At 32.5% G+C, this 285,936-nt stretch overlaps 30 protein-coding genes and 1 pseudogene across 53 annotated transcripts; 17 read left to right on the forward strand and 14 right to left on the reverse strand.

Annotated features, from left to right (window-relative positions):
• Positions 1-508: 508 nt before the first annotated feature.
• LOC107428632 (uncharacterized protein At4g28440) lies at positions 509-4,416 on the forward strand. Its single transcript, XM_048466555.2, has 3 exons — positions 509-666; positions 1,550-1,783; positions 3,809-4,416. Exons 2-3 carry the CDS (start codon positions 1,561-1,563, stop codon positions 3,997-3,999), a joined length of 414 nt encoding a protein of 137 aa, XP_048322512.1. The 5' UTR covers positions 509-666; positions 1,550-1,560; the 3' UTR covers positions 4,000-4,416.
• Positions 4,417-15,736: 11,320 nt separating this feature from the next.
• LOC125420298 (polygalacturonase 1 beta-like protein 3) lies at positions 15,737-18,480 on the forward strand. The gene is made up of 2 exons (XM_048466839.2): positions 15,737-16,247; positions 16,371-18,480. Exons 1-2 carry the CDS (start codon positions 16,170-16,172, stop codon positions 18,216-18,218), a joined length of 1,926 nt encoding a protein of 641 aa, XP_048322796.2. The 5' UTR covers positions 15,737-16,169; the 3' UTR covers positions 18,219-18,480.
• Positions 18,481-30,504: 12,024 nt separating this feature from the next.
• LOC107428731 (uncharacterized) lies at positions 30,505-32,912 on the forward strand. The gene is made up of 3 exons (XM_016039316.4): positions 30,505-30,751; positions 31,219-31,337; positions 32,525-32,912. Exons 1-3 carry the CDS (start codon positions 30,573-30,575, stop codon positions 32,542-32,544), a joined length of 318 nt encoding a protein of 105 aa, XP_015894802.3. The 5' UTR covers positions 30,505-30,572; the 3' UTR covers positions 32,545-32,912.
• A 1,000-nt stretch (positions 32,913-33,912) lies between these two features.
• On the forward strand, positions 33,913-36,599 carry LOC107428728 (uncharacterized). 2 transcript variants are annotated; one of them, XM_016039314.4, is made up of 5 exons: positions 33,913-34,205; positions 34,315-35,114; positions 35,258-35,452; positions 35,544-35,635; positions 35,726-36,599. In XM_016039314.4, the coding sequence occupies exons 2-5, from the start codon at positions 34,329-34,331 to the stop codon at positions 36,474-36,476; spliced, it is 1,824 nt and encodes a 607-aa protein (XP_015894800.3). In that variant the 5' UTR covers positions 33,913-34,205; positions 34,315-34,328; the 3' UTR covers positions 36,477-36,599. The 2 variants fall into 2 exon arrangements, with proteins under 2 accessions (XP_015894800.3, XP_060669695.1); XM_060813712.1 differs by having other exon boundaries at positions 33,914-35,114.
• An 867-nt stretch (positions 36,600-37,466) lies between these two features.
• LOC125420305 (uncharacterized) lies at positions 37,467-40,857 on the forward strand. 2 transcript variants are annotated; one of them, XM_048466494.2, is made up of 2 exons: positions 37,467-39,344; positions 40,497-40,857. In XM_048466494.2, the coding sequence occupies exons 1-2, from the start codon at positions 37,624-37,626 to the stop codon at positions 40,501-40,503; spliced, it is 1,728 nt and encodes a 575-aa protein (XP_048322451.1). In that variant the 5' UTR covers positions 37,467-37,623; the 3' UTR covers positions 40,504-40,857. The 2 variants fall into 2 exon arrangements, with proteins under 2 accessions (XP_048322451.1, XP_048322452.1); XM_048466495.2 differs by lacking the exon at positions 40,497-40,857 and having other exon boundaries at positions 37,467-39,348.
• A 407-nt stretch (positions 40,858-41,264) lies between these two features.
• LOC125420304 (uncharacterized) lies at positions 41,265-44,441 on the reverse strand. The gene is made up of 2 exons (XM_016039318.4): positions 44,034-44,441; positions 41,265-43,432 (listed from the first exon to the last, which is right to left on the reverse strand). Exon 2 carries the CDS (start codon positions 43,410-43,412, stop codon positions 41,526-41,528), a length of 1,887 nt encoding a protein of 628 aa, XP_015894804.3. The 5' UTR covers positions 43,413-43,432; positions 44,034-44,441; the 3' UTR covers positions 41,265-41,525.
• A 23,786-nt stretch (positions 44,442-68,227) lies between these two features.
• On the forward strand, positions 68,228-71,349 carry LOC107428723 (uncharacterized). Of its 2 annotated transcripts, none has more exons than XM_060813637.1 (8): positions 68,228-68,576; positions 68,701-68,803; positions 68,902-68,999; positions 69,183-69,313; positions 69,415-69,523; positions 70,133-70,324; positions 70,420-70,556; positions 70,758-71,349. In XM_060813637.1, the coding sequence occupies exons 1-8, from the start codon at positions 68,280-68,282 to the stop codon at positions 71,044-71,046; spliced, it is 1,356 nt and encodes a 451-aa protein (XP_060669620.1). In that variant the 5' UTR covers positions 68,228-68,279; the 3' UTR covers positions 71,047-71,349. The 2 variants fall into 2 exon arrangements, with proteins under 2 accessions (XP_060669620.1, XP_048322456.1); XM_048466499.2 differs by having other exon boundaries at positions 68,229-68,612.
• A 136-nt stretch (positions 71,350-71,485) lies between these two features.
• Positions 71,486-78,556, forward strand: LOC107428726 (uncharacterized). Of its 3 annotated transcripts, XM_025078415.3 has the most exons (19): positions 71,486-72,140; positions 73,295-73,332; positions 73,417-73,439; positions 73,706-73,812; positions 73,900-73,951; positions 74,036-74,114; positions 74,988-75,078; positions 75,484-75,522; positions 75,663-75,730; positions 75,823-75,885; positions 76,072-76,127; positions 76,217-76,290; positions 76,405-76,497; positions 76,579-76,680; positions 76,791-76,871; positions 76,957-77,048; positions 77,192-77,207; positions 78,048-78,158; positions 78,259-78,556. In XM_025078415.3, exons 1-19 carry the CDS (start codon positions 72,060-72,062, stop codon positions 78,355-78,357), a joined length of 1,365 nt encoding a protein of 454 aa, XP_024934183.3. In that variant the 5' UTR covers positions 71,486-72,059; the 3' UTR covers positions 78,358-78,556. The 3 variants fall into 3 exon arrangements, with proteins under 3 accessions (XP_024934183.3, XP_024934184.3, XP_060669623.1); XM_025078416.3 differs by lacking the exon at positions 77,192-77,207; XM_060813640.1 differs by lacking the exons at positions 73,295-73,332; positions 73,417-73,439.
• A 1,446-nt stretch (positions 78,557-80,002) lies between these two features.
• LOC125420336 (uncharacterized) lies at positions 80,003-86,125 on the forward strand. The gene is made up of 19 exons (XM_048466929.2): positions 80,003-80,458; positions 81,025-81,062; positions 81,155-81,177; positions 81,535-81,641; positions 81,726-81,774; positions 81,893-81,977; positions 82,849-82,939; positions 83,390-83,416; positions 83,554-83,621; positions 83,718-83,780; positions 83,945-84,000; positions 84,099-84,172; positions 84,275-84,367; positions 84,454-84,549; positions 84,666-84,746; positions 84,836-84,927; positions 85,091-85,106; positions 85,570-85,680; positions 85,776-86,125. Exons 1-19 carry the CDS (start codon positions 80,375-80,377, stop codon positions 85,881-85,883), a joined length of 1,362 nt encoding a protein of 453 aa, XP_048322886.2. The 5' UTR covers positions 80,003-80,374; the 3' UTR covers positions 85,884-86,125.
• Positions 86,126-87,141: 1,016 nt separating this feature from the next.
• LOC107428730 (uncharacterized) lies at positions 87,142-93,448 on the forward strand. Of its 4 annotated transcripts, XM_048466925.2 has the most exons (19): positions 87,143-87,586; positions 88,840-88,877; positions 88,965-88,987; positions 89,163-89,269; positions 89,353-89,404; positions 89,486-89,570; positions 90,128-90,218; positions 90,623-90,661; positions 90,784-90,851; positions 90,944-91,006; positions 91,191-91,246; positions 91,344-91,417; positions 91,552-91,644; positions 91,732-91,833; positions 91,940-92,020; positions 92,106-92,197; positions 92,330-92,345; positions 92,865-92,975; positions 93,091-93,448. In XM_048466925.2, the coding sequence occupies exons 1-19, from the start codon at positions 87,506-87,508 to the stop codon at positions 93,190-93,192; spliced, it is 1,374 nt and encodes a 457-aa protein (XP_048322882.1). In that variant the 5' UTR covers positions 87,143-87,505; the 3' UTR covers positions 93,193-93,448. The 4 variants fall into 4 exon arrangements, with proteins under 4 accessions (XP_048322883.1, XP_048322882.1, XP_060669622.1 ...); XM_048466926.2 differs by lacking the exon at positions 91,940-92,020 and having other exon boundaries at positions 87,142-87,586; XM_060813639.1 differs by lacking the exon at positions 88,840-88,877 and having other exon boundaries at positions 87,144-87,586.
• Positions 93,449-93,591: 143 nt separating this feature from the next.
• On the forward strand, positions 93,592-100,165 carry LOC107428617 (uncharacterized). Its single transcript, XM_016039184.4, has 20 exons — positions 93,592-94,397; positions 95,395-95,432; positions 95,525-95,547; positions 95,768-95,874; positions 95,959-96,010; positions 96,121-96,205; positions 96,987-97,077; positions 97,361-97,387; positions 97,523-97,590; positions 97,687-97,749; positions 97,927-97,982; positions 98,078-98,151; positions 98,240-98,332; positions 98,419-98,520; positions 98,651-98,731; positions 98,834-98,925; positions 99,065-99,080; positions 99,562-99,672; positions 99,770-99,867; positions 99,971-100,165. The coding sequence occupies exons 1-20, from the start codon at positions 94,203-94,205 to the stop codon at positions 99,999-100,001; spliced, it is 1,503 nt and encodes a 500-aa protein (XP_015894670.2). The 5' UTR covers positions 93,592-94,202; the 3' UTR covers positions 100,002-100,165.
• Positions 100,166-100,573: 408 nt separating this feature from the next.
• On the reverse strand, positions 100,574-108,753 carry LOC107428618 (ubiquitin-like-specific protease 1D). Of its 2 annotated transcripts, XR_007238658.2 has the most exons (15): positions 108,175-108,753; positions 107,126-107,177; positions 106,491-106,585; positions 106,099-106,391; positions 105,547-105,595; positions 105,204-105,277; positions 105,074-105,106; positions 104,899-104,994; positions 104,162-104,264; positions 103,510-103,607; positions 102,830-102,952; positions 102,384-102,498; positions 101,672-101,779; positions 101,132-101,567; positions 100,574-100,930 (listed from the first exon to the last, which is right to left on the reverse strand). XR_007238658.2 is itself a non-coding variant. In XM_048466497.2 (14 exons), exons 1-14 carry the CDS (start codon positions 108,535-108,537, stop codon positions 101,412-101,414), a joined length of 1,758 nt encoding a protein of 585 aa, XP_048322454.1. In that variant the 5' UTR covers positions 108,538-108,753; the 3' UTR covers positions 101,032-101,411. The 2 variants fall into 2 exon arrangements, 1 of the variants encoding a protein (XP_048322454.1); XM_048466497.2 differs by lacking the exon at positions 100,574-100,930 and having other exon boundaries at positions 101,032-101,567.
• Positions 108,754-111,223: 2,470 nt separating this feature from the next.
• On the forward strand, positions 111,224-116,724 carry LOC125419996 (RNA-binding motif protein 25). The gene is made up of 7 exons (XM_016039193.4): positions 111,224-111,961; positions 113,368-113,627; positions 113,760-113,912; positions 114,008-114,422; positions 114,570-115,244; positions 115,357-115,958; positions 116,207-116,724. The coding sequence occupies exons 1-7, from the start codon at positions 111,394-111,396 to the stop codon at positions 116,456-116,458; spliced, it is 2,925 nt and encodes a 974-aa protein (XP_015894679.3). The 5' UTR covers positions 111,224-111,393; the 3' UTR covers positions 116,459-116,724.
• Positions 116,725-120,427: 3,703 nt separating this feature from the next.
• Positions 120,428-122,680, reverse strand: LOC107428624 (equilibrative nucleotide transporter 1). Its single transcript, XM_016039192.4, has 2 exons — positions 121,996-122,680; positions 120,428-121,433 (listed from the first exon to the last, which is right to left on the reverse strand). The coding sequence occupies exons 1-2, from the start codon at positions 122,537-122,539 to the stop codon at positions 120,703-120,705; spliced, it is 1,275 nt and encodes a 424-aa protein (XP_015894678.2). The 5' UTR covers positions 122,540-122,680; the 3' UTR covers positions 120,428-120,702.
• Positions 122,681-128,236: 5,556 nt separating this feature from the next.
• Positions 128,237-128,992, forward strand: LOC125420011 (uncharacterized). Its single transcript, XM_048466559.2, has one exon. The coding sequence runs from the start codon at positions 128,237-128,239 to the stop codon at positions 128,903-128,905; it is 669 nt and encodes a 222-aa protein (XP_048322516.2). The 3' UTR covers positions 128,906-128,992.
• Positions 128,993-129,089: 97 nt separating this feature from the next.
• Positions 129,090-130,782, forward strand: LOC125420012 (probable receptor-like protein kinase At5g18500). The gene is made up of 6 exons (XM_048466560.2): positions 129,090-129,297; positions 129,400-129,513; positions 129,738-129,956; positions 130,037-130,152; positions 130,235-130,420; positions 130,585-130,782. The coding sequence occupies exons 1-6, from the start codon at positions 129,090-129,092 to the stop codon at positions 130,780-130,782; spliced, it is 1,041 nt and encodes a 346-aa protein (XP_048322517.2).
• LOC125420332 (U-box domain-containing protein 19) lies at positions 129,661-133,416 on the reverse strand. The gene has a single exon (XM_048466918.2). The coding sequence runs from the start codon at positions 133,334-133,336 to the stop codon at positions 131,276-131,278; it is 2,061 nt and encodes a 686-aa protein (XP_048322875.2). The 5' UTR covers positions 133,337-133,416; the 3' UTR covers positions 129,661-131,275.
• Positions 133,417-136,697: 3,281 nt separating this feature from the next.
• Positions 136,698-139,799, forward strand: LOC107428620 (probable xyloglucan endotransglucosylase/hydrolase protein 33). Its single transcript, XM_048466883.2, has 4 exons — positions 136,698-137,037; positions 137,134-137,234; positions 137,331-137,539; positions 137,636-139,799. The coding sequence occupies exons 1-4, from the start codon at positions 136,809-136,811 to the stop codon at positions 138,027-138,029; spliced, it is 933 nt and encodes a 310-aa protein (XP_048322840.2). The 5' UTR covers positions 136,698-136,808; the 3' UTR covers positions 138,030-139,799.
• On the reverse strand, positions 139,621-145,154 carry LOC107428629 (aldehyde dehydrogenase family 2 member B7, mitochondrial). 3 transcript variants are annotated; one of them, XM_016039198.4, is made up of 12 exons: positions 145,016-145,154; positions 144,723-144,871; positions 143,092-143,223; positions 142,806-142,948; positions 142,558-142,711; positions 142,244-142,473; positions 142,009-142,098; positions 140,924-141,097; positions 140,703-140,840; positions 140,325-140,462; positions 140,168-140,229; positions 139,621-140,084 (listed from the first exon to the last, which is right to left on the reverse strand). In XM_016039198.4, exons 2-12 carry the CDS (start codon positions 144,799-144,801, stop codon positions 139,811-139,813), a joined length of 1,614 nt encoding a protein of 537 aa, XP_015894684.3. In that variant the 5' UTR covers positions 144,802-144,871; positions 145,016-145,154; the 3' UTR covers positions 139,621-139,810. The 3 variants fall into 3 exon arrangements, with proteins under 3 accessions (XP_015894684.3, XP_015894685.3, XP_024934198.3); XM_016039199.4 differs by having other exon boundaries at positions 144,723-144,842; positions 145,016-145,146; XM_025078430.3 differs by having other exon boundaries at positions 144,723-144,842; positions 144,958-145,082.
• Positions 145,155-149,956: 4,802 nt separating this feature from the next.
• On the reverse strand, positions 149,957-154,865 carry LOC107428623 (U4/U6 small nuclear ribonucleoprotein Prp31 homolog). 2 transcript variants are annotated; one of them, XR_009635051.1, is made up of 9 exons: positions 154,672-154,865; positions 153,890-153,955; positions 153,650-153,787; positions 152,404-153,308; positions 152,237-152,307; positions 151,685-151,787; positions 151,339-151,414; positions 150,440-150,889; positions 149,957-150,338 (listed from the first exon to the last, which is right to left on the reverse strand). XR_009635051.1 is itself a non-coding variant. In XM_016039191.4 (8 exons), the coding sequence occupies exons 1-8, from the start codon at positions 154,672-154,674 to the stop codon at positions 150,782-150,784; spliced, it is 1,470 nt and encodes a 489-aa protein (XP_015894677.1). In that variant the 5' UTR covers positions 154,675-154,865; the 3' UTR covers positions 149,957-150,781. The 2 variants fall into 2 exon arrangements, 1 of the variants encoding a protein (XP_015894677.1); XM_016039191.4 differs by having other exon boundaries at positions 149,957-150,889.
• A 7,470-nt stretch (positions 154,866-162,335) lies between these two features.
• On the forward strand, positions 162,336-166,168 carry LOC125418593 (spermidine synthase 2). The gene is made up of 9 exons (XM_016039197.4): positions 162,336-162,848; positions 163,763-163,839; positions 163,928-164,050; positions 164,184-164,288; positions 164,676-164,748; positions 164,849-164,920; positions 164,993-165,188; positions 165,477-165,603; positions 165,725-166,168. Exons 1-9 carry the CDS (start codon positions 162,686-162,688, stop codon positions 165,788-165,790), a joined length of 1,002 nt encoding a protein of 333 aa, XP_015894683.2. The 5' UTR covers positions 162,336-162,685; the 3' UTR covers positions 165,791-166,168.
• A 145-nt stretch (positions 166,169-166,313) lies between these two features.
• On the reverse strand, positions 166,314-167,658 carry LOC107428621 (uncharacterized). Its single transcript, XM_060813240.1, has one exon. The coding sequence runs from the start codon at positions 167,381-167,383 to the stop codon at positions 166,436-166,438; it is 948 nt and encodes a 315-aa protein (XP_060669223.1). The 5' UTR covers positions 167,384-167,658; the 3' UTR covers positions 166,314-166,435.
• Positions 167,659-169,871: 2,213 nt separating this feature from the next.
• LOC132800130 (uncharacterized) lies at positions 169,872-172,493 on the reverse strand. The gene is made up of 4 exons (XM_060813128.1): positions 172,202-172,493; positions 171,802-172,116; positions 170,536-171,670; positions 169,872-170,430 (listed from the first exon to the last, which is right to left on the reverse strand). The coding sequence occupies exons 1-4, from the start codon at positions 172,491-172,493 to the stop codon at positions 169,872-169,874; spliced, it is 2,301 nt and encodes a 766-aa protein (XP_060669111.1).
• An 11,253-nt stretch (positions 172,494-183,746) lies between these two features.
• On the reverse strand, positions 183,747-195,958 carry LOC107428615 (uncharacterized). Of its 5 annotated transcripts, none has more exons than XM_060813772.1 (2): positions 194,929-195,958; positions 183,747-183,769 (listed from the first exon to the last, which is right to left on the reverse strand). In XM_060813772.1, exon 1 carries the CDS (start codon positions 195,858-195,860, stop codon positions 194,946-194,948), a length of 915 nt encoding a protein of 304 aa, XP_060669755.1. In that variant the 5' UTR covers positions 195,861-195,958; the 3' UTR covers positions 183,747-183,769; positions 194,929-194,945. The 5 variants fall into 5 exon arrangements, with proteins under 5 accessions (XP_060669755.1, XP_024934304.3, XP_024934302.3 ...); XM_025078536.3 differs by lacking the exon at positions 183,747-183,769 and adding an exon at positions 191,783-191,975; XM_025078534.3 differs by lacking the exon at positions 183,747-183,769 and adding an exon at positions 192,546-192,691 and having other exon boundaries at positions 194,929-195,957.
• LOC112493075 (uncharacterized) lies at positions 185,489-186,658 on the reverse strand (annotated as a pseudogene).
• On the reverse strand, positions 192,385-194,935 carry LOC107428614 (uncharacterized). The gene has a single exon (XM_060813771.1). It carries the CDS (start codon positions 193,484-193,486, stop codon positions 192,560-192,562), a length of 927 nt encoding a protein of 308 aa, XP_060669754.1. The 5' UTR covers positions 193,487-194,935; the 3' UTR covers positions 192,385-192,559.
• A 1,731-nt stretch (positions 195,959-197,689) lies between the features above and the next one.
• On the reverse strand, positions 197,690-202,086 carry LOC107428622 (serine/arginine-rich splicing factor RSZ21). Of its 5 annotated transcripts, XR_007237518.2 has the most exons (7): positions 201,881-202,086; positions 201,420-201,529; positions 200,763-200,851; positions 199,959-200,193; positions 198,974-199,199; positions 198,624-198,890; positions 197,690-198,472 (listed from the first exon to the last, which is right to left on the reverse strand). XR_007237518.2 is itself a non-coding variant. In XM_048462365.2 (6 exons), exons 2-6 carry the CDS (start codon positions 201,506-201,508, stop codon positions 198,884-198,886), a joined length of 534 nt encoding a protein of 177 aa, XP_048318322.2. In that variant the 5' UTR covers positions 201,509-201,529; positions 201,881-202,082; the 3' UTR covers positions 198,612-198,883. The 5 variants fall into 5 exon arrangements, 1 of the variants encoding a protein (XP_048318322.2); XR_007237517.2 differs by lacking the exon at positions 197,690-198,472 and having other exon boundaries at positions 198,612-198,890; positions 198,993-199,199; XR_007237516.2 differs by lacking the exon at positions 197,690-198,472 and having other exon boundaries at positions 198,612-198,890.
• A 4,060-nt stretch (positions 202,087-206,146) lies between these two features.
• LOC107428627 (putative potassium transporter 12) lies at positions 206,147-212,880 on the forward strand. The gene is made up of 9 exons (XM_048463349.2): positions 206,147-206,801; positions 207,355-207,583; positions 207,676-207,924; positions 208,773-208,823; positions 209,398-209,658; positions 210,656-210,708; positions 210,807-210,921; positions 211,051-211,305; positions 211,586-212,880. The coding sequence occupies exons 1-9, from the start codon at positions 206,532-206,534 to the stop codon at positions 212,638-212,640; spliced, it is 2,538 nt and encodes an 845-aa protein (XP_048319306.2). The 5' UTR covers positions 206,147-206,531; the 3' UTR covers positions 212,641-212,880.
• Positions 212,881-224,046: 11,166 nt separating this feature from the next.
• Positions 224,047-230,581, forward strand: LOC107428631 (potassium transporter 6). Its single transcript, XM_060813227.1, has 8 exons — positions 224,047-224,985; positions 225,126-225,618; positions 225,719-225,772; positions 226,497-226,757; positions 226,840-226,892; positions 228,245-228,368; positions 228,458-228,712; positions 229,395-230,581. Exons 1-8 carry the CDS (start codon positions 224,947-224,949, stop codon positions 230,453-230,455), a joined length of 2,340 nt encoding a protein of 779 aa, XP_060669210.1. The 5' UTR covers positions 224,047-224,946; the 3' UTR covers positions 230,456-230,581.
• A 19,003-nt stretch (positions 230,582-249,584) lies between these two features.
• LOC125418416 (polyadenylate-binding protein 6) lies at positions 249,585-252,778 on the reverse strand. The gene is made up of 6 exons (XM_060813622.1): positions 252,427-252,778; positions 251,088-251,397; positions 250,323-250,396; positions 250,100-250,242; positions 249,922-249,978; positions 249,585-249,814 (listed from the first exon to the last, which is right to left on the reverse strand). Exons 1-6 carry the CDS (start codon positions 252,671-252,673, stop codon positions 249,788-249,790), a joined length of 858 nt encoding a protein of 285 aa, XP_060669605.1. The 5' UTR covers positions 252,674-252,778; the 3' UTR covers positions 249,585-249,787.
• A 5,624-nt stretch (positions 252,779-258,402) lies between these two features.
• On the reverse strand, positions 258,403-261,339 carry LOC132800275 (polyadenylate-binding protein 6-like). 4 transcript variants are annotated; one of them, XM_060813624.1, is made up of 6 exons: positions 261,017-261,331; positions 260,035-260,344; positions 259,229-259,302; positions 259,006-259,124; positions 258,779-258,835; positions 258,403-258,663 (listed from the first exon to the last, which is right to left on the reverse strand). In XM_060813624.1, exons 1-6 carry the CDS (start codon positions 261,090-261,092, stop codon positions 258,592-258,594), a joined length of 708 nt encoding a protein of 235 aa, XP_060669607.1. In that variant the 5' UTR covers positions 261,093-261,331; the 3' UTR covers positions 258,403-258,591. The 4 variants fall into 4 exon arrangements, 2 of the variants coding, with proteins under 2 accessions (XP_060669607.1, XP_060669606.1); XM_060813623.1 differs by having other exon boundaries at positions 259,006-259,148; positions 261,017-261,326; XR_009635252.1 differs by having other exon boundaries at positions 258,572-258,663; positions 258,779-259,124; positions 261,017-261,339.
• Between the last annotated feature and the right edge of the window lie 24,597 nt (positions 261,340-285,936).

A 285,936-nucleotide genomic window follows, 5' to 3' on the forward strand; every position in this document is an offset into this window, starting at 1 on the left:
GCACTATTGCCTCTTGAAATTCATAAACGATACATCAGTACTTCAAAATCTTCGCCTTTTGAGTTTTTAATTGTTGAAATGCATGTGCATTATCCAAAAAAAGATTTTTTTTTTTTTCTAAATAGGATATGATTAAAATGGAAATTTTATTATAGTTAATGTAATTTGACAATAGCAAAGTCATAGTTAATGAAATTTCTAAAAATATTTTGGACTAATGGTGCCATTGTTTATAAACTCTATAGGACAATGATGTTAATTCAAGTACTACATGAGGTAAAAATTACAAATAATGATAAAATTTGGGAGGTTATTATTGCAAAAAGAAAACCCTTATTTTATTTGTCCTTCTTGGAGGAGGAGAAGGGGGAGTTTGTTTTTTTGTTTTATTTATTATTATTATTATTTTTAATATATACAACGTTATATGTCAAAAAGGTGGATATGTTTTGTTAGGTACGAGATAGAGAAAATTTATGCAACTTGGACTTAAAAAGAACTGTGACGTGTACGGTGAAGATCGGTCCTCTTGCGATTGAAAATCAGCAGTCACTATTTAATACAAAACCCTCATTCTCCTTTCTCGACCCGACTGTGACGGCTACGTTTCTCAGTTAGATCTCTCCGATTCTCAAATCCTCGATTCGGCTCTGCGATCTCTCAAAGGTATGACCCTAATTTTCTTCTTCTGAATGATCTTTTACATTCTTTTCCTTATATTCGATTCGGTACAAAAGAATTGTGTTTTTGGAAATTGATTTTTTTTTTAGCTCTTAAAAAAAAAAATTGTTGTTGGAAACGATTGAAGGTTAGACAGATCTTTGATATGGATTATGATTTTTCCTTGATATTCTTAACTTGATCTATTTCTTTTTTCGTCGAAAACTGAAATATCTGTAGGAAAAAAAAAAGAAAAGAAAGAAAATGAGATTCTTTACCCTTTAATTAATTATTTTTTGTACGGAAAGTTTACCAAGCTACGAATTGTACATATTGGATCTTCAACTGATGTATTCGTAAGCTTTGTTTGGTTAGTGGGAAAATGTGAGGAAGAAAAAGGATTTATAGCATCTGAATCTCATCTTTTGCATTCCCAAATAATTAAAGATAAGCCAAATGGTTGAAAGTGATCTGGAAACCGACAACGGTTAGCCAGATGGTTAAGGTCTGTTAACTTATTGTTTGCCGTCTCTGAACTCTAGACTGTGGAAAGCTGAGGTCTGAAAATATTTTTACTGCCTATTATTTCTTTGCGTCTTTTCGGAGATGGTTTTAAGTTTATCGGGTATGATTTTTCGCACTGGTATATCTGAGAAAAGGGATGAATTTATAATTGAAACTTGCATTAAACTAAATTGTCTCATTTTCATGTAGATATGCATTGTTTTACTTTCGTTGGAACAGTATTTTGACCAGCTTTAGTTTAACAACTAATTGGAAAGAATGTTATACGATCATTCTATTTTGCTGGATATATATTCTTCTATTTGCATTCGTACCCTATTTTTGTGCATTTTTTCTCAAATCTTTCATACAATTGTTTCTGAAGGTTATCAAAAGATGGCAGAATCTAAACCAGGTTTGAGGAAACCGGTATTCACTAAGGTTGACCAACTCCGACCTGGCACCAGTGGGCACACTCTCACAGTAAAGGTTGTTAGTACTAAGATGGTTTTGCAGAAGGGCCGAGCTGATGGTCCTCAAGTGCGCCAAATGCGAATTGCTGAATGCTTAGTAGGAGATGAGACAGGAATGATTATCTTCACAGCTAGAAATGACCAAGGTGTGTGGATGTGGTTGATACTATTGATTTTAAAGCTTACACTATACTTTCATGTTCTTTTAACATCAAATATGAATGGAAACATTATTAATTATTATTTGTGGTTTTGTTCCTTGTTTTATCTGTTATATTGGTACATCACTATGGCATTTTGTGCTTAAGGTCTGAATTTTTGGTCCTTCAGATTATGGATCCTACAAATAGTCCTGCACTTTTAATTCTGTATTCTTGTTTTTGCACTTTTTTAATTTGATGCGAATGTCCTTACTGCTTTTGTAACTATATTTCCAGTCATAAGCAGTTGTGTAGAGAATGTTTGGTTATGCATGTGAATGAATTTGAATCTGTGCAATAAATGTATCGTGTAGTTGACGCAATGTTCTCGTGGAGATTGGTGTCTGCATCTGCTGGTATTCAAGATGATAAGCATAGCTGCTGTGTTTCCATTTGATTCTGCTGATTAATGGACAGGAACTATTAATTTAAATAGTCGATGCTTAGGAATATGACTAGCTTCTTAAGGATTTTGCTTCCTGAAAAGTGTTTTATTTTTCTTTGATGATGAGTTTTGCTTGGATACTTAATTAATTTAGCTTCTGCCTCATTACAAAATGGTTTTAATTTTTCTTTTGTTTTTCTTTTCCCCCCTTCTTGTTCTTCTCTCTCTCTCTCTCTTCTTTTGAAATCATCAATTAGTCATGTTATTGTTGACTTGTCTTCATACTTGCATGTAATTCCTTTATTTTCCTATCACATATTGTAGTCTAAGTTTATTTTAGTGTGTCTCAGTACTTTTTGTCATTCTGGTTCCTTTTTCTTGTCGTGTGAGATGTGGGTTTCATTCCAGAGTTTTTTATTTTTATTTTTTATTGTTTGGGTCTTGTTTTTGTTTTTCTCCTTTTGTAATGCATAAACGAAAGGGTGTAGTCAAATCTGGGCCAATAGTGTAGGCGACTGAAAAAGGTTTTTGGTGTTGGCTTCCTATTTACATTTTCTGGTTAAGCTATTTTTGTGTTACCTGTATTTTTACGCTGATACTTCCAATAATATCATTTTGCTTAGGGTAGGATCCCAAAATTTTGTGAGCATGTCATAGTATTTTTCACTTAAGTTATCCGAAATTGGATTTAGGATGTGGACAAGAGGATGGGTAGCAAAAATTCTATGAAGTGGAAGATTGGGAGGTCCTTTATAAAAGTATTTTAAATATTTGTAGTAATTAATATGAATTCTTAGATGTTAGGAGGGCTAGCAGCAATGCTTTTTGATATGCAATTTTTCTATTTTGGAATCTGGAATGCCATTTACTTATGGTTCTGAGGTCTTGTAGAATGTAAATTATTGTGATAAATTGATTTGTATTTTTTCCAGTGATTTAATGGTTTGCTTTATATATGCCGCAGTCTGCACCATCTGATATTTATTTGCTTTCTTTATATATTTGGAGTCTTTTTCACTTGTATGTTGTCTATGAAGGTGAGCATTGGGGTTTTGTTTTTTCATCAACAAGTCAAAACCTTAAATCTTGATTTAGTTTGTTTTATTTTGTGGAAGCTGATATATGTAGCAAGTGAATTTCTATGTACCAAATATATGCAGTTATTACTTGTCTTAGTAATTATGTTATTTTGTTCTGGTTGAGAGCATAAGTTCACAGGTCGGGGTTGAGTATAGTTATTATTTATTGCAAGGCAAATAAGTTACATAAATAGAAGAAGTCGGTATTTTTCCTGTGTAATTATTTATTAAACACATGAAATTATTTTTCTTTTACGGAATATACAGAATTTGGCCATTAACATGAATAATGTGAAAAGACGTATGTCTTTATCTAAGTTGTGCATGATCTTCTGGCCTAACATGGCTAAGCATGATCTTACATCAGAATCTTGCCCAGTGTATACACTTGTTTATGCCTTCTAGTTCTAGAATCGTTGGTTTAATGGAGCTTCAAATGTTGTAGCTTCCCAATATATGTTTGATGAATTTCCTCATTCATATTTGGTTTGGTATGATGTTGTTTAGTGGACTTGATGAAAGAGGGAAGTACTGTTGTCCTGCGGAATGCTAAAATCGATATGTTCAAAGGATCAATGAGGCTTGCTGTGGACAAATGGGGCCGTGTAGAAGTCACGGAACCTGCTGATTTCACTGTGAAAGAAGATAACAACCTGTCACTGATTGAATATGAACTTGTGAACGTAGTTGAAGAGTGACATTTCGGGGATGTTATTCACTCTACGTTGCCTCGAAAAAAAAAATAAAAAATAAAAAGAAATCCAACCAAGAAGTACTGTTCTCTAAGGGGCATCTGATATCCAAAACGTTCGTGAAAGTTTTACTTGTAGGAAGAAGAAATCTAGAAGCTAGTAGTACCCAAGTTGCCTGTTACCTTGCCGTGCAGCAAAAATGGTGGCTCTCTATGTTGAACCTCCAAACAAAGAAGATGGTGATGGTTTAGTTGATTGAGGGAGAGCTGGCTTTTTTGATTTGGCCTTTTTCTGCTTATTATCTATTTATTTTTGGATGGCATATACAAAGATATACTATGAAATGTATGTCTCTCTATACTTTGTATAATTCGGTATGATTTTGCGTGCTGCTTAATATTTGCATATCAAGTTTATCGTATATGTCTACATTTGTACATCAGAATGCCTTGGTTTCTTGGGAAAGTTCTTGAAAGTTGTGGCATTTTGCTCGTTTTCCCTCTTATGTTAATTTTAGTTTATCAATCCCATAAACTAAATGAATTTTCTGTTACTTTAGTACATAGTCATGGTCAGGACCGGTTAAAGAAAAGGGTACCAAATGAAAAATGAAGATTTCATACGAAAACAGGGTAAGTTTATTTAACCCTCCAAGCTATTGGCGTTTTGCAATTTGACAAATAAATTTAATGGAAATAACTAGAAGTGTAATGATTTATGTATTTCTGTTTAAAAAATTTTATATGATATTGTTTGTGTGTGTATGGCTAATTTTGTTAAATTTATTACAGATAATGTATTCTTAGATTAAGCTTGGAAGAAAGACTAATTTATGACTTTAAAAAAATAAAATTTGGAGTGAAGTGTAAGGGTAGAATATGGTCCCCAACAATAATTCTCGAAAATCTAAACCTTTCAATGAAACATTTTCAGCAAGCAATTTTGTTAACTACAGCTTTCTTCTTCACAAAAAGATAATTTTAATTCAGGCGAAAGTCCAAAGTTTTTAACCAAGATTCTTGGTGGAATTCTTTGGCTCTTCCGTTTGGGATGAATACAAGAATTTATACAACGTGGTGAGAGAGAAATGAGTAGGTAGATCACACAGTTCTGGTTTTACTTGATTAAAAAATGGAAAATTTTGTTTGTGGTTCTTGGAATGAGAGTTGTTAGGTTTGTTTATAGATTTCCATTGCAAGACAAAAACAAAAACCAAAACCAAAACCCAATGTAAAAGAAAAAAAACAAAACAGATATAGGTTATCCATGAGCAAGAGAAGTGTACCTACTCTTGCAGTCAGTGTTTTTTTTTTTTTTTTTTTTTTTTTTTGCTTGAACTTGCAGTCAGTGGTTTAATTATGCAGAAATAGGATTACAAATAAGTGGAATGTGTTGCATCGCTGGAGCACCATCAGGCCCTACTCATATATACATATTCCATGCCATCATCTTTGTCTTTGCACAACTAGGACTCCACCTCCATTCATTATCATGTACCCCTTCAAAACTAGTGATATATAGGACCACCCCACATGCCAAAGTAATGGAATATTTTAAAAACCCTAAAATAAAAAGCATAAATTCTATAATAAGCTTACCAAAAAGAAAATTTTGAAAAATAAAAATCCAAGCATACATGGCAATTACGTTTGACAGACGTCACAACAGCGTATGCCTCATTTTGTAATGCTTTAGAGCTAGATTATGACTTATCACCTTCTTCTATTCTTTTTTCATTGATTGTATATAGATCCTTTTCTTCCTCTTTTAGTGCCTTTTTATTTTTTTATTTTTTTTCCCTTCTTTTTTTCTTTTCCCTCGTTGAAATGAAGTGAAAATTTATGCTTTGCTTGGTCTTGGTGGGTATTCATGATTATGTTGTGGATGCTCAACTTGGTCATAAGTTTTCTTTAGACCAAACTCATCTTATTGGTGGCCTTTTTGTATCCATTTTTTTTTTCTTTTTTTATCTGTCATTCTTTAATATTCATTACTGCAAGTCTAATAGATATTGATAAAGAACGAGAAGTATTAAACAAATTGCAAAATCAGTTCTTTTTCAAGAGTATTTTTAATCCACAACCTATATCTAGGATTGTATATAGGTATATAAATTAAACTATCCTATTCATGAAGACCCCATTTTTATTTCATTTAAAATTTTCCTTCTATTGAGTTGAAAAACAATATATTTCAAATATGCTATTCCTCTTTTTGCATTCTGACATATTTGAAATTTCAACAATCTTTTTTATATATGCTTTTGAAAAAAGATATACACAATCTTGAGAAGCCACTTGTCAGTCTGCTTTAATAATTATCTTTTTTTTTTTTTTTCTTTCTTTTCTTTTTGGGGTAAATACTGCTTTAATAATTATCTATTCTGGTGTGAGGTTGCTGAGTTTATGTTGGGAATATTTTGGAAAATGGAGGGCTCATTTTAACAGCTCAGCTCTTTAATTTCAAAATGCAGAATTGGCGGGTTAAACTTGATGATTGGTTGAAGGGCCTTAAGACTAGAAGAACTTCCAACTTGGTCTTTTTTTAAGACATTGCATTAGTTAAGCTTGATTGCACCATATGAACTGGCTCATAATTACTTTAAAAAAATGGTCAATTTTGTATATCCTTGATACATAGGCTGTACAGCTTTGAAACATGGAAAACAGGATTTTATAATTTTATTCTAAGAAAGGAGGCTGATCTTTCTCTTTTCACTCTAAGCTGTCGAGTCTCTGTGTCTCTAAGACTATGGACCTATTATCTAGAACAAAGGAGAACAGTCTTAACTGAGATACTCTGTTTCAATGGATATAATAAAGAATATATGTAAGCGCAAGTCGTTGTAGTAGGTAGAATCTTTCTAAATATAAGTGTAAACCTGATCTAAATTAGTGGAAGTAGTTGTCGATTTTGCTCAAAATGGGGTTGACATGTGGGGGCACATGAAGGAGCTTAAGGCTTAAAAGAAGCTAATGGAAATTTTCTAGATCCAAATCAAGAAGATAAGGACTCTTATTGATTCACAGATTATACAATTGAGCTATTATTTTTCCACAGGAAAAAAAAAGAAAAGAAAATACCCATTTGAATATTGATCATTGTCTTCTTTGCTAATAAATCAACAACCAAAAATATCTTTTAATCATTCATTCCATTACTGCATAAAAATAATGAAACATCCCAGATTCAAATTCAAGATCATTGATTAAAAAAATAGTGACAAATATCACTCGACTGTACCGAGGAGACATTATGTTAATATACTTAATGAAAATTAGCAACCAAAGTCTATATGATTTAAAATCAATAAACATTAGTCAACCCACATGAAGGAAAACTAATTATGCAGTCCCTTGTCCTTTCTCATCTGTTTTGTGGATTCAACATTAGCCGTCGCTAGCTATAAGCCTAGAAAGCTTAGTTCCATATGTGTTTTCTTGGATTTGGAGCTTATCAGGCTTCAGAGGGATAAACAAATAGAGATTTTTTTTCTCTTTTGTTTTCTTTGTAAAATTAACTTAGAGGAATTTGATATGAACACGAATGCTATCCTCTCTATATAAAGAAAAATGTGAGTGTTATTTTGGGTCAGCTGGTATTATGCCCACAAATTGAAAAGGCCTTTTTTTTTCACTATTTCAGAAAGCCACTGATTATAGGATTCTCTATACATATGTTAATATACTTAATGAAAATTAGCAACCAAAGTCTATATGATTTAAAATCAATAAACATTAGTCAACCCACACGAAGGAAAACCTTTTGGAAATTCACATGAAGGAAAACTAATTATGCAGTCCCTTGTCCTTTCTCATCTGTTTTGTGGATTCAATATTAGCCGTTGCTAGCTATAAGCCTAGAAAGCTAAGTTCCATATGTGTTTTCTTGGATTTGGAGCTTATCAGGCTTCAGAGAGATAAACAAATAGAAATTTTTTTTCTCTTTTGTTTTCTTTGTAAAAATAACTTAGTGGAATTTGATATGAACACGAATGTTATCCACTCTATATAAAGAAAAATGTGAGTTTATTTTGGGTCAGCTGGTATTATGCCCAGAAATTGAAAAGGCCTTTTTTTTTTCACTATTTCAGAAAGCCACTGATTATAGGATTCTCTATGAGCATCTAATCTAACCGAAGAATCGGTTTCTCCTTTTTTCAAATTGCAGCTGATTTTCATTTTTTTAGCAATTGGCCCAGACGAAGACAAGAGAGAATGAGGGAGAACCAGCGTGTGAGATATTGATATGCAGCAAACACACTAGTGCTGAATATATAATACATTTTCAGTACTCATAAATAATAATAAAAATGAACTATATATATATATATATATATATATAAGTAAAACCATTTTAGAGAGAAACAGATGGAGAGAGAGATTCAACGCGGTTTGAATCTTTGAGGAGGAGGACAAGAAAAAAAAATAGACTTAATTATATACTTTTAATATGTATAACGCGGAAACAGTAATGCCAGAAATTGTTATCTATAGAGGATTTCCACCACAGCCAAGATCAATCTCCCTTTTGTTGTTTTCTGTAATTATATATATTCTTCTATATATACAAATTTTTTATTTACAGTGACCAAGTTCGTACAATATTGATGTGTGTATATACGATTTTTCTTACGGGTTGCCTAGTTATGCTAATAGTTGTATGTATTAGAACTCAGCAGTGTAAATGGTAAAACGGTCAACATAAATTACGCAACATCATTCATCAACATCATTCACCGTAACAAAGTTGTATGTATATTAAATTGGTTTTGCGATAAAAATTATATATTTTTTCCGCGTTTCTCACACCATAAACAGATACCAACTTTGTTTATTGTAGTTATAAAATTGTTGTCATTCATTTAATCGTTTTCAATATATATTATATATATATATAAATTATATATTTTTTTCGCGTTTCTCATCCCACAAACAGATACCAACTTTGCTTATTGTAGTTATAAAATTGTTGTCATTAATTTTATCGTTTTCAATATATATATATATATATATAGAAAAATTCTATGATCCAGACGATCCATATGCGGACCACATCAAAACCGATATTTTTTGAAACAAAATATCAGCTTTGCTTTATGTATGTGTATACAATATACACAATAAAAATGGTATTTTTTTTTTTAAAAAAACACCAAAATACATCGATTTTGATATGATCCACACCATAGAATACTTTATATATATATATATTTATATATGGAGATTATATATCTATATGAAAAATTTATTATATAGATATTTATACTATAAAAATTTATATCTGTATTTATACAATTTTATAGTATGAATATCTCCACTATAAAATCTATAAAAAAAACTATATGTATATATATAAATATATGTATTGTTTTTGTTTTAAAAAAAACAGTTCAATATGAAAGGATATGCCAAGTGCATAAGGCATGGATAGAGAAATACTATACATATATGATGCGAGAATGATTGGTGTCTGGGGTAATTTAAATGAAATCAACAACTTTATACCTAACCTGACTTAAGCTACTCAACGAATTAGGACTCCGGGAAGATTATACATAGAAAATTGATATGGTATGTATTCATGAAAATCATTTGGAGTGAGTATATCGGCTATCAGAGAAAGAAAAAAAAAAAAAAATCAATTAACATTTGAAAATTTTTCCATCAACTAGGTGGAAATGTTACAGTCCATATCATGTTATCTCTAATAAACTATTGGTAAATATATATGCAAATGTATGTGTAATGGTTTAACTATCTTCATAAGATTTTAGATTGTTTCAAAATTTAAAAATGTATTTGTGGTTCCTCACATCTGCAGAGGATTTAATTTATTTGAACAAAATTTTAACATTTTATTAAATCTAAATGGAACTAATAATACATTTTTAAAATCATCATATTGATATAATATAAATTTGACTATATATATAATATTTTCATATTTTAATGGCAACACAATTATGGATGGGTTTCCTTAACTAGGAAAACATATGTGGTCATCGTAACTCTTTTAATCTTTAAAAGAGAGAGAGAGAGATTGCTCAATTTGAAAGGATTTTTTTGGTATGCTTGGGAAGTTTATAACATATTCAAAATTAAGGTAAATAAATGCAGCTGTACCATTTGCCTATATATGAATAAGAAAACAAAATGATCTACAAGAATAAAAATCAAAATCACAGGTATTGAACATGTAAATTAAAAGTAAAGCACTAGAAAGCAACTCTCCAATTGATAACAATTTTTTGTCACACACACACACACACACAGTGATGAGTCAATTAATTGATAACAATTTTTTGTCACACACACACACACACAGACACACACAGACAGAGATATATATGCATAGGTTGGTCATGATCAAAGGTGAATTCAATTGAAACAAAATAATATGCCTGCGCCATAACCATCCTAACCCATGTTCCAACCAATGTACCGCCACATTTAATGGATTTATTGATTTTGTCATTTTTTTTTTCTCCGTTCTGCAAAAATATTAAAGAGCATTGAATATTGACCTGAAAAGAAAGGATGTGATTGGGTTTATCCGTATCAAACCAACAGGTCAAGATAAATGAATAATTAATAAATCAGAATTTGTTAGGATTTTGAAGATTGGATTATTAATTTTTTCTATTAACCCCGCAACAAAAGTAAAAAAAAGGAAATTGTAGATATAATAACTAAAAAAACCCCATGATGAACAAGTTGACACTCATAAATAATCTTTTTGAACTATTAAAATAACAAAAAAAAAAAAAAAAAGGCCCAAGAACTATGATAATGTATAACACATTGCTCCTTCAAACCAATTGTATACTAAAACTTATTTTAATATGCCATAAATACTTTTTTTTCATATTCACTATACTATTTTTCAAATAATTTAATCCAAACTTCTTTTTACCGTCAAAATATTAGGATTAAACTTTTTTATAGTAAAAATAATAAAAATAACATTTTGTTTTAAAAAATATTTTATTCAGAAAATATTAAAAGTAATATTTTGTTAAAAAAATATTAAAAATAATATTTTCTTCAAAAATATTACAAAAAACATTTTCTTAAAAATAATATTTTCTTCAAAAAATATTTAACGTTAATATTAATTAATTGAATTTATTCTTTATGGAAATATTAAATAGTTTTAAATTTTAAAATTTTTATAGACTTTGTTGTTAGGATAAATTTGTCTTGATATACACCTTTTCTTTAAGTTGTAAATTTATAATAGTTTGAAGTTTCTTTTTTTCCCCCATAATATTAGGACATTATCTGTAAGTGTCCAGAGGGGTTTTGTAACTTAAATGAAGCAGTTTGCATTATCATTTGGGGCATGCAATGAAATGAACATATGTGAGCTATCTTCTATTTTCTTTCTACTTTCTTAATGAAGAAAGTAGGTCAAATAAATGTGATGGACACAACTACTTAAGCGTTATGGGCGGAAAATCAATCATGAAAGTGATGAACTTGGATTAGCCATTCTTTTTGAATTTTGGGTTGCAATACTTTGAAAAAATATTGGAGTACTGACAAAGTTTTCAATATAATTGACAAAAGGTGAAGTTTTTTGTGGTCCAGTAATTTTTTATTTTTATTTTTTTGAATTTAGTGATCGTGCATCCCTAAAATGATTAAGGGAAAAAAATAAAGAAAAAAAAGAAAGAAAAACCTGCAAAAAGCAGTTTTTCTATATCAAATTTGATAAGAAATTAAACATTGGAAATTCTATGATGAGGACGGTTCGTATGAAGATTGCAGTATTAGTGACGGTTTTTCATAGTATTAACGACGGTTTCTTAAAAAATTGTCACCAATACTATGAAAAACCGTCACCAATACTGTAGTCCGCATGAACACCATCTACACCATAGACGAACTGATTAAACATATATATATATATATATGTACCTGGCTACCAGTGCTTTCACTTTTCAGCTATGAATGCTTTTTAACTTTGTTCAATCTGTCTTATATATATTTTGATTAAATTCTCATTTGTCCAAAAGGGATTTAATCCAAAGATGTAAATTCCCTTGAAATACTAATGGAGGAAAAATGATGGACCAGTCATCCTATATACATTTCAAATTCACATACGACTGCATGTATATTCTTGTCAAAGTCTTATATATATATATAAATCCTTTAGTATACCAAACCCATATGCAGTATTTATGTTATGCTCATAAAATAATATAAACTTAATTTCAGCACTAGTCAATTCTGCAAGAACATGTGTTGTCTTTCTGCAATGATCCTCATTTGAATCAAACAGCATGACTAGTACTCTCATCATTCATCACATTAATGTACAAAGTTTTTCTTTCATTTCTTCTATCCCTAACCCTGGTCCGCCCACTATTAATGCTCATATTGTGCCTGTAAATTATTACTTAATTTACACTAAATTTATATTCCATTCTCCAAGGGCATTGTCTTTCAAAAAATAACTGCCAAAATATATTTATATATAAAAAAAAACTATTTTTTCTATACATCAATTTAACCCTTTAAATACTAAAGAGTGCTACACAATTACACAATTAAGAATATTAATAGTTAACAACTTAGTGTAAACAAAAATTGTTTATATTTCCCTCCTTAGCATTACTCATGAATGAGTTTCAATAAATAATGATGGTTCTCGAATTTTTATCCTATTAATTAAAGTCTAAGCACTTTATCAACTCATCTATTACTATTTAGATTTTTTTTTTTTTGGGGTTAAAATTTATAATATATTATTAGAGATTATCGTTTTGAATTGGTAAACTAATCGTACTGTTTGAGAATGAAAATATGAAAAGTTTGGAAATGATTCAAAATGTTGGTGCATAAACAAAGATGGCTATAAACAACACAAGCAATTTGAGTCCCACGTGTCTATCTACCAAAACATATGGGCCCATTCTCATCCACATTTGTTTGTCACAAACTCACCAAAGGAAGGGTCCAGATCAAGTTTAAAAAGTTACCAAATTATCATCTTCCTTTTTGTCATTTGGGCGTATTTCGTGTCACATGTGAGTTTATATATAAATATAATATATATATATATATATTATATTTATATATATGATTCATTTCAATTACCATCAACCATACACAAACAAATGTTTAACCCCCTTTTCCCTTTTTATTTCATGTTGATTTTTCTTTTTCTTTTTTTTTTTGGGGCTAAGAATGATGAAACATTATTAATTACAAAGTCATAAATTTATTTTATAATTTTTTTCAAATAAAAAAACATTTATCTACCCATTAATTATATATTTATATATAGGAGTTTGATCTATTGAACAATGTTGTTAACTCATTCGAATCACCATTGAAGTGATACCATATTAAAATAGGGAAAAGATAAAATATAAAAAATTCATATTTTTATTTTTTTATCCAATGATTTCACTCAATCCCTTCATAATTTGCTAATCCTATTACATAAGATATACTATATATAACTACCATATTATTGTAAACATCACATCATTGCCATTTCTGTACATCATGATAATATAAAGAAAATAATAGTACTTTCATTCTCAATTTTTCTTTTAATTTTAAAACAATAACAGAATAGCTAGAAGGATGACCTTTTAACACGAGAAAACGAAATCTTAAAATATATCAAAGGAATAAAGAAAATTACCGAAACAAAGAAATTGATGAATTAATTAGTGAATTTTAATAGGGACCATTTTTGCATATGATTTGTAATATATATACATGTAAATCCAAGTGATACATTTTTCAACTAATGGACCGAAAACCTTGTTGTTGATACATGATGGACGTGATGAAAGTATGAAACATGGTACCGAAAATAGCCTTGTCATGGTAGTTAGAATTACAAGGATTGCCATTATCACGAGCCTTGTCACTGTCCATGATGGTGCAGGTCATGTTTAATCAATCTAATAATGCATGTTGGAAAGAGGGATCACGAAAAGATTCTAAAAAAACAAAATTACAACACAACCAAAAAAAAAAAAAAAAAAATTAAAAAAAAAAAATGCCACAGCGCCAAAACGCGTCAAATTAGAAAATCTTATACGAAGAGCGACACCTTGACTAATTAGATATCTCCACGTTTCATTTAAAACACGGCTTTGAGAGCTACCACTCTTTTTTCAACTTAGAATAAAAGGTTTTTTTTTAATTATTTTATTACTATTTTTAATTTTTATTTTATATTCAACACCCTTTTTACTAAAGAGTCAGAGCTCACTTTGTAGCCTTGGACTCCTCCACCAATTAAATAATATTCTCATTTGGAAAGACTTTAATGAATATGGAATTGATTAAACAAAATAACAAAAAATCGATTTGGGGATATTCATGAATTAATGATTTGTATAATAATTTTTTTTCTCTCTATCTTTTTTTTTTTTTTTTTGTGCCCTTTTTACAAGTGGGGTCATTTTTATTACTCTGTTTCTCATTGTATTTTTCAGTGTTAGACAAAAACTTTTGGTGATTCTTTTTAAAAGAAAACATGAATTTTTGATGTTTGTTAACGTATGCAAAGACAAATTTCTAGAATGTTTATGGGTGACTGCCTAGGGTTTATTATTATTATTGTTTTATTTTTTTTTAATTTATTGTATTTTATTTTAATTGGGTTGGGACCCATTACTTCTTGGTATTGATTACAGCTGGAATTTACCTGCACTTGTAATCTTTTTTACTTCTATCAATTTTAGTGTACAATTTTTAGATGAGAATATAATTATTGATATAAAATATTTAGTTAAGGGTGTTTAGATTTTAGGACTTGTTTGATTGATATATAATATTAGGAATAGTTATTCATAGGATTTTAAAATGGAAAAATAAATAAATATTTATATGTTTTGTAAAAATATATAATTATTATCAAGGTTTAGTTTTTTTAAATATTTTTTAAAAAAATATTCAAATTTAGTAAAAATTAATTAAAAAGTTAAATTTTATATCTTTACTACATGACAACCAATTTAAATTCTAAACTTATTGAAATATGATAAGAACATTTTAAAATTTATATAGATTAAAATATAAAAATAAAAATTTAGAAGTTTCTAAAAGGAATTTTATTTCTTCAAATGGATGTATATTTATTATTATAGAATAATTATTCCCTTTAAAATTTAAAAACATGCCAAAAAAAGCTAAATCTATAAAATATGAAGTAGTCTATTCTTGCATTTAGAACATATATCAAACAGCCCTACTCTATAATATATTAAAAGTTTATAAATTTATCTTATTAAATATGTAATTTAATAAATTATTCTTTTGAAAAAAAAAAAACTTGGATCTAATATATGCATTTTAATATAAAATGAGAAAGAGCACTCATATACAACATAAAAACAACCAAAATATTACCAAGAAAAAAAAAAACATGAAAACAACCAATTTAAACCAATCAGAATTAAATTTTCAATTAAAATCAGTTTATATTGGATTGAAAAATTGAAAAACTGGTTACAATTAAATTGGTTGAAATTATTACTTAAAAAAAAAAAACAAAAAAGAAAAACCTAACACCCGTACCTTTTTAGTTGGGTTTTGCACTTTATACAATGCACCACCAGTGAGTATTATCTACTTTTCTTCGGCCTATAAATAACTCCTTTATCTTCTATTCCTTCTCTCAGTATACTGCAACCCCTTCTCCACATTACGCTTCATTATCTTATTCATTCTTTCACTCTCTCTCATCTTTTCTCTTTCCTTTCCCAATATCTTTTTTTTTTCTCATAATTTATATATATATATATATATATTATCATTGCCCTCTTGAATTCTCACATGCTCTCCAAATTATGTTTGATTAAATAGTGCATTAGAAAAAAAAAATGCATAATTAATTCCGTCAAAGTTTACACGTACTTTTGCAGCCTTGCAGAAAAACCAACCTCATTTTGAAAAAAAAAAAAAAAAAAAAAAGTGAAGATATTTTTATTCATTATTTTTTTCACTGAACACAAAAAGCCCAAACCCGTTGTGACCAATATATAAATTCCTTCCCTTCGCATAAGACCCAACAAAGCCACCAACATTCTCACACTTTGGCACAAAAAAAAAAAAAGAAATAAAGAAATTTTGAAAACCAACAAAAAAAAGAAAAAAAGAGGAAAAAAAAAAAAAAAACTCAAGAAAGAAAAAAAAAAAAAAATGCAGGACAAACAAACCCTTGTGACTCCTCTCTTTCTTCTTCTTCTTCTGTTCTTTATCTTGTTCTCATCTCTCAATGTAAGCCATCAAAATTCCTCTTAACAATCTTATTATTTTTTTTTTTATTTGCTTTTATTTTTATTTTTGTTATTGTTTTGAATGTGACGACCCATTTGCCATTGTTATTATACCCCAATGCAGGTTTCACTCGCCGGAGTAGAAGAAAAATCCGGTGGCAAATCCATCGCCGGTAAAAACCCATTTTCGCCTAAAGCCCATTTGATGCGTTACTGGAATAAAGAGATCCGAAACGATTTCGAGAAGCCGGCATTTTTGTTCTCCAAAGCTACACCACTCACTGCAGTCGACTCAGCGAGTTTTGCCAAACTCGCTACAGAGAACTCCTTGTCGACTCACCTATCCGAGTTCTGTTCGTCTGCTAATCTTCTCTGTCTCCCAGATTTAGCTCCGAGTCTGGAAAAGCACGACAAGGATGTGAGCTTCACTGCTTACGTGAACAAGAACTTCACCAATTACGGAACGGATCGACTCAATGGGTTCGACTCGTTCAAGAACTACTCGATCGGAGAAAACATTCCGGTCGACTCGTTCCGGAGGTACAGCCGTGACTCAACCGATCACGGTGACAAATTCAACAACTACGCCTCCGATGGGAACGTGATCGACCAGAGCTTCAACACTTACGGTACCGAAGCAGTCAGCGGAACCGGCGATTTCAAGAGGTACGCCGACTCGGTGAACGTTCCGCATCTCCGGTTCAACTCGTACTCGGACGCTTCCAACGGCCGGGTCCAGTCGTTCACGGCCTACAGCGAGAACGCGAACGCCGGAGACCAAAGCTTCACCAGCTACTCCAAGAACGGCAATGGAGCTCAGAACGGGTTCACGAACTACGGGAAGAGTGCCAATGTGGTGGGGTCGGGTTTCACCGGGTATGGCCAGGAGGCCAATGCCGACACGACTAGGTTCAAGAACTACGGCAACGACCAGAACAATCCGCAGAACCACTTCAAGAGCTACGGCGATGGAGGCAATGGAGGAATTCAGAGCTTCACCAGCTACAGAGAGCAAGCCAATGTAGGAGACGATTCTTTCCAGTCTTACGCCAAGAACTCCAACGGCGTGGAGGTCAATTTCGTAAATTATGGCAAATCTTTCAACGAAGGTACGGACAAATTCGCTGGCTATGGTCAGGGAGCGACGGGCCCATCAGTTGGGTTCAAGATCTACGGTGTCAACAACACCTTCAAGGATTATGCCAAAGATGGTGTTTCATTCGCTAGGTACACCAATGTCAGTTCAACCTCGAGCTCTGACAAGCTTTCAACAATGGCGGCCAGTGGCAGTTTGGTAAAAAAATGGGTTGAGCCGGGCAAATTCTTCAGGGAATCTATGTTGAAGAAAGGGGTCGTGATGCCAATGCCCGACATTAGAGATAGAATGCCTAAAAGGTCGTTTTTACCCCGCTCGATCTTGTCGAAATTACCGTTTTCCACCTCCAAAATCTCAGACCTCAAGAGGATTTTCCACGCTGGCGATAATTCCACGATGGAAAAAATGATGCTGGATGCACTGGAAGAGTGCGAGAGGGCTCCGAGCCGCGGAGAGACGAAACGGTGCGTTGGATCGATGGAGGACATGATCGACTTTGCAACTTCGGTGCTGGGGCGAAACGTTGTCGTTCGTACAACCGAAAACGTCAACGGATCAAAGAAGAACATTTTGATCGGAAATGTCAAAGGAATTAACGGTGGGGATATCACGCAGTCGGTTTCATGTCATCAGAGTTTGTTCCCTTACCTACTTTATTACTGCCATTCGGTTCCCAAAGTCCGGGTTTACCAAGCGGATCTATTGGACCCAAATTCTAAGGCCAAGATTAATCATGGTGTTGCCATCTGTCACCTGGACACGTCTGCATGGAGTCCAACTCACGGATCTTTTCTCGCTTTGGGTTCGGGTCCGGGTCGGATCGAAGTTTGCCACTGGATTTTCGAGAATGATATGACCTGGACTATTGCAGATTGAGAGAACTATTTATTTTTAATTTAATTTTTTTTCTTTAAAGAAAAAAAAAATGTTTTTAGCCCATTTTCTTGATCTGGGTTCGAACCGTTGGCTAAGAAAAGTTAGCCGCTGGCTCGACCTCAAGTTATGCTTTTTTTACATTTGCAAGGTGCTTATGATATATATTGGTAAATGTTAAGTGTGACTTCCTACAATAATTGGAAGGCAAATTAATGAACAATGGTGTAAGCTATTACTATTTAAGATAGATTACTGTTATTTATATGTTTTTTAAGTTTTGTTATTTTTTTATTTTTTTATTTTGGTGGAAGTAAGTTTTGTTAATTTGTTTCTCTTCATAAAAAAATTAAGATATCGAAATTGTAAATCCACTAGTTAGTATGATTTTGAAACCACCCCCACTTCCAATATAAAAAATAAAATATTATAGAACAGAATTATTTATTTATTTATTTATTTTTTTTGGGTTTTCTATGTGAGCTTTTTGAGCGCACAATTTAATGAAATGTTGGAATGGTAATAGAAGTGAAAGAACAAAAAGAAAAAAATCATAACAACTTCATTGAAAATAATTAGTTATGGTGTGCTATAATGTTCATAATTCAGGTAGAAACATATATCTCTATCCCAATTCTTAAATTCTATTCCAAAAAAGATGTAACGGAATTACATCATATACAAAACATGAGCAACAAAAAATCAAATTGAAGAAGCATAAAAAGCTAATGTTTCTACAAATAAGCAAAGGCCATGTGGCTAAAGGATGAGGTGGTCCAAAGGTCACCCCAAATGGATTGTTGTAATGTGTGGAAATGGAAAAGGCCATAGTACAGCTGTTGTTTTTGGGAGGCTCTACTCCTATTTTGTTTAATGGAAAAATCCATATACGTAGAATACTTCCACAATTTAATCACAGAATTGTTTATAATAATAGATTGGAGATTTTGTTTGCTTTTAGGAGCTTCAAGGAAATACGCTTTGAATAACTGCAAAAGCACTAAATTGTCTACTAAATGATATTTGGTAAATTAATCATGCGATAACATTTTATTAATTTGTATGTGAGATTTTTTTTTTTTTTTTTATTGATTTAGGCCAATGTTTGATATAGGGGATAGATAGAAATATAATAGTTATTTTATAAGATTAATTATTTATATATTTGATATATTTTTAATATGAGGTATATCTATTTTGTAAAAAAATATTTATTTATTAAAAAAATTCATATGGATACTTATTTACCTGTTTATTTAAAGGAATAGTCACTCCTTTTAATGATATTTCTTCATTTCAATTATATAAATCTTTACTAGATTTAAATATTTTTAAATTTGGGTTTGATTAGCCTGTACTAAAAATACATAGATAAAATAATTATAAAATTTGATTTTCAATTAATTTTTATTAAATTTGATATTTTTTGAAAGAAATATATATGTAAATGTATAAAAGCTAAATATTATATCTAATTCAACATAATAACTAAACATATCGATAAGAGTAATTATTCCTTTTTCTTTTTTTTAATTTTTATAAATGGTATTTTTATTCCATTAGAAATAATTAATCTGTATATCAAACATGCTTTTAAGGGTTTGCTTGTCCCTTAACCAATAGTATATTGACTCATTATTTGTCATATAATTTGGTGTCTATAGTATTACTAATAAGCTTTTGTAGTTTTTTTTTTTTGTTTGTTTAATTTTGTTTTGCTTAATTTTGTCTTGGTGCAATAGCGTCTTTTTTTTAAGTACGAATACTGTGGAAATCAATGAAGTTGTTTCTTCTCCCAAAAACCAGAAGAGAAAAACACCCAGGGTGGATTAGATGGTAGGAAGTCGACGAACCCATCACCCATCACAGCTGTTTGTAGGAGTTGCAAGTTTGATTTTTGGTAAATCCCATCTGAGTCTTAGTGTGGGTTCCATGTACTGAGCACTGTGGGAGAAGACGATAGGAACAGTCACGCAGTGGTGAGCTGGACAGTCTGTAAACTCCTGCATAGTTATAAAGCTACAACTGCTAATGGTCTACAGTTTCCTAAAGGTTGGGGGCCAAGGACAGTCACTAGGAGGTTCATTTTTATTTTTTTTTCAAATAAAAAAAATGAAAAAAGGAAAAACAGAAGAGAAAAGAGAAAGAGCATAGGCAAATGATATGGTGGGAAGAAGCTTCAACCCCAAGCAAACAAAAGAGTGAACTTTAGGCAAAAATGATGATGGTAACTATGGAAGCCTGCCTCTTCTGTCTTCAGGCTTCCCTTCAATTGAGTCCCTTCCAATCCCATTCTCTATTCCTCATCATTGACCATACAAGTTTACCCAAAAAAAAAAAAAAAAAATAATGTTAATGTTTCTTTTTTGACCATTATATATTGTCTGTTTTTTCAATCCAATAATTTGAACTTATAAATCAATTATTAAGATTAATTTATATTATATATAATAAACTACTTGGAGATGCATGTTAATTATGATTGTTATAGTACCGAATAAACCAGCTAATTAAATACAACATTTTTGGTTTAGTTTGATAAAATGGATGGAAGAGGACGGCCTAGAAAGCGAAAGGACAACGGCTAATTTGCATTGGCTTTCAAAATCAATTAGGGAGGGAAAGTCCTAGAAATAGGATTGGAGGTACATTCTTAAATGGGTTAGGACCCTGAATTTTGGGTGTTGATTTTTAACCATGTCAAAATTATTATATAAAACCATTAGTATATATACTTAACCGAAAAAAAATATTTGAGAATAACTCATTTGGCATATATCATTACCATAAAGTCCCATCACATTTAATTTTCTTCATGTTGGGCGACCAGCTTCACAGCTTAAAAGTTCAAGAACATATTCAAAGTCAAGAAAAAAGTTTTGCAATATACTTCATGAAGTGAAAGCCTGAAAGAGGGGGAAAAAAAATCGAAAACAAAAACAAAAAGAAAAATGCCATAGCTCTTAATGTGCATAAGCTTGATATGGGCTCAATTTGTTGTTGAATCAAAGATTGAGGTATACACATTAACTCCAAAATGTGTTTTTAATAGAAAGGGTGTTTATGTTGTTTGGTTGAGGTATAATTATTGAACTCCTGTGAAATTAATAAGGACCTCAATTATTTCCAACTACTGAGGCTAAAACTTGTTGCAGACCTTTAATATTGTTAGTTATGAAGTAAAGCTTTTATACGTTTTCATGGCAGACAATTTTGTTACGACAAACTGAAATATGAAAGAAGCATTTCCTTTTGTAGGAGTACTATATACCTTCTTCTTGAAGGGCATTTGTTACACTGCAATAATGTAAATCTCAACTATTTCAACCGTCCAATTCATACCAATTTACAACAGCATTAATGATCCCCAATTAAGATCCTCCATATAATGGTAAACAATCTTTATTGGTCATGCTAAAGAGCAGTCATTATTTGCTTCCCTCTGTGGATAACCCCAATTATTTTGTCAAAGAAATGAGTAGCACATGAGTGTTGAAGTCTCTCAAGCTTTCTCCTTTGAAAGAAAGTAATAATAACAAGGTATTTTTGAAAGAAAGTAATAATAACAAAGTATTGCATTGGAGCAATACCTATCTTCTAACAAAACCTAAATGAAAAGCTAGATATCTTCTAAATAAAATCTGAATGAATCTATATCTTTTTGCAAATGTTGTATCATGTTATTTAAGCTGTCCCAAAGCTCGAAGAGGATGGAAAAAAACATATTGTTTTGAAGAAGGTCTAAAGGAGCACTATCAAATACCCTTTATTTCTTTGCTTCAAAGTTGTTGTGCCTTATTATTATTATTATTTTTTTTGGTAGTATAAAAGTTGCTGTGACTTTTTTGGATCTTTGATGGTAATTCTGACCGATTACCTGCAGTTTTAGACTTTTAGTTTTAAATACCCAATTTATCGGCTTCAAAAAAACCAAGTTACAACAATTTGTAAAACTTTGTAATTTCTCTGTAGTGGGTATTTAAGGTTTTATCATGCAGCAAAAAATGGCTCTAAGGGAGGTCTTTTTTGTAGGGACTTGGACTAGGAATTTTCTCAACAAACTAATCTAATAGAGTTGGACCACTAACATGTCAAATCAGATCAATCAGTTGCCATAAATTTGGCAGCTTGAAAGGCATTTAGAGAAGTTCTGTTATTGAGGGAAACTTTCCAATTTCCATTCCTAAGTCCCAACTCCTAACATGTAATAAACTATGACCAGTCTATATTCAGTACCAAACCAACCACTCTATTGTATAATAAATATCAAAGTAAGGTGAAAAAGAAAAACACCACTTTTTCTTTCATCTTCTTTTTCCTTTTTTTTTTTATTTACTAATTAATTTTACTCAGAATCCTAAATCTAAAATCCAATATCACAACTGTTGAACCACAAGGAAATGTATTTTAAAAATGAGAATAAAGGCCAAAAAACAAGCTGATTTTGTTGCTATTTACTTGGAACATTACTGTGGGTCTAGCTAGCAAAATACTTATACTTGCAAAAAAATATTTTTCTATAAACATTAATTTTTCTGAACAATATATATATCTTAGCCTCAGATACGACAAAAGTGGAGGCTGTGTGAAAAGAAAAACTCTTGCAGGGTAAAAATTCTAAGACGATGATAAAAGGAGTAAATTAAGTCCTGCAATGCTTCTTAAGTATTTGAAGCAATGGATTTTTCCAAGTTCTGATAATAGTCAGTAGAAAAACATGCAGTCACTTCTTTAAAAGTGGCAAGAAAATTGTCTTTTATTGGATTTTTCAAAGCTGAGTAGTCAAATAAAGAATTAATGCAGTTCGCTACAGACTCTCATAAACTTGTTTTACTTCATCTGATTTTTGTGATGTGTGACTGATTTATAGCTAGGCACTAGGCTCTCTCTCTCCTTCTCTATTCCAACGTAACTTCAAATGCAAAAAAATAACTTTAGAAATAAATTTTCCTGTCATTGATTAAATTCACAGCAGTTTCAATTAATTTGTTGCAAAATACAAAAAGTGTGAGTTGAATGGAAACACAAGAAAGTGCTTCCTTTTTTTTTTTTTTTTTTTTTTTTGTTTTTTTCGTTTCGTTGCTCAATACAGTCCACATGAATTGTAAATAAAATTTAGCATTTTTTGCATTAAGAAAATCAAAATGAGCTTAGGAAGTACACGGGGTAGGTTTTATGCAGAAGAAGTTTGGTACTGCTGGATAGGCCAAGAGAGTTGAAAAAATACATAAAAATTAGTCCATTTCTTGATTCAATCATGGTTTTAAGAATCCAAGGGACTTAAGCCAATCCAAGTCAAAATGCAGTCAAAGTTGAGATCTAAAAAATAGCTAACAATTAAGCATATTTTTCGTATCATTTGGACCAGTTTCTTTACGACTCCTTAAGAAGCTAATTGATTGATGATCGAAAGGTTAAAATTGTGAACGAACCATGTGGTCAACAGAGCTTGTATTACAATTTATCATATATTAATTATTCCTGACATTCACTATTTGCAAAAAGCAAAGTATAATCTGATGTGGTGGGTTTATCCAAGAATCAAAATGCAGCTCAAGATAAAATGGTTAAAAGCCAAATTTGAGGTTTTTAAATGGGGAGAAACTCCATGATTAGTCTTTAAAGTGCAAAATCATTATTTATATATTTTTTCTTTTCCTCTTTTTTTTTGATAACATAACTAGTTGATCATATTAATGGATGTCATACATCCAAGTTTGTATAATTAATTATGTGCTTCATATCCTTATCCTGATCTCTTCTTCTTCTTCTTCTTATTATTATTTTTTTATCTCATATGTATGACATTTTTATGCTTCAAATATCTTTAACTTTAAGATACACCATAATGATAAATGATGTTATTCCTTTACCTATCAACCACTATATATAAAATATAATCATGAATCGCATGCTTCATGCACATTGCCCCAGTGTTCATCCGTTTGGCTATTGTCTCTGGTTTGGAGTTTTCCTTTACTTTGCATAATGGGAAACTTTTTCCTAAACTACCTATAAAAACAAGATTTTCAAGGATTTGCATCATGGGATAAAGTTTCTAACATACTCAGAGAATCTAGTATTAAAAATATGATTTGTACAATGTAGAAACCATCTTGCTCAAAAAAGGAGAAAAAAGAAGAAGTTTAATGGCCCTATAATGTGATATGCTCGGTATTGCATCTTGATTGAAGCTATGTGATTCTAGAGGTTAAAGTGATTCCATAATTGTGGAAACTTTTCTTTTAATAATTTTTTTTATTTTTAAAAGATGAATGATTTTGCACAATGGGGAAACTTTTCTATATTATTTACAAAATTTAGACTTTAAAGCATATCATTATATCCTCTTTAAAAAAAAAAAGAAAAAAGTTTCATTATATCCTTTTGTGAAATGCAACAAAATAAACAATGAATAGCATATTACTAGCCCAAATCGAAATACCCAACAAGACTCGATAAGACAATGTTAGGTCAACATTGTAGATCCAGCCCATTTCCGATCCATTAGAAGAATACGTTAAGATGATAATTCGTTCTTGTCCAACAAATAATGACTGACACCCCAAATGGTTGATTGGGTCCACGTTACAGATCCAGCCCATAGAGAACCTATTAGATGAGAGGAAGGCAGGCTTTAAGGGGTTTTTTCCATAACTAGCCACTTTACAATTGCATTTTAGAAAAATAGCAAATTTTTTTATTTTTTTAAAAACTAACCAATATTTTACCCGTTTGGACTAAAGTACCCTTATCTACAAAAGCTTTCCTTTCTTCTACACAGCCGTTCGTTCGTGGGGGTGGGGTTTATACAAAACTGTTCGTGGGGTTTCTCTAAACTCTTTGCATCTCATCGCCTCTCACTCTCATTTTTTTGTATTTTCTCAGATTTCAAACTAAAATCAGGTAAAAATTTTATCTTTTTTCTTATTAGATGAAAGTAAGGAAATATGTATTTTTTTTTCTCTTTCTATTTTTTCTTGTAAGTTTTATTAGTTTAGGGTTTTTTAAGCTTTTTATTTGATATGGGTATGCAAGAAATTGATTTATGAGATGTTCTATGTGATTTTAAAGATACTTTAGGTGGCATATGGTTTGAAAATGGGAGAAATTTTGTGTAAAACTGAAAAATCGCGAAAAACAGTAAAAACGGAGGAAATTTGGCGAAAAAGATGAATTTCCGCCAATTTCCTCCAGTTTGTCAGTTTTCGCAAATTTCCGCCAATTTTCCGCCAATTTTCCGCCAGTTTTCCGCCATTTTTCCGCCAGTTTTCCGTCAGTTTTCCGCCAGTTTTCCGCCAATTTTCCTCCAGTTTTCCGCCAGTAGGAAAAAGCTATATTTGGCCCGAAAAAAAAAACAGAATCAACTTTTTTAATACAGTTAATATGTTTGTTTAATATTATTCAAAATTTTATATATTTATTGATTTAGTTTAACGTTATTCATTTAATTTTGTAGTCAAATGGAAGATGATGACATTGTAATTACGGTTTTATACAATGGAACATTGGTACAAAATGATAGTGGTGATTGGGAATATCGAAATGGTAAAAATGTAATGGTTTCCGTCGGCAAAAGATGCACAAAATCAGAGTTAGAGGACTGTGGCATATTTACACTCAAGACCATCGAATTCTTACATGCTAGATTACCATTGACATTCACACAAGATAACATGGAGTTCTTTAGGAAGAAGTATGCATATGAGGTTTACAACAAAGAACTTAGCATATGAGCTGCGTGGTGATGCTTTTTTCTTTCCTTTTTTCATGTTTATAGATGCATATTATTTATTATATTTGACTTTTAATTGTAAATATAATGGTGGCTTATAATGTTCATTTAACAAAGATAACAATGTGGTATTGATGTAATGATAAGTAATTGACCTTATAGGAAATGTGCCATGTTTATTTATTAGAATTCCGTTATGCACAAACGCCTTAAGAGCTCAATTGCAAATTTTAAAAAAATTTCCGCTTGTCGGAAATATTTCCTATAGGCCGAAAAATTTTCCTACTGGAGGAAAAATGGAGGAAAAACGTTCCTCCAGTCGGAAATCCCATATGAAGAAAAATTGAAGCCTCTTGATAAATTTCCGCCAGGTGGAAAAATTTTCCTCCAAGCGGAAATAGTTTTCCTCCTGTTGGAAAACATTTCCTCCAAGCGGAAATCGTTGAATAATTTTTACTCCTATTAGAAACTAATTTCCTCCACTTGGAAAATCAATTTCTAATAGATTATATAAGTTAATAGTAGGGTAAAAAAAATTGGGAGTGGAGACAAATATTATATAAGATGAAGATGGAATTAACAAAAAATGTAGTGACATTTAAAATCAATAACCATTTTAAATAAAAATAAAATTGATATATGTTTGTTTTTATTTTCAAAATCATTTGGACATTTCATAAAATGATATGTAAACTAAAGATTGAAAATCAATTCCAGAAAGCATCTTTTCATTTAGGATTAAATTCAAAAAAAAAAAAAGATATGAAATAATTATCAAAACATATTAAACCATAACACTAAATTAAAACTTTCTAATTCGAAGCATAAGACAATGGATTCGTACATCTCTGCCTATAATGTCCAACACCACCGCATCGGCTACATCTACGTCCAATAACATCTTCACCTTCGGATGGTATGCGTTGCATCCTTGGTCTACCGGCTCGCCTACGTGTCCATCTTGGTGGAAGAACAATGCGACTTGCCACGTCATCCGGGACATGCCACTGTTTTTCATCTAACAAAGGATAAATGGACTCAGCATAAGCTGCACGATATGCATCCGCGGTGTAGTAATGAGAACACATGCCATAAGGAGCAATTTTTCGGTCTCTGCAAGCGGCAATACAATGATCACAAGGATATTGATCAAGATCGAAGACTTTGCATGAGCATGTTTTTGATTGGAGATTAACTGTACCCCTCAAACTCCCACCTTCCACAAGAAATTCATGCATATTAATGGCTTTCACACGTAGTCCGATGGACTCCAAATTTCGTAGTTTGAGTTGCTCTTCCATATGGTCAGTCACAGGCTTTGTCAATTTTACACCTGCAGTACGTCGCTCATAAAACCACCTTTGCAGTAAATCCCGTATGTGCTCTATTAATGCTACTATTGGCATCTCTCTAGCATCTAGCAGAATGCCATTCAAGCTTTCTAAATGGCATTCTGCAATATTGGTGGTCATGATAGTGTACCTTCTACATGGACAAAGAGAACGTGCCCACCTTGTAGGGTCACATGATCGAATGTACTGGGCAGCTCTACTGTTTTTTGCCTCAATTTGCCCCATATAAAACTCAAAATCTTCAACCAAATATGCACTAGCTGCGAGCATGAAACATTGTATTATTGATTCATCTTTCGCATGTCCATTTGCTTTAATATTTCTGCTTATATGGTACGTGCACAACGCATGGTATGCATTGGGAAAAACTTTGCATAATGCCCTTTCAATAGCGGGGTGTCTATCACTCACAAACACCAAATCTGGAAAATCTCCGATGGCATCCTTCAGGTTTTGGAAAAACCATGTATATGCTTGCTCGTTCTCTCCATCTCCAATGCCGAAAGCCAAAGGATATATTTGCTTATTGCCATCCATGCCCGATGCAATATACATGTACCCTTTGTATTTCCCTTTCAATGTAGTTGCATCAACAGCCAATACGGGTCTTATGTGGGATTTAAATCCCCTAATGCTTGCTCCAATCGCCATAAAGAAATATACAAAATTGTTATTATTGTCTGTTTTGATACGTGTAACAGTCCCAGGGTTCTTCGACACTAACTTAAAACAGTAGGTAGGTAACTTAGCAAAATTCTCCTCTGGAGATCCCCTAACACTGTTAAGTGCATACTCTTTACCTCTCCATGCTTTGTTGTAGCTTATATTCACCCCATATTTCTGCAAAAAATCATGTTGAATTTCTTTGGGTTTGTAAACACATGCAATACCTTCATATTTAGATTTGATACATTGCCCGATAACCCGGCTACTGGCTTGCTTGTGTTCTCAATGCACGATATCTAACGAGCAACTGTGTACATTATCAAAAATTCTCACAACAAATATTTCTCCATTTTTAAATGTGGTTGCACGTAGTCGCCATTTACAAGTATTTTCCAAGCATACAACCTCATACCGTTGTGTAGTTGATCGTGTCACCTTGAACTCCTTATTTTCTCGCATGCAATAGATACTCAGTTTATTCTGTAGGTCACATTTGTTGCGAAATAATTGTCCAACTACTGTGCTCTCACAGCCAGTGAACTTTGACGAAAATATGGCCATAGAACCACTTCTGTTGCTCGATGATATGTGGTCACTTGTAGCACGATGAACCCTAACATCATCAACTCCTTCATTGTTCATTTCAGGATGCATATCATTATCATTATCCGGCAACTCATGATCAAAATCTACATCATTATGACCAACATCATCCCCTGCTGCGTTGTAATTCTCATCATGATCAATATGATGCAACTGCTCATACTCCTCGTCGTTAGGAAACCGTTCAGCATAGTCACCTCCAACATCAACTCCTTCGTGAATGTTAAATGATGTCCAGGCCCCCTCACGAACATCAACTTGATCTCTAAACTGAGTTTCTTGAACCATAATTTCCTGAGATGTAGCCTGAATTGGTTCAGTACCGGAAGCTTGTGGTAGACGACCGCCAATTGGAGGATAAGAAAAAGAATGAAGATTACTCCCACTATCCGAAACAAATGCTGTTTGATGAACATTTCTACATACATGTTCAACTTTTGAAATCACCTCAACATACAATGGAGGCCGCATCATTGTCATCCATCCATTCCTCACTTCTTGAAGAAAGCATTTCACATCCCTATCACATCGTATTTCTGTAGGATCCAACTTTTCTGCACATCGTCCATATATCCATTTTAGCTTTAGCAAATATTCATTTCGATCTATCTCAATAGAATTGAAAATCTCATCCTCTAACTCTGATTTTGTGCATCTCTTACCGACGGAAACCATTACATTTTTACCATTTCGATATTCCCAATCACCACTATCATTTTGTACCAATGTTCCATTGTATAAAACCGCAATTACAATGTCATCATCTTCCATTTGACTACAAAATTAAATGAATAACGTTAAACTAAATCAATAAATATATAAAATTTTGAATAATATTAAACAAACATATTAATTGTATTAAAAAAGTTGATTCTGTTTTTTTTTTCGGGCCAAATATAGCTTTTTCCTACTGGCGGAAAACTGGCGGAAAATTGGCGGAAAACTGGCGGAAAACTGATGGAAAACTGGCGGAAAAATGGCGGAAATTTGCGAAAACTGACAAACTGGAGGAAATTGGCGGAAATTCATCTTTTTCGCCAAATTTCCTCCATTTTTACTGTTTTTCGCGATTTTTCAGTTTTACACAAAATTTCTCCCATTTTCAAACCATATGCCACCTAAAGTATCTTTAAAATCACATAGAACATCTCATAAATCAATTTCTTGCATACCCATATCAAATAAAAAGCTTAAAAAACCCTAAAATAATAAAACTTACAAGAAAAAATAGAAAGAGAAAAAACAAAAAAAATACATATTTCCTTACTTTCATCTAATAAGAAAAAAGATAAAATTTTTACCTGATTTTAGTTTGAGATCTGAGAAAATACAAAAAAATGAAAGTGAGAGGCGATGAGATGCAAAGAGTTTAGAGAAACCCCACGAACAGTTTTGTATAAACTCTACCCCCACGAACGAACGGCTGTGTAGAAGAAAGGAAAGCTTTTGTGTAATTTTCAATTTTATCAAGGGTATTTTTGTCCCAAGGTGGCTAGTTTTTTTAAAAAAAAAAAATTTTGCTATTTTTCTAAAATGGAGTTGTAAGGTGGTTATTTATGGGAAAAACCCGGCTTTAAGGCATATATAGTTGGCTGGTTATTTGTCTTTCCCATCCGTGTACTGTACTGCAGGTGTCTGGAATTCATGGATTCTCTGGTAGAGAACCTCTCAATAAAAAAAAATAAGAAGGTGCGTTATATCCTTTTGAAATGCAACAAAACAAACAATGTGTATCATATTACTAGCCCAATTCCAAAAACCCAACAAGACTCGATCGAAACCCAAGACAATGTTAGGTCAACATTGTAGATCCAGCCCATTTATGATCCATTAGAAATAGAATAGGTTAAGATGATGTTGCGGTCTTGTCCAAGAAAGAAAGACTAAAATCCCAAACAGTTGATCGGTCCATGTTATAGATCCAGCCCATAGAGAACCCTTTTCCTGGTTAGTCGCTGCTGAGGAGCGAGAAGAGCACTTCGGCGGAGACGAGAGAGAAACATGGCGGCTAACTGTGCGAGACGAACGGTACAAGTTTCTTCAGGTTCCGTGAAAACCCTTTTGAGCTTTTCATCGTCACCATCATCCTTCGCTTCCAGAGCTTCTAAGTTGAGTGGACTTGCCGCTTCCAAGCCCAACTTTGCTTCTCGATTCTCTGTTCCCAAACTCAGATTCTCAAGGTTTGTCTTCTTTCCCCTTCCCCCCCCCTTACCTTCTTGTTTTTCTCACTTTGGTGAAAACCCAATTGAATATGATGAGAAAATGGTGGATCTTGATGTTCATGTAGTGTTTCTCTATCCCTTATTCCTCTTCCATGTACTCAGCATTTAAGCTTGGTAGCCTTGTATTCAAGAAAACATAGACTCACAGCTCGGTTTACTGTGAATACTAATTACCCACATTAGAAAGTTTGGGCTTTTTATTTTCCTCAAATTCTTTTCTGGTCTATTATTTCTGTCATTTTCTATCTCGTACAAATATTGCATGAATTTTTTGAGTTAATTCCAACTTTCTAAGCATTATTTAGGAAGCCCGCTGAATTTTGTTAGAATAATTTGGACTTTGCCTGTTTTTCTTTTTTCTTTTTTCTTTTTTTTCTTTGGTCCTATTTAATCAAATTGATGAACTTATTATGATGCAATTATAGAATTCCCGTGGAGTTGGCCAGCATGCAGTCTTTGATGCCGATGCACAGCGTCACTGCCGCTGCCTTATTCACTTCTCTGCTATCTTTGCACAATAACAAGTGGGGTTGTCTATCAGAAGGTAACTATAATGTTTCTCCTCCGCTTATTTCTTGTTTTATTTGATTGGTTTAATTGTATTTTTCAGTATCACTGCATATTGTGACATCAAATGTCAAGTTATCCATTTCATACAAAATGTCTGTTATAAATTTAATGCTGCACATTATGGGGAACACATTCATTGAAGAAACTAGATTCAATTTAGAAGATGGAGTCTGTTAAATAGGTGTTTGCATTTTTGATTTGGGATTCTAGGAAGTTTGGGTGGTTTTACTAATTTACTATGGAATAGACATTTTAGAGTTCCAAGTTCTCACAATAGGATTGAAAACATTTTTCTTTTCTCCTTTCTGTTTCTTTAGGTGTTGAATTTGCACCTGAACACGATTTCTGATGTTTGATGCTCTGGTTGAATTTCTGATGTGTTCATGTGGTGTTTCGATATTAATGATGTTTAATTTTAGTAGTTTGCTATTCGAATATTGAACCTGGAGGTGGATGATTGTTGATTGAACTTTTTCTGCCACGTTTGAATTGCAGCATAGCCATTCTAAAGATCTTTACTCTTGTGTTTCTGCTAAGTGACCGAGTGCATTGATTGCCTAGATGAAATTTATGGGGGAAGCCTGGACCTGGCCACAGACTATGGAATTGTTTTCTATTTTTTATTTTTTCCCTTTCTTTCTCTTCTTCTTCTGGTGGTGGGGAGGTGGGGTTGTAAGTTTACAAAAAAGTTTAATTACCATAAAATTAAACAGATTTCAAAACAGCATCAGGTCCCAATGTTATTTGGTTGGGCAGAGGGAAAGACAAATTTTTAAATTTCCCATATGAAAGATAATGTTTTTGAGAGTTGTAATTGTAATCCCATTTTTATTCCATAATTCTTCTATAGAAAAATGAGTTTTTTTACAAAATCCATCATACAAGTTTGGGGAGGTGCATGGAAGAATAAGGGATAGAAACTTGTGAACGATGTAGTAGTCCCTATTGTGCTAGAACTTTCTGTTTTCATAAAATTATCTTGTTTCTGAGGTCGTGATTGCCATTAGAAATTTCTGATCGGCTGGAAGCATGTTAATTGATGATGTCACAATGGAGTTTATTAGGACATTTCTGTTTTAATGCTAGATTTCTTTTGTAGGTAGAACTTTCCTTGTAAAGTTCTATTTCGTGTTATGTATTTACTTATTTTCGTGTGTGCAGGGTTTGCAACACCACTATAACATGACCTGAAGCTCCTTATTCTAGGTACAAGCAGGATCACAGCAGAGGCAGATTTTTGTTTTGTTCCTTGACGGAAATCAACCTTGCCATAATTTGAAAGAAGATAGATAATTGTTTTGTTGTTTTTTCAAATCTTTTCAGACTGTCATTCTGCATATCCTCATTGTTTGAGAATTTTTTTCACATCGGATAAGTCTGCAATTAGCATGTTCTTTCTTGTGATAAAAGATCATATCTGAATGCTTAGATGTTGCATTCATAATTTAGTAGTCAATGAAAAACAAAAAACATGATTTTGTATCATTATAGCGAAATTTCTTTTGACTATAATTGTTCCTCGTTCTGATTATGCCATATAGGTTCATCACTTCTGTTCCTCTAAACTTCTATTTTCATTTTGAATCTTTGAATTGCTAGTAGTTTGTAATATGCCTAGAAATTACCCATTGATACTACAAACTTACTGAGCATCGGTTTAAAATATACAATCTAAAGGGTCTTTGAAAAGAATGCAAGTTGAGCTGGTTCTCCTTTTTCTTCTTCTTCTTCTTCTTCATCTTCTTTGGGGGAGGGAAAACTTTTGAACTCCAAGTGTGATTGAACCAGGATCTTGTGGTGTTAACACTAGTGGTCAATACCATGTATGTTCTCCTCAAGGAGGCAGAAGTTGAGCCGTTTGAACATTGTTTTGGGCCATGCTTACGGGGCCATGCTCATATTCATTATAAACTTGTATTTTGGCATTTTAAAATGGAAAAATAAATGTCCATCTCTAGCCCCTAAGCTATATGGATCTCTGACATGGACAATCACTTTGTGTTGTGGGACAGTTAGAAGTACTAAATGATAGGACGATTGTTGTTGAATTGGATCATGGAATTCACGATTTGAGTTTATTATATAGTTGGTTCTTTTCAAACATATATAATGCTGACTATTTTGCTGCCAATTCACAAGGCAGGAGCCAAACCGAACGCTCTCGTTTTTAATGTCTTTGGCAGCAATATAGGTTTGGTACTCAACTTGTAGATCCCATAGGTAGTTTGAATATACTCTTCCTACCCGATCCAGTGTTTAACTTTTTGTCTTTAATTTGTGGAAATGATTGTGTTTTAAGAAAGTAATACTTTTCCAAGCAAAAATTATTTGATATAACAACAACTACTTGTAGTCTAGTACAAATTTCAAACCAACATTTAACCAGTTGATATAGTACAACACAATGTCGTTTTAGGAACTCTCCTTTTGTTGCCAACAAATTTTATTGATTAGCATTTTAATAAATTAATAATACTTTTTTATTTTTTTATTTTTTTATTTTTTTTGGCCCCTTGGATTATAAATCAAGCAGATTGATTTATAATTCAAAATCATTACGAAACGACGCGACGTCACTTAGCGAAGATATGACCGTTGCCTTAACGTTCGAAAATTCTAAATTTTGAAAATGTTTTTGCCTTTTTACCCTCTCTCTCTTTCTCTCTCTCTCTCAGTACTGACCGTTGCCAACGGACGCTTCAACAAAGAAACCCCACTCTTATCTTTTAACTCTCACCCTCTTCTTCGCTTTTTCCCCAAACCATGAAAACCCAGGGAAACTGAGTTGGAAAAAAAATTATCAAAACCGTTTTGATGTAGTTTTTCCTGGCCTCGAATCTTGGTAGATTCTGGGTCTTCCTCTGTATTTTATAAAAATATTCTGTCTGGGAATTCAATTTTTTTCTGGGAATTTGACCTTTAATTTTTGTGTCATTCTTGAATCTTGAAAGGTTTGGTGCTAAAAATGGCTACTTTGGCACCGGGAATTCTGTTGAAGCTTCTAAACGGAATGAATACAGGGGTGAAGGCGACCAGCGAGCACCGGAGCTCGCTTTTGCAGGTGACGGATATTGTTCCGGCCGACCTAGACGAGAAGAATCTGTGGCCCAAACACGGGTTCTACATAAAAGTCTCGGATTCTTCGCACTCGATTTATGTCAGTCTTCCTACAGAACAAGATGATTTCGTCCTCAGCAACAAAATGCAGCTTGGACAGTTTATCTACGTTGATAGATTGGAGCCTGGTGACCCGGTTCCGGTCGTTAAAGGCGCGAAACCACTTCCCGGTCGTCACCCGTTGGTGGGCACACCGGAACCGTTGATGGGTCTTAGAGAGAAGGGAGAGAAAAATGAGCGAATGTCCAATTCAAAGGCCTCTTCTCATAGAAGAGGTTCTTGGGGGACAGGCCTAATCGGGGGTGATGGGGTTTCATCTCCTTTGGTTTTGAAGCCGGTTCCTTTGGATTTTGATCAGTGTACGCCAGTTAAAGAGCGCGCCGCTAGCTCGGTTAGGACCATTACGGGTCTCTCAATGTCTCCGATGATCAGAGGGAGAAAGGATGGAACTCCCGGTACCGGAGTTCGGAGTTCGTTTGGTGGTGGACTTTTGGCTAAGATGGTGGAGACAAAAGGAGAAAGTCCTGCAGCGTTAAGAAAGAGCTGTGCTGTCCCTTCCGCGTTGAAGTTTCCCAGGAGCAAGAGTGTCTGCGAGAGAGAGCCAAAAATCTCAATTAGTCCCTTCAACTCAGCTGTAGGTACATTTTTCCTATGTTTCTCGCTAAAATTCTCTGTTCTTTTCACAATCCAACAACTTTTTTTACTTTTTTTTTTCTTTCTTTTTGGTGGGTGAAGAATATTCATGTTAGTTTCCTGAGAATGTTTGAATTGTTGCAGGAAAAGAAAAGCTCAACTCCACCACCAAGGTTAAGGAATCCAAAAGTTGCAACTTCACTCAACATGGCTGGGGATGCTCAGGATTCCTCCAACTCAAAAACGACTGAACCACAACCTCAGTCTGCTAATTCATCTGCTGATAACAGCACCAGCCTCCACATGAATTTACCTGGGAAATTAAGCATTCTTGGCAAGGTGATTTTCCTAGACTCAAGCACAGTTAAAATTGTTCCTCCTAAGCTGTTTACCATACCAATTTTCTTAGCTCACTCTTTATGTTTTATAGGAAGCTGTACAGCAGAGAGAAACAGCTCAGAAAATTGCCCTTCAAGCACTAAGAGATGCTTCAGCAACAGAGGCATTAGTCAGATCTCTCAAGTAAAGCCACTCTTTAATTTGATTATTCTTATGCATCTATGTTTTTTTCCAAGTGCGTGGCTAATAACAATAATTTGGTTGTACCTGTAGGCTGTTTTCCAACTTGACCAAAACAGCAAGAGGAGATTCCCCAGCAGCCTGCTTTGATCGGTTTCTGGAATTCCATCACCAAATTGTCCAAGCAGTGACTGATATGGTCTCAATTCAAGCAGCTACTTTAGCCACTGATGTGCCTCAAAACCCGAATGCCAAACGAAAAGATGCAGATGATGATTCTTCTGTTCTGAACGAAATTACACACAACGCTTCCAACCCAGAATTGAATTCATCAAAAAGGTCTGCATTGTATAAATCAGTTGCAGTCATTCCTGAAAGAGGTGAACTGAAGACAAATATTGGAAAATTGCTGAGAACAAGTAGTAGTAGTAGTAGTAATAACAACAACAAGGTATCGTCGTCGGAAAGGAAAGCAATTTCCACCACCTCAGTTGGAAAACTGGCACTAGAAAGTATTGGTGAGAATGATGAAAACAAGAAACCAGGAGGAGGAGGAGGAGGAGGACGAGGGAGTTGCAGTTTAAGCACTACGATCAAATTGGGTAAACAGATTGAAACAGAAGCTGGAAACTGGTTTATGGAGTTCTTAGAGAAAGCTTTGGAGACAGGAATGAAGAAACAGAAAGGGATGGCAGATGGGGAAGCTAAGAAAGTTCCTCAGTCTCTTATACTGAAAGTTATTAACTGGGTTGAGGTAGAACAGTGTGATAGTAGTAAGCGACCAGTACATCCTAAAGCAGCACAAATAGCTCGGAAGTTGAGGATCAAAATGAAGAATCCATAAAAAAAAAAAAAAAAAAAAGGGGTTAAGAATAATTTGATTCTACATTAGATTAATCGTATCCCACTTGTTGATGATATTGATGATCATTTGTAACGCTACTTAGTAGATTTCTGGCTTGGTTTGTCCCATATCTCGTAAATAAGTTTGTCTAGTTGGAGGAGCATTGATTTTCTATTGATTTTCTGTTTTGACTGATTTTTGTTCACTGGATTCCTCTGTTATCCATACAAACATTTTTTTTTTTTTTTAACCAAAATTTAATGTGGTTGCTTGCTTGCTTATTTGAGTTGGTGCCATATAGATTATTTTCCATGGGCAAATAATTGGAAAATGGAGGGTTTGGTAGAAGGTGTTCCTTGTGTTCAAATCCAGTATAACATCAAAACTTCAGAGCCAAAAAAAAAAAAAAAAAAAAGGCAGTATAACATCAAAACTAAATTTAATAGATTAAAGAATGTTAAAAAACTGAAATTTCAGTATATATATATATTATTTTTAATTCGCTAAGGCTTTCTTGGCTAACCCGAGCGGGCATTTCCCGAGTAATTTTGAGACTTTGAGTATTTGGATGGTGGTCAATCTAATTTTTTTTTCTTTTTCTTTTTTTTTTCTTTTTTTTTGTGTGATATTATGTTAATAGTTGCTGAACTAATATAATTTAAATATATAAAAGGAACGGAGAGAAATGGTAATAGTATTAAAATATTAATTTTATAATCAAAATATTATAATATCGGACCAATTGAAATTATTTTCTTAACTATTTTTTGAAAGATAAATTATTTTCTTAGTTAAATAATTTAAATAATCTTATTCATATTTTATATTTCATTTTTTTTTTTATATATTTGTTTCAAAAATATATATGTATATATTTTTTAATATCTTGTCGTTTCTAAAACCAAAATCACGTACTATACACGTGATTAAATAAGGACCAAAGTTTTTAGATCTAATTTAATTTTTCTAAACTTTATTTATATTCTATAATATTCCTGAAAAAAAAAAACAAAAAAGGTGTCATTGGCATTCAAATTTGCATTCCTATTCGCAGTAGGGTTTTAAATTGCCTTTTTCTTCATCCCTGTCCACCTTCTTCTTCCCCATATGTATATATTTTTTTTCGTCTGATTTTTTCTTCTTCAACATGGATCTTCTGCAAAACTATGGAGACCCAGATCCAGATATCTCTCCAGAATCATCCCCACCCCGTGTCATCCCTTCCAAATCCTCAGCCCCAAAAGTAGACGATACCCTCCTAGCTCTCACCGTCGCAAATGCCCACCGATCCGCTTCCAAACCCATCGACCCGACCCAACATGCCGTAACCTTCAACCCCAAATACGACCAGCTCTGGACCCCTATCTATGGCCCTTCTCATCCATACGCCAAAGACGGCATTGCCCAAGGCATGCGAAACCACAAGCTCGGCTTCGTCGAGAACGCTTCCATCGAACCCTTTGTGTTCGACGAGCAGTACAACACTTTCCACAAGTATGGCTATGCGGCCGACCCTTCTGCCTCTGCTGGGTACAACTATGTGGGAGATTTCGATACCCTTCAGAAGAATGATGGTATTTCTGTTTATAATATCCCACAAAGCGAACAGAAAAAGAGGAAGATTGAGAAGAAGAAGCAGAAGGAGATGGAGATGGATGAGGATGAGAATGAAGAGGTTGATACAGTTGAGGTTGAGAATCCTGCAAGCGATACTTGGTTGATGAGGAACAGAAAGAGTCCATGGGCTGGGAAAAAGGAAGGTTTGCAAACTGAGTTAACAGAGGAGCAGAAGAAGTATGCTGAAGAGTATGCAAAGAAGAAAGGTGAGGAGAGAGGTGGTGAGAAGGGAGAGATTGTTGCTGATAAGACTACTTTCCATGGAAAAGAGGAGAGAGATTATCAGGGTAGGTCTTGGATTTCTCCTCCAAAGGATGCTAAGGCTACCAATGATCATTGTTATATACCAAAAAGGTTGGTTCACACTTGGAGTGGGCATACAAAGGGTGTTGCTGCAATTAGATTCTTCCCCAAACATGGGCATTTGATTCTCTCTGCTGGGATGGATACTAAGGTAAAGATTTGGGATGTTTTCAATACTGGTAAATGTATGAGAACTTATATGGGTCATTCTAAAGCTGTTAGGGATATTTGTTTCTCTAATGATGGAACTAAGTTCTTGAGTGCTGGGTATGATAAGAATATTAAGTATTGGGATACTGAAACCGGGCAAGTCATATCGACTTTCTCGACGGGGAAGGTTCCTTATGTGGTAAAACTTAACCCTGATGAAGATAAACAGAACATTTTGTTGGCTGGAATGAGTGACAAGAAGATTGTTCAGTGGGATATGAACACTGGACAGATTACACAAGAGTATGATCAGCATTTAGGTGCTGTGAATACCATTACATTTGTTGATAATAATAGGAGGTTTGTTACTTCTAGTGATGACAAATCGCTTCGAGTTTGGGAGTTTGGTATCCCTGTGGTTATTAAGTATATTAGTGAGCCTCATATGCACTCTATGCCATCTATTTCACTCCACCCCAATGCGAATTGGCTTGCTGCGCAGAGTATGGACAATCAGATTCTTATTTACAGTACCAGGGAGAAATTTCAACTCAACAAGAAGAAGAGATTTGCTGGGCATGTTGTTGCTGGTTATGCTTGTCAGGTCAATTTCTCACCTGATGGACGGTTTGTTATGTCTGGAGATGGTGAGGGTAAATGTTGGTTTTGGGATTGGAAGACTTGCAAAGTGTTCAGAACTCTCAAGTGTCATGAGGGAGTATGCATTGGGGCTGAGTGGCATCCATTGGAGCAAAGTAAAGTAGCAACATGCGGCTGGGATGGCTTGATCAAGTATTGGTAAGTAAACCGTCATGCTATTACAGTTTTAGTCTACACTATTTCATAATCTAGCTTCTGCATTTGCATTTTTCGAATTGCTATTCTACTTGTCTAGGCTGTATGCTAATTTACTGGTTCACTATTTCATGACTGCCGAACTCTGCAATGAATATGCAATTTAATTTGTTTTAATTGTGTTATAGTGGAGGGGTGAAGTAGAAATTGTTTCAAGAGGTGGGATTTTTATTTTCGATGCTATTCCATTATGTATGTAAAGGCTATAGACCTATATTCATATTGTCTTATATCATGATAAGATTTACAATAAACCACCTCTGCAGGCTTATTTTTTGTTGTCTAATTTTTGTTTTGTTAACATCTTTTATGTGAAATCATGGCTAAGCTGTGTTTTTGTGGCATTATTTTTCCTCTTCTCTGATATACATATAAACAATGTCGTTCCTTAGCACCATTTTCCTCTTTTGACCTAGATTTTTTAAGGAACTCATCAACTGAATATTTGTATATATGTTTTAGGTAAAACTTAAATATTACCAGCCATTTAGTATCCTTGTAAACTGGCCATCTGATCTTCATGGAGTCTCTAGGTTTCAGTCTTGCATGTAATAGTGTGCTATCAGTGGTAAAATTGCAGTGTTATGCATGCTATTTGTTTTCTCCTTTCCCTTTCAGCCTAAGAACACATCTAATGTTTGAAAGTAGAAACTGTAGGATCAACTTGCATTCCTGTGTGTGATTGTGGGGTCGGATTGTCAAAATCCAAATCTTTGTTTTGTGTGTGTGTGTGTGTGTGTGTTAAAATTGAACTTTTCATGATCTTATTTTACCCTAAGTGGATGAATGAGGACAAGGCTGAATTGAGTGTCTTATTATTATGGAAGATTTTGGTTCAAGCAAGTTTCTCCTATGTATGATAGTTTACTGATGGTCTGTTTCAGTTTCTTCCTTTTATTTATTGTGTATGCTTCGGTTAGGCCCGTTTCCTAACATGGATGCATAAATGGAGAAAAAGTTTTCTGCTTTTATGCGGTGTTTGTATTGTTTAGATTATGTTGCGGTTGCTTTTTCACACTTTGCAGTTGCGGTTTTCTTTATACCATATGTTACCTATTTGATTATTAATCTTATGATATTTCCTCTGGGATGCAGGGATTAGCTGATTAGCTGCTTATAGCTCTACATAGCGTGCATTATATGATCAGTCCCTCTGCATTCAGGAAGAGAGATAAGCTTTGTTTGGCTGCAGTTTAGTTCCATAGGTGTATCATATGATCAATCCATCTAGATTCAGGAAGAGAGATGTAAACTAGGTCAGACGCATACATGTATAACATTGTTACCAGTGGCAAACCAACTGTTCTGCTGTTTTCTACCAGGATCCATGTTATTTAGTTACTCTGAAATTGTACTTTGTAAAATATTTTTCACAAGCTTTTATGCTGGCATTTTCTTAGACTGGGCAGTGTAACAGTTAGTTAAATTTATGTTCTTTTTCTTCTGCTTTTTGACAGTTCTGATTATTATACATGTACACAAGTTAACGAAAATGACTTATAATCACATCTTTTTGAATGAAATTTATACCCGAATGGTAATACTTTCTGTTTTTCATTCTTGGCAAGGAAGCAAATTGCCAACACTTTCGTTCATGGCACACAGAATTCAAGGCATGTTCTTTCTCGGGGCATTATAACTACCTAATGTGCCAGACTTTTGCCATGAAGTTATGAAAATGCAGTTTTGAACTAGCCTGGTGCTCGTTCATTTTACAACCTTACAAATAAATTTTCAACAATAGCATAAAAAGAAAATCTTCTAAATTACGTTTGCACCCGTCCAAGTTCCAACACCTTCTAAACTTTTTTTTAAGAAAGGTAGCTTACCCCTGTATGTTACATGAAGTCCGGACAGGTGCTCTCAAACAGAGGACTCAAATATCAAACAGGTATTCATGAATATGAAGCTGTACACCAAAAATTAATATTTACAACAAGTTATATCAAAATTATCATGCTAAGCTGTTTCTAGTTTGAAAAATGGATACCATATGCACAAAAGGAAATTAACACCAAAATACAAATAAAACCCCTAAGATGACTCGCATATACAATAAACTCGAGCAAAATCAAATAGTAATAAAATATGTAATCATATGGTAGGAAGAGATGCATTCCCATTCTACTGAAACTTTACTTTCTTTAATCTGTACATTAGAGATTCTACAGATTTTTGTATTCTAGTGCCATCTGTTTGCCTCAATTCCTGAGATACCTGATGCAAACTGTGAACCCCTCGACCCAAATTGGCAATTGATGGAGCAGCAGGAAGAGATTCAGCAACACATTCAATCCCATCTCCATACATAAGCAACCCCATGCAAGTTGCAATGCTACCCCCGAATGTAGCCCATGGCAGAAAACCAATTGGTCGGACTTGCCTTTTCCTCATTATTTCATAGAATGCTGTTCTCATGGCTGAAAAGCTGGTTTTCTCAGCAGAGGCTATAACACCATGAGCAACAGCCCGTATATTCTCAGCAGAAGCAGTTGCCTTAAGGACAGGCGTTGTTTTGATCCCAGAAGTTGCAAATCCTGGAGCAACAACTTTCGAAGGAACAAAAGTCTTGGCTAGAGCAACTACTTTCTGGCTTTGGGTCATCATCAGTTTAAGTGAAGCAGGAACTTTAAATGTTACAGCCTTCATAATGGTTGAGGCAGGAACAACTTTAGAGAGAGATGTAGCTCCTATAACTGCAGTTGCCCCTGCCCCCACAGCCACCATAGGTTTCTCAGTCAATAATCGCTTCATGCCCATCTGTTTTGACATTTCTTCTTCACCTTCAGAATCTGTAATGATCTGACCAACCAAATCCTTAACTTCTGGAGGCACGTGAACATTCCAGTGTTTCCTAAGACCTGCTAAGTTACTGGCATCCACTACTGCAACTATGGTCTTGAACTTCTTAGCCTGATCCCGGAGGGCCTGTATAAAGAGAACTTGTGATTTGTCCTCAATTGAAAGCTCAGAAAAATCAGTCACGCTAGAGTTCGCATTCCCTAATTTGTCAATAGGCAGTCTACCAGCATTGTTCATAGCAATTCTCAGCCCCTCAACTGCAACCCTAAAGATGTAAACCTCAGATATGATTTGGTTATCCACAGCTTCACCTCTGTTTATACTGTATAGCATTTTCTGCGAATGAGCTAGAGCCTTTCCAATTGATGGGATATCTTCAAATATATTATATAGATCCACAAGTAATGAATAGATGGATTTAGCAAAAGGTGGGGCCTCATAATTATGTTGTAGCTGAATTTCTTCTGGGGCAATCTCCAAAACAGAGCTCGACGGACTTAACCTCTTTATTGATAAATCCATGTATGGTGCCAACAATTGGACCATTTGTGACTGGATATTGTTAGTTGAGAAAAGCCTCATTGAACTCGATGAAACAGGTATACCCACCTTCTGTGGAACCAGACTACTAACTAATCCTTGGTACTTGCTCACCGCATCAAGGTCCTCTGAGGTGCTATTATCCGCAATAGAAGAATTCAAACATTTTGACTCAATCTCCAAGAATGACGACCCAACCTCAAGAGCTGCTTTCTTGGCTGCTAAAAAATTCCCATGAAAACTGGTCCCAAAAATCTCTCGTAAAACCAAGTTGCTCGCAACATTTTCGTAGTTCTCCTTGCTAACCTTATCCAGAAAACATCTTCTGAGAACTTCAAAGGATGATGTTGGAAGTAAGCTATCAACACCATCCCCCAATTCCCTATCTTCAGTTGTGGGTGAATGACCAACCTGAGCAATGACAAGCTCAGGTCTAATTTCCCCAATTAGACACTCAGAATCTGATACCGACCGCTCAGATAAATTCTGAACAGATAGAATGTATATCAGGGATTGAGTTTCGGGCTCACGAACTGCATACACAAACTGTTTCGTTTCTTCGGGAATCGAAAGTTTGCTAACAAAGTCGTTGGATACTCTTAGGTCATCCGGTTTGAACATAGAAAAGGGCCAAACATTTTTTAGATTCCAGACAAATGCAAGTACCATTGCGACAACATCAAAACTCCCTGTTCACAGTGATGATGGCAATGTCAAAGTATAACACAACAAAAAATGCAACCCACCCCTAAACTTACAAAGTGAATTTATTAACCACAACATGTTATTCATCATTCCGCTAAAAGCCCAAAATTCTAAACTCCTCTTTTTAAATAACTCCTACTCATACTTTTTTATTTTTTATTTTTTCGATCTCGAAAATAAAAACAAATAGAGCATGAAACACAAGTAATCGACAAACATCAGCAAATCATGAATATTAGTCTGCCTAACTATCAACAAAATGTCATTCACACTTGTGAACTCAACAAACTGAAATTATTAACCACAACATGTTATTGATCATTTGGCCAAAAACCCAAAATTCTAAACTCCAAAAGTAATCATACTTTTCTTTTTCTTGAAAAATCAAACAAACAGAGCATGAAACACAAGGTAATTAAACAACCAACAAGAAATCAAGCATGTTAATCGGCCTAACCATAACAGATCTCACCTAAAAGAACCAAAACTTTTCCCGATAAAATTAAATTTATATAAAATTGGCACAATTGGGTCAAACAAAAAAAAATCGCAAAATAAATACTTGGATTGGTCGTTTTCAGATACCTGATTGATTGTCGCGAATGATCTACGCAATCTGGAAGCGGTGACGAATTCTTGGCACCAAAATTCCAATTGAATAAAAAACTTCTGAGATTCCAGTTTCGCCGACTGAGCACTGTTACTTAAAACGAATTAAATGCGAAAACGCTACTGGCGGTTTTTCAATCTCTTTGCCATTTTACCTATAGCTCTCTCCCCCAATTGGAGAAACAAAAACAACCTGATAAACAGACAAGGAAAAAAACAAAAGAAAAAAAAAGAAAAAAGAAAAAAAGAAGAAGGACAAACAGAATGAAAAATTGTTTTTGTTTTTAATTTTGGAGAGAAAAGGTCTACGCTCTTCTTCTCCTTTGATCCTCCAACTAATGGATTTACACCCGCTTTTTCTAGGGCAGGATTTGATATTAAATATTTGTTTTTATGTTTTGACTTATATATTATTATTATTTTTTTACTTGGTCGTTCTCATTAAAATCATTTTGTTTTTTGTTTTTTAATCTTATTCTCATCAATTATCTGATTTATTTTTTATTCTCCTTCAATATAATGTTTATTTTTCACTTTTGAAAAAAAAAAAAAACAATTCTGTGTAACTATTATTTCGAATTGTAGATAACATCTTAACAAAGATATCATTTTGTATTGTAGATGACATATTAACAAAAAAAAAAAAAAAAAGCATTATAATTTATTTTCCTTTTAGAAAATGTAATTTGCCATTATGAGTCATCCATCACTAATGGACTTATGACATAAATGGCAATTTAGTTGGACATTTTTATGAGTTTATTTTCCTATATGGTACAATCATTTTTATTTTTATTTTTAAAGTATGTAATCCAATATAGTTTTTTAAGTTTCAAAGGTGGACATGAAATTTTAGTTCTAAATAGATTTGGATAAAATTAAAAAATTTCTATAAAAATTTTTGATATTTCTACAAAATTTTTATTGAAATTTTTATCAAATATCCACATTAATTATTTTACAATTTTATAAAAAAAAATTCATAATTTTTATGAAAATTTTTAAATTTTTATGAAATTTTCAAAATTTTTGTAAATTTTTTATTAAATTTAATTTTTTAAAAATTTTTTATCAAAAAAATTAATTAATGTTATTGATTTTTAATTGTTTACTTATTCATTATTTGTTTACTATAATAAATTTGATATTTCTATAAATATTATAAAGTAGATATAAATTATAATATATAAAAAAATTCAAATATGTATATGTAATAAATAATAAATATTTTAAAGTAGATAAATATTTTAAAGATATATAGGAAATATAATTTTTACAAATGTAGCTAAATGAATTGATAGAATGTTGAATACTTAAGGAAATATTATCAAGTAGTAACTTGTGAATACTATTTCAAACTCAATCATAAAAAAATAATAATTTTTCATATAATCAACAAATATCATATAAATATTATCAAGAAAGATAGCCACATTTAATACATGATCCATATGGTTAGCATATTAATAATTATATGCAAAATTATCAAAAATATACAACATTTAATAATTATTTTTTATATTTTATATCTCAAAATAAAAATAATAAAAAGATCAATAATTTTTAACTACCAAGGAGTTTTATGTGATATTAAAATAACAGTTTTCAAATACCAAGGAGTTTTATGTAGTATTAAAATGATATTTTATGAACTGATAATGTAATTATAATAATTATTTTATATATCTTAATTAATAAATACTTTTATTAAATATGTATTTTTTTATTGATAATAATATATTTATAACTATTAATGCTTATTATATATTGATTAACTAAGAGAAATATAAAATTTATTTAACATTTTGTTGTTTTTACAATCAACTTGGTAATTAATTAATCAAATAAACTATTTCTAAAATTTCAATAAAAATTTCTATTTTTTTGAAATAAATTTCTATCAATTTCTATTATTTTTATGAATTTTTATCAACATTTGATAATTTTTTATATTTTCATAAATATTTTCTTATTTTGAACATTTGATATTTCTATTAATACTAATTTTTTGAACCTTTGCAATGTAGTGATAAATAACAAAACTTATTTTTATATGATATGCTACATCTCCTAATTTCCAAATTGACATCTAAATGAAGAAATATAACATATTTATCTACTTTAAAAAAAAAAGAAAAAGAAAAGACTATGCGTTTTGTTTTTGATAAATAAGGAAGGAATAGTTTTAGCAATAAGCATTGAGCAATGAAGATTATCTTTAGTTATCATTTCCATTTAGGTTGCTTGTTAAAAAAAAAAAAAAAAAAAAAAAAAAAAAAAAAAAAAAAAACACTAAACATGAAAAAAATGAAACGGTCCAAAATTACTGGACATGGTATAGTTATACTAATAACGCTTAGTATAGTTGTTATATTAATAAGGCTAATGTTTACTTCAAAAATAATAATATTGAATAAGGTCAAGAGCTTAGTGCATTGACAATTAAACAACAGGTCTTATATGCCTCATTGATTGACGTAAAAAATTATCAAAGCACAGAGAAATGTATTTATATACAAAATAAAGAAGAGCTTATAACATTTTTTGGGAGAAAAGGAAGATGACTTAACTCTCTACTGCGTGCTGAAGTATGGAAGATGACTTAACTCTCTACTGCATGCTGAAGTATCTCATTATTCTGTTTAAAAAGAGCTTAACATTGACTGGCTGTAAATACAAGATTTATGAACTTCATTTAAAAAAAAGAAATATAAATAAAAATACGAACATAAGCACAGCCAAGAAGGTGATGATCAGTAAAGGAAACCAAAGGACCTGTATTTGTATATCTTCAAAATCTAACAAGAATTCTGATTTTGAATCCTAAATGAAGGTGGCTTGATAAAATTTGCAAAAATACATTTACAGACAAATTAACTGTATATAACTTCTCTACGATCATATCAACCTCCTAAGACTCGTAGGATCCAGTTCCAAACTTCATTTTTAGCTGAATATATATATATTCATCATCCAGTTTCTTTTTGATGAGCATCGACCATCATGTGGGAGTTGCTTGGATGGATTTTCTTGAGCACCCAGAAAACACAACCACTAGAAGAATTGGACTCTTTCACTCTTCTAGATTGATGAGTTTCCCCTGAAGGACAAGCCTTGACTGTTTGTTGTTGTTGTTGTTGTTCCATTTGCTTCAATTTCTGTTTGTGGAGCTTCCGCATCGCATGGGCTTCAGCGATAGCATAACCAGGAGTTGGCATGGCTAGATAATCCAATGATGAAGAAGAAGAAGAAGAAGAAGAAGAAGATATTTGGAAGAGGATAATATTGGTGGGATTGGGATATTAGTTTATAGCCACCAGCTTCATACATTTTGGCATGGGCAACAAGCATAAAAAAAGCAGTGTCCATTAGTGCACTGACTGGGTCCTTTGGTTTTGACACTTTCTTTGTTGCTTCTTGGACCTAAATACTTTGAGAACAACTTAAAAAAATATAATAATAATTGGTTTTAATTAAAGTATGTTAATTTGGTTGGAAGCTGTGGAATGTTTGGCTTGGTCGCCAAGGAAAATAGTAAATGTATTACCAAATGCTATATAATTCCTTTTTGACATTTGTTTGTTTTCATTTTAATAATTCTGAAACTATTATGAACATTTTGTATTAAGCTAACTTTGATCCTACTTTTTCTTTTTTATACATATTTTAGTCCTCCTAAAATTCTGATATCATCGGTTACCTAACTTTCCAAGCATGAATACCCTGCCATGGAAGAAATATGGACTCGGATACTTTTGACTCCACAATCCTTTGTCACCGTGCATCCCACCAATTAATTGTTGACCCAGTCATGTTGCAATTATTATTATTATTATTATTATTATTATTATTATTATTATTATTATATGTATTTTTTTGGCTGAGATACACGGATTTTATAAACCCAAATGAGGCAAACAATCAAAAAATTCTTAACCAAAACTACAGGTGGACATGGAAATCAGTTGTTCGATCGGTTTTTTGTATTTATTGTTTTGCAAATCAAATCCAACTAAACCATTGAGAGACATCAAGTCGAACAAAACTGACACTCATCGGTTCAGTTCGATTCGTTTAATTGATTTGGGCTTTGCCCAATACCGATTATTATTATTATTTTTTTAATTTCATAAATTTTTTAATTTTTTAAATAATTTAAATTTAATATTATCAATAATTAAAACTAAACAATTTAAAAATATAAAAATATATTTAAAATAATATATTAACAAATTATATATATATATATATAGAAAAAGTTTATGATGCGAATTTATATATGCTTTTTAAAAAAAATATCGGTTTTGTTGTGTACGGTTATATATACATATACAGTAAAATTGATATTTTTTTTTTATAAAGAATTCAACTTTGGTATGAATCCGCATGCAGACAGATCGTATCATAACCTCATCATATATATATATATATATATATGGTTGATCCTTTAGTTTGATTTGATTAAAAATTATCCAAATTGAATTAAATTAATCATAGACTAACAGATCAAACCAAACTAGTTGGATTACATCAGTTTCATTGATATGAATCAATTTATGCCTCCAAAATCAAGAGCTAAGGTCATGGCCTCTCTCTTGATTCATAATCATTGCAAAGATCATTGTTAATCAGTATGTCTGTTTTGTTACATATTCCCCTATCCATTTTGTCATATATGATGTGGGTTTTGAGTTCTTTCAAGTAATTTCATATTAGAAAATTACAAGCAAAAATAGAACTCTTCATCAATTTCAATAATTTTTACAAGATACCTCATTGGTCAATGTGTCCTAAAAATTAAATCTCATATAAGGCGGATGAAATTAACCTTTTTTAATAGTCAAATTATTACTCAACTAATATATTTGACTTATACAATAATATTAGAAGAACCAAAAAAATTTACCAAATAATTTATTAAATAACTTAGCAAGACCTGTGGCATTATCTTGTTGGTTTGAATATTAGCTATGTTTTATCTTTTAAAAGAATCACTCATCTATAATTATATTAATATATTTATTAACCAATATAATAATGACATGTCATTTTTGTCACATTATTTCTTAAACTTTTTTTGTGAACTTTTTGATGCCTATAACACAACTAATGATATTTTTTTTAACCTTTTTACTTATTTATATATACAAATAATCCATTTTTCTAAAATTTTTATATATGTATATATTTGTTTTCATATAATAATTATAATTTGTTTAAACATGAACATTGTAAGAAATAATGGATAGTTAATAGCTAAAAAAAAATGTGATTGGTCTTTATAAATGGGTTTTATTGTTTATTGGACTTAAAAAAAAGGGGTTAAAATTGTCTTTTTGATTGAAATACATTAGATTTTCTCATTCTAGTTTTTTATATATAAAATTGGAAGTATATTAGTTGCAGAAGTGCTATAGAATGAACCATTCCGCACTACATGGAGAGGACATTGACGCTCATTTTTTTTCTCCATTTAATGAAACAGTGCGTTGGCATACCTTTAAAAACAAACAAAACAAAACAAAGCCCACATCTATTTCTTTTTTTTTAATAAAATGGCACGTTGGCATCCTTTTTTTAAAAAAAAAAAAAAAAACTTGATTTTTTTATTTAGTATAGTAAATATCACACCAATCGTCAAATGAATTTCTTGATTTCTTTGATTACCCCTTCTTAATTTGTTTTTGTATGTGCCTATATAAGAAGCACATTAAGTACTCTCCCTAGCTACTTTCCACCATTTATAAAATCTTCGTAGACCTTTTTTTTTTTTTTTTTTAATACTAATTTAGCTAAATCGTCACTGCTGTCATATTTGACGGCTAGACAAGGTAGGAATTATTTGACTGCTAAATCACCACTATTGTCATATTTAGTTCATAAAAAATCTAAGCAGCAGAGCGAAAAATGCAGAGTGAGAGAGAAAGAAACTTACATAAGATTAGAGAGGAAGGAAGAGGATGGTGAGTTGCGACGAGCTATTGGGTGGTAGTGAAGGAAAACTGTGGGTGGTGAGCTAGAGGATGAATTGCGTTAGGAAGGAAGGAAGACCTTTTTTTTTTTTTTTTTTTTATCTGAACTGAAAAGGGGTGCCAATCCACCGTTTCCTTAAAAGAAAGAAATGGATGTGGGTTTTGGTTTTTTTTTTTTTTTTTTTTTTTTTTTGAAAAGGGGTGCCAACACATTGTTTCATTAAATGGAGAAAAAGAAACGGACGTCAATGTCCCCTCCATGTGGTGCGGATGGGTTTTATAGCACTTCTGATATTAGTTGATTATAATTTAACAAGCCAAAAGGGCAATTTTTTTTTTTTTTTGAATAAGCCAAAAGGGCTAGTTGTGCAATATATATTTGTACAAAAAATTAAAAATAGAAGTAATTAAAGTAGGTGTATTCATCGGATTGAAACCGATCTATTTTAACAATAATGAATCAAATTATTAATCAACTTGGTCCTTCTTTTCTCAATTCAATCCAAATTAATTTCAACATCAAATTCAATTCAATTCAATTTAGTAATAATTGGTTTCGATTTGATTGGGTGATTTTTCAATATTGAATTTGAATTTGTGTATATAAACTTTGAGGTTTAGAATTTTTAAATATTAGATAGCTAAAAATTTGGATTTTAACTTTTTTTACTTGTGCAGAATTGCCAAATTTTTAATCAACAACTCTTTAGCATTTTGAAAAATGAAATATTTATTTTAAAATAAGATAAATAAAGTAAAATTATTAAAATAATATATATACATACTTCTGATCCAGTTCAGTTTAAATCAATCAAGATAAATTAGTTATTTTCAATTCAGTCTGATTTTTTTGTACTGTATCCTGATTTCATAAAATCAGAATATACCGAATGGATAATTATTTTCTCTCTCTCTCTCTCGATATATAATAAAACTATTTCTAAACTAAATAATTAAAATCAATTAAAATAAACGAAACAACAATAATTTATTAATTATTTATTAAATATATATATATATATATATATATATATATATATATTTTTAATTATTGATATTTTAATTGGTTTGATTTAAATCAATTTCAATAGTCTTTGTCTTTTGACACCAATCTAAACTGATTGATTATTGGTTTTGAATTTTTAAAATTGATTGAATCCAATTACTATGGCAAAAAAAAAAAAAAAAAAAAAAAACCATTCAAAAAAACCTATTCAGACAAATTGAATTGAAGTAGATTGGTTGAAGTAGATTGGTCAATTTGATTAGTTAATCAATTTTTTTGCAACACTTCTATATGTTTGAAGAACCATATTAAACAAAGTACCCCTATTTAAGGTGATATTTAAAGATAGCCAAAATGATATGACTTCTATTTTGCACACAGTATCTAAGTGACAAGTGATATCAATCAAGTCAATAAAATTGCAAACAAAACTTAATGACTAAAATTTAAAACCACCTTTAAACAAAGTTGACCTAAAAAAAAAATAAAAACCATAATAGTAACAAGTACAAAGTAAGTAACAATGGGTGAATCAAAGTTATAGTATGAGGGATTTTCTTTTAGGTTGCTCAATCCCATGACCTTTGGTTATACAACCTATTATTAAAAATATACATAATATATGAATATATATGTAGAATGAAGACACAAATAAAAATACAGAAAAATGATCAAATAAATAAATAAATAAATAAAAAAGATTGGGAACATGTATTTTTCTAGATTTGATATGCTTGTTGAAATATTGGTCCGAAGCCTGTGTGGTACCACAGTGTCCTTAAGACTATTCCCGTCCCACCTGTGTTGGTGTTTTCTGACGGCAGTCTCCCAGGATACAACGGATTCGAAATCTCAGACAAAACACCACCTGGATTTTCCTCGAACTTTCAAAGTACCTGATCTTTACCACACCCACTAACCAAAATGTGCAGAAAACTAATTTTTCTCTTTTTTTTTCTTTCCAATTTGATTTTCCCATTGGAATTATTATTCCAAAACTTGCTATCTTTACTAAAACTTCATCCATCAAGTCAAAACCCACGTTTGGAAAGTTAGAAGGCCACAAATAATGCACATAAAGGCCCATTAAAGTCCATTAATTCAAAATCATTCAAAATCAAAAAAACATTGCAAACGTTACAATCCCCCACATGAATGATTTGACTACTATGCAAGACTCTAGTGGTAAAGCTCTGCAGTTAGAATCTGCCTAGGATAGGTAAATGTTACTCTTTGAACCTTTTTTTGTGAGACTATATCTTTTTTACTAACTAATGGTAGATGCGATATCTTTGAACCATTTCGTCGTTTGTGTAAATGACACATAGTTCACACAGAATCCTTCCTGGTAAACTTCAGTTCTCACTGTTGTGTTCATTTTGGCCTTGAACATCTCTCTAGTTCTGCGAGAGTTTTTAGAGAATTGTGCTCTTAATAATTCTCCTTTGAAGCGGCCAATTTTCTCTCTCACATAGGTGATTCCTTTTCCAATGTAATCATCATCACTATGCAAAGATTACTATACACACACTTATAGGAGTCATTAAAAGCATACTTTATGCTTAACATCTTTCTATCACTGTTTCATCATAGGAATGGGCATAGGATTAACCCCTACAGTGAAACATACTAGTCTTTACAATTGCGTTGTCCCATTGAACCTAGATCTTGGGATCTTCAGTCAACTAGGTTGGGTTTCCATTGTATCAACTTTACTCGTGGGCTTTAATCCCATTTCTTTTGATGATTTTTCAACTAATTCTCTATTTAACTCTTTGGTTAGCGGATCCAAAATGTTATCTTTTGACTTTACATAGTCTATCAAGATAACTCCAGTTGAGATTAGTTATCTAATAGAATTATATCTACAACGAATATGTCTAGACTTTCCATTATACATAATATTTTGTGCCCTGCCAATAGCAGATTGACTATCACATTGTATACTTATTGTTGGCACAGGTTTGGGCCACCTTGGAATGTCTTCCAAAAATTGGCATAGCCATTCGGCCTCTTCACCACATTTATCTAATGCGATGAACTCAGATTCCATCGTGGATCGAGCTATTACTGTCTGTTTAGAGGATTTCCATGTTACGGCTGCACCCACTAATGTAAATACATAACCGCTAGTGGATTTTGAATCCTTGATATCTGATAATCCAATTTGCATCACTGTATACTTCTAATACAGACGGATATCTCGTATAGTGCAGTCCATATTCACGAGTATATTGTAAGTATCTTAATACTCTAACGATTCCTTTCCAATGATCATCATTCGGATTACTCGTGTATCTACTTAGTCTACTTATAGCGTAGGCTAAGTTTGGTCTTTTACAATTCATTAAGTACATCAGACTTCCAATCACCCTTGCATACTCGACTTGAGATACACTGTCTCTTTTATTCTTAGATAAATATAAACTCACATCTATGGGTGTTGTGACTATATTAGTATCGTCTTTACTAAACTTAGCTAATATTTTATCCACATAATGCATTTGACTAAGAATGATTCCATTTAAAGTCCTTGTGATTTTTATTCTTAAAATTACATTAGCAAGTCCCATGTCTTCCATATCAAATTTCGAATTTAACATGGCTTTCGTAGTTTGGATCATATGGTCGTCACTACCCACAATGAATATGTCATCTACATACAAGCAAAGAATGACATATCCATTCTCTGTATCCTTTACACAGATACACTTGTCACACTCATTTATCTTAAATCCATCACTCAGTATGGCATTATCAAATTTTTGATGCCATTGCTCTGCAGCTTGTTTAAGTTCATACAAGGACTTTACCAATCTACAGACTTTCTTTTCTTGTCTTGGAGCGGAGAAACCCTCGGATTGCTCCATGTAGATCTTTTCATCTAGATATCCATTAAGAAATGCTGTTTTCACATCCATTTGATGTACTTCTAGATCCCACAGTGCAGCAATCGCTAGTACCATCCTTATGGAATTTATTCTCGTTATTGGAGAATAAATGTCAAAGTAATCTAGACCTTCTTGTTGCTTGTATCCTTTAATTACAAGCCTTGCCTTGTATTTGTCTATAGTTCCATCTGCTTTCATCTTCCTATTAAAAATCTATTTGTAACCTAAAGGTTTACAACCTGGAGGAAGATCTACTAACTCCCAAGTGTGATTTTGTAAAATAGAATCTATCCCACTTTTCACAGCTTCTTTCCATAAATTCCCTTCAAGAGAATTTATAGCCTCTTGGAAGCTTTGAGGTTCACTTTCTAGTATATACGTAAGAAAATCCGGACCACAGGATTTTTCCATTCTTACTCTCTTGCTACATCTAAGTGCAACCTCTGTCCCAACATCAGTTTCTTGTTCTTGATCACTATCATGATTATCTTCATCGAGTATCATAAATTCGTTTCAACGAACTCGGTCCTTCTTCAACTTTATAAGGAAAAATATGTTCGAAAAATGATGCATTTCTCGATTCCATAATCGTATTTTTGTGTATATAAGGAATTTCTGACCTATACATGAGAAACTGATATGCACTACTATTTTGTGCATATCCTATGAAAATGCAATCAACTATTTTAGGACCTATCTTCATTCTCTTCGAAGTGGGTACTACAACGTTAGCTAGACACCCCCACACTCATTAGTAGTTATAGGAAGGTTGTCTTCCTTTCCATAATTCATAGGGTGTCTTTACTTGGTCCTTTCGGGGCACCTTATTTAAAAGGTCGTTTGCCGACAAAATGGCTTCCCCCCCCCCCCCCCCCCCACAAGGTCTGAGGTACTCTAGAACTTACCAACATTGCATTCATCATTTCTTTTAAAGTTCTATTTTTCCGTTCAGCCACACCATTTGATTGTGGCAAGTATGGTGGAGTATCTTCATGTATTATGTCATGTTGAGCACAATACTCTCCAAATGGAGTCACACTCTCCACCACGATCACTTCTGATTACTTTAATTTTTCGGGTGAGTTGATTTTCAACTTCCGTTTTATAGAGAATAAATTTCTCTATAGCCTCATCCTTGCTCTTAAGCAAGTACACATAGCAATATTTCGTGCTATCATCAATAAAGGTGATAAAATACTTATTACCACCTTTAGTTGGTGCAAATTTTAAATCACATACATCACTATGTATTAAATCCATTATTTTTTTCAATTGTTTGATATGATAATCTCATTAATTTTGCCCCTACACAAGTTTCACACTTATGTGTGGTATCAATATCAAACATGGGAATATGATTCGAGTTAATTAACCTCCGTAGAGAATTATAATTAACATAATCTAGTCTACCATGCCACAAAATGGAAGACCCAAGCAAGTAAACAGAAGAAGTACTAGCTTTATTATTAATATTCTTTGGCATTATAGTCATTACATTTAATTTGAACATACCATTGACTACATAGCCTTTTCACACAAACATCCCATACTCGGACAAGATAACCTTGTCTGACTCAAATACTAAGCGAAAACCATATTTGCTTAGCAACGATCCAGACACCAAATTTTTACGAATATCTGGAACATACAGTACATTATTCAAAGTCAGATCCTTCCCAGAGGTCATCTTCAGGACAATCTTGCCTTCCCCTTGGTTTTCTGAACATGCAGAATTCCCCATGAACAACTTCTCCCGATTTGCCTTTGGTTTGAAGGAGGTGAACATGCTTCTATCTGCACACACGTGGCGGGTGGCACCTGTATCTATCCACCACTCTCTTGGGTTAGAACCCACTAGGTTCACCTCTGAGACAACATCGCTTAGGTCAATTAAATCAACCTCTTTTGTGATGTGCTCCATCATCGTTGTCTCTATGTTCCTCTTTCTCTTCGGTGGTCTACAATCCACCGCTCTATGACCCATCTTGTCACAATTGAAACATTTTCCTTGGAACTTGGCCTTCTTGGAGATGCCTTCTTTAGGCCCTAACTTAGAACTTTTTCTAAGTTTCTTCTTGTTCTTGGAGCTACTACCATGCTCTACAACATTAGCCTTTATTCCAGCCTTCATGGATCTTCTATCAGACCTCCTATTGTCATCTTCTATTCAAAGCTTTCCAATAAGAGCCTCCATGTCCATTTCCTTTCTCTTGTGCTTAAGATAATTTCTGAAGTCTCCCCAACTAAGAGGCAGCTTCTCAATCATTTCAGCAACTTGCAAGGCTTCATTAATGAACATCCCTTCGGCAAGAAGTTCTTGGATGAGCACTTGCAGCTCATGTACTTGACTCATCAGTGGCTTGGTATCCACCATCATATAGTCCAAGAATTTACCTAACACAAACTTTCCGGATCCTGCATTCTCAGTCTTATATTTCTGATCCAGAGTTTTTCACAGCTCTTTTACTGATTTCGTGCCACAATACACTCCGTACAATGCATCAGATAGGCCATTCAGGACATACTTCTGACATAAATAATTGAAATTCTTCCACGCATCCACTGCTATCAGAGTTTCTTTGTCACTCTTTTCATCACTTGGTGGTTCGTCCTCAATTAGGAACCTCACAAGGCCTAGAGTAGTCAAGTAGAATAGCATTTTCTATTGACACCTCTTAAAATTTGCTCCATCGAACTTCTCAGGTCTTTCTACATGGCCTACAGGTGGAGGCACTTGAAAACAGGAGTCTGTGAAGGCACTTGTGCAGCAGGCACATCTCCACTAGCCATTCCTATATTTTTCACAAAAACAGAAATCAATTAGTTGTTATTTCTATTTCAACAAACTAATTTAACCCAATTTCCAAAAAAAAAACTACACAAAAATATGATTTTTAGGGTTTCTGTACACAGCACAAAAACTACTGTATACACCAACAAAATTACTGTTCACGTGTCATTGTTCATGTCCCTATGTGATGCCACCATGTGTCGCATTGAAGATCGACACATGCCCCACTCAGACGGCCACATGTCATCTGCTACAGATCGACACGTGGATCATCCTTAGCACGACATGTGGCTTGCTTTGAACATGACACATGTCACCTGTAACAGGTCGACACGCGGCATTAGTATAGGCCGACACGTGGCTCCTATGGAATCCGACACGTGGAGATGTGGTGACCGACATGTGGCTTCACTACTGTACGACACATGGCCTCGCTACGGTGAGCCATGTGTCGTCGTTTCATATTGCCACGTCGAGCTCTCTTATAGAGGCACGTGCATATCCAGTCGGGCCGAATTTCATTGGGCCTGGGTCTGGATTGGGCTTGGGCTGAATAGTAGCTTGTTCTAACCACGGGGTGGGCTTTGGAATTGGGCCAGGTTCATTAAAATTTAAAATTCAGGCCCATTGACCCATAAACCTATCCAAACCCGTTTTTTCGACCCGTTAACCCTTTTGCTGACCCATCTTCAACCTCCAGCTAGGTTTTTTTGACTCGGTTCACTATTTTTCTTGCTTTGTATACTATTCTGGCATCGGAAAATTGCCCGAAAAACACCAAAAGGTTTAGAATTTCATGGGCAACTCAATTTTACGAAAAAAATTTGATTCAAAACAAACCTAAATATTGCCCAAAAAATTCCAAACCCACAGGAAACAAATTTTTTTTTTTTTTCCATTTTTCAAACCCAATACACAAAAAATTTTTGAAAACTCTAAATACCATAAAATCATGGGCATCAAATTTACTAGAATAAAACAAAATAAATAATTAAAATAGAAACCCCTCACAAAGTTGTATACGGGTTTGAAGATAAGAAATTAAAAACGTAAAATATATAAATATATTGCTTTCATACCCAATAATAATAAAGAGATGAAATCATAGGCATGTATAAAAATAAAACCATTTAAATAAAATTCCTTTAATTAAACAAAACTTAAAATAACAACATACCCATTCATTAAATCTCCACGGATTGAAAGCAATTTTTTTTTTTTTTTTTACCTCAATCCCACATACATAAACATATATTCACAGAATAGTCTTAAGAATGTTATCAAAAATATACATAATATATGAATATATATGTGGAGTGAAGATACAAATAAAAATACAGAAAAATGATCAAATAAAAAAAATAAATAAATAAAAAAGATTGGGAACCTGTATTTTTCTAGATTTGATCTGTTTGTTGAAATATTGGTCCAAGGCCTATGTGGTACCACAGTGTCCTTAAGACTATTCCCGTCCCACCGGTGCTGACCTCTACACGAGAAACAGATATGCACTACTATTTTGTACATATCCTATGAAAATGCAATCAACTGTTTTAGGATCTATCTTCACTCTCTTCGGAGTGGGTACTACAATGTTAGCTAGACACCCCCACACTCGTAAGTAGTTATAGGAAGATTGTCTTCCTTTCCATAATTCATAGGGTGTCTTTACTTGGTCCTTTTGGGGCACCTTATTTAAAAGGTCATTTGCCGACAAAACGGTTTCCGCCCATAAGTTTTGAGGTACTCCAGAACGTATCAACATTGCATTCATCATTTCTTTTAAAGTTTTATTTTTCCGTTCAGCCACACCATTTGATTGTGGCGAGAATGGTGGAGTAACTTCATGCATTATGCCATGTTGAGCATAATACTCTCCAAATGGAGTCATATACGCTCCACCACGATCACTTCTGATTACTTTAATTTTTCGGATGAGTTGATTTTCAAGTTCTATTTTATAGAGAATAAATTTCTCTATAACCTCATCCTTACTCTTAAGCAGGTACACATAGCAATATTTCGTGCTATCATCAATAAAGGTGATAAAATACTTATTACCACCTCTAGTTGGTGCAAACTTTAAATCACAAACATCACTATGTATTAAATCCAAATGTTCATTATTTCTTTCAATTGTTTGATATGATAATCTCGTTAATTTTGCCTCTACACAAGTTTCACACTTATGTGTGGTATCAATATCGAACGTGGGAATATGATTCAAGTTAATTAACCTCCGCAGAGAATTATAATTAACATGACTTAGTCTACCATGCCACAAAATGGAAGACTCAAGCAAGTAAACGGAAGAAGTACTAGCTTGATTATTAATATTCTTTGGCATTACAGTCATTACATTCAATTTGAACATACCATTTACTACATAGCCTTTTCCCACAAACATCCCATACTTGGACAAGATAACCTTGTCTAACTCAAACACGAAGTGAAAACTATGTTTGCTTAGCAATGATCTAGACACCAAATTCTTACGAATATCTGGAACATCTACCTATCCTATGTAGGTTCCAACTGCAGAGCTTTACCACCAGAGTCTTGCATAGTAGTCAAATCATTCATGTGGAGGATTGTAACGTTTGCAACGTTTTTTTTTATTTTGAATGATTTTGAATTAATGGACTTTAATGTGCATTATTTGTGGCCTTTTAACTTTCTAAATGTGTGTTTTGACTTGATGGATGAATTTTTAGTGAAAAACAAGTTTTGGAATAATAATTCCCAACGAGAGAATCAATTTGAAAAGAAGAAAAAGAGAAAAATTAGTTTTCTGCAGATTTTGTTAGTGAGTGTGGTAAAGATCAGGTGTTCTGAAAGTTCGAGGGAAATCCAGGTGGTGTTTTGTCTGAGATTTTGAATCCGTTGTATCCTAGGAGACTGACGTCGAAAAACACCAGCACCGGTAGGACGGGAATAGTCTTAAGGACACTATGGTACTACACAGGCCTCGGACCAATATTTCAACAAGCAGATCAAATCTAGAAAAATACAGGTTCCCAATCTTTTTTATTTATTTATTTTTTTTATTTGATCATTTTCTGTATTTTTATTTGTATCTTCATTCCACATATATTATGTATATTTTTGATAACATTCTTAAGACTATTCCGTGAATATATGTTTATGTATGTGGGATTGAGAAAAAAAAAAAAAATTGCTTTCAACCCATGGAAATTTAATGAATGGGTATGTTGTTATTTTAAGTTTTGTTTAATTAAAGGAATTTTATTTAAATGGTTTTATTTTTATACATGCCTATGATTTCATCTCTTTATATTATTGGGTATGAAAGCAATATATTTATATATTTTATGTTTTTAATTTCTTATCTTCAAACCCGTATACAACTTGGTGAGGGGCTTCTAATTTAATTATTTATTTTGTTTTATTCTAGTAAATTTGATGCCCATCCAAGAAAAGCCTCCACGTCCATTTCCTTTCTCTTATGCTTAAGATAATTTCTGAAGTCTCCCTAACTAGGAGGCAGCTTCTCAATCATTGCAGCAACTTGAAAGGCTTCATTAATGAACATCCCTTCGGCAAGAAGTTCTTGGATGACCACTTGCAGCTCATGTACTTGACTCATCAGTGGCTTGGTATCCACCATCATATAGTCCAAGAATTTGCCTAACACAAATTTTTCGGACCCTGCATTCTCAGTCTTGTATTTCCGGTCCAGAGTTTCCCACAACTTTTTTACTAATTTCGTGCCACAATACACTCCGTATAAGGCATCAGATAGGCCATTCAGGATACAATTCCGACATAAATAATCAGAATTCTTCCACGCATCCACCGCTATCAGAGTTTCTTTGTCACTCTTTTCATCACTTGGTGGTTCGTCCTCAATTAGGAACCTCATAAGGCCCAGAGTAGTCAAGTAGAACAACATTTTCTATTGGTACTTTTTAAAATTTGCTCCATCGAACTTCTCAGGTCTTTCTACATGGCCTGCAGGTGGAGGCACTTGAAAAACAGAAGTCTGTGAAGGCACTTGTGCAGCAGGCACATCTCCACTAGCCATTCCTGTATTTTTCACAAAAACATAAATCAATTAGTTGTTATTTCTATTTCAACAAACTAATTTAACCCAATTTCCAAAAGGAAAATACACAAAAATGTGATTTTTAGGGTTTCTGTATACACCACAAAAATTACTGTATACACTATACACCACAAAAATTACTGTATACACCCACAAAATTATTGTTCATGTGTCATTGTTCATGCGTACTATTTAATGTCACGTGTCCCCATGTGATACCGCCACGTGTTGCATTGAAGACCGACACATGCCACACTCTCGGATGGCCACGTGTCATATGCTACAAATAGACACATGGATCATCCTTAGCACGACATGTGGCTTGCTTTGAACGTGACACGTGTCACCTGTAACAGGTCGACATGTGGCACTAGCAAAGGCCAACATGTGGCTCCTATGGAATCCGACACGTGGAGATGTGGTGACCGACATGTGGCTTGACTACTGTACGACATGTGGCCTCGCCTCGGTGAGTCATGTGTCGTCGTTTCATATTGCCACGTGGAGCTCTCTTACAGAGACATGTGCCATATCCAGTTGGGCCGAATTTCATTGGGCCTGGGTCTGAATTGGGCTTGGGCTGAATAGTAGTCTGTTCTAACCAAGGACTGGGCTTTGGGAGCAGGTCCATTAAAATTTAAAATTCAGGCTCATTGGCCTAGAAACCTATTCAAACCCGTTTTTCCGACCCGTTAACCCTTTTTCTAGTCCTTCTCCAACCTGCAGCCGGGTTTTTTTAGCCCGTTTCACTGGTAAACGGATTTTTTGACCTGGTTCACTATTTTTCTTGCTTTTTACACTATTTTGACACCGAAAAATTGCCAGAAAAATACCAAAAAGTTTAGAATTTCATGGGCAACTCAATTTTAGGAAAAAATTTTGTTTTAAAACAAAACTAAATATTGCCCAAAAAATTCCAAACCCACGGAAAACAAAATAAATAATTAAAATAGAAGCCCCTCACCAAGTTGTATACAAATTTGAAGATAAGAAATTAAAAACATAACATATATAAATATATTGCTTTCATACCCAATAATAATAAAGAGATGAAAGCATGGGCATGTATAAAAATAAAACCAGTTAAATAAAATTCGTTTAATTAAACAAAAATCACAAGTTCTGACGACCATACGATTCGAACTACAAAAGCCATGTTAAATTCTAAATTTGATATGAAAGACATGGGACTTGCTGATGTAATTTTAGGAATAAAAATCACAAGGACTTCGAATAGAATCATTCTTTGTCAAATGCATTATGTGGATAAAATATTGGCTAAGCTTAGTAAAGACGATACTAATATAGCCAGAGCACCCATAGATGTGAGTTTACACTTATCCAAGAATAAAGGAGATAGTGTATCTCTAAGTCGAGTATGCAAGGGTGATTGGAAATCTGATGTACTTAATGAATTGTACAAGACCAGACTTAGCCTACGCTATAAGTAAACTAAGTAGATACATGAGTAATCTGAATGATGATCATTGGAAATGAATCGTTAGAGTATTAAGATACTTACGATATACATGTGAATATCGACTACACTATACGAGATATCTGTCTGTATTGGAAGGATGCAATGATGTAAATTGGATATCAGATATCAAGAATTCAAAATCTACTAGCGGCTACGTAACGTTTTTATGAACGTTATAAGAAGTAGTTATAAGAAATTATAAGAAGGACTGAGTTCGTCGAAATGAACTTATGTTACTATCGGTGAAGATAATCATGATAGTGATCAAGAACAAAAAACTAATGTTGAGACGGAGGTTGCACTTAGACGTAGCAAGAGAGTAAGAATGGAAAAATCCTATGGTCCGGATTTTCTTACGTATATGCTAGAAAGTAAACCTCAAAGCTTCCAAGAGGCTATAAATTATCCTGAAGGGAATTTATGGAAAGAAGTTGTGAAAAGTGAGATAGATTCTATTTTACAAAATCACACTTGGGAGTTAGTAGATCTTCCTCCAGGTTTTCAGAGTACCTGATCTTTACCACACTCACTAACCAAAATCTGCAGAAAACTAATTTTTCTCTTTCTCTTCTTTTCAAATTGATTCTCCCGTTGGGAATTATTATTCCAAAACTTGTTTTTTACTAAAAATTCATCCATGAAGTCAAAACCCACGTTTGGAAAGTTAAAATGCCACAAATAATGCACATAAAGGCCCATTAAAGTCCATTAATTCAAAATCAAAAAAACGTTGCAAACGTTACAATCCTCCACATGAATGATTTCACTATTACGCAAGACTCTGGTGGTAAAGCTCTATAGGTGGAATCTGCATAGGATAGGTAGATGTTACTCTTTGAACTTTCCCTTGTGAGACTATATCTTCTTTACTGGCTAATGGTAGATGCGATATCTTTGAAACATTTCGTCATTTGTATAAATGACAACATAGTTCACACAGAATCCTTCCTGGTACACTTCAGTTCTCACTATCGTACAGTAGTGAAGCGACGTGTCAGTCACCATATCTCCAAGTGTCGGTTTCCATGGGAGCCACGTGTCGGCCTTTGCTAGTGCCACGTGTCGACCTGTTACAGGTGACACGTGTCACGTTCAAAGCAAGCCACATGTCGTGCTAAGGATGATCCATGTGTCTATCTGTAGCATATTACACGTGGCCGTCCGAGAGTGTGGCACGTGTCGGTCTTCAGTGCGACACGTGGTGGTATCACATGGGGACACGGGCAGTGAACAGTGACAGTGAGCAGTATGCATGAACAATGACACATGAACTGTAATTTTATGGGTGTGTACAGTAATTTTTATGGTGTATACAAAAATCCTAAAAATCATATTTTTGTGTATTTTTCTTTTGGAAATTGGTTTAAATTAGTTTGTTGAAATAGAAATGACAACTAATTGAATTCTATTTTTGTGAAAAATACAGGAATGGCTAGTGGAGATGTGCCTGCTGCACAAATGCCTTCACCGACCCCTGTTTTTCAAGTGCCTCCACCTGTAGGCCATGTAGAAAGACTTGAGAAGTTCGATGGAGCTAATTTTAAGAGGTGGCAACAGAAAATGCTATTCTACTTGACTGCTCTGGGCCTAAAGTAGGCATCTCCAAAAAGGCCAAGTTCCAAGGAAAATTTTTTAATTGTGACAAGATGGGTCACAGAGCTGCAGATTGTAGACTGCCGAAGAGAAAGAGGAACATAGAGACAATGATGATGGAGCACATCACAAGAGAGGTTGATGAAATTGACCTAAGCGCTGTTGTCTCTGAGGTGAACCTAGTGGGTTCTAACCTAAGAGAGTGGTGGATATATATAGGCGCAACCCGCCATGTGTGTGCATATAGAAGCATGTTCACCTTCTTCGAATCAAATGCAAATGGGGAAAAGTTGTTCATGGGGAATTCTGCATATTCAGAAATCTAAGGGGAAGGCAAGATTGTCCTGAAGATGACCTCTAGGAAGGATCTAGCTTTGAATAATGCACTGTATGTTCAAGATATTCGTAAGAATTTGGTGTCTGGATCATTGCTAAGCAAACATGGTTTTCGCTTAGTGTTTGAGTCAGACAAGGTTATCTTGTCCAAGTATGGGATGTTTGTGGGAAAGGGCTATGTAGTCAATGGTATGTTCAAATTGAATGTAATGACTGTAATGCCAAAGAATATTAATAATAAAACTAGTACTTCTTCCGTTTACTTTCTTGAGTCTTCTATTTTGTGGCATGGTAGACTAGGTCATGTTAATTATAATTCTCTATGGAGGTTAATTAACTTGAATCATATTCCCACGTTTGATATTGATACCACACATAAGTGTGAAATTTGTATAGAGGCAAAATTAACAAGATTATCATATCAAACAATTGAAAGAAACAATGAACCTTTGGATTTAATACATAGTGATGTATGTGATTTAAAGTTTGCACCAACTAGAGGTGGTAATAAGTATTTTATCATCTTTATTGATGATAGCACAAAATATTGCTATGTGTACTTGCTTAAGAGCAAGGATGAGGCTATAGAGAAATTTATTCTCTATAAAACGGAAGTTGACTTGTCACAATTGAAACATTTTCCTTGGAACTTGGCCTTCTTGGAGATGCCTCCTTTAGGCCATAATTTGGAACTCTTTCTAGGTTTCTTCTTGTTCTTGGAGCTACTACCATGCTCTACAACATTAGCCTTTATTCATGCCTTCATGGATCTTCTAACAGACCTTCTATTGGCATCTTCTATTCGAAGCTTTCCAATAAGAGCCTCCATGTCCATTTCCTATCTCTAGTGCTTAAGAGAATTTCTGAAGTCTTCCCAACTAGGAGGCAGCTTCTCCATGTCCATCGAGAAATGCATCATTTTTACCACACAGGTTTCGAACCAATATTTCAACAAGCAGATCAAATCTTGAAAAATACAGGTTCCCAATCTTTTTTATTTATTTATTTTTTTTATTTGATCATTTTTTTTGTATTTTTATTTGCATCTTCATTCCACATATATATTCATATATTATGTATATTTTTAATAACATTCTTAAGACTATTCCCGTCCCATTGGTGCTGGTGTTTTCCTACGGTAGTCTCCTAGAATACAACAAATTCGAAATCTCAGACAAACCACCATCTGGATTTCTTTCGAACTTTCAGAGTAATTGATTTTTACCACACTTACTAACCAAAATATGCAGAAAACTAATTTTTCTCTTTTTTTTTCTTTCCAATTTGATTTTCCCGTTGGGAATTATTATTCCAAAACATGTTTTTTTACTAAAAATTCATCCATCAAGTCAAAACCCACTTTGGAAAGTTAAAAGGCCACAAATAATGCACATAAAGGCCCATTAAAGTCCATTAATTCAAAATCATTCCAAAAAAAAAAAAAAAAAAAACATTGCAAACGTTACACAACCTTCTCCATACAAGTAAGATTTGATTGTTATCTTCTCTGAAGCATATTGCCATGCATTGCAGCTAAGACTGAATTTCATGAGGTTCGGTCGGAACTATCTTGACTCTCCATAAAAAATAAAAAAAAATTTCAAAATGTTCTAGAAAAGTCTAAAGTATTTTAGGTCCTTACTATCTTAGAATAATCCTTTTTTATTTAATAATAGTTGCATTGCGCACAAACAGCCTCTAGGAAACGAGGATTAAGGAAGAGTCTTTTCCCCCATTACATCAGCATCTACGAAGCTCAATATTTTTGTGAAGAAGAGTATATAGTAGAAAGATCAAAAGAAAGACTATAGTTAATAGAACGAGCATATTTGGTTATCCTATCAGCTAGCCTAGTAGCAGTCTAAGTTCCCCATGCAAAGGTCCAACTAGATGATTCAAAATGGACGAATAAGAAGGATATCATGTCTGGTGTTCCAATCACATGGGTCAAAATTGTCATTGACTTCCTTAACAACTAATTTAGCATCAGAAGACCATTGAAGGTTCTTTTAACCTTGTTGAGTTGCCACCTTATATGCCTAGGTCAAACAACTGACTTCAACAATATGGAGAGATACAGTATGAAAGCGATGCGAGGCAATAAAGATGAGCTTCCCCATAAAAATCACATACAACATCACACCAGTTGCCTGTCCATCTTTGTAAGCAGCATCCATGTAGACTTCCATTCGCCTCTATCCGAAGGTGTCCATCCGCTAATCATCTCCTCTAATTCACCGGATTCAATTTCTTCCCTACCATTGCACAGAACTTATCAACCATCTTTCAAACAGGGTTGTTGCCTCCATAACATTTTGCTTCTTTTCAAAGAGTGATTCATTCTTGAGATTCTAGATATTGTAGAACAATGTCACCATAAACACCACACTAAAGTTTCTGTCAGGAAACAAAGGACCTAGACCTTTCGAAGCATTGACACATCCTTCTGCCATCTTCTACAAGTTATCAACGTGCCACCTATCCAAATTAAAGCTCCATCTACTAGAGAAACCAATCAATTTCACATCAACACATTGTTTAAATGAGTGGAACAGTGTCTTTGAATCTTCTCCACATAGGCTATAGGCTCTATCTGCTCTTTTGATATGTTAGGCTACCAACATCTTTGTAGGAAGGACATCAACTTTAACTCCATAGAAAAAAATTCAATCGTTCATGAAGTTTAAGCTTCTAAAGCTTCTTCCAAAAAGGATCTTCTACTGAATTCTCCAATCAATGAGTTAAATAGCAATTATCAATTGAAAAGTTCCCTAAGTTATTACCAATCCATAGGAGCTTATCTTGGCAATGTATTGTGGGCCAGGGAATAGCCAAGATATTAGTTGCTGATTACTCATTGAAAATATTTCTTATCGGTGCCTTATTCCATCCATTATGATTAATATTCCTAAATTCATCCACTCTTCTCCATCTCATTGCATCAACTCCCTCCTTTGTTAAAGGAATGAACCTCGGGCGGCTGGGGATCATTCCAAGGCTCTATATAAAATCCATCTCCAAGCTGAAAACAAGCACCCTTACATAACATTTTCCTAGCTTTGTAAATTCCTTTTCTAGATTCTCAAGCATCCGTTTAGAGGAACATCCTCAAAGAATGAATGTCTTGAGAGATATTTAGCCTTAAGCATCTTTGTCCAAAGTACCTCCTCTCCACTAGCAAGTTTTCAGGCTATCTTAGCTAACAGGGCAAGATTCATATCTTCAAAAGGCTGAAACCCCAGTCCCTCGATTTCCTTTAGTTTGCATAACTATTCCCAAGACTTCAATGCCATATAAATTTCCTCATTTCTTATTGGAACTCACCAGAATTTACCAATAAGGGAATCCATATCATGGGAAACTAAAACAAGGAGGTTAAATGTGAACATAACATAAGTTGGGATAGTTTGGATTACAGATTTAATACAAATTAAAATTTAATAGATATTTTTGAAATTTTAAAAAAATTCTAATGGAAATTTTGAAAATAATAGTATATATTTATGGAAATTTTGACCAAATTATAAATGAATTTCCATGTAAATATATAAATATATGAGTAAAAAACTTTATGTAAATATTAGAAATTTCAATAGAAATTATGAAAATTTTATCTATTTTTTGGAATACTTATTGAAAAAATAAAAATTTAAAAGGAATATCACGCAATTTATTAACATTTTAAGGCTTTTGTACACTAAGCTTTACGTATCATCATTGCCGCCAAAAAAAATAAAATAAATAAATAAAATTCAAAAGTGGTCTCGCCATCATTTAATAATATTTATAAATTTAACTTGCAAAGAGGGTTAAAATGAAAGAAAATGAAACATAGAAATGCTATAATGAAATTTTTCTAAAATTGAAAATTGAAAATTGAAAAAAAAAAATTTGAAATGTATTTGTGCAAAAAATTCAAAATAGAAGTAGGCAAAGTGATATAAAATTTAATTATACTTTTTTATTTTTAATTTTTGCTTTTTAATTTTTATCTTTATTTTTTTGCTTGATTATTTTTTATTTTTTGCTGTTATAGTTGATAAAACCCGCACCCAAAGAAAAACCCAGAAAAGCTTTGGGCGTGAAAATGGCTGTGGAGATGGGGTGTATGTGGATGAGGCGCATACTGAGACCAAACCCTCTTCCTCTGTTAACTCCTTCGCCTCCCATGGCGATTCCGCTGCATGAAAACCCAATTCTTAACACTTCCCTTAAACCACAACCTAACCTCCTCCATCTTTTCTCTTCCACTCACCGTCGTTCGTTTTCAACATCCACTGCTCCTTCTCGACCAGGTCCTGTTGTTTCCTTCGATGACGATTCCTCTGATTTGGGTTGCTTTGGAGGCGGTGAAGATATTGGAATTTCAGAGGAGAGCACAAAGGTGCTTCTCAAGGGCATGAAATATACTGAGCTTGAAGTATGGTTTATTTTTATTTTCCACTTTTTACCAGATTTGCTTGTTCTTCGCTTATTCTGATCTTGAGGGCATGGTGGGTTTTTGACAGAAATGGGTCCAATCACATGGGTATAGGCCTGGCCAGGCTTTAATGCTGTGGAAACGAATGTATGGGAACGGCATCTGGGCACATCACTGTGAAGAGTTAGAAGGTTGTTCCTTGCTTCTTTGTTCTCTACTATTTTCATTATGCAAATTTGTTAATAAGCATATTAATTTATTGTATTAGTTTTGGGTATTTAAAATGTAGGTTTGAATAAAGATTTTAAGAAAATGTTGAGTGAGAATGCAGAATTCAAGGCATTATCCTTGAAGAGAATACTCACAGCATCTGATGGAACTAAGAAGGTAGATAATAATCATTTCCTTTTGTAGATTGTTATGCTTTAAGTACATTCATTTTTAACGTCTTTTGTACCGTCTATGCTATTTGGTTTTGCTTGGATTGAACCTACATGGTATGTAACTTATGTTGAATTCTGGTTGTTTATGAATATTCTCATTGATTGTGAAATTCACAGGAGGTTTCAGATTTTATTCACGTTGAAAGATGGATTGGTAATAGAGACTGTTGTCATACCTTGTGATAGAGGCCGTAATACTGTTTGCGTTTCGAGTCAAGTGGGTTGTGCTATGAATTGTCAGTTCTGCTACACTGGCAGGCAAGTTTCATTTTCTTTCCTCCTTCAAGCCCTGGTTCTATTGTCCTCTAAATTCTGATGGTCTAAGCTGCATGCTTATCATAAATCCCTCTAATTTGCAGGATGGGTTTAACGAGACATCTGACTGCTGCTGAGATAGTGGAGCAGGCTGTGTTTGCGAAGCGGTTGCTCACTAGTGAAGTTGGTTCAATTACAAATGTTGTATTCATGGTAGGTTAGAAAAGGTCTTTGAACAGCTAGAACTTTTGTTAGCATATATAGTACCGGATGGGTCTTGTTTTTGTCAACTGGGGCCAAGTAGTTTACTTAACCTTTTCGCAATGATTTTTTCTTTTAGTATTGTTCAGTTCAATGAGCATAATTGATTTTGTGTTCATGAAGCACAGTTTGTATGCAACCAAATTGGACTGATTTGTTCTTGCAGTTTACATATCCTAAAGCATTTGTTATGTTTCTTTACTTTGAGAATAGTACATGTGCTTTGTTGGTCTTCTTGTTGAAAAAAGAAAAGTGCTTCTTTAGTCCTCTTGTTAGATAATATGTGCTTCTTTTGGTCTTCTTATAGAAAAAGAAAGGTGCTGTTTTGTCAAATATAAAATCAGCTTCGTGGATCCCATGTGCTTTTTATTCTCTGCATTCAGTATGTGATAAGTAAACATGGATGTTTTTGTTTAAAATACTTTTGATTTTGTGATCTATTCTCTGGGACATGTTTTCCCTGCTTCAGATTCTAAACTACTTAACTTGTAGATTCATAGGAGGAAAAGAATAAGGTGAAATTGGAATATTTACTTTGCTTCTCTATAATTATGTTCATAGGGAATGGGAGAACCACTTCACAACATTGACAATGTCATCCAAGCTGTAGATATAATGGTGCATGAGCAAGGCCTTCATTTCAGTCCTCGCAAGGTCACTGTTTCAACAAGTGGGCTTGTACCCCAGCTGAGGCGTTTCCTTCATGAGTCTAACTGTGCTTTGGCTGTTAGTTTGAATGCAACAACAGATGAGGTTTTTCCTTTCAACTTTATTTTAGTTGGCAAGTCATTTACATACATGTACAAACTACTGTGTGATTTGACTTTCCGTAACTATAAATGCTGCAGGTCAGGAACTGGATTATGCCAATCAACCGGAAATATAAATTAGCACTGCTTCTTCAGACCCTGAGGGAGGAGCTTCAATTCAAGCATAACTACAAAGTACTATTTGAATATGTAATGCTTGCAGGTGTTAATGACAGGTAGATTAACTTCCATATTTCTGCATTTTGTTTGAATAACATCCAAAGTGCTATCATTGATCCCATTGCAATTCTATATCCAAATCGGATTGGATGCCAATAATTCAAAATTTAGGATTATCGTGTCTTAAAAAGCATTTGAATGTTTATTGTATATGTTGATGTTTTTGTTTGAGATTCTGCATTAATTACCTTTTGCAGCAATGAGGATGCAAGGCGGCTTATTAATCTTGTCAAGGGCATTCCGTGCAAGATCAATCTCATCTCATTCAATCCTCATAGTGGCTCCCTGTTCAGACCTACCAGTGATGAGAGAATGATCGAGTTTCGAAATCTTTTGGCCGAAGCAGGTTGTACTGTTTTCTTACGACTGAGTAGAGGTGATGATCAGATGGCTGCTTGTGGTCAGCTCGGCAATCCTGGTACAATTCAGGCTCCCTTACTCCGTGTACCAGAGCAATTTCAAAGGGTAATGGAAGTTTCTGCATAATCCTGCGGATAACCATGGCAAAGGCTGGTGTTGTAGCTAATTCTTGCACCAAAGACAAAAAAGAAGGGCTTGTTAGTGAATCAGATTACTAGAATGGTGGAATGACATACCCTTTTTGCATGGTACTTCACATGTAACAGAACTTGGGGTCTAACTCTCAGGCCTTCTTTTAGCTCCCAATTTGACTTCCCATGGTCTCTTGAGCTTACTCTAACTAGCTTCCACATATACGGGCATAGGTCCCATCAAACACGTGGCTGTTTCTTTTATTATTAATTTTTTACTTCATACTTTATATTTTCATCTCTAATTTTTGTATTTTTGGGGTTTTGGAGCTCTGTTTTCTCTTATTGAACCTGTAATAAGAAACTCCCAATCAATAGTCACACATAAAGAGAGGGTAGTTAATAATATAATTAAAAATTAATTAGAGTATGAATTTCCCATATGAATTATAGTTGAGATTATTGATATAAAAATCATTTAACAATCCAATGGGGAATTTGAGCTAGACACCCCATATGTTTGGAGATTACTTTGTTCCATATTATTCATATGCTATGATGGTGTCTACTTCATATCCAATTCCAATTTTACCAACTCACTTAGCAAACTCCAAAAAACAACCAAAAAAAAAAAAAAGAAAGCGCATTCAATATATATGAATAAAAGTTCGTTATATGTAATCTCTCTCACCCGCTTCAGCTTTTTTATGATAAACTTCTATCGGACACTACAATTAATTATAATTAATTGTTTTAGAGCTTATTGGACAGTGCACACCATTCGCAGTAGCGAGCGCCTTGTTATGCAGACGTAACCCGCTTTTTGGCGGCAACTCTTTTCAGTTGGAAGTACAAGTTGTGCAACTGTTAAGCTCCTCCTCTCACCCTCCTTTTTAGAGTAACCGCTTCTCTCTCTCTCTCTCTCTCTCTCTCTTTCGTAGTTCCTGAAACCCTAGCTAACCTGAGCTGTCTTCGTCTCTGCCATTTTTCCCGTCCGGTGAGCGAACAATGGTAGCTTCTTGGGACCTTGATCGGCGGTTATTGAAGCAAGTTCACGACAATGTTCATGGAGACATCTTTCTCGATAATGTATCAGCTTCTTTGATTCTGTAGTTTCTCTTCGTTTTTATTTATTTGTTTTTCAATGCGGTTTTGCTTATCAATTCTCTGCTATTTTTGTGATTGTTTTTTCTTGGATTTTGTTCAAACTCCGAGAAATTTACAAGTCTCACATTTCGCAGTTCTTTGTAATTTGATAAATTGTACGCTCTTGGACTGTCTCTCTGTTATTCTCTAATCGAGGTGTACGTATTGATTGTTTGAGTGCGCGCGCGCATTGTTGCTCCGCTTTGAATTATATTTTTGTAGAAGTACAGAGTTGGTTGAATGAACTGTAGACTAATATGGTATTGTAAAACTGCCACTGTATATAGTGATATAAATTATTCGCAAATTTTCTTCTCAAATGGGCGTTTATTTGTTTGTGTTTTCTGATTGCTTCTTGGCTCAGTTTTTAGCTCAGAGAAAACGAACTCTGATTTGTAATTGAGTTGTTACAGAAAAGAACATAAATGAACTTGTTGGAGTTGAATATTACTTGCAATTTAGTTTTGGAATCCCCTTTTCCAGTTAGAATTTGTATTTTCTTGGATGGAAAGATATTACGTTGAAAAGCATGAATGGAACTGTCGAATGAATTGGAAGTCAGAACATTTTAGAGCAAAATATTTTATATCCACACAATCAGGAATAAGATCTTTAAGCATGACTATCTGTCAAAGAAGGATTTATTTTATTTTATACTTTCATTTTTATTGGCTCCGCAAACCTATCAGATCAAACGCTTTTAATACAGAATGTTGTGATATTTTGCTGCAAAATATTGAAGAATACAAAGATAAGCCAGGTTTTACAATTTAAAGAAGTGGATTTTGCTTTTCAAAGCTTGAACCTAAATGTAAATGCACTAAACTGAACAAGATTTCAACAAATTGCTGCTATTGGAGAAGGGGAAAATAAATAAATAGAAGACTTGCACTATAGGGGCACATTATTTAGAATTATTGAGTTTAATGTGATGCTTTTTGGATCATTTCTCAAAGAGGTGATGACCTTTGTTCACTGCATTGCCTCCAATTTTTGTTAAACAGTTATGTATTCTGGTACACCATTAGGTTACTATTATATTGGAATATAATTATAAGATAATTTATTTACTGTTATTTGGTTTACAATTGGTGTAGATCTGTTTGAAGTTCATTGACACTCAACAGTTTCAAAGGCAAGTTTAGTATTTCTGTGTAGGTTTGTTTTCTGATAATCAATTACTATGACTTTTTCCTGAGGATTTTAGCACTTATTGCAGGCTTCGTGATCTAAAGCAACTTGGTGAGTTTTACCTTCAACCATGGATTGTGTTTCTTCTTAAATGCTTTGTATAATGGGATGGAGCTATTTATAATAACTGTATCAATTTTCTAAAATGTTATAATTTGTGAAAGAGAACTTTTGCAAGTTGACTGTCTAAATGAAATGAGCCATCATGATTTATTATTTATTGTTATGAAGTTTATTTCAGAACCAAGTAGTTAATGTCACTTGCTTTCCAAAATTATGGGCTTAACTGGTCTAATATTAGTTTTACATTTGTCCAGGCGTAGCACACATGGTTTACCCTGGGGCTGTACATACTAGATTTGAGCATTCACTTGGGGTCTATTGGCTGGCTGGTGAAACTATTAATAAAATTGCAAAATATCAAGTAGGAATTTGTCTAAACGGTGTTTAGATTCTTAATGTTGATCGTATGACTGTAATTGTTTATGTCTTTCATACTCTATCCTCATAGGGGTCAGAGCTTGATATCGATCGTAACGATATGAAGACGGTCAAACTTGCTGGTAATCAAACTGTATTAAGTCATTATGCTTTACATCAAGTAATCTGATTTCACCAAGCTGTTCTTTTCTTTAATCCCTATCTAGGATTACTGCATGATGTCGGGCATGGGCCTTTCGGTCGTTTATATGAGTGTGAAGTTCTTCCCAAGCTTGGCAAGAGTTGGTAATTTCTGTCGCCTTAAGTTGAATTTAGTTTCTAATTTTCCTCAAAGAAGATTACATTTCATACCTTACTTAGCCTTTCTATTTGAGTCATTTGGATTACATGAGGGTACATATGTTGGAATCATATTCAAGAGACACTCTCTGGGTTTGTAATTAGATTGTTGCCTTTGGATACTTACTGAAATTTCGGGCTACTGACTTCAGTAAATTCACATACTCAATAGAGCCAAAAAGGATAGTGATTAATGGTATTGAATTAGATTCATGTTCAGTATCCTGGAAATTGATCTGATGTTCCTTGAATGGCATGTGAACTTGTCAAACTTCATTAACCATCATGAGCATAAAGACATAAATTTATTGTGTTTTGGTACTTCTAGACCTTGTATTGCTAAGTGTCCAATTTCCTTAAACAGCATGTTTAGTCAAGACATAAATCATTGAACGTTATATTCACTCGAACGTCTCTGTAATTTTTGTTTTTAAATGCTTGTATTATAGGGAAACCATCTCAACATTTTTTCCTGCATTTCTTTGTTATTCTATTTGCCCTATATTTCTGTCAACTTTTTCCTGTTTTTCTTTTTCTTGTTTTGTTGTGTACATTTGGTCTTAATAATATTAGCACATAATCTTTCTTTAGCTGACAGTAATTATCCCTTTGATAATACCCTAGTAATGTGATTAATTGTGTTTTCATTTATGGTTTGGCCGTGCAAGCTCAAAGGTAAAGCAACAGAGCGCATATATCCCATTTTCTGTTAACAAGATTTGTGTATTAGTATGGACTTCGTTTTGGTTAGCTAACCATTAATTGCTATTCCTCAAAAACTTTAGTTGATTTTTGGGTTACTGTTTTGAAAATTTCCAGGTCTCATGAGGAAATGTCTACAACGATGATAGACTATATTGTTGATCAGCACAATATTGATGTTGAGCCTGCAATTCTCGCTGGAGTGAAGGTTAGTTTGCTATGCTACCAATACTGCAGTTATTTCTTCAACAGTCTAGTCCTCATGGAGCATTATTTTACAAGGCACGGAAATTCCAGCATATAGGCAGAAGAAAGATGCCTTTTCTCTTTTCACTTTTTTTTTTTTTTTCCTTTTTTTCTTTTTTCTGAGTTGGGATACTGTTATTGGAGCACATACACTTGTTCTCTCTGAGACTGGTATATACTCTCATGTTTCATCATGTCCTTTTCTATTTGCAATATTTGGGTACTGAGGCTATTCAAGTTCTTAAGTTTTCTGTATTAGCTTATTCATGCACATGAGGGCAAATGGATATCTACAGTCCAATAAGAATATATAGTTATGACTTTACTGTTTCATGTGGTCCTTTATGTATCTCTGTTATCTTGGCAGGAAATCATAGCTGCTAGTTCTGAACATGGCCCAGGAAAAGTAAGTAATCATAAGGTTTCATTTTGACATCTAACTCACAACATCTTTCAAACGCTCTTTTCCCCTTATCTATATCCTTATGTTGTATTTCTTTATTATTTTCTTCTTACATTTGTCCTTTTTGCAATATGAATATGTAGAGTGTCAGGGAAAAGAGTTTCTTATATGAAATTGTTGCAAATGGCCGTACTGGAATTGATGTTGACAAGTATGCCAGTTGATTTAAACTCAGTTGGAATTGGTATTACTTTTTACTTGAATTGCGGCAGTAGAAAGTGATAAATTTTCATATTTCTACAGGTTTGATTACATTGTTCGTGACACTCGGGCTTGTGGTCTAGCCTGCGGTTTTCAGCTTGAGAGGTATTGATTTTTTTGCAAACCATGGGTATGATTTGGTGTCCTTTTCAGTTAAACTCATGTAAAACTGTGAGCTTCTTCTAAACTGCATCGGTTAAGAATTTTTCTCACTGATTGTTATACAAATACTTTTTCATAATTGCAGTTATAAGAGCTTTCAACCGGACATGTTTTTCATTCTCAATGCAGGTTAATGGATACTATGCGAGTTATGGACAATGAGATATGTTATCACGCCAATGATTGTTAGTGGAAGTTGAAGATTTAATAACAATTTTACATAAATATTTTATTGTACTCTTTAATTTTTACTTCATAAATGATACTTGACCAGATCTGACAATCAACAAGCTATTTGCAACTCGTGATGAATTACATCGAACAGTCTATACACATGCCAAAGTCAAGGTACCAGAGTTGCACCCACCTGATTATAGCTGGAATTCTTGAACTCTAAAATTGCATCTTACCAACTACCATGTATTAACTTTATTAATCTTAGTTGATCCCAATCTTTTTCAGGCTATAGAGCTCATGATCGTAGATGCTCTAGTTGAAGCAAATTATTCTGTTAACCTTGTCTCTAAGATTCATGATCCAGCTTGGTTTTGGCAGGTTTATGGACTTTACACGTTGGCTGTTAAAGTGTTTCTGATTATATATTTATGGAACTAAAAAATTCATCATTCAGTGCAGTTAGATGACTTAGTTTTGAAAACTATTGAAATGTCTTCTCCAAAAGACCTCCAGGAGTCTAGAGATTTGATCAAACGTATCCGTAAAAGAGATCTATACCAGGTATTGTAATAATTTAACAGAGTAGGAGGTGGTAATGATGTATGACATACCAAGCCCCAACTGGGAAAAAGAATTTATTGTCTAATCTTAGTTGCTTGTCTATTTTGCAGTTCTGTAATGAATTTTATGTTCCAAAGGAGAGTCTAGACCACTTCAAGGACATAACTTCTGAGGATATCGTTTGTTCCCAGGTCCAAAAGTTGTACCATATTAGCATGCCTTTATTTGGATCAGAAAGTACATACTTGATATCCCAATGAATTATTTTTCATTCAGAAATCTGGTGGTCTTAAACTAAGAGAAGAAGATGTTGCTGTTAGCAATATTAAAATTGATTTGACATGTGGAGGAAAAAACCCTTTCAGAAGGTACTTAAAGTTGATCGAGCGATGATCATGCATGGAGGAACTCTTTGCATTCTTTTATTTTTTTAAGTTCTTTACTGAATTTGATATTGCTATATAACTTGAGAACTTTTATTTTATTCCCTTGCATGTATCTCCTTGTCCAGGATCAATTTTTTCCAGGTACCATCCACTGTACAGCTAGATTCTCATACTAGATTCTTTTTTTCTTTTTTTTTCTTTTTTAATCTTTTTATACTGTTAAACCAACTAATATGATTGAACATCGATTGCCATGCTATATTGTAGAAATTGCATATTATTCAAGAACTTAAATGTCAAGACTTTTAAATAGAAAATCGTGCACTGGAACATATTGTGATTGCAAATGCTATGGTATAAGCTTATAGAATAGGTCAAACCTGCAGCAGTGGGATTATTTATTTGAAAGTATTATATTTTAGCTAATTGGAGAACTAAACTTCATTACAGTTAAAGTACTTGTTTCCCTTTTCTAGATTATAGTGTTTAATACCTTGGTTAAAGGAATAAAACTTAATATTTAGATACCGATGTAGTCGAAAAATGAGAACATGTTATCCAATAGCTAAGCATGATAACCAGTTTTGTTGAACATGTTGTGAAATAACAAAAACATGCTAGTCAACAACTTTCCAAAACGTCCAGACTATTTAGGAATGTGGCTGTAAGTGCTATTTGTATATTTGTATGCTTAAAAAGATCAACTTCTTTTTTTTCTTTTTTTTCTTCTTTTTTTTTCTTTTTTTTTTTTTTAAAGCAAATTGGTGAACTAAACTTGATTATGGTTTGAAGGTGTGTCATGCACTCTGTTGCAAAAAACGTAATACAAAAAACTCTGATGCAAGGTTAAAAGACAAAACATGTTATTCAATAGATAAGAATAATCATCAGTTTCTTTTACTGAAATTCTCAAATTTGATAGTTATCTCTGTTAACGACCTTATTTTGCATAGTGAACTTGACAGCCTTGCTTTTTATCAGGATTACGAGAGCAATGAAAAGTTCCAAATCAAAGATTATGGCGAAAAATGCTTGCCGCCTTCACATTATCAAGACATGATAGTGAGGGTGTACTCAAAGAAGTCTCATCTGGTTAGCTGTGGGGAAATGTGCATTTGTTAATTGTTATTTTCCATATTGGGGATCATTTAGTCGGCCTAAACTTATTCTTCTGAGTGAACAAAATTTACAGGTTGAGGCAGTTTCTGAGGCATTTGAAAATTTTCAGCGGAAGATATTTGGGGAAACAAAACAGGTGTATGCAAACCCAGGGAAGAAACGTTGGAGGTAAATGCAAACATGTGTCCGAGCATCTTGCTTTTGGAAGATAACAGATACGGTTAGTACGGACCAAAAATACGAAAAACGCCATGAGCAAATTGAAATTGTGTAGATTCCACTAATCTGAATCACTGAGAATGTGAGCAAACTTGTAGATCACTGCATCTAATACTTAAAATTAGAAACTGTGGAAATTTACATTCAGATCTCTCTCTCTCTTTCTCGGATAACCCAGAAAATTTTCCTTTCCATGTTTCTCGTTCACATATGTATGGTCTACGGTGTTACGGTTGATTGATGAATTCCATTTGCTCTTCAAATGCTTGGAAGAACACACTTTTTTTTTTTTTTTTTTTTTTCAACTCAGTCTGAAAGGATATAGAAACGCACGAAAACGAAGGCCTAGGGCTTGTTAAAACTACATTAAAACCCATACAAACTTCTAGCACACTATCCTAACCCACTGGACCAACAAAAAAAGAAAAAAGAAAATAAAATAGAGTATATTATGAATGCTGCATAAATCGTATTCTATCATGGTAACTATAATTCCTAGTCTTTTGGCCGCAATGCCAAACTGATGGCTCTAAGATCAAATCGTGTCTAGCATTGATATCTCTTTGTTAGACTTAACCAAATTATACAAGAAAAAAATAAATGTTAGACTCAACCAAATTTTACAAAAATAAAATAAAGGAAAATTAAACCTTCAAGCTCCCTATGTAAATCCAATTTGACAAGATTGGCTGGTACTGTATTATGCATGTTGTAGTGCCAGTCTCTGGATAGAAACCTAATAGTAAAGCTACCCAAAATGGTATATGTAAAAACAGAAAGCTGTTTGCATACCTTCCTAATTGCTTATATCCTAATCCAAACTATGTAATTTGCTCGAAAAGACAAACTGAAACCTCTCAACCTCTCACAGATGGAAAAAAAAATGTGACATCTCTTTGGGTAAACATGGACGACGGGATATTGGTGTTTCCCATATTTTAGCCATGCTTTTTACTTTTCAAAATAGATTATAAATTAATTAGCAATTTTATTTTATTTTATATATTTATTATCATTATTATTATTATTTTTTTCCCCAAATGGTAGATTATAAATTTTCTGGGATTTAAGTATTTTTACTAGTTTCACTTGTGCGTATTATGAGACATATGTATATCTACCAATCTAGTTTCAAGCTGAAAATAGTTCAAATGGCATCATATACATTCCATTCTCTCTTCAAAAGATCACGGATAAATATGTCATTTGCCCCTGCAAATTGTTGATATATTATTCATTATTTGTTCAAATGGCATCATACAGATTCCATTCTCTCTTCAAAAAATCACAGATAAATATGTCTTTTGCCCTTGCAAATTGTTGATATATTATTCATTATTTGTTAGTTTTGATGGAATAACTTGTAAACCAAACAGAACGAAAGACGAAAGAGGGCGTAGAGATTAATTAAATAATAAAAGCAAACAATTTTTTTTTTTTTTTGGTGAATAATAAAAGCAAACATTTGGCAACGTGAGAATCCCCAAAACATTTAAAGAAAAAGAAAAAGGGCTATGTGGCATTAAAAATGTAGACTGGTCTATGCCACGTCAGCAAAATCAAGTGGTATCACGGTTATAAGGAAGACTTCCTCCGTTCGGTGGCAACCGAAGGAACACTTACGGCCCATAAGCTGCTGAGGGAAGACAGCTCCGACTAGATATTTAATATTACTATAATAAAAGCCAAATGGAGCGTGGCAACACTCGCAAAAGCAAGCGCGTTACTAGACGTAACGGTTTTTGGCGGCATTGCTTCAGTTCACTTCAGTGTTGAGTACAAGTTGATGTTGTTTAAAAAACTGTTTCAGTTTCCGGTATTACAAAACTGTAAGCCTCTTCCACCTCCCTTCACATTCACACTAACCACTTCTCTCACTTCACATTTCTCTTCCCTTCTCTCTCTCTCTCTCTCTCTCTCTCTCTCTCTCTTTTTCTCTCTCTTCTGCGTGTTCAGGAAATCAGCTAGCAATGGAAGATCCTCCTCCGGAGTTTGGCCGGAAATACTCGAAGATCGTTCATGACAACGTTCATGGAGATATCTCTCTCGATCCGGTATCTGCTCCAATTCCATGATTTCTCGTCGGCTTTTTTTTTGGAAAGTGACTACGGTTTTGCTTCCCGATTCTTCAATATTCATCCATATTCTTCTTTGATTTAGTTCTGGCTCGGCTCTGATAAATTTCTATGTTGTTCAACTAATTTCTAAGTCCACATTTTCAGAGCTTTAAGATCGACAAATTGTAACTAAAAGACTATTTAGGTGGAATATTTGTAGTTTTTGCTTTGCAAATTGTTGTTTCTGTCTCAGTCTTTGTTTATTATTGAAGTGAATTGAATATAATTTATTGTTTGTTTGTGCGTCCGCATAAATTTCTACTCTGCTTTGGTTTATATATTGTGGAGAAATATAGAATTGGTGAATAATTTGTAATTCAGATTGAATATCTGCTGTTTTCTGATTCAGTAGCCCTCTCGTTTGATTAGCATAATTTGAGATAAATTGTTTACAAATTTTCTTCTAAGTAGCCACTCTGTTAATTTTTGTTTTTTTGTCAAACAATTATGCATTGGAATATGATTATAAAATTACTGGTTTACTTTTGTCTGGTTTCTTGTAGCTATGTTTGAAGTTTATTGACACTCCTCAGTTTCAGAGGCAAGTCCTATTAAAATTTCCGTCTTAGGGTCATTTCTTTGTTAATCAAATTATTGTTACTATTTTTCTGAGAATATTACCACAAATTGCAGGCTCCGCGACCTGAAGCAACTTGGTGAGTTTACCTCTGCTAATATGAACTTCTAGAGTCATCCGGTTTAAGTAATTTATAGATTTTGGAGTTTTTGCTACTACTTTTTTCATATTATATACGTGCAATGTCAACCACTTCCAAAATATGAATGTTCAAGATTTAAGCAATTTAGATTTTGCTACTACTTTTTCTACACTATATATGTGCATCTTCAACTCCTTAACAAACTTCATGAATGAAATTGTCAGTTATCAAGTTTTTCGTCTCACTTGCTTTCTAATTCAGTGTTGGATGTTTTCTGTTCAAAAGTGTTACTTTACGATTGCACTATTATGATCTTGGACTGCTCTAATATTAGTTAGTTTTACTTTTGTGCAGGTCTCACATACATGGTTTACCCTGGGGCTGTGCATACTAGGTTTGAGCATTCACTGGGGGTGTATTGGCTGGCTGGTGAAGCTATTAATAAACTCGCAAACTTTCAAGTAGGAATTTGTCGACACAATGTTAACATTCTAAAAGTTGATTCTTAGAATGAAGTTGATTTCCTCTTTATGGCATCCTTGTAGGGGGAGCTTGATATCGAACGTAATGATATACAGGCAGTCAAACTTGCTGGTAATCTGTATCAAGTCATAATAAATTCTTTACATTTTATTTATTTATTTTATTTTTGATCTTTGGGATTTTGGAGTTTGATTTGACCAATATATTATTTTCTTTGATCTCTGGCTAGGACTACTGCATGATGTCGGGTATGGGCCTTTCGGTGGCTTATTTGAGCATGAATTTCTTCCCCAGATTCTCAAGAGCAAGAATTGGTAATGTCTGCATTCTTGAAATGAAATGAATTTACAGGTTGCATTTTATACAATATTTTTGTTTACAATTATTTGTCTGTTGGATGACATGAGGGTAATGATTTGAAATTGAATCACTATTCTTGAGACAGTCTATAATTTAGATTGTTAAATTCAGATACTTACTGAAATTTTGGTTACTGCCTTCTGGATTTATATATAATATCTCATGCACAATTAAGCCAAGAAGGATAGTGACAACTGAAAAAGTCCCCCGCATAGTAGGATTAGATTCATCTACCCTTTTGAATGGTATGTGAACTATGCAAACTTCAATAGTAATAATGAGCATAATGACGTCCATTTACTCTTTATGGTGCTTCTAAGTCCAGCATGTCAAACTGTCCCTTTTTTTTTTTTAAACAGTGTATTTAGTCAGGACAGAAACGGTTCAGCATTATTTGCACATATTTTGTGGCCGTGTGTTTATGCCGTTTTATGAAATGCATTTATTATAAGGATGATAACCTCATTATCTTTTACTAAATCCCTGTTTAACTCCCCTTAATATTTGAATTGACTTTGATCTATTATTTAAGTTTAACTTTGATCTTTTTCCTGCTTTGTTGTTGTATGTTAATATTTAGTCTTCACATATTAGCAGATAATCTTTATTTACTTGGCAATAGTTTACCATTTGATAAGACACTGGTAGCATGATTAATTTTGTTATAACTTATAGTGTCACCATGCAAGCTCAAAGGCAAGACAACAGAGCACGTTTATCTGTTTGCTGTTACAAGATTTGCATATTAGTATTAACTTTCTTTTGGTGGTGCAAATTTTGGTTAGAATATCTAATTCAGTTTCGGGTACTGTTTTGAATTTCCAGGTCTCATCAGGATATGTCTGTAAAGATGATAGACTACATTGTTGATGAGAACAATATAGAAGTTGATCCTGAAACCCTTAAGAGAGTGAAGGTAAATTTGTTATACTATGAATACTCCAATTATTTCTTCAACAGTCTAATCCTCCTAGAGCAATGCTTTTTCAAGAAACTGGAACCCAGCATGTAGGCAGAAGAAAGATGCCTTTTCCGTTTTCCTGCTTTTGAATATTTGTGTTATATAGAAGGATTGGAGCATCTACTTGGTGATCACTCAGCTTTTTGTTGGCAGCCAATAGTATGTTAATTAAAATTCCTCTTCCAGTTGTTCTCACTGGGGATAAAATTATTTTCTGAACTGTGATACATATTTTCATGTTTCAACATTGATGTCCTCTTCTATCTGCAATATTTAGTTACTGAGGTCACTCTAACTTGTGAATTTTTCCGTATTGGCTGGTTCATGAACATGAAGGCCAGTATGAATGAATAATTATGATTTTATCATCTTTGGGTCCTTAATGTGTCACTCTCCTCTTGACAGGAAATAATCACTGTTAGTTCTCATAGGGTAAGTCATCATGTTTAGTTCGATATCTTTCACACAATTCCTTTCAAACATTTTTTCTTTCCGATGTTTTTTTAAGTTGTAACTTCCTTATTAGTTTATCCTTACCCATTTTCTTCTTTCAATGCCTTAATGCATAGAGTGCAAAGGAAAAACGTTTCTTGTATGAAGTTGTTGCAAATGGTCGAACTGGAATAGATGTTGACAAGTATGTAATTAGATTTTATTCAGTTGCAGCATGCAGTTATTTCATTTAGTTGCTGGCTTGACAATGGAAAGTGAAAAAAATGTTATTTATCTATAGGTTTGATTACATTAATCGTGATACTCGGGCTTGTGGAAGAGGCTGCAAAGTTCAGTTTGAGAGGTATTCATATTTCATATGATGTGTGGCACTTACCAAAGTTGCAGCAGTTTTGAGTTTACCTCACTCTTCTATGTACCCATATCTCTTAGAACAATAAAATACGCATACTTTTGAGAACTGATGAGGACTTTCAACTGAATCATGCTTTGTGTTCTCAATTGCAGGTTAATGGACTCTATGCGAGTTATGGACAATGAGATATGTTATCGTGCTAATGATTGTCAGTGGATGTTGGATAAATTTATCAACAATTTGAAATCCATTTTATTGCAGTCTTCAATTTTCATTTATATCTAATAATAATAATATCTTGATCAGATCTGACAATCCACAATTTGTTTGCCACTCATGCTGATTTACATAGAACAGTCTATACACATGCCAAAGTGAAGGTACCGGACCTATACCTCCCTAATTCTGGACCACTAAAGTTGCATCTTACCAGCTACCATAGATGAACTTCTTTAATCTGAGCCTATACCAATCTTTATCAGGCCATAGAGCTCATGGTTGTAGATGCTCTGGTGAAAGCAAAGGATGTTTTTGTCATTTTCTCCTGCTCTGAGAATCCAGCTAATTTTTGGAAGGTTTTTCATACACATTGGTAGAGTCTGTTTAAGGGCTTTTCAATATACGTGTATGGAACTAATCTAATATTCATCATCAAGTGCAGCTTGATGACTCATTTTTGAAAAGAATCGAGACCAATCCAAATGTCAAGGAGTCTAATGATTTGGTAAAGCGCATTCGGAGTAGAGATCTATACCAGGTATTTTAATTATACAATAAGCTAGGAGGTGGTAGAGATGTTAGAAATATGAAAAACCCCAAGTGATTAAAAAGGTTTATTGTCTCCGAATCATAAGTTGCACACCTGTTTTGCAGTTCTGTAATGAGTTTTGTGTTCCGAAGGATAGACTAGACCACTTCCAAGACGTAACTTCCAAAGATATAATTTGTTCCCAGGTCCAAAAGTTAATATCATATTGTCATATTTCCATTTAGATCTGCAAGTACACGCACGATATCCTAGTTAGTGAGCTTTTTTCCACCAGAAATCCAGCGACGTTACACTAAGTGAAGAAGATGTTGTTGTTAGCAATGTTAGAATTGATTTGACTCAAGGAAGTAATAATCCTCTTGAAAGGTAAGAAATAATCCTCTTGAAATGTATGTACTTGGGAATTGATCTAGTGATGATAATGCATGATGGAAGAACTCTTGGCATTTTAAAAGTTCTCTACTGGATTTGATATATCTGATCTAATTTTACATTTGGTTTTTTCTTCCCATGCATATCTCCTGCCCAGCATCAATTTTTTTCAGGTACATATACTATCTACTTTACAGTCTAGATTTTTATTCTCATTTTATGCTTCTAAATTACATAGTTGTACAAAGTGTGTCAACACCCTTATACAACATCCCTTTCTTAAATATAGAATGCAAATTTTATGATAAGTTTTTTAGCGATGATCCAACAACTTACAATATGTTACACTGCATCGATCATTGCTTGAACATGTATAAAACAACTTTAGTAGTAAATTATTTGTTTCAAAGTAAAATTTCTTTAGCAAATTGACGAACTAAACGTGATTGTAGTTGGAGAGCGTGTCATGCACTCAGTATAAAAAACTATGAAATAGGTTAAATGAGAAAACATTGTTAGCCAATAGCTATGGGCTATCACAAGTTTTCTAGCCTAAGTTCTATAAGTTGACTGTTTTCTCTGTTAAAGGCCCTATTTTGGATGGTGAATCTAACAGCCTTGCTTTTTTCTTATCAGGATTTCCATAGCGATGAAAAGTTCCCAATCCAAGGCGACCATGTCAGTAATTTGCTGCCTTCATGTTATCAAGATATGATAGTGAGGGTGTACTCAAAGAAGCCTGATCTGGTTAGTTATGGAAAAAAGTGCATTTGTGAACTGTTATTTTCATGTTAAGGATTAGTCTGCCTAAACTTATTCTTCCGAGTGAAACAAAATTACAGGTTGAGACAGTTTCTCAGGCCTTTGAAAATTTTCAGCTAGAGACATTTGGGAAGAATCTACAGGTACATGCAACCTCAGATAAGAAGAAATATCACAGGTTTAAATAGTGCAAACATTGTGCCGTAGCATCTTGCTTTCGGACGATACATAGATACTTTTCACCCAAACCATAAATAGTAAATGCGAAGGATACCATGAGCAAATATATAGAGTGCTCCATCATATCTGAATGAGTAAAGATGTACATGCAACGTTGAAAACCATTAAAAAAAAAAAAAAAAAAAAGGGAAAAAATTCTAGTATAAGATGATTTTGAAGAATGCCATGAGCAAATGTATAGAGTGCTCCATCATATCTGAATGTGAGTAAACATGTAAATGCTATTGTAGACCTAAACCAACTTTTATACCATTGAGGTGGTATGCAAATGCAACGCATATAATTTGAAATTCCAATTATTTTTCCCGCAATTCTAAATTGATGGTATCATTCTAGTTCGTTTTCCGCATAGTTCTTCACATGAAACAGAACTTGATCAGGGTGGCAGGTTTTTGTTTTTCAGATTTCTCCCTTTTTCCCTATATGTCTTTCCATGGTCCCGTGGGCTAACTCTGGACTTAGCTTCCACATATACAGCATGAATCCCTATTGAAACACTTATTTTTGTATTTTCCGGTTTTGGATCTCTGTTTTCTTTAATTGGAACCTTATGGGTTGCACATAACGAGGATAACATGCAATCTAAGAACTAGTCTCTACTATCCCATAAACATTAAAAGAGAGGGCAATCAATATAATAATGAAAGAAAAAAAGCCAGAATTTTTCCATATCAATTATGGTTCAGCAAATTTTTATTTTTATGGACATAATCATGAAAAGCAGGCTTCTGATTTACATGAAAAGAACTGCTATAACTTTTCTTTTAGATCACGCAGTCACAACCTCGCGAACCAGCGCACATTAACAATGATATATAGTTTGTTAATCCGACCAATATTGGATATGATCCATACCACTTATATATACACGTACATACATATATATACATACATAGACGAATTTTCCCCTCAATTTGACACCGCCTTGTGTTCCCCATAATAAAGGAGAAGAAAACAACGTGAGATTTGAGCAAGGATTCCTATCACACCGGGTATTATATTATTACTGTGCATCATAACCATATTATTATTCATATGCTTTCAACTATTTTTTTTTTTTTTTTTTTTTCCCAGCTGAGGTTCCAGGCTTCATTGCAAATTTGACTCACTTACTTTTGAAATCTCCATTATATGCATTCCGCGTGTTAATTGGATAGGGAATATATATTATAGAAAAACATAACGTAACCAACATTCTATTTTTAATTCTTTTTCTACGCGTTCTCCAACATAACAGAGCTCCCTGCTCCAACTCTAATTGCTTCTCTATACGAGCTCATTGGTGCGTGGCTAGCACTAGCAGAAGCGAGCGCGTTGTTATTCAGACGAAACGCTTTTTGGCGGCATCGCTTCAGTTGGAAGAAGTACAATCTGGGCAACTGTTTTCCGAAATCTCTCAGTTATGTATAAAAAAACCATCAACCTCTTCCTCTCCCCCTCCTTTTTACTGTAACCGCTTCTCTCTCTCTCTCTTCGTCTTCCTCAAACCCTAGCTAACCTGATTTCTGTTCGTCTCTGCCATTTTTTTCACGTCGTCGTCCAAAGACTCATTTCACTGAACGAGCCAACCATGGTAGCTTCTTCGAACTTTGATCGGCGCTTGACGAAGCAAGTTTACGACAACGTTCACCGAAACATATTTCTCGATCCGGTATCAGCTCCGATTTCATACTTTCTCTGCATTATCTCTGTGTCTGCGGTTTTGTTTGTCTTCTTAATTCTTTGATAATTTTTTGCTCGTTTAAAGTATTTGATCGCATTTCTACTCTGCTTTTGGTCTTTGTTTTTTTAAACAAGTTTAGAATCGGTTGGATGAACTTTAAGTGGTTCTTTGGTAATGTTATGTAATCGCATTTCTACTCTGCTTTTTGTCTCTGTTTCTAATCAAGTATAGAATCGATCTTTCGGTTAATATGATTTTGAGCTCTTCATATGTGATTCAGATTGAAGTGAACTTTAGGTTAATATAATTTTGCTTCTCTCTCCGATTCTATCTATTGCATTTCCAGCTTAAGATATATAGCTTATAGCTCAAACATATAATTTGAGTCATGATTGATTATATTAATTGCTGTAAATTGTTCATAACTTTTTGTCTCAAATAGCAGTTCTGGTATTTTTGTTTTTCTGCTTGGTTCAGTTTTTACCCAAGTGAAATTTACAAGTGCTGAAAGGACTTTGAATTTGATATGTACCGGAGGTGTTTGGTCTGTAATTAATTGAGTCGTTATCTAGACTTGTTCGAGTTGCATAGGGCGTGCAATTTGGTGTTTTTATCCCTTTTCCAGATAGGAGATTTTATTTTCTGGATGACAATGATATTACATTGAAGCATGAATAGAAGTGTGGAATGATTCGAAGCCAATACATGTTTAAGAGCCGTATATTTTTTACGTGCACGCAGAAGATCTTTAAGCTTGATTTGTCTGAAATGAACTAATAAAGTGAGGAATTTCACCATGGCTATTTGACTAAGAAGGATTTTTTTGTTCTGTTCATTTTTATTGGCTCTGCAAACCATAACAAATCAAAGCGTTTCAATGCAGAACATTGATATTTCACTGTAAAATATAGAAGAGGAGTACAGAGATAGCTAGATTTGATGATTTAATGAAGTAAATTTAGCTTTTGAAAGCTTGACCCTAAACGGAAATGCATGAAAGGGAAGAAGATTTGCAACAAAGTGCAAAATAAATATTGTAGAGGAGAATATTTATTTCTGAACATTATCTTGTTGGTTTGATGCTGCATATTATTTAAAGTCGTTGAGTTTAATGTGATGCATTTTGGGTCATTTCTTAAGGAAACGATTACCTTGGGCACTTATTTCATGCACATTAGATTACAATTATTTTGGATGATATGTATAACATAATCTATGTAATGTTATCTGGCTTGCTGTAGCTCTGTTTGAAGTTCATCGACACTGAACAGTTTCAAAGGCAAGTTTTAGTATTTCTTGTGTAGGGTCTTTCTCTGTTAATCAAATTACATTGAACATTTTCTGAGTATTTTTCCAAAAATTGTAGGCTTCGTGATCTAAAGCAGCTTGGTGAGTTAACCTTCACTGTGAATTGTGTTTCTTTGTAAATGCTGTGTACAATTGGAGGGAAGCTATTTATAATAACTCTTTTCCTTTTCTAAAATGTTATAATTTTTAAAAGAACTTTTAGCAAGTAAAGTGAAATGACCAATCATGGTTTAATATTCGTCTTACTTTTGTCCAGGTTTGACACACATGGTTTACCCTGGGGCTGTACATTCTAGATTTGAGCATTCACTTGGGGTGTATTGGCTGGCTGGTGAAGCTATGAATAAACTTGCAACATATCAAGTAAGAATTTGTCACCACAGTGTTTGCATTCTTGTTGATCTTATGAATGAAATTTTCCCCTCTTTCTTATGATATCCTAATAGGGGACGGAGCTTGATATTGATGGTGATGAAATACAGGCAGTCAAACTTGCTGGTAATCGAACTGTAATTAATAATTGCTTTACTTGAAGTAATCTGATTTGACTAATCTATTATTTCTTTGATCTCTATCTAGGACTACTTCATGATGTCGGGCATGGGCCTTTCAGTCACTTATTTGAGCGTGACTTTCTTCCCCAGTTTCTTAATGGCCAGAAATGGTATTTTCTTTGTCCGTCTAAATTTTATTGGTCATAATGAGCATAATGGCATAAATTTAATTGTATGTTAGTGCTTCTACATCTAATATGGAAAATTTTCCATTTACTTTAACAACATATTATTGAAGACAAATGATTTAGCATTATTTGAACACATATGTTTATGTAATTATATTAAATGCTTATCTTATAAAGAAACCAAGTTCAATAACTTCTTCTTTTCTTTTTCTTCTTTTTTTTTTTTTTTTTCCTTTGTTTTTCTTCTTTTTTCTTGCTTTTTGCTTGCATGATTTTATTTTTTTACAATATTACAGCATAACCTTTCTTTGGTTGACAGTAGTTCTCCATTGATAATATATACTAGTAAAGTGATTAATTGTGTTTTCAATTATGATTTGGCCATACGAGCTCAAGGGTAAAGCAATAAAGTACATTTATCAGATTTCTGTTACAATATTTGTGTATTAGTATGGACTTCCTTTCAGTAGTGTAAACAGTGATTGCTTTTCCTCAAAAACTTTAATAAATTTATGGGTTATTGTTTTGAAAAATTCCAGGTCTCATGAGGACATGTCAGTAAGGATGATAGACTACATTGTTGATGAGCACCATATTGAAGTGGATCCTACAATCCTTAACAAAGTGAAGGTTAGTTTGTTCGGCTACCAATAATGCGATTATTTCTTCAACAATCTAGTCCTTCTGGAGAAATATTTTTCAAGGTACTGAAATCACAACATGTTGGCAGAAGGAAGATGTCTTTTCTCTTTCCACTTTATTGTGAGTTCTAGGATACAGTTATTGGAGCACATCTTCCACTTTGTTCTCACAGGTTAAATTTTTTAGCTGAGACTGAGATATATACTCTCATGTTTCACCATGTCCTTTTCTGTCTGCAATGTTTGGGTACTGAGACCTCTCCACCTCCTTGATGTTTCTGTATTGCCTTATTCACGCACATGAAGACCAATGTTTATCTACACTCCAGTAAGAATGTACAGTTATGAATTTATCTTTTTTGGGGTCCTTATGAATCTCTGTTATCTTGTCAGGAAATGATCACTGCCAGTTCTGAAAATGTGCCAGGAAAAGTAAGTCAACATAAGGTTTTATTTTGACGTCGTACTTACAACATCTTTCGAACTTTTATTCCCCTTTGTTGTAATTTATTTATTATTTTATCCTTATCATTTGGCAATGTCTTAATATGTAGAGTGCAAGGGAAAAAAGTTTCTTATATGAAATTGTTGCAAATGGACGTACTGGAATAGATGTTGACAAGTATACCAGTTGATCTATTTTCAGTTGGAATTGCTATTACTTTTTACTTACAGTTCGACAATGGAAATGATAAAATCTTCATATGTCTACAGGTTTGATTACATTGTTCGAGACACTCGGGCTTGTGGTCTAGGCTGCAGTTTTCATTTTGAGAGGTATTGATTTTTTCCAAACTATGCGTATGATTTGGTGCACTCTTCAGTTAAAGAAGCTTGAAATTGTGACCTTTGTTAAGTTGTAGCAGTTTGAATTTGTCTTACTGTTTATTGTACAAATACTTTTTAGTACTTATAATAATAGAAGCTTTCAAATGGACATGTTTTTCATTCTCAAATGCAGGTTAATGGATGCTATGCGAGTTATGGACAATGAGATATGCTATCATAATAATGATTGTCAGTAGAAGTTCAAAATTTTATTAACAATTTCAATTAATTATTTTATTGTACAATTCAATTTTTATTTCATATCCGATTATCATATCTTGATCAGATCTAACAATCCACAAGATATTTGCCACTCGTGCTGATTTACATCGAACAGTCTATACACATGCCAAAGTGAAGGTACCAGACTTTCACCTACCTTATTATAGTTGGAATTTCAACACCAAAATTGCATTGTATGAACTATTATAGATGAATTTGAACACTAAAATTGCGTAATACAAACTTCTATTCTTGATATCAATCTTTCTCAGGCTATAGAGCTCATGGTTGTAGATGCTCTGGTGAAAGCAAATGATTTTTCTAGAATTGCTGCTAGGGCTCAAGATCCAGCTTTGTTTTGCGAGGTCTATATGATTTACACATGAGCAGAGGATTTTTTTAAGTATTTTTTTATTCTACAGTTATACTAAAATATTCATCATGAAGCGCAGTTAAATGACTCAATTTTGAAATTTATTGAGTTCTCTTCTAACAATGAGCTCAAGGAGTCTAAAGACTTGATCAATCGCATTCGTAGAAGAGATCTGTACAAGGTATTCTAAAAGCTTAACTCATTAGGAGGTGATAATGATGTTTGAAACACAAAGCCCCAACTGGAAAAAGGGAATTTATCGTCTAAGAATCTAGTTTCTCATGCAGTTCTGTGGTGAGTTTTCTGTTCCAAAGGATAAACTAGACCACTTCAAGGACATAACTTCCAAAGATATAATTTGTTCCCAGGTCTAAAAGTTGTACCATACTAGCATGCTTATATTTGGATCAGAAAGTATACACATGATATCCTAATGAGTTATTTTTAAACCAGAACTCTGGTCCTGTGGAACTCAAGGAAGAAGATGTTGCTGTTAGCATTATTAAAATTGATTTGACAAATGGAAGAAATAGCCCTCTTGAAAGGTACCTAAAAATTGATGGAGTGATGATCCATTCTTGATGGAAGAACTATTTGCATTTGAAGTTATTTGCTTAATTTGATGTTTCTGATCTATCTGACAACTGGTATTTTGTTCCATGCATGTATCTCCCCAGGATCAATTTTTTCCAGGTACCATCTACATTAAAGTCTAGATTCCCTCTCTTTTTCCTCTTTGATTTTATTTTATTTTATTATTTTTTTTAATACCATTAAACAAAATAATTTGTTTGATATTTGATTGCAAATTCTATAATATAGAGATGACAGATTATCCAGAAACTTTATAAATATTCAGACTCTTAAATAGAAAAATCATTTTTCGAACATATGGCCACTACAAATGCCATGATATAGGCTTACAATGTAGGTAAAATCTTTAGCAGTGAATTATTTATTTCAAAGTATTATCCTTTTAGCTAACCAGGGAACTAAACTCGATTATAATTATTTCCCTTTTCTAGATGATAGTGTTTAATAACTTGGTAGAAGGAATAAAACTCAATAAAAAAAACTCTGATGTAAGTGAAAAACAAAAACATGTTAGCCAATAGATATGGATTATAACCATTTTTTGTTGCCAAAATTCCCAATTTTGTTAAAGGCCTTATTATGCTTGGTGAACTAATTAACAGCCTTGCTTTTCATCAGGATGTGGAGAGCAATGAAAAATTTCCAATCCAAGATGACCGCATCAGTCACTTGCTTCCTTCATCTTATCAAGATATGATCGTGAGGGTGTACGCAAAGAAGCCTGAACTGGTATGTTACGTGGAACAGTGAATTAATCAATTTTTTTTTTCTTTTTTATTTTTAGATTAGGGATTTTATGTCTGCCTAGATTATTCTTATGAATGGGGAAAAAAAAAAAATGCAGGTTGAAGCGGTTTCTGAGGCTTTTGAAAATTTTCAGCGAAAGACATATGGGACGATTCTACAGGTACATGCAACTCCAGAGAGGAAGAAACATATGCGGTAAATGCAAAAATTGCGCCCTTGCATCTTGCTTTTGGGAGATGTATAGACTTTTTCTTGCAGGCCAAAAATATCAATAAAGCTGAGCTAATTGTGTATATATTCCACTTATCTGAAAATAATCAAACTTCTACAATCTAAATACTTAGAATAGAAACTGTGGAAATTCACATTTCGGTCTCTCGCTTGGTCTTACCTGCGTGTGAGCAAGCTTATGCATCGAAGTACTTCAATAGAAACTATGCAAGTTTCAGTAGAAACTTTTTTATTTTTTTTGTTTATTTCCCCTCTTCCAGTCTTAACGCATGCACATAACGGTCAAAATTAACAATTGGGAAGCTTAATGAAAACTCTGTAAACTTGAATCTCACTATCCAAATCCAATGGACTTTAGGAAAAAAGAAATGAAAGACTCCATTATGAATTCTGTATAATGGTGTTTTATCGTTGTAAGCGCTATACCAATTTTACTATTCTTTTGGCGGCACTGCAAAACTGATGGCTCTAAGATCAGATGGTGTCTAGGTTTGAAATCTTTTTATTTTTTCATTTTTTTTTTAAATTTTATTGCTTAGAATCAAAAAATTATATAAGAAAACATAAGAAATTAAAAGACAAACTTCAACTTCAAGCCTACTGTACAAGTCAAAATGACGATAATAAGAATATGTTAATTAGCAATTTTTTTTTTCTTAAACGAAAGATTATAAATTTTCTTCTGAGTTGTTGTTATTATTATTATTATTATTATTATCAATATTATTATTTTCAACTTTTACTTGTGAGTTTATTTATTAAGTCATTTGTATATCTACCAATCTTGTATGTTGGGTATGTGACTTTGAAAAATGATACTGCTATGTACCACGTCAGCAAAATGAGGTGGCATACCCATGCGATTATTGAGAGAAGACTTTCTTAGTCAATTGGAGCGTGCGGCCCACTCGTGATCAGACATAACGGTTTTTTGGCGGCAACACTCTCATTGCAGTACAAGTTGTTTCAATTTCCGGAATGTTACAAAACCAAGCTCTTCTCCTTTCGCTCTCTCACTTCGCATTTTTCTTTTCTTCTTCATCTCTCTCTCTCTCTCTCTCTGCGTGTTCGAGCTCCACAGCTCCGTTGGCAATGGAAGATCTTCCGGAATTTGGACGCCAATCATTGAAACAAGTTCACGACAACCTTTATCGTAACATCATTCTCGATCCGGTATCAGCTCCATAATTCGTCTTCGTTTTCTTTTTCTTTTTCTTTTTTATTTATTTATTTATTTATCCTTTTTTTATAGAAGCGTCTATGGTTTTGCTTATCGATTCTTCGTTTTTGTTCTGTTTTCTTTCTGCCATTCGTTTCTGGCTCTGAGAAATTTACGTTGTTAAATACTAATTTTCTGAGTCACCATTTTTGGAGCTTCAAGATCGTAACTAAGACTATTTGACGGCGAAAACTTTGCTAGTCTTGTTTCGCAAATTGGTGTTTATGTCTTTGTTTATTATTGAAGTGAGCCTCTGCGCACATTTAATACTCAGCGTTGATTCTAGCTCTGAGAAATTCATGTTGTTAAACTAATACTCTTAAGTCCACCATTGTTGGAGCTTCAAGATCTTAACTAATACTATTCTACTTTGAATATTTTGTCTTGCTACTCAAATTGGTGTCTTATGTATTTGTTTATTATTGAAGTGAGACTCTACGCATATTCATGCTCTACTTTGGTCTATATATGGTGGAGAAATACAGAATTATTGAATAAAATTTAGATTGATATGATCAGGAGCTCTAAATTTGTCTATGAAGTATTCCTTTTCATATAATTCATTTTCAATTGGCTCTGCAAAGGATATCGATTAATGCTTTTCAGTACAGAACATTGAAAATATTTCACAGAAAATACCGAAGAACCGAGAAGAAGAAGAATAATACAGTCACTGCCATACTGAATAATTTGATGAGGCAGATTTTAGCTTTAGAAGCTTGGCCTTGAATGGAAATGCTTTACTAAGCTGGAGTAAATTTGCAACCTAGCGATGCTTTTTTCTCTCATTTTTCAAAGAGCGTACCTCTAGATAATTTCCTTTGTTCACTGCATACTCTTTTGAATATTTTTTGCGAAACAGTTATGTATTTCTCTTGCGTTAAGTATTACTACTCTATTGGAATATCGTTATAAAATAATTTTATTTACTTTCGTTCCGGTTTCTTGTAGCTATGTTTGAAGTTCATTGACACTCCTCAGTTTCAGAGGCAAGTCTTATTAGTTTCTGTCCTATATGATCATTTCTTTCTCAAGCAAATTATTGTGGCTGTTTTCTAAGGATATTACTACAAATTTGCAGGCTTCGTGACCTAAAGCAGCTTGGTGAGTACCTTCGCCAATATGAAATTTACGTAGCTTAGATTTTGCTACCACTTTTCTATATTATATATGCCCTTGCAAACTCCTTAACAGATTCTTCATGTATGAAATCAAAATTGCTTTCCAAAACGATACCATCTGTAATTCACTGTTTGATGTTTTCTGTCCAAAAGTGTTGCTTATGTTCTTTGATTGGTCTGATATTAGTTTTACTTTTGTCCAGGTCTCACATACATGGTTTACCCTGGTGCTGTACATTCTAGGTTTGAGCATTCACTTGGGGTGCAGTGGCTGGCTGGTGAAGCTATTACTAAACTTGCAGGATTTCAAGTAGGAATTTGTCAACACAATGTTAACATTTTCAAAGTTGATTCTATGAATGAAATTTATTTCCTCTTTATGATATCCTCATAGGAGATGGAGCTTGATATCAAACGCAAGGATATACAGGCAGTCAAACTTGCTGGTAATCTGTACAAAGTCATAATAAATGCTTCACATTTAAAAAAAAAAAAAAAAAAATTTCTTGGGGCTAACTGGAATTTGATTACACCAACTTATTCTCTGTCTGTCTAGGACTTCTGCATAATGTCGGGTATGGGCCTTTCGGTCACTTATTTGAGCATGAAGTTCTTCCCAAGATTCTTAATGGCAATAATTGGTAATTTCTGCATTCTCCAGTTGAATTTAGTTTATAGCTTTCTCCCAAAAGGTTGCTTTTTATACATTATTTAATCTTTTCATTTACAGTTATTTTTCATTTGATAAATATGTGGTTAAAGATGTTTGAATGACTATTCTCTATCGTTACCTTCAGGTACTTACTGAAATTTTGTTTAGTGACTTCCATAGTTTCATACACAATGAACTCAATAAGGTTCATGACTGATGAAAAATGTATCCTGCACGGTGGGATTAGATTTATGTTCAATATCTTAGATATTAATCTACTGTCTCTTAAATGGCATGTGAGCTTCTCAAACTTCATGGTTCATAATGAGCATAATGGCATAAATGTACTCTTTATGATGCTTCTAGCTCTTACATATCAATGTGTTCACTTTTTTAAACAGAGTATTTAGTCAAGAATGAAATGGATTAAATGTTATATACACATATTCCTTGGCCAATGTGCATCCGTAGTTTTTTTTTAATGCATGAATTATCATGAATTACAAGGATACTAACCTCAATATCTTTTACTGTATCTCTAGTTCACTAGCTCTAATATTTGGTCAATCTCAATTTTTTCCCTCTTTGTTGTGTATATTAGTATTTAGCTCTTTGTTGTGGATATTAGTATTTTTTTAGGTAATAGAGCATATTTGTGTTTAAACTTTACATATTACCTAATCTTTATTTACTTTACACTAGTTGGCCCTTTGCCATAACACCAGTATCGTGATTAATCCAATTTTGGGTACTTTTTTTAATAATACCAGGTCTTGTGAGGATATGACTGTAAAGATGATCGACTACATTGTTGATGAGAACAACATAGAAGTTGATCCTGAAACTCTTAAGAAAGTGAAGGTTAGTTTGTTATGCTACCAATACTGCAATTATTACTTCAACAGTCTAATCCTCCCAGAGAATTGGAGCATGTCTTCCAGTCGTTCTCACGGGGGTTTGAAATTATTTACTCAGACTGTCTACTTTCATGTCTCACCACTGATGGCACCTTCTATCTGCAATATTTGGCTACTGAGGTCACTCTTAACTTGTGAATGTTTTTCTATTGGCTGGTTCATTCACATGAAGGCCAATGGATATCTACACATAGTGGGAATGATCATTATTGCTCTTCTCTTGACAGGAAATGGTCATTATTAGTAATGAAAAGGTAAGTCATCATGTTTCATTTGACGTCCTTCTCACGACACCTTTCGAACATTTTTCCCCTTTTCGAATGCTATTTTAAGCTGTAACTTCCTTACTAATTTCCTTCTTCTCAATGTCTCAATGTCTTCATGTATAGAGTGCCAAGGAAAATCGTTTCTTATATGAAATTGTTGCAAATGGTCGAAATGGAATAGATGTTGACAAGTATGTCATTAGACTGTTATTCATTCGCAACATGCTATTATTTATGTAGTTGTGGGTTTGACCATTGAGATTGATAAAAATGTAATTTGCTTATAGGTTTGATTACATTGTTCGTGACTCTCGGGCTTGTGGTAGGGGCTGCGATGTTCAGGTTCAGAGGTATTAATATTTTTCCATGCGATGCATGTAACTAAGTATTGATATTTACCCAAGTTGCAGCAGAGGCAGTTTGAATTTACCTTACTGTTTTATATAGCTATAGCACACCAAAATACGCATATTTTTAGGACTGATAAGAACTTTCAACGCCTTCATGTTTTATGTTCTCAATTGCAGGTTAATGGAATCAATGCGAGTAATGGACGATGAGATATGCTATCGTGCTAATGATTGTCAGTAGATGTTGAATACTTTATAGCAATTGGACATCAAGTTTTTAATGTTTTTTTCAATTTTTATTTTTATCTGATAATCATATATTGATTAGATCTGACAATCCACAACCTATTTGCTACTCATGCTGATTTACATCGAACAGTCTATTCACATACCAAAGTGAAGGTACTAGACTTGTGTCTACCTAACTCTGGACCAATAAATTTGCATAGTACCAACTACCATAGATGATTTGAGTCAATATCTTTGTCAGGCTGTAGAGCACATGGTAGTAGATGCTCTGATAAGCGCAGATTACTATTTAGGCATTTCCGACTATGTTCATGACCCGGCTGAATTTATTCAGGTTTTTTAACTGTACACTTTAGTAGGCTGTTTTAAGGGATTTTCAGAATAAGTGCGTGGAACTAAGCTGTTCATCATCAAGTGCAGTTGGATGACACGCTTTTGAATCTTATCGAGAGCACTCCAAAATCAAATATCGAGATGTCTAAGGAGTTGGTACAGCGTATTCGAAGAAGAGAACTATACGAGGTACTTTAGTAATTCAACACACTTGGCGATGGTAGTAATGATATTAGAAACATGGAACCCCAGATGATAAAATTAAAAAAATAAAAAGAATTATCGTCTCAGAATCTCGAGTTTCTCATCTGTTTTGCAGTTCTGTAATGAGTGTTCTGTTCCGAAGGACATGATGGACCACTTCAAGGACGTAACTTCCAAAGATATAATTTGTTCCCAGGTCCAAAATTTTTATCATAGAATTATCATGTTCTTCAATTTGTATGAGTAAGTACACATATAAACATGATATCCTGAATTAATGAGTTTTTCTTCCCACCAGAGGCCCGGTGACATTTTACTCAATGAAGAAGATGTTGTTGTCAGCAATGTTAGAATTGATTTGAGTCGTGGAAAACATAACCCTCTTGAGAGGTACCTGAGAATTGATTGAGTGATGATCTTGCATGATCGAATAACTGTTTGCATTTAAAAGTTCCTTACTGTATTCGATATTGCTGATCTAATTCTACAATTGCTATTTTCTTCCCATATGCTTGTATCTCCTTGCCAGCATCAATTTTTTTCAGGTACGTACTGTCTATTTTTTTGCAGTCTTTTTTGTTTCAAAATTACTTGCCTGTACAAAATTTCAACATCCTTAAACGACATGATTTGTTTGAATATTGGCTGCAAATGTTATAATAACATATTAGAGATTATCCAGCAGCTTACAAAATGTTCAGAGCATCATTCACTTGGAAAATATAATGCCTCTAAATGCTATCATGCCTCTAAATTGTTCAGACTCAAAAGTATAATTTTTGTTGTAAATTGGAGAACTAAACTTGATTATAGTTGGAAAGAGTGTCATTCATTCGGTACCAAAAATGCATAGAAAAAACTCTGATTGCTAGGTGGTAAGAAAACACATCTTAGGCAAAAGAAATGGATAAATTACCAGTTTTCTTGCTGAAATTCCCAACTTAGACTGTTTATCTCTGTTCAAAGGCCTTATTTTGAATGGTGCACTTAAAAGCATTTTTTTTTTTTTTTTCTTTTTAATATCAGGATTACGAGAGCAAAGAAAAGTTTCCAATCCATGATGATCAAATCAGTAACTTGCTGCCTTCATATTGTCAAGATATGATAGTAAGGGTGTACACAAAGGATCCTAAATGGGTTAGTTGCTGGGAAAATGCATTTGTCAATTTCCATTTTCCATATTAGGGATTTAGTCCAACCTAAACTCATTTTTATGAATGAAACAATATTACAGGTTGACGAGGTTTCTGCGGCTTTTGAAAATTTCCAGCAAAAGACATTTGGGACTAAAATACAGGTACATGCAACCTCAGAGAAGAGGAAACGTCGTGGGTAAGTGAAACCCTAGCTTCTTGCTTTTGGAATATGTATCATATATACATATATATATAAATACTGATGCTGTGGTTCATACATTTATGTTGGAGAGATGCAGTGACCAGAAGTTTAAGGCTTCTCTGCAATAGTCATTCGAATGAAGGAGATAGTGTTCCTGACCGTTGTCCACTTTATGTAGTTTGAATATATGTTGAAAACGAGAACCTTTTGGATTAGAATTTTATATTGATGTATTTCACTTTCTGTCATAACAATTGCCTGCAAATTGTGCGTTTTGCTGTTTCCAGTATACCTGAATGTGAGCAAACATGCAAGCAGATTCAAACTTTGAATGCAACTTAGCGTTCGAAAAATTCACATGAAAGTCTTCTCTCAAAACCAGTTGATACAGCAAATACGGATGGCCTTCCCTAGTGCTGAGTCACTCGATTTTAATTTTGTTTCTTTGAATAGACTTTTGGACGCAAGTATGCGGATGGACTTTTATTTATTTTAGTCTAAAATGTTGAGGAAATAATGGTTAAAACTTAAAAACTGACTTGCTAAAACCACACGAAAACTCGTATAAGATTCTTCGGAGACATAAACCCAAATTTTATACCATCGAGGTGGTATGCAATGCATGATTTCAAATTCCAACTCTGTTTCCAGGAATGCAAAAATGATGATTCTATGATCAGAAACTAGAATAATCCAGAAATGTTGAGCGATTATAACCTTTGTCCAAGGACAAGATTTAACCAATATTGATATAAGATTATGAACATGAATATAAAAAAGCAAAGGAGAAGATGATCATCTCCACTGCACAGGAGTTATTTAAGCACAAGGAGTGAAAAAAATATAATAATAATAATAAATAAATAAATAAAATAAAAATAAAAACACCTAAAGAAATTTACCATACTTGAGAAAGAGAGAGATTACCATTTATTACTGCAAAAGTAACACTCAATTTAATTGCAGTTATATGCTTCCAACAATGCTGGTTGCCAAATCAAGCTATTAGGCTGCGACCCGCATCTTCCATTAACCACACAAGAATTTTTAAAATTCTCTGCAATTCCGTTTGATAAGATCAGTTCACCAAAGATCCAATCAGGTTCAGAACTATATGAAAAGGAACTAGAGAGAGAGAGAGATTCTTAACGATACGAATGGTAAAAAGGTGGTCAATGCCTTAAAAAACCACCATTTGCATATATGGGCACTACCCTCTTTCCTACTATACAACTGAGTAAGGGGCTTTCTAACTTACCTAAACTTGTCACCAGTTAAAATGAATGTCTCCATCCAGGAAAAATAAAAAACCGTTAGCCACCTGCTCTCTTGCACAAATGGCACTTTGTATTCAACTTTCCAGGCTATACAAATTAACTTGAAAAAGTTTATACATGGTTGATTCGCCAAAGTACACCGAATGAATGGAGGCAGGGAGTACATGGTTGATTGGCCAATGCATATGCATCGACTGTGACCACTATACATAGATGGCAAACCTCTTTAAGGACTTCATACCAGATCCAATCCTGTGAGAGTTAAATCCATTCTTCCTGAGCATCACTTGAAGAAGGAGACAATGTCTCTGATATACATTCAACCTCGCTTGCTTTTTTAAATTCTTTAATGAGTACATTTCGGATTTTCGCTCTCAAACCAGAGGCCTCTTCAGGTTTAAACCACTGTTTCCCAAACTGACAATTTAAAATGCAAACAAAAAAATTATATGAAACGAAACTATGTGGAAGTAAACATGTTAGAATAAGTTTCCTACCAAGTAAAGGATAAAACACTATACCATTGCTAAGTCTTTCTTTTTCAGCCTTTCAGGAGCCTCTACAATAAAGCGCTCCATGAAGAAAAGTACAAATAGACCACAGTCATATTCATTTTTCTGTTGGGGCACCTGGTGGGAATATGGAATAATCGCAAGAGAAAGATGTAAATTTCAATCAAGTCCAAGTGCTTTAAATATCATAAATGAAGCTCTACAATGCAATGGAGACAGAAACAGAACCATTATCTAGAATTCCAACTTATAAGCTGCAATATATATGAAGTTCAACAAGAAATATTCTTAGGCTTGTTAAGATGCATGAATAATATCTAAACTGCAAATGGAAGTTGGTAAAATTTTATATCCACAATTTAAAATACCCAGTATTACCCCAAAATAATAATAATAATAAAATAATAATAAAAATTCATTGGAAAAAAAAAAAAAAAAAAAAAAAAAAAAAAAAAAACCCAACTTGATATTCTAGCATGAACATGTAAAGCCGAAAGTGCAACCATGAAACTGAGAAAATCTGGGGAGCAAATTATTCATAACTGTCGACGCCAAAAAAATAATAATAATTAAATAAAAACTGTATCTGCCAGATATTACTGGGTTTTAGCAAGTCGAGGTGAACTCATTCAATGTTTTGCAGTTAAATACATAAAAAAACATAATCCAATTTGTATTTGCAGCACTTCCACAGAAATTTTAGGTATTTGAGGGAGATTACCGAAATAATTTTCTCGGTAATTCTTTGAGGGAGTTGTCTCCATATACTGTCAGCAATCGGGAGATCTGGAAGAGCAAATTCTTGACCCAAATAGTGCCATTCTTCTTTTAAGAAGCTACAGAGAAACATTATCACAAAGGATTATGTAATTAATCAAGTAATTCAACTCAAAATTTAGCAATGTCTCAAAGGTCATTGGCGTGATTCAGTGTTATATTATAGTCCAATGTTTCTCTCACCTTCAAAACCTTTTAGATATGAGTACAAACCAAATATTCAATACTAAATAAATTTACCAGATATTTACTTCTTACACAGGCATTAAATATACATAAAAGTCAAATCTAGCAACAGACAACTATTAAAAGTTGCACACATACAATTAATATACCAGAGCAGATTATTATTGCTCCACAAGTTCAGAAGAACATCTCTTCTCTTCTCACCTCTTAATGTTTTGAAAAACTGATCTGCTAGAGTGAAGTCTTAATGAGTCTAAATGGAGTATAATAGGTCCTGATTCTTCTTCCTTGTCTGGGAAACAAATAATCACCAGGCTCCAATGAACACTGAATACATTAAACACCAAGTAAAAATCTTGCAGGAGTTATAGCCTTAAACTAAAAAGAAGAAGGACAAGATATTCATTTATAACTTTTTGAGAGCAATTTAATAGTTATATCAAATGTTAGCCATCAATACAAAGGAGAAATTTCAATGTTCTCATAACTGAATTAGTACCATCCAGATGTTCAAGTCATCATGCTTTTTCTACTCTCCACTTTCCATTAATCTTTTTTTGAGATAACACTTTCCATATAGTTTAGAAATCATTCTAGTTTGGTATTTTGAAACTAATTCATACTGAAATGTTATATAACTTAATAAAATAGTCCATTCTTGAACATAATCTTATAATTAGTTCACATTTATTTTAACACAACACTCGGCAAGATGCAAGAGCCTAGCATATAATACAGCCTCATTATAATGAAGAAAATGCAGTTTTCAACTGACCAGTGCCTTTTCACAAGACTGGAAGCAATCTGGAAGTGAATGATAAAATAATGCTCAAACACCAAACACATATATCTTACCAGACTCAGCAATACCCAAAATCACTTACTCTTCATGTATTGGAATAAGAACGTATGCCTTCTGGAATATATTTACACCCTTCCACCACCTTCTAAACTTAACAAAAAGTTTATCTTTGTTGTTACCCTGCATATCACAAGGAATTAGAAGATTCGTTATACATTAGGATAGAGTGGGTCTGATCTGCAATTCCCAAAATAAAACACTTGAACATCAAAAAGAAATTTAATAATATGAAGACAAACACATAATTAAATAATATTTGACAAAGGGAATTTTATTTCCAATAAATACTTTTAAACCTTGAAGCTGCCAAAAATCACATTTAAACCTCTTAATTTTGTTTTGTCTTTTGAATATCCCTTCAGATAAAGGATATGGTATGAATATCTGTTGAAATGATATTTAAGTTGCCTCAATCTCCAAGACTTACAAAGCTGTGATTAAAAAATTGCCCAAGCCACGTAAATATCCAAATGAGTTTTTTTGCAAACCAAGAACAAAACACATATAAGTATAACACTCAACTACATAGTATAATCAGATCAACATTTACAAACCCCAAGAGAAAAAGGTCATATACTGGACCAAGTACTTAATATTGAAGAATAAAGAGCAATCTCAGAGAGAGAGGAGGGGACGAGGAGGAGGAAAAACCAGAGGAAAAGTATGCCGATTACCTTGTACGATACGGCCTCTTTCAGCTTCTTGTAAAAGTATGTATTGAAAAAATGACAATCACATGTTGCCCTATTTGTTGGAGATGCATGCTGCTGTAGATATCTAGCCAAAAACGAGATAAAAGGGTTATAGCCAAAAACAAGATAAAAGGGTGGTTACTATAATTGAAAGGAACAGGACAGGCAATTATAAATAAAGCAAGAGAACAGAAAAGTTTTTAAAGTATTTTCAAAGCCCTTATTTATCAAAAGGAATATGAGGAATATGCTAAGTTAGGTTCATTATCTCACATTTGCCATAGTCTCAAGAAACTCCTTTGGTTCTTTTCCAGTTCCATCAACAGAAACTGAGAAGATCTTGTGCTTAAGAGAGTGATTATTGATGTAACCATACTAAATATGACTTAATTCAGATTCCTATGATCAGCATGCATTGGTAATGAATCTATCCTCCAACCTCTGCTGTGTCTCTACCCCAAAATATGACTCCCATCATTAAGCATTTAGAGTTCATAAACACATACAAACAACAACAGCAGCGAAGTCTAAGATTTAATCCAAACAACCAAATCTTCTTGTAAATGACAAAAAACTAAAATTCAGAAATTTGTTCTGCATACTGGATGTTCTGCAACATATTGGAATAAGGAAAGAACAAAGAATGAAGTTTGGGTGGTGCAGTAATATCACAATTTATGTGTTCAAATTAAATTGAAAATGTGTCCACATAACCTTACCTGATGTAAAAATTCATGATAGTTGACGTCAAGTAGCCTTCAGGAGCAAGACAGTCCATGTCCGCATATGAAATTATTTCAGCTTCAGGGTCATCCCTGGATCAATAAACAAAATAAAGCATATAATGACCTTGAAGGCTTAGAGGCTACATTTGAAGAGGCCAGTTTCGTGTACCTTGAAGGGTAGTAGATCTTAGCATCTTTCATGCTGAAATTGTCATGGGAAATCAAATTATTACCAACCTCAAGGCATTCACTAAAGCTCAATATGGTAGAAAAATCAAATAATATATTGCGATATTTACCACTCAGGAAGTTTCTCCATTTGTTCTGCTGCCTCTGTAATCTGAGGTTCTTCCTCATCTATGAGAACTATGGTCTGCATTGTGTGGTTGAACAAGTTATTATGCATTCAAACAGAAATCAAAATTTAGAAGAACAAAAAATCTATTGGCGGACAGGATAAAAATTCACTCCGAGTTTCTGACTTTATCTTATTTATATAAAGGTTGCAAGATGTTATTAATAATCTGGGATCAATGCTATGATATCATACCTTTAAATTCTTTCATATGAAATAAAAAAAAAAATTATAAAAGTTATTTAAAAAAAAAAGGCTAGAAAGATAGGTAACATTAATAGATGTACCTTCCTGGGCCTCAAAACAATAGAACTCCCTATATGAGAAGCATCATTCCTGGTAAAGATATGAGAGCACAAAGGGTTAGACGAAAGGATATGTCAATCATTCAAGCTAATCAAACATGCCAGAATAAGCGGCTATTATGAACACTATAAATGTACTCCAGGAATAACATGGAAGTACCTCTACTCTAAAATTTGAGGTTGATAAACACAGGTTTTTTTCTTTTTTGATAGATAAGATTTGAACTAAGAACCTTATAACTAGGTTTTTAAATGCAGGGTCAAGATTTAGATAGAAACTACATTAATACAAAGGATACCAGTTTAAAGGTATGAAGTGAAGAGCATGTATACATTAATACAAAGGATACCAGTTTAAAGGTACGAGGTGAAGAGCATGTAACCAACATTCTGGTTCAATGGAGTACAAACTTCAATAAGTTCATTCAATCTATCAACTAAAGCCAAGATCACCCCAATAATTTACTAGAAATTTAAAAAGTAAAGAAAAATAGCAAATAGGAAACTAATCAAGGTACGCAAAAAACAGCATACTTTTTGGCAAAGAAATTAGATGAGTTTTCTCTAACATGTGAAGAATAAGTAGAAAAAGCTCTTCCTTTCTGATCATTGTATGAGTGAACACCATTAGCTCCATTCCGAGACATATTGCCAGGGTGTTTAGAAGGCATGTCTTTTGCTATCGATCGAAATTTTTGTCTTCCCTTCTGTGAAATCTCTTGTCTTCCCTTTTGTGAAACATCTCCATTGTTTTTCATTTGCCGATGGTCACAAGAACCCAACAATGATAACTCTTTGTCAAATGAATTTGTCTTCCCAGAATCTGTCTGTTTAATGGATTTGACATAGATAGAAGCAATAAGGTTGCATGGTTCAATTGAAACGACTTAATATATTATATGGAATAAAATTGTCAAGAGACATACTTTTTCTTCTATCTTCTGACTAAAACGTGAAGCAAATAAAGACTGTGATTGGGATTGACATGTTATATGCTCTTTCTTGGAGCCATCACACCCACCTATAAAACACCTTCAGGTTACTCATACAAGAGTATAAAACCAGATATGCTTTTTATGATACATGGCATTTAAATGTATGAATCATGGCATTTAAATGTATGAATCATGGCATTTAAATGTATGAATCATACTTCCAATATCAGAATCAAGCACCAAGCATATATTCTCCACATCGTAATTTAGAAACATCCCATGCTTTACTGACTGACTCCTTAATCACATTAGTCATGCTTTAAATTTGCCTACATTGTTCTTTGCACTCCAAAAACTATCAAATTGACCATTTACTAAATCAAACGGCAATAACATTATCAACCTATGTATCATTGCCTGTGAAGAGACTGGTTCACAAACAAACCACCCCTTAAATCTCAAATAATTTTAGCCTCAATGCAATTGAGTGCATCTCACTCTATTAACAAACAAACGATTCTTGAAATCTCAATATTTCCTTTCTCCATACAATTGAGTGCTAATTGCTAAGTAATCACTTTAGTCAACAGATCTATTTGATGGTAATACTGTAAATATGATCTCACCAGGAATGCAGGAACATATAGGTTGCACGGGCTTCTCATATCTATCAGCTTCCTGTTCAAAAAAAAGGAACTATACTAAGAATTTATCGATTACAAAATTATAATATTGAAATCAAATGTCCCAGCTACAAACTTAATATGAATTCACAACTGTCATTATCAGTTATGCCAGATATCAAACATGCTAAAAAAGTCAAAATACCCACCAAGCCACCAACCCAGACAGAGACCTTAAGCTCATGTCGATGCAATTGAAGGGGTGCAAGAAAGAAGCAAAAGATAAAGAAAAACAAATTTAAAATGTTCTTTTTTTTAAGCATATTCTAATTTGTTTTCCCATTCCCAAAAAACTTGCAGAGAAAATCTCCAAAGATAAAAGCTCAATCAATTGAGTTGTACGCCTTCTTCATCCAGGTGTAGAGCATGCTACATTAAAATAGTCTACATGTCCAAGAACACAAACAATGTCTTAACTGAGGCAGCAGATCATCAGTAGCCCCCTAACAGCAACCAAGAAATTAGTCAATCTGAAAATGACATTAGCCAGGCCACACACATACTGTAACTCAGTTGTTGCCACAACCAATACTGAAGCAAATTACAATCCATAAAAAATTTTCATTGCGGGGATGTGACTATCGGAGAATCCAAAACAATAACACAAGTTTCTGATCATTAACAAACATTATTACACAACAACAAATTGAAGCTTTATATAAAGCCCCTATTATCAAAACTAAAACTAGTTTTTTTTGGACAATAAACCCAATACAAGTTTAAAAAAACAAAAAGTACAACGGCCAAAATATCAGTTTCAAAAATGGGTATTTTATAACATAATAATCATATGCAAGAGCTACCAGATTCAACTTGAATTAGATTTTTTTACTAGCATTATTCAATTTACAGAAACCAAAAACAACATCAAGCATTAAAAAAAAAAAAAAAATTCAATTTGTGGACCATCAAATATACAATACGATCAGAGACCCAATAGACCTACTCCTAAAAAAAAAAAAAAAAAAAAAAAAAGGGAAGAAAAACGAAACCTCTAAGTATACAGTCTCAACCCGTCTGAGTTTTCTCCGTTCCCTTTCTTCCTCCATTCGCTTGAGAGAAAGCCTAAGCTTTTCACCCTTGTCGGGCAATCTGGGACCCATACCCTCTATGTTCTTCTTCTGCCTCACAATTCTATCGTCAAGTTCATGATCACGCAATTCAGAGTATTCGGAATCTGAATTTCGGGAATCGGCGGCGGCCATTGAAGAGTCCTTGAGAGTGTTGATGTTTTGGTTGTTGTTGGACTTGACGATCAGTACAGCAGGTGGGTCGTCCTCTTGGCTGGGCAAAAGGGTCTCCCAGTCAAGGTCCAGTGGCCTCCTCTTCCTGGGTTTCGCTTCTTCCATGCACATGGAATGCCAAAGGAAAAGGAAACCCAACAAAACCCAAAACAACAAAAAATAAAATAAAAAAATTATTTTCTCTGATAGTCTCTATGATTGAGACGATTCCTTCTCTCTGCTACTCTGTGAGTCTCTGTCTCTCTCTCTAAAATGTAAAAATATAAAAATAAAAACAAATAAAATGAAAAATCAGGGCAAGGTTGGGGCGATGGAGTGAAAGTTTAACTATGCATTTTCGTCAATAAAAGTCCTTTTGTTAGCGGAAAATTATCGCCGTACGAGTCGTTACAATTACGACGTGGCAGCTCTTGAATGATCAGTTGCAATAAACCCCAGGGCTCGTTATGGTCTTGCTCTTTACTTACTCGTCCAATGTCCCAACTTTACCAATTCTAAAATGCAAATTTCTTACCATTGGTAACAGAAGATTGTTAAAATCTATATAACAATTTAATTCCCTATCCGTCATGTTTCTATATTAAAATTTTAATAAAAAATAATATATAATTTATATATATAATTGATAATTACCATTAACCATTAATGTTGACAAAATAGCAAAATTCTTGATAATTACTATTAACCATTAATGTTGACAAAATAGCAAAATTCTTAATAATTAGAAACAATTACACTTAAACAATTTGTTGTGTTTGTATTCTTGTGGGAGCATTCCAAGGACTTAGCATCTTTTCCATGATAAGAGCATTTTTTAAGATAAAAAAAGGGGTACTCCAACAATATTATTTATTTATGTTATTTATTTTTTATTTTTTCTATATAAACATTTATTCCTCTACATTTTTTTTATTTGAATTATTTCTTACATATTATAATTATTAATTCAAATATATTATAATTGTGGTATAGAAATATAGAAAAATTAAATTAAAATAATATAATATTAAAATAGAGGGTGTTTTTGGTTTCATATATTTATATAGCCAATCCAACTTTTTTATATTAAAGTATTTTCAATAAATTTTTTATTTATCTCATGCTTTTCATTTTTAAAAAAACTAGTTAAAAAAAAAAAAAAAAAACCTACGAGCATCCTAAGAAACTCTCTATTTGTTATACTATTTTATTTTATAGAGTTAATTTTTAAAAAAGATTTCAATAGGTTTTTTATCTTAACTTTTCAAAATAAATAGTAGTTTAATTCTTTAAATGTAAATAACCAAATTCATTATTTATTTCAATATATATTATTATAATTTAAAGCATTACTAATTCCCACACTACTATTATAATATTTAGAAAGAGAACTTTGATAATAAAAAAAAGGAAATATAAATAAAGCAATAAATGTTTATAAATACAAAAAAAAAAATTTATTGTTGAAAGATCTTTTAAAATCTTTACTCTCTATTTTAAGAAGTATTATTTATTAATAAGATTATGTTCTTTAAAATAAAGAGTTATTTGAAAATATTCTAACAATATTGTTTATTTTAAAAAATCCTATGAGAGCATTTCCAACAATTTACTTTATTTTGAAAAGCATAATCCTCCTTACTTTAGGGCTAGGGAGTGCGCAAGTTGTAATAATGCCAAGGATGAAACAACATAATACCTCTAAAAAATAAGTGAAACCTACATTTGACACAATTTTTCTCGGCTTTTCACATTTAAATAATCACAATTTATTTATTGTATTGTATTAATTTGAATGCAATTGCACTTTTTTAGAGTCTAATATAATCAAATTTAGCCTAATTTAAACCTTGTTGGATTAGATTTAGAATTTGTTTGATATAGTATATATAAGAAGAATTTTTTTAACTCTATAACTTTTTTTCCAATAAAAATTATATAAAAAAAATTTTATTGAAAAATTAATAAGTATTTACGCCAATTTAAAAAGTGACTTTTAATTCAAATGGGTTTATCCATTCAACCCACTTCCATATAAAAGCTTTTGGACTTATTTGTATTGTTGAATTAAGAATCTGTTTGGTATATCTGATGAAAATAGAGTTTTAGATTATAGAGCTTTATATAATAAATATTTTTTTAAAAAATTTTTTATTAAAAAGTTAATAAGTGTTTGATTGTAAATAAAAAAGCTGCATTAAATGCTTATTAAACTATATTAAATGCTTATTAAATTTCATATAAGAAAAAAAAAATTTAGAAAAACTCAAAATTTGGACTTATCTAAAACAATTTAAAAAATTTTATTTTTCAGTCAATAAGTACTTATTGACCTTTGCCAAATAAACTTTATTTTTTGATAAAAGAGCTTTTAACCTTGCAATAGAATTTAAAAAAAAAAAAAAATCTACCAAACAGAATCTAAATTTGATTGAATTGGACTATTAAAAATTTTATCTAATTATATTAAACTAAATTTAAAATACTCCAAATAAAATTGGTTCTAATCCCACAACATAAACGGTCTCTAAGAGAACAAATTTAAGGAAACATTTTGATTGATATTTTTCGACCACATGGTTGATAAAATGTCAAAATGGAAAAAGGTTTGACTTTTGACTTTTTAATGGAGGGAATTAGGGAAATGAATTGGGAAAAGCAGATAAGCATTAATGGGCCAACCCAAGCCCGAACCCAAATACTCTAACCCAAGTGATAAAACGGGCCGTGGCCCGTCAGGTCAAAAATAGAAAATAAAATAAATATATATAATAAAATAAAATAAATAAAATAAAAGAGCGTCGTTTCATTCTGTGTTACTGTTGTTGTGTGTCTGTGTGTCTAGGGCACGGAAAACACGAAAACCAGAAGAAAATAATATCATATTTTCAACCCCTTGAAAAACACTTTAAATCATATTATTCCACTGACAGATCTCTCTCTCTCTCTCTCTCTCTCTCTCTCTAAAAGCTTAATAGCCAATTAGCCATGGCGGAAACTTCGTCTTCTCCGGCAACAACCCTAGAAACCAGTCTCCCCCAACAGCAAGAACAAGATAACTCCGCTTCCCAATCCAATGAAACCAATCCTCTACCACCACCACCACCACCACAACCCCAATCGGCATCCACACCTCTTCTAGTTAACCCTAATTCGAATCAACCTATAGCACCTGCTCCAGTTGCTCCACCTTCGGCGTCTGTTTCCTACGCGCCGCCTCCGGTTTCCGGCGTATCGGCTGTTCATCCGGCGGCACCTTCGTTCCGTCCGATTCCTCAGTTTTCTCACGTGCCCAACGCGAACTACCAGAACCCTGGCGTACCAAATTTCGGTGTCCAGCCTCCTGGTGTGAGTTCTTCTCCGTCGGCAATTCCTCCTGGTTCGATGAGCGGCGGTCCTGCCGCTGTTTCGGTTCCTGTGGTGCCGCAGCCTTTGATGCAATATCAAGTCCCGCCTGGTCAGCCTCCTAACCCTGCTTTGAGACCCTACGCGCCGATGCCGAATGGATACACAGCCATGCCCGCCGGTGTTCCTCAAGGCACAATACCTCCCCCTGGTGGGTTTTTCCGTCTCTGAAGCTGTAGTGTTATTCTAATTTGTTGGTTTAATTTTTTTGATTTTCACAATTCAATCGCCGAGTTATTGTCTTTTTAGATTCCATATTGCTTATGTTTGTCTTTTTATGTCAGTCTCTTTTGGTATTGCTCGTGTTATTTTGCTACGAATTGGTTTAGAAATGTGCTATTTATTACAGTTTTTGTTAGTCATAAATTTTTAGCAGATATTGAATCTGCCGTTGGATTGCAACACTTCAAGCACTGTACTTATTAGTTAGGAAGATAGTAACGGAATGGGTGTAAATGGTGGAATCAAAATATGCTTCGTATTGTAGTTCGTTTAAGGGTAGCAAATAAAATTGAGGTTAATGGGGAAGAGTTTGTTAGAGCTGAGTTCGGAGTTTCTTAAAAAAAAATTCGTGTTGGTTAGATAAAGGGTATCGATGACGGGATGTTTTCTCCTACAGTGTCTTGATTGAATTCGATGAGAAAGGTTGGAAGGCTTGCTTCATATTGCTTAGAGATCTCCCCTCTTCAACTACTTTTTTGGTATGCACATATTTGCTTGGTTATTTTCTTTGTCTTTGAGATAAGCTTTGAATGAAAGGTTTTCTAATAATACAATATAATTGGCCTTGGAGCTTACGAATGAATAAAAAACAAAGATTGGTAAATTATATTCATCTATTTGTCATGCTAAATAACGTATAGTTGCCATTTAGTAAGGATTCTTTCTGGTAGTTTAAGGGTACTTTCTCTTTCGTGGGTTTATGAATTGCCAGAAGCAGACAATGTTTACAAGTGAGTGCTCATTGGGCTTGTGTTATAAGGTATTGAAATTCTTTCAATCAAAGGCTTTTTCTTTCTTTTTAATATATATTTGTGCGTGTGTGCATGCGTGCACATGTGTGTGTGTGAATATATCTGCTCTGTTTGTATTTGTGTAATCTATTTTGCTCTGTCTCTACACTACCGTACCTGTTTCTGACAGTTGGGATAAATAGGACGATGGTATACTTGATATAGTTTACTGTAGTTTATAGGTTGCTTAATCTGCATGAAATTTTGGGAATTCGAAAATTTTGAACTTGGTGATTGCAATGTTTGAGAAGATACTATCCTACCTGTGGATGTATAAGGTAAGACCAATCTTCATATACATGGTTTATGAAACTATGTTGTTTCTTAATGTTTCCTTCAGGTTTCTGGTCAGCTGGTGATAGTTGCCATTGCCTATGCTGCCATCTCTAATATGCTTTTAATGTGTGGTAACGGCGATTAATTATTTTTGTCGTATTATGTTTCCATATACACATTTAGTATGGGGGGTTTCTAGTATTCACTGTTTGTATTTTGTAAGCTTGCTCTGATGTATTTGCATAGAAATTTGTTTTTATTTATGTAGGACTTCCTCGTTATCCTGCCCCATATCCATCATTGGTTCGGCCTGCATTTCCCCTACGTCCACCAGGTGCAATTGGTGCGCTACCAGCAGTGTCACGCCCGCCTGTTCCGGGAATTCCTGGCATACGTCCAATCATCCCCCCAGTTGTTAGGCCTGCTGTCGTTCCTAGTGTTACCCCAGCTGAGAAGCCACAAACCACTGTTTATGTTGGGAAAATAGCACCAACTGTGGAAAACGATTTTATGTTATCACTCCTTCAGGTAGGTTAACTAATATGTGTTGTCTATCTTTTAGTAACCCCCAACATTTGTTCAGTTTACTTTCAATCTTTTGTCTGGGATGACTTTGGAGCTTAGGAATTATGATTTCTGATAGTTGTGAATCTTGTGAAGTTTTGTGGACCGGTCAAGAGTTGGAAACGTGCTCAAAATCCATCAGATGGGACTCCTAGAGGATTTGGATTTTGTGAGTTTGAGTCTGCTGAAGGAGTTCTTCGTGCGTTACGCTTACTTAGTAAATTTAATATTGATGGGCAAGAACTGGTGGTATGTTTGGATTTCTTGTTTCAATATTATGATTACCTTTACCAAGTAAATGTTTTAATATCTGATCTTTCTACACTTTCTTTTTTGTTTAATAGTTAAATGTAAATCAAGCAACAAGAGAATATTTGGAGAGATACGTTGAGAAGAAAACTGAAAACCATAAGAAGGTCAAAGAAACTGAAGCTGTGGGAGCTAAAACAGAGGATGAAGATGCTGTAGATGCTGAGAAGAAGGAAATTCCAAATCCCTCTGTGACGGATTCAAAGGATGACAATGATTCGGGGAATAAAGAAAATGAGACTACTAACTTTGGGATTGTGACTGATGAAGACAGGGTAGCTGACCAAGAGGCTATAGAAAAGCTGACTGGCATGATAGAAGAGAGGTTGAAAACGAGACCCCTCCCTCCACCTCCTGCACAAGCACCTGCTGATGGCACTGGAAATTCAAATTCAGAGCTTCTGACTAAATCAAGGGATGGGGACTCTGATGTGGATCTATTAAAAAATGGTAATGACTTCATGGTTGTAGTTGTTATTATATCCATCCATTCTTGTGATTGTTTTTATTGTAGTTAATTATGAAGAATGATGTTAAAAAATTTAGTTGAGTGGCTTGTATTCTGATGCTTCTATGGTCATTGCATATATTTTTCAGATGCAACTGAAGAAAAAAATGATGGTGAAACAACTAGTGACAACAAACCAGCAAGTGAGCATGATAAGCCTGAAACAAGCTCACCTGATAAGAGTAAGAGGCATGATAGAAGAAGCAGAGATAGAGAGCGAGATCTGAAACGGGAAAAGGAGCGGGAAATTGAAAGATATGAAAGAGAAACAGAGCGAGAACGGATACGAAAGGAAAGGGAGCATAGAAGGAAGATTGAGGACGCTGAGCGCCAGTATGAGGAATGTCTGAAAGAGTGGGAGTACAGAGAAAGAGAGAAAGAGAAACAGCGTCAGTATGAGAAGGAAAGAGAGAAAGAAAGGGAACGCAAAAGGAGGAAGGAGATTATTTATGAAGAAGATGATGAGGATGATGACTCAAGAAAAAGGTGGCGGAGAGGTGTGTTGGAGGAGAAGAGAAAGAAGAGACTGCGAGAGAAGGAAGATGACTTGGCTGACAGACAAAAAGAGGAGGAAGAAATTGCTGAGGCCAAGAGGAGGGCTGATGAGGAAAGGGAGCAACTGCATCTGAAAGATGTCTTGAGGAGTTCATCTGGTCAGGTAACAAATGGAAGTGAGAAAACTGTGTTGGCTGAAGAATCCAACGCTCAAGATATGGTTGTTGAACAGGATAATGAAGGTGCTTCTGGACGTGAAAATCATATAGGTAATCTTGTTCAAAATTGCTTTTTGAACTTAACTTTTTGTGCGTTTGTTTCTTTATCTTGCCAGTTCCGCCACCATTTTGTTATTTTGAAAGGGGTTTACATCTGTGACAGGTGACATGGTTTTACAAAATGGCTGTACCAATGATGAATCAAATATGGCATCAACTGCTGCATCAGATATGCAACAGAGTGGTAATGCCACAACAAAGAAGTTGGGTTTTGGTCTAGTTGGGTCTGGAAAACGTACTGCATTACCTTCTTTTTTCAACGAGGATGATGATGATGCACATAAGGAGAAAAAAATGAGACCTCTGATTCCCATTGATTATTCAACTGAGGAATTGCAGGCCGTCCAACCTACAGTTTCTGGGGCAGCTCCACCAAATTTGGCTGCAGCTGCTGAATTTGCAAAACAAATATCAAATGTTAGTTCTAAAGAAGAGAAGCGTGATGCTGAAAAGGAAAGAAATAGACGCATCAATGATAGGCCAAGCCAGCGGGAAAGGGACCGTAATGATGAGGATTATAGTCGCACTAGAGATGAGAAGAAGGAACGGAATCAGGACCGTGATACTGATCGGGAACATGGACTTGATAAACCGAAGACACCAGATAACAAGAAGCTTTTGGATGCTAAGCAGTTGATTGATATGATCCCAAGGACCAAGGAGGAGCTATTCTCATATGAAATAAATTGGTCCATTTATGATAAGGTAAGTGGATTTTTAAGTGCATGATACTAATTTCAACTTAGGTTTCAATGTTCAACATCTTGTACTCCTCTGGTCTGGACAACATATATCATGCCTGCCTCACACACACACACTCTTTCTCTGTCTCCTGAAACCTACCCTGAATAGTGCAGTGCTTTTTTTAGATAGGTAATTGCTAGTAATCTATACAGAAACAATTCATTGGTCTGTTTTTTTATTAACCATGCTTGATCGTTCTGTTTTCCTAGCATGCACTGCATGAGAGAATGAGACCATGGATCTCGAAGAAGATAACAGAATTTTTAGGAGAGGAAGAAGCAACTCTAGTAGATTACATTGTATCCAGTACTCAGGAACATGTGGAAGCGGATAGAATGTTGCAGCTTCTTCAGTCCATTTTAGATGAGGAAGCTGAAATGTTTGTTCTCAAGATGTGGAGAATGCTCATCTTTGAAATTAAGAAGGTAGAGACAGGTCTCTCTTCGAGATCAAGAACATGATAATGATTTTGTTTCTGTAGAACGAGAATATTATTAGCACTTACCTCCCTGATTGACCTTCTCTGCCCATGTCAACTTCTTTTTCTTTCTAGAATGGATATTATAAAAGCTGTTACGGTTGAACCATATCTTCAGTTTGTATTGTTTTAAAATTCTTTTTAGTCGCCATAAGCAAATGAACCCATTTTTGTATTCATACCTCATGTGGGTCGCTTGTCATGTATCTGCCCTCTATGATAAGAAATCCATATGCCACCTTTCTGATATGCGTCTTGTTTTGACCAGTTTTTATGATTATTGTATCAGAGGCATCCTCTTCTTTTGTGAGCATAGTTAGCATTTTAATTAGACATATACCAACTTGCCTAAGTAACCAACCAAATAAATAAATAAAAACTATACTAACGAATGACAAAATTTGAAAATTGCTAAAGCTCATTCATGTATGAGCATGGTTATAACTTTAACAAACACTCACTTGCCCAAGTGCAATGAATGACAATTTTAAAATTGCTAAACGCATGTAGTCTTAAAAAATTTTGCTCTAATGATTATATGACAAAATTAATTGGATCTATATTAAATTAAAATCAACAATTAGCGCATACACATTAAATTGCCATCTCAGCTGCATGGATACTGACAAACAACTTCTTCTTTTTTTTTTTTAATGTTATTTTTGAATTACAAATAACATTTTCTTATATACAAAAGACTGCAAAACATTTGAGTTTACGATAGTGTCTTTTAGGACCCAACCTGGGATGATCACTCAAGGGTTTGGAAGGGGAACAAATCTTTATAATCACTTTCTTTACCTCATAAAAGGAAATTTGTCACTAAATTCAAATAAAAAGTAGTGGCAAATTGAAAATTTCCAATTTATTAGAGTATCTTCAATTATTTTATTTGCTAGAGTTATATATAATCAGAAATTTGGAAGGTAATGACATTGACCCATTTAAATTTCATCTCAGTATATCATGTTTAGAATTTTAAATAGAATAAGTTAACATATTAAGAAAAAAGAAATGAAAAAAAAAATGTTTATAATTTTAAATAAAATAAATTGACATGTTAAAAAAAAAATGAAAAAGAAAAAACTATAAATTAACAAAGAGAGAGGAGAGATAAAAGATATTACTTACTGTTTAATAAATATACACAAAATAGATGGTTTGTTAGACGGCTTCTATTTTATTTTTTATCAATTTATCTTGATAAATATCTTTCACAATACCATTGAAGAATATTTTTTTTAATATAATATAACATAGATTTTTTTAGATGAACAGCATCAACGAATATTCTCGTAATGAAAGTCCTGAAAAGCCTGGTTTGATTGGCAAGATTAAAATTCAAATTGGGATAAAAAAAGGTTTCCACTGAATTAATGAATTAGGGCCCCACACATTTATCTCATACTATTCCGTATAAGATTACCTTTCTTAAATGGTTGATAAAATTATATATGAGGCATTTCCATTTGAAAATGCTTTTTTTTTCCTTTTTTTTTTTTTTCTTATTCTTTTGTAGCAGTTTTTTTTTTTTTTTTTTTTCGTGTCTTTCTTTCTTTTTGTTTATCATCTGCTTAACTTTTTCTTTCCTTCTTTTTTTTTTTTTTTTTTTTTGGGGGGGGGGGGGGTGGGGGACACATTTTTCTTTCTTTAAGAAAAAAAAATTGTGCAAGTTGTATTTTTGTTTATCTTTGTTTCTTTCTGCCCCTTCCATTAATGTTTTAGTTAGTTTATTTTATATTTTATTATTAGTTTATCTTATGTTTTATTATTTTTAGCAATATAACAATTATATGTACAATTTTTTTTTATCTGCAGATTAATATATATAATTTTGATTATTAGTATTAATAATATGATAGGTTAATTAGATAAAGTACTTATTCAATTTATATCATTTGCTTCATTTAAAAATCAATATATTATATGTTACATTATATTTATGATTAATTATTATAAAAAAATTAGTCCAATCCAATTGACAACAAACAGAAAACTGAATTTATTCTTATTATATCCAAAACTTATAATATCATATAAACCTGATTCGAAATACCATAAGTGCAAACAATATAATACTATGAACAACTACAAACAGGTCTCATAACATGTTGCAGAGACATGTATTGCTCATGATATTCAAGGCTCCATTGCCCAAAAGAATATATATATATATATATATATATAGAAATTAAATAATGCATTTTGAAAAATCATGCTTTAATCATTTGAATTCGTCATACACCCAAGGGGTGGATCAAATGGAAGGAAGTCGCCGATTCATCACACCTGTTTACAGAAATTGTAGATTCGATTCCTAATAAATCTCATTCGCTTTGATGTGGATTCCATATATATATATATATATTATTGTGGAAGAGAACAATAGGATCCATGGCCTGGATAGTTTGCGGGAAAAAGCGATAGAGCCCGTGGATTGGGTAGTTTGCGGATTTACACAAAATTAGCAAGACGCAAATTGCTAATGATCCATCAATCCCTAAAGTTTGGGTTAATGATACTCATCACGAGGTTTTTTTTTTTTTTAGCATTTGAATTCATCATGTGTAAGTACCATGTAGATTAGATATAATATAGTACAATCTTACATGCTAAACAAAATCTATGAATACTTTATGTAAATATGTAGTAGTAATAATTTGAAATAATGTAGAAACTAGCTGATATTGTGTGTACAAAATCCAAAATAGAATGTTTATATCTCCATATATGTCTCGAGCGCTCTAACGGGGAGAGGGTTACGCCTTTATTCGTAACACACAAGAACGTAGGGTAATAGATTTTCCTACATTCTATCTGGAAACCCATCGCTTGAAGACATATAAAATTGGGTTTATATACGTGATCAAATAATAATAATAATTATTAAACATTTTTAAAAAATAATAAATAAGAAAGAAACTATAAATATTGAAAAGATATAACATATTTGTCAAAGTGAAAATTTACTAAGCAGTTGGAGAGTTTGTAATTGTGAGAGCATATTGAATGTTATTGAATGTTTTATTGCTGGTGTCTTTAGGAAAGGTTTTGCATGCCAAGAAACTGTAATTTCAAGACTCAAGTTGTAATCCATCTATCAATGTCCGAATTTGTAGTCCTTATCTGCATCCGACTTACCAATAAACTGCCAAAGACTACTCCTCCCATACATTCTAATGAATGAACTCAGAGAATTTATAAATTTAATCCTTTTTTATTAAGTCTGTATGAGTTATTGACACCAGTTTTAGCCATCCTTCAAAATTAAGTTTCTGAAAAATTTTCTAAACATTCTTCCGACTGTTGGAAATCAGACTTGTGGCAACAGCTTCCTTTATTGTCAGTGTCTCCACATTCTTCCCAAAATCTCATCCGGCAGTTGAATGATTCTAACGGGGGGCCATTTTTTGATGATGAAAAATTGAAACTTTGAATTGGGTTTTGGGATGTTTAGCCAAAAATTGAACTTAAAGAGTTTGAGATTATGAGAGAATGAATTTTGAGATAATTCTGAGAGGAAAAGTAGGTAGGTGAATGAATTTTAAGAGAGTAAAGTATGAACTATGAACAAGAGGAGTGATATTTAATAGCCGTTGCAATGGCTAGTTAATTGCAGCGGTAGATTTTTTTGGACAAATAGAATTTTTTTTTTTTTTTTGGGCATCCTACTTTTGTGATACCAACTTGCCTAGGTACGATGAATGACAAAATTTCCAAAATTGTAAACGCATATATGTTTAACAAATTTTACAATTAATGCGGATATGACGATAATTAGTTGGATTTATAAAAAATTAAAATAAATAATTAGCACATACACAATAAATTGCCATCTCATCTGCATGGTTCACTGTTGCTGATATTACTGACAAAAAACATTTTCTTATATATAATAGACTACAAAACATTGATTTTTAATATCTGCTTATAGTATGTGACTAGAAGCGTCTTTAAGGATCAAACCTGGGATGGAACAAATCTTTACCATTACTTTCTTTACTTCATAAAGGGGAAGTTGTTACAACATTCAAATAAAAGTACTGACAAATTGACATTTTCCAACTTATTACTCAAATTAAGTATAAGTAGTGTTACCCACCAGATAACATGGTCCGAAATACCATAACTGCAGATGATACAGTATTATGAACAACTATAAAGTTTAAACAGCTTTAACTATCCACACAGCGAATCTAGCCATAGATATGGTACATTGCTTAGATATCAAAGGACCCAAAACCAAGATACAACTGAACCAGCAGCTAAACCAATAACCAAGAAGAGTACCATTACTATCCCTGCAGTCTCTGCGTGTTGTAAATGGACAACTTTGGGAGCCAAAATCATCAGCACACTTGTCAAGTAGCCATTGGTAAGACCCAAAAGGGAAGTCAATATTGTCACTGGAATTTCTGTTCTCATAAATTTAGGACCATACAAGCACGCCAAGAAAAGAGGAAAGAAAACCAATCTCACCACAGTGCTACCAATTGCAACCTTTGCATTTTCAAGGAGATAAAGTGGAGTCAAACACTTTCCAACCAGATCAAACACATTGTAGGCAGTAATAAGGAGAACTGGGTACCAATCTTTGAATATCTCAGAGTGCACATCCTCTGTTATATATCCTGGAAATATCGACAAAGTCACAACATATGTAAGAATTATGCCAACTCCATACCACTGGATTCTACCAACGATCTCCCACAGAGTTGATCTCCATACCGATCCAGTTAGTGGACCTTTCTCTTGTTTCTCCTCGTCTACAGCCCGAATCTTCAATTCTCTATAATACTTTATAACCGGAAGCCTCGGGGCCACATTGTATAGAGCAACGCAAATAACCATAACCACAATCCCAACAGAGAAATAAAGATTTGCACTTTGTCTCAAGCCATGAGCATCTTGTGGGTATACAGCTTTGGTTATAATCCTAAGAACAGAAACGAGGACTCCTGCAAACACAAATTTTGGCAGACGATGTAGCTGTCATGACGGTGAACCCATTCAATTATGAACTTACTTTACAAGGCAATATAATACTTATTTCGAGCCGTTATTTGTGTTAGTTTGCTTGTGATTTCTTACAATCAAATCAAACTTACTTGAAAAAGACAAACAATTGTATTCAATTACTGTTTGCTTTATTCCATTCAATCTCACATAAAAATCGTTTAACATTTCAACAGGATTTGTGGGTATTCCAAATTTTGGGATGTCAGACAAGACTTTAATACGGAAACATCCATGCCAAAATTTTTAAAACTAACAATCATGGAGAAGCAAACATCATTACTACAAAAAAAAAAAAAAAAAAAAAAAAAAAAAAGTTTTGAAAACATAGGTCCATAGATTGAATTAAACCTTGATTAATAAAAAAAAATTTACCCAAAAATCAAAAACAAAAACAGAAATATTAGTACTTTGACTTGAAAAATGACATGAAAAAGCCAAATAAGCAAACCAAAAAAAAAGAAAAACGAAAAAAAGAAAAAAACAAGAAAGCAAAGTCAATACCCGAAGCTGCAGTCCCAGCCACAACAGCTTGCATATATCTTTCCGGCAACTCACCGGCGGACCCAATAACCCCACCTTGAACCAATCCATCGGCAATACCCGAAAGAGCAACCGCAAAAACCGTCACATAGAACCCATCATACAACCCAACCCGACCCTTGATGTAGAAAACATCCATAAGGGGCACAATCAGCAGAGAAACCACGAACAGGGCCAGACCCGAGTTGATCCGCACAACACTATCGGACTTGTGGGCATAGAGAACTATAAGGAGGATGGAAACGAAACCGACCACCATGTAAACGACGGCGAAAATACGGTCCACGCTTGCTTCCGGGTATAGATAAGCGAAGTAATCGACGGCCGTGACAAAGGCGTTCCATGGGAGGAGATAACCGAGACCCAATACAAAGTAGATAATGTAGGTCAAATGGAACTTGTCCTTTGGAACATTAATGGGTTTGATCGGAGTTGTTGTTGTTGTTGTTGTTGTGCTGGTCGACAGAAGGAGAGCCGACTCGGAATCGCTGTGTGTATAAACCATTTGAAAATTAGAGACTTGCCCACCTAAATTCCAATGGTTTTGGGATCTGGGTCTTGCTGGGTTTTAAGGATTATGCTGAAAAAAAAAAAAAAAATCCTCAATTTCTTCCCCATAGGGGGTTTGTTTATATAAAGGTCGAAGATTGCTTTCGAGGTGGAGAAGATATGGTAGTTGGTTACTGGTTCGAAACGATGCCGTATTACCCTATTAACACTCGTTAATGATTGCAAATTTGTAACGTGGGGTATAACCAAACGAGACCGGTGGTTTGGATATAATATTGCTGCCTTTCACGTGTAAACCAAAATTTGAATTAGAACAGTGATTTTATTTTTTGCACCAATGTTGTTGTAGTTTCAATATTTTGTACTTTATTTTTATACATTCAATTAGCATCAATAATTTTTGAAGTTTATAAACGGTGTAATATCAATTCGAAACTTTCATATTGTGACTTTTTAGTTATGACTTTTTAGTAGTTATTAAAGTTCATATACATTGCATGTGAAAAGATTCATCTTCTTCATATATGTGTAAAATAATATTATATGTGGCATTTAATTTACTAATATATTTATAAAAAATAATAATTTATTTCTTTAAAAGGTTTATTTATCATTTTTAAATTATTATATTGATATATTAATTAATTAAAAAATGAATTGTTTATTTTTAATAAATACATAAGTAGATTAAATGATATTGTAGTATTACTTAATATGTATAAATCAGAATCAAAATTTTATTTTAGATAAAGTTTAGCATAAAATGTTATATACAATGAAAGTTTTGGACTGATATAGCCGTGCTTCAAACTACGTTAAAGATGTTATGCTACTTTCATATACACCGTGTAAAAATATTGAAATAATACGAGGCATTATGCTAAAATTAATTCCTTAAAATAATACAATTTTAAAAGTAAAAGAAAACGAGCTATATAATAAAGGTGTGTTTCATCGTTGACCACTGCAAATTACAGAAAAAAATATATTGACCATTACGATCATTACATAAACTATAATATATATATATATATATATATATTTATATATATTGATCATTACAGTCATGTATTCTTATAATTAAAAAATTCGTCCTTGGAAAAAACATTTCTACTATCGTTTAATCTATTTCTATATATGAAAATCAAAGTTTGGATGCTTTTTTTTTTTTTCTTTTTTGGTAACAAGTTGGATCCTTTTATTATGCACCTGAAAAAAAAAAAAGTTGGATCCTTTTATGTGTTGGAAAAGTGGCATGACATTATTGCCAATATTTACCAATTCTCAAATTAAGTTATTTATTTAGCATGCTGATAATTATAAGATATATTTTTTTAAAGATTTACTATACATACATCCCTAATTAATTGTTTACTTTTTTTAGTAATATTGCAAAAATAATGATAAAAAAATCTCAATTTTGAGGTTTTTTTTTTTTTGGTTTTTCGTGTGTTTGGTAAGTAATTTCCTTTTTCTTTTTTGGGCCAAGAGTTTGGTAAGTATCTTCAGTATACAAATCTTAATCCATAATTTGCTCTTAAAGAGGAAAATCATTAGCTATGCATCTTGGTGACTTGGAATATCCATCAATTCCTAACCAAAAACAATTTTCTTTCTTTTTTTTTTTTTTGTTGATAATTAACCAAAAACAAAAGTGGTAATCACATGGAATGGCAGAATAACCTTTGTAATGGCAGAATAACCTTTGTATCTTTCCAAAAAGTTTTTATTATAGAAAGCAGGACTGTCTCAACTATTTTTTGAGGCTCTACATAGAAAAAAAATCCTTGGGGCCTAATATTTTTTTTTTAAATATTAATTTTTTAAAAATAGATTTTTATATAAAATTTAATTTTCCAGCATTTTGAGATGCAAAGTTACTAATTAAATTTTTATATTCAAGCTTCGATAATAAATCTCTTCTAGTTTATAAAACTGCTAAATTATTTAATATTTCTTGAGGTATTATTAAGTGCAAATAAGAATAGTGTTTTATAAGCTATCTATGCATTAGAAAAATAATTTAATTTTTTTTATATGGTTTAGTATCTAAAATGACTTTTTTAATTCTAGATTTATTATTTATTTTAAAAATTTTCATTCTGAAAAATCTAAACCATCAATACAACAGAGCATGTCATGTTTTAAAAAGTTTTCAAAATTTAAATATTTTTCTTTTAGAAAATCATCACTAAGCAATTTTGATTTCTCTACATCATACAAAAAATCAAAATTAATTTCATATATCGTAAACTGTTCAAACTTATTTTGAAGTGAAAAAAATGGTACAATCGACTATATAGTTGAAATAATTAATTTAAAAGATTCTTCAACTGTAAGTTTCACCTAATGAGTTTCATTCTTAGTAAATTGTTTCTTTCTTCTAATTAAATGTTTTTCATGAAATTCTGGTTCTACATTTTTTTCATTTGCATTCTTTTAAGCAGAAATCATAATAAATGTGAATCCTTTTTTGTTTTTAATCATTAAAAAAATAAATAAAACCTTTTAACTGATTTAATGCAATAGTAATGTTCATATATTTATATTGTAAAAATTTACTATCAGTATTAACTGCAAACAATATATCATACCAAATAATCATACATAATAAAATTGTAAAATTTTCAATCTCATATGTTGCTAAAGAAATTGCTCACTTTTTGTTTTAGGATCATTACTAGTTCTTGCTAGTTGATATGAAACACATTTTATTTATGGAGCTTGATATTTTATTGCTTTAACACTTTTAAGATGACTTTCCTAATGTATTTGTAATAATGGTTTAAGAGTTAAATTAGAAACATGGTCTTGCAAAATTTTCTAGAAAAACAAACAAATTACAAATATTAACTTTTGTTTAGATTAATTAGAATCAACATCTAGAAGAATAATTGGCCCAAATTATTAAAAAAAAAAGTCATGTAAGAATTAAAATATAATGAATTTAGTTAAATAAAACATATAAAAAAAATAAAAACATAAACGAGAGAAACATGAGGTACGTATATATATATATATATATATATATATACACGAACGAATAACTACACCATGAATTCAAATAAAATAATATATATATATATTAGGAGAATGATTGAAAATTTATTAAAATAAATAAAAAACAATAAGCTTATCTTATATTTTGTAACCTTCTATGTTAGAATTGCAAATTACTAGGTTGAGTATCAAAATTAAACAAATATAAAAAATAAGTGAACAAGGAGAAAAAAAAAAAAAATAAACAAGAGAAAAAACTACATACACAAGAAGAGAATTTAATATATATTATTATTATTATTTTTTTTTACGATTACAATCTAATTAATTATAAAAATAGAATAAAAAAAATTTCAATTAAACTTAATATATATATGTATATATTAATTTATTTTTTATTTAATAAATATATATATACATATATATATATATATATAGGAAAAATATTTATTGGGCCCAATAAAATGGGAGCCCTAGCATATGCCTTAGAGGCCTACGCCTTAAGCCGGGCCTGATAGAAAGATTCCAAAATCCACATTACGAGGCAACCGTGTGTAACCTAATCTAAAGCTTTTTACTTTATTTTGTTTTTTATGGATCCTAATCTCGAACAAAAGTTAGAGGTGGAATTTGGGGAAATTATTAAGGTCAAATAGTAAGAAGAAACAGGAAACGGGTACATTCATTTAAAAAAAAAGAAAAAAAAGGAAAAGGAAACGGGTATTTTCAATCTCTGTTTGTGGTTTTGATATTCCTCTTCGCGTGTAGACTTTCCCCATTATTTTTGTTTTCTTAAGCCGTTTAGAAGATTGGTCCTATATTTGGTCAGTGTCTAATTTTTAAAAACACTACGACATTTTTTTATTAAAGCCACTGTTAGATAGACATTTAAGTAAAGAAAAAAAAAAATTAAGAATGTTGCAGAGATAGCAGAATTCTTATTTTTTGCTTTTATCATGTAGGGCATCAGCTAGAATTTCATAACTGGAATTTTTAGTTCCACTTAAACGACATATCTTTGAAAAAAAAAATTATTAAATGATATACTGATATAATTGAAATTTTCATTTCAATTAATCGATATAGCTTTTCTTTTATATATATATATATATTTATAATATTTTCCATTCCCATACATTCGTAATTTACTAACCAAATCAACATTATTTGATAATTATATATATTTTTTTTAAAAAAATATAAATTGTATTTTTACATTTTTAATTTTCAGAATTTTGTAATTTAAATTTTTAATTTTTTAGCTCATCAATTAAACTATTGATTTTTCAATTTGTTATAATTTGGATCTTTTAATTTTTGACTAATCAAACTTACCAATCATTTCGTGTGATTGAATTAAATTGTATTAAATTTTAAATAAAAAATATAAAATATAAAATTTTAAAATTAGTTTAAAAAATCTGCGGTTTCAATATTTTTTAGTTTGAAATATAATACAATTTGATATCAGTAGGATAACCTAGACAAATTTTTTTTTTTTTAAATAATAAAGGATACTAAAATGCAAAATTCTAAAATGGTTTTTATATAGTATATTTTAGTATATTCTAGTTTAAAAATTAACACAAATTATGTAAAAAAGTCTATAGACCCTATAATCAAAAGTCAAATAATAATCAAATTCCAACAAATTAAAAAATTAAATATTTAAATTGTTGTATTGAAAAATTGAAGAGCCATATATCCAAATTCTAAAAGTTAAATATAACAAAACCCAATTAGCCTTAAATTAAATAATGTGCATGATATTATCTCATTGGCTATGCATATAGATTGCATTACCAACAACAAAAAAAAAAAAATTGCTAACAGATTTGACCTTTTTTTTTTTTTTCTTTTTTTTTTTTTTTTTTTTTGGGTTGTTCGTTCGAATAATTTTTGTTTTCTGGATTTGTAATATCAATGTTTCAAAAAAAAAAAAAAATTGTTATTTATATTATCTAAACTTTTTGTTTAGGCTTCCCAGACCGCGAGGTCCAATGAACCTAACTACTTAGACCCATTTTAGTTTGCCTGGGTTGAGATCTACATTGAAACTCAAAGCTTCTGTTAGTTTCGGTCTTTTAAAAAAAAGAAAAAAATAAAAAATGGAAAGTAAGATTCAATAAAAATGTTTAAATGCAGCAAGCCAGCAACAACAATATACACTCCTGTCTTTTCTATTTGTTCTATCTCTAAAAGCGTCATAATGTTTCGACTATAAGCCGATAGTTCTGATATTATTCCAATGACATTTTCAAATTCGGCAATTACCCCTTTATCAATAATTATTATATTATAAAGTATAGAAATCCATATGATAAGATTATTTGGACCATTCCTTGGACATATTTGAGATCTGCCTGCTTTAACCAATAAACATGTGGCGCGAGTGCAGCATTATGTGACATATTATACGACATGCAACAACTTCTTTCTTCTAAATTCAGAGAAAATTAGATAATGCCAATTGCCTTGTGCTAACGTTTTCAAGCTTCACAAAAAGCCAACTCTCTCCCTTTCTCTTTCATTATATTTAAATCTGCAAATAGAACCTGTCAATTCTGAAGGGAAAAAAAAAAAAACCATTAGTCTTTATCAACATGAATGGCTTATAGGATTGCAACCCAACCCCCACTGGTCTTCACCCAATCTGCAAATTCATTATAGTTATTCCTGTTTGACTGATACTATGAAGTTTAGAGAACAAGTACTGCTAATGATGTTTGCCATTGTTTTCTTCACCATTCAAACTTTTGTTCTTTCACAAAGTGATTCAGATGCTGGTTGTGTGCTTGATATCCATTCCACTTTATCAGGGAATGACTCAGATTGTGTAGCAGGAAACTGGGGTGGGTTTGTGGAAGATACTTGTTGTGGAGAAGTTTTTTATGATTATTTATATGCATTGGCAAAGTGGGCTAATCAGACTCAGAGGCTTTTTCTGAATGCCACAGAGCAGAACAATTGCTTGCTTTTGATAAAGGGTTCTGAGAAGGATGTTTTTGTCTGTGGCATTGAGAAGCTAACCAGTGGAGCTGGTGGCTGCTCTGACTATACCGTAAATGATGTTCTTAATAATCTCGGAAATACATTGACAAACTTTGATGAAGACTGCAACCTTTCTGGTTCAGCAGGAAGTACAGATGAAGCTTGCAGTTTATGTATGAAGAGATGGAAAGAAATTGTTGGATCATCATCAGACAATGGAAGGAATTCCATGAAGGACGAAGCCAAGGTTTGCAGTTTTGCGGTGTTGGTTGCTATAACAAGCAGGAGAACTGGTTATAAGAATTGGCTTCAAGCACTTTATCAATGCCTTGGATATCAAGACTTTGTAATGGGTATAAAACGATTTTAATTTCTTTCTTCATTTGTTTTCTATTTTATTACATATATATTTTCCTATTTGATACTCATTTTTCTTGCATTTTTACCACTTCCACCTTAAAATCTTCATTGTTTCCTTGTTTCCCCTGCAGAACAGGAATTCAAGGCCAAAAATAACAAAAAAAAATTCAGTACAGGTAATTTCCAGACGTATAATGTTCATCATCACAGCCATCTTTGATTTGAGTTTCGAAGAGTTACATATTGATCGAAATTCCATAACTTTTATTGGTAATTATAAAGGTTTATCAATTCTAGCTGGTGGTATAGCGGGAATTACATTAATACTGCTTGCTCTAATATGGATTCTGTGTAAGAAAGGAATCAAAGAAAGATTTTCGACTGCAAGAGAAATTACAGATGGTAATTTTTTGTCCATTTTAATTGAACTTAATTCATTAATTACCTTACTTAAAAGAGATGACAGCTATAAATCTTTAACCTTCTTATTGTTTTACTGGACAGTATCAGATGACTCACAGCCTGACGAAACCAGCTGTTTGAAGATACCAAGGAAGGAAGTTTATTCAGCTACAGACAATCTCAATGCATCTAATTTCATTGGCCAAGGTGTAGCTGGTGAGAAACTTTGTGATTTGGCATTCCACTCTTATTGTTTGCAACCGCCATAAATGATTACATGGAAAATAATAGATAATTTAGCCTAAAACAAAAAGCATAATATTGGCTTAAAACATTATCTGATATGCATGAAGTAAAACAGTATTTTAAGGAAAAATAGCACTTGATTTAGTATTATTATCACAAAGTTGGAATTTAATATGATTCGGAAAATTTTCCAGGGAAGGTATATAAAGGCGTACTGTCAAATGGACAGCATGTTGCAGTCAAACATATAATCAAGGATGGATACATAGATACATTCATAAGGGAAGTTAGAAGTCTTTCCAATGTCAGACATCAAAATCTTGTTGCTTTGCTTGGCTATTGTGAGGATAAAGAAGAATGTTTCCTAGTCTATGAGCTCTGCCATAATGGAAACCTTTCAGAGTGGCTATTTGGTATTTTCCCTTTTATCACTTCTAAGTATTTTCATTACCATTCTTTCCTGTGTAAAGACAATCACTAAGCTGTTGTACAGGTAAAGATAAATTTCTTCCATGGATTCATAGACTTCAGATTGCAATTGACAGCGCTAAGGGTGTCTGTTTTCTGCATAGTTATCCAGAAGGCTGTATAGTTCACCGTGATATCAAGGTCTGTTTATTCCGTTTTACATTCTTCTTTGTTTCTTTCTCCATTCAGTCCTGTAATTTTAATGCCATTTCCCTATTGGCAGCCAACAAACATCCTCATCAACGCTAAATTTCAAGCAAAACTTTCAGACTTTGGGTTGTCTAAGGTCATGGACTTGGATCAATCCTATGTAAGTTCAGAAGTGAGGGGAACATTTGGTTATGTTGATCCTGAATACCGAAAAAATCACCATGTAAATGCTTCAGGAGATGTCTATAGTTTTGGAATGGTGCTACTGCAACTTCTCTCAGGGCGGCGGGTTATCAATTTTAATCTAAACAGACCAATGCCTCTCAATAAAATGGTGAGGAATAATGTTTTATATCTTCCACATTTTCAACAAACATTTCAAGCTTCCATGCTCATCTCTTTGTTCATGTTGTTGCCATTCAGGCTAGATTACTTGCAGACGGTAGGAATATAGAAGAATTTGCTGATCCCAAACTTAGCAGCGAATACTCCATGGAAGCGTTTGACCTTGTATTCAAGCTAGCTTTGTCATGTACAGGACTTAAACAACAAAGACCATCCATGGAACAAGTGGTACAAAAGCTAGAAAAGGCACTCAACATCTCAACACAATTCAACTAACTTGGAATCGTTTGGCCTTGTATTCAAGCTAGCTTTGTCATGCGCAGGACTTAAACAACAAAGACCGTCCATGGAACGAGTGTAAAAAAAGCTAGAAAAGGCACTCAACATTGCAGCTCAATTCAACTCGCTTAGAAATCGGAAGGATAAACATTCTCATATTCAAGCATTCACAAACAATATTGTTACAGAAGAAAACTTGATCTTATTTCACTTGTTTAAAAGAAAAGTGAAATAAGAGAGTGACAATACAGAATTTTTTATTATTTATTTTTTTTTATTTATTTATTTTTTTTTTTTTGTACAAAAGCTTCATCCAAAAACTAGATGCTGATATAGTGATATTTGCTCTTATAAAATCCGAGCTAATATCAAGAAATCAAACTGAAAGGTAAAAGCAAATATATCTACACAACAATGTGTATTTACACGACCTGAAAAAAGAATGAAAAATGAAAGACCACCCTACAAAACAAAAGGACTTGGGTTATCATTACCATACGTGAATGGATCTTTCTTGTGGAAGAACATGAGCCATTGAACCAGAGGACCTTTTTTCACAGTATTCATGAAGGATCCTGATCAGAGCACTAGCCTTCTTGATAGCTCGAGATGTACCGTCGGTTAGTAAGGAATATAAATATCCCATTAAAGTTGGGTTCTTTACTAAAACAGCAACCACATCTTTACCACCATTTGTACAAAGAGCCAGCAATAAAGACACACAGTACTCCTTCCCTACCCTTGAAGTGGAAGAATTCAGAGCCTTCACAATGGAATCCAAATCTCCGTGTTGCAAAATCGCAACTGTTCCATCAATTTTCTCTGCCAGAGTTGCTAGAATTGCTAGAGAATCAGTAATAAGATCTTCTCTATCCGAAGATGCTAAAAGATTAACCAGCAAAGGCACTACCCCAGATGCTAGTACCCGCCAATGGTTTCCATGGTGCATTAGTAGCCCGAAAATGGCAACCAACGAGTTCTTCTTTGCCCGGTTAGTCCCATCCTTAATCAGCTCCAACAGAGCTGGAATGACTTCCGGATTATCCCCAATCAGTATCCGATACTCCTCCACCGAAGCAAGGTAAAACAGAGTTCCAGCAGCATGTTGACGAGCTTCCATTTTGACCCCATGCTTTAGAACATCTACAATATATTCCAAACCCCAATTCTCCACTATTGCTGTTTTGCTTCCCGAATGCTTGGAAAGATTCAATAAAGCTGCAATGGCGTTTTCTTGGGTCCATGAATCCGTTGAAAGCAACAGCTTCAACAGCTTAGGAACCACACCAGCTTCCACCAAACAAGAGCGGTTAAAATTGCTTGTTTTTGCAAGGATTCTGATTTCATAAGAAGCCTTGTTCTTCTCTTTCTTTGTTCCATTTGCTAGAATACAAGAAAGAAATTGGGTAACCATTTTCATAGCTTTCTCGGCTGCCAAACACCCAACCAGAATTTCCCCCTTAACGTGGCGATTTCTACGACCCGTTTCGGGAGATGGAATTCCATTCTCCGAACAATATTGCTGAATCAATTTCCGCATCACTAAATTTGGAACTAGCAATTCTGGGTTCGTGAGCTTCGTACCTGTTTTGGGACAGATTGACTTTCCAGTTCCGAACCATTTCAAAATCGAAGAGCGATCGTAGGTATGTCCGGTCTCTATCGTCACCGGATCAACCATGATTTCCAATGATATTGGGCACCGGAAATCGTCCGGATTCAGATTAGCCAGAACCCAATTGCCGGGATTGTTTTCCGATTGCCGGCTGGTTTCGCCGTCGACGATGTCGAACACCACGCATCGAGCATAGCAAACGAAACCCATTAGACTGCACAGCCCTCCCAACTCATTCTTTTCGTCGCTCGAGCTCATCGTCACCAACCCAATTTCCGAATCCAAGAATTTCATCTCCTTGTTGCACATACTCCAACTTCGGATTCCGAGATAATCTAGAACCCGTTTAATACTATCCTTATCCGGGATAATCCCATTCTCGAACCCGTTCCAAACGGATACCAGGGTTTCCTTAACCCGTTTATCATTCGGGTCGAGTTCAAATTTCTTTTTCCTTGCTTGCCTGATTACCAATTCAACATGGCTGTTGATCTCATCCATCGGGTCGATCAAACCAAGAGGTAGAACATCCAGAGCCGTAGAGATCGCCCGCATTAAGACCCGAAATTGATTCGCAACCCGATCCGATTTCATCAGCATGCATAACCGCGAGCCTTCACTGGTACAGTCCTCCAGAAGGTACCGAATCTTCTGGAAAGCCAAAAGGAGCTCCGAGAAACACAAACCCGCCGAATCCGGAAGATCCGAATCTCGTTCTCGGACTTCTTCGAGGAAAACGAGAATAACTCCGATTTGACGTATGACTTCCTTAGCATTTCGATTGTTGGTGGGGAAGAACTCGGTCTTGTAATAGCAAATGTCGTACGCGAGAGAGATCAGCAACTCGAGGAGTGTGTTCGGAGCAATGTCGTCGCATGGATGTACATCCGGGTACGTCAGAATCCGCCGACCCGATCCGTTTAAACTTTGGATCATTGAACTAAGAGAGGGAAAAAAGATTGATCTTGTTTTTCGTTTTTTCAGTGTGTGGATTTCAGTTTGGTTTTAAGGCTCAAGACGAAGACACATATATATAAATAGGTGGCTGATCAACAGGACACGTGGAAGAAGATTATTGGAATTTGACTTTTGTGTAAATTCTGACTGCTTGTGCTGCAGTCGTATGTGTATGACTGATCGACACGTGGCAAGAGGACATGTGGGAATCTTGGAATGGGGATTGGCGGCTATGTATATAGTTTCGTAGGATCGTACCTGACTCAACGAAGAAGCGACACGTAGCGACGAATTTTATGGGATGAGCTCGTGGGTGTTGAGGGTAAGTCAATGGCGGTAGCCGACAACGACTGCAATATCTGCGAAATGTAACGTGGAATTATTGAAAGTGAAATTCCATCTTTTTTTTCTTGCATTATTAATTCAATTATTGTAATATTATTATTTTTTTTTTGGGTTTTTTAAGAGTTATGAGTAATTATGCTTCAGTATACCGAGTAATTAAATTATTATTATTATTATTTTTTTAGTACAACGGAATCAAAATCAGATAATAAAAAGTGATACAATGTTTATCTTACTAAAAATTAAGTCAACCTTTGAATTAGTAAGGGAGATAATGATTGATTAATCAGATAATTATGCCACCTAATTTTAATTTAGTTCTTCAATTATGAAAATCCAGATAATAATTACTGTATAACTTTAACTTTTTATTTTTTTATTAAAAAAAATGTTTTACAATGGTGTTGGTGATGTATTTGTTGATTGTTAGATTTTTTTTTTTATCAAAATAGAAAACTATTTAAAAATAACTTTTTTAATGTACCTGTTTAAACAAAAATAAATAATGTCCAAATAATCCTCCAATTCTTTTGAAGGGTTTATAAAAATTTGAAATTTTTTAAAGAGCAAAACTTTCTTTAATAAGTAAATTATTTTTAAAAAATAAATTAATAAAATATTTAATTAATTAAAAGTTATAAATAGTTTATACATTATTATTAGAGAATAATTTTAAAATTAATTATATATTGATACCACATAGATTTAAAAAAATATCAATTTTTATATTATATAATCAACAATCCATATTTAACAATGAAGATGCTTTTATAAGTGAAGACTTTGATAAATGGACAAGATGATGTCTAAAGGCTTCAATGAATAGCATAATCTATGAAAAAATGAATAGCATTTGAAGATTTCAATAATTTCCATAAATAAAAGGTGTAAGTAATACAACTATGAAGGAGGAATCTATCAGGATGCTCTGTTTATGGAAATAAAGTGTAATTAAAATTAATATTATGATTTTTTTCTTTCATATACAATAATTATTAAATAGATAGAAATTATTTTGTAAAAAAAATATTTATTATGTCTAAAAAAAAGCTTTAAAAAGAGTAGTATAATTGTCGTTTAAAAGCACTAGATAAAAATTTATTGATTATCTATGCATTATTTATTTATTTATTTATTTATTTTTATGGAGGACTATTATCTATACGTAGTCAGAAAAACAGGAATACAGATCAAGTCAATATCAAAATTGTAGATATAGATGAAAAAATATAACAAAATAAAATTCTAAATTGTGATAAACATTAACTAAAACTCAAGTTAAATATAAAAATTAGTTACCTTGGTTTACAATCTGATTATTAAGAAACACATATTGAGATAGCAATTGTATAGAAACATAATGCAAGTATAATTAATAAAATTACTGTAAGTATAATTTTAAAGAGTATTGTATTGCTTGAAAAATGAAATTGACATTTATTTGGAGAGGCCAAATATTTATTTATTTATTTATTTTATAGGTTTATTATATATGAATTATGAAACTCTAATAATTATAATAACAAATAACAATTTGGGTTAGGGTGGTTCATGGTTTCTTGCCGTCATGGCCAAGCCTATAATTAGGTCCACCCTGCTACTATTGGGCCATGGCCCATATGGCAATATTGTTCCCATGTGGCGAATACCGTCTTGTTTTTGTCACAAAATAGCAAATGAAACATCAACAATTAATGCATTTGTTGTAATATTCACATAATTAGCTTGCACTCCAAAAACGTATACATTTATATAATGCCTCTTTGATGGAAAAAGTTAGATTCCAACTTAAATGCTTTTACATAGCCATGAAACAATAAGCCTATAAAGGATTCTGATTTCTGGGTTTCCAAATCAAATTTGATTAGTTTATCCAAAAAAAAAAAAAAAAAAAAAAAAAAACCAATTTGATTAGAATATTATGTAATTGTGTCTTTGACTTGGTATCGGAGAGAAATAAAAGGACAAGAAATCCTATAGAGGAATAGAGAATCCCACATTCCCACTGGCCATTAATGCAGCAAATTCTCCAAACACAAAAAGTTGGGTGTTAGGGAGGAGAAAGACATAGAGACATCAATACGCATAAACAGCTGGCTTAGATTTGCAGGATTCTGTTTGGGTTCTGAAATGATATCAATTTTCTGTTAAAATCACTCACTTTTAAGATAACAGACAAATAAGGTATGCCTTCCATGATCGTTCCCTTCCACTTGCACCCCCGCCTTTTTATTGCTTTCACTGTCTATTTTTGTCTTCTGTCATATCAGATACCCATCCTAGCCAGCTAAAACACTTCTGGCACCCAAAATCTCCATATTTTTGTCTAACAAAGTCATTTTCTGATCACTAAGTAATTCTTAATTTTCACATTAATTTCTTGATAATCATTAAAATTAAGAAAAATGTCTTTATTATGAGTAGTAAAACATGTTTTGACGCTTTGAACCCTCCAATTAAAATTCTGGGACTGTATTGGATTGAGCTAGATCTGACTTTATGAATGACTCCAAAGGTGTATGTAACCAAAAACCCAATTTTGAATGTGTATTTAGAGGGGTAAATAACTGAATTGAAACTTTGTATTCAGAAAATTGGTCACTGAAAAACACGAAAAAAATTGACTGACAGATTCTCTTTGGGACCAGAAAGCCTAGATCAAGAGGAAAAAAATAATAAGAAAACAAAAAATCGTTTCCCTTTCAGCTAGTCAAAATGATTTTTGCATTAACTTGAAAAACCTTTGTCCCCATTGTATATTATTAGAGGGCCATATCTAGTACCATAAATGGTACATAGCAATGGGACCTTGAAGGTTTTGAACCATCCAACATTTACGTGAATGTTCAAGTCATGGTCTTGACCTTTCAGCAGACCCACTAGCCCTTGCCAAACCTTCTCAAAACAATTTCACATGTCCTTTATTTATTATTTATTTTTTAATATTGCATTAAAGTTGCAAAATACCCAGTGGAAAGATACTGCGAAATAGAAATTTGGCCAGCTAATAAACAACCAAGCAAAAAGGTTGTGAACCTCTCTGAAAATTCCCCATAAATAGCCAAGTCATCTACCTCAATGTGTTCTTTGTATACCGAATAAAAACATGGCATTTTCTCAAGTAAAACCACTTTTCTTAGCTCTTTTGATCTTGTGCATGTCAATATTGGTTTCATGTCACAGTAGGCATTTTACACCTCCTATTGTTACTCGTTTAACTGATCTTTTCCCTCATGTTTCCATTAACAATTCATTCTACAAAGGCTTTGGGGTTTCAAATATCCAGCTTACCGGTAATGGATTCATGGCTACTCTTTCTCTTGACAAGGCCTCAGGTAATGTCAGTCCCTTTAAAAAATGTTGGTTTTATAATTCACATTGATCATTAAGTTTTTCTTAATAAGATTCTCTTCCTTTTTGTTTTTCTGCAGGCTCAGGATTAGTATCGAAAAACAAATACCAGTATGGATTCTTTAGTGCCTCAATCAAGCTACCGTCTGGTCTCTCTCCTGGAGTTGTGGTGGCTTTTTATGTGAGTTCGTTATATGTATATTATATATGTATTAAGTATTTTTGAAATTAATGCACATAGTCTAACAAAGAAGAAAGTGGACAATTTTTTTTGCAGTTGTCAAATGCTGATGTTTATCCTCACAATCACGATGAAATTGATATAGAACTACTTGGTCATGACAAAAGAAATGACTGGGCTTTCCAAACAAATATATATGCAAATGGAAGTGTCAGTACAGGAAGAGAAGAGAAATTCTATCTCTGGTTTGATCCAACAGAACAACACCATCAGTACAGCATCCTCTGGAACAGCCATCATATAGTGTAAGAAAAACAAAATTTTTACAGCCGTAATTTTTTTTTTTTTTAAAAGATTGGCCAATTTCTAAATTTTTTCCTATCTACAAAACAAAAATGCAGGTTTCTAGTTGACAATATCCCAGTCAGAGAGTTTCCAAGGAATAGTGCCTTCCCTTCTGTTTATCCCTTAAAACCAATGTCACTCTATGCTACAATATGGGATGGATCACAATGGGCAACTCATGGAGGAAAATACCCAGTTAACTATAAATATGCACCATTTGTAGCTTCATTTGCAGATATGGAGATGAGTGGCTGCATTTCATCAAATCCAACAGGATCAGTATGTTCTAAGTCTAATCCTTCAAGCTTAGACCCAGTTGATGGACAGGAATTTGCTAAGCTCTCAAACCAGCAAGTTGTGGCTATGGATTGGGCAAGAAGGAAGCTCATGTTTTACTCATATTGTAAAGATTTACCAAGGTTTAAAGTCCTACCACCTGAATGCAAATAAAGAATTTCAATTTTTTTTTTTGTATTTTTATTATTATTATTATTTTCTCCACATGGTCGGAACAAATAGTACCCATTTGAGTTGTATACAAATGCAATATACAGTATATTAGTGTATTTCCAATGGTTTTTTCTATTGGAATCTATATAATATTAATTTTGAAAAATATTTATGCTTATTCTCGTTATTTCTATTTAATAAATAATATTTTAGATAATTTTTTTCCAATGAATTCTGTTTTAAATATTTTGAAATATTAATATTTAAATTTTTATTTTAAAATTATGTCTAATTAAAAACATGAAAAGCCCAAGTAAAAGTTATTTTTCTTTTAATCGAAAGTCAAATAAATAAATAAAATACTGATGAACTTTTAAAAATAAACAATATTTTTAACAATTTTTATTTTTTTTTGTTGTCACATCAGCTTCACAGAATTAATACATAAAACCATTGGAGAAGAATTTTTTAAAACTTTATTTATTTATCTGATGTGATAAAAAAAATTTAAATGGACAGAATCAATATAAAAATGCTCTTATTATTATTTTTTTTTTCGGTTAAAATCTGTTATTCCTCCAAATTAGTAGCTAAACTGCATTTCCTTATAGATAAACGGTATTATGTCATTTTCATCTTTACAAAATTCTTCATCGTTATCGATGACTAATAACCCTGATGGTTATGTTGATGTAATGTGATTCCCAAAGAAAAGTGGAGTCCGCGTGAACTGTGAGAGCAGGAGCAAGCTTCTGTTTTTGTTTTATTGGTTAACGATCACATTAATAAATTTTAGTGGCTGAGAATGCATTTTTGACACGAAGTAGTAGATGGAAAACAACTTAATGTCATAGTTTTCAGCACTAATGCTTTTTTAAGGTTCAATAAGATTTTTAGATTTTTTTGGGAGACAGTCCAATAGTAAAATCACTGTTTTTTAAAATAATAATTTTAAATTCGGATCTCCTATATCTAATTAAAGAAAAAAAAAAAAGATTGGGTTTGGTCCGCCGTTCTAGAAGAAGAAGAGAGGTGTATTAGATCCTAATTTGAGGTAAGAGAACAAATAATATGGAGGAAGAAAAACCTGTTGTATCTATGTTTTCACGCCAGCAGTTTCAAAGCTAGACTACTTAGAAAGCAAAACCACTCGTTTCCTAACCATATTTGACTTTTAGACCTCGAAAAATAATACTCACCCAGGACAACCTCAAACGTCAAACCAATTCTCTACCCCATGAGTTAGCCATAAAAGATTGGTTGCAAAGAATAAATTGAATGCTATGAAGGCTATACTTCATCATCTACTTTAACTGGGACCATCACTTCAATTAACGAACAAACAACAACTTACTAACAGTTGTAATCCATGACCCAATAGGGTTTCTTGAAGAAAACAATTTGCAACTAAAACGTAGCAGAGTAAGTCCACTTGGAGACAACTTAATGAAAAAGCCACTGTTTTCTTGAGCATTAATCCCAAGTTGGAATCTCTATAAACCAAGAATCAAAGAGGGAAAAGAAAATGCAGAAGATGTTGATTTAGATCAACCCTAGTCCATAGACTATTTCAACAATCAATTCCAACATAAGTATCAAAACATGTCCAGAGGTGCATTTCATTACAAAATGGAACATACTTTATCATCATTATCATCATATAATCACACCGTGTTCACAGAATCAAATCGTTTGATGCAGTTTCTTCCTTATTTGACTGTTCTTAGAGAAAGAAAAAAGAAAAGGAAAAAAAAAAAAAAAAAAACAGAATATGTTAAATTTTATAGCCATGCAGGATTCGTCAAGGGTGTGACAACAGCCTTCACTTGCAGGTAATTGTTAAGGCTGTAAATTCCCTTTTCTCTTCCAATGCCACTCATCTTATACCCGCCAAAAGGAATTGCAGCATCAAAGACATCAAAGCAATTTATCCAAACAGAACCAGCTCGCAATGCACGTGTTACGTGGTTTGCGATATCTAAGTTATTTGTGAAAACCCCAGCAGCAAGTCCATAGCGACTATTATTCGCCCTACGTATCACCTCATCAAGGTCCCTGCAATCAGTGGAAATGTTAATGCTAATGGAGGAACAGAGCATGATCATACACAATTCCTATAGAGAAAGTTTATTGCTTACTTGAATTTCAAGATGGATTGCACTGGACCAAATATCTCATCCTTTGCTATGAGCATGTCATCCTTTAACAAATGACATGGTAATATTAGATTAATTATAAAGATATTTCAAATTTGTTGGTAAAAATTTTTACACATGGAAATGGTAAAAATAATACCTTGACGTTTGAAAAAACAGTGGGCTCAATGTAGAAACCCTTATCTCCAAACCTCTCTCCTCCAGCTTCCAAGGAAGCTCCACCGTCAACACCAGCTCGTATGTACTTTAGGATCTTGTTAAACTGTTCTGAATCAATCTAATTCATTGAAATAAGCCTCTGTCAGTCTCATAATTAAAAACTACAAAGAGAAGAAACTGAAAGGCAATTAAACATTCATTTCTTGCAGATGTATTTTTATTGATTTCATACTCATGGCTCTATGGTATAACATGGAAGTCCATATAGAATAAACATCATAAATAGACCTCAATTTCCACCTTGAACAAAAAGAGTCTGAAATAAAGGTCAATCTTATATAACAATAAAAGCGTTTACCTGAGGACCTTGTTCAATGCCCCCCCTGAATGGATCACCAACAACACGTTTCACCGCTCGTGCCTTTGCTTTCTCCACAAACTCATCATATACACGCTCATGTACAAAAGTACGAGAACCAGCGCAACAGCATTGTCCCTATGCAGGAGAGCATTGTGAACAATAAGAATTCTATTTTCTATCGAATCAGACTTGAGGTAAAATGACAATTTCTAAAATACCTGATTAAAGAATAGGGCAAAATGAGCCAGCTCAACAGCCTTATCCACATCAGCATCATCAAATACAATAAATGGGGATTTCCCTCCGAGCTCCAAAGTTACCGGTTTAAGATTACTTTTTGCAGCCAATTCAAGTATAACTTTACCTGTCTGAGTTGATCCAGTAAAAGCAATCTGCAAAAAGATCACTAACAATTTTAGCAGGAAGATAGTTTGCTCAGGTGAAAATCTAAGCAACTGGAATGGTATTTCATACTATATTCATATTTTAGCATTAATTAATGACTTCTCAATCTATCACAACTGAGAAAAGATCAATCTATTTGGAGTTGCAAATCTGAAATCGCATTTCCTACATAATATTCTATTCTATGAAGCTTAGGAATAAGATATATTAAATTGAAATCTTGGTTTTCTTTTCAAAGGGCCAACCAAACCCCACTTATGTCTGATCCATCTTGGTATTCAAATTCCTAATCTAGGTTGGTTATGAAATTTTATAATCAACCTACTTAAACAATGATCATACATAGACAACTCCTTTTTAACTCAGCTGTGAACATCTCACAAAATCAATTTATTGTAGGTTCTCAATTGAATCAGTTCCCAGATTTAATCATCACCAGTTAGTATGATTATTTATGCAAATGCTGAACATTGCAAATGCTGAACATTCATAAAATGACAAAATCAGTAGTCCCAAAAGCCTAAGCCTCTAGAATCTTTGAGATTTTACTATCTCAACAAATAGATACATCACAAACACACTCCAATTGTCTCATGGGCACCTTACCATTGAAAAGGTCATTATGTTTATGGTCCATATAATCCATTTAACATCATATCAACTCCCTTTGACAATCTTAAACAACAAGATTGACAACTGAATATACAGAATACAGATGCATAATGCAGAAAAGTTATGCTAAAGCAGATTATGCAACTGCCAATGGTATGAATAATAGGGAAGCCAAAATCCCTACGCAATTTTAGAATACGTTTAGCCACTTGGGCACTCAAAAAAATCGGAAAAAAAAAAAAAATAGACAGGACAAAAACCCGTATTTAATTAATGCATACATTACCTTATCAACGTCCATATGACTGGCAAGAGCTGCACCGGCAGTGGGACCAAAACCAGAAATCACATTGAGAACACCAGGAGGAAGTCCAGCCTGTCAAAAAACTATCTAATTAGAATCCAAGATAAACCATTTTTGTTGATGAAATTAACAAATCCAAGTAGCTTAGAAACAACAGGGTATAATGTGACACGTTATAAAGAAAAGAGCAAAATGAGTGGCTTGGTTAATGAACTACCTCATGCAATAGCTTTGTAACATATAAAGCAGAAAGCGGTGTCTGCTCTGCTGTCTTCAGAACAACACTGTTGCCACATGCTAATGCAGGCCCAACCTTCCAAGCATACATGAGCAGAGGAAAATTCCATGGTATAATCTGACCAGCAACACCTATTGGTTCATGTAAAGTTTGCACATGATATGGTCCATCTGCTGGAATTGTGAGACCATGAATCTTATCCGCCCAACCTGAGGCATAAAATAAGAAGCTTAGCACTTTGATGAAATTCCACTAAATGAAGGGATCTCTTAAATCATTTCAAAGAATAATACCTGCATAGTATCGGAATAGACGAGTGACCATGGGTATCTCAATATTAGCAGCTTGTTCATAAGGCTTCCCATTATCCCAGGTCTCAAGAGCAGCAATTTCATCATTATGCTTTTCAATCAAGTCAGCAAAGCGCAAAAGTATCCGGGACCTTTCCTACACAAATAATGTCATTGGAAATTATATACTGAAAGTATTGAACAAAAGGCAACCTTATACCAGTACAAGTAAAAGAAGTAGGAAAAGTTACATAAGCAGTCATCTTAGGCCATGGTCCCTCATCAAATGCTTTACGGGCAGCAGAAACTGCCCGATTTATATCTTCAGCGTCACCTTCAGAAATATGTGCAATCACATCCCCAGTCCTGGGATCCAATGTTGGAAAGGTTTTCCCTGCAACCAGGATAAACAACGCATTTAGTACATGGTTAATTCTTAAGATAGTAACAATATAACATTTGACAGCATGCCATCCAAAACTTTAAGAAAATAAAAAAGATGAATGTACAGGCTAATGAACAAAAGGGAAATCTCACCTGATGCTGAGTCCACAAAGTTTCCATTGATTAATAGCTGAGTATAATTTACTTTGACAGATGGAGTAATCGGTTCCTCAATTGCAGCGGCAGTGCTATATTTCCCAACTCTGCCCGCCGAAGGAAACCTCCCTGATTAAAAAAAAAAACATAAGCATGCTTGAGTGTAAAAGGGTAAAAACCTTTAACGGTAGTGATCTAATGGAGACAAATGTAAGCCCACATAAGAGATTGTTGGGTGCATGAAAGGTGACTATTACCCTTGCAAGATATTTTTACAAGGAATCAATGCAGAAAGCACATAAATATTCAATATTAATTTCTTTAGAAAAAAAGAAAGGAAAAGAAAAAAAAATAAAAAATTGACACATTACCAATCTATTACTTGCTCAAAAATTACATTTTAGAAGCCATTCACAAGTTCAACAAGAAAATCCCACCACATTTTCAATTATTCTGAGTGGTTAAGATATAACAAAATTTCATAGTATTTTTAAAAGTAAATGCAAAACTCTTCCTTTAACAATAAAATAAGCACAACATTAGTCTCTTAAAAAAGTCTAAAATTAAGTACTTATTTTCAGAAAGACATTTCATATATTTCACTTACAATAGATCCAACCAAGAATATCATTTTGAACCCAAGAAACAAAAGCAAAGGGGCCTCCTTATATAAACATTGTTGAAGCGTGTATCTCACAATTTTAGCACCCAAAAAAAAAAAAATTAATAAAAAAAAATAAAAAATGATGAAGAAGAAGTATGTCACAAGCAGAGGGGGACAGGTGGACTGTCACAATCAAAATAGATGAAGGGAAATACAAGAAATCATAAATGGGAGAGTAGGTAGGACGAATACTTAAAGGAACCAAGTCAGAGCTCCGATGAGTGGGTACTCAAAGCGGGACAAAAAAGAGAGAGGGAAAGGAGGAGGAGAGAGAGAGAAAAATGTGAGAAACATTTATTGAGCAGTCCACAATTCGTAAGGCAATAAATCTTATAATTGACACCTCCAGCCATGAAAATCAAAGAATTGTGTTTCAATAAATACAATCCCACACGCATGTTAATGTTTAAAAGCTTTGTTTGCCCCAAAAAGGGCAAAACAATCAAAATCCAACCAAAATGATTAATCAATGCGATTAAAAAAAACTGAAATATTCTCCAATCCTCTCTTTGCTTGGTGAGAAAACTGATAAAAATTATCAGCCAAAAAAAATAAATTAAAAAGATAAAATCAGTAACACTTATTTATGTCTTTAGACTTTATTATTGATTTTTCTTTGGAGTTTAATTCTAATAATGTGTAAAAGATCACTATACAGACTGACCTAAAAAAGAAAAAAAAAATAAAATTCTATTTCTTATTTCGTTGGTCAAAACCCACATTCCAAAAAGAGTGCAAAGAACTGAAAAAACAAAATTCATATCTCACCAACCAAGAAAGCCAGTGCAAGATCCAAAAAAAAAAAAAAAAAACACTACCCATTAGAAAATTCATACACCAGATCATAAAGCATTCAAACCATTTGCTATCAGAGCCAAACAGAATAAAGACAATAACACAGCAAACCATAAAAGTTAGAATTAAAATCAAAGACTAATCAACCAAAAAAAGAAAAAGAATCTACCTTTACAAAACAAACCAGAAGAAGAAGAAACAGAACCAAAAGAGCGAGACAGTCGAGAAGAGATCCTCCTAGCCGCCATGATTAACCAAACAACTACTCCCTCTCTCAGTTTTCTTGTGACTGCTTCAGTATATCACACCCAGACAAAACTATATAATTAAAAATATATTTATCTATCAGTTGAAAATCATAACAGATATCCCCACTGTAATCAATAATTTAACTCTGTATATACATGTCTATATATAACACTGTGTGTATTGGAAGCTGATGCAAAATGATGAGCAACCCACCAACAGAAACGCAATAAAAGCACAGGAAAACGGGAAAAGAGTCAGCTTGATTGGAAAAGTTTCGATTTTTTTAAGTTTTTATATAGTATTTATAATATTAATATCGTCGCGTCACGCTTTTGCTATTTTATTGACACCTCAGAAGCCGTTTACTTGAGCCAACCAAATCAAATTCATAGACGTAGGTAGGATATCATAGTCAAAATTTAATTTCAATATCAACCATCTGATTGGTCTATTTTGAATGCAATTCAATGTGGGGTCCTTTTAAATTCTTGTTTATTAAAAGTAAACAGGGTGGAAAAAAGCTAAAGATAAGACGTCGGTTTGAGGATTTCTGGCTCAGTTGCCAATTCTGAATAATATTTCATTATCTTTTGGAAACTTCCATACTTGTTGTAAAACTTATCTCAATTCCAAAAGATAAGAAAATAAAAAATGAAAATGCAAAAATAAAACTAGTTACCTTATCTAAATTCAATGTTACCTGAAATAGCAAAATTTTTGGATATTGATAAATTTTTAGATAAAGTACATTTTTTTTTCTGTTTAAAGTAACTACTAGTTTTTGTAAAACAATCCACATCGGTTTTATCCCAATTTTCTAATTTTAATAACTTTTTTTTTTTTTACTAATTTTAGCGTATTTACATTGGTAAAAATAGAGAGATATTGATAATTGGATAATTGCATCCTAGTCATTCTATTTCTTCCTTGACATCTTTAGAAAAAAAAAAAAAAAATCACATGGCCTGGTATTTGCAATCAAAGCATTATATTGTCCTTTTCTGAATCTTGAAATGTTTAACTTCAAATGATAAAATTTATTACTCGAGAAAATTTAAATTATTTGAAATTTCAAGAATATATATATATATATATATATATAAAAACAAAATTAATAATAAGTGGAACTAGGAAAGATGAATGAGAAACTATTCAAAGGGGTGTAGAAAATGAGATTATCATTACATATAATGAGAATTTATAATAAAATAAGAAACACATTGCAAAAGAAATATTAAAATAAAAAACATGGCTTCCAACCAAAAAAAAAAAAAAAAAAAACATAAGAAAAATATTATTTGCCACTTAGATGTATTTTATTTTTCACTTAGATGTATTTTTAAGTGGGTTTTTAAAAAGTTCACTCTCAAAATTTTTGATTTAAAGATTCAAAATATAATTAAATGCCACAACTTTGAGTTATATATATATATATATATATATATATATATATGGATAAAGAAGACAAATGGCACTTTTGACGTGGGTAACATTTGATGATAAGTTATACATAATTAACGTGGATGTATCATGTGACTATCGCCATTTCTCAGGACCGTATCGATTTATTCAATTAATTTTCGATAATTCATGTCATTCCCAAGGTGTTTTTATTTTTAAGCAACTATATTTAGCGAATTGAGGGAAAAAAAATTTATATTTCACCAATCACCATAAAAAATAAAAAATAAAAAATAAATAAAAAATAAAAAATAAAAACTATTTTTTGTTAAATGGACAATATCCTGTGTATTTGTTTTGTGCAGTAGAAAAAAAATGATAAGAAAAAAAAAGCCTGTTTTCATCTTCAACTTATTTATATTCAAATAAGTTTGACTCTTTAGATTGTTAGCATTGTTCCTTTTACATATATATATATATATATTTGCATTTTAATCTTTTGACTTTTTTTTTTTTTTTTTTTTTGCACTTTGTCTAAACTTTATTTTTATCATATTTCGGTATTTAAATTAACTTGAATCTAATTTTTATCAATTTTAATGTAATATATAAAAGTTTTATGGGAGTGTTTAATTTTAATTATTTTCATATTGCAATAAATGTATTATATGTTTTAAAAATACTATAAAATTGATTTACAAATAATTTTAAGGAACAAAAACTAATAAAAAGGGAAGCTCATATAATAGCACCAATAATTATTTTATTTTTATTTTTATGTAAAATTCATCTTCACGAGCGGCCACAATCATGGAAAGTCCATCACAAAAAGATAATATAATATATTCTAATATAACTTCCATGCAACAGGGTCCCACATACGTAAAATGTAAAATGAAGACTTTTATTCCTTTTTTTATTTTTATTTTTAATTTTTAAGTACAAACTCATGATATGGAAAATGTAAAAATAAATAAACTATAATGTTCTTATATATAATAGTATAGAAATTAACATTGTGAATAATATATATAAAAGCAATATAACTATTAATTAATTATAGTTTTTATTATTATTTTTTTTTTAAAAATTGATGTTTTAAGAATAATGTTGTTTTCAAATAAAGTTTTGCAATGTTTAATATTAATTTCTAAGATAAATAATCACGTTAATAATGTTTGAGCTATATCAGATTGATACTCATTCTAAATGCTACTATTAAAAAGTGATTTTTTTAAAATTATCTATATTTATTATATGGCACATTATTTTCATAATCCATATTTCTATATAAAGTGCTTTTTAATGCTGCTTTATTCTAAAGATTAGGAGGCACCAAATAACGTAACTAATAAAATCTACCCATTTAATCCAATTACATTGGATTAATCAATAATATATCTATTTTTTATTTAATTTAAAATAAGTTAACAACTTATATTTTGAATTTATTAAATAATTTTACTTAATTAAATTTTACTTCTAATCTTTTAAATTATGTTAAAAATTTAATTTAGGTTTATTAATGTGTATTGGATTTTCAATTAGTTTGGATTTGATAAAAACCAATTCAATAGAAACCCAATAAACAATCAATCCTTAATCTTTATTTATAGATGCATTTATAGTGAAATTGTAAAAAAGAAAATTTGCAAAATAAAGGGGAAGTGAAATTTACTCAAAAAACAAACATAAGTGCTCCTGTATCTTCAGCCTTTTTTTTTTTTTTCTAGTTACCAAAAAAAAAAAATTGTGTTCTTATTTATTTATTTATTTATTTATTCTCTAAGATAATAAATAAATAAATAAATAAATAAATAAAAGCAGCAATATAGCTATTAATTAATTATAAAATGTAAGTTTTTTTTTACAGGTTCGCTGGCCCGATTTCTTCAACGGGAGACTTTTGCTCTTTTCTTTTCTTTTTTCTTTTTTTTTTTAAGTACAAACTCATGATATTGAAAATGTAAAAATAAATAAACTATCCTGTGCTTATATATGCTTATAGAAATTGACGTTGTAAAATAATATATATAAAAGCAATATGTTTATTAATTAACTATATTTTTTATTAATTTTTTCTTTTTCTTTTTGGGAAAAAAACTGTTGTTTTCAAAATATATATATATATATATATATATTACAATATTTAATATTAGTTTCCAAAATATATATTTACGTTAATAATGTTTAAGCACATTAGTTTGACATTAAATTTTAAATGTTATCATTAAAATATTTTTTTTTTCAAAAAAAAATTATCTATATTTATTATATGGCACTTTTTTTTTTTTTTATAATCCATATTTCTATATAAAGTGCTCTTTAATGCTTGTTTTATTCTAAAGATTAGGAGGCACCAAAGGCGTATAAAATTTTAACGAAACTAATAAAATTGACCCATTTAATCCAATTACATTGGATTAATCAATAATATATCTATTTTTATTTAATTTAAAATAGATTAACAACTTATAATTTAAATTCGTTAAATAATCTTACTTAATTAAATTTTTCTTCAAATCTTTTAAATTATGTTAAAAATTTTAATTTAGGTCTATTAATGTGTATTGGATTTTTCATTAGTTTGGATCTGATAAAAACCAATTCAATAGAAACCCAAGAAACAATCAATCTTTAATCTCTATTTATAGATGCATTTATAGTGAAATTGTAAAAAAGAAAAATTGCAAAAATAAAGGGGAAATGAAATTTACTCAAAAAACAAACATAAGTGCTCCTGTGTCTTCAATTTTTCTTCTTCTTCTTCTTTTTTTTTTTTTTTTTAATCTTCTAGTTACCAAAAAATAGGTTGTGTTTTTATTTATTTTTTTCTCCAAGATGTTTGTATCTCCAACTTAATATCTTTACCGATGCCCAAAAACATTTTTTTAATTTTTATATAACATTATGAAAAAAAAAAGAAGAAGTTTTATATAATATTTTCCCAATATAGAAAAAAAAATTATGTGATTATTTTTAAATTTAAATTATTATTTTTTTTGTGAATTTCGATGCAACATTAACAACACCAATCCTGAAATTTAAAACAAAAAATAACGTATCTTAATATAATTTCTATATAATTCTGTGTCACAACTTTTTACATTCAAAACTAAAATGTAAATTCATGATGCATATTTGTAGGTTTGATTATTCATTATTCAATTGTTGATTGTTGATAACTTGAAAATATATAAACTTTATCAAAAAAGAAAAAGAAAATAGAAGAAAACATGTGAACTTTAGTGTTTTTTTTTTTTTTTTTTTTTTTAACTTAAAAATAAAAGTTGGTGCCACCACATATTTTCCTGAGAAGCAAACCACTTGAACACGGTGCCAAAAAAAAAAAAAAGCCACTTGAATACGTCTATGCCTACGAACAAAAGAACAAAAAATTGCAAATCTTCGTGTCCATATTATGGACTATACCCGAAATTGTTGACATTATGTATTGAATGCAGAATAACATATCAAATCTTCAACATGGTCCTCGATGGAGCTCACAAAATTAAATCCGTAACATTTATTCTGAAAATGAAAGAACGTAATTTTTTTATTTTTCTTATTTTTTATATTTTATGAATTAGAACGAAATAAAGAGCCGTAGTCTTGACCAAATGAATTGAACGGTAGGAAAAGAAAGCAATTTTTGGATGCATTCTGAATCGTATTCATTATATTAAAGATTAATAATGCAATTATCACGAGGAGTGGCTCAAAAAGTCTAGCCACAATAATAAAACTCAAGGGTCAACTAATAAATCTAAACACTCCAATTATTTGCCTCTTAAAAAGAATCCAAAAACAGTCCATGGAATTACAGATGAATAATCTTCTATGAATATTTTATAAATAGTCCCTCTAATGAGACAATCTAATTTCCAATATCAAAAAATAATATTTTATAAATATCTTTTAGCATCTAAAAAGAGAAAAGAGGATAGGATGGGCCAAATAATGGAATGCAAATTGCCAGAGGAACCTGTAACACTTGCAAAACGTACACGCTTTCCAGCTGTTCTGTCAAGACCAGGCTTCTCAGAAATCTCAACACATGTCCAGGCCCAAATGAAATTCTCAAATTAGAGAAAAGACAGAGTCTAGCATGGGTCCTACTGAGAATCATCAACAACTTCATGCAAGAAAACAAGCATAAAAAATGTCATCAAAATTGGCTTTGGTCGCAAAATAAATAAAAGAAAAATAATAGTTTTTCATAAAAAAGAAGCCTACCAACGGGTTATGAAGCACATATCTTTCCATCTAGCAAAGTGTTTCATGACATTCGCATTTTAACCAAAGAGCGAGTAGACAATGAAGTAATACAGGTAATAAGGTGCAGAATCACATACTATTCTATAATAACAAAATCATCTGTTCAAGCAATGTAACCTAAAATTTTTTGTCGCAAAAGGCATATACTGCTGTCCCCATTACCTTTTAATAAGAGTAGGTAACTACTAATTACCATATATAAGAAAAATCAGTAAATTTTTACATGATTCTCCCAGACAACGATTACTCATGGCCAAATTAGTACTCACAACACCCATCCTATGCGTCGTTATGTATGGTTCAGGTCCTCTTGATCTTTGAAAAAGTTCCCGTTTCAGAAAAGTAGGTGCTCTGCGTTCCACTACCAAGCTGGTGTGCATGAGCCTGTGGATTCGTGAGCTCAATCCCCTGTAAGATTGAAGAAAGCATGCACTTAAGTTATTGAGATAGGAAAACTACACAAATAAAAGAAAGAAACATTTAATATCTTCTTTGGATTAAACCAAGGAAGTCAAATAATCGCCTAAAATACTGTATTATTATTATTATAAGAAGTCACCAAAAAATTAATATCTACAAATAATGGCAAATCAAACTTAACCATAGGTAGAATCCTAAAAAGCATAAACTTATAATTAGTTAAATCACTGCAATCTCGAACAGGACTGCATCAACCACATTAAGCATGGTAAACTGTCACATTGTATGTTTAACCGTAGTCCAGTCAGGAAATAAGTTTATCAACTTTCTATTCATTTTTACAACTTTGATAACTCTAATTTGCCTCATTAGCTCACAACCCAATACAATTGAGAAAGAAACCTGTATTATTAAGCAAAAGGGAAAGTCTTATAAACCTGCACAGGTGTAAATGCTAAACTTGAAGTCAATCCAGATGTAGCACCACTGCTTCCATATTGCTTTTCCTTGAACCTAAAAATAACAGAAACCCCATTATATCAAATCAGGAAGCAGTTTTGTCAGAATCAAGAGCAAAACTATAAAGTTTTCTCTTTAACCAACATTAAAGCAGCAAAACAAATAAAAATAATAATACGGCAGTCCAAAGATATATAATATAATTGGCTGGCTTGATATGCCCACCGGCCAAAAACAGTACTCTTTTAAAAGTAAAAGAAATCAAAAACAGAAAGAAAAACCTTACTTTTTAAAAGAAATCAAAAACAGCAAGAAAAACCTTACTTTTTGCCAAATTTTGCAGCAAGTTTACTCTGACCCATTGATACACGCAACTTGCCACTCCCAGCCTGACCAAGCATTCCATAACCTTCCCCCAGTCCGTCCCCTAGAATTAAGGAGCTTAGTTAGTTAGAGGAATGGAAAGAATTTCAAAACTGCCTTTTGTCAGAACTACAAAGACACAAACAATAAATCATCTCCTGATATTGAAATTGCAGAAGAAAAAGTGTAGACAAAAAAATTACTTTTATCCTTAGAAATACAAATCAAAGACTAACATATCTAAATAAAAAGTGTTTCCTCTGACAGTGGTTTGTGAAAGAAGATTTCATGTCCAGAAAATATATAGGCGATAACCAAATACATACTAAATCTTTTTCTGCTTATCACAGAGCACTAAGTACTGTTTAAACAATCAATCATGGTGACATAACTTGTTGCTCATTTTTAAAAGAAGAAAGCATTATAAATATAAATTTTTGCTCATTGTTGAAAGAAGAAAGCGTTAGAAATTCATTTCAGATTCTTAACATGCAAAGGACAAATAAAAGTTACCTAAAGAACTCTCTTCAGGCACACCAAATTGCATCCTATTAGCCAGCTTCCGCATGTCTGTTATTGCGTACCTGTAAATTTAAATATTAGCAAGTTAAATTAAAATTACATAAATATTGAGTAAAAAGAAAGGGGTCGAAACTAAAAAGATAAATGGACTTCCTTACCTTTCCTTCATTTTCCTAAGCCGACGACCACCTCTCTTCTTTTTGGGCTCAGAATCAGGAACTGGAAGTGGTTTAGGTTGCTTAGCAGGAGGAGGCTCTTGCCACTTCTCAATTTTCTTTCGGATCTCTTCTCGGAAAGCCCTTCCAGTGCCTCCAGATGGATCTCCTCTTGTGGAATCTACTCGTGCAGCAAGTGTTGACTTTGCAGCCAAGAGTCTGCAAGCACGCATCCTCAAAGGAGGAGGTGTACTTTGAAATATTTCTGTCTGCTCGATGTAACCTAGACGGAATTGCGATGTTGCAGTAGAAAACCCAGCAAGGTTTTTTTTCTTGGCACCAAGAAGCTGCACATTACAAGCAGGCATCTTAGCCAATGCAGCAAGACCACCAGCAGTGCCCATAAGTTTTGCAGCAACAGCACTCCCAACGATCGCAGAAAGGTTTGGTGCGATATATCCCATTCTACTTTCCACAAAATCAAGAACCTTTTTCTTTGCTGAATCAAGAGAAAGGGCTCGGTCACAAGCATCAACTGTTTTCTGAAGAATTTCATCTGGTAGTGGCTTGCCACTAGTAGTTGATGCTGTAACTGACACTACCATAATAATTGCGGAAGGTAGAAGACCCTCTAAATCAACAAGGGTTACATCCATCTCATTTCCAATCTTCTTAACAACTCGAGCATAATCAATTGGGTGATGCACAAGTGATTCAAGCTCTGGAAATTTCAAACGGTACTTGTCACGAATAAAATTGTGGATAATAACAATTTCGTTTTCAATGTCAACCGACAAGGAGTTGCATTCCACAATCAGCTGGTATTCAGGATCATCTTCCAGGACTATCCCCTGATCTACTCCCTGATTTGAGGCATCAGAATCTTTCTGAAGTGCATCTTCCACTTTCTGCATTCCAGACACCACAAAACCGAATAGAACATGTCCACAACCAAGTTCCAGAGAAAGATAAATATAGAGCAGAAAAGTGTAAAATGAGAACCTAACCACCGTATTTAACAGATCAGTTACAAAAGTTTTAAGAAAAGGCCATGTGGAATATCAAGTACACCGTTATATGAAACAAATTTGTCAAAAAGATAACTTCAAGCAACATAGGAATCATCATCCATAAAAACACTTGCAACAGGCAAAATCAAAAAACTGATGCATCAAAAAAGAAGAATAATAAAACAAAGTACCCCTGAACAATGCAATTATTAAATTTCAAACTTGTTAAGCAAACAAACCTGCATTATTTCAGCATATCTCTGTGTATTCTGCAATTTCGAAACGCTATCCAGATCATCATAATTTAGATTTTCTATGTCTGCCAAGTCCCCATCAACATCTTCCTCCATGTTTGCGGCCTCTCCATCATCTTCATCCTGTAAACAAAAATAAAAAGCACACAATAGACATTAATCTTCATAAAGACTGACAAGTTCAAAGATATTCCCGTTCACTTAAAAGGGCCAGCATTTACTCACAATAATATCGGCATCATTGTCAGATAGCTCATCTAGGTCAGCAAGGAAAGAATCAGCCAAAGTTGCCTGCAAATTAGCCAAGAATAAACACTGTAAGTATGCAAAAGTTACGGCTTTAATACATTTATTCATACATAAATAGCTGGAACCATTCAACCCCAGTCAATAAATTGTTTCAAAGCCCAATAATTTGAAATGCTTAATTGAAAAATATTAAGCTAAAAGAACGCAAAAAGTTATGGTCCAAAATCAAATAAATAAGTAGAACAGTTATACTTTACATGTGAATTTTCACTCAAGAAATACAATTTACACCAAACAGCTAAAAATTTATTTCCATGTGCTTCCATATCATTTGCGTAAAAAAAATTGAAATTTTTATAAAGAACTAATAACGAAATTTTGATGTTAATTGTATTTAAGAAAAAAGAAGAGAGAGACAAATCAAGCTCTACTAAATCTTTTTTCTTTTTCTTTTTTTTTTTAAATAAATAAGGAAAAAAAAATCCGATATCGATTGCTCGTCCTAAATATACTTGCACACAAAAATTGCAAGAAATCCCTTACTAATCCACGCATGGCTAAGAAATCAAACGCATACAGAAATATATAGCTCGCTCATCCTAAATTTTATCGAACATCAAAGTAACTATAACCAAGAACTCAAGCAATTCTGACATTCCCAATTTCCATTAGAGTATAATTAACAGCATGTTATAGAAAATTAAAAAGAAAATTGAAAATTAAAAATAACGAAAATTCAAGAAGAAAATATTCCCAACCATTGTTTGAGCCTTGGAGACGACGACTAAGAGAGAAACCTAGCAATACAACGTAGTTCAGTTCGTAGCGTAGGGAGCGAGCGCCAAAAACCCAGCAAAGACAGATAAAATGGGGTGAGAGAGACGAACGAAGCTAGCCAGCAACTCAGACTTCAACACCGTCATTACCTGGCTACCTGGCTTTCATATTGGGCCCAAATAAAGCCCAGACCATTCCATTAGTTTAAACAAGCACCTCCAAAATATATATATATATATATATATATATATTTGTTAGATCAATAGAAAATAAAACATAATTTAAAACTGATTGGTTTTTAATTTTTAATTTTTAAAATTTTGTAGTTAATTTATATATCCAATAAACCCTAACTATAATCAATTGAGATTTACAAACTATTGAAATAATTAAACTACAAATAATTTAGAAGGAAAAAAATAAAAATAAAAAATAAAAAACAAATTTGTTATCAAACGAGATCTAAAGAAACAAAAATATATACTTAAAGCATTTTCAACAGCTATGCATTTTGCCATTGCAATGCCGAATTTGCGGATAAGTGGTGCTTCATACCTCTCCATATCACATTGCGAAATTTGATAATTGCATTTTTTGTACCAAATTTGAAACCCAAAATGCAATTGTCAAATTTTGATAATAGATATATCATAATAAAGTTTGTAGGACCTACCACTATTTGATACTTTCTTTTTAATTTAATATTTAAATTATTATAATTTTAGTTTTTATTTAATAAAATTGGGTTATATCATCATTTTTTTTTTCGAATCTCGAAGTCAATTGATTTGTAAAATTAAAATTTTATTTGGTTTAATGACGATTAACTAATTAGACTATAAATGGCCATAAATTTGACATTTTGCCAGTTAAAAATTTTGAGTTGACCGGTACTTCATAGCATAAAGTTTGTTAATACAAGTTTATAGACTAACGATATGTTTAATTTTAAATTACGTTTAAAAGTTATGGTTAATTTTTAATTATTAGTATTTTATCTATGTCCAAATCAATTTAGGTTTTTATCTTTTAATGGAACCAAAGTTTATATATACTTCAAGAACTATGCCCTCATTAAACAAATTGAAGAATACTCCAAAAAATCCTCTTAAGATCCATGGAACCTGAACTAAATCAACTCAATCTGTTTTAATATTGAACCAAGTCAATGCCAATTCGACTCATTTTCAACACCAATGACCTACATGTGCTAGCTAGCCAGCAAGGCTGCTCACCAACAACCAAAACCCAAGAGTTTTAGCTAGAATCATCATTGAATGTATCCAGATCAGACTGACGAAGCCAACAACGATGCTCCAACTGGGTTGCTAGAGTTTGGCTATTTTCCAGCTACTTTAGCCCACCTGATACCTCTTGTCCATCATTTTTGGACTCTTAGAGGTCAAATATTTGTTGAAATCTCTCACAGTTTGATAGATTTATCGACATCAAATTTGGCCAAAACTTGAAAGAGGTTTTTTGGCCACTAGTGAAGATGAGTATACTATCGTATTCCTAATCTCATAGGCCTTTTGTTGATATAAAGTTTATATTTTTTTGGACATCGTTTGATAATTTTTTTATTAATTAATTTAATATAAAATAAATTAGGATTTTACTTGGATACAATTGGACAAATTGGATGAAACTGAAGTTTGATTAGTATAGTTAGGTATTAATGGAATCTAATAGTTTATGATAAATTAACCTTTAGGTGAAAGGGCCCAATTTTGAGTATTTAGTATTTAAGGATTCATCATATAATTGAACTGTTAAGTATCAAATTCTAGAAATTTTAAAATTATTAAAGTTATTTTGGGATTTTGCTATGCACTCAATATCGTCGATTTAATTTTTAAAATCTAAAAAATATTTTATTATTATTTTAGGTATCGTTGCTGACATTGAAGACAATCTAGTGAAGAAGCTGGTTTGAGCTGTAATCTATGAGTGAATTATTCTTTTTGAAACTTGTTAGGATTATAAATATGTTTTATTTTACTAATTGCATTTTAAAAGTATAAATTTTATATGATTTTACTTTGTGCAATAAATGCTTTACATGATTTATTATTTTATTTTTTAGAATAATTGTGAAAGTATTACAGCAGAAATATATTTTAATATTTGTTCATAAAAATATAAGTATAGATTATATGAATATCTGTAGTTTATTATACGATGATAGTGTGAAAAATTTATATTTTGAATAAATGGATATAGGTTATGAAATTTTAGATTTACAAATTATTGTGTATGATCACTTACCTCAGTTGTTGGATTTGACAGATATTGGTATGTGGCCGCTACTGATTACGTGTTTTATTGAGGTTGAATGTGATGTCCTAGCTCTGCAGTACCTTAGGATGCTAAAAACCCTAAAACAGTTTCATTCTCTTCATAGCTCTTCAACACACTAGGATACTAGATTTGATCGTATGGCAATATTAGTAATGGAATTAATATACGGATGATTGAAGGTTATTTGAATTATGGTTATTAGGATTTATATTATTACTCTTGATTTTTAATATTTGAGAAATAATTGTTTAATTAATTTTATGAATTATGGTTTAATTTTATTATTTTATGTTCTTTAATGAATCAAAGAAACATTTTATGATTTTAGGGAACTATTTAGGTTTTAGTAAAATTATTTTCCAAAACGGAAAACTTTATAACGAGAGAATGAAAGATCTTGAAGGAAATATTTTAATAAGCCTAATTATTTTCAAACCTTCGTTGCATTTTTGTGCGGATATATTGTCTTTTTCTTACTTCTTACGAGACTATTATTTATTTTATCTTATTTATTTTTGAACAAATTTATTTTGTTTAGTACGCTTTAGTGGATTAATCTATTATATATGCTTATTATTATTATTTTTTTCTTGAGTTGAAATTTTTAATAAATATTCAGACTTTCTATTAAAAGCATTTATTATTCTCTATTATACTGTTAGATTATATATAATTTTTATACTAGTTCAATAAAATTTTTCTAAGCAGAATCATTATGAATGTTCGAAAAGAACCCCAAAAGTAGCCCTGTCAATGTTGTTTATATTAATTTTTAGTTTGACTCACTTTGCAATGTTGTTTAGGTTTTTTTGTTTTCGTGAAAAATATTGTTTTGTATAGAACTTACATTTGAATCGTAAAATTTACACATTTATCTAATACTCACGATCTATTTTTAGTTTAAGTGATGTGTTTGGTTGGGTTGACATCGGAGGCAATGTCATCTTATGGAATCCTACAACTAAGGAAGCAAAAACGCTTTAAACTAAAAACAATTCAAAGAAAAAAAAAAAAAGTGTGCCAATTAACTCAAATTACTAACATGATTGTATAAATTAAAATTAATTAAGTATCTAAAATTAAATCAAACTGCTAAAATGATTGTATTAATTAAAATTAATTTTAATTGTTTGCTTGATTTATATTGATGTTAGGCATCCTCTTTGAAGGCAATAAAACTTCAATTTATATAAAAAATAATAGTTGCCAGTTTCATGCTCTTGAATTATTACATATTTCACTTTTAATAATTTCAATTAATAAATGTGATAACGACATAATTATTTAATCTTCAATAATATGGGATGATTATTAATTATTTATCTTCAAAAATAATATTTTAATAAATATAAATATTAATATATGGACCAAACAATTATTGTGCTGAATATCTTTTCACCCATAGCACCTCCCATCTTATGGTTGACTATGACAATTCGAATAATCCCAGTCGATTTAAAAGGAAATTGGACACATTTGGTCAAATTGGGAATGGGCCAAGCTTCATTTAACTGCTTGTGATTGACTAGTGGCTCATGGAATTTCAAATCCTCATAGAAGGAGGGCAAACCATGATATTTTAAACTACTTTTGGTGGATCCAGATACTATATATGAAGACTCACTGTTTGAGGATGGTCTGTCCAAGTCAACAACTTCAAGAAGAGTCTAACTCGACTATGTGCCAATTGGTTTTTTATTTTTTTTATTTTTTGAAAAATATTATTTTGACATATGGATCTTATAGTTAAAATTGATGAAAGCATTTTTTTTTTTTCTGAATTTTAGCAGTGAAATTTGGAGAATTTTGATGGAAAGGGAATGGATCAAGCACTAGAAGCGATTCCCTAACATTACAATTTAATTGCAAAGAGCATAGAAATTGATTAAAACATTTTATATTCTGCGCACATCAATATCCCATGAATTTTTAATACCCAATTATATAAGAAAATTTTAACGACATTTTAACATATAGGCCAAGCTATAAGAAAAACTTCACATTGCAACACAGCTCCTTTCCATCCAACATTGTATACACTTCATGGAATCCATGGTACCACCTAAACATTTAGATTTGTGACAAACTCTAATGATGACAAAATTATGAATTCCCCCAATTATGTATAACATGATCAATTACCATGGGTGTAACCTCTGAAATTGAATCTAGACCGAATGTTCTTAAAGTAGAGATAATATTAAAGAGATGAAATATCCAACCCTGTCTAATGAAGTAATTTCTCTCTGAGGACAAAATAATTCAGTGGTTTATTACTTTTCTTGCACATTCACAGTAGAGAATTTTTAAATGGATAGAAATTTTATCAACCAAAAAAAAAAAAAAAAAAGAAAAGAAAAGAAATTGAAATTCCATAATTAGAAGATTTACAATAAATTCTACAAAGTGACATCTAAACCTTTTTGGTATTATTTTATAGATTTCTTTTTTTTTTTCCTTCCTTCTACGTTATTTCTTCAAGTAAAAATAAATACACAAAACAATAATAATAATAATAATAAAAAGAGTACCACCTTATTTCGATGATATGGAATGCTGTAGCAACTAGCACCAATAAATCAGCATTGTTATTGGTACCAACTTTATTTACCATCTTGTTACCCAAAAAAAAAAAAAAAACAAAAAACTTTTATTTATCATTTTAGAATATCTTCAAGGGTGTTCTTTAATTTAAGAAGTATAAATCTTTAAAATAAAAAGCATTTTGAAAAATTTTTAAAAATAAAAAGTGATATTTTTTTATCTAACCTTGTGTATCATCACTTTTTACTTTTCGATTCCTAATAAATAATTATGATTCATTTTTTTTTTTTTTGGGGGGGGGGGGAATTAAATAAAACAAAGAAATATAAAATTAAATATAATTATTATTGTCTATTGGGAAATGTAGAGCAATAAATATGTATTAAAAATTTTTATACGGAAAGTGTCATTTGCTTTCTATGTTAACTCAATTCTTTATTTTATTTTTCCATTTTGGAAAGCCTATTGGAATATTTAAATATATATCTATATATATATATCACTCCTTAAAATATAAAAATTTAAACTTTTAAAAAATATGTTGACAAAGCTCTTATTTATCAAATAATATGATAAATAATTTAATAATAATTGATATCTATGATAAATTGGAAAAGAGATATCTCATTATGATCATGGTCATGAACTAGTACCCAAGAGTTATTACTGTGGCTATTATCAATTAGATTGCCCTAAAAAATGATAATATATTAATAATCTAAAAATTAATATAAATTAGATATAAATAATTTGTTCAAAAAAAAAAAAATATGAATATGTGAATCATTAAATTGGTAAGTAAAATTAAGTATAAACCAAAAAAAAAAAAAAAAAATATCGCATCATTTGATACATAAAGAGTTTGGTTAATGATTTTTTTTTTTTTGGTTAGATGGTTTTTTTTTTTTGGTCAACTTTTTAAATATAAATTTGGTAAATAAAGTATCCACGATTACTTTTCTTTCGTTTTTGAAATTAAAAATGTGAAAATTTATATTTAAAATTAAAAAAAAATAATGTTAAAAATATGAAATAAATATAAAAAATCATGGATTAAATTTTTATTGATTGATATATTATTATAATTTATTTATGAGTAAGTAAATTTTTAAATTGATAAATATAATAAAATATAAACTAATAAACTATTGACATGTAGGGTTTAATGTGTCATTTTGACACATTAACTTAATATCTCTAACATTATCCTTTGAAAAAAAGGTAATTTTACTATTAAATTTATGTAAAATCATCTTTTTTGGTCAGCTTATATATGAAAGAATGTTTGAAGTATAATTTGGCTGAATGTGTTTTGAGTTCATTGTCATCATAAATGCTTAAAAGGTGTATCAAAATTATGTACAACGTCAATCTGATGACACATCATTCTATTTTGTCTTTACAACGAAAGCAATTGTCCAAACATGATCATCACCAAATAACGGGCTTTTTCACATGCCCACTCACATTTAATTATTTTATATTTATTTTTTCTTTGCTTATTATTATTTTTATATTTATTAAAACCATTAGAGAATATATTATGTTCCTTTAATTGGTTTTTAGTTTCATGTAACATTTCATGATACATTCATTTTATTAATTGGCCATATAAATAATAATTTTTTCTTAATTTACCAAAAAAAGTATAAATAATAATTTTTAATTATATATGTGTTAAGTGAGTGTGTATTCTTTTTTGTTAAAATAAATTGCAAAAAGAATAAATGAGTGTGTATTTTTTAATTCTTATTTATTCTTGTAAATACTAAATTATTAAATATAATCCCAATTCCCAAAAAGTATCTCGAGATTATCATATTACCTTTGTTATGCTTTATATTATCTTTGTTATGCCTTAAATTAAGGATAATTAGCCCATTTTTTTGTTTGTATCTAATATTACAAGACAAAAGCCAAAATAAAAAAAAAAAACAAAAAGGATTCCAGTAAATAAATTTCCAAATCTGGAATATTTTACGCATATTCTCAGATCAGCTTAAATTAATATCTTAAAAAATAATAATAATAACTTTATCACTTAATTCTTTCTAGAAAGAATTAAAATATAAACTGTGAAGTAAACCAATTTGGAAAAAATTTGAAAACACGATAGAAAAACCATTATGTTTATAGAATAATGCAATGGATGTGTTATAAGAAAATTAGATCACATGGATAACCTAATAAAGGTTGAGATTAGACCACATGTATGACACGAGCAAGTTCCTTCTTTCGTTGATCAGATAGATCCCAAAATAAATAAAAAATAAAAAATAAAAAACAAGGGTACTGCAAATTTATGAATTGTAGCCAAATAGGGTTTGAGTCCACACTTTGCTTTCTGATTGTGTGGCGGCCATTGACAAAGTCATCACAATGGAGAAAGCCAGAAACTAGGCAGTCTGGCACCTAACAAACGTACATACAATACATAGGTGAAAACGAAAGGCCGAAAGCGAAAAACAGTGGCAAATTACGTAAAAATATCCAACAAACAAGGGTATTTAAAACACGAGTAACCAAGCAAAAGACATATAATAAAATAGAAAGAAAATATCCTTTTTTTATTTTATTACACAAAAACAGAAAAAAAAAAAAAGAGAACCCCCATCCCTAAATTCCCAATTCCCAAACCTAATTGAAACCCTTATCATTTTTTAAATAATGATGAAAATAAAAAAAGTGATTATTCATATCGTTTGTTTGGTAAAATACTAAAATGCAAAAGATTTTGCTGTCAAGTGTCATATTGAAAGTCGGAAAGGAAACGAGCCCACAAACGCGTCCTTCCTAAGCAGATTCTTTTTCTGTGTGGGAAACCGAATTCTAGTGAGAGAGAGAGAAGTCTCTCTCTAATCTAAGCAAAAAATCACACTTTATTTTATTTTATTCCTAATTTCTTTCTCTCTCTATTTCCTTCACAATCACACTCTCTTTCTCTCTCTCTCTCTTTTTTTTTTTTTTTTTGGTTATATAAAAAGCAAGCGAGACCAAGATTGTGTGGCCTCTTTTTTCAAATACCCCCCAAAGCTTCTTTCTTTGCCTTCTCCATTTGAGTTTTGTTGCCCACCATTTTTTTTTTTCTGGGTTTTTGGTTTCTGGGTTTGTTAGAGAAAGATTTTTTATTGAGGGAAATAGAAGTTATTAATGGCTCAAGAAATTGTTGCTGGTGATTTGCCATTGAAGAGACCCAGAGAAGAGGAAGAAAATGGGGTCTCGGTGGCTATGGATACTGAGGGTAAAAAAGAACCCGAGTCTATCTCTACTGTTATACCCGGGTGGTTCTCTGAGATTAGCCCAATGTGGCCTGGTGGGTTTTCTCTTTAAATCCCATATTTTTTTCCTGTTATTTGTTTTATTTTTTGTGTTTGGTTGATGAGAAACCGTGAGAAAAATTATGAAACGGACGGAATCTAAATTTGTTAAAAAGTTTTTTTTTTTTTTCTTTGTTTTCTGGGTTTTGTGTTTTGATGGGTGTTTGTCTGTATAGATAGATATTTAGTTGGTTTTATATATAGCAAGTCATCATGGATATGCATTATAATCATACAATTGGTTTCTGAATCTTCCACCATAGCTCATTTAAGTGCCAGTAATTATGGAAAATTGCCTTTTATGTGGGGAAAAGAAATTGTGTCTAATGAAATTTTCTTGGATATATCACGTGCTTTGTGTATATAAAACATTAAAATAATGCCACGATCATTTGATTTTCGACTTCAGCTGCTTGCTGAGCATGATGTTGCTCATGGTAGTTTTAGAGTGGTCAACATTCAACTTATAATTATCATCTACCATTTTGATTTGATTTGATTTCTTTTACTTGTCTTCTTTTTGTCTTTCTATTTCTTTTTTATTTTTCTTTTCTTGCTTGTCTTGGATGTATGTCATATCATTATAATTGATGTCTAATTTTCTGTGATTCTGACCAAGGAAGATTTTGGGCTGGAGTAAATGCTATTTTCTCTTGCATGCTGCCATTCTGTTCTCGACCATATGTTTCTTGAAAAAAGTTCTCGACATATCTGGTTTGCTGTTTATAAGGTCATTAATGTGAGGCCTTGCTAAAACTGACATGAAAAGAATTCCTCTAATAATGCAAGTTTTATTCTTTTGCTTACTTTGATGTGGGCTTTTATATTTTTGGAAAGTTACTGGTGGATTTACCTCTCTATGGTTTGTACATTTTCTCTTCTTCTGATCGGAGGTTCTTGTTGAGCGCAGGAGAGGCTCACTCCTTGAAAGTAGAGAAGATTTTGTTTCAGGGGAAGTCTGACTATCAGAACGTGATGGTTTTCCAGGTAACTAATGCTCTAGGAGATTTTCTGGGACTTGTTGTCATATTATTTTATTCTTTATATATTTCTGATACTCCGATATCTGTTGCAGTCATCAACGTATGGAAAGGTTCTTGTTTTGGATGGGGTAATTCAGCTCACTGAAAGGGATGAATGTGCATATCAAGAAATGATTACTCACCTTCCCCTGTGCTCAATTCCAAATCCAAAGAAGGTAATAATACATGCTTGATTTTAAAGTCTGCTAATTCACGCCGATGCTAGAAACATGATATTCAATATAATTTGGTTTTTTACATTTTTTCTGAATCATCTTATAATTCTCTGATGAAGTTGTTTTCCATCAGGTTTTGGTCATTGGTGGAGGAGATGGTGGGGTTCTACGGGAAGTTTCTCGCCATTCCTCTGTTGAGCAGATAGATATATGTGAAATTGACAAGATGGTGGTGGAAGTAAGTACTAATAACGGGACTTTGATTTTTTCTCTTTTTTCTTTTCATATAACATTTGTTTATTTTCAAAAATTGTCGTACATATATGTCCATGCTGACAACTTGAATGTAGTGTTAAGTGTTAATGTATGATTGAACTAAGCAAAGTAGAGTTAGAAAGGCTAAAATTAGAAGAATTGTTTGAGGTATCTTGGTTTATATCCCAACAACGTATACATGCTCACATATATGTACTAAAATGGATTTATCTACCTACAGAGTAACTTGCCAATTTACCATGTAGCTTTCATATTTTGTGTAGCTTTCATATTTTGTGATCATTTACATACTTTGAATGATTCAGAAGTGCAATCTGAGTTCATTCTTTGTTTCCTCCTCTGTTTGTAGGTTTCTAAGCAGTACTTTCCTGATGTAGCAATTGGATATCAGGATCCCCGGGTGAAACTTCATATTGGTGATGGTATGGTCAGCTTGTACTTTTTATATTCCCTCTTTTTTGGTTTCCTGCTTTCTAATCCCTGTAATCTAATTCATTCATGGCATGTCTCTTGGCGCTGTAGGAGTTGCGTTTTTGAAAGCTGTACCAGAAGGAACTTATGATGCAGTTATCGTGGATTCTTCTGATCCAATAGGTAATGATTTTTCTGCTTCCAGTATGCATATTGCCCTTATTGGAAAATTGTTTAATATTTGATTTTATTTAGGTCCTGCACAAGAGCTCTTTGAGAAACCCTTCTTTGAGTCAGTAGCAAGGGCCCTTCGTCCAGGTGGGGTGGTGTGTACTCAGGCAGAGAGTATATGGCTTCATATGCACATAATTGAGGACATTGTGTCAAATTGCCGCCAAATATTTAAAGGCTCGGTTAACTATGCATGGACTACAGTCCCGACATACCCAAGGTATTAACTTTCCAAAACCTTCTATTGTCTGCTGCCCAGCTCTCTCTGTCTAGAATGTAGATGAAGATACAGTTTGTATTCACTTTGAAATGGCCATTAACAACTTCATGACGCACAACATATTAATGGTCCTGCACCATCAGAAATTGCCCATGTGTTTGTACTTACGGAGCTTTGATTGTCCTTGAGCAACTTTGTGCAGTGTTAGTTAATAGGTGATTTAAGTGGGCGTATTATCATTGCTCTTGGTTTTACTTTTGTTCATAGATTTATTTTGATGTTTTTCAGTGGGGTAATTGGCTTCATGCTCTGTTCTACTGAGGGCCCCTCTGTTGATTTTAAGCACCCTGTGAATCCAATTGATTCAAATGACAACAACATATCAAAAAGACCCTTGAAATTTTATAACTCTGAGGTGCGTTTTTTACTTTATCCAAAACGCAATCCTTTCTATTTTGGTCCTCAACGTATCCAACAAATCAATTATCTGAATTGAACAATTTTCTTCTGTTTCTTATTCTTATTCTTATTTCCAGATTCATACAGCTGCTTTCTGCCTGCCATCTTTTGCGCGGAAGGTGATTGATGCTAAGGCAAAATGAGGAAACATTTTGGGATCTTTGAACGAGTCGATTCGATACATGCTACTTGCATCTGGGTGAAACTTTCTTCTGCTTAGCAACAAACCAAGCAATAAGTTGAGATTCACGCTGAGGTTCTTTAGTTTATTTTAGTTGGGATTAGAGTGGTGGTGTTATGGACGAATTCAAAGAATTTTAATTTTTCACTTAATGATTAGTATCATAAATTTTCTTATCAAGTAGTCTTTCATCAATATTTAGTTAATGGAAATCCAGCTTCCATCCCCTTATCCCATTTTTTTCCTTGAACTTTTTGATTATGCTATGGATGTTCAAATTAGTTAGAGACATGTTGTAACGTTTATTGCAACTTAATAGAGTGATTTTGGTAGTGCTGTAGTGGATAACGATTGTCAGAGAAATTGAAGAACATTAATGAAGCTTGTTTACTTGAAATCAGAACATTTGTTTTTTAACCGCCTACTTTGGTCCAAACGAGGTAAAACCACTTCTTTTCACTAAACGAAATCTAAATGATGTAATGTTTCACGAGGATATGAACTCTAGTTTTCATTTCATGCCAAATCCATATTTATACTCTTCCACAAAAATAGAAAAGATAATTGATATTACAAAGACATACTGACATTGAGCATAGCGAAGCTATTAATCAACAGCGCTGACATCTGTTCCTACTTCCTCATCATATTTCTTTTCTAAAATTTGTTTTTTGCACTCATGGAAATATACCACACAGACAATCCATTTTAGAGCATTTCCCAGGCACACCAAGCTAATCTGTGCGACAATTCCATATCCTTCTTCATAGCAGCCAAAATAGAGGCATGGCAATCTCAAACCAATTCCCCACAAAAGAAAAACAAGCATCAAATTAAGTCCACACCGATAGTTTCCTCTGCTGAAGTAAGCTGATAAAGCCAAAGCTTCAACCCCATATATCCCTTCCAGAATGGAAATCACAATACTCATATTGCACTCTGCGCTTAATGCCGAGTAAATGGTTAGCACTGATACGAAAATTGCCCCACATACTGCTGCAAAAAGAACATAAGAGAAACAGCTCCGTAAAAGGATAAAGTAGGTTGTCACTAACCATGTCAATCCGAGCAGGGTACAAACTGATAAGATGGCAACATAGACAAATGTGATAAAAGTGCCTTTCAATCTTGTCACTTCAACTGGCATGTTTAGCAAATCCTTAAGAGTCATTGGTCTTTCTTCGCTATATATCTTCGATGTCAAATCAACGATCACAAGCACTGTGCAGAACTCTAGGAGATGGAGTGGGACCAGATAGAGAAATACCAGTTGAATAAACTCTAGAAAGGTTTTTTTGTTCAGCCTTTCGGCTATGTGAAATATTTCAAGCCAATAATAGTAGAAGTAATCAGGGGGATCATATAGATTTTCAAAGGTTTCAACAAGAAACTTTTGGAGGAAAAATTCATAATAAACTAAGAAGCAGAACAGGGGAGAAGAGATGATAAGGATGAAGATGATGAAGTTGATGTTTTTGGAAGAAATTTGGAGAGCTTTTTTGAGGATATCTAAGACACCCTTTTTCTGATTATGCATAATCAAGTTGGTTTCCATCTCTTTTTTGCCTGAAACTTCAAACGCTCAAATGATCCTAACCGGAGATTTCTACATAGACATGGTTTTTCACGGTGGTTCCAACCTATCTTTTGTTTATCTATTGGGAAGGCAAGGATGGCTTACCTTTGACTTTTGCACCACCTCGAGTCTGTGTACTTCCTTAGTCGACACATCGTTGTTGGACTCGTCTATGAGAGGAAGTATGTTACATTGGTTGGACAAAAGAAAACTATGGGATTATTTATTTATTTATTTATTTTTTATTGTTTGGACTTGTCTATGAGAGGAAGTATGTTACTATGGTTGGACAAAAGAAAACTATGTTCTTTTTTTTTTTTTTTTTTTTTTTTTTTTTTTTTTTTTTTTTTGGCTCTTAACTCATCTGGACCGTATAAGCCTCTTAGCTAATCTTAGTTATGCTTTAAAAAAAGGTACTGAAAAACAACTGCTTGTTTTTGTTAGGCCAGTGATGATTCCAAATAGTGATTTGAAATATATTTTTTTCTAGCAGCATTTAAAAAGTGATTTTGTGAATCTCTAGTTTTACTTTGACCCTACCAAAAATATGCTTAGGGTCTAATTGGATGATAGAAAGGCTGAAGGAAGTTCATGGTATTTGATAGCAAAAGTAGCCCAAGGTAATGTTAGTAGCCACATTGTTTTTGAACAGAGAAGTTATACTGCACAAGAAAACAATGCAAAAAAATTTAAATACATATCTTATGGCAGATTTGAAATATTTTATAGTCCAAATCTTGTTGGAGAGACAGTTTCTATGTGTTTTCTGGGAATCAAGTTTATTATGCAGGGGCTTAGTGCTCATACAGGCTCCAAACCCAATTTAGTTTATGTAAAAATGAGGGACAGAACTGATAAAAAGTGAAGGTGATGAAACTGTGAATTGTAAAACAGATTTTGTATTGCTTTTCCAATTATGCTAGAGATTCTCTAGCCACTTTCAAACTTCAAATCCTAAGAATTCATACTACAAATGGAGCTGAACATTGACAAATGAAAATAGTTTTATCTATAAAAATTCAAAGCTTTACTGATTTTATTTTTTATTTTTTATTTTATTTTTATTTTATTTTATCCATCATTTTTGCATCTCTATGCTTTTTGTATCTTAGCAATTGTGTTCACTTATCAGCCATTTATCATCAGTCGCTATTTCCTCATCAATTCTCCACCAAACTAAAAGAAATACAAAACATCCACTAATGTGGCCAAAAGATATTCTACTTTTTCCATAAAAGAAATACAATTTCTACAATTTCTTGTACCACATAGAAATAAAGTTGTCAAGTATGAGTTTCATTAATTCTCTAACATATAGGATAAAAGCGTATGGCACGAAATAAATTTCTAGTGTCTTAATTAATTTAATAAAACAACTAAGAAAATACTAAGATACAAGTGAGGTACTTTAGACTCATAATACTAGATGCTATTCATAGTAACAAAAATTCATTCAACAGAAAATCAAGCAGGCTGAGAGCAGAATGTGATCCAAGTAAAAAGATATAGTAATTATTAAGCATAACTGTAAATTTCATAATTAAATCATCTGAATATAAGTGGCAATCAGATTTCACATAGAATGCTAGTTGTGCAAACATCCTAAGCAAAATGAGCAATCAATATCAAACTTCACCTAACAAGTCAGCATAGTATCAGTAAAATGAAAAAAATATTGAAAAGTGGACCTAAAAGAAAGTAATCCAAGAAAAATTATATACATTGTCATTCAATTTACTAAGAATCTTCAAAGTGGTAGAAAGCTCATAATAAAGGGAAGTGGGGCATCAAGAAATTAAGCATCCGTCCAGGTAGAACTGAGTAAGGTTAAAAAAACACTTACTGTTAGAATCACTTGTTAGTGCCTGGATAAGTTTAGTTCAAATGTATGCTTACTAGAGTAAAGCCAGATACTATTCTATGACAATTAAGTACTATCTATAATTTCTTAAAGACTATATATTAATAACAATTTCTTGTAAAAAAAAAATCAACATTTTTTGGTAATGAATGAAAAAACCCAAATTTCAAAATAGTACACAAAAAATATTATTAATGTATAAATGTCCTTCATTTCACCACAAATCTATATGTCTCCCTTTGCAGAAAGGAAAAAACCTAATGCACTTTTGACACCAAGTGCAAAAGCAAAACATAACAATAATTGATTAATCTGGTGCCCTAGATTTTGAAGGGCCTTATTTCTTTTTTTTTTTTCTTATATTGATAATTTATAATTTTATTATAGGAGATTACAATATATGCTAAATTAGAGAGGAGAGGTATTTCACTTGGATCTGGTTCAATCCATGAGATGTATTCTTAATGATTTCATATTTATAAATGTACTGGTCGGATATGATTTCGCTTGTTTTTTTTATTTTTTTATTTTTTTTTATTTTTTGCTTAAAGAAAGGTTTATATAAACCAAAAAACCCGAGATACACAGAAAGGCACAGGGAGGTAGCTACACGCCACACTCCTCCTGGGTTACAAAGGCAGAGAAACTGCTAGGGAGGGAACTTTGAGACAAAAAACCACTAATATTGTGCTTTAAACACCAGCTACAAACAAAATCAGCTACGATATTTTCCTCCCTAGGGATCCAAGCAAAATGAACTTCCTGAAAATCTTTCAAGAAACGCAGAATATCAAAAATAAAACCTGCAGCAACCCAGTGGCTTAAATGGCGTTCAGGATTGTTTAGGCTTTGAACTAGCATCCTTGCATTTGATTCACACCATAAGTTATTCCAGCCTTCTACTTGTGCTAATAGCAAGCCCTGAAGCACTCCAAAAACTTCAGCTACTTCTGGGATATCTGAGTTACATTGAACTGCCTTGATCTTAAGTAAACAGCCCTTTTGGTCTCTGGCTATAACTGCTACCATGCTTGACCCATCCCTTATTGCTGCATCTGTATTTATTTTGATACATTGTAAGGGTGGAGTCCTCCTTGCTGGTCTGCTGTGGAGCATGTTGTGAGCTCCTGAGCAAAAATTGGCTGCAAATTTCGCTTCTTGGAATCTGATTTACAGCCTAAACAACACATCATCTAGAGAGAAAGATTTGTTTTCAAAGATAACAAGGTTCCTTATTTTCCAAAGTTGTTCCAAAATGAGGGTAGCAAACAGGAAGAACTCTTCTTTGTCATCTGAATGAACTAGGAGCACGCCAGTTGGATTGGTTAAAACCAATAGTTTCTCTTCCAGTGATAGATTTTCAAGCGAATCCCATTTAATACTCCAAGGTGTAGCAAACCAGATTGCCTTGGCAACCTGGTAATGAAAGAACAGATGACTATCTGTCTCCCGACAGCCACAACCATGCACACAAAGCTGGCTCACCACCATCATATTCCTGTCTAATAAGTTGGAAGCAGTGGCTAAACCTTTATTGGCCAGTTTCCATAGAAAGAATTTTGTACGTTCATGTATTTTTGAGGGCCAGAGATGCTTCCACCAAGGAAAGGGAGGTAGGTTTTTCCAGAATTCCATCTTAAAAGAAGACTTGACTGAGAATAGGCCATTAGAGGTACCACTCCAAATGAGTTTATCTTCCAAACCATGGCTGGAACACGGAATTTTGCATATATTTCGAACAGTGTTTCGATCAAACATATCTTGGAGCTTCTCCATATTCCAACTCCCATCCATGAGCTTTAAGGAATCCACCATCTCTACAGCTCTGGTTTGTTCCGCCGAGGATGGAACTGGCTTAAAATCTGGGTTGTTTGGGACCCAGGGGTTTTCCCAAATGTTGATATTATTCCCTTTTCCCACCCTATAGCATAGGCCATTCAGAATAAGTTTTCTAGCCAGCAAGATGCCATTCCAACTCCGAGAGCTACCTTTCTTTTTCTTGCATCTCAAGAAAGTACTTCCTGCAAAATATTTTGCTTTTAATGCTTGAACCCAAGCTTTACTCGAGTATGTAGCCAAGCTCCAACCCAATTTACTGAGCATAGCTTGATTCATGTCTTTGAGTCTTCTTATGCCAAGCCCGCCAGCAGCTTTGAGTCTACAAATTCTGTTCCAGGAGATTGGAATATAGCTCTTACCTCGTTCTCTGCTGTTCCAGATAAAATGACACGCCATTTTCTCAATGTCATGACACGAGTTGGAAGGGAGATTGTTCACAGACATAGCATATAAAGGGATAGCAGTGACTACAGATTTCACTAAGGTGTGCTTGCCAGCTTGAGAAAGTAATTTTGCCTTCCAACCTTGGAGCTTGGCTTCAACCATCTTCTTAAGAGCCTCAAAAGCTGTGTAAGGGTTTTATTCGTGAATAGTGGATTGCCAAGATAAGTGGAGTCCTTCGACAGCTCATTGATTCCAAAAATTTTCTTTATGCTAGCCTTGGTTTTACCATTAATATTTTTGGAAAAGAAGCAACCTGACTTAGCAATATGGACTTTTTGACCTGTCCATTTGCAGTATGAGTTAAGACACTCAAAAACTTCTTTGACCTCATTTGGATTTGCTCTGCAGAAAACAAGAACGTCATCTGCAAACATCAAATGTGTGATCGCTGGGCTTGATCTGTCCAGTTTGATACCATGTATTCTACCTTCATTTTCCAACTTCATGAACAATCTGGATAAAAGTTTTGAGTATATAATGAAGAGGAAAGGAGAGAGGGGATCTCCTTGTCTAAGACATTTTTTCATTTCAAGCTTGCTGAAGACGCTGCCATTCAACAGTAACTCCACTGAATCAATTGAGACACATCTCAGTACTAAGGAAATTAGTTTATGAGAGAACCTAAACTTCGAAAGGATGGTAGTTAAAAACACCCCAATCCACACGGTCATAGGCTTTCATCATATCAATCTTAAAGCCTACGAGCCCGTGGGCTTTCTTCTTCTTGTTCATCGAATGGATGATTTCATTTACTAGGATGGAGTTTTCTCCAATCCATCTTCCCGGCACAAAAGCAGTCTGCGTGGGAGAAATGATTTTGTCAAGGACACAGCGTATCCGATTAGCAAGGAGCTTTGAGAAAATCTTGTACACTGTATTGCAGAGACTTATGAGTCTTAGGTGATTGAAGGTAGACACTTGCTTGGCTTTGGGAACTAGGACCATGAAAGTTTTGTTTACGCCAGAGGGGAATATAGTGTTAGATTTTATGGATCTAAATATACATAATAAATTTCATAAATCATAAATTACTAACCTCCAAACGCAGCTATTGATAAATTAAATCTTTAATCCTGCGAAATAGAAAAATATAAAGTAGTGCATATGGACACACTACTCTCAAACCACTCTCAGATCACTGAAAATCCTAATATCAAAATACCGTATGGCATATATTTGTTTGCTTGCCCTAGACCTTTTATAGTCTCTACAAGTCACACTTACCCATTAATTTTAACACACACAAAATACTAATAATTTAATAATATAATAATACTAGAAAAAATATGGGTAAGTCAATGGGCTTATAAAGAGAGTTGGTCCTCCAGTCCAATGGGCCAACTGGAGTCTTATAGAGAGTGTGTAACCAAGGGCCCTACTACAAAATATTAAAATAAACCAGTCCCATTAATGGCATAAATAGGCTCTGTAAGTGAGTAATTGATTACGCTAAGTCCACAATTATTAATTTATTTAACATTCTCCCACTTGGACTGCATAATCATCATCATATATATAATCCAAACTCACTTACTACAGAATCTCCCGAACCATAATACCATTTCATCTAAATATATAGCATGCCGACAGGACACAACAATATACTAGACTAGACAACAATATACTAGACTAGGCAGTAGAGATTCTTTCAGTAAATCTCCCAAAACATGATATCATTTCAACTGAGCACTTTGCATGCCATAAACTCAGTCTAGGTAGTAGAGATTTACCTAACCACGTGCAATCCCCCAACACATAATCCTATTTCATCCGAGCACATTGTGTATCGACAAGATACATCAATATACCCAAACTAGGTAGTAGGGACTCACAATAGCACCTGTTGATCAACATACACATATAGACTAATAGTCTAAACAGGCCTGTAAATATAAGGAGCAATAATATGTGTAATAAATTATCTCATAAATATATAATGATCCACATACATCAATGCATCAAAATAATAAATAATACTCAACATGGATATTACTGTAGAAAATATAACAAACTCTCACTGACCCACAGCAGTCTCAACTGCCTAAAAATCCCATACGGGACACATGCTCCTTAAATATATCTACTGGTAAGGCCTTGGTCAGTGGATCTGCCACCATGCTATAAGTAGGTGTGTGAACAACAGTAATGAGGTTTTCTTCAACTTTCTCCTTAACCACAAAATACTTAACATTAATATACCTTGTACTAGAGGTACCTTTTAAATTATTGAAAAAAGGCACTACTGCAGTATTATCATAATACATCATAATGGGCCTTTCAATGGAGTCAAACACTCCCAAATCACGAATAAAATTCAGAAGCCAAACTACATGACGAGTAGCCTCATAACACACCACATACTCTGCCCCCATAGTCAAGAATGCTGTCATTGATTGCTTGGCACTTTGCCAAGATACAACACCTTCTTCCATGATAAATATATACCCAGTGGTAGATTTCTTATCATCCACACAGCCTTTATAATCTGTATCACTATAACTAACTACATCTAGAGAGTTGGTACGTCGATATGTCAACATATAATTTTTAGTACCCTGAAAATACCTAAAGACCTTCTTAACTACTTGGTAATGAATAGGACCAGGATTGCTCATAAATCTACCAAACACAGCCACAACAAAAGCTATATCAGGCTGTGTACAAACTTGAGCATACATCAAACTACCAACTGCTGAAGAATGGCGAACATTTCTCATCGCCATCCTCTTTTTATCATTCTTGGGATATTGATCCTTAGAAAATCTTTCACCCTTTGTGACCGGTACATTTTCGGGAGAACAATTATGCATATCAAATCTCTTAATGATTCTATCAATATAAGCTCTTTGAGACAGTTGCAACACATAATTAGTCCTATCTCAAACAATCTTGATGCCCAAAACAAAAGAAGCCTCATCAAGATCTTCATATCAAAATGGTTGCACAACATCTGCTTTGTCTCAGCCAACAGGTCAGTATCATTAGTAGCCAAAAGTATGTCATCAACATACAACACCAAAAATATAAAACTGCTCCCACTGACCTTCATATATATATATATATATATATATATATCTAGCAACAACATTCTCCTTAAAGCCATTTTTAGTGACAACCTCATCAAACTTAAGATACCATTGCCTCGAAGCCTACTTAAGACCATAAATTGACTTCTTAAGCTTACAAACCAAATTACCATTCTCTGTTTGCTGGAAGCCAACTGGTTGAACCATATATACATCCTCAAATAATTCACCATATAGAAAAGCAGTTTTGACATCCATCTGATGCAACTCCAGGTCATAATGCACCACAATCGCCATAATGATTATAAAAGAATCCTTTGTGGATACAGGAGAGAATATCTCTGTGTAATCAATTCCTTCCTTCTAGCTAAACCCTTTGGCTACAAGTCTATCCTTATACCTCTCCACTTGACCATTAGAGTCTCTTTTAGTCTTAAAGACCCATTTGCACCCTATAGGTTTGCTACCCAATGGGAACTCAACCAAATCCCAAACACCATTTGATGTCATGGATTTCATTTCATCTTCTATTGCATCCAACCAAAAATTTGAGTGCGAACTGCTTATGGCTTCCTCATAAGTGACTAGATCTAAATCATCAATTATGTAAAAATCATGCTCCTGCAAGTAAACCTCATAGTCATCAAGAATAGCTGACCTCCTAGTCCTTTGTGACCGTCTCAAAGGCACATCAGCATCTACAATAGCTGGGATATTCTGCTCCTCAATGATGGGTTCATCCTGATCAACTACTGGTTCATCAACTACTGAGTTAATAATATCTCTATCAGGAACTACAACACTGGGAATGAATACATTTTCTTCTCTAAATTGAGGCTCCTTTGGACCATTACTATCATCAAATCCAAAATCATCTTCAAAATAAACAGCCTTGTCTGATTCAACAATTCTCGTGGTGTGAGATGGACAAACGAATCTTGAACCCCTAGATCCTATACAATAGCCAACAAAATACCCACTTATAGTTTTAGGATCCAACTTCTTAACTTGGGGATTGTAAATCCTTACTTCAGCTTTGCAACCCCATACTCGAAAATGATGCAAATTAGGCTTTCTCTCTGACCACAACTCAAAAGGAGTCTTAGGAACATATTTACTTGGAACTTGATTCAAAATATAAGCAGTCGTCCTTAAAGCCTCTCCCCACAAGTAATCTGGCAAGCTAGAATTTGCCAACATAGATCGACCATGTCCAACAAAGTGCGATTTCTCCTCTCAGCCATGCCATTTTGCTGAGGTGTACCAAGCATTGTATATTGCGCATCAATGCCACACTCACATAAATAAATTGCGAATGGCCCCGGGTTCCGTCCAGTCTCATCATATCTGCCATAAAATTCACCACCTCTATCAGACCTTAGAAGTTAATTTCCCTTTCACACATTCAACACAAGTTGACAAGTCCGAAAAATTAAGATTGGGAAGTATTCCATCCTTCACTAATCGTTCCATTATGTGCCTGGAAATATGTCCCAAATGCTTATGCCATAATATTGAGGAATTATCATTAACTCTTGGACGTTTAGAAGCAATAATATGGGCAACAACAAAATTAATAGAAGAATTGAGACCATTACTAAGTAAATCAAGGCTATATAAATTGCCACATAAAATTCCAAAACCAACAACTTTATCATCCTTATACATCTCAACTTTGTTATGTCCAAACAAGAAACTATAACCTTGACTATCCAAAAGAGAAATAGATAATAAGTTTCTCCTAATTGAGAGTACATAGGAAACTTCTTGTAATTCTAAAACATATCCAGTGGCAAGCTTCACCTTGACTGTTCCCATGATATCCACCTTCACTCTTGAGCTATCTCCCATATAAACATATTGCTTAAGATTGGTTGGCCCCCTTTGTCTTATCATCCCCTTTCTTTTCTTGCTTTCCCTTTAAATGCTAACAATCTATCTTCTTGTGTCCAACTTTATTGCAGTAGCCACACCTTCCATTGAAGTAGGCTTTCCTTTCTTCTACGTGATGAGCTTCATCCCTAGGTCCTTTAGGCTTTAGACCAGTAAACTTTTTCCTATTAGGCTTGAATCCTTGTTCAGGTTTGAATCCTTGTCCAGGCTCGAATCCTTGTCCCTTCTTTGGGAAAAAACTTCTTGAACTTATCTACCTTATGTGATACTATAGCAATGGATCTCGACTTGCTTAGCTTAATATATCATCTTCCTTCACAAGAATAGCAGTTAGTTCCTCCAAACTACATCCTTCATTCTTAGTATTCAAACTAGATCTTATATTATCAAACTGAGATGGAAGACTCTTCATTATTGAATAGGTCAAGAACTCCTCTCCAATGTCCATCTTAAGACTCCTCAACTTATTATAATAGGAAGAAAGTAATATAATATGGTCCCTTACTCCTTTAATTCCATCATATTTAGTATTATTCAAAAGGTCCAAATAATGATGCTTCTCATTCATATCAAACTTGATAAATTTCTTTCCTATCTCTTCAAGAAGTTCCTTTACAGTTCCCACCTTTGGAATACTTGCATAAATTGATTCATCCATATAATTCTCCATCATCATCATGCAGCACTTATTAGAATGCCTCCAATCCTCATAAAGTTTCCTATCTGCTGCACTACTCTCATCAGTTGGTATCTCTGGTGGATCTATCTCCAAAGCCAAATCCAATTTCATAAAGGTTAAATTCATAACCAAAGTTTTTTTTTTTTTTCACTTCTGATAATTCCTCTCATCCAATTTCATCATTGCAGTCATAGGCAGAACATTCGGGGTGCTCCTAACCGTAAAAATAGTAAACACAACAAAGCGTTTAATATATATAAAACAATAACTATTTTCCAACCCCTCATCACATAACATAAAATCAATATCGCTAGGGTCTTTGTAGCACTAAAGATACCCTTTCGCGGGCCAGGGACAATCAACCAAATAACCACAATCAAATGCATTGAACTGAATTACCAACAGGGTAACTCAGAACCTGCGATTCATGGTATTCAATCAACATCCACTGCCATTCCAGGCGTCATACTAAGCAACTAAAACCACCGATAGAGTAGCCTAGTTACTCGTATAGACCCTAGTTAATAAGTGTGAGAAAATAACATATTAGCAATTTTATGAAATAGGCAAATATAAAATATCCCATCCACTATGCCAACACATATTACATTGGTACACATAATGCAGATAAAATAAGTCTGACGACAGGTGAGTACCTAAAATCCCACACTACCATACCAACTAGGCACAAAGCCTCTTTAGGAAAAGCTCCAAACGCAATCCATTTTTTTTTCTTTTTTTTAAACATAGATATTTAATTTAATTCAAAAATTTGGAATGGAATAAATAAACCAATAAACAATAAACAAACAAATAAATAAAGAAATAACAATTTTTTTTAAATAATAATAAAACAATAGATGAATAAATAATCAACAATAAATAAGTGATAAAATGATATAAAGATATATCAAATAAAATAAAATAAAGGTTTTTATTTTTATTTTTTTAGTTATTTTTAAATTTAGGTTGATGACGTCATCAAGAGGGATGCTGACGTCAGCGTCTTCTTCACTAAGCCGGGTCGCAATTCCTGGTTAACAGGTCGCACGACCCGCTTCCCCAACCCAACCGGAAAACCACAAAAGCGCCGACCGTTTTCTTCAATTCCAGTGTCTATAGATTCCTTTCAGTGTGGAAAATATTATTCATAGATCAATTTGGCCTCAATAGCCAGAAATTTTAACACCCAATCATAATGAAATTCGGCCGCCGAACTCCAGTTTTTTTTTTTTAAACCCAAATTAACTCAAAAATATTCCATTCGATCCAGAAAAGAAATTCCACTAAGAACCCAGGTCATAATTCGAACTAAAACAAAAAAAAAAACACATAATTTGCACAAAATCAATAAACCCGATAACCAATTTGGTAAAAGAAAAATTTCGGAGTTTTTTTTTTTTTTTTTTTTTGTTTTGGGAAATAGCAATCGGGCATGTATTATATTACTTTGTGATCAATAGCTTCACAGATCCATGCATGCAGGAAGGAAAAATAAAAATAATCCACAGATCAATGGTCACAACGAAAACACAGTAATTTAACGAAAAATTGCAAACGAATTTATTATGCATATTAACTATTATCTTATACCGATTGTTAGATTTTATGGATCTAAATATACATAATAAATTCCATAAATTATAAATTACTAACCTCCAAACGATAAATTAAATCTTTAATCCTACAAAAAAAAAAAAAAAAAAATAGTACCTATGGACACACTGCTTTCAAACCACTCTCAAATCACTGAAAATTCTAATATCAAAATACCATATGACATATATTTGTTTGTTTACCCTAGATCTTTTATAGTTTCTGCAAGTTACACTTATCAATTAATTTTAACACATACAATATACTAATAATTTAATAATATAATAATACTAGAAAAAATATGGGTAAGTTAATGGACTTATAAAGAGAGTTGGTCCTCCAGTCCAATAGGTCAACTGTAGTTTTATAGAGAGTGTGTGACCAAGGGCCCTACTACAAAATATTAAAATAAACCAATTCCATTAATGACATAAATAGACCTTGTAAGTGAGTAATTGATTATATCAAATCCACAATTATTAATTTATTTAACATATAGCAGATCATCTCGATTACATCATTTTCCACCATACTTTTGGAAAAAAAGAGCAGGCATCCCATCATGCCAGGAGCTTTGATGGGATGCATGCTCTTAACTATTGAAAAGATTTCTTCTGCTGAAGAGGGGGCATCAATTCTATCATTATCTTCATCCGAAATGCCACCATTAATAAAACTCATCTAGACAATCACAAAAGGCCACCGGCTCCTCTTTGTATAACTCCATGAATTTCTTTTAATAATTGCATAATAACTTCCTTTAGCATTTTAAATTTGTTGCAAAAAGTACTTTTTCATTGGTCAAACGTTTTTTATAAGTCAATATTGGTTAGATGTAAAATATATCCCTTATCTTCAGCTTTAGATCCCAAAAACTAAAAAGAGTGAAGATGATGAAGTTGATGTTTTTTGGCAGAAATTACGAGAGCGTTTTTGAAGATATCTAAGACCCCGTTTTCTGATTAAGCTTAATCTGGTTGCTTTTTGTTTGGACAAAAGGAAAGTATGGTTGTCACTCTACTGGACCATAGAACCCCAGCTCTTTGCCCTTACATTGTGTTAGTTATTGACTTTGTTGTAATATATAATCACATCATGTTTTGTAACCAATGGGGACAAATAATTTTTTTTTTTTTCAAAAACATATTTAGAGATTTGACAAATCAAATTTTAGAAAGTAATTCAGTCCATTTTATAAAAAAGAAAACCCAGCAAATGTTAGCTGCTACATACTTTTTTCTTTTTTTAACAAACATCATTTACTTCACAGGAAAACAATGCTAAATTAAAATACAGCAAAAATTTCTATGCAAATCTTATGGCACATTTGAGTTAGACTTGTTCATTTTCTCCACATTTTTCCATAATCATCTTCTCTTTCTGGCGATTCTTGCAGTCGTGGTAATAAACCACGAAAACTACCCAACTCATTGCCTTCCCTACACACTTTAGGCTCCAATCATGAACAACATAGTCAATTCCTCTGTTAAAAGTCCTTCCTTCAAACATAGTTGGTGCAAACATGATTGCCAGCACAACTACAATTATAGTCGATAAAATTGCTCCTGAAATCCTTCTACCTTGAGTGAGCTTCCCGAGCTAGAAAATGCTTCAAATAGTTTCTTCTCCTCAAGAATTGAAATGACAACAGCAGTTTCCCACAGGGAGCTATATTCCATCCCTTACTCAAGACCAAAAAATAAAGCATAAAATCTAAAAGTTGCAAGAAAGTATTTTCGTGTAATAGTTTTGGCATTGTATTAGCCCAGTATGAAAAAGCATCCACAGAAATGTAAGTCAACATGGACTTGAAGAAGAAAGTAAGAAGAGTCTTATTCCACCTTGATTTGATGTTGAAATTTTGTAGCAGATTTTGGAGACCATTTGACCTCCCAGTCCCGGAAGTATAGATTCTTGAGGCAGAGTAGATAGTTGAAACTAGTGAAGAAGTTAAACAACTCAAAAGGTCTCAATCTAAGAATTTTACTGACCCAATCTACAACCATACTTGCAGCATAGAACAGACTGTAAAGCTGAGGAGAAAGCTGCATTAGCAGATTCGATATGTGAAAAAAATCCCGTTGGACAAGCAGCCTTTCTACAAACATTGTGCAGAGTAAGGGGAGAAATGTGAGGAACGTGAAGGCAATGAAACTGAAAGACCTGCAAGGAATTTTTATGGCTGATCTGATTATGCCACAGATGCTCAGAAAGTGACGTTTCTCTTCAGGAGTTGATGAATTTTTCTCCATTTCTCAATCAGTTTCAGTTGCACGACTTGAATGAAGGAATAAGTTATGTGAATATTGGCCAATCCATTTCTTCTATATATAAAGGTTTTCTTTTCGTCTTAGTCAGGTTTGGGAGGCTTACATTTGTTTTTAATTATATTTGGACCATTAAATCATGATTAATGGTCGGTAAATTGATAATCATTTTGCAACATTGACTTGGCCTCCAAGTACATATTAAAAAAATTGGAATAATTGCGTTTTTAACTAATTAGATGCAATTAATCAAATGACAAGTATAGTTTGAGGTATGACGTGCCATTCACTCAAGAAAAATAATATATATATATATATATATATATATATATATATATATATTGGTTCATTTATATCAACCAATAGTTCAAATTTAGTCAAACATCCACTAAAAAGTGCATGGAAAAGAATCCATTCCCCAAAAAAAAAAAATATATATATATATATATATATATGATGAGAGAGAGATGTAAAAGTAAACTAAATGTCCTAGGAACATAAAATGGAGTGTTTAGGAAAATCTTTAGTTTAATTCAATAATGTTTTAAAAGTCAATGACCATGAACATTATTAAATACTACCCAACAAAAAGCACATGATGTTCTATGAAAATGGTGACAGATAACATTTACATATTTAGAATCAAATTGATAATTCAGGGAAAAAAAAAACAATACTAAAATTAAATGCATAATTTGATATCTTATCGTACATTTATATCAACTATTGGTTCATTTCCTCCTCTGCCTTCTCTGATCATCTTCTCTCAGCAAAGATTCTTGAAATCATTGTAACAAACGACAAAAACTACCCAACCCATAATGTCTCCCACACACAAGACACTCCAACATAAACAATTCCTCCAAGAAAATCCCTCTTCCCAAGAGAATTGGAAACACCAGAATCATCTTCTAAACATAGTTACAGACATCACCACTTAACCTTGTACCATTGATCAACTTCAACAAGCTCGAAAACGCTTCGAATCCTCTCTTATCTACTATCATTGAAACAACAACAGCCATGATCCAAAGGGCAATGTATTCCGACCATTTACAGCAGGCCACAATTTGGACTATAGCCTGTATAGCAAGCAATAGCATATTTCCCATTTACAGCAGACCACAATTTGGACTATAGCTTGTGTAGCAAGCAATAGCATATTTCTTGATGAATGTAATGGACTTTTTTCAACTAAATATGTCAGAGCATACCGAGAAATGTGGGGCAGCAGGGACATAAACATGAAAGTAAGAAAAGGTCCTTTCCATCTCGATTTGGTGATGGAATTTTGTATCAAATCTTGGAGAGTCATTGACCTCCCAGTATAATACATTCTCGAGGCAAAGCAGACAGTTGAGACTACATTGAAGTAGTAAAATATGTCAAAAATCTCCATTATGAGAACTGAACTGGCCACATCTGAAACCATTTTGGAGCATAGATAAGCTTTTATTGGATCAAGGAGAAATTTGCCATAGAAAATGTCATATGTCGATGAATTCGTGCATGGCGAGCAGCGGTTCTACCAAGCTCAAGCAGAGGAAAGGGAGAGAGGATTGTGAGGCAATGAAGCTGCAAAACCTGCAATATGTTCCTATGGCTGATCTGATTATACCATAGGTGCTTAGAAAATGCAGCTTCTCCTCAGGAGTCCACTGTCTTTTCCTCCATCTTTCAATCAGTTTCACCTCTTCAAGGAATGAATTATGTAAATTTTGGCCACCCCATCTCTTCCACATATAAAGATTTGTTTTTATTTTTATTTTTATTTTTATATATTTTTTTTCTTGGGTTCAATATTGGAGGTTTATTTAGTTTTAAATATTTTGGGAATCGTGACAAACAGTGGTTGAGTTTGATAAGCTGTATTCGATGTTGACGAGTCCTCCAAGAATATTAAAAAAAAGTAGGTTCATTGTATTCTTAATTAATCAGATGCAATTAACCAAATGGGAAGCATAGTTTAAGGTTTGAGTTTCCATACAAGAACAGTTCTTAAAAAAAAAAAAAAAAAAATCTAAAATCCTTTTTAAGTGCTTAGTAAATAACAATTAAGAATAGTATTTGCAACAGAAAATAGATTTTTCACAGCAAGCAAAAACACTTGCCAATGGGTTTGTTCCAGAATATCTATTGGCTCTTACTGATATTACAGATGGCGAAACACGATTATTAATTTGATCTCAAGATTACCAGTTTCTACATTCATACACTTGTTTGGATTACCCAGAAATATTTGTAAAACTAAAAGTTTTCCCATCCTTAGTTTAATGTTTTGAAGAGGAAGAGAAATGAACTGCATACTCAACTAAATTAACTGGTCAAAATACAAGCAGTGGGTAACCAAAAGAATACATTTGCAAAGAGAAAACATGACTTAATAGAATACTAATCGTATAAGTCATAGAAATGGTAAATTTCTGCCAAGCAACTTCCACAAGGTGTAGATAGGTTAATCACATCTGCCAAGTGACACAATCAGCAGGGTGCGGGTGCATATAATTCAACAAAGTCAGAAAATATTTCAACAAAAATAGATAATACAAAGATACTGTCAAATGAGCATAGAAAAGCTTGTCTCCGTTTTGTGTACTTGTTGCATCTTACCAAACAAATTCTGTCTACTTATCCTGCTTGTCTAACCTCAGTTCCTACTTCCTCATCAAATTTCTTCTCTAAAGTTCTCTCTCTGCAACCGTGAAAATATACCATGCAAGCGACCCATTTCAGTGCATTTCCAAGGCAGAACAAGCTAACCTGTACAAAAATTCCATATCCTCCTTTGTTGCAGCCAATATAGAGGCATGAGAATCTTAAACCAATTTCCCAGACAAAAAAAACAAGCATGAAAACAAGCCCACATACATCTCTTCCACTACAGTAATAAGACGATAAAGCCAACGCTTCGGTCCCATATATACCCTCCAAAATGGAAACCACAATACTCATATTCGACATAACACTCAATTCCAAGTGAAGGGTTATAAGTGCTACAAAAGTTCCTATATGAACTGCTGTAGGAAAAACATAATAGATATGCTTACATGAAAAAACATTAGAAATTGTTACTAACCATATGAATCCGAGTTGAGTACAAGTTGATAACAAGGTAACGTAGAGGCAAGTGATCAAAATGCCTCTCAATCTTTCTATGTTGATCTTCGGTTTTTGTACCATTTCTTTAAGACTCATCTGTTTTGTCTTCTTTGTATATTTTTGATGACAAATCAACAATAAGTAGCATTGTGCTGAGTTGTAGGATATGGAAGGGAACCAAATAGAAAAAGACCATTTGAGTCCACTCGTGATAATAATCCTTCTTCAGCTTTCTGAGCATATCAAATAGGAAGTAACCATTTGATTCTTTTAGAATATCAAAGGTTTCAAGAAGAAACTTTTGGAAAGAAAATTCATAGTAAACCAAGAAGCAGAACAAGGGTAGAGAAGTGATAACAGTGAAGATGATGAAGTTGATGTTTTTGGAAGAAATTAAGATGGCATCTTTGAGGATATTTGAGACCCTCATTTCCTGATTAAGCTTAATCTGGCTGCTGCTTTCCATCTTCTTTTTGCCTGAAACTTACACAGCTCCAAACACCCTAAAGCGCAATTTGGGGAGTGAAAGATGACTCACTTGACCTTGGACTCATGGTACGTTAAGTATTAAAAGGAGTATACTTTCTGGTTGCAATGAAAGAAACCATGTCTTTCACTCTAGACTAGTACTGGACCCTATAATAATATCTCAGCGAATAGTTGTAGTTAAATATTTATAGACAATAGAGTGATGCTTCCAAGTATTTGCTCCTGGATCACATTGTCCTCCTAGAGTAGACTTCATTATCCACGCAAAGGAAAATTAAGAACAAGATAAGTTCATCAAAGTTTAAGGGTCAACTCAGTCAATCACATAAAATAATATAAAACTACAGTTCCAAATTTAATGTTAAATGGACCAAACGGCAGGGCACATATAATTGACAGTTTGTGGAATTTAACTTGATTAACTTGCTATCCTTTTATGCGAGCGCTCTGCTATAAAAATTTATGTTTTTAACCATAATTTTGTATGAGAAAGAAAACCCACTCTTAGTTCTTTCTTTACAGATAAAAATTAGGAAATTTTTCAGCAAAAAGATATGAATCTCTGAGAAAACACATGCCAAAATCCACACTAGACCCTGAGTCCTGTCAGAGACAAGGAAAACAAAGGTAGATAATACAAAGAGACTATCAAATGAGCATTAAAAAAGCGCATTTGTCATAATTTAGTATTGCTTTACAGATTATTTTGGTCGGGTTTTACATTTGCATCTTACCAATTCTGTGTTTTTTATCCAACTACACTAACATCAATTCCTACTTCTTCATCAACTTTCTTCTCTAAAGTTCACTCTTTGCAATTGTGCAATTGTAGAACAAGCTAATCTGTGCAAAAATTCCATACCCTCCTTTATAGGTGCCACTACAGAGAAATCACAAACCAATTTCCCAGGCAAAGAAAACAAGCATCAAAATAATATCACACCTATCCTTTCCTCTGCTGTAGTAAGATGATAAAGTCAATGCTTGAGTCCCACATACACCCTCCAAAATGGAAACCACAATGTTCATATCCCACACACAACTCAATGCCAAGTAAAGGGTTAGAAGTGCTACAAAATTTCCTCTGTGAAGAACATGATAGATAAAGAAATTTGAAAAAACATTAGAAGTTGTTACTAACCATATCAATCCGAGCCGAGTACAAGTCAATAACAAGGTAACATAAATGAAAGTGATCAAGATGCCTCTCAATCTCGCCATGTTGATCATTGGTTTTCTTACCATATCCTTAAGATATTGGATATTTTATGTAGATTGGTTATAATCATATGATTTATTTATAAAATTTATTTGTGTCATTAATGAAATTGACTTATTTATTGATTGTTACAATAGGAACTTAGACACACTCTTTATAATACTTCAATTGATCTATTAGATTTAAGAACCTATTATCTTATTAAAAGCCAATTGGTTTCTTTCCATTATTATTATTACTATTATTATTATTATTATTATTTATCTATTAATTAACTATTTTGCACATGAACAAAAATTGGAGAGTAAGTCATGTGACAGAATACACGATTTTGAGTTTAGGGCTTGAGGCATCTAAGTGCTTATTTGGCGAAAATATGAGAGGGAAATGTTAGAGAGGAGTGGCGAAAATAGGAAAGATAAATGTTAAAGAGAAGTGTGTCTCTTAGACACCGTTTCTTTATTATCTGATTTACAGATTAAATATTCTTTAATGATTTAATAATTGTATTTAAAAAGTTAATAACATAATTAAATACAATTTTATGATTGTATATGTAGATCTTAGATTTAATGATGCTATTATATATTGTTGTTTATTAACCTGTATGATTAATTGCTTTTTTGATTTACCTAGCACTAACATAAGACTCATGGTTTTGTCTTCTCTGTATATCTTTGATGCCAAATCTACAATCACAAGCACTGTGCTGAGTTCTAAGAGATGGAGGGGACCAAAAGGAGAAAACCTATTTCAGTCAACTCATGAAGATAACCATTTTCAAATCTCTGACCAAATCAAATGGGTAGTAATAATCAGTGGATTCTTTTTCAGACCGCCATTTTTGATAAAGCTTAATTTGGTTGCTTTCCTCTTCTATTTTTTTTTTTTTTTTCCTGAAATTCCAAAGCTCAAAACACCATAAAAAGGAGATCTCTAACTAGACATGGTTTTTCATGCTGGTTTACAATCTATATTTTAATTTCTGAGGAGGAAAAGGTGTTTGAGTTGACCTTGGCTTCAGTGCCATTGAAATTTTTTATTTTATTTTTTTATTTCTATTCTTTATACTTTCTTTTATACATCACATTTTACATTTTTATCCTATTTATTTCTGTAACTTTTTTTGTCCGCTAGAAATAATTGCTTTTTTCTTTTCCTTTTTTTGATTGAATGAAATAATGACTTTCACACTAGATTATATCCCAGATTTTAGAAACTATTCCAATTTTATATTCTAAACAGCTGTGTTTTTAATTTGGGGTGTATCGGTTTAGCAGATTTTTTTTTTTTTTTAACAAAAGCTCTATTTAAAAAGTTAAAAATTTTTTTGTTAAAAATAAGGATGTTTGGCAAGAGATAACAAGTATTTATTGATAAAAAAAAATAAAAATAATTTTTTTAAATTGTTTTAGAAAAGTTCAAATTTTATAGTTTTTAAAAAAAAAATTTTTTTTAATTTATATAGAAACTCAATAAGTATTTAATACAGCTTTTATTTACAACTAAATATTTATTAATTTTTTAATATTTTTTTTTTCAAAAATATTTATTCTATAAAATTTTACAGATTAAAGTTCTATTTTTATTAAATATACTAAACGAAATTAAATTAGGTTGGAATGGGTTCATATTGGACTTTTTTTCGAATTAGAGAGAGAATTCAAATAGGATCTATATGTCAATTTAAAACCTATTACTCGATCCTATGAATATCGAATTGGACTTGGGGCTTGAATATCCAATTCCGCCTTTGAGCTTAAAGTACTGCCTTTTATACTAATCAAATTGCTATCTACATAATGTTTTTATATAAGATTACTAAAATAACCTTACCCTTTAAACTTTTTGATTTTTTGTTTCCTCTAGGATTTCATCTATTTTTCCCAATATTTAGAAGCAGCCAGACTTCCACCATGTAGCAGCATTGTCCTCTGAACACAACCAGGTAATTGTAGGGTTAATGGCAAACAACTATGTTTTCAAATTCTTCTTTGCATATAAACCAGAAAACCAACCAATTTGAGCCAAGAAGAAAATAAAAAATCTCAATACATCAAAAACTCAAATTTTCTGATTTCTTCAATGTGCAGCAAATAAATTTTTTTTTTTTTTTGGCTTTTTCATTTAATAAAAAAAAATATATTAAAACTATGGCCTTTCTATATAAGGGATGATAACGATCACGTGAATATTGGGTAGGAGCAATTTTTTCCCACTTTTCCAACAAACCTTGTAGCAGGCCGCTAGAGTTCTTAAAGGAATTCTGCCAGAATTCCTTCTGTCAATGTTTCTCTCCCACAAGTGGTGGCTGATGAGTGATGAACGGTGGTAACTTGGAAGTGAACAAATGCTTGGAAAAATAATTAAAAAGAAAAATGGAATAATAAAAAAGAGAAAAGTTAAAAAGAGCTTTTAGAAATATTGATATAAAAAGCAGTGTAGGTAGAAATTTACCTCGTGTAAAATAGCAACACTCTTGGGTTTAAAGCTTAACTTCGAATTTACAACACAAAATTTAATTTTTATTTTTTTATAGTTTTAAAATTTAATTCGAAAATACTTTTCTTTTGCTTAAATTATATTTATAATAATAAAATAAAAATAATAACTTAATAAATGGACAATATTATAAATACCAAATTTATTAATTAAATTTTTTATATCAAATGATGCAGTTATTTTATTAATAGTTGATATATTAATAAATATTTTAAAATATGAAAAGTAAACAATGAATAATGCAAAGTCATTTGATATTAAATATTTGATTAATATATTTGGTGAATCTATAATTATTTCTAATTAATTATCTTATCCCATAAGAAATAATAAATAAATAAAATAATATAAAATAAATATTTATAATATATTGAATAAAAATATTAAATAATTATAAAATCATATTGGGCTAACTAATCGGATTAAGTTTCAAACCAACTCAACGAGTAGCCCAATAGGTTTGACTTCGAACCAGATGTTATAATAAAAATCTAAAGCCCAAGTTCAACCCAAATAAAAATTGGACAGGCTCAAGCTTGGACAATATCGAGTTCAGACTAAATTTGAGCCGAATTTTTTCCATTTGATTGGATTTTGAGCGCTTTTTTAACTTCTTTAGTTTTATGTCTTCATATCTCAATGGACATTTGCATTTTATTAATAACATCTCCAATGATTTTTATCCATTTAAAAATTATTTATTATATCAGATAAATAGATTAAATTTTTTAAAAAAATTTTCAATGGTTCTGTGTATTAGCTCTGTCAAGCTGATATGGCAAAAAAAAAAAAAAAATAGAAATTGTAAAAGATACTATTTACTTCTGAAAGTTCTATTAGACATACTGAATCAATATTTTATTTATTTTTATTGATTTTTGTTAAAAGAAAAAAAGACTCCAGTATGAGTTTTTAATTTTTTTAATTAGATATAATTTTAAAATAAAAAATTACACATTAGCATTTTATGACCTTTTAAACAGAATTCATTAGAGAGAAATTACTTAAATCATTATCTATTAAATAGAATGAATGTCATATAAATATGAACACTTTTCAAAATCAATGCTACATAGACTCTAATAGAAAAAACTATTGAAAATGCTCTAAAGACTATATTGTGATGCTTTCTAAGTATTTGCTCCTGAATCAAATTGTCTCCCATCCACCCAAAGGAAAATTAAGAACAAAGGTCAAACTCTTTTTTTGCTAAAATGTCAAACGCAATCAATCACATAATTATGTAGTATCAATCACTTGATTAACAATATTAATTAGGTCTTTTATTTTCTAGTCAATCATATAAATATAATTAGCTATCTATTTTATTATATATGTATATACATGAGAATTCTTCTATTAGCATATACTAATGGGTTTTTCTATTAGGCTCTCACCATATGTATAACTCAACTAACAATCTATGATATATATATATATATATTATTATATGTATAACTTTTTGTTAGCTAGTTTTGCCGTAAAGAAGATTAAGTTCATTTTATAAGGTGAGAATCTAATATTGGATGTCATTTCAAAAATGTTAATATTACTATAAAGTGTATACTCTATCACGCAACATGCCTACAGAATGGATTTGTTCACTCTTTAGCAAAATCGGTCCTCCTAAAATAATGTACAATATTAGATTCTCGCCTTATAGAATAAAACTGATAACTTCTATAGTAAATTTGCTTTGTTAGTATGCTACTTTTAGTCGGAGCACATTAAACATTTTGTGTTTTACCTTTTCGATTTTATTTTGCCAACCAAATCTAGAACCAAGTTTGCTGCATAGATTAGATTGTTGGGCCAACAAAAAAACTATGCCAGCAAATAATGCTCCTTAGGATCTGTTTGGTATGCAAGACTATATTAACTTGTATTGTATTAATATTATACAATATTTGTTGCAGTATCATATTGTATCATAATTTTCTATTAAAAATGTTTTTATTAAAATAAAATTGATTATAATTATTCATAATTTTTTTTATAAATAATTACATTATTCAAAATAAAAAAATTGATTTTTCTCATTACATTATTCATTATATATTTAATAATATAATAATATAAAAGAATTTTAAAAAAGATCAATAATATTTGATATTTTTATTGTTATTGAATGACTCTTATTATAATTACCCTTAAAAAATAAACTATTTTCCGAATTATCATTATAATTGGATTTTCTAAATAATTTCATTTTATTAATATATTACATTGAATTTTGATTACTATTCATAATAATAATTAAATTATCTAAAATTTTATGATATTAAAAGAAAAAAAAATTGACCGATTAACTTGATTTTTGAAAAACTTGAACCAATATCTAAAAAACTGTATTTTTTTTATTTTTTATTTTATTTTTAAGTCCACGGTGAAGGTAAAAAACAAAAGAAAATAAAAAGCTAACGAAAAAAAAAAGTTAAAAAAAGTCTATGTAACTTATGTAAGCTAATACGATCGTGTTATCAGATCAACTGGTACCACCCCAAGCCATTATATGCCATGTAAAAAATTTTACCACATTAGCATAACATCTTAACTAATTTTTTTTTTTTTTTTTAAAAAAAAAGGTAAATTTTTTCACTTGCCTCCTTTTTCCTTGGGTTCCATTTCTATTATCAACAAGATCTTGAAGGTGAACATCTCACCCCAAGATGCTAAACGTGCTGTCATTATATATTTTTCCAAGAAAACACAGTTCATAACCATCAGAAACCCAACCTTGGCTTGTGATACTTCTCCTACAAATTTGGAGCGCGGCTAAAGATCTACTGTAAACGGCTTGTCCATCACCACCACAAAATTGAAATCTATGAAGAGATTGTTTGTAATGTTTAAATCAGCAATTATGACGGCTGAAGTGTTTGGTCTAGTGACAATGTCGCAGAAGTAGGTGGTTTAGCTTAAGTTCAATGAAAATGGAGACCCCGGGAGTCATGTGAATATTGCCATTTTGACAACCTCATGTCTTTCATATATAATTATTTTTTTTTCAATTCCCCCCCTCCCCCCTCATAATCAAGGTTGGAGGTTTTCATTTCGTTTTAAATATTTTGGGGTTACGTGACAAACAGAAACAGTAGTTGAGTTTGACAACCATTTTTCGGACATTAGACTTGTCCTTCTATTACATTAATATATATACATATATATATATATATATATATATATATACAGTCCGTCTATGGTGCGGACGGTTCTCATGCGGATCACAGTATTGGTGACGGTTTTTCATAGTATTGGTGACGATTTTCTAAAAAACCGTCGTTAATACTATAAAAAACCGTCACTAATACTGCGGTCTTCATGCGGACCGTCCTCACTATAAAATTTTCGTATATATATATATATATATGGATTACTTTTGTTCTTAATCTAATGAGATGCAATTAACCAAATGGGAAGTGTAGTTTAAGGTTTGAGTTGCAATAGCAAGAACAATTAAAAAAAATAATAATAATAAATCAGAAAATCCTTCTTTTAAGTAGTTGAGTTTGAGACTTTCAAAAAAGATAATATTTATGCCTACTCCCGTAAATGAAAGTTTAGAAGTTTGTTTCATATGATGCTCTAGGAATTTTCCATCTCCACGATTCTCACCATTTTCAAAACTTGAATTCTGAGCTTAGAATTGGTTTGTTCCTGAAATATATATTGGCTTTTATTGATATCACAAAATGAAGAATATTGAAACAAGATATGAAATATGAAATGAGACATTCCAATTCCAATATAAACCCTATAAAAATGTAATTCAAAGGAGAAGAATTTCTATATTCATAGACAATTCCTTTTGTATCAGCATGAAATAGATTTGGGCACTATAGTTTAAGCAGCAAACAAGCAAGACTCATATAACATTACAGGGAGGCCTCTCCGCATATTCTTTTAACAACAATTTTGTAAAAAGAAAGTATACTCATATAACATCATATGGAGGCCTCTCCGCTTATGCTTTTAACAACAATTTTGTAAAAAGAAAGTAAAACACACTTTCATTTTTTTATATCACAGAGCTAGAATTAGGAAATATTTCAACAAAACATATGGATATCTCTGTATAAGCATATGCCAAATCCATATTGAAACTTTCAAATCATGCGAGAAACAAGGAAAAACAAGGTAGTTAATATAAAGACAGAATGACAAATAAGCACAGAACTATAATTCAGAATCATTTTACAGATTATTTTATTCCGGCTTTGCATCTTACCGATTCACTTTATTTACCCAACTGGTCCAATTTCTGATCCTGCTTCTTCATCAACTTTCTTCACTAAAGTTCTGTCTTTGCAATTGTGGTAATGTACCACGAAGACGATCCATTTCAGTGTGTTCCCCAGGCAGGACAAGCTAACCTGTGCAATAATTCCATATCCTGATTTATAACAGCCAATATAGCGGCACGAAAATCTTAAACCATTTTCCCATGCAAAGAACACAAGCATCAAAATTATCCCACACAGATCATTTCCTCTGGTGTAGTAAGATGATAAACTCAATGCCCGTATCCCATACACACCCTCCAAAACTGAAACCACAATACTCGTATTCCCCACAGCACTCAATGCCGAGTAAAGGATTAGAAGTTCTATCAAAGCTCCTCCAAGAACTGCTGTAGGAAAAACACTATAGATATAATCAATTGAAGAAATAGGAGAAATCGTTACTAACAATGTGAATTGGAGTAGAGCACAAGTTGATAAGAAGGCGACATAGAGGAAAGGGATCAAAGTGCCTCTCAATCTTTCCATGTTGATCATTGGTTTTTGTACCATATCTTTAAGACTCATCGGTTTGCCTTCTTTGTATATTTTTGATGCCAAATCAACAATCGGTAGCACTGTGATGAGTTGTAGGAGATGGAAGGGAATCAAACAGAGAAAACCCATTTGAGCCCACTCTTGAAGATAATCCATTTTTTGATTTTCAAGCATATAAAATGGGAAGCCAAATCCTTTTACAATTTCAAAGGTTTCAAGGAGAAACTTTTGCAAAGGAAATTCATAGTAAACCAAGAAGCAGAACAAGGGGAGGGAAATGATAAAAGCGAAGATGATGAAGTTGATATTTTTGGAAGAAACTAAGATAGAGGTTTTGAAGATACCTAAGAACCCAATTTTTTGATTAAGCTTAATTTGTTTGCTTTCCATCTTCTTTTTGCGTGAAACTTACTACGCTCAAAAACACCCTGAAAGGAGATTTCTAACACAGACAAAGTCTTTCATGGTGGTTGCAATCTATCTCTTATTATGCGGTTTATTATTTTATAAATTTTATTTATGCTGTGATTGCTTTATTGAACTCATTTTAGTCCCTTGGGTACGAAAAGATGATTGACTTGACTTTGGCTTCACCATTAAATGTGTATACTTTTCTAGTCATCACATCTATGCCCTACTTTCATTAATTCTTGACTTTTTGGTTGGACTGAAAGGATGTGTATACTTTTCTAGTCATCACATCTATGCCCTACTTTCATTCTTGGCTTTTTGGTTGGACTGAAAGGAACAATTAATGGTTTTCACTCTGGACCAGTTCTCGGAAGCTGCTTAAATTTTGATGTGCTATGTAGTAGTAAAAAAGCTGTGCTCCTCAATCACATTCTCTCCTAGCCTAGAAGCGTCACTATCAACCATAGAAAAATTAAGAACAACACACAGTCTACCAAAGTTTTAAAAGTAATTCTGTATATTGTTTGATGATTTAAGAGTCAACTCGGTCAATAACATTATTGGCAATACTAATTAGCTCTACAATTTTCTCAGTCAATCATATTAATATCGTTAACTATCTATTTTATTAGATATTTTGTCACAAGATGTGCAACTGTTTTGTTCATATGTATAAAACGAACCACGTTAAATATTTTGTGTTTTTCTACCCTTTTAACATTGAGAGAGAGATTTTTAGGGTAAAAGTTATTAACATATGCCAAATCCATATAAGAAGTTTAGTTTAAGGTTTTACTAGCCATAACAAGAACAATTAAAAAACTAGATCTGAAAAATCCTTCTCAATTAGTTGAGACTTCACAAACAGTTGTTTCATGTCCATGAATCTCACCACTTTTAAAACTTGAATTCCGAACTTAGAATCGGTTTGTTTCTCAAATATATATTGGCTCTTATTGATATCACAAAATGAAGAATATTGAAGCAGGACGACCTATGAAACGAGCTATTCTTTAAACCCTGTGAAAAGGTAATTCAAGTAGAAGAATTTCTATATTTCTAAACATCTTTGGATCACCAAAAATTAGATTAACACTATAGTTTGAGTAGCCAACAAGCAGGACATATAGCATTATATGGAGGCCTCTAGGCAAGAAGAATTTATGCTTTAACCACAATCTGGTCGAAAGAAAAGTAAACCCACATTTATTTTTTCTATCACATAGCAAAACATTAGGAAATATTTCAACAAAAGATATGAATATCTATGCATAAACATATGCCAAATCCATATGAGAGTTTCAAATCCTGCTAGAAACAAGGAAATACGAGATAAATAGTATAAAGACAATGATAAATAAGCATAGAATTACAATTCAGAATCATTTTGCAGATTATTTTAGTCCAGTTTTCCATCTTACCACCTAACTCCCGTTATTTATCCAACTGGTCTAACCTCTGTTCCTACCTCCAAATCAACTTTCTTTGCTAATGTTATCTCTTTAAGACTGTGGTAATATACCACGAAGACGATCCATTTCAGTGTCATTCCCAGGCAGACCAAGCTAACCTGCGCAATAATTCCATAACCTCCTTTATAGCAGCCAATATAGAGACATGGAAATCTTAATCCAATTTCCCATACAGAGAAAACAAGCATCAAAACAATCCCACATTCATCCTTTCCACCGATGCAGTAAGAAGACAAAGCCAACGCTTCAATCCCATATACACCCTCCAAAATGGAAAACACAATACTCATATTCCACACAGCACTCAATGCCAAGTAAAGGGTTAGAAGTGCCACAAAAGCTACTCCAACAACTGCTGTGGGAAAAATACCAGCCATGACAATCAAATCGCTTGAAAAATCATTAGAAATCGTTACCAACCATATGAATCCAGGTAGAGTACAAGTTGATAACAAGGAAACATAGAGGAAATTCAGAAAAGTGATCAAAGTGCCTCTTAATCTTCCCATGCTGATCATTGGTTTTGGTAACATATCTTTAAGACTCATCTGTTTGTCTTCTTTATATATTTTCGATGCCAAATCAACAATCAGTAGCACTGTGCTGAGTTGTAGGAGATTGTAGGGAACAAAATACAAAAGACCCATTCGAGTCATCTCGTGAAGATAATCCTTTTTCAGCTCGCTGAGCATATTGAATGAAAAGTGACCCTTTGATACTTCTAGAATTTCAAAGGTTTCAAGAAGAAACTTTTGGAAAGAAAATTCATAGTAAACCACAAAGCAGAACAAGGGGAGGGAGGTTATAAAAGCGAAGATGATGAAGTTGATGTTTTTAGAAGAAACTAAGAGAGCTTTTCTGAAGATATCTAAGACACTCATTTCCTGATAAAACTTAATCTGGTTGCTTTCCAGCTTCTTTTTTGCCTGAAACTACCAAAGCTCTAAACACCCTAAAAGGAGATTTCTAACATAGACATGGTCTTTCATGGTGGTTGGGATCTACTTAGCAATTGACTTGACATGGTCTTCCATTGTGGTTGGGATCTACTTAGTAATTGACTTGACATGGTCTTTCATGGTGGTTGGGATCTACTTAGTAATTGACTTGACTTTGGCATCGTTCGAATGTGCATGCTTTTCTAGTCATCACAACTTTTCCACTTGACATTTCGATTGGACTGCAAGAAACAATGGCTCTCACTCCGGACCAGTTCCTATAAGCTGTTGTAATTTTTATGTGCTAAGAAGTAGTAAAAAAGCTGTTCTTTTGTGTATTTGTATCTCGGTGGATATTTGTATTTACTAGAGAGAGACAATACCAGTGATGCTTCCAAGTATTTGCTCCTCAATTACATTGTCTCCTTGACTAGAAGTGTCACTATCCACTCGTAGAAAAATTAGGAACAAGATGGAGTTTATCAAAGTTTTAATAGTTCTGTATATGATTTGATGATTTAAGTCAACTCAGTCAATGATATTAATTAGCTCTATAATTTTCTCAATCAATCATATTATCTTATTAGATATTCTTCCACAATTTTTTGTGGTGAATATTTGATATTCTTTCACTAGATGTGTAATTGTTTGTTCATATGTATAAACCAAACCACATTAAATATTTTGTGTTCTTCTACCCTTTTGAGAGAGATTTTTGGGGGGTGAAAGTTACTAACAAAAGGGTGCTTTCGAAAAAATCTCAAATTTATTTTGACACAATACCAAAGGTATATTTCGAGTCGGCGATTCTTGCAATCCTGGCAATAAACAACAAAAACTACCCAATTCATCACCTTCCCAACACATAAGAGGCTTGAATCAAGAACAGCATATGGAATTCCCCTCGGAAAATTCCAACTTGGCAAGCCCCGGCTCAACCTCCAAACCAAATACACAACCATTGAAGGCACACCCCACCTTTTCTATATGATATTTTCTATGATAAAACTGATATATAATTTTGTTATAAAAAACAACACTTTATTCGTGCTTAACATCTCACAATGTAAATTAATTAAAATTTAATATATATATATATATATATATATCTCATAATATGTTATGGAACATTAAACGCACACAGATACTCTTTATACGGTGCTCACTGCAGTAGCATTGTGTGTGTATATATATATATATATATATATATGTATTATGTATAAAGATTTTTCCATAGAAATATAAAGAAATGAGTCAAGATTGGAGATTTTTATTTGTTTCAATTATTTTTCGGGCGTGTCAAATGGTGGTTGAATTAGATAATAGACGTAACCTTCCAATACGTTAGAAAAATAGATTATGCAGTCATTAATTATCAACCACATGGGAAGGTTTGAGTGTCCACCGAAAAAATAATAATAATAAAAATAAATATGGGAAGGTTTGAGTTTGCCGTGTTAAACGAGGAAAAAAAAAAAAAAAAAGAGGAGGGTGGTGGAGGGTTTAAATCCTTGTTAAGGTAGTTAAAAAAACTTGAGACTGCAAACAATTATACTCACAATTATACTCATGATCGGCAAGTAAAGAAGAAGCCAATTTAGTTGCTGAAAAGCAGTATAATCCAATAATAATAAACGCTACAGTTGACTTCGAGGGCTTAATCCAATCAAAAACAGAGAAAAGTGATAAAAACGACAAGTGAAAATAATTTCTATTTTGCCAAAGACGCCAAGGACTTATCCTTAAGCTGCTGATAGAAATGAAGGACAACATACACAATTTTGGAATGTTATGAGACATCCCCAATTTTATATAAACCTTGTTAAAAGAAAATTCAATGAGTGCTCACAGGTTTCTCAGGATAACCAAGAAATAGAAACAAAACAGGTATCCCTTCTAGCATTCTAATTACCTAACCTAAGAAGAAGAAGAAGAAACCAAATAAAAAACAACAAAACAACAAAACAACAAAAACAGAAACAAAAAACATTGGGAAGGAAAGAATCTGAAAAGGGAGATCACCAACAATGGGTATGAATCCAACTAGTACTTTAAAGCAGCAAGGCTTAGTACTTTCCAAGATTACCACAATGAATATTCAATCGCAGTCATTCATAAGACCACACTTGGAAGCAGTAAACCATGAGACCAACCTACAGCTTCCACTTGTTCAACCAGCTAATAGAGAAGTAAAGAGCTTCGTTGAAGACAGGGACATGGAAAAAGGGTTGAGTGCAGCCAGGTTTTCTTAACAAATTTTGAACACTTAACAGAAGCCGACTAAATGCAGGTAAAGCAACAAGTAGGTGATGTGCAGAGGACGCAGAAGTGAGGAGGACAACAAACAGCTTCATCTTCTTGAACCAGCTAGCTAGCTAACAAATGTAAAACGATCAGAAGCTTTGTTGCATGCCGTACACAACCAAAGTTTCTGTATTATACCAATTTCATTTAACACTATGCAGGAGCGACAAGTAGATGATTGTGGTGCAGAGCAGAGATGGGTGAACCATGTGCACTAAGATGCAGTAAGTGGCGAAATCATGCTGTTATAGCTGGATATCAGACCTCAAATCAAAACAAGTAAATCTTTTAGGAACCTCTAATGCAAACATTAAAATATTACCTCAATCAATAAGCGAATAAAAGAAAAAATATATACTATAAAAACAGCAATAAGATGGCAACTAAAAGTAGGAAAGAGACCTCCACATTTCAGTACTTGATGCCAGAAAGCCGACGCAAAACAGTGTCCAAAGCACCCCTTTTGCTGGCCAAAACACTTCGTAGAAGCCATGTAAATCCAAGTTTCTAATAAAATCCATCGTCACAACATCAATATAACTAACATGTTTCTCTGTCTCTTCAACCAATCCTATTAGAACTACACTACAGCAGATAAGTCATTTTGTATTGTCTCTAGTATTCGCTCCAGTTGGCATTCCTCTCCAATCTACATTCCCGCTTTAATCCCTGCAACAGTAACCAATCACATGAGAATGGCTACAGATGAAGGCAGAAGATAAACAAAATAATTAAGATAAAATAAAAAATACTTTCGCCAAGAGGTGTCACCCTGATCCAATAAACGTATTCCTTGCTCAAGGTTTAATTCAAGTTCCACCAATCTCAGAAACTAAATACAGCTACTGTAACACCATGACATACCCATTAGCATATGGTGAGACACGGCGAGCTCGATAAGGAGGGGACCTGCTGTAGCTTCGGTTACGTCTAGGAGGTGTTATACTGCGCCGTTTTGGAGATCTTCTCCTACGTGGACTGTAGCCCCATTTAGAACATAAACATTTAAAATATGATAGAATTTTGGATTACTCTTACAATTAAAGATTTTGTTTTCTTCTAATTAGAAAAAAGTGTAGCAACATGGTTATAGAAGATATGTTGATCAAAAAACAATGACTTACAGGTATCACTTGATACTCCTCTTCCCCTCCCCACAAAAAATAAAAATAATAATGCTGAAAAAAAAATTCATTGCAGGCAACATATGCAGTTGGGTGAAGTGCAGCTAAAAGAAAATTAACTTATCTATACCAGTCAAAGATAAAAGCCACTTGGCAGAAGTGCCACATGATATAAGATTTAAAGCCATTCAGCTAAATGTCATTGCAATCTAAGAGTCAAAGCCACATCAACTACTTAATATAGCCTAATTCTGTAAAGATGCAATGATTGTAAAACAAGTAATGCTTCAGCAATTGCATACTATTGGTTATTATAATGTGTAAAGCCACATCAAATACTTAATATAGCCTAATTCTGCAAAGATGCAATAATTGTAAAGCAATGGATGCTTCATTCATTGTATATTATTGGTTATTATAATTTGTGTCACACTTACCAATTCTTAAGAGTTGAGAAATTATTTCTCCTACATGCATTTCTACATCTTATTATCTTTACAACAGAAAATTTAAATACCTTGCAGTAAAACCTGACTGTTGGAATTTGAATTTTTTAAGACATCAATGCTTGGATAATAGAACAAAACCAAATAAGATAAAACTGCAAGCATACCTGCGCCCATATCCATCGTAACTTGGACTCCTACGGCGTCGAGGGGAAGGGCTTCTGCACCTTCCACTACCACCGCCTCGTGAACCAATGCGCAGGCGACATTCTCGAGCAAAATGGCCAGGTTCCCCACACTCATAACACTTCAAGTCCTCACCTCCACCACGCCCACGCCCACCACCACGGCCTCCTCCACCCTTAGAATTATGAGAAAGCTCCACACGCCAGCCATTCTTTCCTGTGGAACCAAGATTAGATGCCAAAAAGCTGTGGTCTCAAAAACAGAACCTAGGAAATTTAGCTATTTGAAGCTGGTCGATAATGAATGACACTGGAATCTGAGATATCTGAAACAAATATATGTCGCACAAAGGTTAAACAAGATGACTATTTGTCAAGCTACAATCATCTATAATAAGTTCAATGTAAAACCATACCTCACAACAAACAGATCCAGCCACCAAAGAGTAGCATGCAGAGAAATCAAAATTTATAACAACTGACTTAAAATATCAGATATGCCAAGCATGACAATCATTCAAGTATCTTAAAACATATCATACACGATAATTTCTATATTATAAGACTGAAAGAAGAAAGAAGTTGGTGAATAGGAATGTTTTTCATCTTAACCAACCAATTTTATAAGGAGTAGCATTAGCTATGAACTGACAACCTACTTGTAAGAATTTTACCTTTATTTTAAGGGAAAGGAAGTGCGGCTATAGAACTAAGAAACCACCCCCCCAAAAAAAAGAAAAACACCAACTTATTGTTAATGAGTTCAGTTAAAATAATTTAACCAACCATCCAACGTTTGAATTGCATCCAGAGCATCCCTGCGATCATCGAATTCAACAAATGCATATCCCGGTGGTCTTCTAGCAACCCAGACACTGCACCAATAGTAAAATATTAAAAGTAAAGCAAAAATAAGATTTCCAAATTAAAATATAAAAATAAAACAAAGCATTAAAAAATAAAAAACATCTTTCAAGATGGACTAACAAAACATTCTCAATACATTAAACTGCGCTAATATTCCAAACTAAGAAACTAACCCAAATGGTGTTCTATACAAAATAGGCACCATGACACAATACATAACATCCAGGTAAGAAACGACAAAAACAAAAATCTCTGTTTCTAAGCAATTTCACATCAAACTCACAGATACAAAGTTGCTATGCCAGGTTCAACACTAGATTCACTCAACAGAATAAGTCCCGTTTTATACATTAATATTAAACAAGAAGATTACATAATCAATTGTCGTCATGCAATCCTTGGCAGAACACATCAACCTACTTGAAACTTGAAGACACTAGGACTAGGAACAAGAAACGCATTGCATGTATAAATAAAACACTACACAGTGGTGCCATACCAGCTAAAAGAAGTAAAAGATTCAATTTTTATTTTTTTTTAATAATTGGATCTCTATAAATTCTTAATAAATATTACCTCCTAAGAACACCGAACATCCGAAATTCATCTTCAAGATCCCTTTCAGTCACTCGAGGATCCAAATTCCCAACATAAACCCGAGACATTGTCAAAAAACCAGTTTCAATCTACCGAAAAAAAAAAGGTGAAGAAAATCCACAAAAATCATTAAGCTGTGTTAGTTTCTAAAGAAAAATATACAAAGCAAATTAATTTTCCCCCAAACCTCAAGAATACAAACCCAAAACAAAATAAAAAAAAAAAAAAAAAGCTCCACCAAGATGCATAAGTTTTTGGTTAAGTGCTCCTATTTGCCTCCCTGGAAACGATTTTCCTGCCGGACCAAACAGAGAAAACCGAGGACTCGACGGGCGGTTGACCGGTCGCACAAAATTGGATATATCTAGGTTTTATCTTCATCGATAGTTCAAAAAAGGAGTCGAAGACATACGAGAGAGACGACAAAGAATGAAGCTTACCGTCAACTTCAAAGAAATTTTAGGGTTTCTGAACGATCGCAATTGGCAATCGAGCTTAAAGAACAAGAAAGCGAATTGGCTCTGCGATTTCTTAAACCCTAACTTTTATGATACAAAGACAAAACGAAGTGAAGAAGAAGAAGAAGAAGAAGAAGAAGAAAGAAGAAGAAAGACTTTTCTTGTATAAACTGGTTTCGCATAGTTGGACCCCCATCTACACCCGGCCCATTTCAGTCCAATATATATTTGTTAACGTGGTTGGTGGCTATTGACTCCTGGATCATGCCCATTTTTGGAAATAAAACCAGCTGAACCTGAAATATCTATTTTTACATAAGTTTTTTCACAAACTTTTTGATATTTGAAAAAAATAATCAAAAAAATTTAAACATCAAATTATATCAATTATTTAAAATATATTAATTCTTTTTTTTACTACATGTTAAAAATTTATGGAAGGATTATGTTGAAATATATGGTTCACGGACCACATAATTTTAAAATTTCATTTTTTTACTGCATTTTAGTAGCTTTAAAGCATATGATACATTTTATTTATTATAATAAAGAAATAATGTCATTACAAATATAAAACAATCTCATAAGATATTATAGTTATAGTAAGCAATGTTTAAAATTTCGATATCAATAAAAATATTAAAGGTTGAAAATACGGAAATATATACAAAAATATTGAAAATTATTAAATATCAGTAAAAATTTATAAAAAATAAAGAAAATTGATCAGAAATTTATTTTAAAAAATAAAATATTTTATTGAAATTTTAAATTTAATTAAATAATTAATTATCAAATTTACTATTAAAATTATAAAAATATTGAATGAATATTATATTTCTCTTAATCAATCAATTTGTGATAAGCATTAATAATTAAACGTATATTATTATTAATAAAAAGATATAAAAAATATATATTTAATAAAAAATATTTATTAATTAAGATATATAAAATAATTATTACAATTACATTATATTTTATTAATATCATTTTATAAAAAAATTTTGAATGGTTGAGAATTATTTGTATCTTCTGCATTTTCATTTTAAAATGTGAAATATAAAAATTAATTTTTAAAAGATACATCTTCTTAATAAATTTGCATGTAATTATTAATATACCGTTCATATAAACATTTAGAGTTAAGTTTGCATATATTAAATATCTTTACTATTGAAATTTTAAATCTTAATTTGCAAAAAATATAATTTATGGATATCTTTCAATTTTTGTCTATGTTATAATTTTTATCTAATTTATAATATTTATACAAATATTAAATTTATTATTGTAAAAGAAAATAACAAGTACGTAAACTTGTAACTTATGATACTAATTTTTTCAAAAAATATGATAGGAATATTTGTTTAATGTAATTTTGGATATTATAATTTAAATGTAAATTTTTTTTATTTGCCTAATTATTGGAAGATTATTAAAAGAAAAAAAAATCAATAATATTAATTTGTCAAAAAGTTTTACTAAATATTAATAAAAATTTATAAAAAAATCTAACAAAAAAATCATAAATATTTTCAAAATTTCTATGAAAATTTTTATAGAAATTATGAATTTTTTGATCAATTTATGAAATATTTGATGTGGATATTATGATAAAAATTTCCATAAAAATTATATAGAAATATCAAAAATTTTGGTGAATATTATGAAAATTATATTTGTTTCTATTTAGGAATTAAATTTACTTTAAATGTATTTTTAAAAATATTCACAAAAAATTTTGATATTTTTAAATTATGATAGTAAATATGTTCCAGAACCATTAAGAAACATATAAAAAATAATTTAACCATTAAAATGTACTTGAAAAAATGTTCGAAAAATCAAAGTGCAATTTTTTTTTCTTAAAAAAAAGCACAATTAGACATGATAAAGTTATATACAATATGATAATATGATATGAATTATACAATATTATCAGTGTTCGGGTTAAATTTGTTGGATCTTAAGAATGTTGATAGATAAGACAATTAATCAACATTCATTAATAGTAAAATACGATAGCAACCATTAAAAAGAAAAAAAAACGATGAAAAGAAAACAAAGAAAACAGTAACAACCCATTATCACATTGAAAACATATTTTAAGAAGATATTATAAATATTATTTTCTAATATTTTAATTCATCTATTTAATATTAATTTGTAAATATAATTATTTTTTATACTATTAATCATTAATAAAATTTAATTTTATATTATTTATTTAATATTTTTATATAATTATATTTTATTTTATTAAAAATATATTTTATAATTAAGTTTAACGAATTGAATAAGTTAAATATGATAGTAATGATTTGTGTTTTGATGGAGGAATTTTAACGGTAGCATGATATAACATAATATAATTACCAATAAATATGGTTGATGGAGACCGCTAATAAACATTCTTTTGTATACATATATTTCAGTTCTATATGAATAAATACCTTGTATTTTGTTTTTTTCGAAAGTTAAAATATTATGTTTTATGTTTGGTTTGAAGAAAAAAAAAATTTAGATTGAAAAAAGAAAAAGAAAAAGAAATATTTAAGGAAGAAAAGAAAGGAAAAGAAAGGAGAGGAAAATATTTTGTTTGTAATTTTATTTAAATGATTAATAAATGAAAAAGAAAGCAAAAGATATAAAAAAAGTTATAAAAATTTTCATACAGTAATACTGAAATAATTTTGAGATATTAAAAAATTAATTAAATTTTTTTTCATTTTCAAAAACTTCTTAAACTTAATTAAAATAAAAAAGAAATTCTTTCATTTTCCCTTTTTTTCCCCCCTTTTCACCACATTTTCACTACCCAAACAAAAGATTTAAATTATTTCTTTTTTATTTTATCATTCCAAATACATTGGAAATTTCTTTTATTAATCTCCAAATAAAAAATACTTCTACTAATTAATCTTTTTATTACACATCGACATGACGATAAAATCAAACTTTTATTATTATTTTTTTTTGTCCTTTTGTGGACACATTTTTCATAAATAGGGAATATTCTTGATGCTCTCAGGCCACCAGGCCCAATATAAACGGAGGGTGTGGTCAGGTGGTCCCATATTTATGGCCAATTAAGAGGTTTGTTTTTTATTTTTGGTAAATAATTAATATATATATTTGTTAGATAATTAAAAATTTTGGTTGGTTATGTACAACAATCGTGATGACATTTATTATATTTCTTATGGTCTATTTGTTAAAAAAGAAAATATGGGAGGAAATTGATTTTTTGAAATTGATTTTTTTGATAATGAGTTTTTTTTAAAAATTTTTTTATAGTGTTTGTTTGGTTATAAAAGAAAATAAAATTTATAAATAATTAAATAAATTTGTGTATTAAAATTAAAAGATAAAATTATATTTAAAAAATATATAAAATTAATTTTTTAAAAATTTTAAAATAATACATTTTAAGAGGATTCATTTTCTATCTTATTGTAAGATTTATTTTCTACTGAAATTTATAATTTTTTTTTAAATTATCCAAATAAAATAAAATTTTATTTTTCAAGAAAATTTTAATTACCACTAACTGTATTATTATTCCAACATTTCATTATTAGAAAATAGAGATACATCCACCAAAATAATAATAATAATAATAATAGGGATACAAATGTACTAATCATATTATATGATCACTCTAATTGAAAAATAAAACAATTTTGTGTCTGTGTGCTTTTCCTTTTTTTCATTATCCAAATTTGTATCAAAATTTGCAGTACATTAGGCTGAAAAAATCTATAAGACCAACAATTTTTTTTTTAAATGGATATATGTATATATTGAAAAGTAAATGTTTATATATATATAAATATAAGGTTTAGTGATAATAATTTCAATTTACTTATAATAGTTGTTGGTATTTTACCAATTAGGAGTGAGAAACCCTGTAGCCAAGGGTTTTTGACTTTGAGATTTACTGAGCTAGAAACTGCAAAGAAAACCACACAAATTCCCATGCAACCAAACACAGAAACACCATGTCCCATCTTTTTACTCAAAACTGTGTGAAACTATAAAATAGATGCATGAAAATCTCTATCAATATGGTGGATCCACCATTTGGGGTTTGCAAATCTCTATCTCTTCCAATTCCCTTTTTTATTTACCAAAAAAATAAAAAAGAGTTCAAAATAAAACACTAACCAGTTCAGTTTTCTCCTCAAAACAGATGAAACTTACACACCTATCATGTATTCCCCGTCTAGACAACCCAAAAAAAAAAAAAAAAAAAAAAAAAAAAAAAAAAAAGAAAAAAAGAAAGACCAATCGATGTCAGTATTATGATATTATTATTTAATAGTGTGTCTGGTGAGTCTGATCTCTGCTGTCCTTTGGGCAATAATTGGGCTATGCATGTATTAGCCTCTATTTATTACCAGTCCCATCCATTAAAGAAGCTCAGTCACGTTTTTGACTGGTAACAAATATGGAGAGGTCCAGCAACAACGACTTCACATGGGGATTCTGCAGAAAAATCAATTGTTACATGGAAAGTTTATGACACTGGAAGATTTATTTTTACAGGCCAAAAGCCAAAAGGGTTGGTTTTTCTACACAGAGATTGAGTTTTTTCTCAAGTGGGATTTTGTGGGATTTGTGTAAAAAGATGGAAGATGAAGATAAGATTGAAGAGAGCAGTGTAAACTTGCTGGGGAGTACTGGGAGTGGTGGTGGTGGTGGTGGTGGTGGTGACCGTAGGTGGGTTGATGGTAGTGAGGTGGACTCAGAGTCTCCTCCATGGTCTCTGCTTGATGAACACGAGGGCACACAAGGGTATGGATCTCTCAGGAGGAGGCTTGTCAAGAAGCCCAAGCGTGTTGATTCTTTTGATGTTGAAGCTATGTCAATTGCTGGCGCTCATGGTCATCATACTAAGGTAATATGGGTTGCTATGAACTCGAATACAATTCTCTACTTTGTTGGCGTTATTCGATGAAACCCATTTGCATATCTTCATTGCCTTTTTACTTTTTTTTTTTCTTTTTCTTTTTTTAAAATTTATTCGGTAACATGTTGCTTAGTATAATCTGGGGGTTTCATAATGAAGTTAGTATCTATGGAAGAATCACTGAGTTTTTTCTTATACTATAGCCTTTCTGTTGAATTATCTAAGTGAAATCAACATTCATTTCATTGAGATTATGGTATTCAAGTGCCCTGTTATAGACTCTGATTTCTAAAGGTTGTAGAGTATCTTGATGTGTGAAAGAGTTCAAGTTTAGCAGATTTAGCCGCTAGCAGTTGATGACCTGGCTTATCACACTCGATTAAAATGTGCAGCCAAAAAGTATATTTCTATCTTGTGTAGTGAAAATATTTACATTGCCAAAAAAGTAATGAAATATTTCTGCTCTTCATACCTCCTTCCACAGGGAAAAACAAGGGGCACTATTTATGTCTCACTAAGTTTCATTACTTTAATGAATCAGGATCTTTCCACTTGGCGCACTCTTGCTTTAGCATTCCAAACTCTCGGTGTGGTTTACGGTGACATGGGCACGAGTCCTTTGTATGTTTTTGCTGATGTGTTCACCAAGGTGCCCATGGAGTCAGAGGTTGATGTCTTGGGGGCTTTGTCGCTTGTGATGTATACAATTGCTCTTCTACCACTAGCAAAATATGTTTTTGTAGTTCTCAAAGCCAATGATAATGGTGAAGGTAAGCTTCAACTGCAATTTTATCTCCTTGCTTTTGTTAGTAGATGGCAGTCCTTCTAACACATATTAATGCCTTTATGCTTCCAACTATAGGAGGAACATTTGCGCTATATTCACTGATATGCCGATATGCGAAGGTTAGTATGCTTCCAAACCGTCAGCCTGCTGATGAACAAATTTCAAGTTTTAAGCTCAAACTGCCCACTCCAGAGTTGGAAAGGGCTTTGAATATAAAAGAGAATTTGGAAAGGAAATCATCCTTAAAAACCCTTCTCTTGTTGTTGGTTCTGATGGGAACTTCCATGATAATAGGAGATGGTATTCTAACCCCAGCAATATCAGGTACATCAGTTATTATTTTTGTTGCCAGAATAATATAGAGGCATTATTCTAAACGTTTCTAACAATCTGAAATTGCCATTTTAGGCATAGCTAAATGCTACCAAATAAATTGAACAAGAAATTGGTTTGAACTGATTAGAAAAGCATCGGTTCATTAGAACAGCATCGGTTCATTGTGCTTATGTATCTCTATACAGAAAAGTAAAATGAAGATTCCACGTAATACAGCTAGGACCAATGAATCAATTCCAAAATGTAGCCAGACAAGGATGTTATATATATAAATTTTGCTATGATAGGCGACATCACCAAATTATGGTGGGTGTCAATGCTTATGTGCCAAATGTTTAGTTGTTTGATTCATTGACAATTGTTATTTGAAGTCAATGTAAAATCGTAAATAGGATGCAGCAACTCTTAGCACTTTCCACATAAGCATCCTGCATTTAATAAATCAAAGATTCCCTTATTAGAGAACTCTTGTATGTATATATATATATATACATATATATGAAGAGCCTCACTTCATCTGCTTTGTTATTCTCATTCTCTCTCTCTCTCTCTCTCTCTCTGTGTGTCTAAACCACACCTATTTGGAATTACATTAAAATACCCTTGTTTTTTATGCAAATCATGAATAAATGTTTGTTTTAACTGTCTAAATCTAAATATGAAGAGCCTCACTTCATCTGCTTTGTTATTCTCATTCTCTCTCTCTCTCTCTCTCTCTCTGTGTGTCTAAACCACACCTATTTGGAATTACATTAAAATACCCTTGTTTTTTATGCAAATCATGAATAAATGTTTGTTTTAACTGTCTAAATCTAAATATGATTTTTCTATTGCAGTAATGTCTGCTGTGAGTGGTCTGAAGGGTCAAGTGCCAGGATTTGGTACAAGTGAGTATCTTTCTTTTCTTTTCAGTATCTATGGTTCATTTGATTGCTAAGATTTGTAGGAAAGAATAGAAACGTCAGATTCAATATGAGTAGGATAAAACAGCAGTTGGAGATTCCAATTACTTTTATTTTAACATGGTCTCCATGAATAAACCAAAAAAGCTGATGGTCAGGTTAATTTTAAGACTGAAATCCTTTTCATTCCCTGGAATGGCGTTTTCTTGTCTGATATAAGTCTATATAGATTGTTAAGAGGTGATTATGAAAGAGATACATATATATATATATATATATATACATATACATATATATATATATGTATATGTGTGTGTGTGTGTGTGTGTGTGCACGCGCGTGTGTTAGAGTGGTCAATAGATTTTGACTTTTCTTCCTAAGGTGCTATAATTGAATCAAATCATTTGAATTTGAATTTAGTTTACTGTCATGCCACAAACTATTAATTGCTTTCCGCTTAATTGTTAATGTAGTAAACAAGCAGTAATTGCATGTTTCTTAGAACCATTCATGATCTAAGTATTTTTTGCTAGGATCCTTATTCTAACTTTCTTTGTAGATGCTATGGTTATTCTTTCAATTGTAATCCTGGCGGGGTTGTTCAGCATACAGCGCTTTGGAACTAGTAAAGTGGGTTTCATGTTTGCTCCTGTACTTGCTCTGTGGTTCTTTTCTCTGGGATCTATTGGAATTTACAATATATTAAAGTATAATATCACAGTCTTCAAGGCATTTAATCCAGCTTATGTATATTGGTTCTTCAAGAAGAATAAAAAAGAAGCATGGTCATGTCTTGGTGGTTGTGTTCTGTGCATTACAGGTATATCTCACTGTTAAACCTTGAGAACTGCAAGTAGACTGCAATCTTTTATATATATTTCTGCCAGCTGACACAGATCTCTGATTTTCTTTTGACTAAAACAGATGTCTTCCTCACATATTCTTTGATTGAAATGCACAGACAATTTCAATTCATAGATACTTGTTCTTTTCATGATTCTTGTATACTAAGCCCTGTAATCCCATATGTGTGCCTAATATATAATTTTTTTTTTCTTTTTTTTCTTTTTTTTTTTTTCACTTGAAAGCTATAGTGAGTATTGTGTTAAGAATAAAATACACTGTTGGACAATTTTATGAGTTTAAGTTATTAGGATTTAGGCAATGGGTTACTTTACATGATATAATGATATGGTTGGTTATGTAGTACACTTGTGTCTTGGTACGCCACTTTCTGTTCTTTTTCAATTGGTCCATAAATAGCTTTTAAGCCTACAAATGAGGAGCTGGACATTGTTGGCAGCAAGTTTGATGTGCTATTGGACCTATTTCCTAACACCTTAAACTTCTTGAAGAATGCAAATAGCAATGCATCAGAAAATTTTGCCAAAAACTTGAACCATTTAGCTGCTCAAGTTTGATAGGAGTGAAGATTGATTTGCTCCTAACAGCTTTGCAATAAATTAAGCAAGTGTGACAGCTATAATAATCTCTGAACTTGTTAGATGACACCATAAAAATTCTAGTTAATGGTAATTTTTTTGCTGCCTATTGAAACTGTTTTTAACGTTCTCAAGTTGATAGCTTTTCCACTTATTTTTCTTCTTGTAATGGTGTGAAGTGTTGACAAAATATCAAAACATCTCGTCTACATCATGAAGTGAAAATCTACTTTTGCTGGAATTGGAAGTCATCAATACCATTTTATAAATCTTATGAGAAATTTGGGTGCACCGGACTAAAATAGCTTATAAATCCTTATAAAGCTTTTGACTAGGCACCTGCTTATTGTATGAGTTGCTTAAATGTCATGTCAGGAGCTGAAGCAATGTTTGCTGATCTCGGTCATTTCTCGGTACGGGCCATACAGGTATGTCTTCTACATTGCATCAGTTTTATCTCTTCGTTGGAGCTTAGGCTATGGATTTGCTTTACTAGAAGTTCTCACTATCTTTACTGCTTGCACAGATTGCATTCACATTTGTGGTGTTCCCATGTCTTCTTTTGGCTTACATGGGCCAAGCTGCATATCTGATGACATACCCAGATTCTTCTGAAAGAATATTCTATGATTCTGTGCCAGGTTATCACTGCTAACATCCTCACTACCTATTTTTTTCAAGCCCCATATTTCGAATTAAAATTGCAGAGATATGTGCTTTATGTTTTGTGCCTTATTTTGACATTTCTAGATACTGAATTTTGCGAACAGATAGCCTTTTCTGGCCAGTCCTTGTTATAGCCACCCTAGCTGCAATGATTGCCAGCCAAGCAATGATATCTGCTACGTTTTCTTGTGTTAAGCAATCTATGGCTCTTGGATGCTTCCCGAGGTTGAAGATAATTCACACCTCCAGGAAACGAATGGGTCAAATTTACATCCCAGTTATCAACTGGTTTTTAATGATCATGTGCATACTAGTTGTTTCCATCTTCCGAAGCACCACAGATATTGCCAATGCTTATGGTGAGGTTTCTTCCTTTACATGTCTTCTTACTGGGCAGGCATTTTCCAAGTACTTCGTATTTGTGCTACCATTTGTTATGCCTTTTTCAAGTAGTAGCGCCAAGGAGCTCCAATAAAGTTGCTTACTATGCTAAGGGCTCTGCCAGTAACATATCTTTCGCATGAATCATAATCATTTTTTTTATTATTAGAAGTGTCGACTTTGCAGTTTAGCTGACAAATATAAACGGTCAACCTTCAATTGTTATGCTTGCTAATACAATTCATGTTGTTCTCACAGGCATAGCTGAAGTAGGTGTCATGTTGGTCAGTACCACCTTGGTAACACTAGTAATGCTTCTCATCTGGCAGACCAACTTGTTTCTCGCTCTGTGTTTCCCGCTCGTATTTGGATCGATAGAGCTCTTGTACATGTCAGCAGTTCTATCAAAACTGTTGGAGGGTGGTTGGCTGCCACTTGTTTTCGCTTCTTTCTTTCTCTGTGTGATGTATACTTGGAACTATGGCAGTGTGTTGAAGTATCAGAGTGAGGTTAGGGAGAAGATATCCATGGACTTCATGTTCGAACTTGGTTCAACCCTTGGGACAGTGAGAGTTCCAGGAATTGGGTTGCTATACAATGAGCTTGTCCAGGGTATTCCATCCATTTTCGGACAGTTTCTTCTAAGTCTTCCAGCTATCCACTCTACCGTAGTCTTTGTTTGCATCAAGTATGTCCCAGTTCCGGTGGTCCCTCAAGAGGAAAGATTCTTGTTTCGGAGAGTTTGCCCAAAAGACTACCATATGTTTCGTTGTGTTGCCCGGTACGGTTACAAAGATGTCAGGAAGGAGGATCACCGTGCATTTGAGCAACTTCTGGTTGAAAGCCTCGAGAAGTTTCTAAGAAGGGAAGCTCAAGATCTTGCCTTGGAGAGCAACTTAAATGATCAGGAATTTGACAGTATTTCAACGATATCAAGGGATTCCGGAGTCCAAGCTGGTGATGGGAACAACGATCTTAGAATTCCATTTTTGCACGATGAAAGATTCAACGAGGCAGAAACTTCAGCTTCACAAGAAATTGACTCAGCAGCACTACCACCTAGTATGATGTCAGTGGATGAGGACCCTAGTCTGGAGTATGAGCTTTCAGCTCTTCGAGAAGCAATGGATTCAGGATTTACTTATTTACTCGCTCATGGGGAAGTGAGAGCGAAGAAGAACTCTTTTTTCCTGAAGAAACTGTTTATAAACTACTTCTATGCATTCTTGAGGAGGAATTGTAGAGCAGGTACTGCAAATATGAGTGTACCTCACATGAATATAATTCAAGTACGAATGACATATATGGTATGATCTTCGAAACCTCAACATGAAGATCAAATTCGAGTTGGAATGGTTTCTATATGGACTGATTCGTCTATTTTTATTTTAGAATCTGCCCATTTATGGATATTGGTTGTAAAAATTTTAAATTCAAAACGTCAAAGAAACTAGGAAAATAGACTACAAATGGTAAAATCTTTCAATGAACTGTCGCTGTATACTGTTTAATGTTGAAGTAGAAAAGTCATGGTATGTACATTTTTTGCTGTTTCTTTTGAGCTTTGACCAAAATCTTCTCCTATGTCTTTCGCTCTGTTTCAAAGTTTTCAACTTTGGACAAACTGTAATCTTCATTGTCGGTCATTAGCCCATCATAGTATCTATATTGGATTCTCTCTTTTGGTTTCTTTTCATCTCTCTACTCAACTCTGCATAGCCTTGTTGAAAAACAAAAACAAAATAAAAACGTGGAACACCAAGTGCTTGACTGTCCAGAATTTCCACCCACTTGTAACTTGTTATTTACCAAAAAAAATAAAAAAAAGTTGTAACTTGTCGGTATTTCTAGCTGAAAAAAGTAGTGGTGCAAAGTAACCGAGTCCTTGGGCCAACATTTCCTTGCCCATATTTTGGAAATCTAAGTCCAAGGCAGATGTATTTTGACATTGACTTTGCTTATTGCCTAAAGCACTGCTTTATTTTCAAAAATCACCTTTCACATTTTCCATCGCCAAAAAAAGAGGGTAGATGGATCATAAATACCTTAATGAAAAAAATTAAAAGAAAAATCAATGCATTTATATACAATGAACCTTCATGATCACATGTAAAGAATACCATACAACAATGTAAAAACAACAAACTTTAAAAATAAAAAAATCTAACTGAAAGTGGATAACAAAAATTGAATTGTTATGGTCTCCTACCATCTATTATAGTCCAAGATGTTAAAAGGATGAACTTGGGTATTTAGCCCAAAAAGAAAACCAACATGAAATGAAAATTTATCAATTTTGGGTGCTTAATTTGTTCCAAAAAGACCTATCTAGCTTTTGAAAAATCTAAAACAGATTAAATGGGATGGTGGGCTTGTTGACTGGTGAGTTAGACATGGAAGAGAGTGGGAAACTGGTGGGACTTTGTGGGGGTAGAGACGGTGAAATGCAGAAGATGACATAAGAGGTGAAAAAAAAAGGAGTAGAAGAGGAAGAGTATGCGAGGGTTGCATCACCAAGTGGAACCAGGGACGAATATGTGGGACCCAGTTGTATTACGTGTCAACTATAATGCTTACAGACAGTACAAATGTCCACCCAATTGTGTGCCCAAAGTTTAAAACGTCACCAGACAGTGACATTAGAAAACGTCAGGTATTGCACTGTTGTGTTTATGTGCGTGAGCGTGAGATTTTTAGGTAACGGATCAAGACCCATAAAAAGAAAAGAGAAGAAAACATCCCCCATTAAACCCACAAATATTTGTGCCAAAATTAATTATTCGAATGTGACATGCATCTTTTTTTTTTTTCCAATCTTTTAGAGGCGCTAAGCCCAGCCTTTTTCCAATAGCCCTTTGTTTTTTTCGCAACCATACATAATATACACTATTAGTATTGCAACATTCTTTCATTAATTCCACTACAATTTGTCTTAAATTCCACTACAATTTATCATTAATTCCACTACAATTTAAGGAAAAGAAAAAAAAAATTACAAAGTTTTAATATCCAGTTATCAACTATTATATCTTATCTTGGTAAGATGATATACCAGCAGAGCAGTCCCTTGCATACTTGCATGATTATAAGACTATATATACTTTTTACACTTTTCTTCCAAACTAACAAAAACCTCACATTATTACCAAAAAAAACAAAAACTCTCACATTGCCCTCATGCTATTTTCGTTTTATCATTTTAGACTTTTAGTCCAATAACTTATTTTAAATAAAAGAATTTCATGGAATTAACTATGCACAATTTATATAATTTTGTTGGTAAACTGTTTTATTCCAACTGGGATTTGTGTATGCTTAATTTTAAGTGATGGACCTAGAAAATTTGTTCAGGAAGGACACCATTACATATGTGATTATATTAATTTATGGTGTGGGAAATTGTTGTAGTCCAACTAATTACAAACTGAATTAAGAATTAATTTTGTTTATTTTTTAAAATTTTTTTAGAGAAAAATGTGAATTTCAATGGAATTACATAATAAATTGATTGCAAATCTATGTAAACAAAATAAAAATTAACACAATCATTGATGCAAACTAAAAAATAAAATCTTGATTTTAGTAGGATTTAAACAAGTAAAGTAATTGAAAACCAAACAAAAAAGACTAATAGAAAAAAAAAACTGTGTAACTAAAAAAAAAAAAGTTGCAGCTTATAAATATTTTTTATTATTAATTGACTGTATTAGATAATTCTATTTGTGTATAAATATTTATTTAAAATTAAGTTAAATAGGTTTATTATTAAAATAATATTGATTTATTATGTAATTGTAATAACCAATTTATGATTATAGGATTGAATAAATATATGATAATTGAGAAAAATATATTAAAAAATAAATGTTAAAAAAAAAAACGTGTGAGAGAGACAAGAGGGGCAGGGGGCACTTTATTAGATTTTTAAGGAGAAAATAGAAATAGAAAAAGTGCAAATAAATAAAAAAAAAATCAGAGTGGGGGCACGTGGCCCTTACCTAGTTCGATCCATGCTTAATTTGATTGTATTGATTTGCCAAAAATGTATGATTACACTAAATTGATATCAAAATAGTAGTTCATGAAACAATGTGAAAGTTTTTTTTTTTTTTATAGTTTATTAGAGAAAGTGCAAAATGTTTCACAATTTGGAGTAAAATGATATAAACACACACTATATTTTGTGTCAAAATCTTGTTGATAAAAATTAAATAGCTAAGTCTATTAACCCTTTTTTTTTTTTTTTTGGGTTAATAGCTAGGTATATTAATTTGATTGGATAATAATAAGCAATACTCTGTCATATCACTTTGAAGTAAAAACATTGATGAAATAAGTTTGTGTTTGTAACATATACTGGAATATTTTTATTTATATATGATAACCTAATCATTAAATCTTGCAAAAGGAAAAAACTTTAAAAAACTTTAAAAAAATTTAAAAAAATAAAAAAAAAATAGCAACCTGTTAAAAGCATTATGTAGAAAATTCAAGAATATACTCGTACATGATAGTCCATATTTATTGTGTTGACCAAACCCTAGCTAGTTGATTCAAACCCCGGTGGAAAAGCATAAGAATATCTAATAAGAAAAACAGCAAATCTTGCATGTAAATAAAGCTTTTCATTCATGACCAAGTCCTAGTCTTATCCTTTTAATTTAATGCCATAATATATATATATATATATATATATTCAGGGCAAAACTTTGTAAACACCTATATAATATATATTCAAGGTGTTATCTGTGCCAAATCTATATACATAGGATACCAATTCCTTTTTTTCCTTTTTTGGCTGGCAGTTTGCTGGAAAAAAAAGCCTTAAATTTAATCTTATTTAATTGGATCCTAAGATAGAAGCTATAATCATGAATCACGTTGATCCATATATTCTTTAGAGAAATATATAATAAAAAATTTAAAAAAAAAATTGGTGGATCCGAGGACCACCCTTTACTCCATAAAGTTAGGTGATTGAATAAGTACTGGATATATATATATATATTTTTTCGAACTAGCAATGGATATATACTTGGCTAATATATACGCGTGTTTATTTCTATATATATATATATATATGATGCTTTCTGACCTAACATTTGCTGAAATTAATTTCCAAGATAATGTCACTTTAATATGATCTGGTGTAAATAAGTTAAGCATATGTAATCTCTACCTAATTAATTAATTAGATTATTAATCTATGTACTTTCTTCCATATACAATACTACTATATATATTAATTAATTGCTGTGTTCTGGATTAGGCCGGTCTCACTTTCTTATCTCTTTCTTTGTATATATATATATATATATATGATTAATTAATTAAATCTTTCTTCTTATATTCTCTACCTAATTTGAATTTGCTTCTTGTGTTTATTCTCCTTGAACTTCTTGGGCCAACATGGCTGCTAAACAAGAAAACAACCGTGTTGTTTATTTGAATTTTGCTATTTGTGTGATCAATATCACTGTTTATTTATTGATTTTTAATTAAAAATATTTAATTTTATTATTTTTTATATTTAAATTTTAAAAATAAATCTTTTATTATATCGATTTAAATTCTCGTTTGCCGTATAAATTTTTCATCAACAATAATAAATAGTATTTTTTATTTTTTTATCGTGAAAATTCTTAATAATTTTTTAATTAATATTCAATAATTAGTTAAAAGAAAACAAAGGACAGGCAGAGAAATTTTGAAATTTTTAATATAAATTTAGGGGTGCATTATTAAATTGTTGTTTTTTTGTTGACAACAATTTAGCCTGTCGTCTTTTCAAAAACAAAGAATCATATACAAAACCCTGCAGGGTGCTTCTCTGCATTGTCGTTTTTATCTTTTTATCATTATTATTTGAATTATTTATTCTTTAAATTATTATATATGAAAAGCGACAAATATTGTCCCCTTGGTGCTTGCAAATAGAATCCCTCTTCCATGTTTTTGGAGAATTGCTTTTTTTTTTTTTTTTTTTTGAGAAATAAGTATGGGATAATTGTTTAATTGTCATTCAACATCATTATTCATCTCATTTTATTAAATTAATATACATGCTTAATACCCATTTAAATTTTTATTTACAAAATAACGTTTAATCTAATAATAGAATTCAATAATCATCAAAAATAGATTTTAAATCCAATAATCATTAAAAACAGATTTTGATTAAATAAAAAAGATGGATGTTGAACTAACTAAAATAAATATATATATTATATTAACACACTGATTCACAAACCTGTAGCCATTATTGCCAAATTGGAATCTTCTTTTAAAAACTAAATTCTTATTTATAGAATCAAATAATTATCAAAAAATAGGTTTTGAATCCAATAATCTTCAAAGATAAATTTAGTTTTAATAAAATAATATAAATTTTATTTGAAATTATGAATGAAAAGGGTGTCTAGGGCAAAGCCCTTTTAATCTTTTTTTATTGTCTTTCCAGTTATTTCTCAAGAAAAAAGATTTCGCTAATTAACACATCATTTACAAACCTGTGCCATGATTGCCAAACTGGGATTTTCCTTCTTTTTTTTTCTTTTTTTTTTTTGATATATTATTAAGTTGGAGAGGAAATATTTTTAGTTCCAAATCTGCAATTAACATGGTGGTTACAATTCGAACGTCTCACATTTGCACTATTTATGGTCATTTTTATTGTAGGAATAAAACAGTTTTTTGTCATTATTGATAAACAATTATTAGCAAAATTTACATACCACATAATATCTTTTTCAGAGCTGTGTGTCAAACAACTACGGCGTGAAAATCTTACCGTTATGAATGTATATATAATTTAAAAAGGAAAACACAGGTGAACAAGTTCTCATGTCATGCATGATGCCACGTGTTGTGGTGTTTGAACACGTACATTTCTCCCATTCATGCACGTAAGAAGCGACTTTCTTTAGAATAAACTTTTCTCTCTTGTGAATATTCTTTAGCACATACTAGAGACTACAGAAAGATAATAATATAATAATAATGAAACATATTTTAATTTAATTCTGAAAATCGATAGTAAAAATTATTGAAGTGACATATAAAATAATTCCATATATAAATATAGGTGGGTAAAATACATTTTGCTACTTTTTATTTTCAACTTATTTTATTCAAAAGTTGTAAAAAAAAAATTAATTTAATTTAATTTTATTAATTTTTAACATAAATCTATCAACAATAGATGACGTGCTATTTACGTGACCTTAGAAATTGATCTTTTTTTTTTTTTTTCCATTTTTTTAGAATTAATTTTAAATAAAATCATATTAGTTATTAAAAAATTTTAAAACGTTAAAACTCACCGTTTCATCCAACCAAACATTACCCATTTACCCTTTTGCTTTTCCAACAACAATATCTTCATCGTCTTCTTCTTCCTTCACCCCGAAAAAAAAATGGGAAATAGCAGGACATGTATGTACCACATGATCAATAATGGACAGAATCTGTTGGAACTAATAATAGAAGGGTAGTAATTGTTAAATAAAAAAAAAAATTTACATCCCCTAAACGAAAACAATATAAAAATAAAAGATATTAAAATACATTTTGATCTATATAAGTGATTACATCAAATTTTTTTTTTAATATACGAACTTTGTTATTTGCTACTAATAGTTATAGTTATTTATAGGATTAAACTAACATTATAATTGCTAATATATAACATTTAATTATGTATGATTTTTTATTTTAAACATTTAATTTGGAAAAATAAATTTTTTTAACTAGTCATTTAAATTACTAAAAAACATGTAACTACTAATAATTATCATAGATCATAACAAATAATAATTTTCTTTTAATAAGCATAAAATATCTAGCTTTAATTAAACTAAAATTATTTTTTTTTCTTTTAATTACAAAGGCAGTTTACACTTTTTAAATAAGAAATGAGGCTTAAATAATATGCAAACTGATCTTTAATAGCTAGTATTTTAAATTTATATAAATATTTATTTTTAAATTTATTAATTTAATCATGTAAAAATATGAATTTAATAATATAAAATGTTTCTAATATATAAATAATATTAAACACAATTTTATAAAAAGAATTTAAGAAAACAAATGGAATGTAGAAATATTTTTTATGAAAAAAATTAAGAAATTTGATGTTTAAAGTTTTTAGACTATTATATTAAAATGAATTGAACCAAGCGAAGTTGAAGGATTTTATAAACAAATCGAATCAATTTTAAGCAACAAGTTTCAAAATTTTAATTTTTAAATGCCTGATCTAAGTTTTATCACCCAAAAAACTATAGAAGCAGAATTTGAAAATCATATTATTCAACTCAGCTTGACTCATTTATAGTCCTGCCTATGTACTTTACAATACAATGGGTTACAAAACTATTCAAGTTAATCATAAAGTCCCACTACTGGTAAAATCGTAATGTAAAAAGAGCAAATATTGAATTTCAAAACACATTACAAATTTATATGCATTAAGAATATAAAAATATACTAATATTAGATTTACTAAAAATATATACTAAGTTTATTTATCAAATGATATGATAATATTTAAATTTTTTATTTTTTTATTTTTTTATTTATTTATTCATTCAAATGTTTACTTATTTATGTTTAATCTATGTAAATATGATAATCAATAACATCTTAAAATATATTATCTAATATATATATATATATATATATATAATTTTTTTTTTCTAAAAAATATTTTTTGATAAACATTTTGATGTTATAGTCAGAATGATCATTAAATTTAACAACAATAAATGATATAGCAAATAATATGTCAATATTGTAAATTACATTAGAAAAAAATATGCTAATGTTTAAATGGTTTATATTTTTGATTTACTAGCTTATTCATTTAATATCTCACTTTTTAATATTTAAAATATAATAATATTTCAATAATATACATATAATTTGTTAAATGTTTTTGATAAAGAATTTGGTATGTGCACGATTAATAATATAAATATAATTGCTTTCGCTAAAAGGCTTTTAAATGGGTTACCAACCATTCTTTAAGCAGACAAAAAGCAACGAAGGAAAAAAGATAATAAACAAATTGGAATCTCTTTTGTTGATCATACCTTTTCTTTGGAAAATGCATTAATTTAAAAAAGTAGGGACAAATGAAAACGAGCCTCAAAATCCATAACCAGTGGTTCAAAAACTTCTTCTTTTTAGGAAGAAAATGCAAGGGAAAGCCATTTGGAAAAGCTGTTTTCAATTAATTTCCCCAAGAGGGAACGAAACCATGTAGATATACATTTATATATTTATATTACTATGAACTCTCTCCAATATTTTCTAAAATATTATATATATATATATATATATTGCCAATCTTTTTTCTTTTCTGAATTATAATAATATATATTTCATTATTTTTGTCCTCTGTATGGCTAGTCTAAGATAGTTGTCTTTTTATAAATTTTCTTTTTGGGATAGCATTTTTCTCTTTTCCTTTCCAGACACTTCCTTCAATCCTTCTGATGTGGTTTATTTTGGCTAAAGCTGAAACCGCGTAGAGGGTGTCAAAAGAATCTATTTTCTTTAATATTTTAATTTTCTTTCATTTTATATTATACATTTAATACTATAAAATCAAATGCACCAAACCTTTTGGCCTACGTATATATATATGGCTTTTGATTGTGGCCAAATATCATAATTGTTAGAAGTTAACAAAAAATAATAAAAAATTGTTCATCTATGTTGTAATTAATTAAACAATTCTTTCAATATTATATATATATATAATGGATATCTAACTCTGATTTTTAAAAATTTTTGACTCTGAAATGAAGCATGCGCGATTGTGATCATTATTAAAAGTATAATATGTACTTTATATAACTATATTCAAATCGTGCTAAAGGAAAAAGACCAAATATATGGAAAATTGTAATTATTAATATGTATATTACATTTTAAAAGCCAGCAGAAGAAAAGACCAAACAAGTATGAGATCCAACCGAATACATTAATTACTCAGTAGCTGGCTCAAAATAAAAAAGATATAATTACTTTAATTAATTATTTAGTCACAACTCAAAACCAAATTATTAATAGAAGTTGAAAGGGATTTACTAATATGGACAACGTAATTACAGTGGATGTGGATCATTTCAAGTGGACCTAAATTGTTTAATCAATGAATAAGAATGTCATTATTTTAATATCAGAGCGCGTCAACCAAAGGGTAAGTTTCCTGAAATAACAAAGAACAAGAATCTAAGCTAGCTCCTAATATAAAATAATTGATATACCAATAAATATAGACCCATTATTATATTACGTATCAAATTTAAGAAAATGTACGTATAATGTGGAAAAATTTCTGATTATTAGTTTTTCATCATTTAGAAGGGTATATTTCTAAATCACTTTTTTCTTATGTATCTTCTTACTTTCTTAGATCATAAATTAAAGAAGCTAATTTAGGTATCTATGTACTTTGATTTTGTTTTATTTTTCTAATATGCTCAAGATTCGGATCTTAATTTGACTATAATTAAATCTTAAAAATTATATAGGCCATAGTATATATATTTGAAATTGATATGAGTTTTCTTCTTTAGCTAAAAAAGAATTATATAACTCAGGAAATTATTCCTTCGGCAATATCATATTTGACCAACCTAATGAGGATAAGTATTTATAAATTTTAGATTGCCCCTTGATATTTGTTACAAGGCATTAAACAAACTTCAAATGTCATAAAGAGGCAAAACCTCCCAAACAATACTCAATTACGTATAAAAATTTGTAATTATTGTAAAAAAAAAAAAATGTAATTGATTCTTATTGTCGCTGTCTTTGTTGTTAAAATGTCAGAAATGTTTGATGGAAAAAAAAAAAAAAGGCCACTTTTTAGATCACCCATGAAAATTTCCAAAATAGTTGTTGCATTTGTTAAATATTCCAAACCCATAATTCTGCCTTTTCAACAATAAAGAATAACAAGTATATATATTTGTAATATTGTTGCTTTCAACCAATAAAATTCATTCAAATCCTTCTCTATGGGTGGAATTTCAAACACCATATAAAAGAATCAATTCCCAAACTTGGAATAATTCTTGAATTGTTATTCCACTAATTATATTAGTCTTCAACAAATGTGAAAAGCATGGGGATTTTAATTTATGACTTTTCCTTCTCAGAAATTCTATTATCAACTTTGCTTATTAGTGTACTGATAGCGTATCAATTGCAACTTGTTCAGACTATATACAATCCATTGACAAAAAACTGATCATCATGAAAGCGGCTTCGCTCTTTGTATTATTATTAACTTTAGATTATAAAGTCTGGACTTTTATGAAATTATATGAAATGACAGCCCCTCCTTCGAATGGCTGTAGTATCCCTTTTGTTCATGGATTTTAGTCAACATTAAAAACCAATTTTCATGCTAATCAAAGATATCTTTTCTGACTTTAAATCTCTCTTTTTTTGTGATTCTTCTATTACTAACCATTATAAAATAATTATAACAAGAGGGGAGATGGTTTTTGTTTGCTCATAGCCAATAAGCTGGCCAATATATATATATATATATATATATTATAATATACACACTACTACTTTAAACAAGCTTTTGCTCCTAAGATATATACCACATATTCCAACTTTTGGACTTTTTTCGATAACCCATTAAAGTGAAATTGATGATGATTCATATTTACAACAAAATTGAAACTTCAACCAAATTGAACGACATAATCTACTAATTTTCAAATAGAGCTTTTCACTCTCAACCCATGGTTGGTTACAGATGAAGTAGTTGATTATTTTTAAACCTATTAATTCTTCAGCAATCACCATTGCAAAATTATGGGTGGAAAAAAGAAAAGCATCCAAATTTATCAATATGTTATTCCAATAAGCCAAACTATTTATATATTATAGTATACACATTATTACTTAAAACAAGCTTTTGCTCCTAAAATATATACCACATATTCCAATTTATTGGACTTTTTTCGATAACCCATTAAAGTGAAATTGATGATGATTCATATTTACAACAAAATTGAAACTTTAACCAAATTGTACTACATAATCTACTAATTTCAAATAGAGCTTTTCACTTTCAACCAGTCGTTGGTTACACGTGAAGTCGTTCATTATTTTTAAACCTATTAATTATTCATCAATCACCATTGCAAAATTTTTTTTTTTTTTTTTTGGGGGGGGGGGGGGGGTTGTGTGGAAAGAAAAACATCCAAATTTATCAATATGTTCTTCCAAATAGGCCAAACTATTTATAGTATTATACACCAGATTAACCAAAATTTCAAAATTCTTATTTGGTCTAATTGCAAAAAAATTAAAATAATGGGGAAGTTTCTAAAGTAGAAAGATTAATAAATTAATTAATTATTACTTGTACAACAAGGCAATGGCCCTAGAATATCTAACAGGTAAAACAAGGGTTGGTTTCTTAAAATTAACAAATTTAGGTGTTGATAAATTTTATCCTCCAAAGTCCTTTTTTTTTTTTTTTTGGTTTTTTTCCTTTCTTGAAATGGGTTTTATTAGATCAAAAATTTTGCCGCAGCTGGAAAAAAAAAACAAAAAAAGTTGGATTGCGTATTAGTTTACTTTTAAGTTTACCATGAAAGGCTGGTTGGGTAACATTGGGCGGTCTTGAACGGTGAGACAAAAAACTCACTGACTCACTGAGTTTCAATTATATGAAGAGGGGACGAGTCCAAACTGAGTCAACTCGCTCAAAATCTTGAAGAATCCACAATGAAAGGAGCATTAGATGCCCATCCAACCCCCCTCATTTTTATCTTTTCTTTTTTCCTTTTCTGGGTTTTCTTCAGAGAAACACTGGCTTTTCTTCACCGTTCTTCTTCGTAGCCAAGTGGGGTCTTTTTTAAGTGTAAGAAAAACCAAGCCGTTTAAAGCACCAAAAGGCAAAAAGAAAAAAAAAAAAAAAACCCACCAACTACAATACGAAACCTCTGTCTCTATCTTTGTCTCTCTCTTTCAAAAGCCAACAAGAAATATTCTAATAAATCGTATTTAGTTTCTTCTGCTTCTGAAGCCTTCTTCGTGTAAACCCCATAATCTGTGGCTTTTCGTGTTTGATTTTGCTCTTTGTTGCCACCACCATTGATGGTTGTTCAACTGCTGTCTACATTTTTGTTTGATTTGAAATCGGATTAGTATAAGAAATTAAGAATAAATTATTTTTTATTTTTTGACTAGCAAATTTCGTGTATAACCCTCTCTGGTTAATTTGTTTTTTTTTTTTTTTTTTTCCAAACAGCTCTCTCTCTCTCTCTCTGGGCATGTTGTTTTCGCTAATGGGTCGTCTTTGTGGTTGAGTTTCATTGGTTTTTGAGACTTTCTTGAATTTTACGAGGCAGCCAATCGTGGATTTAGAAAGTCACTTCGAAAAATAAGAAGAAAAAAAAAAAACTTATTTTTTTCCCATTTAAATAAAGGCGGAAAATTCGTGTATGTTTCCATGTATTTTTCTGAGAGTATTAAAGTTAAAAAGAAGGGTGTTTCTGCAAAAAGGGTCTTTGTTTAAAATCTCTTTTAATCAAAAGCAGTAATGGCTTTTTTTTATCACTGAAAAAACACCTACTATGGATCTGGAAAGTTCAATTTTTCAGGACAGGGTTAAGGTAAGCTGGTTCATTATACATTAAAAATGCAATTTAAAAAAAAAAAAAAAATTCAATTTGTCTGGTTTTGAACAAATCCTATTAAGGTTATATGATCAGGGTGATTATTTATATATTTATTTTTTTGGTTGGGGTGACAGAAAGAATCATGGAAGACAATTCTGACTCTGGCTTTTCAAAGTCTTGGAGTTGTCTATGGAGATTTAAGCACTTCTCCTCTGTACGTGTACAAGAGCACATTTGCCGAAGATATTACTCACTCAGAGACCAACGAAGAGATTTATGGCGTTTTGTCTTTCGTATTCTGGACCATCACTTTGATTCCTCTCCTCAAGTACGTTTTCATCGTGCTCAAAGCCGATGATAATGGTGAAGGAGGGACATTTGCTCTCTACTCGTTACTGTGTCGACACGCCCGAGTCAGCTCACTGCCCAATTGCCAGGTGGCAGATGAGGAGCTCTCTGACTACTACAAGAAGGATAAAACTGCTTTGGAGACGAATTCAAGTATTGGGTCCAGGTTGAGATCAACGTTGGAGAAGCACAGGGTGTTGCAAAGATCTTTGCTTGTTTTGGCTTTGATTGGTACTTGCATGGTGATTGGTGATGGGGTCCTAACACCAGCTATTTCTGGTAATTTTTTGGTTTTGTTACTGTTTGTTTTGGCATGAAGTCTGAAAATTTTAAATTAGTGTTTATGACTAACTGGGTTTCTTTTTATATTGGTGCGTAGTTTTCTCTGCAGTTTCTGGCCTTGAGCTTTCCATGTCTAGAGAGCACCATAAATGTAAGATCCTTAACTGTGACCCAATTGTGTGTATTCATTTTTAGTTTGTGAAGACTTTGTAATATGGTATTCATGATGGAGCAGTTTGAAGGATTGCTCTTGGTCATTGGGTTACTCTCTGTGCGTATTCCAATCCAGGCAATTATCTCCATTTGCTTTCCTTTTTAGTAAGAATTATAAGATTTAGTTAAAAATTTGGTTTGCAGTTCCAATTTGTCTGTCACATTATTCAATATAAAGTGGGAATTCCTAGTTCAATGCCTGAGTTACTGTCACAATCTTTTCTTGAATTCCTGCGTGCATTTGATTATCGCCTATCAGAACTGCACTTCATTGAAATGGTTATTATCGTTGTATTTTATTATTTTTTTTTTCTAACTTCAATACTTATTTGAATTTGAATTCCCAATGGTAACCTCTCGATTATCCCCAAAAATTAAGTACCGTATTTGGTTTGATTATGCTATATTGGTATGGATAGAGCACCTCAAGTTTCCTTCTTTTTTTGGTGGGGTGAGGATGGGGATATTAAAAGATATATGACTAAAGAAAAATTATGATTTTCTTCATTGGTTTCTATCTTAAGACATGTAGTTGAAGTGCTCTGTTTATCTTATCATATGCTTGTTTTAGCGGTCAGATTCTACCACTTATTTCTCTTTTGCTAGAGAGGAGATTTCTTTATCTTATTACTTCCTTCTGAAAGAATTTCATAATTTTGCAGATGTGGAAGTTCCAGTTGCATGCATCATACTGATTTGCTTATTTGCGCTTCAACATTATGGCACACACAGGGTTGGTTTTTTGTTTGCTCCCGTTGTTCTGACATGGCTCTTGTGCATAAGTGCTATTGGTATATATAATATCTTCAAGTGGAATCGTCATGTCTACCGAGCACTTTCTCCATATTACATGTACATTTTTATAAAGAAAACTCAAAGAGAAGGTTGGATGTCCCTGGGAGGAATTTTATTATGTATAACAGGTGCTTAATGTGGATCTGATCTTATGCAACTACAAGTCTAAGGTTATATTGAATTTCCTAATGCACATTCTCACTTTTCCAGGCTCGGAAGCCATGTTTGCTGATCTTGGGCACTTTTCACAATTGTCAATCAAGGTATATCGATTTATCTTTGTAACATTGACGAGCTGTCCTCTTACTGCATTATCTATGATGAATTTATGTGAATGTTAATTAGATTATTTTCTGATAGTAAATGCTTGTTATGTTAACTTTGGTTTCTATCTGATGGAGGCAGATCAATTTTGTACCCCGCCTCACTGCAGTAGCCCGATTTGTATAATGACAAATACAATCCATCACCTGGAGGATTCTTAACCTATTGTTTGACTAAGTGACTGCCGTATTTTTCACCCTTAGAAATATTCTGTAATCAAATCTGTGCTTAAGAGCCTGATGTTTTAATACTTTGGGCTAATTCGTAGCCATAGATGGTATTTGGCATGAGATAAGCGTGTATAAAGAGTCACCTTTTTCAAGTTGGAGGATATAGATGATTATGCCCCCTCTTGGCCATGTTATGTCTTATGTCTTGTGCTGTTTGCATTCAACTATGATAATCTTAACTTCAGTTCTGTTTTCACTTTTCAGAAGCAGCTCATAAGGATTGTTAGAGGAGCAGGAACTTTAGAAATGAGTTTTAGTGGCTTTCTTTTACTAACAAGAAATGGAATGAGTTTTCAACAATAAATTTTTGAGAAGAAATTTAAATATTTTTTTTGCATTACCCTCTCTCTGACTCTATGCAGTCAACAGGATCAAACCAGCCCTGGATAACATTCCTGTTTGACTTGCATGTTCATAGGGATTTGCCTACCACAATATTTTTTTTTAACCATTCTTGATTAGTGGTGCTGGTGCTAGGATGCATGTTTGGACCCAACTGATTATTAGAGCAGTTTTTAAGTCTCGACATTAAAGACCTCTTACCAGTTATGTTTATAATTTAATCTCGTCATCTTTATCTGCTTCTGAGGTCTTGCATGAATATTTCATGGTTGCAAGCAAATTTTTGAATCTTTGGCTTGAAAAATTTCTGATTGGAAATGAATTGTTTATCTAATACGGACCTGATGGTGTATGAAGAAGTAGTTTTTAGATTTATGATGGTTCAAAATGTGTTTTCTATACTTATTTTTATCAGGAAAAAACAAAAAGAATCTGACTGATTCTCACCAGCTTAATTTTATCTAATTTTCAAACCAAAAGATTATTTGTTGGGGCTTCTTAAATTCTGATTGCACTCTGGTGGTTATAACCATAATGAACTCAATTCTAAATTTCATGTGCTTTGTTGAGAGTATAAATAATTATTCCTCAAGCATACATGGGTGAAAGCATAATTGGAATACACTTCGTTTTTTATTCAGACTCTGTTTTTTTTTTGTTCTCTCAAAAGTGAAAAGAATAGAAACCACTTTTCTAATATATACTCGCAATTTTTGCAGATTGCTTTCACTTTCATTGTTTATCCTTCTTTAATTCTTGCATATATGGGCCAAGCTGCCTACTTATCTGCTCACCATTTTAATGACAAATACAACCAAGTTGGATTTTATGTATCTGTACCAGGTATGAACAGCATTCATCATTCAAATTTATAGTTTGGATCATACTCAATACACCATCTAATTGAATGTATAACACACTCATTATTCCAGAGAAACTAAGATGGCCTGTCCTAATAATTGCCATACTTGCTGCGGTAGTGGGGAGCCAGGCCATAATCACTGGAACTTTCTCAATTATCAAACAATGTTCTGCACTGGGTTGCTTTCCTAGAGTTAAAATAGTCCATACTTCATCCAAAATCCATGGTCAGATTTATATCCCAGAGATTAACTGGATCTTGATGGTATTGTGCTTGGCTGTTACTATTGGTTTCAGAGATACAAGACGGATGGGCAATGCATCAGGTATGACAACCTTTCGCAAATTTTAGGACTAATGAATTTTACTACTAATTGACCTTAGATTTTTTTTTCATTATACTTTAACTACTAGATGTGCCCCATGATGGAATCAAATGTTTGTCAAGTTGTGATTTCTTTCTTTTCTTTTCCTCCCCCCCCTTTCCTTTTAAGTCCTTTAGTTTGAAGATATTAAATATTTTTCATGCATCAGTAGAACTGCTTCATAGCTCCCTTTTGTCTGTGGTCTGTTAAATTCATGCCTAAGCTAAGCCAATCAAGATGACTGTCATCCTTGATTTGCCATGTCACTGCACCAAAACGCCGCCGATTAATTTATGACTGCAACATGTATAATTTTAGGGTCACTATAACAATAATGCAATGGAGTAAAAGGAAAAAAAGGTACCCTTATGGGATTCAAAGTAGAGAGAACCTGGTAGAACCTCAACCCATTGATGTAATGAGTTGCAATACGGAGTTTGTCGAATAGATTTTCTTGTAATTATATACCATAACATTTTGACAGTGCACCTCTGAGATTTCTTGTAATGTTTGTGTGCTACTCTCTTTCTCTCTCTCGAAATACTAGCTTGTTTATATGTGAAACAAGCTATATTCTCCCCTACACCTACATTGCTTAATTTTCTGTAAACATTCTTTACTCTTAACAGTTTGTGTGGAACAGGTTTAGCAGTTATCACTGTCATGCTGGTCACCACCTGCTTAATGTCTCTAGTTATTGTTCTATGCTGGCATCGAAGCGTATTCATAGCTATTTGCTTCGTGTTCTTTTTTGGCACTATCGAAGCTCTTTACTTCTCAGCTTCTCTGATCAAGTTTCTTGAAGGAGCCTGGGTTCCTGTTGCCCTTTCTCTTATATTCCTGATTGCCATGCATGTTTGGCACTATGGCACCATCAAAAAGTACGAATACGAAATCCAAAACAAGGTCTCCATCAATTGGCTGCTCAGTCTTGGTCCTAGCCTAGGCATCGTTAGAGTTCGTGGGATTGGCCTTATACACACCGAACTTGTCTCTGGAATTCCTGCAATCTTTTCGCACTTTGTCACCAACATTCCAGCGTTCCACCAGGTCCTAGTTTTTCTCTGCATCAAATCTGTACCAATCCCACATGTTAGACCTGAGGAACGGTTTTTGGTGGGTCAAATTGGCCCAAAAGAGTACAGGCTGTTCAGGTGCATTGTTCGATATGGATATCGTGATGTTCACAAGGATGACATGCAGTTTGAGAATGATCTAATCCATAGCATAGCGGAGTTTATTCGTTCTGGGAGCAAAGCATTCAATGCTATAAGTGAAGATCTGAGTACAGAAGAGGACAAAATGACAGTCGTTGGAACACATTGTACCCATTCAGATGGGATTCAACTGTGTGAGGATAGTGTAGACAACATAGAGTCTGTTGGCACATCAGAGGCTGTAGAAATAATGTCGCCACCATCAAGCCAACGAAAGAAAAGGGTGAGATTTGTCGTGCCAGAGAGCCCACAGATGGAGACAGGTGCAAAGGAGGAATTGCAAGAGCTGATGGAAGCTAGGGAAGCAGGTATAGCTTACATACTAGGGAATACATACATGAGAGCCAAGAAAGGATCTAGCATAACCAAAAGGATTGCAATCGATTATGGATATGAGTTCTTAAGGAGAAACAGTCGAACTCCGACGTATGCACTTAGTGTACCACAGGCATCGACGCTGGAGGTTGGAATGGTTTACAATGTATAATTTTTGGTTAAAATAAAAAACTTTATAGTAACAAACTTGTACATGCTGTAATGTTGTCAAATAGTCAAAGAGCCACCACTGTTTTTTGTGGTGGTCAAAAAGAGATTCGCGGCAATTTTTAGTTCATTTTCATGGTGCATGACTTCTCTCCTTCCTGTCTTTCTTTACAGCTTGTGCAAGTTTGCTCCGCAGGTAACCAATTCATAGAGTAGATGGTAATTGTTGTTGCTTATGAATGAGAACCAACTCTGAATTGGGCATCAAAGTTGCAATTAAAAGTGCTAAAATGAGTTTTGGGCTGGGAACTCACAAACAAAATGCTTTGAATTTGTTGGACCTCAATTCATTCAATTTGCACCCCCTTTAGACTTTATACACACTTTTCTTGACTGCAAATCCCCTTTTTTTTTTAATGGAAAAAATGTGAGACATTTTTACTACAAAGCCAAAACATTATTTTGGGGGTGTGTATTAAGTTGATTTGATTGTGTACAAAGAACACCCACAGTTGTTTTCATTAATGATATGGGCTTAGAGGTCAGATGGTGGGCCCAAATTTTGGTTGAATAGGTTCCCAAAGTTGTTCTAACGAAGGGCCCATGAAATTCATTTTTATCATTGTTTGGGCTATGAGCCTGTGGTACAATTTTTGACCACAATTGGCAGGAAGTTGCTGATCCAATCTCCTTTCAAGATCTTTAATTACATTTTATATCTTTAATGTGACTAGGGCATATAATTTTTATTTTTTTATATTTATTTTTACCCCCTGAAGTACCAAATTCAAAGTTCTCTTTTCATGTTTTGGCGGAAAATAATCTTTCTATGAAAGTTAAATTATACCCAACAAGACGCCTGGAGTGAAGAGGCACTGTCAATGGTTTAGTTGGATTTGATTTGCAAAACAATAAATACAAAAAACCGATCGAACAACTGATGTCCATGTCCAACTGTAGTTTTGGTTAAGCAATTTTTTGATTGTTTGCCTCGTTCGGGTTTATAAATCCGTGTATCTCAGCCCAAAAAAAATACATACATATAATAATAATAATAATTGCAACATGACTGGGTCAACAATTAATTGGTGGGATGCACGGTGACAAAGGATTGTGAAGTCAAAAGTATCCGAGTCCACATTTCTTCCATGGCAGGGTATTCATGCTTGGAAAGTTAAGTAACCGATGATATCAGAATTTTAGGAGGACTAAAATATGTATAAAAAAAAAAAAGTAGATCAAAGTTATCTTAATACAAAAATGTTCATAATAGTTTCAGAATTATTAAAATGAAGAAAACAAACAAATGTCAAAAAGGAAATTATAAAGCATTTGGTAATACATTTACTATTTTCCTTGGCGACCAAGCCAAACATTGCACAGCTTCCAACCAAATTAACATACTTTAATTAAAACCAATTATTATTATATTTTTTTAAGTTGTTCTCAAAGTACTTAGGTCCAAGAAGCAACAAAGAAAGTGTCAAAACCAAAGGACCCAGTCAGTGCACTAATGGACACTGCTTTTTTTATGCTTGTTGCCCAAGCCAAAATGTATGAAGCTGGTGGCTATAAACTAATATCCCAATCCCACCAATATTATCCTCTTCCAAATACCTTCTTCTTCTTCTTCTTCATCATTGGATTATATAGCCATGTCAACTCCTGGTTATGCTATCGCTGAAGCCCATGCGATGCGGAAGCTCCACAAACAGAAATTGAAGCAAATGGAACAACAACAACAACAACAAACAGTCAAGGCTTGTCCTTCAGGGGAAACTCATCAATGTAGAAGAGTGAAAGAGTCCAATTCTTCTAGTGGTTGTGTTTTCTGGGTGCTCAAGAAAATCCATCCAAGCAACTCCCACATGATGGTCCATTCTCATAAAAAAGAAACTGGATGATGAATATATATATTCTGCTAAAAATGAAGTTTGGAACTGGATCCTACGAGTCTTAGGAGGTTGATATGATCGTAGAGAAGTTGTATACAGTTAATTTGTCGGTAAATGTATTTTTGCAAATTTTATCAAGCCACCTTCATTTAGGATGCAAAATCAGAATTCTTGTTAGATTTTGAAGATATACAAATACAGGTCCTTGGTTTCCTTTACTGATCATCACCTTCTTGGCTGTGCTTGTGTTTGTATTTTTATTTGTATTTCTTTTCTTTCTTTTTTTCTTTTTTTAAATGAAGTGCATAAATCTTGTATTTACAGCCAGTCAACGTTAAGCTCTTTTTAAACAGAAGAATGAGATACTTCAGCACAAAGTAGAGAGTTAAGCCATCTTCCTTTTCTCCAAAAAAATGTTATAAGCTCTTCTTTGTTTTGTATATAAATACATTTCTCTGTGATTTAATAAGTTTTGACGTCAATCAATGAGGCATATAAGACCCTGTTGTTTAATTGTTAATCCATTAAGCTCTTGACCTTATTCAATATATTGGTTTTTTTTCCCTTTTTTTTTTTTTTTGGTGAATAAGACAAAAACATTAGCCTTATTTTTTATTTATTTATTTATATAACTTTAGCCTTATTTTTATTATTATTTTTCTTTTTGAAGTAAACATTAGCCTTACTAGTATAACAACTACACTAAGCGTTATTAGTATAACTATACTATGTCCGATAATTTTGAACCGTTTCATTTTTTACATGTTTAATTTTATTTATTTATTTATTTTTTTTTTAGCAAGCAACCTAAATGGAAATGATAACTATGATAATCTTCATTGCTCAATGCTTATTGCCGAAATTATCCCTTCCTAATTTATCAAAAACAAAATGCAGTCTTTTCTATTTTTTTTTAAATAGATAAATATGTTATATTTCTTCATTTAGATGTCAATTTGGAAATTTGGAGATGTAGCATATCATATAAAAATAAATTTTGTTATTTATCATTACACTGCAAAGGTTCAAAAAATCAGTATTAATAGAAATATCGAATGTTCAAAATAAGAAAATATTTATGGAAATATAAAAAATTATCAAATATTAATAAAAATTCATAAAAATGACGGAAATTGATAGAAATTTATTTTAAAAAATAAGAATTTTTATTGAAATTTTAGGATTGACTTATTTAATTAATTAATTACTAAGTTGACTGTAAAAATTATAAAAATATTGAATAGATTTTATATTTTTCTTAGTCAATCTATGTATAATAAGCATCAATGCTCATAAATATATTATTATCAATAAAAAATACAAAAAATTACATATTTGATACAAATATTTATTAATTAAGATATATAAAATAATTATTACAATTCATAAAATGTCATTTTAGCACTACAGAAAACTCTTTTGTATTTGAAAATTGTTATTTTAATACCATATAGAATTCCTTGATAGTTGAAAATTATTAATATCTTACTCATTCTCATTTTAAAATATGAAATATGAAAAATAATTATTAAAAGTTTATATTCTTGATAATTTTATATGTAATTATTAATATGCTAATCATATAAATCATATATTAAATGTTGTTATCCTTCTTGATAATAATTATATGATATTTGTTGATTATATGTAACTTTTTTTTTTTTTTTATAGTTGATTTTGAAATGGTATTCACAAGTTACTACTTGATAATATTTTTTAGGTATTCATCGATATTTTATAAATTCATTTAGCTATATTTGTAGAGAATATACTTCTTATATATCTTTAAAATATTTATCTATTTTATAATATTTATTATTTATTGTATATGCATATTTGTATTTTCATATATATTATAATTTATATCTATTTTATAATATTTATAGATATATTAAATTTATTATAGTAAAAAAATAATGAATAGGTAAACAATTAAAAATCAATAATACTTATTAATTTTTTTATAAAATTTTTTTAAAAATTAAATTTAATAAAAAATTTGCAAAAATTTTGAAAATTAAATAATAAATAGGTAAATGGTTAAAAATCAATAATACTTATTAATTTTTTTTATAAAAAAATTTTAAAAAATTAAATTTGATAAAAATTTTGAAAATTTTATGAAAATATTAAAATTTTTTATAAAAATTATGAATTTTTTTTGACAAAATTATAAAAGAATTAATATGGATATTGATAAAAATTTGGTATGAATATCAAAAATTTCGATAGAAATTTTTAAATTTTATCTGAATCTGTTTAGAACCAAAATTTCCTACCCATCTTTCAAACTTAAAAAACTATATTGGATTACATACTTAACAAAAAAAAAAAAAGGGTACCATATAGGAAAGTAAACTCATAAAAAAGGTCCAATTAAATTGCCACATCTGCCATAAGTCCATTAGTGATGGATGACTCATACTGGCAAGTTACATTTTCTAAAAGGAAAATAAATTATGATGCTATTTTTTTATTTTTTTATTTTTGGTTAATATGTCATCTACAATACAAAATGATATCTTTGTTCAGATGTTATCTACAATTCGAAATAATAGTTACACAGAATTTTTTTTTATAAAAAAAAAAGTGAAAAATAAACATTATATTGAAAGAGAATAAAAAATAAATCAGAAATTGATGAGAATAAGATAAGAATAAAAATAAAAATAAAAAACAAAATGATTTTAACGAATGACTAACCAACACAGTATAGTAAAAATAATAATAATAATATAAGTAAAAAAATAAAAGATGACCTTAGAAGTAGGAAATTCTTGTTAATGTTTTCTATAAAGGCATGATGATACCAGTTTTTTCTTTTTTTTTTTTTTGTTTTTTTTTTTTTTTTTTGTTTTGGCTGGTGAGGTTCAAACCCAGCTCATAGGCTGGATCGTTGGTGTTTCTTGCAATCAGAGCTATTACACGGCCTCGCATGATGATACCAATGTGTTCGTAACATATCTCTCTATTTATCAAATTCGATTTCTATTTTCCTAATTTTTCGTCACGCTGTCCAATTAGAGTTTATAAGTGAGGAAAAAACCCTGTCCAATTAGAGTTTATAAGTTGCAAGAAAAATTTCCATATTTGGAATTTGAAACTCTAATAAATTGATTGTTGCCGTCAAACCAATAGGATGACAGTGACGCTAAAGCACCAAAATCTTGATCTAATTTATTTATTAAATATCATATGTAAAAATATTATTCTATGATATATTTATATAATGTAAATATAAAAAAGTAAGTCTTTAAATAGATAAATAAATTAAAAAAATAAATTAATTAAATATTATTATGTTATTTGATAAATAAATTTGATGAATATTTTGATAATTTAAACATTATTAAAAACATAATTTTACAGCTTAGGGCTGATGATGTTGGAAAGGACAAAGCCAATTTTGGACTTGTTTTCAAAATCAAATTAGCTTTCCAAAGTGTTTATTTCTCTTCCATAAATTATTTCAATTTCAATATCATTGATTGGTAGAGAAAAAAAAAAAAATGAAAGTTAACGTCAAGAAATAAAAACCTATTTTCTATTAGTTTAAATTTTTTAAAAAAATAGTAATTTAATTTGATATCAGAACTAGAAATCTAAAAATTTTTGAGTTAAAACTCAATAATTTCACTTAAAAATCAAAAACACATGTAAGATCCAAAAACAAATCCATTACATGCTAGAGAAAATTTACAAAAAGAAATAAAAGTACACATGCATTCTATTAGTTAAGTTTTTGGGAAAAAAATAGTAATTTAACTTTAATTGGAGTTTTAAGGATGTTCATGTTGCTATTATCTGTGATGTGTTTTTGACTTTCTTCTGTGCCGATGATGATGATTTCCTCTAAACTAACTACAGGTAGTTGAGCTTCCAGTCTTGTTTCTAAACTCGTCATGATGTTTTCTCAATCGTACAATATATTCTGATGCATGCTTCTGCCTTAATGGTGCATCTTAGCATTGCTTACCAACTGTTCTACAAGATGTTCAAGAGAGAGACCTTGTTCTGGACGTGGAGTGGTATTGGATTTTGATGCAAGGTTTGTGTAGGAAAGGTCAGGCGAATATGGCAGTTGACTTTCTGGAGGATATGCTGAATAAAGTGTTTTGTTCCAGATGCATTGAGCTTATACCATATTGTTGAACAGTTCGTGCAGGACAAAGAAGCTCAAGGACGCATTCATTATAATTCCATTATACAAGAATAATTTGTAGACAAGGGCATGCAATTGGTGCTTGTAAGGTTTCTTGAGGCTATGGACTTAAATGATACTTACCCATTATGTTTGTCTTACCTGACATTGGTCAGTGGTTTATGTGATCAAGAAATTCTTGACACAGGAAAGAAATATACAAAGGAAATGATATCGAAGTGATTTTCCCCAAATTTCTATGTAATTCATGTTGAGGAAGCTTGTGGACTTGTAGGGTAGATTCTAATTCATGCGGAAGTTCCTCGTTCATATGCTTGGCTCATGATAGTTCTTAGGATTTGTGAAGGAAACAAAGCAGTTGAGAAAACGCTCTTTAAATGATGCAGTCCTGTTTAGATGATATATGAAAATCTATCTTTCTGAGGTTTATAAGTTACAAACAGCTAATTAATTCTCATGCGATATTAGATATGTTATTTTTCTTAATCCTGAGTATATTATAAATAGGTAATTAAGTGACTATGGTTCTTTGAATTATCAATAGGTGAGGTCTATTTTTGAACGGCCAATATCTTGATGATTTGGGAATTATGGTCCTTTGATTGCTAAGTATTTATGAAATATACAAAAAGGAATTTGTATGAAATGTTCTCTTGACATGTTTCTGTACTCGGATGTTGAAAGTCACTGGCCAGTGCATTGGCTCCGTTAGAGAAACTGATAAGTTAAGAGAATAAATAATTAATTGATTGACAGAAATTATTATCAATTAATTATTATTATTTTATAAAGAAAAAATACATTTAATATAAATATTATTAATCTTGGAGGTCACATCTGGGCTTTTAGTGGAATAGCACCAGATAAGATCACGGTCCCAGACTTGCTCAGAGCAAGTGGGAGATTGTTGGATTAATGCTCTTGGAGCAAGCTAATCCATGATTAGGAGTCTTGATTAATAATGAGCCGTAGGATTCCCAAACTAGCTCATTAATTGACAGAGCCCATTTAATTGATTATTAAGACACAAGAAAGAGCCCATTAATTGGACCTAAGGTGTTATTAAACCCTAGAAGGATTAGGATTAGCAGTCTATTAATATACTGTTTATTAACCTCCAGTTAATAAGTTTAACATATTATTTTTTAGAGATTTAGAATCTCAGTAGAAAATAAAACACTTTGAGAGAAAAAAACAGAAACTGTGAGTTTAAGAGGTTTTTTCAAATTAATTTTCTTGTTTCTTTTGTGATCAGGTGCTCCCATATGCAAATCTGTCGCTTAAAGAATAGTTTGGAAGGTTCTACGCTAAAGGTTAGTAAACTTATGGATAATAACATAATTTATTGCACACTTTATTCAATCTCGATCAGGCTTCCGCTGTGTATATTATACTAGCATAAACATCATTGAGAAATTACATTAAGAAAAAGAGAGTGAAAAGAAGAGAGAGGCATGGAAGGTGGAAACACAATGTTAATGAGAGTTGCAATATTGATTTTGGTGATGAGCATGGTTTTATTATTGGCGAGTGCAGTGGAGGTGGATCATGCAGCTGAGATCTCTTCAAACCCTGCGGTTCACTCCAAAAACAGACTTTGTCGTCTCAAATGTGGCCTTAAATGTGGGTGGAGTCGTAAATGCTATGACGATTGCATGCGTAATTGTAAGCATCCTTCTCCTCTCCGTCACTCTACTCATGATCATGGTTGTGCACACTCCATTCTCTCCAGCCATTACCAAACTACTGGTAATTATATACTAATTAATACCCTTTAAATTGATACCTCATCATTTTCTTTTTTAGTTTTGATTTAGTTTTAATAAGTTTTTAATGGAATTATTATTATTTTTTGTACATTTTGGTTGTCAATTAATTTCAGATGTTTCTCAAGTGATTGAGACCGCGGATTCTTCCAATAACAACTGCTCCAACACAACTACAGGGTAGGCCTTGCTCTGCCACGTCACCATGATTATTATTAATAAATAACTCATCTCTTTAAGATGATGTAAAGTAAATATTGGACGGGATTTTGATTAATTATGTTGAAATTATTGACTTGTTTATAGTTTCTCAACATACATATATTGTTAATTTGTCCACAACCCCCTTTGGTCTATTGCTGTGTTTAGATTCTTGCTTTTTCCAATTGATATGATTTGCGATGAATCAAAAAATTATAAAATAGTTTCATGGATATAGTAGTAATTAATAACTGGAAGAGTTAGGTGATGATCAAAGGAAATGATATATATTTCACCCAATTTGTAATTATAGGAAATTTCCATATATATGGAGTGAAAGTATTTTATTGATTATCATTTATGATAATAAATAATATTTTTCAATTTTAAAAATCGTTGGCTAAAATTATAGAAAATTTCCATATATATGGAATGAAAGTATTTTACTGATTATCATTTATGGTGATAAATAATATTTTTCAATTTTAAAAATCATTGGCTGAAATTATAGAAAATTTCCATATATATGGAGCGAAAGTATTTTATCTATAAATTACAGGTTTAGCTACTTGGAAATCACAGAAATTCTATCAGAGAGAAAAAAAAAATGTAGAAAAGTTAGGGAAATATGGAAAGTGGAAACAGAAAGAGAGTGGAGACGGTAATGTTGAGCATGATATTGGTTGCCGATGCAGTAGATGTAGCTAAAGAAGTCTCACCAACATCTAATTCTGATTCAGAGGTTGACAATTTAAACAAGAAGTGTGTGGGAAAATGCATGTATAAGCGCTAAAAATATTATTGTCCCTCATGCATTTGCAGCTTGCATGGGTATTTGCATGGTTGGTTGCAAGCTTTCTTGTAACACCCCATCCCAAAGTACAACGGAAAATTTTCAACTTTGATCGAGGTTGACCGTTGACCGAAGGGGTCAAAACTTGACTTTTTGACTCGGATGGAATTCTAGGTTGACTGAGGAATTTTGGACAGGTCCTGATCGTTGGTATCAGAGCTCTAGGTTCTAGTATTCCTAAGGGATTGTGCATTGTTGTGCGTCCCATCCGCGTTTAATCTCTCGTTTTACCCTTCTTAAAGTGTTCTTTCCCTTTGTCTCGAAGCAAATTCGTTGCCCGAGTTGAAATAACTTTAATCTTCGAGGGTGTCAATTAGAATCACCTATCCTAACGGGGAATTCCTATGGCCTAGTCGATGGTCGAGGATTGCCTTTTCTTTTTTGAAGGTCAAGTAATGGGGGCAGATCCAATCTTTGAATCTTTTTGGGATCTGAAGCGACCCTAGATATTGATTGAGTAGTTATGCATCTTATGTTTATGGACCGCTAGCATAAAGGAGTAAAGTTAAAGTGATTCAGCTTATCTGAAGTGGTGCTTCGTGGAGGAGTTAGGAGGCCTTTACCGTGGTTAATTTCTGTCCTCGTCTCCAAGGAGCTATCAGAGAATGGTTGTCAAAGGTATTTGACCCATGTGGTTGATGTCCGAGTAGATGGTGAGCGTTGGAACTGCTCATAATGGGAAGCAATTCGAAGGCGTTTCCCCAACAAGTTACCTGGATTATGACCGTAAAAAGGATATCAAATCGCTATTAATTTGGCCTTGGACATCGATCTATTTCAGTACTGCCATACCGTGCAACTCCATCAAAGTTGAAGGACTAAAAGGCTTAGCTGCAAGATTTGGTGAATAAAGGTTTCACTAGATCAAGCTTATCATCGTGAATGGCATCTGTTTCGTTCATGGAGAAGAAGGATGATTGCCTAAGGGTGTGTATCAGCTACCAACGACTTAACAAGGTCACCACCCATAATCGATACTTGTTGTCGAGTATGGATGTGTGTTGATCAACCTCAAGGTGTCAAGATATTTTTTCTGATCGATTATCAAAAAAAAAAAACTAAATGCTTTTCAAAGCGATATTTGAAATTAAAGGTATTTTATTCATGTTTTTATTATTTAATTAAATCGATGTTTTAGCATGAATTTCATTCACATTGATTTTATTATTTATTTAAAAGTGTGATTTAAAATGTATTTTGACATGTTTTTATAATTTATCTTGATTATGAGATTTTACATAAAATGTGTTTTCATCATTTATTCGACTAATGCTTTAAATGTGCATTTTACTATAATTTTATTATTTAAATTGTTTGGATGATTTAAAATTAATTTTATTATATTGTTACTCTTATTTTAAATGCATGTTTTAAATATTTCTTTTATTATTTAATGGATTCATTTTACTTACTTTAAAATAATTATTAAAATGCATTTATCCATGTTTTTATTATTGTTCCAATGTAGAATTTTAACAATTGCCTATGCAAGTTAAGGTATTTTAAACTAATTAGAATAATTTTTGTATTATTTATTATTTCATTGATTTAATTAGTAAATTTCATAAATTATATTTTGATTTTTGAAGAAGTTTGGAAATTTAAGTTGGGTTGATAAACTGTATATATTTTATGTTGGTGGTATATTTGAAAAATATATTTATTATTTGTTTTATGTTATGGTTTTTCCAAGAGCGACTTAAGGTTTAAGTATCGCCAATTGAGAGTCCAAAGTAGGATATCCTTGAGTTCAAAAAGGAGATCTAAAGGAAGCATGTGATTCAATGTATGTGATACACCCCAAAGGTATAAGGATATATCGAATGCTCACTAAGTATTATTGGTGGATCGGCATGATAAAGGAAGTTGCCGAATTAAAATCAAGGTACGTAAACTGCCGACAAGTGGAAGCGGGAAGTAGAAATGTTAACACACTTTTTACTGGTACGAGAGTGGTTCTCTCTGAGACAAGTCGGCCAAGCTGTTCGTAAAGCATATTATGAGTCTGCACAGAGCATCAATCGCCATTACGTCTAATTGAGATTAAAGCTTTACTTCAAGACTATGATGAAGGTTAATAGATACGCTTGGAGCGAGACTTAACGACTGCATCGCCTTCCACCATTGGTCATTGGACAAGCAAAGTGCAGAATTTTTGGGAAAGCAGTGTCTAACCCCGCTATGTTGAAGTGAAGTGGGTAAGGAGAAGCACCACACGACGACCAACGTGAATTGGATGCGAACACCTACGGATGACTATGAATAAAGTGAAAGTCATCCGAAAGAGTTTGAAAGTTGCTCAAGATCAACAATGAGTTAAGCTGATGTGCATGGAAAAGATCTTGAATTCGAAGTCCGAGATTGAGTTTTTTTTGAAATTATCTCCATAGAAGAGAGTCGTACGCTTTGGTTGATAGAGAGAGCTAAGTTCTCGTTGTCTTAGTTTCTACGAGGTTATTGGAAGAATTGGTTTTGTGGCATGCAAGTTAGTATTTTCGAGAAAGCAGACATGGGTATGCAGCGTAATTCACGTATTGTTGCTACGAAAGGACATCAAAGACCTGTCATGTAAGGAGCGACCAGTGCAGATTTTTAAGTCATGAAGAATGCGTATGGGTCAATAATACTATTTTCTCAAGTCAAGGTCTCGTGGTGAATTAACCTAGCCGAGAAAGCGACGTGGAAGCTCGAGGCACAAATCCGCAACCAATATTCTTATGCGTTTTAGTGACGTATGAAATTTCGAGGACGAAATTTTTGTAAGGGGGGAAAATTGTAACACTCCGTCCCAAAGTACAACGGAAATTTTCCAACTTTGACCGAGGTTGACCGTTGACCAAGGAGTCAAAACTTGAATTTTTGACTCGGATGGAATTCTAGGTTGACTGAGGAATTTTGGACGAGTTCTGATAGTCTTCTCCTCCTGCAGTTTACAATTGTGCCCATTACTGTACTCAAATAGAATATTACTGGTATGTATTTTTCTTAATATTCTTCTTTTTTATATTTACATACAGATTTTTTTAATTAGTTACTTAATTGTGGGTTTCATTTATTTGTTTATTTATTTATTTTTCTTTTATTGCAGATGTGGTTCAAGTGAGTTCTTTCGTCAATACTTGCCATAGGGGTTGCTCCAATGCTAAAGTTTAAGACCTTGTTTCGAACAAATCTTGTGGTCTGCCATCACATCAACATTATTATAAAAATTTATGTAACACCCCGTCCCGAAATACACCGGAAATTTCTCAAATTTGACTAAGGTTGCCCGGGTTTGGCCGTCGTTGACCGAAAAGGAGTCAAATGTTGACTTTTTGCTCATGATGAAATTTTACATTGACCAAGGTACCATTAAAAAGTACACGTTGTCACGAGTTCATAGACTAGTAGTACGTTGAAAACGGAGCTACAGTTTGAAAGTTGTGAGCAAAACAAGTTGAGGTCCAAACTGTCCAAGGGGTGCCGGAATTGACTTTTTGTTCATGCAAAGTTGAGCTTTGACTCATGCATGGTTGTGAAGTACTCGTCGATACGAGTCCGTAGACTAGCGGCACGTCCGATTTAGACATGTGGTTTGAAAGTTATGGACCTGTAGAGTTTTTCAAATACAGTATTATTTTAATAATATTTTTAAATATGTGAACAGTGTGCCACGTGTGACTTAATAAAAAGTGCCATGTGTCACAATGGTGAGATGCCACATGTCAACTATGGTTAAATACCATATTATTTTATTATTATTTTATACAATAATATTATTTTATTATTATTTTATTATTTTATTTTATTTCCTTTTTATTTCTTTTTCTTTTTCTTTTTTTCCTTTTTTCTTTTTTCTTTTTTTTCCTTTCCCCACATGGAAAAAAAGGGACCCAGCCCCCCGATCCTTCTTCTTCTTTCTTCTCTTTTCTTTCTTCTCTCCCTCGGGTCCTTCCGCCTTCACCATTTCCGGCCATCCATTGCTCAGACACGCTGGCCATAGACATAGCCCAGCCGTCGGCGAGCTTGGCTGCCAAACTTGGTGGCCGGTCAGGTGGCGATGCGCCCAGATCGGGCGGTGGAAGCGGCGGCAGCCATCCCTCTCTCTCCGACCGAATCCGCCGTGTTCCGGCGCACCCAAGCTGCACCGACCACACCAACCAGCAGCCCATCATGTGAGCTTCGTCGAAGTGTGCTCTGGTCGTCGGGGAAGCTATTGATGCGCCGAGAAATCACCATGGAAGCCAGCGGCAGCAGCCCGTCCGGTCACCGGATTCCCGCCGTTTCCGACCGTGTTCTCGGTCCCTTCCCCTTAATTTGGACCCTCTGAAGCTGATGGTGACCTTCAATTTCTCCAATTCAAGCTCGTTCATGGTGTACCCAGGGGGGGGGGGGGCAAGTCGGCAGAGGCTTCTGATGAAAATTCCGGCCACCGCCGGCGGTTTCAAGCCAATCGAAGGTCAGAATTTAATTCTCCATATCCTTAGCTTTGCATTGATATCTTGTTTGTAAATTATGGATGTATATTTGAGAAGTTGGTATTTTTGATTAAATTATTAAATTAAATTGTATATTATATATATATATATATATATATATATGTGTGTGTGTGTGTGTGTGTGTGTGTGTGTGTTTTCTGTATACATGTGCATGGGAGTATTGATAAATACATGCATTATATATATAAATATATATATATATACATGTGCGGTTTACCAAGCTTTGCCCGCCCAAGGAAAAGCATTTACTAGTAAGTTTCGACCAAGGTTTATGGATTCACACACAAAATAGTGATAGAAACAAAAAAAAGGATTGGTTTCCACTAGGGATGTCAACGAGGCGGGACGGGGCCGGTTTTTAAAATCCTGTCCCCGTCCCCGCGGGGAATTTTACATCCCATCCCTGCGGTTTTCCCCGTTTCTTTAGGTGCGGGGCGGGATCGGGATTTTGAGGGACGGGGACGGGGCGGGACAGTTTTTCCCATTTTATTTTTTAATTGATTATTTTTTTAGAAATTTATATAAAAAAATTATTTTATGATTAAAATATAAAAAAATGACTACAATGCAATAAAAATATAATAAAATACATCAAAGAACAAATTTATAATTATAATAAAATACATATTTAAAAAAATAAATGAAAAGAAAAGAAGAAAATGATTTTACATAAATGAAAATTTGTAATAAAAAAATAATAAATAAATAAATATATATATATATATATATATTGGGGCAGGTTCGAGGCAGGGTTATTATTCCCCGTCCCCGGCCCGTCCCCGATTCGGTTTTTAGGCATTTGCCCTGAGCCCGCCCCACATCCCCAAATTTTAGGGGAAAAACCGCCCCGTTAGGTGCACCGCGGGTATCGGGCCGTGCGGGGCAAATTGCCATCCCTAGTTTCCGCAACCAAATAAAAAAGATTATTAGTAAATTTAATCTGATATGGTGTTTAAAGGATTTTCTGAAACTTAAAATGAGAATTTCTTTATATAAATAATTTCTATGAATTTGGTGGAAGCATTTTGAGAGTTCTATTTTCTGAAAGGCAGTTAGCAGAATAAATGAACCTTTTATGATCATATATAATCGTCACAAATTTTAGTGTATGATTTAGTTGGTGTCTGCTGAGTTTTCGACCACAATCATAAAGAAATGTTTTTTTTTTTTGGGAATTAATAGACATATGAGTTTAAGTGTCAGATTTATATATATATATATATATATATATATATAAAGACTCGATTGGAAAAAAAAAATCTTATGGTCATATACAACTTATGTCTCAATAATCATTTTCGGTCTTCATGTATGTGGTTGTGCAAACTCCATTCGCCCGGCCGATTCCCATGGTAGTGGTAATTATTAACATTCATATTCATATATATATAATCCATTGGCTCTTCTATAATTTTTATTTATGTAAGTTTGCTTCTTTTTTTTCTTTTTTTTTTTTTGGTAGTGGTACTTAATTTTTGTGTAGGTTTGTTGTCAATTTCATATGTTTATCGAATGATGGAAATAAACTGTGGATATATTCTTGCCATGACAACTGCTCCAACAACACTAATGTCTAGGAGTTGCTCCGCCACATGATTACCATTATTATTATTTTTATTTTTAGTAATAACAGTTATTATTATTATTATTATTATTATTATTGTTAATAACTCATAAAAGTAATGTACCAACATATTGGTGTAATAAAAGTTTCTATTTGCTTGATTGAAACGTGCATGATGGTTAATAATAAGCAAGTATCGTAGCAAAAAGACAACAATACCATTTGATGCTGTCTAAACCATAACAATATTCACTTTGTTCTTACAACGTTTTTAATGGAGATAATAGAAAATGAAAATAAATATATAACACAGATAAGGACAATTTTTTAACAAATGCTCTCCAATAGATTGAATGTTGAATTACAGTATCTGAATCATGAGGTTGATGTTGAATGGCGCAGCGCCTTTGATGATGTGGTTTAGATATTGCCAAGATGAATACTTAATTTAGTTGATTTGTAAAATATTGCAAAATTTTTTTAACAACAAAACTTTCCTTAAAAAATTAAATTTTCAAAAAAAAAAAAGGGTTAATAAAATCTATAAATAATTATTAATACCAATTAATAGCGCTTATCTACATTAGAGAATAATTTTTAAATTAGATACATATTTATTTTATTTAGATTTTTACAATATCAATTTTTATACCATATATATAGAATAATCCATATCAATCATTTTATCATTTGAGATGCTTTTATGATGTGCCTACTCATCACGCTCTCATTATTGTCATCATCGTTTTAGTTTCCTTGCAAAGTGTATTATTATTTTTTATTCAAATTAAATGAACTATATACAGCTATCTATATGTATGCAAATATGGAAACACTCGTCAATGATGTGATGCTACATTTACAAAAGTTGTTTCAGTTTTGGTGTAATTTCTTCAAGGAAATCAGTCAAATATTTCCAAAAACGATTAATTTTACAAATATACAGTACAAATTAGGGGTAAGCCAGGATTTCAGAACGGTGGGGGCAAATATTAATATAAGATACAGCAAAATAAAACACTTTTTATGCACTAATATTATATATATATGCAGTAATATGCAGTGATATAAATAAAATTTATTTTTTATAAAAAAATATTTTTTAAATAGTTTAAATAAATATAGTGACACAAAATAAATTATAACATATTTATAATAGTTTTTTTTTAATTTTTTTTTTTAAATCTTAGCTATATGTGTATTTGGAAAAAATAAGAATAAAATAACCTTTTTTTTGCCAGGCAAAATAACTATATTTGACTATCATTTAACTGAAAAAGTAAAAAAATGTAACTATCATTAATTTAATGTCATCTAAATTGTATTTAAAATGAGTTTTAGCTACCTTTCCTCTCTTTTTTTTTTCTTTTTTTTTTTTTGAATGACTTTAGCTACTTATATTACTCCTTATAAGGTATAAATAACTTTATTTATGAATTATTTAATATTGGTAAATACTAACAACATTATATTAAGAAACATTAATGTTAGCTATCAAAAAATAAAATACTTTCATGTAACCGTGTTGCATTACACACAAAAAAGTGTTTATGAAAAATGTAATTTAATTTGAATAAAAAAATGAGTAATAACAATATGACAAAAAAACTATTAATTCTAATGTAAATAAGAACCTATATTAAAATGAAATAAAAAATTTAATAATTTTTATTAGAAAAATTGTACGATCAATATCTAGCATTTAATTTTATGAACATATTCAATCAACAAATTTTTTGAACATATAAAAAGAGTTCTGATTTTTTGCAAAGATAAAATAAATAATTTTAACATATAACAATAGAAATTATATTTTCAAGACCCCCCAAAAAAAAATAAAACTTTAATTTTAACAATATATATTTTTGAAACATAAACAATATGTCCTTGCAACAATATATATATATATATATATATATCTTTCTTTTTCTTTCTTTTTTTTTAATAGAATAAACAAGATATTTTTAAAATTATGTAGATAATAATAATATTTTCCAAACCAAACATGAGAAAAACTTCAAAGATAGAAAACTTTAAAATAAATGGAAAAAAAAGAAGTTTTTCGTTTTCTATGCTTATCCGTGATTATGTTATAGAATGGATGAGAGTTTAATTTCTTTTCCTTAATTAACGTGAAAAATACTTTGATGAGGGAGTATAATTATCAATAAGAGAGAATTTAGGGATGAAATTAAAGAGATTAAAGGGTCCCACGTTGTTTACCTTTTTAACCTTCAATACATGAACATATTTATGCACATTTTTATTTGAGACAGTTATTTAAAATACTTAAAAGTAGGAACAATGTTATTTTATTTTATTTTATTACATTGCCAATGGAAAAGAGACTGAATGGAAATTATGCACGTATGATTGTTCAATAAAATAACGGATGTGGTTCATCCCCTGTTTTTGAGTAATTGTGTTGAGATATTAATGGACTGCTTTATAGTTTCTCAACATATATACATATATAAATTACATTGTTTTTCAGGATATTGCATTAATAAACTTTTGTTTACTCTTGAAATTCTGAATTACTTTGAGTAAATTAACCATAAAATTCAAAGTTTAATTAATGCTTAAGTAGGTTGACAAACTTACAGGAGTTGTATGGATAGGGAAGCAGGAAAATTGGGTAGGGTGGCTTCAAAATTATCATTATCAATAACAACAAAACATTTATTATCAATAATATTATTTTCTTAAAAAATAAAAATTAGATAGTGATATTTTTTAAAAGAAAAAGAAAAGATAAATATAGACATTATCCATTAATTATTTGACATTAACCATTATTGATCAATTTTTGGATTAGTCATATAAGATTTTTGGATTGAGTGTTTATCAAGTAAACATTTATACTCTATTGATTTAGAGACCCATTGAAACTCTAATACTCTACAAATTCTAAAAGCCATAGGATACGGCTTCCTTTTTTTTCACTATCTATTTCTTTATAAAACCCTGTAATTAATTATCAAAAAAAAAAAAAAGCCTGCATCTTTTTATTATTGTTAATATATTCACGTCTTTTTCTTGTGTGTTTCTTCTCATAAACTTTTACTTTCTTCCCATACTTTCTTGGTTTTCCATGTTTGTTAATTTTATGTATTCAAAATTTTTGGTTTTCCATCTTTTTATTATATTTCTTATGCGATTCTTCTTGTAAATTTTACTTTCTTCTCACAGTTTTCTTGGGTTTTCATGTTTGTTAATTTTACGTTTTCTTTAAGTTGATTCGCCATTCTAGTGGTTCCCTAACGATTTTGATTCGCAATTCTATTGGTTCCCTAACGATTTTTCTAGTTTACTTTGTTAGAGAATTTGGCTGGTTCTCTGCAATTTTTTTTTTCAGCTATGATAATATCCTGAGCTTTATAGCTTATTGTAAAAGAAATATAAGTTTTGAATATTTGTTTTGTTGTTGCTGATCTAAATAGTTGTTTTAGTATTGTTGTTCTAAATATCCGTGTTTGATAGCTTATTGATCCACGTATTCTAAAAGTTTGTGCTTTACAAATTCTATTAATTGTATATTTCTTCTCATAAACTTTTACTTTTCTCCCCACAGTTTCTAGGTTTTCCATATTTGTTAATTTTTTTTTTTTGTCTCTATTTCAGTTTCTATAAAACCCCTCCTTTTATTATTAGTATTATTACTTATACCCAATTTATTTAGTTTTTGTGTTTATTAATTTTATGTTTTCTTTTAAGTCGACAAACTATTTTACCGGTTCCTCCTTGTTGGTATCGAGGATGATTTTTCTAAAGAATTTGGCTGGTTCTCTATAGCTTTTTTTTTTTTTTTCTTTTTTTTCTTTTTTTTTCTTTTTGTGTGTGTGTGTGTGTGTGAATGAATATCCTGCGTTTGATAGCTTGCTGTAAAAGAAATAAAGCCATAATATATATATATATATATATATATATATATTGTTTTGTTTTCTACTTGTATTTTGTTCCATCTATTTTTGATTTCTTTCTCTGCATGGTATGAGCATATAAGGTTCTAGCTTTTCCAAACCATATGGAACCAAAGGTTGAATCATACAGAACTGAAGGGAAAAGCCATGAAAAGTTTGAGGCTTTAAGTCTGTCCGTAAAGAGCTCTGACAACTCAACCAATGAAGGCAAGCTGTTGTGCAAAAAAAAAAAAAAAATGCAAGCAGAAGCAGAGGATCTGGTAACCTCCAGCTAAAGCAAAACAAGATAAAAACAAAATCTTAGTGGTCTTATCAGAGATTTATACTAGGTGCTGTATTACAAAGAAGGGAGGAAAAAAAAAAAAAAAAGGAAAAAGTATCACAAAGAAATACAAGGTTCAAGCAGAGGGCAATAGAGAGGCATATCTACACTGCTCCTAGCATTTGCCTTATTCAAAAGTCCGAGGAATTATGTGACTTTGACAGAGTTGTTGTCATCTTTCCAGCATATGGAGGCTAGACTGGAAGAGAAATGACAGAGATCATTTACCAGCATATGATATGCTATTGAAGATAAAATAAAAGGTATTATAACTGTCGAAGAGAAACTGAGGAAAATTGAACATACATTCCATACAAAACTCCGATTCCCAGTATTTCTGTGCTGCTTCTGTTTGATTAGATCCTGTAATTTTCATAATCATGTAAGAATAGGTTGCAAAAAGTTTTGTACCATAACAGTTTGCAAAAAGACTGGAAACAAAGAAGACTGGAAACAAAGAAGAGTAGTGGACGGAATGGGATACCTCTCCCAAAGATTGGAAAGAAGAGTAATGGACAGGATGGGTTGAGTTCTTTAGGGCCAGGCTTGAAGCCTTCAACTTTTCAATGTGGCAATTGGCAATCTCCTTCTGCTGAGTCCTTGCTATAAATAAATTTTTGTTTTGCCCTGATCCATGTTTTGATTTGTTTTATCAGAGAATATGCTGACATGGTTTATGACTAAGAGAATAATAAGTGTATGTTTACCTTCCAGTGAAGCCATCATAGCGTCTCCATGGGCTACTGTTCTTGCGCTCTTTTTTACAAATTTTGATACATATCTAAGGGGCACCAAGAGAAAGGAAAATTAATTGCAACAACATAGATTCAGAAAATAGACAAATCAATAATCTTAAACATTAAAATTGAACCTATTATATATCTAATACACTAGACAGCTAGAAACAAGATAAATGCAGGGAATCTCTTTGAAATATCAAAGATCTACATGTATAAATTAGCAATTACTAAGACAAGGTAACAAATAGTCAAGATTGTGGAGATAAATGGAAAGTATTCAAAACAATATATATATATATATATATATATATATATATATATATCTAAAAGTAAATTTTAAAAAACAGATTAACTAGAGATTAGACATCTAGATGGCCAAAACTTATTGTTTTATTTCTTTCTGAGATTGCATACTCTAATAAAGGTGTTGCATCTCATACACTTTATCCGATAGAAAACTAAAGTACAATTTTTTCATCTTTTCTACCAGCAAGTTGCATTCAAAGTGACAACATAAAAATTGAAACTATGGTGTTTCATCATCCACCTTTGACCCTTTCCACTATACATAACAATGAAATACTTTACCTATTATATATATATATATATATATTGTGAGCTAAAAATCTAAAGCCATGATGACAGGTTAAAATGAGTTATATCCTTGAAGGTGTTTTCAGCATAGAAGAGAGGTATAGATAAGGAAGAAACAGAGACAAACAGAGGGCATACATTTTCTTCCCCTCAACCAGTGTACCATGTAGAGCATTACGAGCAGTCATAGAAGATTGCTCAGAATCATATTGCACGAAACCAAAACCCTTTGTCTTGCCGTTCTCTGCAGCGACCTTGCAAGATAATATCTTCCCAAACTTGGAGAACATAGACTGCAATTGAGCACTGGTGATGGACGGGTGAAGGTTTTTAACAAAAAGGTTTGCAATACCCGTTTTTCTTGTCAAAGGGTATCTCTGCGACCACATTATTCTTATGGGTTTTCCTTTGAGCTTCTTGTGGTTGAGAAAGCATAAAGCCGTGGACGCTGAACAAAGCAGAGGAGAAATGTAGGTCAATCAACGATAGGTATGCAAAACTCTAAATGACAACCCAAAATAAGAAATTGAATGAAAGTTTTATTCAAATTTTAAGAAAGATTCAACAAAACCCATTCGATTTCACAAACACAGTGAGCACATTCAATCATCACATAAACTAACCAATATTATACACAGCACAATCGTCGCATATAGAAAGCAAAGAAGGTGTATGAACAAGAAGAAAGACATGACATTTCATAAAGAACAAAAAAATAGTAATAACAAGAACCAGATGCTCATAGAAAAGGAAGAACCTAAACACCCCCATCACCAAAAACACCGAGGAGCAGATTCAATCGCTGAAAGTTGTGGAAACGAAGAGAGAGTAAAAAGGAATTCTGAAAAAGAAAGAGAAAGGAAAGAAAGACATGGCATTTCATAAAGAACAAAAAAGAAAAAAATAATAATAACAAGAACCAGATAACCGCAAAAACCCCAATGGCAGAAAACAAAAACAGAGCCAAATTCCGAGCTATATTAAAACACAAGCAGACAAAAAGGAAAAAAGAACAGATTCAATATTCAATCATTCAAAGTTGTAGAAAGGAAGAGAGTATTGTTAGAGTTTGTGACCCGAATTCTTGTTGACCCGACCCGAAAAGCTCGCGATGCGACCCATTTGGTAAAACTAAATTTTAGAGAAAAATTTGGGGCTCTGTGGTGGAAGCGGAGGTATGGACCTGTTCAATTTTAGGGTTTCTTCTGTACTATATATATTTAGTTTTCGGCTGTAATTAGGTTTAGAAGGTATTGCGCAGTCAGGCTCATTTTTGTACCAATCTTTCGATATTGGATTGGTTCTCCCTGCCCGTGGTTTTTCCCGTCAAGGGTTTCCACGTTAATTTTGTGTTTGTTCTTCGCTTTCTTTGTTTCCGTTGCTATTTGTTTTTCTCCCAATTCCGTAACAAGTAAAAATGCATTCTAGAAAAGACAGAGAATGAGAAATGAATGAAAAGGGGAGGGAAAGCGATTACCGTCTAATGACGTGAAGAAGTTGACGTAGGCGTAGCGAAGGGAGTCGCCGGTGAAAGAATCACGGCAGAGACGCACAGAAGCAATGGGACCTATTAAACGAAACTTATCAATGAGGTCTGCTTCCGTGACTTGTGGGTCCAGGTCTCCCACGTACAGCGACCATATCCGATTATCCGCCTCCGGTGCTGGCTTTGGCTTTGGTGTTGTCACCGGAACCGGAACGCCGAACATGAACTGAACTGCCATCTTTCTTTCTTTCAAAATCACTCAGAGAGGTTTCACAGAGAAAATGAAGAAAGCAAGTTCGAACGGAGATTCTCAGAGCGAGAGAGAGAGAGAGAGAGAGAGAGAGAGAGAGAGAGAGAGAGAGAGAGAGAGAGAGAGAGAGAGAGAGAGAGAGAGAATCTGCTGTGCGTGTGTTGTAACGGTTTTGGGACTCAGGCAGGGTCAGGTGCGTGTCTCTCCGTAGTATAGTACCTATTTATATATAACTCAGACTTTTTATTTTTTCAAATTATTTCCTCATCATTTTTTTAACGTAATTTCTATTATTTTGGCAAAAGACCTTTTTTTTCTTCCTTTTTTGTTCCCCTCTTTTTTAGTTGTCAAAACATTTCTTTAAAAAAAAAAAAATAATTCTACTAATATTTTTTCAGAAGAAGATAGTTAATTTTTTTTTTCAATTTCTTTTCTGCTTTTTCAAATTATTGTACAATTCTTAAAACCTTTTAATTCTGTTATAAAACACTATTAAGAGTCCATAATAGATTGTACAATTCTTAAAACCTTTTAATTCTGTTATAAAACACTATTAAGAGTCCATAATAGAATAAGTATATATGAATAATTGAATAGGATAGATGGAAGGATAAGGAAATAAATAAATGGTGACTCATTTTGTATTAATCATTCAATTTCGTCTCATAGAATCATAAATTTATAAATGTAAATAGGTTATATTGATTGCTACATAGCCATATTTTTCTCCCAATTTTACTTTCTTCCTTTTTATATAAATGTAGAATCAAACAAATTAATTTGTATTTGATTTTTTTTTTTTAAAGAACAATTAAATGATTAGTTTGAATACAATTTTTTTTTTTTAATATTTCAAATGAGGAAGAGGGCATATTTACCCAAACCAGAATTTGACATATTTACCCAAAACAGAATTTGAACTTGAAAATCGAGAGGTACTCCTACTAGATTTACCACCAAATCAAGCTTATAGGTACAGTTTTTATACATTTTAACTATAACTTATTTGCATATATGCTACATTAAACTTGCTCATAAGCAAAATTACTATTGCTTCGAGTTGTTCATGATCATATTGCTTTGGTGATCTTTAATCTCATCGAAAGGATGCGAAACACAGATACTAGCGGTTATGGTACCTGATATATAACATTAATATCCTTATAATATTGAGCCAAAATTAAAAAAACAATGCAGTATGCTATAAGCGTAATTAAGATGATACTTAAAAAGATGTTTAGATAAATAAATCAACAAGCATATTCCTTTTATAAACATGGACAAGCAATGCACACATTTGCAAGCACAGAGCCAAGGATGAGGTTTTTTTTTTTTTGTTTTTTTTTTGGGTGGGTCAAGAGAGGGATGAGTATGATAGATAGCATATGTGTAAAAATTAAAAAATTGTTGAATTTCCTATTCAAAATGACTGAAAACTATACGGCTACCATATATGCAAAAGTGGAATTGGAAAGACTCCTCCATTGCATGCAACAATTTTATGATTTATTATTTTTTAATTCCTTAATTTGGAGTAATTTATTGATGGAATTCAGACATTCTACATAAATGCTATTAATTAATTAATCATCGGGATTTCCTCAGATGGACAAAAAGCTAAATTACAGAATTAGGTAGGTTGCAACTATATTAATCCCACCAAAAATCTTTAAGAAAATAAAGGAAAGACAGAGTAGAGAACAGAGAGGCAATGGAAGGTAGAAACAGAATGAGAGTTATGGATAAGCATGTTTTTGTGAGCGAGTGCAGTGGATGTTAATGTAGCTGAGATTAATTTCAACCATCTTCTTCTGCGTTCCATCCCAATAAGCATTGTGGTTCAAATGTTTCAGCAATTGCATTTCCGATTCTTTTAGATTCGTGGTTTGCTATAATAATGCTTGCATATGTATGAATGTTAAGTATCCTTCTGCTGCTGAATCATTGTACGACTGTACTCATGCTCGTGCATTCTCAATTCTCATTTTCCTTAAAAAAAAAAAAAGGTTAATAAAATCTATAAATAATTATTAATATCAATTAATAGCGTTTATCTACATTAGAAAATAATTTTTAAATTAAATACATATTTATTTTATTTAGATTTTTACAATATCAATTTTTATACCATATATATATAGAATAATGCATATAAATCATTTTATCATTTGAGATGCTTTTATAATGTGCCTATTCCTCACTCTCTCATTGTTGTCATCATCGTTTTAGTTTCCTTGCAAAGTGTATTATTATTTTTTATTCAAATTAAATGAACTATATACAGCTATCTATATGTATGCAAATATGGAAACACTCGTCAATGATGTGATGCTACATTTACAAAAGTTGTTTCAGTTTTGGTGTAATTTCTTCAAGGAAATCAGTCAAATCTTTCCAAAAACGATTAATTTTACAAATATACAGTACAAATTAGGGGTAAGCCAGGATTTCAAAACGATGGGAGCAAATATTAATATAAGATACAGCAAAATAAACAATTTTTATGCACTAATATTATATATATATGCAGTAATATGCAGTGATATAAATAAAATTTATTTTTTATAAAAAAATATTTTTTAAATAGTTTAAATAAATATAGTGACATAAAATAAATTATAACATATTTATAATCGTTTTTTTAAATTTTTTTTTTAAATCTTAGCTATATGTGTATTTGGAAAAAATAAAAATAAAATAACCTTTTTTTTGCCAGGGAAAATAACTATATTTGACTCTCATTTAACCGAAAAAGTAAAAAAATGTAACTATCATTAATTTAATGTCATCTAAATTGTATTTAAAATGAGTTTTAGCTACCTTTCCTATCTTTTTTTTTTTTTTTTGAATGACTTTAGCTACTTATATTACTCCTTATAAGGTATAAATAACTTTATTTATGAATTATTTAATATTGGTAAATACTAACAACATTATATTAAGAAACATTAATGTTAGCTATCAAAAAATAAAATACTTTCATGTATCGTGTTGCATTACGCACAAAAAAGTGTTTATGAAAAATATAATTTAATTTGAATAAAAAAATGAGTAATAACAATATGACAAAAAAACTATTAATTCTAATGCAAATAAGAACCTGCATTAAAATGAAATAAAAAATTTAATAATTTTTATTAGAAAAATTGTACGATCAATATCTAGCATTTATTTTTATGAACATATTCAATCAACAAATTTTTTGAACATATAAAAAGAGTTCTGATTTTTTGCAAAGATAAAATAAATAATTTTAACATATAACAATAGAAATTATATTTTCAAGACCCCCCAAAAAAAAATAAAACTTTAATTTTAACAATATATATTTTTGAAACATAAACAATATGTCCTTGCAACAATATATATATATATATATATATATATATATCTTTCTTTTTCTTTTTTTTTTAATAGAATAAACAAGATATTTTTAGAATTTTGTAGATAATAATAATATTTTCCATCAAGTAAATATTTATACCACATTGATCCAGAGAGATATTGAAACTCTAGTACTCTACAAATTCTAAAAGCTATAGGATATGCCTTCCCTTTTTTCCCCACTCTATTTCTTCTTTATAAAACCTTGTATTTAATTATCAAGGAGAAAGAAATTTGCATCTTTTCGTTATTGTTAATATAATTACTTCTTTTATTTATATGTTTCTTAGCGTAAACTTTTATTTTCTTCCCATAGTTTCTTGGTATTCCATGTTTGTTAATTTTAAGTATTTTTGTATTTCTTTTTCTGTTTCCATAAATCATGCATCTTTTCATTAGTATAGTTTCTTATATTTATGTGATTCTTTTGGCAAACTTTACTTTCTTCCCACACTTTTCTTGAGTTTTCATGTTTTTTTAAATTTTATGTACTTTATGTTTTCTTTAAGTTGATTCGCTATTTTACTGGCCATCCTTAGTTGTATTGAGGGTGATCTTTCTAGGTTGTGTTTTTGAGAAATTGACTGGTTCTCTGCAGTTTTTTTTTTTTTTTTCCCAGCCTTGATAATATCCTGCATTTGATAGCTTGTTATCAAAGAAATATAAGCTCTAAATATTTGTTTTGTTGTTGTCGATCTAAATATTTTGTTGTATTGCTGCTGTTCTAAATATCTGCATTTTTTTATTTGTTAACATTTAAATATTTGCGTTTGATTGTTTATTGAGCCACATAGTTATTTTTTTGTCCTCTCTGTTTTTTCTTTATAAAATCGCGCATCTTTCTATTACTGTTATTACTGAGCCACATAGTTTCTTGGTTTTCCATATGTTGTTAAGGTTATTTTTTTATTTTTTTATTTTTTATTTTTGTCTCTATTTTGTTTCTATGAGACCCTGCATCTTTTTATTAGTAATATTTCTTATACTCAGTTTCTTGAGTTTTTATGTTTATTAATTTTATGTATTTTATGTTTTTTTTAAGGTTGATTCACTATTTTACTGGTTCCTCCTTGATGGTATTGAGGTTGATTTTTCTAGTTTGTGTTAAAGAAATCAGCTTCTTTTTTTCTTTATTTCCTAGGTTGTTGTAAAAGAAATAAAGTTATAATATTTTTTGTTTCATCTATTTTTGATTTCTTTCTCTGCATGGTATGAGCATATTATGCTCTAGCTTTCTAAACCATATGGAACCAAAGGTTAAATCATACAGAACCGAAGAGAAAAGCCATGAAAAGTTTGAGGCTTAAAGCCCGCCAGTAAAGAGCTCTGACATCTCATCCAATCAAAGCAAACTGTAGTGCCAAGAAAATATATAAAAAAAAAAAAGCATTTTTTTATTATTATTTTTATAATTACTTCTTTTACTTGTGTGTTTCTTCTTTTAAACTTTTACTTTTTTTGTTTTTCATGTTTGTTAATTTTATGTATTTTTAATTTTTGTGTCTCTCTGTTTCTGTTTCTATAAACCTTGCACCTTTTTATTTGTATGATTTCTTATACTTACGTGATTCTTCTTGTAAACTTTATTTTCTTGAGTTTTTATGCTTGTTAGTTTTATGTATGTTATGTTTTTTTGAAGTTGATTCACTATTCTATTGGTTCCTAGACCATTTTTCTAGTTTGCTTTGCTAGAGAATTTGGCTGGTTCTTTGCGATTTTTTTTTTCCCATGATAGCTTATTGTAAAAGAAATATAAGTTCTAAATAATTTTTTTGTTGTTGTTGATCTAAATAGTTGTTTTAATATTGTTGTTCTAAAAATCTTTGTTTGATAGCTTATTGATCCACACATTCTAAAAGTTTGTGCTCTACAAATTCTAAAAGCTATATAGGATACGGTTTTTTTCCCCTCTCTGTTTCTTCTTTATTAAATTACTTGTATACATCTTCTCATAAACTTTTACTTTTTTCCCACAGTTTCTAGATTTTCAATGTTTTCCTGCATTTGATAGCTTGTCATAAACGAAATAAAGTTATAACATTTTTTGTTTTGTTTTGTTTCCTACTTGTATTTTGTTCCATCTATTTTTGATTTCTTTCTCTGCATGGTATGAGCATATTATGCTCTAGCTTCTAAACCATATGGAACCAAAGGTTAAATCATACAGAACTGAAGAGAAAAGCCATGAAAAGTTTGAGGCTTTAAGTCTGCCAGTAAAGAACTCTTACATCTCAACCAATCAAGGCAAGGTGCGGTGCAAAGAGCAAAGAGCTCTGACATCTCAACCAATCAAGGCAAACTGTAGTGCAAAGAGCAAGCAGAAACAGAGGATCTGGCAACCTCCAGCAAAACCAAAAGAAGATGAAAACAAAATCTTAAGACATCTAGTAGTGGTCTTATCAGAGATTTATACACAGTGCAGTATTAAAAAGAAGGGGGGGGGGGGGGGGGGGGGGGGGGAAGGTATCACAGAAATACAAGGTTCAAGCAGAAGGCAATAGAGAGGCATATCTACACTGGTCCTAGCATTTGCTTTCAGCCAAGGAATTATGTGACTTTGACAGAGTTGTTTTCATCTTTGCAGCACGCAAAGGCTAGACAGGAAGAGAAAATGAGAGAGATCATTTAGCAGCATATAATATGCTATTGAAAATAAAATAAAACGTATTATAACTGGAAAAAAGACCCAAAGAGGAAAATTGGACATACATTCCCTACAAAACTCTGATTCCCAGTATTACTATGCTGTCTCTGTTTGATTAGATCCTGTGATTTTCATAATCATGTAAGAATAGCTTGCAGAATGAAAAAAATGGTAGAAAAGAAAGCCGTTTCTTTACACTTGTGGGGAAGGGGATAGGACTCTGCATGCCAACTTCTGTACCAAAACAGTTTGCAAAAGATTGGAAAGAAGAGTAGTGTACAGGATGGGATACCTTTCCCAATGATTGGAAAGAAGAGTAGTGGACGGGATGGGTTGAGTTCTTTACTGGTAGACTTTTAGCCTTCAGCTTTTCCATGTGGCAATTGGCAATCTCCTTCTGCTCAGCCCTTGCTATAAATAAAATTTTGTTTTGTCCTGATCCATATTTTGATTTGTTTTATTAGAGAATATGCTGACATGGCTTATAACTATGAGAAGGATAAGTGTATGTTTACCTTGCAGTGAAGCCTTCATAGCTTCTCCAGGGGTTACTGTTCTCGCGCTCTTTTTTACGAATTTTGATACATATCTAAGGGGCACCAAGAGAACAGAAAATCAATTGAAACAGCATAAATTCAGAAAATAGACAAATCAATAATCTTAAACATTAAAATTGAACCTACTATATAAACTGGTAAATAATCAGAGAATTTAGAATTTCAAATAAGATAAAGACTATGAGTTATCTTACACTAGACAGCTAGAAACAATATGAATGCAGGGAATCTCTTTGAAATATCAAAGATCTATATGTAGAAATTAGTAATTACTAAGACAAGGTAACAAATAGTCAAGAGTGTGGAGATAAAAGGAAAGTACTCAAAACAATATATATATATATATATATCTAAAAGTAAATTTTAAAAAACAGATTGATGAGAGATTAGTCATCTAGATGGCCAAGACTTATTGTTTTATTTCTTTCTGAGATTGCACACTCTAATAAAGGTTTTGCATCTCATACACTATCCGATAGGAAACTAAAGTACAATTTTTTAATCTTTTCTACCAGTAAGTTGCATTCAAAGTGACAACATGAAAATTGAGACTATGGTGTTTCATTCCCCACCTTTGACCCTTTCCACAATACATAACGACGAAATTCTTTGCCTTATATATATATATATATATCTTGTGAGTTAAAAATATAAAGCCATAATGACAGGTTAAAAAAGTGATATCCTTGAGGTGTTTTCAGCATAAAAGAGAGGTATAGATAAGGAAGAAACAGAGGAACAAACAAATACAAATAAGGGCTTACATTTTCTTCCCCTTAACCAGTGTACCATGTAGAGCATTACGAGCAGCCATAGCAGATTGTTCAGAATCATATTGCACGAAACCAAAACCCTTCGTCTTCCCGTTATCTGCAGTGACCTTGCAAGATAATATCTTCCCAAACGTGGAGAACATAGTCTGCAATTGAGCACTGGTGATGGATGGGTGAAGGTTTTTAACAAAAAGATTTGCAATACCCGTTTTTCTTGTCAAAGGGTATCTCTGTGACCACATGATTCTTATGGGTTTTCCCTTGAGCTCCTTGTGGTTGAGAAAACATAAAGCCGTGGACGCTGAACAAAGCAGAGGAGAAATCCAGGTAAATCACCGATAGCTATGCAAAACTCTAAATGACAACCCAAAATAAGAAATTGAATGAAAGTTTATTCAAATTTTAAGAAAGATTCAACAAGACCCATTCAATTTTACAAACACAGTGAGCGCATTCAATCATCGCATAAACTAACCAATATTATACACAGCACAATCGTCGCATATAGAAAGCAAAGAAGGTGTATGAACAAGAAGAAAGACATGGCACTTCATAAAGAACAAAAAAAATAGTAATAATAAGAACCAGATGCTCATAGAAAGGAAGAACCCAAAAACCCCAATCACCAAAAACCCGATAACATATTCAATCATTGAAAGTTGTAGAAACGAAGAGAGAGTAAAAAGGCATTCTGAAAAAGAAAGAGAAAGGAAAGAAAGACATGGCATTTCATGAAGAACAAAAAACAAAAAATAATAATAACAAGAGCCAGATAACCGCAAAAACCCCAATGGTAGAAAACAAAAACATAGCCAAATTCCGAGCTATACTAAAACACAAGCAGACCAAAAGGAAACAAGAACAGATTCAATATTCAATCATTCAAAGTTGTAGAAAGGAAGAGAGAGTAAAAAGGCATTCTGGAAAAGAAAGAGAAAGAGAAATGTAAGAAAAGGGGAGGGAAAGCGATTACCGTCTAATAACGTGAAGAAGTTGACGTAGGCGTAGCGAAGGGAGTCGCCGGTGAAAGAATCACGGCAGAGACGCATCCGCCTCCGGTGTTGGCTTTGGATTTGGTGTTGTCACCGGAACCGGAACGGGGAACATGAACTGAATTGCCATCTTTCTTCTTTCAAAATCACTCAGAGAGGTTTCACAGAGAAAATGTAGAAAGCAAGTTCGAACAGAGAGTCTCAGAGAGAGAGAGAGAGAGTGAATCTGCTGTGCGTGTGTTGTAACGGTTTTGGGACTCGGGCAGGGTCAGGGGTGTGTGTCTCCGTAGTAGTATACTATTTATTTATATTCTCAGACCCCTTTTTTTTTTGTTTTTTTTGTTTTGTTTTCCCCGACTGTTTCCTCATAATTTCTTTTTAACGTAATTTCTATTATTTTGGCAAAAGATCTTGTTTTTTCTTCGAAAGGATGTTCACGATTACATTGCTTTGGTGATTTTTGATCTCATCGAAAAGATGTGAAACATAGATACTAATAGTTATGGTACCTATTCTATTAAAAAAAATAAAATAAATAGTTATGGTACCTAATACAATATTAATACCCTTACAATATTGAGTCAAAATTAAAAAAACGATACAATATTCTGTAAGTGTAATTAAAATGATACTTAAAAAGATGTCTAGATAAATATATCGATAAATATATTATTATTATTATTATTTTTTTCTTTTTCGCGATGAAAATCAACAAGTATATTCATGCGTAATTTTTTAAAAATATAAATTAGATATCTAACTATCACCATTTTGATTATTGGATTGTACCTAAGATTAATATCCACAAATTTTTTTTTTCTTTTTATTCTTTTGGGTGTGAAATCCGCATTTATGTGTTATGAATTTACAGATTTGCTAGGAAATGGATTTTAGAATGATCCAACTTTGGGTAGACTATGTCTATATGTGGGTCTGCAATGAATTTGTGGCCCATTTACGCCCAATATGTCAAGCACATGATGCAACAGCCCACAAATTGTTTCTTGCATAATGATGCTGAATTGTACCTTTGTTTTCGAATTTAATGAATATTGTTTTATTTAGAGAGCCAATCGATGAGAGTTTATTTGATACCAAAAAGCCATAAGAGGAGTGAGAGCAATCTAATAGGTATCAATGGATTATTATGAAGTACCATATGGAGGAATCTATTAAGGATAATATTCCCAAGTTTGACACAGTTAAGGATTTTCTTATTGCTATTTGGAAGTAAGTAAAATGGATTTATGAAACCAAGAATTTTTCTTTTTGGATCCGATGCATTTTTTTTGTTTGAGGTGTTAATGTTAAAGAAAATCCAGTAATTGATCATTTTTCCCACTTCAAATATTCAGGAAAATCTATTAAACGTTGTCGTTTCAAATATTTCAAGTATTGCATATCCAAGCCTATCCAATTCTTGGTTTGCTATTATAATGCTTGCATGTATGAATGTAAGCATCCTTCTGCCACTGAAAATGTCTATGACTGTGCTCATGGCTGTTCACACTCCATTCCGTCCTCCGATTCCCAAATTACTGGTAATATATAATTGAACGTCAATTTTAATACCTCATCATCTTATTTGATTTTGATGTAGTTTCACTGTCCTGGACTACATACCAGTGCAGTGAAACTTTCTTCTTTTAATAACTTTATATTTAATTTGGTCATGATCATATGAAATATATATATATATATCTAATCCAATCTGAAAATCCAATTGCTCATTTTTGCTTGTTCTGGCTGGCTGACCCAAAAACACTCAGCAATTGCAACATGTATATTTTATACGTTAATCAACCATACACGTAAAAAAAAAAAAAAAAAAAAAACCTATAGATGCCATTTAATCTATGGGTGAGTCTGACCTGTACAATATATGCACTAATGAATTTGGAAATTAAAACTCCTCATTTTGATCCCACTATTCAAGTTCTTTTTAAAAAGTGCTTAATTTGATAATTTCTTGATTGGATTCAGACAATGTACGTGGTGGAATTAATTAATTATCAGGATTCCTTACATGCACATACTTGTAGGCAAATAGCTAATGATGAGTGTGACAGATACTATAGATGTTCTAAAATTTTTAGTGTTTTTCTAATCAAATTAACAAATGGCAATTATACTCGGTCCAAAAAATAATAATAATAATAAAAGCAAATATACATACCGATCATGCATTAGCGAATTTGGGATGACTTTCAATTACGTACAAGGGCGAGCGAAAATTTGGAAACAGTGGGGGTGAGGAGAGAATATAAAACAACTAGTTTAAATTACGGAATTTTCTGTTTTGAATTTGATATGGTATAAAGGAATTTCTAATCCATTAATATACAATGATTTATAGACAAAAAGTTATCGAAAAATATAGCCTAACCTTTTAAAGATATCTCCATCAAAACGTAATTTTAAAATTTCAACATATATATATATATATATATTTTTTTTTTTCATCATTTCAAAATTTAATGAACAAATTTCATTATTTTATATATACGCTCTCTGACATAAAAATAAATTGGCAAATTATACATAAAAATATTAAGTCATAGTATTTTTTTATTTTTAAATATTAAAATTTTAATATAGTTAATGATAATTAATTAAATTGCTACTAGGTATGGAAATTTCATTGGATTTCTTTCAAAAAACCAAGTGAAATTATATCTATATATATATATATATATATATATTTACCCCATTTAATATTATGTGTCACTATATCCTACACTATAGGGATAGGTTCCATAACCAATTAACTACTATGTACGTATTGGAAGTGCAAGGATTCCAACCATAAAGCCACTGGGTTGTCCATAAGGACAGATTTTATGATCAATAGGTCCTTTTCAAGTAGCTTCCCCCAATTTAATTATAACGTAATTTGTTTTTTATCTAATATTACATAATATATTCATAAACACTAAACACATTATAATAAACAAAATTAATTTTAGTTAATAAAGGTACAATATATTAATGTTTATTTAAAAGTGCTTAATTTGGTGTAACTTCTTGGGACGTAACCTATATGGTTAAATTAATTTAATTAGGGGCCCTTTGAAAATGTTCATGATTTGGTTTGATTTGCTTAATAATGTGTGATTTATTTAATTCGAATGTGGATAATAATTTATTATCTCGATTAACTACAAATTTAAGGATGAAAAATAAATACACCCAACTTAAAAACAATTTCAATTTTTTTTTCAATTTAGAGTGTTGTTTTTTTTTTTTTTTTTTTTTTGGGTTTCCCTCTCCCTAAATTTTTAGTTACTACATTTGCTTAACAAGCTCTAGCTCCTACTAATAGACATTTGAAATAAACAAATAATAATAATAAAAAAAAAACTTTATCAATCAACGTATTAAATACTTATAAGGATTTTCTTATGTGGCAAAAAGATTTTACCTATAAATTAAAGGTTTAGCTGGAATTTGAAAACACATTAAACCATCTTATAAACTGTTGGATTAATGCTCTTGGAGCAAGCTAATCCATGATGAGGAGCCTTAATTAATAATGAGCCGTAGGATCCCCAAACTAGCTCATTAATTGACAGAGCCCATTTAATTGATTATTAAGATACAAGAAAGAGCCCATTAATTGGGCCCAAGGTGTTATTAAACCCTAGAAGGATTAGGGTTAGCAGTCTATAAATATACTGTTTACTAGCCTCCAGTTAATAAGTTTAACGTATTATTTTCTAGAGATTTAGAATCTCAGTAGAAAATAAAACACCTTAAGAGAAAAAAAACAAAAACTGTGAGTTTAAGAGGTTTTTTTAGATTAATCTTTTTGTTTCTTTTGTGATCAGGTGCGCCCACATGAAGATCTGTCGCTTAGAGAATAGTTTGGAAGGTTCTACGCTAAAGGTTAGTAAACTTATGGATAATGACATAATTTATTGCACACTTTATTCAATCTCGATCAGGTTTCCGCTGTGTATATGATACTAGCAATTAGTATCAGAGTCGTGATTGAACTAGTGTGTGATAAAACGAATCCATTTTTTTATTTTCATGTATATATGATGTATATTAGATATATGGCACCTAGGATTCTATTATTCATGTTATTTATATATATATTTTTTTATTATGAATGAATGATTTGGTTTTGGCTTTAATCCATGGTAGATTTTTGCTTGTATATTTTTTTTGGGGATGTAACAAGGAGGCTAATCATAAGATTAGGGTTTCCTCCTTGATTGATTTACTTATTTATTTTTCCTACAATTTTATTTGAATTTTTTTTTATGTAAATTCGGATTTATTGGAAAAATATGTAAAAGTACCCGAAAAAAAACTATATACTCGTTGCTGTTCATTGTTTTTCGTGTGTATTGGAGCTGCGGCTTGATAGATCAACACTATAAGAAGTTTAAGGACACGAAGGAGGATCGGTGGGAGGAGAACGGTTGCCAGAAACACTTGCACGTGACAACACGCGCCACTCAAAGCGGATGAGAGTGGGATTCACGCGCCTAAATTCATCAGGCGCGTGGAGGCGCGTGCGTGATCAGATGTTGATGATTTTTTGTGGGTAGATTCCTTATTTGGGTGTCTACCTTCCTGTAAAATTGCATGGTGATTCGAGTTTTGTGTGGCGACTGGCAGCGGTTTTGGTGCTCATGATCAATAGGGGACTTGTTAGGGTTTTGTGTTTTTTGGGCTAAAAACCCTATAAACCAATTCTAACTTGGCCCACACCCCATTGACTTGCAAGATCTGAAGAAAAAAAGTACGGGCCAGATATTAAGTTGGGCTTTTTGGGCCTATTGGGCTTGTAATTTTTCTTTTCTAGGAAACCATGGATTAGGGCCTATTAATTATTCTATGTTTATAATTGTTTAAATTATATGGATATAACATGTGATATGTGCTTAACATGTCATTTAGAATAGGTGGTGCCATATAATTGCATCATTTGATATATACATGTGCATAATAATATTTGTTTTATCTAGATAATATTATTATGGAAAACTCTAATTAATTAATGTAAAATATTGAATGGGTGAAGGTTTTAAAGAATTAATTTAATCAATTTGAAACCTGCGGGCTCCATTAAGGGTCCAATAATAAAATGGTTATGTGATGCCCCAACGGATAAACATGACCAAATTTTATTGGATTGGATCTAAAATAATTTCAAAATTTTAATAAGGTTGTACGGCCCAACGTCGACAATACTTAGATATTAAAGATAATTTTGAAATTAAAATTAATAGTTATTACATTCAATTTTAATGACATTACTAATCCTCCCAACGAGGCTCTGTTAGTGTTATTAAAAGACCAAAGATTATTCAAACAATGGTTGATTTTAAAATTAATTTTGAATGATGTGTGTTTGTGTTATCTGAGAAGGCTCTGTCTAAGGAGGTAGGTTTTTAAGGAGTCTAAGACCCACCTCATCTTTCCTGGAAGCTGACTTGGTAGGACACTATACATATCGGGTTCAAAAAGTTTTAATTTTTTAATCAATTTTGAGTGGTATATTTTGGGGTTATCTAAGAAGGCTCTGTCTAAGGAGGTAGGTTTTTAAGGAGTCTGAGACCCACCTCAACTTTCCTGGGAGCTAACTTAGTAGGACATTAAAATATACCATGTAAAAAATTTAATTTATTACAAATGTTTTACCCAACGTAAGTATTTGTAATGGAAATTAAATTATTGTTGCAATAAACATTAATAATAAGTAGTTTAAGGGATCTACGTATTTGTATGTTTGTTGTGTTGATTACGTGTTAATATGTGTGCATTTTAATTTCAGAAAATGACATCTTTTAATCCTCTAGCTACAATTATGAATCAAAAACCATTGGATGGAAATAACTACGACCTATGGAAAACCAATCTCTATGTTGTCCTTGATTTTGAGAGAATTAAATTCATTACAACAACTACGAAACCCCAGGAGCCCGCTACCAATGCTTCAGAGGAAACTAAGAAGTAATTTGCAGATTGGCAACAGGCAAATATAACAGCTCGCTGTTATATTCTAGCCAGCGTTGTAGAACATTTGCAGAAGCAACTTGATAGTCTGGAGTGTGTGTCAGAAATGATTCAGACTCTAGATGGGATGTTTGCTAAAAGTAGCAGTACTGCTAGACAAGCAGCTATAGGGGCATTAATGAACACTCGCATGACTGGAGGAAGTGTGCGGGAACATTGTTTAAAGATGATGGCATATCAGTACTGCGGAAGTGATGAGGGCTAAGCTGGAACAAGAGATGAAGATAGACATGATCTTGGAATCTCTACCGAATAGCTTTAGTCAGTTCAAAATGAACTATAATATGAACAAACTAAAGCTTACTCCTATTGAACTGATGCACGAGCTTGAGAGTGCTGAAAGGTCTCTCGGGAAGCAAGAAAGTGCTTATCATGCTGAAAGTTCTTCAAAGCCTAAAGGGAAGCCTAAGGGTGGAAAGAAGAACAAGAAGCAGAAGGGAACAGGTCCAGCTGTCAAACCGGCTGCAATGAAGAAGCCGAAAGGCAAGTGCTTCAAGTGCGGACAAAAAGGTCACTGGAAGAAGGACTGTCCTAAATCAGGTATGGGTAGTTTAAATGTTGTTGAGGCTTGTTTAGTGGAGAATTACAATGACAAATGGATCATTGATTCAGGAGCCACTAACCATGTTTGTTACTCTTTGCAGTAGTTCAAACAAAGCAGCCCACTCAATAAAGGACAAAGAAGCTTGAAGTTGGGAAACAGAGAATATGTCTCCGTAATGGCAGTAGGACTAGTGGAGTTATATTTGATAATAAAATTTTAAATTTATTAGACTATTTATTTGTTCCAGATTTTAAGAGGAATTTGGTTTCTGTTAGTTGTTTAGTTGAACATGGTTTAACAGTACAGTTTAATTCCTCAGTTTCAATAAAGAGTAATAATACTTTTATTTGTTCCAGATTATTGATGAATGGGCTATATTTTTTAACTCCTTTGTCTTATAGTATTAATGCCATTGAAATTAATGATGATGAGCAACTTCCTTTATCTAAGAAAATGAAGGTTTCAAATGAAACCTATCTATGGCATTTGCGATTCATATTAATTCTAGCAGGATTTATGGTTTGGTTAAAAGTGAAATTTTAAATTCCTTGATCTTTGAACCTATACCAGTATGTGAATCATGTTTAGAAGGTAAAATGACAAAGAGGCCTTTCAAGGCCAAAGGAAATCGTGCCACCATACAAGTGGAATTGGTACACACGGATATATGTGGACCAATGAGCGTTGAAGCAAGAGGCGGGTATGAGTATTTCATCACATTTACTGATGACTACTCAAGATATGGTTATGTTTACCTAATGCGCCATAAGTCTGAAGCTTTTGATAAATTTTGAGAGTATAAGGTTTAGGCAGAAAAGCAATTAGGTGTCCATATCAAACACCTTAGGTCTGACCGAGACGGTGAATACTTGTTTGGAGAGTTCAAGTCTTACTTGGCTAAAGAGGGGATCATTTCTCAATTATCATCTCCTGGAACGCCCCAGCAAAATGGAGTCTCTGAAAGGAGAAATAGAACCCTTTTAGATATGGTGAGGTCGATGCTTAGTTATTCATCATTACCTGAATCGTTTTGGGGATATACCTTAGAAACAGCTGTATACATACTAAAGAACCCAGGTCTCACAAAAAGCAGAAACACATAAGAAAGTACCACTTGATCTGTGATTTCATTGATAGAGGAGATACAGTGGTTACTAAGATAGCATTTGAGGAGAACCTAGTAGACCCTTTTACTAAAACTCTTCCTAAACGTGTGTTTGAGAAGCATGTAAATTGTATGGGTCTTAAAAGGATTCCAGACTTACTTTAGAGTAAGTGGGAGTTGGTTACATTTATGCTCTAGGAGCAAGACTAATTGTAATTTCATTTTCTAATTTAATGTATGGATTTTCAATTCTTATGCACGTTTTATTTTACGTATAAGGTCCAGATTAATTATGTAGTATACGATCATATGGATATGTTCATAGAAGACATGGTCATAGGTTCTCATAATTAATGAATTATCTCACAGTTGTTAAATAAAGTTGGGCACTTTATTTAGACTGCAATATTTTATGAAATAATCTGTCTTGGTTATTATAAAATATTGGAATGAATTATGGACATTCTGAGAGGATCGGAAGAGATTTAATTAAGGATAAATTTATGTGAAATGTATTAATTTTCAGGCGATATTAGATATGTTATTTTTCTTAATCCTGAGTATATTATAAATAGGTAATTAAGTGACTATGGTTTTTTGAATTATCAATAGGTGAGGTCTATTTTTGAACTGCCAATATCTTGATGATTTGGGAATTATGGTCCTTTGATTGCTAAGTATTTATGAAATATACAAAAAGGAATTTGTATGAAATGTCCTCTTGACATGTTTCGGTACTCGGATGTTGAAAGTCGCTGGCCAGTGCATTGGATCCGTTAGAAAAACTGATAAGTTAAGAGAATAAATAATTAATTGATTGACAGAAATTATTATCAATTAATTATTAATATTTTACAAAGGAAAAATACATTTAATATAAATATTATTAATCTTGGAGTTCACATCTGGGCTTTTAGTGGAATAGCACCAGATAAGATCACGGTCCCAGGCTTGCTCAGAGCAAGTGGGAGATTGTTGGATTAATGCTCTTGGAGCAAGCTAATCCATGATTAGGAGCCGTGATTAATAATGAGCCGTAGGATCCTCAAACTAGCTCATTAATTGACAGAGCTCATTTAATTGATTATTAAGATACAAGAAAGAGCCCATTAATTGGACCCAAGGTGTTATTAAACCGTAGGAGGATTAGGGTTAGCAGTTTATAAATATACTGTTTACTAGCCTCCAGTTAATAAGTTTAATGTATTATTTTCTAGAGATTTAGAATCTCAATAGAAAATAAAACACTTTGAGAGAAAAAAACAGAAACTGTGAGTTTCAGAAGTTTTTTCAGATTAATCTTCTTGTTTCTTTTGTGATCAGGTGCGTCCACACTCAGATCTGTCGCTTAGAGAATAGTTTGGAAGGTTCTACGCTAAAGGTTAGTAAACTTATGGATAATGATATAATTTATTGCACACTTTATTCAATCTCGATCAGGCTTCCGCTGTGTATATGATATTAGCATAAACATCATTGAGAAATTATATTAAGAAAAAGAGAGTGAAAAGAAGAGAGAGGCATGGAAGGTGGAAACACAATGTTAATGAGAGTTGCGATATTGATTTTGGCGATGAGCATGGTTTTATTATTGGCGAGTGCAGTGGAGGTGGATCATGCAGCTGAGATCTCTTCAAACCCTGCGTTTCACTCCAAAAACAGACTTTGTCATCTCAAATGTGGCCTTAAATGTGGGTGGAGTCATAAATGCTATGACGATTGCATGCGTAATTGTAAGCATCCTTCTCCTCTCCGTGAATCTACTCATGATCATGGTTGTGCACACTCCATTCTCTCCAACCATTACCAAACTACTGGTAATTATATACTAATTAATACACTTTAAATTGATACCTCATCATCTTCTTTTATAGTTTTGATTTAGTTTTAATAAGTTTTTAATGGAATTATTATTATTTTTTGTACATTTTGGTTGTCAATTAATTTCAGATGTTTCTCAAGTGATGGAGACTGCGGATTCGTCCAATAACAGCTGCTCCCACATAACTACAAGGTAGGCCTTGCTCTGCCATGTCACCATGATTATTATTAATAAATAACTCATCTCTTTAAGATGATATAAAGTAAATATTGGACGGGATTTTGATTAATTATGTTGAAATTATTGACTTGTTTATAGTTTCTCAACATACATATATTGTTAATTTGTCCACAACCCCCTTTGGTCTATTACTGTGTTTAGATTCTTGCTTTTTCCAATTGATATGATTTGCGATGAATCAAAAAATTACAAAATAGTTTCATGGATAGAGTAGTAATTAATAACTCAAAGAGTTAGGTGATGATCAAAGGAAATTTCACATTGACCGAGGTACCATTAAAAAGTACAAGTTGTCACAAGTTCATAGACTAGTAGCACGTTGAAAACGGAGCTACGGTTTGAAAGTTGTGAGCAAAACAAATTGAGGTCCAAACTGTCCAAAGGGTGCCGGAATTGACTTTTTGTTCATGCAAAGTTGAGCTTTGACTCATGCATGGTTGTGAAGTACTCGTCGATACGAGTCCGTAGACTAGCGGCACGTCCGATTTACACATGTGGTTATAAAGTTAAGGACCTGTAGAGTTTTCAAATACAGTATTATTTTCATAATATTTTTAAATATGTGATCAGTGTGCCACGTGTGACTTAATATGTGGAAATTATTGACTTGTTTATAGTTTCTCAACATACATATAACGTTAATTTGTCCACAACCCCCTTTGGTCTATTGCTGTGTTTAGATTCTTGCTTTTTATATTTGATATGATTTGCAATGAATCAAAAAATTACAAAATAGTTTCACGGATATAGTAGTAATTAATAACTGGAAGAGTTAGGTGATGATCAAAGGAAATGATATATATTTCACCCAATTTGTAATTATAGAAAATTTCCATATATATGGAGTGAAAGTATTTTATTGATTATCATTTATGGTAATAAATAATATTTTTCAATTTTAAAAATCGTTGGCTAAAATTATAGAAAAGTTCCATATATATGGAGTGAAAGTATTTTATCTATAAATTACAAGTTTAGCTACTTGGAAATCACAGAAATTCTATCAGAGTGAAAAAAAAAATGTAGAAAAGTTAGGGAAATATGGGAAGTGGAAACAGAAAGAGAGTGGCGACGGTAATGTTGAGCATGATATTGGTTGCTGGTGTAGTAGATGTAGCTAAAGAAGTCTCAACAACATCTGATTCTGATTCAGGGGTTGACAATTTAAACAAGAAGTGTGTGGGAAAATGCATGTATAAGCGCTAAAAATATTATTGTCCCTCATGCATTTGCATCTTGCATGGGTATTTGCATGGTTGGTTGCAAGCTTTCTTGTGACATCCCGTCCCAAAGTACAATGAAAATTTTCCAACTTTGACCGAGGTTGACCGTTGACCATTGACCGAAGGGTCAAAACTTGACTTTTTGACTCGGATGGAATTCTAGGTTGACTGAGGAATTTTGGACGGGTCCTGACAGTTGGTATCAGAGCTCTAGGTTCTAATATTCCTAAGGGACTGTGCATTGTTGTGCGTCCCATCCGTGTTTAATCTCTCGTTTTACCCGTCTTAAAGCGTTCTTTCTCTTTGTCTCGAAGCAAATTCGTTGCCCGAGTTGAAATAACTCTAATCTTTGAGGGTGTCAATTAGAATCACCTATCCTAACGGGGAATTCCTATGGCTTAGTCAATGGTCGAGGATTGCCTTTTCTTTTTTGAAGGTCAAGTAATGGGGGCATATCCAATCTTTGAATCTCTTTGGGATCTTAAGCGACCCAAGATAAGGATTGAGTAGTTATGCATCTTATGTTTATGGACCGCTAGCATAAAGGAGTAAAGTTAAAGTGATTCAGCTTACCTGAGGTGGTGCTTCGTGGAGAAGTTAGGAGGCCTTTACGGTGGTTAATTTCTGTCCTCGTCTCCAAGGAGCTATCGGAGAATGGTTGTCAAAGGTATTTGACCCATGTGGTTGATGTCCGAGTAGATGGTGAGCGTTGGAACTGCTCATAATGGGAAGCAATTCGAAGGCGTTTCCTCAACGAGTTACCTGGATTATGACCGTAAAAAGGATATCAAATCGTCATTAATTTGGCTTTGGACATCAATCTATTTCAGTACCGCCATACCGTAAGACTCCATCAAAATTTAAGGACTGAAAGGCTTAGCTGCAAGATTTGGTGAATAAAGGTTTCACTAGATCAAGCTTATCATCGTGAATGGCATCTGTTTCATTCATGGAGAAGAAGAATGATTGCCTAAGGGTTTGTATCAGCTACCAACGACTTAACAAGGTCAAATGTTGACTTTTTACTCCTGATGAAATTTCACATTGACCGAGGTACCATTAAAAAGTACAAGTTGTCACAAGTTCATAGACTAGTAGCACGTTGAAAACGGAGCTACGGCTTGAAAGTTGTGAGCAAAACAAATTGAGGTCCAAACTGTCCAAGGGGTGCCAGAATTGACTTTTTGTTCATGCAAAGTTGAGCTTTGACTCATGCATGGTTGTGAAGTACTCGTCGATACGAGTCCGTAGACTAGCGGCACGTCCGATTTAGACGTGTGGTTTGAAAGTTATGGACCTGTAGAGTTTTCAAATATAGTATTATTTTCATAATATTTTTAAATATGTGATCAGTGTGCCATGTGTGACTTAATATGTTGAAATTATTGACTTGTTTATAGTTTCTCAACATACATATAATGTTAATTTGTCCACAACCCCCTTTGGTCTATTGTTGTGTTTAGATTCTTGCTTTTTCCAATTGATATGATTTGCGATGAATCAAAAAATTACAAAATAGTTTCACGGATATAGTAGTAATTAATAACTGGAAGAGTTAGGTGATGATCAAAGGAAATGATATATATTTCACCCAATTTGTAATTATAGAAAATTTCCATATATATGGAGTGAAAGTATTTTATTGATTATCATTTATGGTAATAAATAATATTTTTCAATTTTAAAAATCGTTGGCTAAAATTATAGAAAATTTCCATATATATGGAGTGAAAGTATTTTATCTATAAATTACAAGTCTAGCTACTTGGAAATCACAGAAATTCTATCAGAGTGAAAGAGAAAAATGTAGAAAAGTTAGGGAAATATGGGAAGTGGAAACAGAAAGAGAGTGGCGACTGTAATGTTGAGCATGATATTGGTTGCCGATGTAGTAGATGTAGCTAAAGAAGTCTCATCAACATCTAATTCTGATTCAGGGGTTGACAATTTAAACAAGAAGTGTGTGGGAAAATGCATGTATAAGCGCTAAAAATATTATTGTCCCTCATGCATTTGCAGCTTGCATGGGTATTTGCATGGTTGGTTGCAAGCTTTCTTGTAACATCCCATGCCAAAGTACAATGAATATTTTCCAACTTTGACCGAGGTTGACCATTGACCATTGACTTTGACCGTTGACAATTGACCGAAGGGTCAAAATTTAACTTTTTGACTCGGATGGAATTCTAGGTTGACTGAGGAATTTTGGACGGGTCCTGACAGTTGGTATCAGAGCTCTGGGTTCTAGTATTCCTATGGGATTGTGCATTGTTGTGCGTCCCATCCGCGTTTAATCTCTCGTTTTACCCGTCTTAAAGTGTTCTTTCCCTTTGTCTCGAAGCAAATTCGTTGCCCAAGTTGAAATAACTCTAATCTTTGAGGGTGTCAATTAGAATCACCTATCCTAACGGGGAATTCCTATGGCTTAGTCAATGGCCGAGGATTGCCTTTTCTTTTTTGAAGGTCAAGCATTGGGGGCAGATCCAATCTTTGAATCTCTTTGGGATCTTAAGATATGGATCGAGTAGTTATGCATCTTATGTTTATGGATAGCTAGCATAAGGGAGTAAAGTTAAAGTGATTCAGCTTACCTGAAGTGGTGCTTCGTGGAGGAGTTAGGAGGCCTTTACCGTGGTTAATTTCTGTCCTCGTCTCCAAGGAGCTATCGGAGAATGGTTGTCAAAGGTATTTGACCCATGTGGTTGATGTCCGAGTAGATGGTGAGCGTTGGAGCTGCTCGTAATGGGATGCAATTCGAAGGCGTTTCCCCAACAAGTTACCTGGATTATGACCTTAAAAAGGATATCAAATCGTCATTAATTTGGCTTTGGACATCAATCTATTTCAGTACCGCCATACCATGTGACTCCATCAAAATTAAAGGACTGAAAGGCCTAGCTGCAAGATTTGGTAAATAAAGGTTTCACTAGATCAAGCTTATCATCGTGAATGGCATCTGTTTCATTCATGGAGAAGAAGGATGATTGCCTAAGGGTGTGTATCAGCTACTAACGACTTAACAAGGTCAAATGTTGACTTTTTACTCCTGATGAAATTTCATATTGACCGAGGTACCATTAAAAAGTACAAGTTGTCACAAGTTCATAAACTAGTAGCACGTTGAAAATTGAGCTACGGTTTGAAAGTTGTGAGCAAAACAAATTGAGGTCCAAACTGTCCAAAGGGTGCCGGAATTGACTTTTTGTTCATGCAAAGTTGAGCTTTGACTCATGCATGGTTGTGAAGTACTCATCGATACGAGTCCGTAGACTAGCGGCACGTCCGATTTAGACATGTGGTTTGGAAGTTATGGGCCTGTAGAATTTTCAAATACAGTATTATTTTCATAATATTTTTAAATATGTGATCAGTGTGCCACGTGTGACTTAATATGTTGAAATTATTGACTTGTTTATAGTTTCTCAACATACATATAATGTTACTTTGTCCACAACCCCCGTTGGCCTATTGTTGTGTTTAGATTCTTGCTTTTTCCAATTGATATGATTTGCGATGAATCAAAAAATTACAAAATAGTTTCACGGATATAGTAGTAATTAATAACTGGAAGAGTTAGGTGATGATCAAAGGAAATGATATATATTTCACCCAATTTGTAATTATAGAAAATTTCCATATATATGGAGTGAAAGTATTTTATTGATTCTCATTTATGGTAATACATAATATTTTTCAATTTTAAAAATCTTTGGCTATATTTATAGAAAATTTCCATATATATGGAGTGAAAGTATTTTATCTATAAATTACAAGTTTAGCTACTTGGAAATCACAGAAATTCTATCAGAGAGAAAAAAAAATGTAGAAAAGTTAGGGAAATATGGAAAGTGGAAACAGAAAGAGAGTGGCGACGGTAATGTTGAGCATGATATTGGTTGCCAGTGTAGTAGATGTAGCTAAAGAAGTCTCAACAACATCTGATTCTGATTTAGGGGTTGACAATTTAAATAAGAAGTGTGTGGGAAAATGCATGTATAAGCGCTAAAAATATTATTGTCCCTCATGCATTTGCAGCTTGCATGGGTACTTGCATGGTTGGTTGCAAGCTTTCTTGTAACACCCCATCCCAAAGTACAATGGAAATTTTCCAACTTTGGCCGAATTTGACCGTTGACTTTGACCGTTGACCATTGACCGAATGGGTCAAAACCTGACTTTTTGACTCGGATGGAATTTTAGGTTGACTGAGGAATTTTGGACGGGTCCTCACAGTGGTATCAGAGCTCTAGGTTCTAGTATTCCTAAGGGACTGTGCATTGTTGTGCGTCCCATCCATGTTTAATCTCTCTTTTACCCGTCTTAAAGCGTTCTTTCCCTTTGTCTCGAAGCAAATTCGTTGCCTAGTTGAAATAACTCTAATCTTCGAGGGTGTCAATTAGATTCACCTATCCTAACGAGGAATTCCTATGGCCTAGTCGAAGGTCGAGGATTGCCTTTTCATTTGTGAAGGTCAAGTAATGGGGGCAGATCCAATCTTTGAATCTCTTTGGGATCTGAAGCGACCCTAGATATGGATTGAGTAGTTATGCATCTTATGTTTATGGACCGCTAGCATAAAAGAGTAAAGTTAAAGTGATTCAGCTTACCTGAAGTGGTGCTTCGTGGAGGAGTTAGGAGGCCTTTACCGTGGTTAATTTCTGTCCCCGTCTCCAAGGAGCTATCGGAGAATGGTAGTCAAAGGTATTTGACCCATGTGGTTGATGTCCGAGTAGATGGTGAGCGTTTGAACTGCTCATAATGGGAAGCAATTCGAAGGCGTTTCCCCAACAAGTTACCTGGATTATGACCGTAAAAAGGATATCAAATCGTCATTAATTTGGCTTTGGACATCAATCTATTTCAGTACCGCCATACCGTGTGACTCCATCAAAATTAAAGGACTGAAAGGCTTAGCTGCAAGATTTGGTGAATAAAGGTTTCACTAGATCAAGCTTATCATCGTAAATGGCATCTGTTTCTTTCATGGAGTAGAAGAATGATTGCCTAAGGGTGTGTATCAGCTACCAACGACTTAACAAGGTCAAATGTTGACTTTTTACTCCTGATGAAATTTCACATTCACCGAGGTACCATTAAAAAGTACAAGTTGTCACAAGTTCATAGACTAGTAGCACATTGAAAACGGAGCTACCGTTTGAAAATTGTGAGCAAAACAAATTGAGGTCCAAACTGTCCAAGGGGTGCCAGAATTGACTTTTTGTTCATGCAAAGTTGAGTTTTGACTCATGCATGGATGTGAAGTACTCGTCGATACGAGTCCGTAGACTAGCGGCACGTCCGATTTACACATGGGGTTTGAAAGTTTTGGACCTGTAGAGTTTTCAAATACAGTATTATTTTCATAATATTTTTAAATATGTGATCAGTGTGCCACGTGTGACTTAATATGTTGAAATTATTGACCTGTTTATAGTTTCTCAACATACATATAATGTTACTTTGTCCACAACCCCCTTTGCTCTATTGCTGTGTTGAGATTCTTGCTTTTTCCAATTGATATGATTTGCGATGAATCAAAAAATTACAAAATAGTTTCACGGATATAGTAGTAATTAATAACTGGAAGAGTTAGGTGATGATCAAAGGAAATGATATATTTCACCCAATTTGTAATTATAGAAAATTTCCATATATATGGAGTGAAAGTATTTTATTGATTCTTATTTATGGTAATAAATAATATTTTTCAATTTTAAAAATCTTTGGCTAAATTTAAAGAAAATTTCCATATATATGGAGTGAAAGTATTTTATCTATAAATTACAAGTTTAGCTACTTGGAAATCACAGAAATTCTATCAGAGTGAAAAAAAAAATGTAGGAAAGTTAGGGAAATATGGAAAGTGGAAACAGAAAGAGAGTGGCGACGGTAATGTTGAGCATGATATTGGTTGCCGGTGTAGTAGATGTAGCTAAAGAAGTCTCAACAACATCTGATTCTGATTCAGGGGTTGACAATTTAAACAAGAAGTGTGTGGGAAAATGCATGTATAAGCGCTAAAAATATTATTGTCCCTCATGCATTTGCAGCTTGCATGGGTATTTGCATGGTTGGTTGCAAGCTTTCTTGTAACATCCCGTCCCAAAGTACAATGAAAATTTTCCAACTTTGACCGAGGTTGACCGTTGACTTTGACTATTGACCATTGACCGAAGGATCAAAACTTGACTTTTTGACTCGGATAGAATTCTAGGTTGACTGAGGAATTTTGGACGGGTCCTGACAGTTGGTATCAGAGCTCTAGGTTCTAGTATTCCTAAGGGACAATGCATTGTTGTGCATCCCATCCGCGTTTAATCTCTCGTTTTACCCGTTTTAAAGCATTCTTTCCCTTTGTCTCGAAGCAAATTCGTTGCCCGAGTTGAAATAACTCTAATCTTTGAGGGTGTCAATTAGAATCACCTATCCTAACGGGGAATTCCTATGGCTTAGTCAATGGTCGAGGATTGCCTTTTCTTTTTTGAAGGTCAAGTAATGGGGGCAGATCCAATCTTTGAATCTCTTTGGGATCTGAAGCGACCCTAGATATGGATTGAGTAGTTATGCATCTTATGTTTATGGATCGCTAGCATAAAGGAGTAAAGTTAAAGTGATTCAGCTTACCTGAAGTGGTGCTTCGTGGAGGAGTTAGGAGGCCTTTACCGTGGTTAATTTCTGTCCTCGTCTCCAAGGAGCTATTGGAGAATGGTTGTCAAAGGTATTTGACCCATGTGGTTGATGTCCGAGTAGATGGTGAGCGTTGGAACTGCTCATAATGGGAAGCAATTCGAAGGCGTTTCCCCAACAAGTTACCTGGATTATGACCGTAAAAAGGATATCAAATCGTCATTAATTTGGCTTTAGACATCAATCTATTTCAGTACCGCCATACCGTGTGACTCCATCAAAATTAAAGGACTGAAAGGCTTAGCTGCAAGATTTGGTGAATAAAGGTTTCACTAGATCAGGCTTATCATCGTGAATGGCATCTGTTTCATTCATGGAGTAGAAGGATGATTGCCTAAGGGTGTGTATCAGCTACCAACGACTTAACAAGGTCAAATGTTGACTTTTTACTCCTGATGAAATTTCACATTGACCGAGGTACCATTAAAAAGTACAAGTTGTCACAAGTTCATAGACTAGTAGCACGTTGAAAACGGAGCTACCGTTTGAAAATTGTGAGCAAAACAAATTGAGGTCCAAACTGTCCAAGGGGTGCCAGAATTGACTTTTTGTTCATGCAAAGTTGAGCTTTGACTCATGCATGGTTGTGAAGTACTCATCGATACGAGTCCGCAGACTAGCGGCACGTCCGATTTACACATGTGGTTTGAAAGTTTTGGACCTGTAGAGTTTTCAAATACAGTATTATTTTCATAATATTTTTAAATATGTGATCAGTGTGCCACGTGTGACTTAATATGTTGAAATTATTGACCTGTTTATAGTTTCTCAACATACATATAATGTTACTTTGTCCACAACCCCCTTTGGTCTATTGCTGTGTTTAGATTCTTGCTTTTTCCAATTGATATGATTTGCGATGAATCAAAAAATTACAAAATAGTTTCACGGATATAGTAGTAATTAATAACTGGAAGAGTTAGGTGATGATCAAAGGAAATGATATATATTTCGCCCAATTTGTAATTATAGAAAATTTCCATATATATGGAGTGAAAGTATTTTATTGATTCTCATTTATGGTAATAAATAATATTTTTCAATTTTAAAAATCTTTGGCTATATTTATAGAAAATTTCCATATATATGGAGTGAAAGTATTTTATCTATAAATTACAAGTTTAGCTACTTGGAAATCACAGAAATTCTATCAGGGAGAAAAAAAATGTAGAAAAGTTAGGGAAATATGGAAAGTGGAAACAGAAAGAGAGTGGCGACGGTAATGTTGAGCATGATATTGGTTGCCAGTGTAGTAGATTTAGCTAAAGAAGTCTCAACAACATCTGATTCTGATTCAGGGGTTGACAATTTAAACAAGAAGTGTGTGGGAAAATGCATGTATAAGCGCTAAAAATATTATTGTCCCTCATGCATTTGCAGCTTGCATGGGTACTTGCATGGTTGGTTGCAAGCTTTCTTGTAACACCCCATCCCAAAGTACCATGAAAATTTTCAAACTTTGGCCGAATTTGACCGTTGACTTTGACCGTTGACCGTTGACCGAATGGGTCAAAACTTGACTTTTTGACTCGGATGGAATTTTAGGTTGACTGAGGAATTTTGGACGGGTCCTCACAGTTGGTATCAGAGCTCTAGGTTCTAGTATTCCTAAGGGACTGTGCATTGTTGTGCGTCCCATCCATGTTTAATCTCTCGTTTACCCGTTTTAAAGCGTTCTTTCCCTTTGTCTCGAAGCAAATTCGGTGCCGAGTTGAAATAACTCTAATCTTCGAGGGTGTCAATTAGATTCACCTATCCTAACGAGGAATTCCTATGGCCTAGTCGATGGTCGAGGATTGCCTTTTCTTTTGTGAAGGTCAAGTAATGGGGGCAGATCCAATCTTTGAATCTCTTTGGGATCTGAAGCGACCCTAGATATGGATTGAGTAGTTATGCATCTTATGTTTATGGATCGCTAGCATAAAGGAGTAAAGTTAAAGTGATTCAGCTTACCTGAAGTGGTGCTTCGTGGAGGAGTTAGGAGGCCTTTACCGTGGTTAATTTCTGTCCCCGTCTCCAAGGAGCTATCGGAGAATGGTAGTCAAAGGTATTTGACCCATGTGGTTGATGTCCGAGTAGATGGTGAGCGTTGGAATTGCTCATAATGGGAAGCAATTCGAAGGCGTTTCCCCAACAAGTTACCTGGATTATGACCGTAAAAAGGATATCAAATCGTCATTAATTTGGCTTTGGACATCAATCTATTTCAGTACCGCCATACCGTGTGACTCCATCAAAATTAAAGGACTGAAAGGCTTAGCTGCAAGATTTGGTGAATAAAGGTTTCACTAGATCAAGCTTATCATCGTAAATGGCATTTGTTTCTTTCATGGAGTAGAAAGATGATTGCCTAAGGGTATGTATCAGCTACCAACGACTTAACAAGGTCAAATGTTGACTTTTTACTCCTGATGAAATTTCACATTGACCGAGGTACCATTAAAAAGTAGAAGTTGTCACAAGTTCATAGACTAGTAGCACGTGGAAAACGGAGCTACCGTTTGAAAATTGTGAGCAAAACAAATTGAGGTCCAAACTGTCCAAGGGGTGCCAGAATTGACTTTTTGTTCATGCAAAGTTGAGCTTTGACTCATGCATGGTTGTAAAGTACTCGCCGATACGAGTCCGTAGACTAGCGGCACGTCCGATTTACACATGCGGTTTGAAAGTTTTGGACCTGTAGAGTTTTCAAATACAGTATTATTTTCATAATATTTTTAAATATGTGATCAGTGTGCCACGTGTGACTTAATATGTTGAAATTATTGACTTGTTTATAGTTTCTCAACATACATATAATGTTAATTTGTCCACAACCCCCTTTGGTCTATTGGTGTGTTTAGATTCTTGCTTTTTCCAATTGATATGATTTGCGATGAATCAAAAAATTACAAAATAGTTTCACGGATATAGTAGTAATTAATAACTGGAAGAGTTAGGTGATGATCAAAGGAAATGATATATATTTCACCCAATTTGTAATTATTGAAAATTTCCATATATATGGAGTGAAAGTATTTTATTGATTATCATTTATGGTAATAAATAATATTTTTCAATTTTAAAAATCGTTGGCTAAAATTATAGAAAATTTCCATATATATGGAGTGAAAGTATTTTATCTATAAATTACAAGTTTAGCTACTTGGAAATCACAGAAATTCTATCAGAGTGAAAGAGAAAAATGTAGAAAAGTTAGGGAAATATGGAAAGTGGAAACAGAAAGAGAGTGGCGACGGTAATGTTGAGCATGATATTGGTTGCCGGTGTAGTAGATGTAGCTAAAGAAGTCTCAACAACATCTGATTCTAATTCAGGGGTTGACAATTTAAACAAGAAGTGTGTGGGAAAATGCATGTATAAGCGCTAAAAATATTATTATCCCTCATGCATTTGCAGCTTGCATTGGTATTTGCATGGTTGGTTGCAAGCTTTCTTGTAACATCCCGTCCCAAAGTACAATGAAAATTTTCCAACTTTGACCGAGGTTGACCGTTGACTTTGACCGTTGACCATTGACCGAAGGGTCAAAACTTGACTTTTTGACTCGGATGGAATTCTAGGTTGACTAAGGAATTTTGGACGGGTCCTGACAGTTGGTATCAGAGCTCTAGGTTCTAGTATTCCTAAGGGACAATGCATTGTTGTGCATCCCATCCGCGTTTAATCTCTCGTGTTACCCGTCTTAAAGCGTTCTTTCCCTTTGTCTCGAAGCAAATTCGTTGCCCGAGTTGAAATAACTCTAATCTTTGAGGGTGTCAATTAGAATCACCTATCCTAACGGGGAATTCCTATGGCTTAGTCAATGGTCGAGGATTGCCTTTTCTTTTTTGAAGGTCAAGTAATGGGGGCAGATCCAATCTTTGAATCTCTTTGGGATCTGAAGCGACCCTAGATATGGATTGAGTAGTTATGCATCTTATGTTTATGGATCGCTAGCATAAAGGAGTAAAGTTAAAGTGATTCAGCTTACCTGAAGTGGTGCTTCGTGGAGGAGTTAGGAGGCCTTTACCGTGGTTAATTTCTGTCCTCGTCTCCAAGGAGCTATTGGAGAATGGTTGTCAAACGTATTTGACCCAGGTGGTTGATGTCCGAGTAGATGGTGAGCGTTGGAACTGCTCATAATGGGAAGCAATTCGAAGGCGTTTCCCCAACAAGTTACCTGGATTATGACCGTAAAAAGGATATCAAATCGTCATTAATTTGGCTTTAGACATCAATCTATTTCAGTACCGCCATACCGTGTGACTCCATCAAAATTAAAGGACTGAAAGGCTTAGCTGCAAGATTTGGTGAATAAAGGTTTCACTAGATCAGGCTTATCATCGTGAATGGCATCTGTTTCATTCATGGAGTAGAAGGATGATTGCCTAAGGGTGTGTATCAGCTACCAACGACTTAACAAGGTCAAATGTTGACTTTTTACTCCTGATGAAATTTCACATTGACCGAGGTATCATTAAAAAGTACAAGTTGTCACAAGTTCATAGACTAGTAGCACGTTGAAAACGGAGCTACCGTTTGAAAATTGTGAGCAAAACAAATTGAGGTCCAAACTGTCCAAGGGGTGCCAGAATTGACTTTTTGTTCATGCAAAGTTGAGCTTTGACTCATGCATTGTTGTGAAGTACTCATCGATACGAGTCCGCAGACTAGCGGCACGTCCGATTTACACATGTGGTTTGAAAGTTTTGGACCTGTAGAGTTTTCAAATACAGTATTATTTTCATAATATTTTTAAATATGTGATCAGTGTGCCACGTGTGACTTAATATGTTGAAATTATTGACCTGTTTATAGTTTCTCAACATACATATAATGTTACTTTGTCCACAACCCCCTTTGGTCTATTGCTGTGTTTAGATTCTTGCTTTTTCCAATTGATATGATTTGCGATGAATCAAAAAATTACAAAATAGTTTCACGGATATAGTAGTAATTAATAACTGGAAGAGTTAGGTGATGATCAAAGGAAATGATATATATTTCACCCAATTTGTAATTATAGAAAATTTCCATATATATGGAGTGAAAGTATTTTATTGATTCTCATTTATGGTAATAAATAATATTTTTCAATTTTAAAAATCTTTGGCTATATTTATAGAAAATTTCCATATATATGGAGTGAAAGTATTTTATCTATAAATTACAAGTTTAGCTACTTGGAAATCACAGAAATTCTATCAGGGAGAAAAAAAATGTAGAAAAGTTAGGGAAATATGGAAAGTGGAAACAGAAAGAGAGTGGCGACGGTAATGTTGAGCATGATATTGGTTGCCAGTGTAGTAGATTTAGCTAAAGAAGTCTCAACAACATCTGATTCTGATTCAGGGGTTGACAATTTAAACAAGAAGTGTGTGGGAAAATGCATGTATAAGCGCTAAAAATATTATTGTCCCTCATGCATTTGCAGCTTGCATGGGTACTTGCATGGTTGGTTGCAAGCTTTCTTGTAACACCCCATCCCAAAGTACCATGAAAATTTTCAAACTTTGGCCGAATTTGACCGTTGACTTTGACCGTTGACCGTTGACCGAATGGGTCAAAACTTGACTTTTTGACTCGGATGGAATTTTAGGTTGACTGAGGAATTTTGGACGGGTCCTCACAGTTGGTATCAGAGCTCTAGGTTCTAGTATTCCTAAGGGACTGTGCATTGTTGTGCGTCCCATCCATGTTTAATCTCTCGTTTACCCGTTTTAAAGCGTTCTTTCCCTTTGTCTCGAAGCAAATTCGGTGCCGAGTTGAAATAACTCTAATCTTCGAGGGTGTCAATTAGATTCACCTATCCTAACGAGGAATTCCTATGGCCTAGTCGATGGTCGAGGATTGCCTTTTCTTTTGTGAAGGTCAAGTAATGGGGGCAGATCCAATCTTTGAATCTCTTTGGGATCTGAAGCGACCCTAGATATGGATTGAGTAGTTATGCATCTTATGTTTATGGACCGCTAGCATAAAAGAGTAAAGTTAAAGTGATTCAGCTTACCTGAAGTGGTGCTTCGTGGAGGAGTTAGGAGGCCTTTACCGTGGTTAATTTCTGTCCCCGTCTCCAAGGAGCTATCGGAGAATGGTAGTCAAAGGTATTTGACCCATGTGGTTGATGTCCGAGTAGATGGTGAGCGTTGGAACTGCTCATAATGGGAAGCAATTCGAAGGCGTTTCCCCAACAAGTTACCTGGATTATGACCGTAAAAAGGATATCAAATCGTCATTAATTTGGCTTTGGACATCAATCTATTTCAGTACCGCCATACCGTGTGACTCCATCAAAATTAAAGGACTGAAAGGCTTAGCTGCAAGATTTGGTGAATAAAGGTTTCACTAGATCAAGCTTATCATCGTAAATGGCATCTGTTTCTTTCATGGAGTAGAAGAATGATTGCCTAAGGGTGTGTATCAGCTACCAACGACTTAACAAGGTCAAATGTTGACTTTTTACTCCTGATGAAATTTCACATTCACCGAGGTACCATTAAAAAGTACAAGTTGTCACAAGTTCATAGACTAGTAGCACATTGAAAACGGAGCTACCGTTTGAAAATTGTGAGCAAAACAAATTGAGGTCCAAACTGTCCAAGGGGTGCCAGAATTGACTTTTTGTTCATGCAAAGTTGAGTTTTGACTCATGCATGGATGTGAAGTACTCGTCGATACGAGTCCGTAGACTAGCGGCACGTCCGATTTACACATGGGGTTTGAAAGTTTTGGACCTGTAGAGTTTTCAAATACAGTATTATTTTCATAATATTTTTAAATATGTGATCAGTGTGCCACGTGTGACTTAATATGTTGAAATTATTGACCTGTTTATAGTTTCTCAACATACATATAATGTTACTTTGTCCACAACCCCCTTTGCTCTATTGCTGTGTTGAGATTCTTGCTTTTTCCAATTGATATGATTTGCGATGAATCAAAAAATTACAAAATAGTTTCACGGATATAGTAGTAATTAATAACTGGAAGAGTTAGGTGATGATCAAAGGAAATGATATATTTCACCCAATTTGTAATTATAGAAAATTTCCATATATATGGAGTGAAAGTATTTTATTGATTCTTATTTATGGTAATAAATAATATTTTTCAATTTTAAAAATCTTTGGCTAAATTTAAAGAAAATTTCCATATATATGGAGTGAAAGTATTTTATCTATAAATTACAAGTTTAGCTACTTGGAAATCACAGAAATTCTATCAGAGTGAAAAAAAAAATGTAGGAAAGTTAGGGAAATATGGAAAGTGGA

This window comes from Ziziphus jujuba, chromosome 12, assembly GCF_031755915.1.
Source record: "Ziziphus jujuba cultivar Dongzao chromosome 12, ASM3175591v1".
NCBI classification, from domain to species: domain Eukaryota; kingdom Viridiplantae; phylum Streptophyta; class Magnoliopsida; order Rosales; family Rhamnaceae; genus Ziziphus; species Ziziphus jujuba.

Coding starts and splice junctions, on each gene's coding strand:
- LOC107428632 (XM_048466555.2), top strand. CDS start 1,561: ATGGCAGAATCTAAACCAGGTTTGAGGAAACCGGTATTCACTAAGGTT. Junction 1,784..3,808: donor CACAGCTAGAAATGACCAAG/GTGTGTGGATGT, acceptor GATGTTGTTTAG/TGGACTTGATGAAAGAGGGA.
- LOC125420298 (XM_048466839.2), top strand. CDS start 16,170: ATGCAGGACAAACAAACCCTTGTGACTCCTCTCTTTCTTCTTCTTCTT. Junction 16,248..16,370: donor TCTTGTTCTCATCTCTCAAT/GTAAGCCATCAA, acceptor ACCCCAATGCAG/GTTTCACTCGCCGGAGTAGA.
- LOC107428731 (XM_016039316.4), top strand. CDS start 30,573: ATGGCGGCTAACTGTGCGAGACGAACGGTACAAGTTTCTTCAGGTTCC. Junction 30,752..31,218: donor CCCAAACTCAGATTCTCAAG/GTTTGTCTTCTT, acceptor ATGCAATTATAG/AATTCCCGTGGAGTTGGCCA. Junction 31,338..32,524: donor GTGGGGTTGTCTATCAGAAG/GTAACTATAATG, acceptor TCGTGTGTGCAG/GGTTTGCAACACCACTATAA.
- LOC107428728 (XM_016039314.4), top strand. CDS start 34,329: ATGGCTACTTTGGCACCGGGAATTCTGTTGAAGCTTCTAAACGGAATG. Junction 35,115..35,257: donor TTAGTCCCTTCAACTCAGCT/GTAGGTACATTT, acceptor GAATTGTTGCAG/GAAAAGAAAAGCTCAACTCC. Junction 35,636..35,725: donor GCATTAGTCAGATCTCTCAA/GTAAAGCCACTC, acceptor TTGTACCTGTAG/GCTGTTTTCCAACTTGACCA.
- LOC125420305 (XM_048466494.2), top strand. CDS start 37,624: ATGGATCTTCTGCAAAACTATGGAGACCCAGATCCAGATATCTCTCCA.
- LOC125420304 (XM_016039318.4), bottom strand. CDS start 43,412: ATGGTACTTGCATTTGTCTGGAATCTAAAAAATGTTTGGCCCTTTTCT.
- LOC107428723 (XM_048466499.2), top strand. CDS start 68,280: ATGGCTGTGGAGATGGGGTGTATGTGGATGAGGCGCATACTGAGACCA. Junction 69,314..69,414: donor CAGTTCTGCTACACTGGCAG/GCAAGTTTCATT, acceptor TCTAATTTGCAG/GATGGGTTTAACGAGACATC. Junction 69,524..70,132: donor TTACAAATGTTGTATTCATG/GTAGGTTAGAAA, acceptor TTATGTTCATAG/GGAATGGGAGAACCACTTCA.
- LOC107428726 (XM_025078415.3), top strand. CDS start 72,060: ATGGTAGCTTCTTGGGACCTTGATCGGCGGTTATTGAAGCAAGTTCAC. Junction 76,128..76,216: donor ATGTTATCACGCCAATGATT/GTTAGTGGAAGT, acceptor ATACTTGACCAG/ATCTGACAATCAACAAGCTA. Junction 76,872..76,956: donor AGGATATCGTTTGTTCCCAG/GTCCAAAAGTTG, acceptor TTTTTCATTCAG/AAATCTGGTGGTCTTAAACT.
- LOC125420336 (XM_048466929.2), top strand. CDS start 80,375: ATGGAAGATCCTCCTCCGGAGTTTGGCCGGAAATACTCGAAGATCGTT. Junction 81,178..81,534: donor CCGCGACCTGAAGCAACTTG/GTGAGTTTACCT, acceptor ACTTTTGTGCAG/GTCTCACATACATGGTTTAC. Junction 83,417..83,553: donor TCACTGTTAGTTCTCATAGG/GTAAGTCATCAT, acceptor CTTAATGCATAG/AGTGCAAAGGAAAAACGTTT.
- LOC107428730 (XM_048466925.2), top strand. CDS start 87,506: ATGGTAGCTTCTTCGAACTTTGATCGGCGCTTGACGAAGCAAGTTTAC. Junction 88,878..88,964: donor GACACTGAACAGTTTCAAAG/GCAAGTTTTAGT, acceptor CAAAAATTGTAG/GCTTCGTGATCTAAAGCAGC. Junction 90,662..90,783: donor CTGAAAATGTGCCAGGAAAA/GTAAGTCAACAT, acceptor CTTAATATGTAG/AGTGCAAGGGAAAAAAGTTT.
- LOC107428617 (XM_016039184.4), top strand. CDS start 94,203: ATGTTACAAAACCAAGCTCTTCTCCTTTCGCTCTCTCACTTCGCATTT. Junction 94,398..95,394: donor GTAACATCATTCTCGATCCG/GTATCAGCTCCA, acceptor GGTTTCTTGTAG/CTATGTTTGAAGTTCATTGA. Junction 97,983..98,077: donor ATGCTATCGTGCTAATGATT/GTCAGTAGATGT, acceptor TATATTGATTAG/ATCTGACAATCCACAACCTA.
- LOC107428618 (XM_048466497.2), bottom strand. CDS start 108,537: ATGTGCATGGAAGAAGCGAAACCCAGGAAGAGGAGGCCACTGGACCTT. Junction 106,392..106,490: donor GTCAGAAGATAGAAGAAAAA/GTATGTCTCTTG, acceptor TCCATTAAACAG/ACAGATTCTGGGAAGACAAA. Junction 104,995..105,073: donor AAGATCTACTACCCTTCAAG/GTACACGAAACT, acceptor TTATTGATCCAG/GGATGACCCTGAAGCTGAAA.
- LOC125419996 (XM_016039193.4), top strand. CDS start 111,394: ATGGCGGAAACTTCGTCTTCTCCGGCAACAACCCTAGAAACCAGTCTC. Junction 113,913..114,007: donor TTGATGGGCAAGAACTGGTG/GTATGTTTGGAT, acceptor TTTGTTTAATAG/TTAAATGTAAATCAAGCAAC. Junction 115,959..116,206: donor ATTGGTCCATTTATGATAAG/GTAAGTGGATTT, acceptor CTGTTTTCCTAG/CATGCACTGCATGAGAGAAT.
- LOC107428624 (XM_016039192.4), bottom strand. CDS start 122,539: ATGGTTTATACACACAGCGATTCCGAGTCGGCTCTCCTTCTGTCGACC. Junction 121,434..121,995: donor GGCTGGGACTGCAGCTTCGG/GTATTGACTTTG, acceptor TTGTGTTTGCAG/GAGTCCTCGTTTCTGTTCTT.
- LOC125420011 (XM_048466559.2), top strand. CDS start 128,237: ATGAAGTTTAGAGAACAAGTACTGCTAATGATGTTTGCCATTGTTTTC.
- LOC125420012 (XM_048466560.2), top strand. CDS start 129,090: ATGTTCATCATCACAGCCATCTTTGATTTGAGTTTCGAAGAGTTACAT. Junction 129,957..130,036: donor CCTTTCAGAGTGGCTATTTG/GTATTTTCCCTT, acceptor GCTGTTGTACAG/GTAAAGATAAATTTCTTCCA. Junction 130,421..130,584: donor ATGTCTATAGTTTTGGAATG/GTGCTACTGCAA, acceptor GTTGCCATTCAG/GCTAGATTACTTGCAGACGG.
- LOC125420332 (XM_048466918.2), bottom strand. CDS start 133,336: ATGATCCAAAGTTTAAACGGATCGGGTCGGCGGATTCTGACGTACCCG.
- LOC107428620 (XM_048466883.2), top strand. CDS start 136,809: ATGGCATTTTCTCAAGTAAAACCACTTTTCTTAGCTCTTTTGATCTTG. Junction 137,038..137,133: donor TTCTCTTGACAAGGCCTCAG/GTAATGTCAGTC, acceptor GTTTTTCTGCAG/GCTCAGGATTAGTATCGAAA. Junction 137,540..137,635: donor TGGAACAGCCATCATATAGT/GTAAGAAAAACA, acceptor ACAAAAATGCAG/GTTTCTAGTTGACAATATCC.
- LOC107428629 (XM_016039198.4), bottom strand. CDS start 144,801: ATGGCGGCTAGGAGGATCTCTTCTCGACTGTCTCGCTCTTTTGGTTCT. Junction 142,712..142,805: donor GGCCTAAGATGACTGCTTAT/GTAACTTTTCCT, acceptor TTATTTGTGTAG/GAAAGGTCCCGGATACTTTT. Junction 140,841..140,923: donor TTGCCCTATTCTTTAATCAG/GTATTTTAGAAA, acceptor TCTCCTGCATAG/GGACAATGCTGTTGCGCTGG.
- LOC107428623 (XM_016039191.4), bottom strand. Junction 153,788..153,889: donor ACAATGATGCCGATATTATT/GTGAGTAAATGC, acceptor TTTTGTTTACAG/GATGAAGATGATGGAGAGGC. Junction 153,309..153,649: donor GATATGCTGAAATAATGCAG/GTTTGTTTGCTT, acceptor TCTGGAATGCAG/AAAGTGGAAGATGCACTTCA.
- LOC125418593 (XM_016039197.4), top strand. CDS start 162,686: ATGGCTCAAGAAATTGTTGCTGGTGATTTGCCATTGAAGAGACCCAGA. Junction 164,289..164,675: donor TTGACAAGATGGTGGTGGAA/GTAAGTACTAAT, acceptor CTCTGTTTGTAG/GTTTCTAAGCAGTACTTTCC. Junction 164,749..164,848: donor GAAACTTCATATTGGTGATG/GTATGGTCAGCT, acceptor TTGGCGCTGTAG/GAGTTGCGTTTTTGAAAGCT.
- LOC107428621 (XM_060813240.1), bottom strand. CDS start 167,383: ATGGAAACCAACTTGATTATGCATAATCAGAAAAAGGGTGTCTTAGAT.
- LOC132800130 (XM_060813128.1), bottom strand. CDS start 172,493: ATGGTCCTAGTTCCCAAAGCCAAGCAAGTGTCTACCTTCAATCACCTA. Junction 172,117..172,201: donor CTATGACCGTGTGGATTGGG/GTGTTTTTAACT, acceptor CAATTGATTCAG/TGGAGTTACTGTTGAATGGC. Junction 170,431..170,535: donor GACAAAGAAGAGTTCTTCCT/GTTTGCTACCCT, acceptor GCTGTAAATCAG/ATTCCAAGAAGCGAAATTTG.
- LOC107428614 (XM_060813771.1), bottom strand. CDS start 193,486: ATGGAAAGCAAACAAATTAAGCTTAATCAAAAAATTGGGTTCTTAGGT.
- LOC107428615 (XM_060813772.1), bottom strand. CDS start 195,860: ATGAGTGTCTTAGATATCTTCAGAAAAGCTCTCTTAGTTTCTTCTAAA.
- LOC107428622 (XM_048462365.2), bottom strand. CDS start 201,508: ATGTCTCGGGTTTATGTTGGGAATTTGGATCCTCGAGTGACTGAAAGG. Junction 200,194..200,762: donor TGCAATTCAAACGTTGGATG/GTTGGTTAAATT, acceptor TTGGTTCCACAG/GAAAGAATGGCTGGCGTGTG. Junction 199,200..199,958: donor TACGATGGATATGGGCGCAG/GTATGCTTGCAG, acceptor ATGGGGCTACAG/TCCACGTAGGAGAAGATCTC.
- LOC107428627 (XM_048463349.2), top strand. CDS start 206,532: ATGGAAGATGAAGATAAGATTGAAGAGAGCAGTGTAAACTTGCTGGGG. Junction 206,802..207,354: donor CTCATGGTCATCATACTAAG/GTAATATGGGTT, acceptor TTAATGAATCAG/GATCTTTCCACTTGGCGCAC. Junction 211,306..211,585: donor AGATATTGCCAATGCTTATG/GTGAGGTTTCTT, acceptor TTGTTCTCACAG/GCATAGCTGAAGTAGGTGTC.
- LOC107428631 (XM_060813227.1), top strand. CDS start 224,947: ATGGATCTGGAAAGTTCAATTTTTCAGGACAGGGTTAAG. Junction 224,986..225,125: donor TTTTTCAGGACAGGGTTAAG/GTAAGCTGGTTC, acceptor TTGGGGTGACAG/AAAGAATCATGGAAGACAAT. Junction 228,713..229,394: donor ACGGATGGGCAATGCATCAG/GTATGACAACCT, acceptor TGTGTGGAACAG/GTTTAGCAGTTATCACTGTC.
- LOC125418416 (XM_060813622.1), bottom strand. CDS start 252,673: ATGGCAGTTCAGTTCATGTTCGGCGTTCCGGTTCCGGTGACAACACCA. Junction 251,398..252,426: donor CTTCTTCACGTCATTAGACG/GTAATCGCTTTC, acceptor TGCTTTGTTCAG/CGTCCACGGCTTTATGCTTT. Junction 250,243..250,322: donor TATGATGGCTTCACTGGAAG/GTAAACATACAC, acceptor AACATGGATCAG/GGCAAAACAAAAATTTATTT.
- LOC132800275 (XM_060813623.1), bottom strand. CDS start 261,092: ATGCGTCTCTGCCGTGATTCTTTCACCGGCGACTCCCTTCGCTACGCC. Junction 260,345..261,016: donor CTTCTTCACGTTATTAGACG/GTAATCGCTTTC, acceptor TGCTTTGTTCAG/CGTCCACGGCTTTATGTTTT. Junction 259,303..260,034: donor CTGGTTAAGGGGAAGAAAAT/GTAAGCCCTTAT, acceptor GGTGCCCCTTAG/ATATGTATCAAAATTCGTAA.